The sequence below is a fragment of the Somniosus microcephalus genome, chromosome 3, assembly GCF_052327205.1.
Source record: "Somniosus microcephalus isolate GS21.2 chromosome 3, FLI_Smic_1.0, whole genome shotgun sequence".
In the NCBI taxonomy this organism is placed as follows: Eukaryota; Metazoa; Chordata; class Chondrichthyes; order Squaliformes; family Somniosidae; genus Somniosus; species Somniosus microcephalus.
Genome location: NC_140989.1, coordinates 4,389,492 through 4,677,849, shown reverse-complemented (window position 1 = coordinate 4,677,849; position 288,358 = coordinate 4,389,492). Strand labels below are relative to the sequence as shown.

The following is a 288,358-nucleotide window of genomic DNA, read 5'->3' as shown; positions in this document are numbered from 1 at the left end:
TCAGCTTACCCGGTGTGTACGCAACATTCAGTGTATAGCGTTGCAGCCTGATCATCATTCTTTGTATTCTAAGCGGACAGCTATTTAGTGGCTTTTGGAACAATGCAATCAAGGGCTTATGGTCAGTCTCTACACTGATTGCTTGTCCTGCCACTAACTGGTGAAATCTTTCACAGGCGTATGTGATGCTGAGCAGCTCCTTTTCTATTTGAGCATATCGCGTCTCCGCATCTGTCATTGAACGCGATGCATATGCAATAGGTTGCCAGTAGTCATATTGTTGCAGAAGAACGGCACCGAGCCCACTCTGTGATGCATCTGATGATATCTTGATGGGTCTCGCTGGGTCATAAAACCTCAGAACTGGTTCCTCTGTGAGCAGTTTCTTTAGATCGCTCCATGACTTCTCATGCTCATGATTCCATTCCCATTCTATGTTCTTTTCAGTTAGTCTTCTCAGTGGCGCCATCTTTTCTGAGAGGTTGGATATGAATTTCCCCATGTAGTTGATCATTCCATTAAACCTCTGCACGTCCTTTTTGCATTGTGGCTTTGGCATATTCTCAATGGCGGACACCTTTCTGGGATCTGGTCTGATGCCCTCACTGCTAAGGATATCTCCCACGAATGTCAGTTCTGTCACCTCGAGCTGGCATTTCTCTCTATTCAGCTTCAGGTTTGTTTTCCTTGTTGCTTCCAGCACTTTTTTCAGTCTCTCGTCATGCTCAGTTCTCATGGTTCCCCATACTATGATGTCATCCATTGATGTATCAACTCCCTCCAGGTGCTCATAGATCATATGGATAGTCTTGTGATACACTTCAGGAGCTGAGGCAATGCCAAATGGTAACCTTAGGAATCTGTATCTGCCAAATGGACTGTTGAACGTGCACAGTCTTGAACTTGCTTCGTCCAGCTACATCTGCCAAAATCCTGATGATGCATCTAACTTGCTGAAATATTTTGCATTTGCAAACTGTGCCATGATTTCCTCACGTGTAGGAAGCTTGAAGCGCTCTCTCTTTATTGCTCTGTTTAGATCTCTTGGATCCAGGCAAATTCTGAGCTTTCCATTCTTTTTGTCCACTACGACGAGGGAACTCACCCACTCAGTTGGCTCATCTATCTTCTGAATCACGTTCAGGCTTTCCATCCTGTCCAACTCTGCCTTCAGTTGCTTTTGAAGAGCAAACGGAACTTTTCTGCATGGATGTATGACCGGTGTCATACTTTTATCTACTCTGATCGTGTGTTCTCCTGGAATGCAGCCTAGACCCTTAAATAGATCGTTGTACTCTTTCATGAGTTCATCATAGACTGTCTCTCCTTCGCTTTCCACAACGAGGACTCTCTTTACCAGGTTCAGTCTCTCACAGGCTTTTAAACCTAGTATGGCTTGCACATCCTTTGGCACCACGATTAATGCTAGCGTGTGCTCTCTGTCCTTGTGTGTTACTTTGACAATGCATTTTCCTTTCACTGGTATTTCAGTACCTGAGTATCCTGTCACTTTCACTTTGATTCCATGTATCTTTGGTCTGGGTCTAATTTTCTTAAAATCAGTCTCTGATATCACATTAACTTGTGTTCCAGTATCCAATTTAAATGGAATGTGTATGTCATTCACTTTTAGTGTCAACATCCAGTCTCTTTCTTCTTTTTTGTTTTCAGACACAACATCCACATTGAACTCCTCTATCCCGCTTTCATCTACTGCACGGACCTTGCTTTGTGCGCTTGGTTCTTACAGCAACGGGCATAATGGTTGTTTTTGTTGCAACTATTGCATGTTTTACCATATGCTGGACACTTTTTTGGTGGATGCTGTGTACCGCATCGACTACATGTCTTTCGATTGTCCCTTTCATTTTTGTTCGCTGGCCACGCCTCTTTTTTCACGTTGGTGCTCGTTTTGTTAAACGGTTTGTATCCGTTCTTTCTCATTGCATCCACGTTGCAGCTATTGTCACTGAACAGCTCCTTTGCCTGCGACTTCACAGTTTCTGTAGCCCTACACAGTGCTATGGCTTTTCCCAGGTCTAGATCTTGCTCTCTTAGCAGTCTTTCCCTTAGACCATTATCTGGAATACCACACACCAGTCTGTCTTTTATCAGCGAGTCTGTCAGTCCCCCAAATTCACATGATTTGCTTCTGTTTCTCAGTTCAGTCACATACTGATCAATAGTCTCAACCGTTTTCTGTACACATGTGAAAAATCTGTGCCTCTCAAACGTCACGTTACATTTAGGTATGCAGTAGGCCTCAAACTGTTCCATTATTTTATCTAGTTTCATTTTGTCTCCATCAACAGCGAATGTGAAATTATTATACACCTCCAGCGCTTCATCACCCACGACATGTAAGAACAGTGATGATTTCTTTTTATTACTTTTCTCGTCAGCTCCGATTGCCGCTAAATACAACCCCACACGTTGTTTGAACCTTCTCCAATTTTCAGCCACATTATCTGTCATCTGAAGCGTCGCCGGTGGGAGTAAACCTTCCATTTTTCACTTCGTTAGCTATTCTCCAATGGTAAGCAACGATGTTCTCTTTTGGCTTACTAATTTGTGGAGAGCTGATTTAACTTCAGATATTTTCTCTTCATCTCTTTCAATCACTTCTGACACCATGTATTGATTTCTTTGTGGGTTCAATGATGAGACATTTATGAAAGAGAATGAGTTTTCATCTAAAGTCTGTTCAACTTTTTTATACAGCTTTTACAGGAGACACGATGCTGTGATGCATCTAGAACGAAACCAAAACTAAACTAACTGCCTGGCTTCTCTTGGTCACATGCCCTCTGCTGGTCAGGCACAAGCAATCAATACATGCAATCATGCTATTAAGGCATCATAATCGAACAGGCAAATAACATCACTATTTGCTGATATCATTACAGGTCCCATTTCTGCTCAGATGTAACCCGTCCAGCTTGTACAGGTCCCACCTTCCCCAGAATCGGTCCCAATGCCTCAGGAATTTAAATCCCTCTCTCCTGCACCATCTCTCCAGCCACGCATTCATCTGGTCTATTCTCCTATTTCTGCTCTCGCTAGCACGTGGCACTGGGAGTAATCCGGAGATTACTACTTTTGAGGTCCTGCTTTTTAATTCATTTCCTAGCTCCTTATATTCTGCTTGCAGGACCTCGTCCCTCTTCCTACCTATGCCGTTGGTACCGATATGGACCACGACCACTGGCTGTTCACCCTCCCCCTTCAGAATGTCCTGCAGCCACTCAGTACCTGATAGGTATACCCTTGCATTTCTGGTATCATCCTTGTAAATCTTCTCTGCACCCTCTCCAGTGCCTCTATATCCTTTTTATAATATAGAAATTGTGTTTTTGATTCCCAAGTCTAAATCATTAATGTAAATTGTAAACTGGGGTGGGAAGGGGGACTGGGGGGGAGAGGGGGACTGGGGGGGAGAGGGGGATGGGAGGGAGGGGGACTGGGGGAGGGGGACTGGGGGAGGGGGACTTGGGGGGAGGGGTCTGGGGTGGGGAGGGGGACTGGGGGAGGGGGACTGGGGTGGGGAGGGGGACTGGGGGGAGCCGGGGGTCTGGGGGGAGTCAGGGCTCTGGGGGGGAGCCAGGGGTCTGGGGGGAGCCGGGGGTCTGGGGGGAGCCGGGGGTCTGGGGGGAGCCGGGGGTCTGGGGGGAGCCGGGAGTCTGGGGGGAGCCGGGAGTCTGGGGGGAGCCAGGGGTCTGGGGGCAGCCGGGGGTCTGGGGGAAGCCGGGGGACTGGGGGGAGCCGGGGGTCTGGAGGGAGCTGGGGGTCTGGAGGGAGCCGGGGGTCTGGGGGGAGCCGGGGGTCTGGGGGGAGCCGGGGGTCTGGGGGGAGCCGGGGGACTGGGGAGGAGCCGGGGGACTGGGGAGGAGCCGGTGGTCTGGGGGGAGCCGGGGTGTGGGGGAGCCAAGGGTCTAGGGGGAGCCGGGGGTCTGGGGGGAGCCGGGGGTCTGGGGGGAGCCGGGGGTCTGGGGGGAGCCGGAGGACTGGGGGAGCCGGGGGTCTGGGGGGAGCCGGGGGTCTGGGGGGAGCCGGGGGTCCGGGGGGAGCCGGGGCCCTGGGGGGAGCCGGGGGTCTGGGGGGAGCCGGGGGTCCGGGGGGAGCCGGGGGACTGGGGGGGAGCCGGGGGTCTGGGGGGGAGCCAGGGGTCTGGGGGGAGCCGGGGGTCTGGGGGGGAGCCAGGGGTCTGGGGGGAGTTGGGGGACTGGAGGGGAGCCGGGGGTCTGGAGGGAGCCGGGGGTCTGGGGGGAGCCGGGGGGAGCCGGGGGACTGGGGGGAGCCGGGGGTCTGGGGGGAGCCGGGGGACTGGGGGGAGCCGGGGGTCTGGGGGGGAGCCGGGGGCCTGGGGGGAGCCGGGGGTCTCGGGGGGAGCCAGGGGTCTGGGGGGGAGCCGGGGGGAGCCGGGGGTCTGGGGGGAGCCGGGGGTCTGGGGGGGTTCCGGGGGGAGCCGGGGGTCTGGGGGGAGCCGGGGGGAGCCGGGAGTCTGGGGGGAGCCGGGGGTCTGGGGGGGTGCCGGGGGTCCGGGGGGAGCTGGGGGTCTGGGGGGAGCCAGGGGTCGGGGGGGGCCGGGGGTCTGGGGGGAGCCGGGGGTCTGGGGGAAGCCGGGGGTCTGGGGGGAGCCGGGGGGAGCCGGGGGACTGGGGGGAGCCGGGGGTCTGGGGGGAGCCGGGGGACTGGGGGGAGCCGGGGTCTGGTGGGGAGCCGGGGGCCTGGGGGGAGCCGGGGGTCTCGGGGGGAGCCAGGGGTCTGGGGGGGAGCCGGGGGGAGCCGGGGGTCTGGGGGGAGCCGGGGGTCTGGGGGGGTGCCGGGGGTCCGGGGGGAGCCGGGGGTCTGGGGGGAGCCGGGGGGAGCCGGGGGGAGCCGGGAGTCTGGGGGGAGCCGGGGGTCCGGGGGGAGCCGGGGGTCTGGGGGAAGCCGGGGGTCTGGGGGAGCCGGGGGGAGCCGGGGACTGGGGGAGCCGGGTTCTGGGGGAGCCGGGGACTGGGGGGAGCCGGGGTCTGGGGGGGAGCCGGGGGCCTGGGGGAGCCGGGGGTCTCGGGGGGAGCCAGGGGTCTGGGGGGGAGCCAGGGGGAGCCGGGGGTCTGGGGGGGAGCCGGGGGTCTGGGGGGGTGCCGGGGGTCCGGGGGGAGCCGGGGGTCTGGGGGAGCCGGGGTCTGGGGGGGTGCCGGGGGTCCGGGGGGAGCCGGGGGGAGCCGGGAGTCTGGGGGGAGCCGGGGGTCTGGGGGGGAGCCGGGGGCCTGGGGGGAGCCGGGGGTCTCGGGGGGAGCCAGGGGTCTGGGGGGGAGCCAGGGGAGCCGGGGTCTGGGGGGAGCCGGGGGTCTGGGGGGGTGTCGGGGGTCCGGGGGGAGCCGGGGGTCTGGGGGGAGCCGGGGGTCTGGGGGGGTGCCGGGGGTCCGGGGGGAGCCGGGGGGAGCCGGGAGTCTGGGGGGGAGCCGGGGGTCCGGGGGGAGCCGGGGGTCCGGGGGGAGCCGGGGGGAGCCGGGAGTCTGGGGGGAGCCGGGGGTCTGGGGGGGTGCCGGGGGTCTGGGGGGAGCCGGGGGTCTGGGGGGGTGCCGGGGGTCCGGGGGGAGCCGGGGGGAGCCGGGAGTCTGGGGGGAGCCGGGGGTCTGGGGGGGTGCCGGGGGTCCGGGGGGAGCCGGGGGTCCGGGGGGAGCCGGGGGGAGCCGGGAGTCTGGGGGGAGCCGGGGGTCTGGGGGGGTGCCGGGGGTCTGGGGGGAGCCGGGGGTCTGGGGGGGGTGCCGGGGGTCCGGGGGGAGCCGGGGGGAGCCGGGAGTCTGGGGGGAGCCGGGGGTCTGGGGGGAGCCGGGGGTCTGGGGGGAGCCGGGGGTCTGGGGGGGGTGCCGGGGGTCCGGGGGGAGCTGGGGGTCTGGGGGGGTGCCGGGGGTCCGGGGGGAGCCGGGGGGAGCCGGGAGTCTGGGGGGGTGCCGGGGGTCCGGGGGGAGCCGGGGGTCTGGGGGGAGCCGGGGGTCCAGGGGGAGCTGGGGGGCTGGAGGGGAGCCGGGGGACTGGGGGGGAGCCGGGGGTCCGGGGGGAGCCGGGGGTCTGGGGGGAGCCGGGGGTGTGAGACCAGGGGGTTCATTCCGCCTTTTCCTGCTGACCTTCTGTACAGGAATGGAATCCCCGCCTGGGTTGGGCCAGAGGATCTGATGCCCGTCCCAGATCCGTCCGGAAGATGGAGCGCGCCCTTAAATCCAGCTAGAATTTGGTGGAACAGACGCGCAGCAGAGTTCCTGAGCCCCCAATGTCACCTGGCAGCAGTCTGAACATTGATGAGCGATCCTCCCTCCAGGTTTAGGGGTCTGGTGCTGTTGTGCCCGGGCTGAAGCCTGAGGTGCTGGGACCATTCATCCAGCACTGCACAGGTCCTGCTGGTGGTCTCGCCCACAGGCCCAGCCACGGAGGAGCTGTGAGGTCAGGATCCAGACACTGTCCCTGAGGATGGGGCACGACTGACCTCCTGGGCAGCAGGGGACTTCTTATTTGCCACCACCACTTGCAGCTCCTCAGCTGTGCACATGACTGGCCTTCGTGAGGCATTAGACAATCCTTTCTAGGACATGCTCCCATAATCCTCAGGGACTGGCACCAGCTGGGAATTAGGCAGAAGGAGATCGGCTATCTCACAGGTCATAGAATCATAGCACAGCACAGGAGGAGGCCATTCAGCCCATCGAGTCTGCACCGATCAGACTCAGCAAGTTCTAATCAACAGGAGCTGGCCTGCCAGATCAGTGTTTGTGCTAACAGATTGCATTTGTGCGGTTTCGATTAGAGGGTAAGTGCACGATTGTGTGGCTATATTGCAGAGAGAGGCTTTCAGTCCTCCTGCACACTCTGTTCAATCAATGCTCCTTCCTCGAGTCTCATTTCATTAAACGTGGTCTGCACTAAAAACCTTGAGAAATGAGTCAGGTGAACCCTGAATGAATAGTTGTCCATCAGCAGAGAAAGCAACCCATCAGTCTAATTTCCTCCTCAGGATCCTGTGAGAGGTGCCCCAGCTGTGTGTGGCTTGTACCTAATGTAGAGAGAAAGACAAGAGCCTTTTAAGGGTTTTTTAATAATGTTCTGTAAAGTGGACCAGTTGGGGAATGCATTAGGAGGAAGCTGCACACATCTGGGGCCCTGGTTCACTCTGTTCTAATCAGACCCATTAGTGCTGTGTGGGTGTATGAAGGAAGTCAGAAGTGTAGATAATGTTCCCACTGATTGACTCCCAGTGCTCGGGCTCCACAATAGGAAGAGACAGGTCCATTCTGCAGAGCCTGACAGCGGACTGAGAAGTTAATGAGTGCCAGTTCATGGAGGCCCATCTCTGGGGAGGCTCCTCGCTATACTGCCCACACCATCACTCCAGCCGTGACTAGCTCCCCAGCTTCAGAAGCCAGGACCGACAACAGATGAAATAATAGCAAATGTTCATTTTCTAAATATTTATCTAGCTTGCTGCGCAGGTGTTGGTCAAACAGAACCACGAGCTCACTGACCTTTTACTGACCCTCGCCTTTCCCAAGTCCACACAGTCATTTTTCAGAAAAGGAAGAACTTACATTTCTATAGCGCCTTTCACGACTTCAGGACGTCCCAAAGCGCTTCACAGCCAATGGAGTCATAGAGCAGTGTTATACAGCACAGAAAGAGGCCCTTCGGCCCATCGTGTCCGCGCCGGCCATCAAGCCCTGTCTATTCTAATCCCATTTTCCAGCACTTGGTCCGTAGCCTTGTATGCTATGGCGTTTCAAGTGTTCATCTAAATGCTTCTTGAATGTTGTGAGGGTTCCTGCCTCTACCACCCTTTCAGGCAGTGAGTTCCACATTCCAACCACCCTCTGGGTGAAAAAGTTTTTCCTCAAATCCCCTCTAAACCTCCTGCCCCTTACCTTGAATCTATGCCCCCTTGTTATTGACCCCTCTACTAAGGGGAAAAGTTCCTTTCTATCTACCCTATCTATGCCCCTCATAATTTTGTACACCTCAATCAGGTCCCCCCTCAGCCTTCTCTGCTCTAAGGAAAACAACCCCAGCCTGTCCAGTCTCTCTTCATAGCTGAAGCGCTCCAGCCCAGGTAACATCCTGGTGAATTTCCTCTGCACCCTCTCCAATGCAATCACACCCTTCCTATAGTGTGGCGACCAGAACTGCACACAGTATTCCAGCTGTGGCCTAACTAGCGTTTTGTACAGCTCCATCATAACCTCCCTGCTCTTATATTCTATGCCTCGGCTAATGAAGGCAAGTATCCCATATGCCTTTTTAACCACCTTATCTACCTGTCCTGCTGCCTTCAGGGATCTATGTAGATGCACGTCAAGGTCCCTCTGATCCTCTGTCCTTCCTAGGGTCCTACCATTCCTTGTGTATTCCCTTGCCTTGTTAGTCCTCCCAAAATGCATCACCTTGTTGGAGTCGCTAGAAATCAACAGGCTCTGAGACTTTTGTTGCAGCAAAGGCCAAACGCGTGTTACTTTATTCACTCTCCCTGAGGACTGAGGGTCTCAGCCTCGTTGCAGGGCTATGACGTCATCACGCTACCGACGCATGACGTCGTCACGCTACCGACGCTCTTAAAGGGACCCTGCCCCGATAACCCAGCCAAGTACGTTCATATAACCACATTGGCTATACATTGTGAATTGTGTTATTGTCCCTATGTGGTCTCCGCCACATACGTCCCCCCAGAATTCACTAGCACTGGCAATGTCAGTTGTTGGGGGGGCCGGATCACACGGTCGGAACGGCTCCTCAATTCCGGGGTGGGAACCGGGGGGTTCGTCGGAGGGACCTCGGGCGCTCGGTGGTGGACTGAGGGTGCAGAAACCGGAGGTCTGCCGCGCCTCGGGGCCTGTGCCAACTCAACGGGTCGGTCCAGATCCAGGTGGGCTGGCTTAAGACGGTCCACGGAAATGCAGTCCGGCTTACCACCAACATCCACTACGAAGGTCTTGTCCCCGGTTTCCAGGACGCGGAATGGTCCATCGTAGGGTGGCTGAAGAGGTCCCCAGTGGGCGTCGTGGCGGCCGAAAACGTACTCCGCCGCACGAAGGCCGAGCGGAATGTGGGACTGCGGGAGGCCGTGCTGTGACGTGGGCACCGGCGCGAAAACCTTGGCGTTGTCCAGAAGGTCGGACCGCTGACGGGCTGCGGACCAAGGTTCCGTTGCGTTGGGGACGAAATCCCCGGGAACCCGCAGCGGCTGTCCGTAGACGAGCTCGGCGGACGAGGACTGGAGGTCCTCCTTGGGGGCGGTCCTGAGTCCCAGCATGACCCACGGGAGTCTGTCGATGCAACTGTCGTCCCGGAGGCTGGCCCGGAGCGCTGCCTTCATGGAGCGATGAAACCGTTCGCACAGCCCGTTAGCCTGAGGGTGGTATGCTGTGGTGCGGTGGAGTCTCAACCCGAGGCCTCGGGCGACAGCGTTCCAGAGCTCCGACGTGAACTGGGGCCCCCGGTCGGAGGAAATGTCAGATGGGGCGCCGAACCGGGCGACCCAAGTGCTGATGAACGCCCGAGCCACATCGGCGGACGTCATTGAAGACAGCGGGACGGCTTCCGGCCATCGGGTGGTTCTGTCGACCATTGTGAGGAGGTGGGTGAACCCACGGGAGGGCGGCAGGGGCCCCACCAGGTCCACGTTAATGTGGTCGAACCGCCTCTCGGGCACCGCGAAAGGCGCCAATGGGGCCTTAGTATGGCGATGCACTTTTGAGCGTTGGCATACCACGCAGGTATTGGCCCAGTCGTGAACGTCCTTCCTGAGCCCGTGCCAGACAAACTTAGCCGCCACCAGCTTCTGTGATGGCTTCCTGCCCGGGTGGGAAAGATTATGGACGGTGTCGAAAACTTGCCGTCTCCACCTGTCGGGCACGACGGGACGTGGCTGCCCAATGGAGACGTCGCACAGGAGTGTGGTGCCGGCATCGTTGAACGCAACGTCCGCTAGTTGAAGGCCTGTGACCGCCGTCCTGTAGGCCTGGACGTCCGGGTCGGAGGCCTGGTCGGCCGCCATGCGGGTGTAGTCGATGCCGAGGTGTACGGCGCTGGCAAAGGCTCGGGAGAGACAGTCGGCGACGGGGTTGTCTTTCCCAGCCACATGCTGGATGTCCGTCGTGAACTCTGAGATGAAGGCCAGCTGGCGTTGCTGACGGGCCGACCACAGCTCGGAAGCTTTGGCCATGGCGAAGGTCAACGGCTTGTGGTCCACGAACGCCGTGAACGGGCGGGTCTCCAGTAGGAAACGGAAGTGTCGGACGACGAGGTAGAGGCCGAGAAGCTCGCGATCGAAGGTGCTGTACTTCCGCTCATTGGAGCAGAGCTGCTGGCTGAAGAAGGCGAGCGGCTGCCAGGAGCCGTTGACCCACTGTTCGTGGACGGCGCCGACCGCATAGTCCGAGGCGTCAGAGATGAGAGCGATCGGTGCATCAGGTAACGGATGCGCCAGCATGGTCGCGTTAGCCAGGGCTCTTTTCGTGTCCGTGAAAGAATTGGCCATCTCCTCGGACCAGTCGACGGCGAGCTTGTCGGGCTTGCCTTTGAGGGCCTCGTAAAGGGGCCGCATAAGCTGGGCTGCTCGGGGGACAAAGCGATGGTAAAAGTTCACCATGCCCAAAATCTCCTGCAGGGCCTTCACGGTGAGGGGTCGCGGGAAGTCCATCATGGCCTCCACTTTTGATGGCAGTGGCACCGCCCCGTCCTTCGTGATGCGGTGCCCGAGAAAGTCGATCGAGGACAGCCCGAACTGGCACTTGGCCGGGTTGACGATTAGGCCGTGCTGGCTGAGGCGTTGGAAGAGAGTCCGAAGGTGCGACACATGCTCCATCCTGGAGGCGCTGGCGATGAGGATGTCATCCAGTTATACGAACAGGAATGTCAGGTCCCATAACACGGTGTCCATTAGGCGTTGAAAAGCCTGGGCGGCGTTTTTGAGGCCAAATGGCATGCGGAGGAATTCGAACAGCCCGAACGGGGTGATCACCGCGGTTTTCAGGACGTCCTGCGGCCGGACAGGGACCTGGTGGTAACCCCGGACGAGGTCCACTTTCGAGAATACCACTTTCCCGGCCAGGCGGGCGGAAAAGTCCTGGATGTGTGGAATCGGGTGGCGGTCGGGGGTCGTAGCGTCATTGAGGCGTCGGTAATCGCTGCACAGGCGCCACCCACCGCCTGGTTTCGGAGCGATGTGGAGGGGCGAGGCCCACGGACTGTTCGACTGGCGGATGATGCCGAGGTGCTCCATGGTGTCGAACTCGGCTTTAGCGATGACGAGTTTCCCCGGGTCGAGGCGGGCGGACCGGTGGTTGAGATGTGGTGTTCTACCCCGTGTTTGGTGGCGGCGGACGAGAATGTGGGCTTCGTGAGGTCTGGGAACTCGGCGAGGAGGCGGGAAAACTCGTCGGAGGCCGAGAGTGCGCTGAACAACTTCGTCGTGCTGGACCCGCTAAGGGAACACGGGAGCGAGCTGAAAGTCTCAGCGTTGATGAGACGTCGGTTCTTGACGTCCACCAAAAAGCCATTGATGCAGAGGAAGTCAGCGCCGTGAAGGGGGGTGGACACTTTTGCCGTGACAAAGTCCCAGGTGAACCGCTGCCCGCCAAAACAAAGCGCTACGCTTCGTTTCCCGAAGGTGCGGATGGAATTGCCGTTGGCGGCTTCGAGGACGGGGCCGTGGTTCCCCCCTTGCATGTCTATGGTTGACGCGGGCAGGACGCTCACCTGGGCACCCGTGTCGCAAAGAAAACGACATCCGGAGTCTGTGTCCGTAATAAATAACAAACTGCCTGAACGGCCAACAGCCATAGCAGCCGACGAGTGGTCTTTCGCTTGTTTCGACGCGGGAAAACTGCACGGGGGCCGGCACTTTCTGGCTTTGGGGCCGAACTGCGCGTGGTAGAAGCAGAGGCTTGGGGGCTGCTGCCGTTGGGCTGTATCGGTGGGGGCAGGGCCCCGCGTGGCCGCGCAGTACTGTTGCCCGGCGGAGAAAAATTTGTCGGCTTCCTTGGCCAGGTCATGGAATCGGTAATGGAAGAGTTGGCTAAAGCCGATCGTACCTGACCTGGCAGCTGTTGAAGGAACAGTTCCTTGAAGAGGAAGCACGGCCTGTGTGTACCCAGGAGGGCCAGCATGTGGTCCATCAGCTCCGAGGGCTTGGAGTCGCCAAGCCCGGGTAGAGAGAGAAGCCGGTGTGCGCGCTCGGCTTCGGTGAGTCCAAAAGTTTCTAAGAGGTGCGTTTTCAGCGTTTCGTATTTGTTGAGCTCCGGGGGGTTCTCGAGCAGGCTCACGACTCTGGCCGCGGTGGAGCTGCCGAGAGCAGAGACGGCGTAGTAGTACCTCGTGTCGTCCGCGGTGATGTCCCGGAGTGCAAATTGAGCCTTGGCCTGGGCGAACCAAGCGACAGCCTGTCGTTCCCAAAACTCGGGTAATTTGATGGAAATGGCATTCGTCGCCATTTCGGATGCGGTCTTTGGAATCGTCCAAAAGAGCAGCGGGGTCACCAATGTTGGAGTCGCTAGAAATCAACAGGCTCTGAGACTTTTGTTGCAGCAAAGGCAAAACGCGTGTTACTTTATTCACTCTCCCTGAGGACTGAGGGTCTCAGCCTCGTTGCAGGGCTATGACGTCATCACGCTACCGACGCATGACGTCGTCACGCTACCGACGCTCTTAAAGGGACCCTGCCCTGATAACCCAACCCAGTACGTACATATAACCACATTGGCTATACATTGTGAATTGTGTTATTGTCCCTATGTGGTCTCCGCCACAACCTCACACTTTTCAGGGTTAAATTCCATTTGCCACTGTTCTGCCCATCTGACCAACCCATCTATATTGTCCTGTAGCCTGAGGCTTCCCTCTTCGCTATTTACCACTCCACCAATTTTCGTGTCATCTGCAAACTTACTGATCATACCTCCTACATTCATATCTAAATCATTAATGTACACTGCAAACAGCAAAGGACCCAGCACCGATCCCTGCGGTACACCACTGGACACAGGCTTCCAGTCACAAAAACAACCTTCGACCATTACCCTCTGCCTCCTGCCACTAAGCCAATTTTGGATCCAATGTGCCAAATTGCCCTGGATCCCATGGGCTCTTACCTTCTTGACCAGTCTCCAATGCGGGACTTTGTCAAAAGCCTTACTGAAGTCCATGTAGACTACATCAACTACACTACCCTCATCCACACACCTAGTCACCCCCTCGAAAAATTCAAACAAATTGTTTGGACATGATCTCCCCCTGACAAAGTCATGCTGACTAACCCGGATTAATCCCTGCCTCTCCAAGTGGAGACTAATTCTGTCCCTCAGAATTTTTTCCAATAATTTCCCTACCACTGATGTTAGGCTCACTGGCCTGTAATTCCCTGGTTTATCCCTACTACCCTTCTTGAATAATGGTACTACGTTAGCTGTTCTCCAGTCCTCTGGAGGTACGCCAGATAATCTGTTTTTTGAAGTGTAGACATTGTTGTAATGTAGGAAATGCAGCAACAAATTTGCGTACAGCGAATTGGCAGAGGGACTTTAAACCAATAAAGTGGGTAGTGTCTGGATAGTTACCCAAAGTTAAGAATAAAGGGGAATGAGGATGGAGCTAAGGAAGGTAAACTGGAGACAATATTGTCAGACAATTGCTAGAACAGCAAGGGCAATATTTAAAGGATAGATCGATAGTGTTCATGAGAAATATATCCACTAACTAGCCAAGAATGAGATGCCATGGATAGACAGAGGTGAGCATAAAATCTAAAGAGAAAAAAAGTAGATGAAGAATAGATTGAAAGAAGAGGCTTATAATGTTGCAAAGAATATTGGGAGAGCTTTAGAAACCAACAAACGATGACCAAAAATTTGATAAAATGGGAGAAAATAGAATATGAGTTCTGGTCACCACATTACAGGAAAGATGTGATTGCACTAGAGAGGGTGCAGAGGAGATTTACAAGGATGTTGCCGGGAGTAAATAATTTTAGCTATGAGAAAAGACTGGATAGGCTGGGGTTATTTTCTTTGGAGCAGAGGAGGCTGAGGGGAGTCTTAATTGAGGTGTATAAAATTATGAGGGGCCTAGATAGAGTGGATAGGAAGGAACTATTTCTCTTAGCGGAGAGGTCAATAACCAGGGGGCAGAGATTTAAAGTAATTGGGAGAAGGATTAGAGGGGATTTGAGGAGAATCTTTTTCACCCAGAGGGTGGTGGGGGTCTGGAACTCACTGCATGAAAGGGTGGTAGAGGCAGAAACCCTCATCACATTTAAACAGTACTTGGCAGCCCCGCAGCTTAAAGAGAACATTGGATTCTAGACAATCCAGCCAAACTTGAGGACAAAGACTCATGTCCAGATGGATACACTCCTCATACTGGGAATGTAAGTTGTGAGGTGGATGCAAAGAGGCTTCAAGGGGATATAGACAAGCTAAGTGAGTGGGCAAGATCATGGCAATGGAATGTAATGTGGAGAAATGTGAAGTTATCCACTTTGGCAGGAAAAATAGAAAAGCAGAGTATTTTTTAAATGGTGAGAGATTGGGAAATGTTGGTGTTCAGAGGGACCTGGGTGTCCTTGTACACCAATCACTGAAAGTTAACATGCAGGTACAGCAAGCAATTAGGAAAGTAAATGGTATGTTGGCCTTTATTACAAGAGGATTTGAGTATAAGAGTAAAGACATTTTACTGTAATTATATAGCGCCCTGGTGAGACCACACCTGGAGTATTGTGTACAGTTTTGTTCTCCTTACCTAAGGAAGGATATACTTGCCATAGAGGGAGTGCAACGAAGGTTCACCAGACTGGTTCCTGGGATGAGGGGATTGTCCTATGAGGAGAGATTGAGTAGACTAGGCCTATATTCTCTAGAGTTTAGAAGAATGAGCGAAGATCTCATTGAAACATACAACATTTTTACAGGGCTTGACAGGGTAGATGCAGGGAGGAAGTTTCTCCTGGCTGGGGAGCCTAGAACGAGGGGTCACATTCTCAAAATAAGGGGTCGGCCATTTACGACTGAGATGAGGAGAAATTTCTTCACTGAGACATTGCAGTGTTGGAAAGGGAGGATGTTCTTGAGGGGTCAAGGACATAATCCATTTGGTTGGAGTTGAGGAGCAAAAAGGGTCTGATCACGCTATTGGGGGTATTATATAGGCCTCCAAATAGTGAGAGGGAGGTAGAGGAGCAAATCTGCAGGGAAATCACAGAGATATACAAAAGCTATAGAGTGGTGATATTGGGGGACTTTAATTACCCAAATATCAATTGGGATAATGCTAGGGTAAAGGGAAAGGAGGGGGAAGGAATTTCTGAAATGTGTTCAGGAGAATTTCCTTGACCAATATGTTCTTGGCCCAACTAGGAAGGAGGCATTGCTGGATCTGGTGTTGGGGAATGAGGTGGTCCAGGTCGACCAAGTGTCTGTGGGAGAACACTTGGGTACGAGTGATCATCGTATCATAAGATTTAGATTAGCAATGGAGAGGAGCAAGGAACAATCTAGAGTGGAACTTCTAAGCTGGAATAGGGCTAACTTCAATGGGATGTGAAAGGATCTAGCCAGGGTAAAATGGAACCAAAGACTGACAGGTAAAACTGTAATGGAACAATGGGTGATCTTTAAGGAGGTGATGTTCCAAGTACAGGCGAGGTACATTCCAACAAGAGGGAAGGGTAAGGGAACCAAAGCAAAGGCTCCTTGGATGACGAGGGAGATAGAGAAGATGATGAAACAAAAAAAGAGGGTCTATGATGCATGTCAGGTGAATTGTTCAAGGGCGAACCAGACCAAATACAATAAGTTGAGAGGGGATGTGAAGATGAAAATAAGATTGGCAAAGAGAGAATATGAGAGTAGAATGGTGGTTAACATAAAAGGGAACCCAAAAATCTTCTACCGGCATGTAAACAGTAAGCGGGTAGTAAGAGGCAGGGTGGGGCCTATTAGAGACAACGGTGGTGATATATGCTTAGAGGCGCAGGGCAAGGCTAGAATACTCAATGAGTACTTTGTATCGGTGTTTACTAAGGAGGTGGATGCTGACAAAATATCGGTAGAAGTGGAAAAGGTAGAAGCAATGGAAGGGGTGAAAATTGATAGACAGGATGTACTAGAAAGGCTGGGTATGCTTAGAGTGGACAAGTCGCCTGGTTCAGAGGGCTTGCATCCCAGGTTGCTAAGGGAATTGGGGGAGGAGATAGCGGGAGGGTTTGCTATAATTTTCCAATCTTCCCTAGATGCGGGGGAGGTGCCTGAGGATTGGAAAGTGGCAAATGTGACACCATTGTTCAAGAAAGTGTGTAAGGACAATCCTAGTAATTACAGGCCGGTCAGTTTAACATCAGTGGTGGGTAAAGTTTTAGAAACAATAATTAAGGAAAAAATTAATGGGCACTTGGAGAGGTTTAAGCTAATTAAGGAGAGCCAACACGGACTTGTAAAAGGCAGATCGTGTCTGACTAATCTAACTGAATTTTCTGATGAAGTAACAGGGAGGATTGATGAAGGGAATGCAATGGATGTTGTCTACATGGATTTTAAGAAAGCGTTTGACAAAATACCACAAACGGCTGGTTAACAAAATTGAAGCTCATGGAATAGGTGGGTCAGTGGCAGCTTGGATAAGGAATTGGCTTAAGGACAGAAAACAGCGAGTTGTGGTAAATGGCTGTTTTTCAGACTGGAGGATGGTAGACAGTGGTGTTCCCCAAGGGTCAGTGCTGGGGCCACTGCTTTTTTTGATATATATAAATGAGCTGGATATTGGAATACAGAGTAGAATTTCTAAATTTGCCAATGATACCAAACTTGGGGGTGTGGCAAACAGTGAGGATGATACCAATCGACTGCAACAGGTCATAGAAAGGCTAGCAGAATGGGCAGACAAGTGGCAGATGGAATTTAATACAGAGAAGTGTGAGGTGATGCATTTTGGCAGAAGGAACAGAGAGAGGCAATATACACTTAATGGCACAGTTTTACAGAGTGTGCAGGGACAGAGGGACCTGGGAGTTAATGTGCATAGGTCCCTGAAGGAGGCAGGACATATTGAGAGAGTGGTTAACAAAGCATATGGGATCTTGGGCTTCATAAATAGAGGTATTCAGTACAAAAGTAGAGGAGTTTTGCTGAATCTTTATAAAGCGCTGGTTAGGCCACAACTGGAGTATTGCGTCCAGTTCTCGACACCACACTTTAGGAAGGATGTGAAGGCCCTTGAGAGGGTGCAGAGGAGATTTACCAGAATGGTTCCAGGGATGGGGGGTCTTAGCTACAAGGACAGGTTGGAGAAGCTGGATTTGTTTTCATTAGAGCAAAGGAGGTTGAGGGGTGATTTGATCGAGGTGTACAAGATTATGATCGGTTTGGATAGGCTAGACGGGGAAAGGCTGTTCCCACTAGTTGATGGTACAAGGACTAGGGGACACAGATTTAAGGTTTTGGGCAAGAGATACAGGGGGGACGTGAGGAAAAACTTTCTTACACAGCGAGTGGTGAGGACCTGGAACTCGCTGCCGACGGAAGTGGTGGAAGTGGAGACACTCAATGTTTTCAAGGGGAGACTGGATAGGCACTTGAGGGAAATAAACCTGCAGGGCTACGGGGATAGAGCGGGGGAATGGGACTGACTGGATTGCTCTACAGAGAGCCGGCACGGACTCGATGGGCCGAAAGGCCTCCTTCTGTGCCGTATGGACTCAGAGGGTAGTGAATCTTTGGAATTCTCTGCCCCAGAGCGCTGTGGAGGCTCAGTCGTTGAGTATATTCAAGACAGAGATCGATAGATTTTTGGATATTAAGGGAATCAAGGGATATGGGGATAGTGCAGGAAAGTGGAGATGAGGTAGAAGATCAGCCATGATCTTATTGAATGGCGGAGCAGGCTCGAAGGGCCGAATGGCCGATTCCTGCTCCTATTTCTTATGTTCTTCATCGTCACTGGGTCAAAATCCTGGAACTCCCTACCTAAGTTATGATGAACCTTATGAAGTTATGATGAACTTTTATAAAACACTGGTTCGGCCTCAACTGGAGTATTGTGTCCAATTCTGGGCATCGCACTTTAGGAAAGATGTGAAGGCCTCAGAGAGGGTGCAGAAAAGATTTATTTTAATAGTTCCAGGAATGAGGGACTTCAGTTAAATGGATAGACTGGAGAAGCTGGGGTTGTTCTCCTTGGAGCAGAGAAGGTTGAGAGGAGATTTGATAGAGGTGTTCAAAATCATGAGGGGTCTGGACAGAGTAGAGAGAGAGAAACTGTTCCCATTGGCGGAAGGGTCGAGAACCAGAGGACACAGGTTTAAGGTGATTGGCAGAAGAACCAAAGGCGACATGAGGAAAAACTTTTTTACGCAGTGTGGTAAACCACTTTTATCGTTCACTATCGTTACACTATGGTTATCACTGTTATATCGTTACACTATGGTTATCGCTGTTTACACTGTTGTATCACTACACGAGGTCGCCTCTTGTCACGCTGTTATACCTGGGCTGACCACTGCTGACTCCGCCCATGGCTCCACCTACCTGCCCAGGTATAAAGGTGGTCGACTGGCTGGTATTCCTCCTTGTTGGATCCGATCACCCACGAGGGTGGGCTCTGTTATTTAGCCAATAAAATTGATATTCTCTTCAGTATTTTCTGCAGCCGTTACCGCTTTAAAGTCACAGTCCCTGCCGAGTGTTTGTAGCGCCTGTAAAAATTCATCTACAGACTCTCCTGGCTGTTGCGGGCGGGATCTTAGGAGATGTCTGGCATACATAGAATTTACCGGGCTCCGGTACTGCTGTTTCAGCAGGTTGATGGCGGTCTCGTATGTAGTAAGGTCCTGTATGAGTGCGAATACTTTAGGGCTCACTTGGGCGGTCAGAACTCTTAGTTTGGATCTCTGAGGCACGCCGGATTCTCCCAGGTAGGATTTGAAACAGCTCAGCCAGTGTTTGAAGTCTAAAGGCTAAATTTTAAAAATGTCTAACGAACCATCAGACCAGTCAGACGCCCAGCTACAACAGCCACAGCAGCCGGCCTGGCTGCGAGCCCTCCGACCGCTGTACCTGGATCTAAACCCACAGGCAGCAAACTCAGCCCTCGACTTCAAACACTGGCTGAGCTGTTTCGAATCCTACCTGGGAGAATCCGGCGTGCCTCAGAGATCCAAACTAAGAGTTCTGACCGCCCAAGTGAGCCCTAAAGTATTCGCACTCATACAGGACCTTACTACATACGAGGCCGCCATCAACCTGCTGAAACAGCAGTACCGGAGCCCGGTAAATTCTATGTATGCCAGACATCTCCTAAGATCCCGCCCGCAACAGCCAGGAGAGTCTGTTGATGAATTTTTACAGGCGCTACAAACACTCGGCAGGGACTGTGACTTTAAAGCGGTAACGGCTGCAGAAAATACTGAAGAGAATATCACGCAGCGAGTGGTTAGGATCTGGAATGCACTGCCTGAGAGGGTGATGGAGGCAGACTCAATCACAGCTTTCAAAAGTGAATTGGAAAAGTATCTGAAAGAAAAACATTTGCAGGTCTATGGGGAAAGGGCGGGGGAGTGGGACTCGCTGAAGTGCTCTTGTAGAGAACCGGCACGGGCTCGACGGGCCGAATGGTCTCCTTCTATACTTTAACCATTCTATGATTCTATGATTCTAACAGCGCTGTGGGAACATCTTCACCACACGGACTGTAACAGTTCAAGAAGAAGACCCCCCCCCCACCGTCTGAAGGGTAACTAGGGATGGGCAATAAATGCCGGCCTTGCCAGCGACGCCCACATTCTGGGAATGAATTTTAAAGAATTGGAGTTAGCGTGTTCAAATTTGCAGATGGTTCCAAATTGGATGGTACAGTTAATAATGTGGAGGAGTGCACCAAATACACAGGAAGACATAAAAAGGCTTGTAGAGTGGGTGGATAAATGGGAAATCAAAGCCAATACAGTGAAGTGTAAGGTGGTTCATTTTGGTCGGAGGAATAAGGAGGCCACTGATTCTTTGGAAGGTAAGAATAAATGACCCCCTTGGCCCCTCCTATTTCTCATCTACATGGGATCAGACTGTGTCACACCGTAACCCGGGATCAGACTGTGTCACACCGTAACCCGGGATTGGACTGTGTAACCCAGGATCGGACTGGGTCACACCGTAACCCGGGATTGGACTGTGTCACACCGTAACCCGGGATTGGACTGTGTAACCCAGGATCGGACTGTGTCACACCGTAACCCGGGATTGGACTGTGTAACCCAGGATCGGACTGGGTCACACCGTAACCCGGGATTGGACTGTGTAACCCAGGATCGGACTGTGTCACACCGTAACCCGGGATTGGACTGTGTAACCCAGGATCGGACTGGGTCACACCGTAACCCGGGATTGGACTGTGTCACACCGTAACCCGGGATTGGACTGTGTCACACCGTAACCCGGGATTGGACTGTGTAACCCAGGATCGGACTGTGTCACACCGTAACCCGGGATTGGACTGTGTAACCCAGGATCGGACTGGGTCACACCGTAACCCGGGATTGGACTGTGTCACACCGTAACCCGGGATTGGACTGTGTCACACCGTAACCCGGGATTGGACTGTGTAACCCAGGATCGGACTGTGTCACACCGTAACCCGGGATTGGACTGTGTAACCCAGGATTGGACTGTGTCACACCGTAACCCGGGATTGGACTGTGTAACCCAGGATCAGACTGTGTCACACCGTAACCCGGGATTGGACTGTGTAACCCAGGATCGGACTGGGATCTATCCATGGCCCCTCCTATTTCTCATCTACATGCTGCCCCTTGGCGACATCATCCGAAAACACAGCGTCAGGTACACACGTACGCTGACGACACCCAGCTCTACCTCACCACCACCTCTCTCGACCCCTCCACAGTCTCTAAATTGTCAGACTGCTTGTCCAACATCCAGTTCTGGATGAGCAGAAACTTTCTCCAATTAAATATTGGGAAGACCGAAGCCATTGTTTTTGGTCCCCGCCACTGACTCCATCCCTCTCCCTAACATCTGTCTGAGGCTGAACCACACTATTCGCAACCTTGGTGTCAGATTTGACCCTGAAGTGAGCTTCCGACCACATATCCGCAGTATAACAAACACCGTCTATTTCCACCTCCGTAACATCGCCCGTCTCCGCCCCGCCTCAGCTCATCCACTGCTGAAACCCTCACCCATGCCTTTGTTACCTCCAGACTCGACTATTCCAACGCACTCCTGGCCGGCCTCCCATGTTCCACCCTATGTAAACTTGAGATCATCCAAAGCTCTGCTGCCCGTGTCCTAACTCGCACCAAGTCCCGTTCGCCCATCACCCCTGTGCTCACTGACCTACATTGGCTCCCGGTTAAGCAGCGCCTCGATTTCAAAATACACATCCTTGTTTACAAATCCCTATCTCTGTAATCTCATTCAACCCCACAACCCCTCGAGATAAATACAAGTTATTTGTTGTTGTAATGCACACGCCCATCCTGCTGGTAACACGCGCACTTCCTGCTGGTAATGAGCGCGCTTCCTGCTGGTAATAAGTGTGCTTCCTGCTGGTAATAAGTGCGCTTCCTGCTGGTAATGAGCGTGCTGCCTGCTGGTAATGAGCGTGCTTTCTGCTAGTAATGAGCACGCTTCCTGCTGGTAATGAGCGCACTTCCTGCTGGTAATAAGTGTGCTTCCTGCTGGTATTAAGTGCGCTTCCTGCTGGTAATGAGCATGCTGCCTGCTGGTAATGAGTGTGCTTTCTGCTAGTAATGAGTCTGCTTCCTGCTGGTAACAAAAGCGCTTTCTGCTAGTAACAAGTGCGCTTCCTGCTAGTAATAAGCGTGCTACCTGCTGGTAATAAGTGTGCTTCCTGCTGGTAATGAGCATGCTTCCTGCTGGTAACAAAAGCACCTCCTGCTGGTAACAAAGCGCTTCCTGCTGGTAACAAGCATTCATCCTGCTGGTAACAGGCATGTTTCCTTCTGGTAATGAGTGCACTTCCTGCTGGTAATAAGCGTGCTTCCTGCTGGTAATCAGTGTGCTTCCTGCTGGTAATGCATGCACTTCCTGTTGGTAATAAGCATGCTTCCTGCTGGTACTGAGTGCACTTCCTGCTGGTATTAAGCATGCTTCCTGCTGGTAATGAGTGCACTTCCTGCTGGTAATAAGCGTGCTTCCTGCTGGTAATAAGTGTGCTTCCTGCTGGTAATGCATGCACTTCCTGCTGGTATTAAGCATGCTTCCTGCTGGTAATGAGTGAGTTTCCTGCTGGTAATGAGCATGCTTCCTGCTGGTAATGAGTGCACTTCTTGCTGGTAATAAGTGTGCTACCTGCTGGTAATGAGTGCGCTTCCTACTGGTAACAAAAGTGCTTCCTGCTGGTAACAAGCTCACTTCCTGTTGGTAAAAAGCACATTCCCTGCTGGTAATGAGCATGCTTCCTGCTGGTATTAAGTGTGCTTCCTGATGGCAATGAGTGCACTTCCTGCTGGTAATAAGTGTGCTTCCTGCTGGTAATTAAGAGTGCTTCCTGCAGGTAATGAGCATGCTTCCTGCTGGTAATACATAGATACATAGAAGATAGGAGCAGGAGTAGCCCATTCGGCCCTTCGAGCCTGCTCCGCCATTCAATGAGATCATGGCTGATCATCCAAATTCAGTACCCGGTCCCTGCCTTCTCCCCATATCCCTTGATCCCTTTAGCCTTAAGAAATATATCCAACTCTTTCTTGAATATACTTAATGAACTGGCCTCCACCGCCCTCTGTGGCAGAGAATTCCACAGGTTCACCACTCTCTGGGTGAAGAAATTCCTCCTCATTTCAGTCCTAAATGGCTTACCCCTTATCCTTAGACTATGACCCCTGGTTCTGGACTCCCCGGCCATCAGAAACATCCTTTCTGCATCTAGTCTGTCCAGGCCTGACAGAATTTTATAGGTTTCGATGAGATCCCCTCTCAATCTTCTAAACTCCAGTGAGTATAAGCCCAATCGACACAATCTCTCCTCATACGTCATTCCTGCCATCCCAGGTATCAGCCTGGTGAATCTTTGCTGCACTCCTTCCATGGCAAGAACGTCCTTCCTCAGGTAAGGCGACCAAAACTGCACACAATACTCAAGGTGTGGTCTCACCAAGGCCCTGTACAACTGCAGCAAGACATCCTTGTTCTTGTACTCGAACCCTCTTGCTACGAAGGCCAACATACCATTTGCCTTCTTAACCGCCTGCTGCACCTGCATGCTTACCTTCAGCGACTGGTGTACAAGAACACCCAGGTCTCTTTGCACTTCCCCTTCTCCCAATCTATTACCATTCAAATAATAATCTGCCTTCCTGTTTTTGCCACCAAAGTGGATAACCTCACATTTATCCACATTATAGTGCATTTGCCATGTTTCTGCCCATTCACCCAACCCGTCCAAATCGTGCTGGAGTTTCACGACATCCTCCTCACAGCATACCCTCCCCCCCAGCTTTGTGTCGTCTGCAAATTTGGAGATATTACATCCAATTCCCTCGTCCAGATCATTAATATATATTGTGAACAGCTGGGGTCCTAGGACCGATCCTTGCGGTACCCCACTAGTCACTGCCTGCCACTTGGAAAACGACCGTTTATTCCAACTCTTTGCTTTCTGTCCGCCAACCAGTTCTCTATCCAAGTCAATACCTTGCCCCCAATCCCATGTGCCTTAATTTTGCACGCTAATCTCTTATGCAGGACCTTATCGAAAGCCTTCTGAAAGTCCAAATACACCACATCCACTGGTTCTCCCTTATCTATTTTACCAGTTACATCCTCAAAAAATTCCAGTAGATTAGTCAAGCATGATTTACCTTTTGTAAATCCATGTTGACTTTGTCCGATCCAGTCACTGCTTTCCAAGTGCTCTGCTATTACATCTTTTATAATGGACTTTAGCATTTTCCCCACTACCGATGTCAAGCTTACCGGTCTATAATTCCCCGCCTTTTCTCTACCACCTTTTTTGAATAGTGGGATAATATTAGCTACCCGCCAATCCATGGGTACCGTTCCAGAGTCTATCGAGTTCTGGAAGATGACCAGCAATGCATCTACTATTTCTAGGGTCACTTCCTTAAGTACCCTGGGATGTAGATTATCAGGCCCTGGGGATTTATCGGCGTTCAGTCCCATCAATTTTCCTAACACCATTCCCTACAAATACTGATTTCTTTCCGTTCTACCCTTTCATCAGACCCTATGTTCCCCGGCATCTCTGGGAGGTTATTTGTGTCCTCCTTTCGGAAGACAGAACCAAAATATGTATTTAATTGGTCTGCCATTTCTTTGTTCCCCATTATAAATTCCCCCGATTCTGACTGTAAGGGACCTATGCTTGACTTCACCAATCTTTTTCTCTTCACATATCTATAAAAGCTTTTACAGTCAGTTTTTATGTTCTCTGCAAGCTTACTCTCATATTCTATTCTCCCTTTCTTAATTAATCCCTTTGTTGAATCCTAAACTGCTTCCAATCCTCTGGATTATTGCTTTTTCTGGCCAATTTATATGCCCTCTCCTTGGACCTTATGCTATCCCTAATTTCCCTTGTTAGCCACGGTTGGTTCACCTTTTTTGTTTTATTTTTATGCCAAACTGGGATGAACAAATTCTGTAGTTCATCCATTCGGTCTTTGAATGTTTGCCATTGCCACCGTCAACCCTTTGAGTGCCATTCCGCAATCAATCCTACCCAACTCGCTCCTCAGACCATCATAGTTCCCTTTATTTAAAATTGAGGACCCTAGTCTCAATGAGTGCGCAACCTACTGTTAATAAGTGCTCCTCCTGCTGGCAATAAGCGTGCTTCCTGCTGGTAATGAGCGCGCTTCCTGCTGGTAATGAGCATGCTTTCTGCTAGTAATGAGTCTGTTTCCTGTTGGTAACAAAAGCGCTTTCTGCTGGTAAGGAGTCTGCTTCCTGCTGGTAACAAAAGCGCTTTCTGCTGGTAACAAGTGTGCTTCCTGCTGGTAACAAAAGAACTTTCTGCTGGTAACAAGTGCGCTTCCTGCTAGTAACAGGTATGCTTCCTGCTGGTAATAAGCGTGCTACCTGCTGGTAATAAGGGTGCTTCCTGCTGGTAATGCGCATGCTTCCTGCTGGTAACAAAAGCGCCTCCTGCTGGTAACAAAAGCACTTCCTGCTGGTAATGAGCGTTTTTCGTGTTGGTAATAAACATGTTTCCTCCTGGTAATGAGTGCGCTTCCTGCTGGTAATGAGCGTGCTTCCTGCTGATAATGAGCGTGCTTCCTGCTGGTAATAAACGTGTTTCCTGCTGGTAATAAGCGTGCTTCCTGCTGGTAATAAACGTGTTTCCTGCTGGTAATGAGTGTGCTTCCTGCTGGTAATGAGCGCGCTTCCTGCTGGTAAGAAACGTGTTTCCTCCTGGTAATAAACGTGTTTCCACCTGGTAATGAGTGCGCTTCCTGCTGGTAATGAGCGTGCTTCCTGCTGGTTAATGAGCGTGCTTCATGATGGTAATGAGTGCGCTTCCTGCTGGTAATGAGCGTGCTTCCTGCTGGTAATGAGCACGCTTCCTGCTGGTAATGAGCGCGCTTCCTGCTGGTAATAAGCGCGCTTCCTGCTGGTAATAAGTGCACTTCCTGCTGGTAATGACCGTGCTTCCTGCTGGTAATGAGCGCGCTTCCTGCTGGTAATGAGCGTGCTTCCTGCTGGTAATAAACGTGTTTCCTGCTGGTAATGAGTGCACTTTCTGCTGCTAATGAGCACGCTTCCTGCTGGTAATGAGTGCACTTCCTGCTGGTAATAATCGTGCTTCCTGCTGGTAATAAGCATGCTTCCTGCTGGCAATGAGCGCGCTTCCTGCTGGTAATGAGTGTGCTTCATGCTGGTAATGAGTGCGCTTCCTGCTGGTAATGAGTGCGCTTCCTGCTGGTAATGATCGTGCTTCCTGCTGGTAATAAGCATGCTTCCTGCTGGTAATGAGCACGCTTCCTGCTGGTAATGAGCGCGCTTCCTGCTGGTAATAAGCGCGCTTCCTGCTGGTAATAAGTGCACTTCCTGCTGGTAATGACCGTGCTTCCTGCTGGTAATGAGCGCGCTTCCTGCTGGTAATGAGCGTGCTTCCTGCTGGTAATAAACGTGTTTCCTGCTGGTAATGAGTGCACTTTCTGCTGCTAATGAGCGCGCTTCCTGCTGGTAATGAGCGTGCTTCCTGCTAGTAATAAACGTGTTTCCTGCTGGTAATGAGTGCACTTCCTGCTGCTAATGAGCGCACTTCCTGCTGGCAATAAACGTGTTTCCTTCTGGTAATAAACGTGTTTCCTCCTGGTAATAAGTGCGCTTCCTGCTGGATATGAGCGCACTTCCTGCTGGTAATGAGCGTGCTTCCTGCTGGTAATGAGTGCACTTCCTGCTGGTAATAATCGTGCTTCCTGCTGGTAATAAGCATGCTTCCTGCTGGCAATGAGCGCGCTTCCTGCTGGTAATGAGTGTGCTTCATGCTGGTAATGAGTGCGCTTCCTGCTGGTAATGAGTGCACTTCCTGCTGGTAATGATCGTGCTTCATGCTGGTAATAAGCATGCTTCCTGCTGGTAATGAGCACGCTTCCTGCTGGTAATGAGCATGCTTCATGCTGGTAATATGTGCGCTTCCTGCTGGTAATGAGCGTGCGTCCTGCTGGTAATGATCGTGCTTCCTGCTGGTAATGAGCGTGTTTCCTGCTGGTAATGAGCATGTTTCCTGCTGGTAATGAGCGTGTTTCCTGCTGGTAATGACCGTGCTTCCAGCTGGTAATGAGCGCACTTCCTGCTGTTAATGAGCGTGCTTCCTGCTGGTAATAAGTGCGCTTCCTGCTGGTAATAAGCGCACTTCCTGCTGGCAATAAGCGTGCTTCCTGCTGGTAATGCGCATGCTTCCTGCTGGTAACAAAAGCGCCTCCTGCTGGTAACAAAAGCACTTCCTGCTGGTAACAAGCGTGCATCCTGCTGGCAATGAGCATTTTTCCTGTTGGTAATAAACATGTTTCCTCCTGGTAATGAGTGCGCTTCCTGCTGGTAATGAGCGCGCTTCCTGCTGATAATGAGCGTGCTTCCTGCTGGTAATAAATGTGTTTCCTGCTGGTAATAAGCGTGCTTCCTGCTGGTAATAAGCGTGCTTCCTGCTGGTAATAAACGTGTTTCCTGCTGGTAATGAGCGCGCTTCCTGCTGGTAATGAGCGTGCTTCCTGCTGGTAATAAACGTGTTTCCTCCTGGTAATGACTGCGCTTCCTGCTGGTAATGAGCGCGCTTCCTGCTAATAATGAGCGTGCTTCCTGCTGGTAATGAGTGCACTTCCTGCTGGTAATGATCATGCTTCCTGCTGGTAATAAGCATGCTTCCTGTTGGTAATGAGCGTGCTTCCTGCTGGTAATGAGCGTGCTTCATGATGGTAATGAGTGCGCTTCCTGCTGGTAATGAGCGTGCTTCCTGCTGGTAATGATCGTGCTTCCTGCTGGTAATGAGCGTGTTTCCTGCTGGTAATGAGCGTGTTTCCTGCTGGTAATGAGCGTGTTTCCTGCTGGTAATGACCGTGCTTCCTGCTGGTAATGAGCGCGCTTCCTGCTGGTAATAAGCACGCTTCCTGCTGGTAATAAGTGCACTTCCTGCTGGTAATGACCGTGCTTCCTGCTGGTAACGAGCGTGCTTCCTGCTGGTAATGAGCGCGCTTCCTGCTGGTAATGAGCGTGCTTCCTGCTGGTAATAAGCATGCTTCCTGCTGGTATTAATTGTGCTTCCTGATGGTAATGAGTGCACTTCCTGCTGGTAATAAGTGTACTTCCTGCTGGTAATTAACATGTTTCCTGCTGGTAATGAGTGCACATCCTGCTGTTAATGAGCGCGCTTCCTGCTGGTAATAAACGTGTTTCCTTCTGGTAATAAACGTGTTTCCTCCTGGTAATAAGTGCGCTTCCTGCTGGTAAAGATCGTGCTTCCTGCTGGTAATAAGCAGGCTTCCTGCTGGTAACAAAAGCACCTCCTGCTGGTAACAAAGCGCTTCCTGCTGGTAACAAGCATTCATCCTGCTGGTAACAGGCATGTTTCCTTCTGGTAATGAGTGCACTTCCTGCTGGTAATAAGCGTGCTTCCTGCTGGTAATAAGTGTGCTTCCTGCTGGTAATGAGCATGCTTCCTGCTGGTAACAAAAGCACCTCCTGCTGGTAACAAAGCGCTTCCTGCTGGTAACAAGCATTCATCCTGCTGGTAACAGGCATGTTTCCTTCTGGTAATGAGTGCACTTCCTGCTGGTAATAAGCGTGCTTCCTGCTGGTAATCAGTGTGCTTCCTGCTGGTAATGCATGCACTTCCTGTTGGTAATAAGCATGCTTCCTGCTGGTACTGAGTGCACTTCCTGCTGGTATTAAGCATGCTTCCTGCTGGTAATGAGTGCACTTCCTGCTGGTAATAAGCGTGCTTCCTGCTGGTAATAAGTGTGCTTCCTGCTGGTAATGCATGCACTTCCTGCTGGTATTAAGCATGCTTCCTGCTGGTAATGAGTGAGTTTCCTGCTGGTAATGAGCATGCTTCCTGCTGGTAATGAGTGCACTTCTTGCTGGTAATAAGTGTGCTACCTGCTGGTAATGAGTGCGCTTCCTACTGGTAACAAAAGTGCTTCCTGCTGGTAACAAGCTCGCTTCCTGTTGGTAAAAAGCACATTCCCTGCTGGTAATGAGCATGCTTCCTGCTGGTATTAAGTGTGCTTCCTGATGGCAATGAGTGCACTTCCTGCTGGTAATAAGTGTGCTTCCTGCTGGTAATTAAGAGTGCTTCCTGCAGGTAATGAGCATGCTTCCTGCTGGTAATACATAGATACATAGAAGATAGGAGCAGGAGTAGCCCATTCGGCCCTTCGAGCCTGCTCCGCCATTCAATGAGATCATGGCTGATCATCCAAATTCAGTACCCGGTCCCTGCCTTCTCCCCATATCCCTTGATCCCTTTAGCCTTAAGAAATATATCCAACTCTTTCTTGAATATACTTAATGAACTGGCCTCCACCGCCCTCTGTGGCAGAGAATTCCACAGGTTCACCACTCTCTGGGTGAAGAAATTCCTCCTCATTTCAGTCCTAAATGGCTTACCCCTTATCCTTAGACTATGACCCCTGGTTCTGGACTCCCCAGCCATCAGAAACATCCTTTCTGCATCTAGTCTGTCCAGGCCTGACAGAATTTTATAGGTTTCGATGAGATCCCCTCTCAATCTTCTAAACTCCAGTGAGTATAAGCCCAATCGACACAATCTCTCCTCATACGTCATTCCTGCCATCCCAGGTATCAGCCTGGTGAATCTTTGCTGCACTCCTTCCATGGCAAGAACGTCCTTCCTCAGGTAAGGCGACCAAAACTGCACACAATACTCAAGGTGTGGTCTCACCAAGGCCCTGTACAACTGCAGCAAGACATCCTTGTTCTTGTACTCGAACCCTCTTGCTACGAAGGCCAACATACCATTTGCCTTCTTAACCGCCTGCTGCACCTGCATGCTTACCTTCAGCGACTGGTGTACAAGAACACCCAGGTCTCTTTGCACTTCCCCTTCTCCCAATCTATTACCATTCAAATAATAATCTGCCTTCCTGTTTTTGCCACCAAAGTGGATAACCTCACATTTATCCACATTATAGTGCATTTGCCATGTTTCTGCCCATTCACCCAACCCGTCCAAATCGTGCTGGAGTTTCACGACATCCTCCTCACAGCATACCCTCCCCCCCAGCTTTGTGTCGTCTGCAAATTTGGAGATATTACATCCAATTCCCTCGTCCAGATCATTAATATATATTGTGAACAGCTGGGGTCCTAGGACCGATCCTTGCGGTACCCCACTAGTCACTGCCTGCCACTTGGAAAACGACCGTTTATTCCAACTCTTTGCTTTCTGTCCGCCAACCAGTTCTCTATCCAAGTCAATACCTTGCCCCCAATCCCATGTGCCTTAATTTTGCACGCTAATCTCTTATGCAGGACCTTATCGAAAGCCTTCTGAAAGTCCAAATACACCACATCCACTGGTTCTCCCTTATCTATTTTACCAGTTACATCCTCAAAAAATTCCAGTAGATTAGTCAAGCATGATTTACCTTTTGTAAATCCATGTTGACTTTGTCCGATCCAGTCACTGCTTTCCAAGTGCTCTGCTATTACATCTTTTATAATGGACTTTAGCATTTTCCCCACTACCGATGTCAAGCTTACCGGTCTATAATTCCCCGCCTTTTCTCTACCACCTTTTTTGAATAGTGGGATAATATTAGCTACCCGCCAATCCATGGGTACCGTTCCAGAGTCTATCGAGTTCTGGAAGATGACCAGCAATGCATCTACTATTTCTAGGGTCACTTCCTTAAGTACCCTGGGATGTAGATTATCAGGCCCTGGGGATTTATCGGCGTTCAGTCCCATCAATTTTCCTAACACCATTCCCTACAAATACTGATTTCTTTCCGTTCTACCCTTTCATCAGACCCTATGTTCCCCGGCATCTCTGGGAGGTTATTTGTGTCCTCCTTTCGGAAGACAGAACCAAAATATGTATTTAATTGGTCTGCCATTTCTTTGTTCCCCATTATAAATTCCCCCGATTCTGACTGTAAGGGACCTATGCTTGACTTCACCAATCTTTTTCTCTTCACATATCTATAAAAGCTTTTACAGTCAGTTTTTATGTTCTCTGCAAGCTTACTCTCATATTCTATTCTCCCTTTCTTAATTAATCCCTTTGTTGAATCCTAAACTGCTTCCAATCCTCTGGATTATTGCTTTTTCTGGCCAATTTATATGCCCTCTCCTTGGACCTTATGCTATCCCTAATTTCCCTTGTTAGCCACGGTTGGTTCACCTTTTTTGTTTTATTTTTATGCCAAACTGGGATGAACAAATTCTGTAGTTCATCCATTCGGTCTTTGAATGTTTGCCATTGCCACCGTCAACCCTTTGAGTGCCATTCCGCAATCAATCCTACCCAACTCGCTCCTCAGACCATCATAGTTCCCTTTATTTAAAATTGAGGACCCTAGTCTCAATGAGTGCGCAACCTACTGTTAATAAGTGCTCCTCCTGCTGGCAATAAGCGTGCTTCCTGCTGGTAATGAGCGCGCTTCCTGCTGGTAATGAGCATGCTTTCTGCTAGTAATGAGTCTGTTTCCTGTTGGTAACAAAAGCGCTTTCTGCTGGTAAGGAGTCTGCTTCCTGCTGGTAACAAAAGCGCTTTCTGCTGGTAACAAGTGTGCTTCCTGCTGGTAACAAAAGAACTTTCTGCTGGTAACAAGTGCGCTTCCTGCTAGTAACAGGTATGCTTCCTGCTGGTAATAAGCGTGCTACCTGCTGGTAATAAGGGTGCTTCCTGCTGGTAATGCGCATGCTTCCTGCTGGTAACAAAAGCGCCTCCTGCTGGTAACAAAAGCACTTCCTGCTGGTAATGAGCGTTTTTCGTGTTGGTAATAAACATGTTTCCTCCTGGTAATGAGTGCGCTTCCTGCTGGTAATGAGCGTGCTTCCTGCTGATAATGAGCGTGCTTCCTGCTGGTAATAAACGTGTTTCCTGCTGGTAATAAGCGTGCTTCCTGCTGGTAATAAACGTGTTTCCTGCTGGTAATGAGTGTGCTTCCTGCTGGTAATGAGCGCGCTTCCTGCTGGTAAGAAACGTGTTTCCTCCTGGTAATAAACGTGTTTCCACCTGGTAATGAGTGCGCTTCCTGCTGGTAATGAGCGTGCTTCCTGCTGGTTAATGAGCGTGCTTCATGATGGTAATGAGTGCGCTTCCTGCTGGTAATGAGCGTGCTTCCTGCTGGTAATGAGCACGCTTCCTGCTGGTAATGAGCGCGCTTCCTGCTGGTAATAAGCGCGCTTCCTGCTGGTAATAAGTGCACTTCCTGCTGGTAATGACCGTGCTTCCTGCTGGTAATGAGCGCGCTTCCTGCTGGTAATGAGCGTGCTTCCTGCTGGTAATAAACGTGTTTCCTGCTGGTAATGAGTGCACTTTCTGCTGCTAATGAGCACGCTTCCTGCTGGTAATGAGTGCACTTCCTGCTGGTAATAATCGTGCTTCCTGCTGGTAATAAGCATGCTTCCTGCTGGCAATGAGCGCGCTTCCTGCTGGTAATGAGTGTGCTTCATGCTGGTAATGAGTGCGCTTCCTGCTGGTAATGAGTGCGCTTCCTGCTGGTAATGATCGTGCTTCCTGCTGGTAATAAGCATGCTTCCTGCTGGTAATGAGCACGCTTCCTGCTGGTAATGAGCGCGCTTCCTGCTGGTAATAAGCGCGCTTCCTGCTGGTAATAAGTGCACTTCCTGCTGGTAATGACCGTGCTTCCTGCTGGTAATGAGCGCGCTTCCTGCTGGTAATGAGCGTGCTTCCTGCTGGTAATAAACGTGTTTCCTGCTGGTAATGAGTGCACTTTCTGCTGCTAATGAGCGCGCTTCCTGCTGGTAATGAGCGTGCTTCCTGCTAGTAATAAACGTGTTTCCTGCTGGTAATGAGTGCACTTCCTGCTGGTAATGAGCATGCTTTCTGCTGGTAATGAGCGTGCTTCCTGCTGGTAATAAACGTGTTTCCTGCTGGTAATGAGTGCACTTTCTGCTGCTAATGAGCACGCTTCCTGCTGGTAATGAGTGCACTTCCTGCTGGTAATAATCGTGCTTCCTGCTGGTAATAAGCATGCTTCCTGCTGGCAATGAGCGCGCTTCCTGCTGGTAATGAGTGTGCTTCATGCTGGTAATGAGTGCGCTTCCTGCTGGTAATGAGTGCGCTTCCTGCTGGTAATGATCGTGCTTCCTGCTGGTAATAAGCATGCTTCCTGCTGGTAATGAGCACGCTTCCTGCTGGTAATGAGCGCGCTTCCTGCTGGTAATAAGCGCGCTTCCTGCTGGTAATAAGTGCACTTCCTGCTGGTAATGACCGTGCTTCCTGCTGGTAATGAGCGTGCTTCCTGCTGGTAATGAGCGTGCTTCCTGCTGGTAATAAACGTGTTTCCTGCTGGTAATGAGTGCACTTTCTGCTGCTAATGAGCGCGCTTCCTGCTGGTAATGAGCGTGCTTCCTGCTAGTAATAAACGTGTTTCCTGCTGGTAATGAGTGCACTTCCTGCTGCTAATGAGCGCACTTCCTGCTGGCAATAAACGTGTTTCCTTCTGGTAATAAACGTGTTTCCTCCTGGTAATAAGTGCGCTTCCTGCTGGATATGAGCGCACTTCCTGCTGGTAATGAGCGTGCTTCCTGCTGGTAATGAGTGCACTTCCTGCTGGTAATAATCGTGCTTCCTGCTGGTAATAAGCATGCTTCCTGCTGGCAATGAGCGCGCTTCCTGCTGGTAATGAGTGTGCTTCATGCTGGTAATGAGTGCGCTTCCTGCTGGTAATGAGTGCACTTCCTGCTGGTAATGATCGTGCTTCATGCTGGTAATAAGCATGCTTCCTGCTGGTAATGAGCACACTTCCTGCTGGTAATGAGCATGCTTCATGCTGGTAATATGTGCGCTTCCTGCTGGTAATGAGCGTGCGTCCTGCTGGTAATGATCGTGCTTCCTGCTGGTAATGAGCGTGTTTCCTGCTGGTAATGAGCATGTTTCCTGCTGGTAATGAGCGTGTTTCCTGCTGGTAATGACCGTGCTTCCAGCTGGTAATGAGCGCACTTCCTGCTGTTAATGAGCGTGCTTCCTGCTGGTAATAAGTGCGCTTCCTGCTGGTAATAAGCGCACTTCCTGCTGGCAATAAGCGTGCTTCCTGCTGGTAATGCGCATGCTTCCTGCTGGTAACAAAAGCGCCTCCTGCTGGTAACAAAAGCACTTCCTGCTGGTAACAAGCGTGCATCCTGCTGGCAATGAGCATTTTTCCTGTTGGTAATAAACATGTTTCCTCCTGGTAATGAGTGCGCTTCCTGCTGGTAATGAGCGCGCTTCCTGCTGATAATGAGCGTGCTTCCTGCTGGTAATAAATGTGTTTCCTGCTGGTAATAAGCGTGCTTCCTGCTGGTAATAAGCGTGCTTCCTGCTGGTAATAAACGTGTTTCCTGCTGGTAATGAGCGCGCTTCCTGCTGGTAATGAGCGTGCTTCCTGCTGGTAATAAACGTGTTTCCTCCTGGTAATGACTGCGCTTCCTGCTGGTAATGAGCGCGCTTCCTGCTAATAATGAGCGTGCTTCCTGCTGGTAATGAGTGCACTTCCTGCTGGTAATGATCATGCTTCCTGCTGGTAATAAGCATGCTTCCTGTTGGTAATGAGCGTGCTTCCTGCTGGTAATGAGCGTGCTTCATGATGGTAATGAGTGCGCTTCCTGCTGGTAATGAGCGTGCTTCCTGCTGGTAATGATCGTGCTTCCTGCTGGTAATGAGCGTGTTTCCTGCTGGTAATGAGCGTGTTTCCTGCTGGTAATGAGCGTGTTTCCTGCTGGTAATGACCGTGCTTCCTGCTGGTAATGAGCGCGCTTCCTGCTGGTAATAAGCACGCTTCCTGCTGGTAATAAGTGCACTTCCTGCTGGTAATGACCGTGCTTCCTGCTGGTAACGAGCGTGCTTCCTGCTGGTAATGAGCGCGCTTCCTGCTGGTAATGAGCGTGCTTCCTGCTGGTAATAAGCATGCTTCCTGCTGGTATTAATTGTGCTTCCTGATGGTAATGAGTGCACTTCCTGCTGGTAATAAGTGTACTTCCTGCTGGTAATTAACATGTTTCCTGCTGGTAATGAGTGCACATCCTGCTGTTAATGAGCGCGCTTCCTGCTGGTAATAAACGTGTTTCCTTCTGGTAATAAACGTGTTTCCTCCTGGTAATAAGTGCGCTTCCTGCTGGTAAAGATCGTGCTTCCTGCTGGTAATAAGCAGGCTTCCTGCTGGTAACAAAAGCACCTCCTGCTGGTAACAAAGCGCTTCCTGCTGGTAACAAGCATTCATCCTGCTGGTAACAGGCATGTTTCCTTCTGGTAATGAGTGCACTTCCTGCTGGTAATAAGCGTGCTTCCTGCTGGTAATAAGTGTGCTTCCTGCTGGTAATGAGCATGCTTCCTGCTGGTAACAAAAGCACCTCCTGCTGGTAACAAAGCGCTTCCTGCTGGTAACAAGCATTCATCCTGCTGGTAACAGGCATGTTTCCTTCTGGTAATGAGTGCACTTCCTGCTGGTAATAAGCGTGCTTCCTGCTGGTAATCAGTGTGCTTCCTGCTGGTAATGCATGCACTTCCTGTTGGTAATAAGCATGCTTCCTGCTGGTACTGAGTGCACTTCCTGCTGGTATTAAGCATGCTTCCTGCTGGTAATGAGTGCACTTCCTGCTGGTAATAAGCGTGCTTCCTGCTGGTAATAAGTGTGCTTCCTGCTGGTAATGCATGCACTTCCTGCTGGTATTAAGCATGCTTCCTGCTGGTAATGAGTGAGTTTCCTGCTGGTAATGAGCATGCTTCCTGCTGGTAATGAGTGCACTTCTTGCTGGTAATAAGTGTGCTACCTGCTGGTAATGAGTGCGCTTCCTACTGGTAACAAAAGTGCTTCCTGCTGGTAACAAGCTCGCTTCCTGTTGGTAAAAAGCACATTCCCTGCTGGTAATGAGCATGCTTCCTGCTGGTATTAAGTGTGCTTCCTGATGGCAATGAGTGCACTTCCTGCTGGTAATAAGTGTGCTTCCTGCTGGTAATTAAGAGTGCTTCCTGCAGGTAATGAGCATGCTTCCTGCTGGTAATACATAGATACATAGAAGATAGGAGCAGGAGTAGCCCATTCGGCCCTTCGAGCCTGCTCCGCCATTCAATGAGATCATGGCTGATCATCCAAATTCAGTACCCGGTCCCTGCCTTCTCCCCATATCCCTTGATCCCTTTAGCCTTAAGAAATATATCCAACTCTTTCTTGAATATACTTAATGAACTGGCCTCCACCGCCCTCTGTGGCAGAGAATTCCACAGGTTCACCACTCTCTGGGTGAAGAAATTCCTCCTCATTTCAGTCCTAAATGGCTTACCCCTTATCCTTAGACTATGACCCCTGGTTCTGGACTCCCCAGCCATCAGAAACATCCTTTCTGCATCTAGTCTGTCCAGGCCTGACAGAATTTTATAGGTTTCGATGAGATCCCCTCTCAATCTTCTAAACTCCAGTGAGTATAAGCCCAATCGACACAATCTCTCCTCATACGTCATTCCTGCCATCCCAGGTATCAGCCTGGTGAATCTTTGCTGCACTCCTTCCATGGCAAGAACGTCCTTCCTCAGGTAAGGCGACCAAAACTGCACACAATACTCAAGGTGTGGTCTCACCAAGGCCCTGTACAACTGCAGCAAGACATCCTTGTTCTTGTACTCGAACCCTCTTGCTACGAAGGCCAACATACCATTTGCCTTCTTAACCGCCTGCTGCACCTGCATGCTTACCTTCAGCGACTGGTGTACAAGAACACCCAGGTCTCTTTGCACTTCCCCTTCTCCCAATCTATTACCATTCAAATAATAATCTGCCTTCCTGTTTTTGCCACCAAAGTGGATAACCTCACATTTATCCACATTATAGTGCATTTGCCATGTTTCTGCCCATTCACCCAACCCGTCCAAATCGTGCTGGAGTTTCACGACATCCTCCTCACAGCATACCCTCCCCCCCAGCTTTGTGTCGTCTGCAAATTTGGAGATATTACATCCAATTCCCTCGTCCAGATCATTAATATATATTGTGAACAGCTGGGGTCCTAGGACCGATCCTTGCGGTACCCCACTAGTCACTGCCTGCCACTTGGAAAACGACCGTTTATTCCAACTCTTTGCTTTCTGTCCGCCAACCAGTTCTCTATCCAAGTCAATACCTTGCCCCCAATCCCATGTGCCTTAATTTTGCACGCTAATCTCTTATGCAGGACCTTATCGAAAGCCTTCTGAAAGTCCAAATACACCACATCCACTGGTTCTCCCTTATCTATTTTACCAGTTACATCCTCAAAAAATTCCAGTAGATTAGTCAAGCATGATTTACCTTTGGTAAATCCATGTTGACTTTGTCCGATCCAGTCACTGCTTTCCAAGTGCTCTGCTATTACATCTTTTATAATGGACTTTAGCATTTTCCCCACTACCGATGTCAAGCTTACCGGTCTATAATTCCCCGCCTTTTCTCTACCACCTTTTTTGAATAGTGGGATAATATTAGCTACCCGCCAATCCATGGGTACCGTTCCAGAGTCTATCGAGTTCTGGAAGATGACCAGCAATGCATCTACTATTTCTAGGGTCACTTCCTTAAGTACCCTGGGATGTAGATTATCAGGCCCTGGGGATTTATCGGCGTTCAGTCCCATCAATTTTCCTAACACCATTCCCTACAAATACTGATTTCTTTCCGTTCTACCCTTTCATCAGACCCTATGTTCCCCGGCATCTCTGGGAGGTTATTTGTGTCCTCCTTTCGGAAGACAGAACCAAAATATGTATTTAATTGGTCTGCCATTTCTTTGTTCCCCATTATAAATTCCCCCGATTCTGACTGTAAGGGACCTATGCTTGACTTCACCAATCTTTTTCTCTTCACATATCTATAAAAGCTTTTACAGTCAGTTTTTATGTTCTCTGCAAGCTTACTCTCATATTCTATTCTCCCTTTCTTAATTAATCCCTTTGTTGAATCCTAAACTGCTTCCAATCCTCTGGATTATTGCTTTTTCTGGCCAATTTATATGCCCTCTCCTTGGACCTTATGCTATCCCTAATTTCCCTTGTTAGCCACGGTTGGTTCACCTTTTTTGTTTTATTTTTATGCCAAACTGGGATGAACAAATTCTGTAGTTCATCCATTCGGTCTTTGAATGTTTGCCATTGCCACCGTCAACCCTTTGAGTGCCATTCCGCAATCAATCCTACCCAACTCGCTCCTCAGACCATCATAGTTCCCTTTATTTAAAATTGAGGACCCTAGTCTCAATGAGTGCGCAACCTACTGTTAATAAGTGCTCCTCCTGCTGGCAATAAGCGTGCTTCCTGCTGGTAATGAGCGCGCTTCCTGCTGGTAATGAGCATGCTTTCTGCTAGTAATGAGTCTGTTTCCTGTTGGTAACAAAAGCGCTTTCTGCTGGTAAGGAGTCTGCTTCCTGCTGGTAACAAAAGCGCTTTCTGCTGGTAACAAGTGTGCTTCCTGCTGGTAACAAAAGCACTTTCTGCTGGTAACAAGTGCGCTTCCTGCTAGTAACAGGTATGCTTCCTGCTGGTAATAAGCGTGCTACCTGCTGGTAATAAGGGTGCTTCCTGCTGGTAATGCGCATGCTTCCTGCTGGTAACAAAAGCGCCTCCTGCTGGTAACAAAAGCACTTCCTGCTGGTAATGAGCGTTTTTCGTGTTGGTAATAAACATGTTTCCTCCTGGTAATGAGTGCGCTTCCTGCTGGTAATGAGCGTGCTTCCTGCTGATAATGAGCGTGCTTCCTGCTGGTAATAAACGTGTTTCCTGCTGGTAATAAGCGTGCTTCCTGCTGGTAATAAGCGTGCTTCCTGCTGGTAATAAGCGTGCTTCCTGCTGGTAATAAGCGTGCTTCCTGCTGGTAATAAACGTGTTTCCTGCTGGTAATGAGTGTGCTTCCTGCTGGTAATGAGCGCGCTTCCTGCTGGTAAGAAACGTGTTTCCTCCTGGTAATAAACGTGTTTCCACCTGGTAATGAGTGCGCTTCCTGCTGGTAATGAGCGTGCTTCCTGCTGGTTAATGAGCGTGCTTCATGATGGTAATTGTTGTGTATGTAATATGTGTGCTACTTTGAACCTATGGACAGGACTGCACTACTTGTTGGGCGTAGTGATACGCAGTACCACTCCTGGCCATAGGGGTATAAATAGTACTGTGGGTACTGATCCCCCTCAGTTCCCGCCTGTGGGCATGAAGTAAAGACCTATGTGCAGTCCCTACCTCCAACCAGTAAAGGCCTGTTTGAGTTATACGTTTAAGTCTTTGTGTTAATTGTTCAATACAATACACATACTTAACACTGGCGACGAGTCAGGCTCTTACCCTGCGGCAGTTATTCCAGGCGGCTTCGTCCAAAGACAGGACGTTGAAGAGAGGTTTCAATCCTCAACACCCCACTCAAAACTGAAGGGCAGCAGAAATCCTGACAGCTTCCAGCGACTGGAAGCGACAGGCATTAGGACCCTGAAGCCTCCATCAGCTTGTGAACCGGAGTAAAGACAGGACTGGGGAAGAGAGAGAGGTAGGGCGATAGCGATCGGCAGATAAGGGCCGGGCCGCTTTGAAGTGAGGGGCGCAGCCGGGCCAGCGATCGGGACCAAAGATAAGAGCCGCACTCGGACTGAAAGGCGCGGCGGCTGCAGAAGCTCAAGGTGCGAGAGTCGCGGTGCACAGCGCGGGCTATCGATCGCGGCGAAGATAAGGGCCGCACTCGAGGGCTGAAGGGAGACGGCGTCGGGGGACGGGTGAAGACCGCCAAGCGCGGGAAAACCGCCATTTTGTGGGCGGAGGACGACGGCAAGAGCGGGAAGCCGCCATCTTTGATAACAAGTAAAGAAAATAAAATCTGAGAAATTGCAAATCTACAATGCCTAAACACGGGAATATTAGCACCTTTGATAGTGACCTCGAAGATTGGGCCATATATGTTGAAAGAGTAAAAAATTATTGTAAGGCCAATAAAATTCGTGACCAAGATAAAGCTCTAACATTATTAAATTTAATGGGTGCGAAGACGTACGGGCAATTGAAACACCTGTTATCACCAGATGAACCGGCGGATAAGACGTTCGATGAGATTGTTACTGTCCTGAAAGATCATCTAAACCCCACGCCGCTGATGCTAGCGGAACGATTTAAATTTTACGACAGAAGGCAGCTACAGCATGAAAGCAATGCTGAATATTTGCTGGAATTGCGTAAATTAGCGAAATATTGCCAGTTTGGAACGGGATTGACAGATGCACTACGAGACAAATTTGTGTGTGGTTTATTTAAACAGGATACACAAAAGCGACTGCTCGAGGAGAATGAGCTGACGCTTGAGAAGGCGGTCACTATGGCAGCAGCACACGAAGCCGCAGCGAGAGGCACGGCAGTAATGCAGCTACGGTCACCGGAGCTCAGTGCACACAAATTGGGTGTGAGTTCTGGCAAATGTTATCGTTGTGGAAAGACAACGCATGATCAGAACCAGTGTTGGTTTAAAAACCAAGAATGTAGAACTTGTGGTAGGCTTGGACATATAGCTAGAGTATGCAGGTCAGGGAAGAAGACCAGCAACAAGAAGTCACCGCAAGGAAAATACGCAAAGGTACACAAGGTGACCGAACAGGAGTCCGATTCAGACGCTAGCAGTAATGAACTGGCTAGCTTAAGCTGTAATGAACTGGCTAGCTTAAGAGTACTCAACGCTGGTAAGGGTGCAGACCTCCAGACAATTTGGGTCACTCTTCAGATAGAAGGAGTCCAAGTAAAACTGGAATTGGACACTGGATCGGCATTGACGGTCATAAATAAGAAAGATTACGGAAAGTTATTCCAACATATTCCCCTACAGGATACGGGGATTATATTGAAAACATACACGGGGCAAAGAGTGTACCCCATCGGGAAAATAGAGGTTGCAGTGGCCCACAAGGGCGAAGACAGTCAAATAATGGACTTATATGTGATATCTGAAGGAGGTCCTCCACTACTAGGACGGGAGTGGATTAGGAAAATGAATATGGACTGGCATTTCCTACAAACAATAACGAGTGAGAACTCGGTGAAGATAGTCGGCCCAGACTCTGGAACGGATGATGGTAAGCCCAACTCAGGTGCAAAAGACAAAGTTTCAGCACAGAATTCCACTGAGCAACAACAACATAGTTTAACTGTGGATTCTGAGTCTGGCAAGTCTACTGATGTGCCCATTTCTGAGGGACACCGGGCTCGAACTCAACTCCATTTCAAACTACAACAGCAATTAGAACAAATGCTTCGCCGTTTTGAGCAAGAGTTGAATGCAACGAAAGAGTTCTTTGATATAGAGTTGGAGAATCTGGAAAGACAACAGAAGCAGCTGATGGAGAAAATGGAGCAGGAGCACACAAAACGTCTGATGTCAGAGGAGTTAACGGTCAGCCAACTCCTGCATATGCTGAAGGACAGGACTCTGAAATGGGAAAAACTTGAACATGAACTTCAATATTCAAACGAAAGGGGTTCGGAGCTCTCAAAGGTTATTGGAAGAGCTGAGGTGGCAACACAGACTGAGATGACTGCAACAGAGCAGCCCTTGGATGCCAAAAGTACGCTGACTCACGTCAACGTAGAACAACAGACCGCTGAAACAGCTGCTCCGGTAGAGGGATTGCATAGTCCGATCAATCAATCTCCAAAGGAAGTTGAAGTATTAAAATCACAAATGAGGTCACTAGTAAACGACTTGCTGAAAGCCCAGAAAAAGCTGGATGCAGAGGTACACATGAAGAAGTCTCTTCAGGAAAGATGTCTGGATTTGGAACAAGAGCTGGCTAACGTCCAGCTAGGTATGGAGGAAATAGACGACCCTCTCACTGGTCTAGCTCAGGACGACACCGAATATTACGATGTCCTGTCCTGCCCAGCTTGTAACTTCGACTCCCAAAGTGCAGAAATCATGGAGGAGCACCAAAAGTCTACGGAACATCGGGAGAAGCTGGCTCTACGACGGAAACAGGAGGAAGAGAAGGAGGAACTGCGCATGCAGCTGGCAGCTGTGGCAGCTGACAATGGAGCCCAGAGAGTCTCCAAGAAGCAGAAAAGGAAAAGTAAAAACAGAAGATGACCCATCTGAACCATTATCACCTCTACCAGATCACACACGTGGTCCCTCCGAACGGAGCCAATTCAGTTCGGAAGTTCAAACTGTTAAATCCATGGAAGGACTATTGAATGAGTCACTCTAGCAACGTGAACCGACTACACCACAGAGATTGAATCTGTGAACTGTTTTCCGCAGAGACTGAATCTGTGATCTGTTTTTGACATGAAGTTATCTATGTATCTATGTTATTCTGTTATGTAAACCTGAAGTTATATATGTATATATGTTATTACGTTATGTTAAATGGGGAGATGACTGTAAAGCTAGGAAGGGAGGAATGTTGTGTATGTAATATGTGTGCTACTTTGAACCTATGGACAGGACTGCACTACTTGTTGGGCGTAGTGATACGCAGTACCACTCCTGGCCATAGGGGTATAAATAGTACTGTGGGTACTGATCCCCCTCAGTTCCCGCCTGTGGGCATGAAGTAAAGACCTATGTATAGTCCCTACCTCCAACCAGTAAAGACCTGTTTGAGTTATACGTTTAAGTCTTTGTGTTAATTGTTCAATACAATACACATACTTAACAGTAATGAGTGCGCTTCCTGCTGGTAATGAGCGTGCTTCCTGCTGGTAATGAGCACGCTTCCTGCTGGTAATGAGCGCGCTTCCTGCTGGTAATAAGCGCGCTTCCTGCTGGTAATAAGTGCACTTCCTGCTGGTAATGACCGTGCTTCCTGCTGGTAATGAGCGCGCTTCCTGCTGGTAATGAGCGTGCTTCCTGCTGGTAATAAACGTGTTTCCTGCTGGTAATGAGTGCACTTTCTGCTGCTAATGAGCACGCTTCCTGCTGGTAATGAGTGCACTTCCTGCTGGTAATAATCGTGCTTCCTGCTGGTAATAAGCATGCTTCCTGCTGGCAATGAGCGCGCTTCCTGCTGGTAATGAGTGTGCTTCATGCTGGTAATGAGTGCGCTTCCTGCTGGTAATGAGTGCGCTTCCTGCTGGTAATGATCGTGCTTCCTGCTGGTAATAAGCATGCTTCCTGCTGGTAATGAGCACGCTTCCTGCTGGTAATGAGCGCGCTTCCTGCTGGTAATAAGCGCGCTTCCTGCTGGTAATAAGTGCACTTCCTGCTGGTAATGACCGTGCTTCCTGCTGGTAATGAGCGCGCTTCCTGCTGGTAATGAGCGTGCTTCCTGCTGGTAATAAACGTGTTTCCTGCTGGTAATGAGTGCACTTTCTGCTGCTAATGAGCGCGCTTCCTGCTGGTAATGAGCGTGCTTCCTGCTAGTAATAAACGTGTTTCCTGCTGGTAATGAGTGCACTTCCTGCTGCTAATGAGCGCACTTCCTGCTGGCAATAAACGTGTTTCCTTCTGGTAATAAACGTGTTTCCTCCTGGTAATAAGTGCGCTTCCTGCTGGATATGAGCGCACTTCCTGCTGGTAATGAGCGTGCTTCCTGCTGGTAATGAGTGCACTTCCTGCTGGTAATAATCGTGCTTCCTGCTGGTAATAAGCATGCTTCCTGCTGGCAATGAGCGCGCTTCCTGCTGGTAATGAGTGTGCTTCATGCTGGTAATGAGTGCGCTTCCTGCTGGTAATGAGTGCACTTCCTGCTGGTAATGATCGTGCTTCATGCTGGTAATAAGCATGCTTCCTGCTGGTAATGAGCACGCTTCCTGCTGGTAATGAGCATGCTTCATGCTGGTAATATGTGCGCTTCCTGCTGGTAATGAGCGTGCGTCCTGCTGGTAATGATCGTGCTTCCTGCTGGTAATGAGCGTGTTTCCTGCTGGTAATGAGCATGTTTCCTGCTGGTAATGAGCGTGTTTCCTGCTGGTAATGACCGTGCTTCCAGCTGGTAATAAGCGCACTTCCTGCTGTTAATGAGCGTGCTTCCTGCTGGTAATAAGTGCGCTTCCTGCTGGTAATAAGCGCACTTCCTGCTGGCAATAAGCGTGCTTCCTGCTGGTAATGCGCATGCTTCCTGCTGGTAACAAAAGCGCCTCCTGCTGGTAACAAAAGCACATCCTGCTGGTAACAAGCGTGCATCCTGCTGGTAATGAGCATTTTTCCTGTTGGTAATAAACATGTTTCCTCCTGGTAATGAGTGCGCTTCCTGCTGGTAATGAGCGCGCTTCCTGCTGATAATGAGCGTGCTTCCTGCTGGTAATAAATGTGTTTCCTGCTGGTAATAAGCGTGCTTCCTGCTGGTAATAAGCGTGCTTCCTGCTGGTAATAAACGTGTTTCCTGCTGGTAATGAGCGCGCTTCCTGCTGGTAATGAGCGTGCTTCCTGCTGGTAATAAACGTGTTTCCTCCTGGTAATGACTGCGCTTCCTGCTGGTAATGAGCGCGCTTCCTGCTAATAATGAGCGTGCTTCCTGCTGGTAATGAGTGCACTTCCTGCTGGTAATGATCATGCTTCCTGCTGGTAATAAGCATGCTTCCTGTTGGTAATGAGCGTGCTTCCTGCTGGTAATGAGCGTGCTTCATGATGGTAATGAGTGCGCTTCCTGCTGGTAATGACCGTGCTTCCTGCTGGTAATGATCGTGCTTCCTGCTGGTAATGAGCGTGTTTCCTGCTGGTAATGAGCGTGTTTCCTGCTGGTAATGAGCGTGTTTCCTGCTGGTAATGACCGTGCTTCCTGCTGGTAATGAGCGCGCTTCCTGCTGGTAATAAGCACGCTTCCTGCTGGTAATAAGTGCACTTCCTGCTGGTAATGACCGTGCTTCCTGCTGGTAACGAGCGTGCTTCCTGCTGGTAATGAGCGTGCTTCCTGCTGGTAATAAACGTGTTTCCTGCTGGTAATGTGTGCACTTCCTGCTGCTAACATAAGAACATAAGAACATAAGAAATAGGAGCAGGAGTAGGCCATACGGCCCCTCGGGCCTGCTCCACCATTCAATAGGATCATGGCTGATCTGAATCTAGACTCATGTCCACTTCCCTGCCCTTTCCCCGTAACCCCTAATTCCCTTATCTGCTAGGAAAATGTCTATCTCCATTTTAAATTTATTTAATGTTGCAGCTTCTGCAGCTCTCTGGGGTAGCAAATTCCATAGATTTACTACCCTCTGAGTGAAGAAGTTTCTCCTCATCTCAGTTTTGAAAGGGCAGCCCCTTATTCTAAGATTATGCCCCCTAGTTCTAGTCTCACCCATCAGTGGAAACATCCTCACCGCATCCACCCGATCAAGCCCCCTCACAATCTTATATGTTTCGATAAGATTGCCTCTCATTCCTCTGAACTCCAATGAGTCCCAACCTACTCAACCTTTCCTCATACGTCAACCCCCTCATCTCTAGAATCAACCGAGTGAACCTTCTCTGAACTGCCTCGAGAGCAAATATATCTTTTCTTAAATATGGAAACCAAAACTGCACGCAGTATTCCAGGTGTGGCCTCACCAATACCCTGTATAACTGCAGCAAGACTTCCCTGTTTTTATACTCCACCCCCCTTGCAATAAAAGCCAAGATTCCATTGGCCTTCCTGATCACCTGCATACTAACTTTTTGTGTTTCATGCACCAGGACCCCCAGATCCCTTTGTACTGTAGCACTTTGCAGTTTCTCTCCATTTAGATAATAACTTGCTCTTTGATTTTTTCTGCCAAAGTGCATAACCTCACACTTTCCAACATTATATTGCATCTGCCAAATCTCTGCCCACTCACTTAGCCTGTCTATGTCCTTTTGCAGGTTTTTGATGTCCTCCTCACTCACTGCTTTCCCTCCCATCTTTGTATCGTCGGCAAACTTGGATATGTTGCACTTGGTCCCTTCCTCCAAATCGTTAATATAGATTGTAAAGATTGTAAAGAGTTGGGGTCCCAGCACTGACCCCTGCGGAAGACCACTAGTTACTGATTGCCAGCCCGAGAACGAACCATTTATCCCAACTCTTTGTTTTCTGTTAGATAGCCAATCTTCCACCCATGCCAGTATATTACCCCCAATCCCGTGATTTTTTATCTTGATCAGTAATCTTTTGTGTGGAACCTTGTCAAATGCCTTTTGGAAGTCCAAATACACCACATCCACTGGTTCCCCTTTATCCACCCTGTATGTTACATCCTCAAAGAATTCGAGCAAATTTGTCAAACATGACTTCCCCTTCATAAAACCATGCTGACTCTGTCCTATTAAATTATGTTTATTCAAATGCTCTGTTACTGTTTCCTTAATAATGGACTCCAACATTTTGCCAACCACAGATGTTAGGCTAACTGGTCTATAGTTTCCAGCTTTTTGTCTACTTCCCTTCTTAAATAAGGGTGTTACATTAGCAGTTTTCCAATCTGCCGGGACCGTTCCTGAGTCCAGGGAGTTCTGGAAAATGATCACCAATGCACCCACAATCCCTACCGCTACTTCTCTCAAGACCCTAGAATGTAGGCCATCAGGTCCGGGGGATTTATCTGCCTTAAGTCCCATTATTTTACTGAGCGCACTTCCTGTTGGTAATGAGCGTGCTTCCTGCTGGTAATAAACATGTTTCCTGCTGGTAATGAGTGCACTTCCTGCTGCTAATGAGCGTGCTTCCTGCTGCTAATGAGCGTGCTTCCTGCTGGTAATGAGTGCACTCCTGCTGGTAATGATCGTGCTTCCTGCTGGTAATAAGCATGCTTCCTGCTGGTAATGAGCGCGCTTCCTGCTGGTAATGAGCCTGCTTCATGCTGGTAATGAGTGTGCTTCCTGCTGGTAATGAGTGCGCTTCCTGCTGGTAATGATCGAGCTTCCTGCTGGTAATAAGCATGCTTCCTGCTGGTAATGAGCGCGCTTCCTGCTGGTAATGAGCGTGTTTCCCGCTGGTAATGAGCATGTTTCCTGTTGGTAATGAGCGTGTTTCCTGCTGGTAATGACCGTGCTTCCTGCTGGTAATGAGCGCACTTCCTGCTGGTAATGAGCGTGCTTCCTGCTGGTAATAAGCGCACTTCCTGTTGGTAATAAGCACACTTCCTGCTAGTAATGACCATGCTTCCTGCTGGTAATGAGCGCGCTTCCTGCTGGTAATGAGCGTGCTTCCTGCTGGTAATAAGCATGCTTCCTGCTGGTATTAATTGTGCTTCCTGATGGTAATGAGTGCACTTCCTGCTGGTAATAAGTGTACTTCCTGCTGGTAATTAACATGTTTCCTGCTGGTAATGAGTGCACATCCTGCTGTTAATGAGCGCGCTTCCTGCTGGTAATAAACGTGTTTCCTTCTGGTAATAAACGTGTTTCCTCCTGGTAATAAGTGCGCTTCCTGCTGGTAAAGATCGTGCTTCCTGCTGGTAATAAGCAGGCTTCCTGCTGGTAATGAGCGTGCTTGCTGCTGGTAATGAGCGTGCTTCATGCTGGTAATGAGTGGGCTTCCTGCTGGTAATGAGTGTGCTTCCTGCTGGTAATGATCGTGCTTCCTGCTGGTAACAAGCATGCTTTCTGCTGGTAATGAGCGCGCTTCCTGCTGGTAATGAGCGTGCTTCATGCTGGTAATATGTGCGCTTCCTGCTGGTAATGAGTGCGCTTCCTGCTGGTAATGAGCGTGCTTCCTGCTGGTAATGATCATGCTTCCTGTTGGTAATGAGTGTGTTTCCTGCTGGTAATGAGCATGTTTCCTGCTGGTAATGAGCGTGTTTCCTGCTGGTAATGAGCATGTTGCCTGCTGGTAATAAGCGCACTTCCTGCTGGTAATGAGCGCGTTTCCTGCTGGCAATGAGCGCACTTTTTGCTGATAATGAGCGTGGTTCCTGCTGGTAATGAGTGCACTTCCTGCTGGTAATGAGCATGCTTCATGCTGGTAATGAGTGCGCTTCCTGCTGGTAATGAGTGTGCTTCCTGCTGGTAATGATCGTGCTTCCTACTGGTAATAAGCATGCTTCCTGCTGGTAATGAGCGCGCTTCCTGCTGGTAATGAGCATGCTTCATGCTGGTAATATGTGCGCTTCCTGCTGGTAAAGAGTGCGCTTCCTGCTGGTAATGAGCGCGCTTCCTGCTGGTAATGATCGTGCTTCCTGCTGGTAATGAGCGTGTTTCCTGCTGGTAATTAGCGCATTTCCTGCTGGTAATGAACGTGTTTCCTGCTGGTAATGAGCGTGTTTCCTGCTGGTAATGAGCGTGTTTCCTACTGGTAATGACCGTGCTTCCTGCAGGTAATAAGCACGCTTCCTGCTGGTAATAAGCGTACTTCCTGCTGGTAATGACCGTGCTTCCTGCTGGTAATGAGCGCGCTTCCTGCTGGTAATGAGCGCGCTTCCTGCTGGTAATAAGCGTGCTTCCTGCTGGCAATAAGCACGCTTCCTGCTGGTAATGAGCGCGCTTCCTGCTGGTAATGAGCATGCTTCATGCTGGTAATGAGTGCGCTTCCTGCTGGTAATGAGTGCGCTTCCTGCTGGTAATGATCGTGTTTCCTGTTGGTAATAAACGTGCTTCATGCTGGTAATGATCGTGCTTCCTGCTGGTAATAAGCATGCTTCCTGCTGGTAATGAGCGTGCTTCCTGCTGGTAATGAGCGTGCTTCATGCTGGTAAAGAGTGCACTTCCTGCTGGTAATGAGCACGCTTCCTGCTGGTAATGAGCGTGTTTCCTGCTGGTAATAAACGTGCTTCATGCTGGTAATGATCGTGCTTCCTGCTGGTAATAAGCATGCTTCCTGCTGGTAATGACCGCGTTTCCTGCTGGTAATGAGCGCGCTTCCTGCTGGTAATAAGCATGCTTCCTGCTGGCAATAAGCACGCTTCCTGCTGGTAATGAGCGCGCTTCCTACTGGTAATGAGCGCGCTTCCTGCTGGTAATGAGTGCGCTTCCTGCTGGTAATGAGCGCGTTTCCTGCTGGTAATGAGCGTGTTTCCTGCTGGTAATAAACGTGCTTCATGCTGGTAATGATCGTGCTTCCTGCTGGTAATAAGCATGCTTCCTGCTGGTATTGAGCGCGTTTCCTGCTGGTAATGAGCATGCTTCATGCTGGTAATGAGTGCGCTTCCTGCTGGTAATGAGTGCGCTTCCTGCTGGTAATGATCGTGCTTCCTACTGGTAATAAGCATGCTTCCTGCTGGTAATGAGCATGCTTCATGCTGGTAATATGTGCGCTTCCTACTGGTAAAGAGTGCGCTTCCTGCTGGTAATGAGCGTGCTTCCTGCTGGTAATGATCGCGCTTCCTGCTGGTAATGAGCGTGTTTCCTGCTGGTAATGAGCGCATTTCCTTCTGGTAATGAGCGTGTTTCCTGCTGGTAATGAGCGTGTTTCCTGCTGGTAATGGCCGTGCTTCCTGCTGGTAATAAGCACGCTTCCTGCTGGTAATAAGCGTACTTCCTGCTCGTAATGACCGTGCTTCCTGCTGGTAATGAGCGCACTTCCTGCTGGTAATGAGCGCGCTTCCTGCTGGTAATAAGCGTGCTTCCTGCTGGCAATAAGCGCGCTTCCTGCTGATAATGAGCATGTTTCCTGCTGGTAATGAGCGTGTTTCCTGCTGGTAATAAACGTGCTTCATGCTGGTAATGATCGTGCTTCCTGCTGGTAATAAGCATGCTTCCTGCTGGTAATGAGCGCGTTTCCTGCTGGTAATGAGCATGTTGCCTGCTGGTAATAAACGTGCTTCATGCTGGTAATAATCGTGCTTCCTGCTGGTAATAAGCATGCTTCCTGCTGGTAATGAGCGCGCTTCCTGCTGGTAATGAGCGCGCTTCCTGCTGGTAATAAGCATGCTTCCTGCTGGCAATAAGCACGCTTCCTGCTGGTAATGAGCGCGCTTCCTACTGGTAATGAGCGCGCTTCCTGCTGGTAATGAGTGCGCTTCCTGCTGGTAATGAGCGCGTTTCCTGCTGGTAATGAGCGTGTTTCCTGCTGGTAATAAACGTGCTTCATGCTGGTAATGATCGTGCTTCCTGCTGGTAATAAGCATGCTTCCTGCTGGTATTGAGCGCGTTTCCTGCTGGTAATGAGCATGCTTCATGCTGGTAATGAGTGCGCTTCCTGCTGGTAATGAGTGCGCTTCCTGCTGGTAATGATCGTGCTTCCTACTGGTAATAAGCATGCTTCCTGCTGGTAATGAGCATGCTTCATGCTGGTAATATGTGCGCTTCCTACTGGTAAAGAGTGCGCTTCCTGCTGGTAATGAGCGTGCTTCCTGCTGGTAATGATCGCGCTTCCTGCTGGTAATGAGCGTGTTTCCTGCTGGTAATGAGCGCATTTCCTTCTGGTAATGAGCGTGTTTCCTGCTGGTAATGAGCGTGTTTCCTGCTGGTAATGGCCGTGCTTCCTGCTGGTAATAAGCACGCTTCCTGCTGGTAATAAGCGTACTTCCTGCTCGTAATGACCGTGCTTCCTGCTGGTAATGAGCGCACTTCCTGCTGGTAATTAGCGCGCTTCCTGCTGGTAATAAGCGTGCTTCCTGCTGGCAATAAGCGCGCTTCCTGCTGATAATGAGCATGTTTCCTGCTGGTAATGAGCGTGTTTCCTGCTGGTAATAAACGTGCTTCATGCTGGTAATGAGTGTGCTTTCTGCTGGTAATAAGCGCGCTTCCTGCTGGTAATGAGCGTGTTTCCTGCTGGTAATAAACGTGCTTCATGCTGGTAATGAGTGTGCTTTCTGCTGGTAATAAGCGCGCTTCCTGCTGGTAATGAGCGTGTTTCCTGCTGGTAATAAACATGCTTCATGCTGGTAATGAGTGTGCTTTCTGCTGGTAATAAGCGCGCTTCCTGCTGGTAATGAGCGTGTTTCCTGCTGGTAATAAACATGCTTCATGCTGGTAATGAGCACGCTTCCTGCTGGTAATAAACGTGCTTCCTGCTGGTAAAGAGCGTGCTTCCTGCTGGTAATATGTGCGCTTCCTGCTGGTAATGAGTGCGCTTCCTGCTGGTAATGAGCGCGTTTCCTGCTGGTAATGAGCGTGTTTCCTGCTGGTAATAAACGTGCTTCATGCTGGTAATGATCGTGCTTCCTGCTGGTAATAAGCATGCTTCCTGCTGGTATTGAGCGCGTTTCCTGCTGGTAATGAGCATGCTTCATGCTGGTAATGAGTGCGCTTCCTGCTGGTAATGAGTGCGCTTCCTGCTGGTAATGATCGTGCTTCCTACTGGTAATAAGCATGCTTCCTGCTGGTAATGAGCATGCTTCATGCTGGTAATATGTGCGCTTCCTACTGGTAAAGAGTGCGCTTCCTGCTGGTAATGAGCGTGCTTCCTGCTGGTAATGATCGCGCTTCCTGCTGGTAATGAGCGTGTTTCCTGCTGGTAATGAGCGCATTTCCTTCTGGTAATGAGCGTGTTTCCTGCTGGTAATGAGCGTGTTTCCTGCTGGTAATGGCCGTGCTTCCTGCTGGTAATAAGCACGCTTCCTGCTGGTAATAAGCGTACTTCCTGCTCGTAATGACCGTGCTTCCTGCTGGTAATGAGCACACTTCCTGCTGGTAATGAGCGCGCTTCCTGCTGGTAATAAGCGTGCTTCCTGCTGGCAATAAGCGCGCTTCCTGCTGATAATGAGCATGTTTCCTGCTGGTAATGAGCGTGTTTCCTGCTGGTAATAAACGTGCTTCATGCTGGTAATGAGTGTGCTTTCTGCTGGTAATAAGCGCGCTTCCTGCTGGTAATGAGCGAGTTTCCTGCTGGTAATAAACGTGCTTCATGCTGGTAATGAGTGTGCTTTCTGCTGGTAATAAGCGCGCTTCCTGCTGGTAATGAGCGTGTTTCCTGCTGGTAATAAACATGCTTCATGCTGGTAATGAGTGTGCTTTCTGCTGGTAATAAGCGCGCTTCCTGCTGGTAATGAGCGTGTTTCCTGCTGGTAATAAACATGCTTCATGCTGGTAATGAGTGTGCTTTCTGCTGGTAATAAGCGCGCTTCCTGCTGGTAATGAGCGTGTTTCCTGCTGGTAATAAACATGCTTCATGCTGGTAATGAGCACGCTTCCTGCTGGTAATAAACGTGCTTCCTGCTGGTAAAGAGCGTGCTTCCTGCTGGTAATATGTGCGCTTCCTGCTGGTAATGAGTGCGCTTCCTGCTGGTAATGAGCGCGTTTCCTGCTGGTAATGAGCGTGTTTCCTGCTGGTAATAAACGTGCTTCATGCTGGTAATGATCGTGCTTCCTGCTGGTAATAAGCATGCTTCCTGCTGGTATTGAGCGCGTTTCCTGCTGGTAATGAGCATGCTTCATGCTGGTAATGAGTGCGCTTCCTGCTGGTAATGAGTGCGCTTCCTGCTGGTAATGATCGTGCTTCCTACTGGTAATAAGCATGCTTCCTGCTGGTAATGAGCATGCTTCATGCTGGTAATATGTGCGCTTCCTACTGGTAAAGAGTGCGCTTCCTGCTGGTAATGAGCGTGCTTCCTGCTGGTAATGATCGCGCTTCCTGCTGGTAATGAGCGCGCTTCCTGCTGGTAATGAGCGCATTTCCTTCTGGTAATGAGCGTGTTTCCTGCTGGTAATGGCCGTGCTTCCTGCTGGTAATAAGCACGCTTCCTGCTGGTAATAAGCGTACTTCCTGCTCGTAATGACCGTGCTTCCTGCTGGTAATGAGCGCACTTCCTGCTGGTAATGAGCGTGCTTCCTGCTGGTAATAAGCGTGCTTCCTGCTGGCAATAAGCGCGCTTCCTGCTGATAATGAGCATGTTTCCTGCTGGTAATGAGCGTGTTTCCTGCTGGTAATAAACGTGCTTCATGCTGGTAATGAGTGTGCTTTCTGCTGGTAATAAGCACGCTTCCTGCTGGTAATGAGCGTGTTTCCTGCTGGTAATAAACGTGCTTCATGCTGGTAATGAGTGTGCTTTCTGCTGGTAATAAGCGCGCTTCCTGCTGGTAATGAGCGTGTTTCCTGCTGGTAATAAACATGCTTCATGCTGGTAATGAGTGTGCTTTCTGCTGGTAATAAGTGCGCTTCCTGCTGGTAATGAGAGTGTTTTCTGCTGGTAATAAACATGCTTCATGCTGGTAATGAGCGCGCTTCCTGCTGGTAATAAACGTGCTTCCTGCTGGTAAAGAGCGTGCTTCCTGCTGGTAATATGTGTGCTTCCTGCTGGTAATGAGTGCGCTTCCTGCTGGTAATGCGCGTGCTTCCTGCTGGTAATGATCATGCTTCCTGTTGGTAATGAGTGTGTTTCCTGCTGGTAATGAGCGCACTTTTTGCTGATAATGAGCGTGGTTCCTGCTGGTAATGAGTGCACTTCCTGCTGGTAATGAGCATGCTTCATGCTGGTAATGAGTGCGCTTCCTGCTGGTAATGAGTGTGCTTCCTGCTGGTAATGATCGTGCTTCCTACTGGTAATAAGCATGCTTCCTGCTGGTAATGAGCGCGCTTCCTGCTGGTAATGAGCGTGCTTCATGCTGGTAATATGTGCGCTTCCTGCTGGTAAAGAGTGCGCTTCCTGCTGGTAATGAGCGCGCTTCCTGCTGGTAATGATCGTGCTTCCTGCTGGTAATGAGCGTGTTTCCTGCTGGTAATGAGCGCATTTCCTGCTGGTAATGAACGTGTTTCCTGCTGGTAATGACGTGTTTCCTGCTGGTAATGAGCGTGTTTCCTACTGGTAATGAGCGCGCTTCCTGCTGGTAATGAGCGCGCTTCCTGCTGGTAATAAGCGCACTTCCTGCTGGCAATAAGCGTGCTTCCTGCTGGTAATGCGCATGCTTCCTGCTGGTAACAAAAGCGCCTCCTGCTGGTAACAAAAGCACTTCCTGCTGGTAACAAGCGTGCATCCTGCTGGCAATGAGCATTTTTCCTGTTGGTAATAAACATGTTTCCTCCTGGTAATGAGTGCGCTTCCTGCTGGTAATGAGCGCGCTTCCTGCTGATAATGAGCGTGCTTCCTGCTGGTAATAAATGTGTTTCCTGCTGGTAATAAGCGTGCTTCCTGCTGGTAATAAGCGTGCTTCCTGCTGGTAATAAACGTGTTTCCTGCTGGTAATGAGCGCGCTTCCTGCTGGTAATGAGCGTGCTTCCTGCTGGTAATAAACGTGTTTCCTCCTGGTAATGACTGCGCTTCCTGCTGGTAATGAGCGCGCTTCCTGCTAATAATGAGCGTGCTTCCTGCTGGTAATGAGTGCACTTCCTGCTGGTAATGATCATGCTTCCTGCTGGTAATAAGCATGCTTCCTGTTGGTAATGAGCGTGCTTCCTGCTGGTAATGAGCGTGCTTCATGATGGTAATGAGTGCGCTTCCTGCTGGTAATGAGCGTGCTTCCTGCTGGTAATGATCGTGCTTCCTGCTGGTAATGAGCGTGTTTCCTGCTGGTAATGAGCGTGTTTCCTGCTGGTAATGAGCGTGTTTCCTGCTGGTAATGACCGTGCTTCCTGCTGGTAATGAGCGCGCTTCCTGCTGGTAATAAGCACGCTTCCTGCTGGTAATAAGTGCACTTCCTGCTGGTAATGACCGTGCTTCCTGCTGGTAACGAGCGTGCTTCCTGCTGGTAATGAGCGCGCTTCCTGCTGGTAATGAGCGTGCTTCCTGCTGGTAATAAGCATGCTTCCTGCTGGTATTAATTGTGCTTCCTGATGGTAATGAGTGCACTTCCTGCTGGTAATAAGTGTACTTCCTGCTGGTAATTAACATGTTTCCTGCTGGTAATGAGTGCACATCCTGCTGTTAATGAGCGCGCTTCCTGCTGGTAATAAACGTGTTTCCTTCTGGTAATAAACGTGTTTCCTCCTGGTAATAAGTGCGCTTCCTGCTGGTAAAGATCGTGCTTCCTGCTGGTAATAAGCAGGCTTCCTGCTGGTAACAAAAGCACCTCCTGCTGGTAACAAAGCGCTTCCTGCTGGTAACAAGCATTCATCCTGCTGGTAACAGGCATGTTTCCTTCTGGTAATGAGTGCACTTCCTGCTGGTAATAAGCGTGCTTCCTGCTGGTAATAAGTGTGCTTCCTGCTGGTAATGAGCATGCTTCCTGCTGGTAACAAAAGCACCTCCTGCTGGTAACAAAGCGCTTCCTGCTGGTAACAAGCATTCATCCTGCTGGTAACAGGCATGTTTCCTTCTGGTAATGAGTGCACTTCCTGCTGGTAATAAGCGTGCTTCCTGCTGGTAATCAGTGTGCTTCCTGCTGGTAATGCATGCACTTCCTGTTGGTAATAAGCATGCTTCCTGCTGGTACTGAGTGCACTTCCTGCTGGTATTAAGCATGCTTCCTGCTGGTAATGAGTGCACTTCCTGCTGGTAATAAGCGTGCTTCCTGCTGGTAATAAGTGTGCTTCCTGCTGGTAATGCATGCACTTCCTGCTGGTATTAAGCATGCTTCCTGCTGGTAATGAGTGAGTTTCCTGCTGGTAATGAGCATGCTTCCTGCTGGTAATGAGTGCACTTCTTGCTGGTAATAAGTGTGCTACCTGCTGGTAATGAGTGCGCTTCCTACTGGTAACAAAAGTGCTTCCTGCTGGTAACAAGCTCGCTTCCTGTTGGTAAAAAGCACATTCCCTGCTGGTAATGAGCATGCTTCCTGCTGGTATTAAGTGTGCTTCCTGATGGCAATGAGTGCACTTCCTGCTGGTAATAAGTGTGCTTCCTGCTGGTAATTAAGAGTGCTTCCTGCAGGTAATGAGCATGCTTCCTGCTGGTAATACATAGATACATAGAAGATAGGAGCAGGAGTAGCCCATTCGGCCCTTCGAGCCTGCTCCGCCATTCAATGAGATCATGGCTGATCATCCAAATTCAGTACCCGGTCCCTGCCTTCTCCCCATATCCCTTGATCCCTTTAGCCTTAAGAAATATATCCAACTCTTTCTTGAATATACTTAATGAACTGGCCTCCACCGCCCTCTGTGGCAGAGAATTCCACAGGTTCACCACTCTCTGGGTGAAGAAATTCCTCCTCATTTCAGTCCTAAATGGCTTACCCCTTATCCTTAGACTATGACCCCTGGTTCTGGACTCCCCAGCCATCAGAAACATCCTTTCTGCATCTAGTCTGTCCAGGCCTGACAGAATTTTATAGGTTTCGATGAGATCCCCTCTCAATCTTCTAAACTCCAGTGAGTATAAGCCCAATCGACACAATCTCTCCTCATACGTCATTCCTGCCATCCCAGGTATCAGCCTGGTGAATCTTTGCTGCACTCCTTCCATGGCAAGAACGTCCTTCCTCAGGTAAGGCGACCAAAACTGCACACAATACTCAAGGTGTGGTCTCACCAAGGCCCTGTACAACTGCAGCAAGACATCCTTGTTCTTGTACTCGAACCCTCTTGCTACGAAGGCCAACATACCATTTGCCTTCTTAACCGCCTGCTGCACCTGCATGCTTACCTTCAGCGACTGGTGTACAAGAACACCCAGGTCTCTTTGCACTTCCCCTTCTCCCAATCTATTACCATTCAAATAATAATCTGCCTTCCTGTTTTTGCCACCAAAGTGGATAACCTCACATTTATCCACATTATAGTGCATTTGCCATGTTTCTGCCCATTCACCCAACCCGTCCAAATCGTGCTGGAGTTTCACGACATCCTCCTCACAGCATACCCTCCCCCCCAGCTTTGTGTCGTCTGCAAATTTGGAGATATTACATCCAATTCCCTCGTCCAGATCATTAATATATATTGTGAACAGCTGGGGTCCTAGGACCGATCCTTGCGGTACCCCACTAGTCACTGCCTGCCACTTGGAAAACGACCGTTTATTCCAACTCTTTGCTTTCTGTCCGCCAACCAGTTCTCTATCCAAGTCAATACCTTGCCCCCAATCCCATGTGCCTTAATTTTGCACGCTAATCTCTTATGCAGGACCTTATCGAAAGCCTTCTGAAAGTCCAAATACACCACATCCACTGGTTCTCCCTTATCTATTTTACCAGTTACATCCTCAAAAAATTCCAGTAGATTAGTCAAGCATGATTTACCTTTGGTAAATCCATGTTGACTTTGTCCGATCCAGTCACTGCTTTCCAAGTGCTCTGCTATTACATCTTTTATAATGGACTTTAGCATTTTCCCCACTACCGATGTCAAGCTTACCGGTCTATAATTCCCCGCCTTTTCTCTACCACCTTTTTTGAATAGTGGGATAATATTAGCTACCCGCCAATCCATGGGTACCGTTCCAGAGTCTATCGAGTTCTGGAAGATGACCAGCAATGCATCTACTATTTCTAGGGTCACTTCCTTAAGTACCCTGGGATGTAGATTATCAGGCCCTGGGGATTTATCGGCGTTCAGTCCCATCAATTTTCCTAACACCATTCCCTACAAATACTGATTTCTTTCCGTTCTACCCTTTCATCAGACCCTATGTTCCCCGGCATCTCTGGGAGGTTATTTGTGTCCTCCTTTCGGAAGACAGAACCAAAATATGTATTTAATTGGTCTGCCATTTCTTTGTTCCCCATTATAAATTCCCCCGATTCTGACTGTAAGGGACCTATGCTTGACTTCACCAATCTTTTTCTCTTCACATATCTATAAAAGCTTTTACAGTCAGTTTTTATGTTCTCTGCAAGCTTACTCTCATATTCTATTCTCCCTTTCTTAATTAATCCCTTTGTTGAATCCTAAACTGCTTCCAATCCTCTGGATTATTGCTTTTTCTGGCCAATTTATATGCCCTCTCCTTGGACCTTATGCTATCCCTAATTTCCCTTGTTAGCCACGGTTGGTTCACCTTTTTTGTTTTATTTTTATGCCAAACTGGGATGAACAAATTCTGTAGTTCATCCATTCGGTCTTTGAATGTTTGCCATTGCCACCGTCAACCCTTTGAGTGCCATTCCGCAATCAATCCTACCCAACTCGCTCCTCAGACCATCATAGTTCCCTTTATTTAAAATTGAGGACCCTAGTCTCAATGAGTGCGCAACCTACTGTTAATAAGTGCTCCTCCTGCTGGCAATAAGCGTGCTTCCTGCTGGTAATGAGCGCGCTTCCTGCTGGTAATGAGCATGCTTTCTGCTAGTAATGAGTCTGTTTCCTGTTGGTAACAAAAGCGCTTTCTGCTGGTAAGGAGTCTGCTTCCTGCTGGTAACAAAAGCGCTTTCTGCTGGTAACAAGTGTGCTTCCTGCTGGTAACAAAAGCACTTTCTGCTGGTAACAAGTGCGCTTCCTGCTAGTAACAGGTATGCTTCCTGCTGGTAATAAGCGTGCTACCTGCTGGTAATAAGGGTGCTTCCTGCTGGTAATGCGCATGCTTCCTGCTGGTAACAAAAGCGCCTCCTGCTGGTAACAAAAGCACTTCCTGCTGGTAATGAGCGTTTTTCGTGTTGGTAATAAACATGTTTCCTCCTGGTAATGAGTGCGCTTCCTGCTGGTAATGAGCGTGCTTCCTGCTGATAATGAGCGTGCTTCCTGCTGGTAATAAACGTGTTTCCTGCTGGTAATAAGCGTGCTTCCTGCTGGTAATAAGCGTGCTTCCTGCTGGTAATAAGCGTGCTTCCTGCTGGTAATAAGCGTGCTTCCTGCTGGTAATAAACGTGTTTCCTGCTGGTAATGAGTGTGCTTCCTGCTGGTAATGAGCGCGCTTCCTGCTGGTAAGAAACGTGTTTCCTCCTGGTAATAAACGTGTTTCCACCTGGTAATGAGTGCGCTTCCTGCTGGTAATGAGCGTGCTTCCTGCTGGTTAATGAGCGTGCTTCATGATGGTAATTGTTGTGTATGTAATATGTGTGCTACTTTGAACCTATGGACAGGACTGCACTACTTGTTGGGCGTAGTGATACGCAGTACCACTCCTGGCCATAGGGGTATAAATAGTACTGTGGGTACTGATCCCCCTCAGTTCCCGCCTGTGGGCATGAAGTAAAGACCTATGTGCAGTCCCTACCTCCAACCAGTAAAGGCCTGTTTGAGTTATACGTTTAAGTCTTTGTGTTAATTGTTCAATACAATACACATACTTAACACTGGCGACGAGTCAGGCTCTTACCCTGCGGCAGTTATTCCAGGCGGCTTCGTCCAAAGACAGGACGTTGAAGAGAGGTTTCAATCCTCAACACCCCACTCAAAACTGAAGGGCAGCAGAAATCCTGACAGCTTCCAGCGACTGGAAGCGACAGGCATTAGGACCCTGAAGCCTCCATCAGCTTGTGAACCGGAGTAAAGACAGGACTGGGGAAGAGAGAGAGGTAGGGCGATAGCGATCGGCAGATAAGGGCCGGGCCGCTTTGAAGTGAGGGGCGCAGCCGGGCCAGCGATCGGGACCAAAGATAAGAGCCGCACTCGGACTGAAAGGCGCGGCGGCTGCAGAAGCTCAAGGTGCGAGAGTCGCGGTGCACAGCGCGGGCTATCGATCGCGGCGAAGATAAGGGCCGCACTCGAGGGCTGAAGGGAGACGGCGTCGGGGGACGGGTGAAGACCGCCAAGCGCGGGAAAACCGCCATTTTGTGGGCGGAGGACGACGGCAAGAGCGGGAAGCCGCCATCTTTGATAACAAGTAAAGAAAATAAAATCTGAGAAATTGCAAATCTACAATGCCTAAACACGGGAATATTAGCACCTTTGATAGTGACCTCGAAGATTGGGCCATATATGTTGAAAGAGTAAAAAATTATTGTAAGGCCAATAAAATTCGTGACCAAGATAAAGCTCTAACATTATTAAATTTAATGGGTGCGAAGACGTACGGGCAATTGAAACACCTGTTATCACCAGATGAACCGGCGGATAAGACGTTCGATGAGATTGTTACTGTCCTGAAAGATCATCTAAACCCCACGCCGCTGATGCTAGCGGAACGATTTAAATTTTACGACAGAAGGCAGCTACAGCATGAAAGCAATGCTGAATATTTGCTGGAATTGCGTAAATTAGCGAAATATTGCCAGTTTGGAACGGGATTGACAGATGCACTACGAGACAAATTTGTGTGTGGTTTATTTAAACAGGATACACAAAAGCGACTGCTCGAGGAGAATGAGCTGACGCTTGAGAAGGCGGTCACTATGGCAGCAGCACACGAAGCCGCAGCGAGAGGCACGGCAGTAATGCAGCTACGGTCACCGGAGCTCAGTGCACACAAATTGGGTGTGAGTTCTGGCAAATGTTATCGTTGTGGAAAGACAACGCATGATCAGAACCAGTGTTGGTTTAAAAACCAAGAATGTAGAACTTGTGGTAGGCTTGGACATATAGCTAGAGTATGCAGGTCAGGGAAGAAGACCAGCAACAAGAAGTCACCGCAAGGAAAATACGCAAAGGTACACAAGGTGACCGAACAGGAGTCCGATTCAGACGCTAGCAGTAATGAACTGGCTAGCTTAAGCTGTAATGAACTGGCTAGCTTAAGAGTACTCAACGCTGGTAAGGGTGCAGACCTCCAGACAATTTGGGTCACTCTTCAGATAGAAGGAGTCCAAGTAAAACTGGAATTGGACACTGGATCGGCATTGACGGTCATAAATAAGAAAGATTACGGAAAGTTATTCCAACATATTCCCCTACAGGATACGGGGATTATATTGAAAACATACACGGGGCAAAGAGTGTACCCCATCGGGAAAATAGAGGTTGCAGTGGCCCACAAGGGCGAAGACAGTCAAATAATGGACTTATATGTGATATCTGAAGGAGGTCCTCCACTACTAGGACGGGAGTGGATTAGGAAAATGAATATGGACTGGCATTTCCTACAAACAATAACGAGTGAGAACTCGGTGAAGATAGTCGGCCCAGACTCTGGAACGGATGATGGTAAGCCCAACTCAGGTGCAAAAGACAAAGTTTCAGCACAGAATTCCACTGAGCAACAACAACATAGTTTAACTGTGGATTCTGAGTCTGGCAAGTCTACTGATGTGCCCATTTCTGAGGGACACCGGGCTCGAACTCAACTCCATTTCAAACTACAACAGCAATTAGAACAAATGCTTCGCCGTTTTGAGCAAGAGTTGAATGCAACGAAAGAGTTCTTTGATATAGAGTTGGAGAATCTGGAAAGACAACAGAAGCAGCTGATGGAGAAAATGGAGCAGGAGCACACAAAACGTCTGATGTCAGAGGAGTTAACGGTCAGCCAACTCCTGCATATGCTGAAGGACAGGACTCTGAAATGGGAAAAACTTGAACATGAACTTCAATATTCAAACGAAAGGGGTTCGGAGCTCTCAAAGGTTATTGGAAGAGCTGAGGTGGCAACACAGACTGAGATGACTGCAACAGAGCAGCCCTTGGATGCCAAAAGTACGCTGACTCACGTCAACGTAGAACAACAGACCGCTGAAACAGCTGCTCCGGTAGAGGGATTGCATAGTCCGATCAATCAATCTCCAAAGGAAGTTGAAGTATTAAAATCACAAATGAGGTCACTAGTAAACGACTTGCTGAAAGCCCAGAAAAAGCTGGATGCAGAGGTACACATGAAGAAGTCTCTTCAGGAAAGATGTCTGGATTTGGAACAAGAGCTGGCTAACGTCCAGCTAGGTATGGAGGAAATAGACGACCCTCTCACTGGTCTAGCTCAGGACGACACCGAATATTACGATGTCCTGTCCTGCCCAGCTTGTAACTTCGACTCCCAAAGTGCAGAAATCATGGAGGAGCACCAAAAGTCTACGGAACATCGGGAGAAGCTGGCTCTACGACGGAAACAGGAGGAAGAGAAGGAGGAACTGCGCATGCAGCTGGCAGCTGTGGCAGCTGACAATGGAGCCCAGAGAGTCTCCAAGAAGCAGAAAAGGAAAAGTAAAAACAGAAGATGACCCATCTGAACCATTATCACCTCTACCAGATCACACACGTGGTCCCTCCGAACGGAGCCAATTCAGTTCGGAAGTTCAAACTGTTAAATCCATGGAAGGACTATTGAATGAGTCACTCTAGCAACGTGAACCGACTACACCACAGAGATTGAATCTGTGAACTGTTTTCCGCAGAGACTGAATCTGTGATCTGTTTTTGACATGAAGTTATCTATGTATCTATGTTATTCTGTTATGTAAACCTGAAGTTATATATGTATATATGTTATTACGTTATGTTAAATGGGGAGATGACTGTAAAGCTAGGAAGGGAGGAATGTTGTGTATGTAATATGTGTGCTACTTTGAACCTATGGACAGGACTGCACTACTTGTTGGGCGTAGTGATACGCAGTACCACTCCTGGCCATAGGGGTATAAATAGTACTGTGGGTACTGATCCCCCTCAGTTCCCGCCTGTGGGCATGAAGTAAAGACCTATGTATAGTCCCTACCTCCAACCAGTAAAGACCTGTTTGAGTTATACGTTTAAGTCTTTGTGTTAATTGTTCAATACAATACACATACTTAACAGTAATGAGTGCGCTTCCTGCTGGTAATGAGCGTGCTTCCTGCTGGTAATGAGCACGCTTCCTGCTGGTAATGAGCGCGCTTCCTGCTGGTAATAAGCGCGCTTCCTGCTGGTAATAAGTGCACTTCCTGCTGGTAATGACCGTGCTTCCTGCTGGTAATGAGCGCGCTTCCTGCTGGTAATGAGCGTGCTTCCTGCTGGTAATAAACGTGTTTCCTGCTGGTAATGAGTGCACTTTCTGCTGCTAATGAGCACGCTTCCTGCTGGTAATGAGTGCACTTCCTGCTGGTAATAATCGTGCTTCCTGCTGGTAATAAGCATGCTTCCTGCTGGCAATGAGCGCGCTTCCTGCTGGTAATGAGTGTGCTTCATGCTGGTAATGAGTGCGCTTCCTGCTGGTAATGAGTGCGCTTCCTGCTGGTAATGATCGTGCTTCCTGCTGGTAATAAGCATGCTTCCTGCTGGTAATGAGCACGCTTCCTGCTGGTAATGAGCGCGCTTCCTGCTGGTAATAAGCGCGCTTCCTGCTGGTAATAAGTGCACTTCCTGCTGGTAATGACCGTGCTTCCTGCTGGTAATGAGCGCGCTTCCTGCTGGTAATGAGCGTGCTTCCTGCTGGTAATAAACGTGTTTCCTGCTGGTAATGAGTGCACTTTCTGCTGCTAATGAGCGCGCTTCCTGCTGGTAATGAGCGTGCTTCCTGCTAGTAATAAACGTGTTTCCTGCTGGTAATGAGTGCACTTCCTGCTGCTAATGAGCGCACTTCCTGCTGGCAATAAACGTGTTTCCTTCTGGTAATAAACGTGTTTCCTCCTGGTAATAAGTGCGCTTCCTGCTGGATATGAGCGCACTTCCTGCTGGTAATGAGCGTGCTTCCTGCTGGTAATGAGTGCACTTCCTGCTGGTAATAATCGTGCTTCCTGCTGGTAATAAGCATGCTTCCTGCTGGCAATGAGCGCGCTTCCTGCTGGTAATGAGTGTGCTTCATGCTGGTAATGAGTGCGCTTCCTGCTGGTAATGAGTGCACTTCCTGCTGGTAATGATCGTGCTTCATGCTGGTAATAAGCATGCTTCCTGCTGGTAATGAGCACGCTTCCTGCTGGTAATGAGCATGCTTCATGCTGGTAATATGTGCGCTTCCTGCTGGTAATGAGCGTGCGTCCTGCTGGTAATGATCGTGCTTCCTGCTGGTAATGAGCGTGTTTCCTGCTGGTAATGAGCATGTTTCCTGCTGGTAATGAGCGTGTTTCCTGCTGGTAATGACCGTGCTTCCAGCTGGTAATAAGCGCACTTCCTGCTGTTAATGAGCGTGCTTCCTGCTGGTAATAAGTGCGCTTCCTGCTGGTAATAAGCGCACTTCCTGCTGGCAATAAGCGTGCTTCCTGCTGGTAATGCGCATGCTTCCTGCTGGTAACAAAAGCGCCTCCTGCTGGTAACAAAAGCACATCCTGCTGGTAACAAGCGTGCATCCTGCTGGTAATGAGCATTTTTCCTGTTGGTAATAAACATGTTTCCTCCTGGTAATGAGTGCGCTTCCTGCTGGTAATGAGCGCGCTTCCTGCTGATAATGAGCGTGCTTCCTGCTGGTAATAAATGTGTTTCCTGCTGGTAATAAGCGTGCTTCCTGCTGGTAATAAGCGTGCTTCCTGCTGGTAATAAACGTGTTTCCTGCTGGTAATGAGCGCGCTTCCTGCTGGTAATGAGCGTGCTTCCTGCTGGTAATAAACGTGTTTCCTCCTGGTAATGACTGCGCTTCCTGCTGGTAATGAGCGCGCTTCCTGCTAATAATGAGCGTGCTTCCTGCTGGTAATGAGTGCACTTCCTGCTGGTAATGATCATGCTTCCTGCTGGTAATAAGCATGCTTCCTGTTGGTAATGAGCGTGCTTCCTGCTGGTAATGAGCGTGCTTCATGATGGTAATGAGTGCGCTTCCTGCTGGTAATGACCGTGCTTCCTGCTGGTAATGATCGTGCTTCCTGCTGGTAATGAGCGTGTTTCCTGCTGGTAATGAGCGTGTTTCCTGCTGGTAATGAGCGTGTTTCCTGCTGGTAATGACCGTGCTTCCTGCTGGTAATGAGCGCGCTTCCTGCTGGTAATAAGCACGCTTCCTGCTGGTAATAAGTGCACTTCCTGCTGGTAATGACCGTGCTTCCTGCTGGTAACGAGCGTGCTTCCTGCTGGTAATGAGCGTGCTTCCTGCTGGTAATAAACGTGTTTCCTGCTGGTAATGTGTGCACTTCCTGCTGCTAACATAAGAACATAAGAACATAAGAAATAGGAGCAGGAGTAGGCCATACGGCCCCTCGGGCCTGCTCCACCATTCAATAGGATCATGGCTGATCTGAATCTAGACTCATGTCCACTTCCCTGCCCTTTCCCCGTAACCCCTAATTCCCTTATCTGCTAGGAAAATGTCTATCTCCATTTTAAATTTATTTAATGTTGCAGCTTCTGCAGCTCTCTGGGGTAGCAAATTCCATAGATTTACTACCCTCTGAGTGAAGAAGTTTCTCCTCATCTCAGTTTTGAAAGGGCAGCCCCTTATTCTAAGATTATGCCCCCTAGTTCTAGTCTCACCCATCAGTGGAAACATCCTCACCGCATCCACCCGATCAAGCCCCCTCACAATCTTATATGTTTCGATAAGATTGCCTCTCATTCCTCTGAACTCCAATGAGTCCCAACCTACTCAACCTTTCCTCATACGTCAACCCCCTCATCTCTAGAATCAACCGAGTGAACCTTCTCTGAACTGCCTCGAGAGCAAATATATCTTTTCTTAAATATGGAAACCAAAACTGCACGCAGTATTCCAGGTGTGGCCTCACCAATACCCTGTATAACTGCAGCAAGACTTCCCTGTTTTTATACTCCACCCCCCTTGCAATAAAAGCCAAGATTCCATTGGCCTTCCTGATCACCTGCATACTAACTTTTTGTGTTTCATGCACCAGGACCCCCAGATCCCTTTGTACTGTAGCACTTTGCAGTTTCTCTCCATTTAGATAATAACTTGCTCTTTGATTTTTTCTGCCAAAGTGCATAACCTCACACTTTCCAACATTATATTGCATCTGCCAAATCTCTGCCCACTCACTTAGCCTGTCTATGTCCTTTTGCAGGTTTTTGATGTCCTCCTCACTCACTGCTTTCCCTCCCATCTTTGTATCGTCGGCAAACTTGGATATGTTGCACTTGGTCCCTTCCTCCAAATCGTTAATATAGATTGTAAAGATTGTAAAGAGTTGGGGTCCCAGCACTGACCCCTGCGGAAGACCACTAGTTACTGATTGCCAGCCCGAGAACGAACCATTTATCCCAACTCTTTGTTTTCTGTTAGATAGCCAATCTTCCACCCATGCCAGTATATTACCCCCAATCCCGTGATTTTTTATCTTGATCAGTAATCTTTTGTGTGGAACCTTGTCAAATGCCTTTTGGAAGTCCAAATACACCACATCCACTGGTTCCCCTTTATCCACCCTGTATGTTACATCCTCAAAGAATTCGAGCAAATTTGTCAAACATGACTTCCCCTTCATAAAACCATGCTGACTCTGTCCTATTAAATTATGTTTATTCAAATGCTCTGTTACTGTTTCCTTAATAATGGACTCCAACATTTTGCCAACCACAGATGTTAGGCTAACTGGTCTATAGTTTCCAGCTTTTTGTCTACTTCCCTTCTTAAATAAGGGTGTTACATTAGCAGTTTTCCAATCTGCCGGGACCGTTCCTGAGTCCAGGGAGTTCTGGAAAATGATCACCAATGCACCCACAATCCCTACCGCTACTTCTCTCAAGACCCTAGAATGTAGGCCATCAGGTCCGGGGGATTTATCTGCCTTAAGTCCCATTATTTTACTGAGCGCACTTCCTGTTGGTAATGAGCGTGCTTCCTGCTGGTAATAAACATGTTTCCTGCTGGTAATGAGTGCACTTCCTGCTGCTAATGAGCGTGCTTCCTGCTGCTAATGAGCGTGCTTCCTGCTGGTAATGAGTGCACTCCTGCTGGTAATGATCGTGCTTCCTGCTGGTAATAAGCATGCTTCCTGCTGGTAATGAGCGCGCTTCCTGCTGGTAATGAGCCTGCTTCATGCTGGTAATGAGTGTGCTTCCTGCTGGTAATGAGTGCGCTTCCTGCTGGTAATGATCGAGCTTCCTGCTGGTAATAAGCATGCTTCCTGCTGGTAATGAGCGCGCTTCCTGCTGGTAATGAGCGTGTTTCCCGCTGGTAATGAGCATGTTTCCTGTTGGTAATGAGCGTGTTTCCTGCTGGTAATGACCGTGCTTCCTGCTGGTAATGAGCGCACTTCCTGCTGGTAATGAGCGTGCTTCCTGCTGGTAATAAGCGCACTTCCTGTTGGTAATAAGCACACTTCCTGCTAGTAATGACCATGCTTCCTGCTGGTAATGAGCGCGCTTCCTGCTGGTAATGAGCGTGCTTCCTGCTGGTAATAAGCATGCTTCCTGCTGGTATTAATTGTGCTTCCTGATGGTAATGAGTGCACTTCCTGCTGGTAATAAGTGTACTTCCTGCTGGTAATTAACATGTTTCCTGCTGGTAATGAGTGCACATCCTGCTGTTAATGAGCGCGCTTCCTGCTGGTAATAAACGTGTTTCCTTCTGGTAATAAACGTGTTTCCTCCTGGTAATAAGTGCGCTTCCTGCTGGTAAAGATCGTGCTTCCTGCTGGTAATAAGCAGGCTTCCTGCTGGTAATGAGCGTGCTTGCTGCTGGTAATGAGCGTGCTTCATGCTGGTAATGAGTGGGCTTCCTGCTGGTAATGAGTGTGCTTCCTGCTGGTAATGATCGTGCTTCCTGCTGGTAACAAGCATGCTTTCTGCTGGTAATGAGCGCGCTTCCTGCTGGTAATGAGCGTGCTTCATGCTGGTAATATGTGCGCTTCCTGCTGGTAATGAGTGCGCTTCCTGCTGGTAATGAGCGTGCTTCCTGCTGGTAATGATCATGCTTCCTGTTGGTAATGAGTGTGTTTCCTGCTGGTAATGAGCATGTTTCCTGCTGGTAATGAGCGTGTTTCCTGCTGGTAATGAGCATGTTGCCTGCTGGTAATAAGCGCACTTCCTGCTGGTAATGAGCGCGTTTCCTGCTGGCAATGAGCGCACTTTTTGCTGATAATGAGCGTGGTTCCTGCTGGTAATGAGTGCACTTCCTGCTGGTAATGAGCATGCTTCATGCTGGTAATGAGTGCGCTTCCTGCTGGTAATGAGTGTGCTTCCTGCTGGTAATGATCGTGCTTCCTACTGGTAATAAGCATGCTTCCTGCTGGTAATGAGCGCGCTTCCTGCTGGTAATGAGCATGCTTCATGCTGGTAATATGTGCGCTTCCTGCTGGTAAAGAGTGCGCTTCCTGCTGGTAATGAGCGCGCTTCCTGCTGGTAATGATCGTGCTTCCTGCTGGTAATGAGCGTGTTTCCTGCTGGTAATTAGCGCATTTCCTGCTGGTAATGAACGTGTTTCCTGCTGGTAATGAGCGTGTTTCCTGCTGGTAATGAGCGTGTTTCCTACTGGTAATGACCGTGCTTCCTGCAGGTAATAAGCACGCTTCCTGCTGGTAATAAGCGTACTTCCTGCTGGTAATGACCGTGCTTCCTGCTGGTAATGAGCGCGCTTCCTGCTGGTAATGAGCGCGCTTCCTGCTGGTAATAAGCGTGCTTCCTGCTGGCAATAAGCACGCTTCCTGCTGGTAATGAGCGCGCTTCCTGCTGGTAATGAGCATGCTTCATGCTGGTAATGAGTGCGCTTCCTGCTGGTAATGAGTGCGCTTCCTGCTGGTAATGATCGTGTTTCCTGTTGGTAATAAACGTGCTTCATGCTGGTAATGATCGTGCTTCCTGCTGGTAATAAGCATGCTTCCTGCTGGTAATGAGCGTGCTTCCTGCTGGTAATGAGCGTGCTTCATGCTGGTAAAGAGTGCACTTCCTGCTGGTAATGAGCACGCTTCCTGCTGGTAATGAGCGTGTTTCCTGCTGGTAATAAACGTGCTTCATGCTGGTAATGATCGTGCTTCCTGCTGGTAATAAGCATGCTTCCTGCTGGTAATGACCGCGTTTCCTGCTGGTAATGAGCGCGCTTCCTGCTGGTAATAAGCATGCTTCCTGCTGGCAATAAGCACGCTTCCTGCTGGTAATGAGCGCGCTTCCTACTGGTAATGAGCGCGCTTCCTGCTGGTAATGAGTGCGCTTCCTGCTGGTAATGAGCGCGTTTCCTGCTGGTAATGAGCGTGTTTCCTGCTGGTAATAAACGTGCTTCATGCTGGTAATGATCGTGCTTCCTGCTGGTAATAAGCATGCTTCCTGCTGGTATTGAGCGCGTTTCCTGCTGGTAATGAGCATGCTTCATGCTGGTAATGAGTGCGCTTCCTGCTGGTAATGAGTGCGCTTCCTGCTGGTAATGATCGTGCTTCCTACTGGTAATAAGCATGCTTCCTGCTGGTAATGAGCATGCTTCATGCTGGTAATATGTGCGCTTCCTACTGGTAAAGAGTGCGCTTCCTGCTGGTAATGAGCGTGCTTCCTGCTGGTAATGATCGCGCTTCCTGCTGGTAATGAGCGTGTTTCCTGCTGGTAATGAGCGCATTTCCTTCTGGTAATGAGCGTGTTTCCTGCTGGTAATGAGCGTGTTTCCTGCTGGTAATGGCCGTGCTTCCTGCTGGTAATAAGCACGCTTCCTGCTGGTAATAAGCGTACTTCCTGCTCGTAATGACCGTGCTTCCTGCTGGTAATGAGCGCACTTCCTGCTGGTAATGAGCGCGCTTCCTGCTGGTAATAAGCGTGCTTCCTGCTGGCAATAAGCGCGCTTCCTGCTGATAATGAGCATGTTTCCTGCTGGTAATGAGCGTGTTTCCTGCTGGTAATAAACGTGCTTCATGCTGGTAATGATCGTGCTTCCTGCTGGTAATAAGCATGCTTCCTGCTGGTAATGAGCGCGTTTCCTGCTGGTAATGAGCATGTTGCCTGCTGGTAATAAACGTGCTTCATGCTGGTAATAATCGTGCTTCCTGCTGGTAATAAGCATGCTTCCTGCTGGTAATGAGCGCGCTTCCTGCTGGTAATGAGCGCGCTTCCTGCTGGTAATAAGCATGCTTCCTGCTGGCAATAAGCACGCTTCCTGCTGGTAATGAGCGCGCTTCCTACTGGTAATGAGCGCGCTTCCTGCTGGTAATGAGTGCGCTTCCTGCTGGTAATGAGCGCGTTTCCTGCTGGTAATGAGCGTGTTTCCTGCTGGTAATAAACGTGCTTCATGCTGGTAATGATCGTGCTTCCTGCTGGTAATAAGCATGCTTCCTGCTGGTATTGAGCGCGTTTCCTGCTGGTAATGAGCATGCTTCATGCTGGTAATGAGTGCGCTTCCTGCTGGTAATGAGTGCGCTTCCTGCTGGTAATGATCGTGCTTCCTACTGGTAATAAGCATGCTTCCTGCTGGTAATGAGCATGCTTCATGCTGGTAATATGTGCGCTTCCTACTGGTAAAGAGTGCGCTTCCTGCTGGTAATGAGCGTGCTTCCTGCTGGTAATGATCGCGCTTCCTGCTGGTAATGAGCGTGTTTCCTGCTGGTAATGAGCGCATTTCCTTCTGGTAATGAGCGTGTTTCCTGCTGGTAATGAGCGTGTTTCCTGCTGGTAATGGCCGTGCTTCCTGCTGGTAATAAGCACGCTTCCTGCTGGTAATAAGCGTACTTCCTGCTCGTAATGACCGTGCTTCCTGCTGGTAATGAGCGCACTTCCTGCTGGTAATTAGCGCGCTTCCTGCTGGTAATAAGCGTGCTTCCTGCTGGCAATAAGCGCGCTTCCTGCTGATAATGAGCATGTTTCCTGCTGGTAATGAGCGTGTTTCCTGCTGGTAATAAACGTGCTTCATGCTGGTAATGAGTGTGCTTTCTGCTGGTAATAAGCGCGCTTCCTGCTGGTAATGAGCGTGTTTCCTGCTGGTAATAAACGTGCTTCATGCTGGTAATGAGTGTGCTTTCTGCTGGTAATAAGCGCGCTTCCTGCTGGTAATGAGCGTGTTTCCTGCTGGTAATAAACATGCTTCATGCTGGTAATGAGTGTGCTTTCTGCTGGTAATAAGCGCGCTTCCTGCTGGTAATGAGCGTGTTTCCTGCTGGTAATAAACATGCTTCATGCTGGTAATGAGCACGCTTCCTGCTGGTAATAAACGTGCTTCCTGCTGGTAAAGAGCGTGCTTCCTGCTGGTAATATGTGCGCTTCCTGCTGGTAATGAGTGCGCTTCCTGCTGGTAATGAGCGCGTTTCCTGCTGGTAATGAGCGTGTTTCCTGCTGGTAATAAACGTGCTTCATGCTGGTAATGATCGTGCTTCCTGCTGGTAATAAGCATGCTTCCTGCTGGTATTGAGCGCGTTTCCTGCTGGTAATGAGCATGCTTCATGCTGGTAATGAGTGCGCTTCCTGCTGGTAATGAGTGCGCTTCCTGCTGGTAATGATCGTGCTTCCTACTGGTAATAAGCATGCTTCCTGCTGGTAATGAGCATGCTTCATGCTGGTAATATGTGCGCTTCCTACTGGTAAAGAGTGCGCTTCCTGCTGGTAATGAGCGTGCTTCCTGCTGGTAATGATCGCGCTTCCTGCTGGTAATGAGCGTGTTTCCTGCTGGTAATGAGCGCATTTCCTTCTGGTAATGAGCGTGTTTCCTGCTGGTAATGAGCGTGTTTCCTGCTGGTAATGGCCGTGCTTCCTGCTGGTAATAAGCACGCTTCCTGCTGGTAATAAGCGTACTTCCTGCTCGTAATGACCGTGCTTCCTGCTGGTAATGAGCACACTTCCTGCTGGTAATGAGCGCGCTTCCTGCTGGTAATAAGCGTGCTTCCTGCTGGCAATAAGCGCGCTTCCTGCTGATAATGAGCATGTTTCCTGCTGGTAATGAGCGTGTTTCCTGCTGGTAATAAACGTGCTTCATGCTGGTAATGAGTGTGCTTTCTGCTGGTAATAAGCGCGCTTCCTGCTGGTAATGAGCGAGTTTCCTGCTGGTAATAAACGTGCTTCATGCTGGTAATGAGTGTGCTTTCTGCTGGTAATAAGCGCGCTTCCTGCTGGTAATGAGCGTGTTTCCTGCTGGTAATAAACATGCTTCATGCTGGTAATGAGTGTGCTTTCTGCTGGTAATAAGCGCGCTTCCTGCTGGTAATGAGCGTGTTTCCTGCTGGTAATAAACATGCTTCATGCTGGTAATGAGTGTGCTTTCTGCTGGTAATAAGCGCGCTTCCTGCTGGTAATGAGCGTGTTTCCTGCTGGTAATAAACATGCTTCATGCTGGTAATGAGCACGCTTCCTGCTGGTAATAAACGTGCTTCCTGCTGGTAAAGAGCGTGCTTCCTGCTGGTAATATGTGCGCTTCCTGCTGGTAATGAGTGCGCTTCCTGCTGGTAATGAGCGCGTTTCCTGCTGGTAATGAGCGTGTTTCCTGCTGGTAATAAACGTGCTTCATGCTGGTAATGATCGTGCTTCCTGCTGGTAATAAGCATGCTTCCTGCTGGTATTGAGCGCGTTTCCTGCTGGTAATGAGCATGCTTCATGCTGGTAATGAGTGCGCTTCCTGCTGGTAATGAGTGCGCTTCCTGCTGGTAATGATCGTGCTTCCTACTGGTAATAAGCATGCTTCCTGCTGGTAATGAGCATGCTTCATGCTGGTAATATGTGCGCTTCCTACTGGTAAAGAGTGCGCTTCCTGCTGGTAATGAGCGTGCTTCCTGCTGGTAATGATCGCGCTTCCTGCTGGTAATGAGCGCGCTTCCTGCTGGTAATGAGCGCATTTCCTTCTGGTAATGAGCGTGTTTCCTGCTGGTAATGGCCGTGCTTCCTGCTGGTAATAAGCACGCTTCCTGCTGGTAATAAGCGTACTTCCTGCTCGTAATGACCGTGCTTCCTGCTGGTAATGAGCGCACTTCCTGCTGGTAATGAGCGTGCTTCCTGCTGGTAATAAGCGTGCTTCCTGCTGGCAATAAGCGCGCTTCCTGCTGATAATGAGCATGTTTCCTGCTGGTAATGAGCGTGTTTCCTGCTGGTAATAAACGTGCTTCATGCTGGTAATGAGTGTGCTTTCTGCTGGTAATAAGCACGCTTCCTGCTGGTAATGAGCGTGTTTCCTGCTGGTAATAAACGTGCTTCATGCTGGTAATGAGTGTGCTTTCTGCTGGTAATAAGCGCGCTTCCTGCTGGTAATGAGCGTGTTTCCTGCTGGTAATAAACATGCTTCATGCTGGTAATGAGTGTGCTTTCTGCTGGTAATAAGTGCGCTTCCTGCTGGTAATGAGAGTGTTTTCTGCTGGTAATAAACATGCTTCATGCTGGTAATGAGCGCGCTTCCTGCTGGTAATAAACGTGCTTCCTGCTGGTAAAGAGCGTGCTTCCTGCTGGTAATATGTGTGCTTCCTGCTGGTAATGAGTGCGCTTCCTGCTGGTAATGCGCGTGCTTCCTGCTGGTAATGATCATGCTTCCTGTTGGTAATGAGTGTGTTTCCTGCTGGTAATGAGCGCACTTTTTGCTGATAATGAGCGTGGTTCCTGCTGGTAATGAGTGCACTTCCTGCTGGTAATGAGCATGCTTCATGCTGGTAATGAGTGCGCTTCCTGCTGGTAATGAGTGTGCTTCCTGCTGGTAATGATCGTGCTTCCTACTGGTAATAAGCATGCTTCCTGCTGGTAATGAGCGCGCTTCCTGCTGGTAATGAGCGTGCTTCATGCTGGTAATATGTGCGCTTCCTGCTGGTAAAGAGTGCGCTTCCTGCTGGTAATGAGCGCGCTTCCTGCTGGTAATGATCGTGCTTCCTGCTGGTAATGAGCGTGTTTCCTGCTGGTAATGAGCGCATTTCCTGCTGGTAATGAACGTGTTTCCTGCTGGTAATGACGTGTTTCCTGCTGGTAATGAGCGTGTTTCCTACTGGTAATGAGCGCGCTTCCTGCTGGTAATGAGCGCGCTTCCTGCTGGTAATAAGCGTGCTTCCTGCTGGCAATAAGCACGCTTCCTGCTGGTAATGAGCGCGCTTCCTGCTGGTAATGAGCGCGCTTCCTGCTGGTAATGAGCGCGCTTCCTGCTGGTAATGAGCGCATTTCCTGCTGGTAATGAGCGTGTTTCCTGCTGGTAATAAACGTGCTTCCTGCTGGTATTGAGCGCGTTTCCTGCTGGTAATGAGCATGCTTCATGCTGGTAATGAGTGCGCTTCCTGCTGGTAATGAGTGCGCTTCCTGCTGGTAATGATCGTGCTTCCTACTGGTAATAAGCATGCTTCCTGCTGGTAATGAGCATGCTTCATGCTGGTAATATGTGCGCTTCCTACTGGTAAAGAGTGCGCTTCCTGCTGGTAATGAGCGTGCTTCCTGCTGGTAATGATCGCGCTTCCTGCTGGTAATGAGCGTGTTTCCTGCTGGTAATGAGCGCATTTCCTTCTGGTAATGAGCGTGTTTCCTGCTGGTAATGAGCGTGTTTCCTGCTGGTAATGGCCGTGCTTCCTGCTGGTAATAAGCACGCTTCCTGCTGGTAATAAGCGTACTTCCTGCTCATAATGACCGTGCTTCCTGCTGGTAATGAGCGCACTTCCTGCTGGTAATGAGCGCGCTTCCTGCTGGTAATAAGCGTGCTTCCTGCTGGCAATAAGCGCGCTTCCTGCTGATAATGAGCATGTTTCCTGCTGGTAATGAGCGTGTTTCCTGCTGGTAATAAACGTGCTTCATGCTGGTAATGAGTGTGCTTTCTGCTGGTAATAAGCGCGCTTCCTGCTGGTAATGAGCGTGTTTCCTGCTGGTAATAAACGTGCTTCATGCTGGTAATGAGTGTGCTTTCTGCTGGTAATAAGCGCGCTTCCTGCTGGTAATGAGCGTGTTTCCTGCTGGTAATAAACATGCTTCATGCTGGTAATGAGTGTGCTTTCTGCTGGTAATAAGCGCGCTTCCTGCTGGTAATGAGCGTGTTTCCTGCTGGTAATAAACATGCTTCATGCTGGTAATGAGCACGCTTCCTGCTGGTAATAAACGTGCTTCCTGCTGGTAAAGAGCGTGCTTCCTGCTGGTAATATGTGCGCTTCCTGCTGGTAATGAGTGCGCTTCCTGCTGGTAATGAGCGCGTTTCCTGCTGGTAATGAGCGTGTTTCCTGCTGGTAATAAACGTGCTTCATGCTGGTAATGATCGTGCTTCCTGCTGGTAATAAGCATGCTTCCTGCTGGTATTGAGCGCGTTTCCTGCTGGTAATGAGCATGCTTCATGCTGGTAATGAGTGCGCTTCCTGCTGGTAATGAGTGCGCTTCCTGCTGGTAATGATCGTGCTTCCTACTGGTAATAAGCATGCTTCCTGCTGGTAATGAGCATGCTTCATGCTGGTAATATGTGCGCTTCCTACTGGTAAAGAGTGCGCTTCCTGCTGGTAATGAGCGTGCTTCCTGCTGGTAATGATCGCGCTTCCTGCTGGTAATGAGCGCGCTTCCTGCTGGTAATGAGCGCATTTCCCTCTGGTAATGAGCGTGTTTCCTGCTGGTAATGAGCGTGTTTCCTGCTGGTAATGGCCGTGCTTCCTGCTGGTAATAAGCACGCTTCCTGCTGGTAATAAGCGTACTTCCTGCTCGTAATGACCGTGCTTCCTGCTGGTAATGAGCGCACTTCCTGCTGGTAATGAGCGCGCTTCCTGCTGGTAATAAGCGTGCTTCCTGCTGGCAATAAGCGCGCTTCCTGCTGATAATGAGCATGTTTCCTGCTGGTAATGAGCGTGTTTCCTGCTGGTAATAAACGTGCTTCATGCTGGTAATGAGTGTGCTTTCTGCTGGTAATAAGCGCGCTTCCTGCTGGTAATGAGCGTGTTTCCTGCTGGTAATAAACGTGCTTCATGCTGGTAATGAGTGTGCTTTCTGCTGGTAATAAGAGCGCTTCCTGCTGGTAATGAGCGTGTTTCCTGCTGGTAATAAACATGCTTCATGCTGGTAATGAGTGTGCTTTCTGCTGGTAATAAGCGCGCTTCCTGCTGGTAATGAGCGTGTTTCCTGCTGGTAATAAACATGCTTCATGCTGGTAATGAGCGCGCTTCCTGCTGGTAATAAACGTGCTTCCTGCTGGTAAAGAGCGTGCTTCCTGCTGGTAATATGTGTGCTTCCTGCTGGTAATGAGTGCGCTTCCTGCTGGTAATGAGCGTGCTTCCTGCTGGTAATGATCATGCTTCCTGTTGGTAATGAGTGTGTTTCCTGCTGGTAATGAGCATGTTTCCTGTTGGTAATGAGCGTGTTTCCTGCTGGTAATGAGCATGTTTCCTGCTGGTAATAAGCGCACTTCCTGCTGGTAATGAGCGCGTTTCCTGCTGGCAATGAGCGCACTTTTTGCTGATAATGAGCGTGGTTCCTGCTGGTAATGAGTGCACTTCCTGCTGGTAATGAGCATGCTTCATGCTGGTAATGAGTGCGCTTCCTGCTGGTAATGAGTGTGCTTCCTGCTGGTAATGATCGTGCTTCCTACTGGTAATAAGCATGCTTCCTGCTGGTAATGAGCGCGCTTCCTGCTGGTAATGAGCGTGCTTCATGCTGGTAATATGTGCGCTTCCTGCTGGTAAAGAGTGCGCTTCCTGCTGGTAATGAGCGCGCTTCCTGCTGGTAATGATCGTGCTTCCTGCTGGTAATGAGCGTGTTTCCTGCTGGTAATGAGCGCATTTCCTGCTGGTAATGAACGTGTTTCCTGCTGGTAATGACGTGTTTCCTGCTGGTAATGAGCGTGTTTCCTACTGGTAATGACCGTGCTTCCTGCTGGTAATAAGCACGCTTCCTGCTGGTAATAAGCGTGCTTCCTGCTGGTAATGACCGTGCTTCCTGCTGGTAATGAGCGCGCTTCCTGCTGGTAATGAGCGCGCTTCCTGCTGGTAATAAGCGTGCTTCCTGCTGGCAATAAGCATGCTTCCTGCTGGTAATGAGGGCGCTTCCTGCTGGTAATGAGCATGTTTCATGCTGGTAATGAGTGCGCTTCCTGCTGGTAATGAGTGCGCTTCCTGCTGGTAATGATCATGTTTCCTGCTGGTAATAAACGTGCTTCATGCTGGTAATGATCGTGCTTCCTGCTGGTAATAAGCATGTTTCCTGCTGGTAATGAGCGTGCTTCATGCTGGTAATATGTGCGCTTCCTGCTGGTAAAGAGTGCGCTTCCTGCTGGTAATGAGCACGCTTCCTGCTGGTAATGAGCGTGTTTCCTGCTGGTAATAAACGTGCTTCATGCTGGTAATGATCGTGCTTCCTGCTGGTAATAAGCATGCTTCCTGCTGGTAATGAGCGTGTTTCCTGCTGGTAATGAGCATGTTTCCTGCTGGTAATAAACGTGCTTCATGCTGGTAATAATCGTGCTTCCTGCTGGTAATAAGCATGCTTCCTGCTGGTAATGAGCGCGCTTCCTGCTGGTAATGAGCGCGCTTCCTGCTGGTAATAAGCGTGCTTCCTGCTGGCAATAAGCATGCTTCCTGCTGGTAATGAGCGCGCTTCCTGCTGGTAATGAGCGCGCTTCCTGCTGGTAATGAGCGCGCTTCCTGCTGGTAATGAGCGCATTTCCTGCTGGTAATGAGCGTGTTTCCTGCTGGTAATAAACGTGCTTCATGCTGGTAATGATCGTGCTTCCTGCTGGTAATAAGCATGCTTCCTGCTGGTAATGAGCGCGCTTCCTGCTGGTAATGAGCATGCTTCATGCTGGTAATGAGTGTGCTTCCTGCTTGTAATGACTGCGCTTCCTGCTGGTAATGATTGTGCTTCCTACTGGTAATAAGCATGCTTCCTGCTGGTAATGAGCGTGCTTCATGCTGGTAATATGTGCGCTTCCTACTGGTAAAGAGTGCGCTTCCTGCTGGTAATGAGCGTGCTTCCTGCTGGTAATGATCGCGCTTCCTGCTGGTAATGAGCGTGTTTCCTGCTGGTAATGAGCGCATTTCCTTCTGGTAATGAGCGTGTTTCCTGCTGGTAATGAGCGTGTTTCCTGCTGGTAATTGCCGTGCTTCCTGCTGGTAATAAGCATGCTTCCTGCTGGTAATAAGCGTACTTCCTGCTGGTAATGACCATGCTTCCTGCTGGTAATGAGCGCACTTCCTGCTGGTAATGAGCGTGCTTCCTGCTGGTAATAAGCGTGCTTCCTGCTGGCAATAAGCGTGCTTCCTGCTGGTAATGAGCATGTTTCCTGCTGGTAATGAGCGTGTTTCCTGCTGGTAATAAACGTGCTTCATGCTGGTAATGAGTGTGCTTTCTGCTGGTTATAAGCGCGCTTCCTGCTGGTAATGAGCGTGTTACCTGCTGGTAATAAACATGCTTCATGCTGGTAATGAGCGCGCTTCCTGCTGCTAATAAACGTGCTTCCTGCTGGTAAAGAGCGTGCTTCCTGCTGGTAATGAGTGCGCTTTCTGCTCGCCATATTGGAGGCTCAGGAAACTGCTTAGAGCTGTAGAATGGGCGCAGAGTGCTCGTATCTCTAGGCCACAGAGTTTGCAGATCCCTTATATTATCAGGGGGTGAGTGGCTTTCTCCAGAACTGGGGCCTGCAGACCTTTTGTCTGATCCACCTGCTGTTTCTCTTTCAGTTCCTCGCACTGTTGAAGATGAGGACTGACAGGAGAAGCCACAAAGGCAGCGTGTCCTTGAACAGATCGCGTGGGAGCTGAGGGGGGAGAAGGCAGTGACTGAAGGAGACGGCTCCACCTCCACTCAATGACTTGTCGAAACAAGACTAAACGCAGCACCAAGCTCGTGAGAGGCTGAGAACGGCCGGGAATCCCCTCACTCCGTCTCTGCTTCCACTCCGGGCTCCCAGCCGAAACACGCAGGATGAGATGCAACGTTGGAATAGCGGGAACTCGCCGTTGGGCCTTGCTTTGGAGTGCCTGTCTCTGGGTAAGGTGCGGTGAGCCCCACAATGGCAGTGAGAGGCATGGGCAGGTAGGAGCAGGCCTGCCCCAGTGCCGAGAGTACAGTAACCAGGCCCTGCCCAGCGGGAGCTGCAGACTCGTAGCCACCTTGCCTCAGCTGGAGGGCCAGCGGTGTCCCGACATGTTCAGGTGTTGGGACCAGGTGTCCTACTGGCTGCGGGAGAACGAGGACAGGAAACGACAGGTCGTGGGGGTGAAGGAGGCGATCTCCAAGATACAAGAGGAGCTGAGAAACCATCGGCATCACATCAAAGCGCTGGCGATGCAGGTGAGCTTGGGTCACCAGACAAAGCAACCAGAGAAAAGGAAAAGAAAGACGTCCTATTAATGCAGCATCTTTCGCAACCTCGGGACATCCCAAAGCGCACACAGCCACTGAAGCAGATTTAAAGAGCAGTCACTGTTGTAATGCAGGGAACGCGGCACCCAACATGCACACAGCAAGATCCCACAAACGACAATGTGACAATGACCAGATCATCTGTTTTTGGTCTTGGTTGAGCGATAAATATTGGCGCCAGGGCAACGGGGAGAACTCCACCTCCCCCTTGCTCTTCTTCCAATAGTGCAGTGGAGTCTTTTACGTCTACATTAGAGAGCAGTTTAACGTTTAACGTCTCATCCGAAAGACGGCACTTCTGACAGTGCTGTGCTCCATCAGCACTAACATTCTAACAGTGCAGTGCTCCCTCAGTACTGCCTTTCCGACTGCAGAATTCCCTCAGGATTGTTCCTACGACAGTGCAGCGCTCCCTCAGTACTGCCTTTCCGACAGTTCAGCACTCCTTCAGTACTGCCCCTCTAAAATCTCCAAGTTTGCAGACGACACAAAGCTGGGTGGGCGTGTGTGCTGTGAGGAGGATGCCGAGAAACTCCAGGATGATTTGGACAGGTTGGGTGATTGGGCAGAAGCATGGCAGATGCAATATAACGTGGATAAATGTGAGGTTATCCACTTTGGTGGCAAAAACAGGAAGGCAGATTATTATCTGAATGGCAATAGATTGGGAGAAGGGGAAGTGCAACGAGACCTGGGCGTCCTTGTGCACCAGTCGCTGAAGGTAAGCATGCAGGTGCAGCAGGCGGTTAAGAAGGCAAATGGTATGTTGGCCTTCGTAGCGAGAGGGTTTGAGTACAGGAACAAGGATGTCTTGCTGCAGTTGTACAGGGCCTTGGTGAGGCCACATCTTGAGTATTGTGTGCAGTTTTGGTCGCCTTATCTGAGGAAGGATGTTCTTGCCATGGAAGGAGTGCAGCGAAGATTCACCAGGCTGATACCTGGGATGGCAGGAATGACGTATGAGGAGAGATTGGGTCGATTGGGCTTGTACTCGCTGGAGTTTAGAAGAATGAGAGGGGATCTCAATGAAACTTATAAAATTCTAACAGGACTAGACAGACTAGATGCTGGAAGGATGTTCCTGATGGTCGGTGGGTCCAGAACCAGGGGTCACAGTCTAAGGATAAGGGGTAAGCCATTTAGGACAGAGATGAGGAGGAATTTCTTCACCCAGAGAGTGGTGAACCTGTGGAATTCTCTACCACAGAAGGCAGTAGAGGCCAATTCATTAAATATATTCAAGAAGGAGTTAGATATATTTCTTAAGGCTAAAGGGATCAAGGGATATGGGGAGAAGGCAGGAACAGGGTACTGAATTTGGATGATCAGCCATGATCTCATTGAATGGCGGAGCAGGCTCGAGGGGCCGAATGGCCTACTCCTGCTCCTATCTTCTAAGTCTAAGTCTAAGTCTAAGACAGTGCAGCGATCCCTCAGTACTGCCCCTCCGACATCGCAGCGCAACCTCAGTATTGCCCCTCCAACAGTGTAACACTCCCTCGGTACTGTCCCTACGACAGTGCAGTACTCCCCCAGTACCCTCTCTACGGCAGTACAGCGCTCCCTCAGTACTGAGCCTCCGATAGTGCAGCGGTCCCTCAGTACTGTCCCTCCGACAGTGCAGCGCTCCCTCAGTACTGTCCCTCGGACAGTGCAGCACTCCCTCAGTACTGCCCCTCCGACAGTGCAGCGCTCACTCAGTACTGCCCCTCCGACAGTACGGCACTCCCTCAGTACTGCCTTTCCGACAGTGCAGCACTCCTTCAGTACTGCCCCTCCGGCAGTGCAGCACTCCCTCAGCACTGCCCCTCCGATAGTGCAGCGGTCCCTCAGTACTGCCCTTCCGACAGTGCAGCACTCCTTCAGTACTGCCCCTCCGGCAGTGCAGCACTCCCTCAGCACTGCCCCTCCGACAGTGCAGCCCACCCTCAGGACTGACCCTCCGACAGTACGGCACTCCCTCAATACTGCCCCTACGACAGTACGGCACTCCCTCAGTACTGTCCCTGTGGCAGTGCAGCTCTCCCTCAGCACTGCCCCTCCGACAGTGCAGCCCACCCTCAGGACTGACCCTCCGACAGTGCAGCACTCCTTCGGTACTGCTGTTATGTCTGACATTGGGGATAGGTACTCGATTGCCTTGGCCTGAGCACATGAAGTTTGATAGTGCTGTTATCATTATATTATGTCTGACATTGGATATAGGTATTCGATTGCTTTTGCCTGTAAGAGTGTCGTTGCATCAGCCATTAAAAGCGACATGAGCTGAGTTCAACATACGGCCTCTGGATTATCTTTGCAAACGCAACAGTCAATCAGTTGTGGCAGCTCACAGCAACATCATAGAGCCCTCCACAGAAGCCCATACTGCAGCACTGGGCGACAGGTTGAGGGCAAGTTAAGCTGTGCCCTCCAATCTTTAACTCAAGCTGTCACTCAGGGCCTACAGCTACAGCACTAGCTGTTCAGCTGATGCCAGTGGCTGCACATCCAGCAACCAGTGGGACAGCATTGGTCCCAATCCAAGGAGCAGATACAGCTGACTCTCAGGATGGCAGCACTCCAAAGGACTTCCTTCCTTCCCTGCCCCACACCAGCAGCAGGCTATCTGGCTGAAAGGCTCATCTTGGCACCCGGGGGGGAGAAAGCACAATGACTCGAAGAATTAGTGCGAGTGTCTGCTTTCTGAACCCACCTCCTCCTGCTACTTTTCACCTTGAGGGGCTGCTTTGCACTGTGTTATAACGGAGGGATCAGTTTACTGTTAATTGTGTTTGAATTCTTCGAGTATCCCCGATTTTAAATCGCACAACCCCCCACCATCAATGGTTCCTAGTGGTGACCTATGACCTGCTCTCAAAATGGCCAGAGGTCACTGCCATGGGCTCCGTCACCTCTCGGGTCATCATTGATATCCTTGAGTCCCTCTTCTCCCGCTGGGGGCATCCAAAGGCCAACACCACAGACAATGGCCCCCAAATGGTCTCTTCGGAACTCTCCTCTTACCTTGACAGCGAGGGCATCCGTCACATACGCACAGCGTACTACCACCCTGAGTCAAATGGGGGGGTGGAGCGTTTTAACCAGACTCTGAAAAATGGCTTCAGAGCACACCTATCCCAGGGGTGTGCGTTTGACAAGGCCCTCCTCCACACACTGCTGCACTACAGAGCCTCCCAGCATTCCACTACAGGGGTCTCACCCGCATCCCTCATGCTAGGCCGTGAGCTCATGCTGCCCCTTGGCAGGCTCCGCCCCTCACTAGCTCAGAGCCCTGCTCCACCGGCTCAAGCCACAGTCGCCAGACAGCAGGAGAAGATGAAACTCCGCTTAAGAGGGCCAAGGCACCCAACATCTCAGTCTCCAATTGGGTCAGAGTCCGCAGGCCTCACCGCAACAATAAGATGGCCTCATTCTGGTCCTCCCCTCTCCAAATCAGCCACCAACTTGGACCAGCCACTTTCTGCCTCACTGACGGCTCTCGGTGGCATGCCAGCCACCTTCGGAAGGTGTCAGCACCCCCTGATGCGGGATTACACGGATCTAATCCCCAAGCCTTACCCCCAGAGTGGCGGGATGCACATGTGGCTCAGCCAGCCAACCCTCAAGCAGATACTGTGCCTCACCAGTCCCCACCTCGGCCTGCTCTTCACCAGTCCCCACCTCGGCCTGCTCCTCCCCAGTCCCCACCTCAGCCTGCTCCTCACCAGTCCCCACCTCGGCCTGCTCCTCCCCAGTCCCCACCTCGGCCTGCTCCTCCCCAGTCCCCACCTCGGCCTGCTCCTCCCCAGTCCCCACCTCGGCCTGCTCCTCCCCAGTCCCCACCTCGGCCTGCTCCTCCCCAGTCCCCACCTCGGCCTGCTCCTCACCAGTCCCCACCTCGGCCTGCTCCTCCCCAGTCCCCACCTCGGCCTGCTCCTCCCCAGTCCCCACCTCGGCCTGCTCCTCCCCAGTCCCCACCTCGGCCTGCTCCTCACCAGTCCCCACCTCGGCCTGCTCCTCACCAGTCCCCACCTCGGCCTGCTCCTCCCCAGTCCCCACCTCGGCCTGCTCCTCACCAGTCCCCACCTCGGCCTGCTCCTCACCAGTCCCCACCTCGGCCTGCTCCTCACCAGTCCCCACCTCGGCCCGCTCTTCACCAGTCCCCACCTCGGCCTGCTCCTCCCCAGTCCCCACCTCGGCCTGCTCCTCACCAGTCCCCACCTCGGCCCGCTCTTCCCCAGTCCCCACCTCGGCCTGTTCGTACACATTCTCGCCCTGGCCACCTACAGGACTTTGTCACTACATTTCATGTTTGAAATTCTGTGAGGGGGGAGGAAATGTTATGTCTGACATTGGGGATAGGTACTCGACTGCCTTGGCCTGAGCACATGAAGTTGGATAGTGCTGTTATCGTTGTATTGTGTCTGACATTGGGTATAGGTATTCGATTGGTTTGCCTGTAAAAGTGTGGTTGCATCAGCCATTAAAAGCGACATGAGTTGAGTTCGACATACGGCCTCTGGATTATCTTTGCAAACGCAATAACTGCCCCTCCGACAGTGCAGCACTCCCTCAGTACGGCCCCTCCGACAGTGCAGCACTCCCTCAGTACGGCTCCTCCGACAGTGCAGCATTCCCTCAGTATGGCCCCTCCGACAGTACAGCACTCCCTCAGTACTGCCCCTCCGACAGTGCAGCACCCCCTCACTACTGCACCTCCGACAGTGCGGCTCTCCCTCAGTACTGCCCCTCCAACAGTGCAGCACTCCCTCAGTACTGCCCCTCTGACAGTGCAGCGCTCCCTCAGTACGGCCCCTCTGACAGTGCAGCTCTCCCTCAGTACTGTCCCTCCGACAGTGCGGCATTCCCTCAGTATGGCCCCTCCGACAGTGCGGCTCTCCCTCAGAACTGCCCCTCCGACAATGCACCACTCCCTCAGTACTGCCCCTCCGAAAGTGCAGAAATCCCTCAGTACGGGCCCTCCGACAGTGCAGCATTCCTTCGGTACTGCCTCTCTGACAGTGCAGCGCTCCCTCAGTACTGCCCCTCCAACAGTGCAGTGCTCCCTCAGTACTGCCCTCCGACAATGCGGCGCTCCCTCACTACTGCCCCTCCGACAGTGCGGCTCTCCCTCAGTACTGACACTCCGACAATGCGGCGCTCCCTCAGTAATGCCCCCCCGACAGTGCGGCGCTCCCTCAGTACTGCCCCTCCGACAATGTAGCACTCCCTCAGTACTGCCCCTCCGACAGTGCAGCACTTCCTCAGTACTGCCCCTCCGACAGTGCAGCACTCCCTCAGTACTGCCCCTCCCTCAGTACGGCCCCTCCGACAGTGCAGCACTCCCTCAGTACTGCCCCTCCAACAGTGCAGCGCTCCCTCAGTACTGCCCCTCCGACTGTGCAGCGCTCCCTCAGTACCGCCCCTCCGACAGTGCGGCTGTCCCTCAGTACTGTCCCTCCGACAGTGCGGCTTGCCCTCAGCGCTGGCCCTCCGACAGTGCAGCGCTCCCTCAGTACTGCCCCTCCGACAGTGCAGCGCTCCCTCAGTACAACCCCTCTGACAGTGCAGCACTCTATCGGTACTGCCTCTTTGACATTGCGGCGCTCCCTCAGTACTGCCCCTCCGACAGTACGGCTCTCCCTCAGTACTGCCCCTCCCTCAGTACGGCCCCTCCGACAGTGCAGCGCTCCCTCAGTACTGCCCCTCCGACAGTGCAGCGCTCCCTCAGTACAACCCCTCTGACAGTGCAGCACTCTATCGGTACTGCCTCTTTGACAGTGCGGCTCTCCCTCAGTACTGCCCCTCTGACAATGCAGCACTCCCTCAGTACTGCCCCTCCGATGGTGCAGATCTCCCTCAGTACGGGCCCTCCGACAGTGCAGCATTCCTTTGGTACTGCCTCTCTGACAGTGCAGCGCTCCCTCAGTACTGCCCCTCCAACAGTGCAGCGCTCCCTCAGTACTGCCCCTCCAACAGTGCAGTGCTCCCTCAGTACTGCCCTCCGACAATGCGGCGCTCCCTCACTACTGCCCCTCCGACAGTGCGGCTCTCCCTCAGTACTGACACTCCGACAATGCGGCGCTCCCTCAGTAATGCCCCCCCCGACAGTGCGGCGCTCCCTCAGTACTGCCCCTCCGACAATGTAGCACTCCCTCAGTACTGCCCCTCCGACAGTGCAGCACTCCCTCAGTACTGCCCCTCCGACAGTGCAGCACTCACTCAGTACTGCCCCGCCAACAGTGCAGCGCTCCCTCAGTACTGCCCCTCCAACAGTGCAGCACTCCCTCAGTACTGCCCCTCCCTCAGTACTGCCCCTCCAACAGTGCAGCGCTCCCTCAGAACTGCCCCTCCGACTGTGCAGCGCTCCCTCAGTACCGCCCCTCCGACAGTGTGGCTCTCCCTCAGTACTGCCCCTCCGACAGTGCGGCTTGCCCTCAGCGCTGGCCCTCCGACAGTGCGGCGCTCCCTCAGTACTGCCCCTCCGACAGTGCAGCGCTCCCTCAGTACAGCCCCTCTGACAGTGCAGCACTCTATCGGTACTGCCTCTTTGACATTGCGGCGCTCCCTCAGTACTGCCCCTCCGACAGTACGGCTCTCCCTCAATACTGCCCCTCCCTCATTACGGCCCCTCCAACAGTGCAGCATTCCCTCAGTACTGCCCCTCCGACAGTGCAGCTATCGCTCAGTACTGCCCTTCCGACAGTGCGGCTCTCCCTCAGTACTGCCCCTCCGACAGTGCAGCTATCGCTCAGTACTGCCCCTCCGACAGTGCAGCGCTCCCTCAGTACTGCCCCTCCGACAGTGCAGCACTCCCTCAGTACTGCCCCTCCGACAGTGCAGCGCTCCCTCAGTGCTGCCCCTCCGACAGTGCAGCCCTCCCTAAGTACTGCCTCTCCGAAAGTGCAGCACTCCCTCAGTACTGACTCTCCGACAGTGCGGCCCTCCCTCACTACTGCAACTCCGACAGTGCAGCCCTCCCTCAGTACTGCTCCTCCGACAGTGCAGCACTCCCTCAGTACTGCCCCTCGGACAGTGCGGCATTCCCTCAGTACTGACTCTCCGACAGTGCAGCGCTCCCTCTGTAGTGACCCTCCGACAGTGCAGCATTCCCTCAGTATGGCCCCTCCGACAGTACAGCACTCCCTCAGTACTGCCCCTCCGACAGTACAACACCCCCTCACTACTGCACCTCCGACAGTGCAGCCCGCCCTCAGTACTGCCCCTCCGACAGTGCGGCTCTCCCTCAGCACTGACCCTCCGACAGTGCGGCTCTCCCTCAGTACTGCCCCTCCGACATTGCAGCTCTCCCTCAGTACTGCCCCTCCGACAGTGCAGCTCTCCCTCAGTACTGCCACTACGACAGTGCGGCTCTCCCTCAGTACTGACTCTCCGACAGTGCAGCTCTCCCTCCGTACTGCCACTACGACAGTGCGGCTCTCCCTTAGTACTGACCCTCCGACAGTGCAGCGCTCCCTCAGTACTGCCCCTCCGACAGTGCAGCGCTCCCTCAGAACTGCTCCGCCGACACTGCGGTTCTCCCTCAGTACTGACCCGCCGATAGTGCAGCGCTCCCTCAGTACTGCCCCTCCGACAATGCAGCACTCCCTCATTACTGCCCCTCCGACAGTGCAGCACTCCCTCAGTACTGCCCCTCCAACAGTGCAGCACTCCCTCAGTACTGCCCATCCGACAGTGCAGTGCTCCCTCAGAACTGCCTCTCCGACAGTGCGGCTCTCCCTCAGTACTGCCCCTCCGACAGTGCAGCGCTCCCTCAGTACTGCCCCTCCGACAGTGCAGCGCTCCCTCAGTACTGCCCCTCCGACAGTGCAGCGCTCCCTCAGTACTGCCCCTCCGACAGTGCAGCCCTCCCTCAGTACTGCCTCTCCGACAGTGTAGCACTCCCTCAGTACTGGCTCTCCAACAGTGTGGCCCTCCCTCACTACTGCACCTCCGACAGTGCAGCCCTCCCTCAGTACTGCTCCTCCGACAGTGCAGCATTCCCTCAGTATGGCCCCTCCGACAGTGCAGCACTCCCTCAGTACTGCCCCTCCGACAGTGCAGCATTCCCTCAGTATGGCCCCTCCGACAGTGCAGCACTCCCTCAGTACTGCCCCTCCAACAGTGCAGCGCTCCCTGAGTACTGTTCCCATGAGAGTGCAGCACTCCCTCAGTCCTGCCCCTCCATCAGTGCAGCACTCCCTCAGTACTGCCCCTCCGACAGTGCGGCTGTCCCTCAGTACTGCCCCTCCAACAGTGCAGCACTCGCTCAGTACTGCCCCTCTGACAGTGCAGCGCTCCCTCAGCATTGACCCGCCGACAGTGCAGCACTCCCTCAGTACGGCACCTCCGACAGTGCAGCCCTCCCTCAGTACTGCCCCTCCAACAGTGCGGCTCTCCCTCAGTACTGCTCCTCCGACAGTGCAGCATTCCCTCAGTACGTCCCCTCCGACAGTGCAGCACTCCCTTAGTACTGCTCCTGCGACAGTGCAGCACTCCCTCAGCGCAGCCCCTCCGACAGTGCAGCGCTCCCTCAGTACTGCCCCTCCGACAGTGCAGCACTCCCTCAGTACGGCCCCTCCGACAGTGCAGCACTCCCTCAGTACGGCTCCTCCGACAGTGCAGCATTCCCTCAGTATGGCCCCTCCGACAGTACAGCACTCCCTCAGTACTGCCCCTCCGACAGTGCAGCACCCCCTCACTACTGCACCTCCGACAGTGCGGCTCTCCCTCAGTACTGCCCCTCCAACAGTGCAGCACTCCCTCAGTACTGCCCCTCTGACAGTGCAGCGCTCCCTCAGTACGGCCCCTCTGACAGTGCAGCTCTCCCTCAGTACTGTCCCTCCGACAGTGCGGCATTCCCTCAGTATGGCCCCTCCGACAGTGCGGCTCTCCCTCAGTACTGCCCCTCCGAAAGTGCAGAAATCCCTCAGTACGGGCCCTCCGACAGTGCAGCATTCCTTCGGTACTGCCTCTCTGACAGTGCAGCGCTCCCTCAGTACTGCCCCTCCAACAGTGCAGTGCTCCCTCAGTACTGCCCTCCGACAATGCGGCGCTCCCTCACTACTGCCCCTCCGACAGTGCGCCTCTCCCTCAGTACTGACACTCCGACAATGCGGCGCTCCCTCAGTAATGCCCCCCCGACAGTGCGGCGCTCCCTCAGTACTGCCCCTCCGACAATGTAGCACTCCCTCAGTACTGCCCCTCCGACAGTGCAGCACTTCCTCAGTACTGCCCCTCCGACAGTGCAGCACTCCCTCAGTACTGCCCCTCCCTCAGTACGGCCCCTCCGACAGTGCAGCACTCCCTCAGTACTGCCCCTCCAACAGTGCAGCGCTCCCTCAGTACTGCCCCTCCGACTGTGCAGCGCTCCCTCAGTACCGCCCCTCCGACAGTGCGGCTGTCCCTCAGTACTGTCCCTCCGACAGTGCGGCTTGCCCTCAGCGCTGGCCCTCCGACAGTGCAGCGCTCCCTCAGTACTGCCCCTCCGACAGTGCAGCGCTCCCTCAGTACAACCCCTCTGACAGTGCAGCACTCTATCGGTACTGCCTCTTTGACATTGCGGCGCTCCCTCAGTACTGCCCCTCCGACAGTACGGCTCTCCCTCAGTACTGCCCCTCCCTCAGTACGGCCCCTCCGACAGTGCAGCGCTCCCTCAGTACTGCCCCTCCGACAGTGCAGCGCTCCCTCAGTACAACCCCTCTGACAGTGCAGCACTCTATCGGTACTGCCTCTTTGACAGTGCGGCTCTCCCTCAGTACTGCCCCTCTGACAATGCAGCACTCCCTCAGTACTGCCCCTCCGATGGTGCAGATCTCCCTCAGTACGGGCCCTCCGACAGTGCAGCATTCCTTTGGTACTGCCTCTCTGACAGTGCAGCGCTCCCTCAGTACTGCCCCTCCAACAGTGCAGCGCTCCCTCAGTACTGCCCCTCCAACAGTGCAGTGCTCCCTCAGTACTGCCCTCCGACAATGCGGCGCTCCCTCACTACTGCCCCTCCGACAGTGCGGCTCTCCCTCAGTACTGACACTCTGACAATGCGGCGCTCCCTCAGTAATGCCCCCCCCGACAGTGCGGCGCTCCCTCAGTACTGCCCCTCCGACAATGTAGCACTCCCTCAGTACTGCCCCTCCGACAGTGCAGCACTCCCTCAGTACTGCCCCTCCGACAGTGCAGCACTCACTCAGTACTGCCCCGCCAACAGTGCAGCGCTCCCTCAGTACTGCCCCTCCAACAGTGCAGCACTCCCTCAGTACTGCCCCTCCCTCAGTACTGCCCCTCCAACAGTGCAGCGCTCCCTCAGAACTGCCCCTCCGACTGTGCAGCGCTCCCTCAGTACCGCCCCTCCGACAGTGTGGCTCTCCCTCAGTACTGCCCCTCCGACAGTGCGGCTTGCCCTCAGCGCTGGCCCTCCGACAGTGCGGCGCTCCCTCAGTACTGCCCCTCCGACAGTGCAGCGCTCCCTCAGTACAGCCCCTCTGACAGTGCAGCACTCTATCGGTACTGCCTCTTTGACATTGCGGCGCTCCCTCAGTACTGCCCCTCCGACAGTACGGCTCTCCCTCAGTACTGCCCCTCCCTCATTACGGCCCCTCCAACAGTGCAGCATTCCCTCAGTACTGCCCCTCCGACAGTGCAGCTATCGCTCAGTACTGCCCTTCCGACAGTGCGGCTCTCCCTCAGTACTGCCCCTCCGACAGTGCAGCTATCGCTCAGTACTGCCCCTCCGACAGTGCAGCGCTCCCTCAGTACTGCCCCTCCGACAGTGCAGCACTCCCTCAGTACTGCCCCTCCGACAGTGCAGCGCTCCCTCAGTGCTGCCCCTCCGACAGTGCAGCCCTCCCTAAGTACTGCCTCTCCGAAAGTGCAGCACTCCCTCAGTACTGACTCTCCGACAGTGCGGCCCTCCCTCACTACTGCAACTCCGACAGTGCAGCCCTCCCTCAGTACTGCTCCTCCGACAGTGCAGCATTCCCTCAGTGTGGCCCCTCCGACAGTGCAGCACTCCCTCAGTACTGCCCCTCGGACAGTGCGGCATTCCCTCAGTACTGACTCTCCGACAGTGCAGCGCTCCCTCTGTAGTGACCCTCCGACAGTGCAGCATTCCCTCAGTATGGCCCCTCCGACAGTACAGCACTCCCTCAGTACTGCCCCTCCGACAGTACAACACCCCCTCACTACTGCACCTCCGACAGTGCAGCCCGCCCTCAGTACTGCCCCTCCGACAGTGCGGCTCTCCCTCAGCACTGACCCTCCGACAGTGCGGCTCTCCCTCAGTACTGCCCCTCCGACATTGCAGCTCTCCCTCAGTACTGCCCCTCCGACAGTGCAGCTCTCCCTCAGTACTGCCACTACGACAGTGCGGCTCTCCCTCAGTACTGACTCTCCGACAGTGCAGCTCTCCCTCCGTACTGCCACTACGACAGTGCGGCTCTCCCTTAGTACTGACCCTCCGACAGTGCAGCGCTCCCTCAGTACTGCCCCTCCGACAGTGCAGCGCTCCCTCAGAACTGCTCCGCCGACACTGCGGTTCTCCCTCAGTACTGACCCGCCGATAGTGCAGCGCTCCCTCAGTACTGCCCCTCCGACAATGCAGCACTCCCTCATTACTGCCCCTCCGACAGTGCAGCACTCCCTCAGTACTGCCCCTCCAACAGTGCAGCACTCCCTCAGTACTGCCCATCCGACAGTGCGACGCTCCCTCAGTACTGCCCCTCCGACAGTGCGGCACTCCCACAGGACTGCCCCTCCGACAGTGCAGCGCTCCCTCAGAACTGCCTCTCCGACAGTGCGGCTCTCCCTCAGTACTGCCCCTCCGACAGTGCAGCGCTCCCTCAGTACTTCCCCTCCGACAGTGCAGCGCTCCCTCAGTACTGCCCCTCCGACAGTGCAGCGCTCCCTCAGTACTGCCCCTCCGACAGTGCAGCCCTCCCTCAGTACTGCCTCTCCGACAGTGTAGCACTCCCTCAGTACTGGCTCTCCAACAGTGTGGCCCTCCCTCACTACTGCACCTCCGACAGTGCAGCCCTCCCTCAGTACTGCTCCTCCGACAGTGCAGCATTCCCTCAGTATGGCCCCTCCGACAGTGCAGCACTCCCTCAGTACTGCCCCTCCGACAGTGCAGCATTCCCTCAGTATGGCCCCTCCGACAGTGCAGCACTCCCTCAGTACTGCCCCTCCAACAGTGCAGCGCTCCCTGAGTACTGTTCCCATGAGAGTGCAGCACTCCCTCAGTCCTGCCCCTCCATCAGTGCAGCACTCCCTCAGTACTGCCCCTCCGACAGTGCGGCTGTCCCTCAGTACTGCCCCTCCAACAGTGCAGCACTCGCTCAGTACTGCCCCTCTGACAGTGCAGCGCTCCCTCAGCATTGACCCGCCGACAGTGCAGCACTCCCTCAGTACGGCACCTCCGACAGTGCAGCCCTCCCTCAGTACTGCCCCTCCAACAGTGCGGCTCTCCCTCAGTACTGCTCCTCCGACAGTGCAGCATTCCCTCAGTACGTCCCCTCAGACAGTGCAGCACTCCCTTAGTACTGCTCCTGCGACAGTGCAGCACTCCCTCAGCGCAACCCCTCCGACAGTGCAGCGCTCCCTCAGTACTGCCCCTCCGACAGTGCAGCCCTTCCTCAGTACTGCCCCTCCGACAGTGCATCACTCCCTCAGTACTGACCCTCCGACAGTGCAGCACTCCCTCAGTACTGCTCCTCCGACAGTGCAGCATTCCCTCAGTACGGCCCCTCCGACAGTGCAGCACTCCCTCAGTACTGCCCCTCCGACAGTGCAGCATTCCCTCAGTATGGCCCCTCCGACAGTGCAGCACTCCCTCAGTACTGCCCCTCCAACAGTGCAGCGCTCCCTGAGTACTGTTCCCATGAGAGTGCAGCACTCCCTCAGTCCTGCCCCTCCATCAGTGCAGCACTCCCTCAGTACTGCCCCTCCGACAGTGCGGCTGTCCCTCAGTACTGCCCCTCTAACAGTGCAGCACTCACTCAGTACTGCCCCTCTGACAGTGCAGCGCTCCCTCAATACTGACTCTCCGACAGTGCGGCCCTCCCTCACTACTGCAACTCCGACAGTGCAGCCCTCCCTCAGTACTGCTCCTCCGACAGTGCAGCATTCCCTCAGTGTGGCCCCTCCGACAGTGCAGCACTCCCTCAGTACTGCCCCTCCGACAGTGCAGCACTCCCTCAGTATTACCCCTCCGACAGTGCAGCGCTCCCTCTGTAGTGACCCTCCGACAGTGCAGCACTCCCTCAGTACTGCTCCTCCGACAGTGCAGCATTCCCTCAGTATGGCCCCTCCGACAGTACAGCACTCCCTCAGTACTGCTCCTCCGACAGTGCAGCATTCCCTCAGTATGGCCCCTCCGACAGTACAGCACTCCCTCAGTACTGCCCCTCCGACAGTGCAACACCCCCTCACTACTGCACCTCCGACAGTGCAGCCCTCCCTCAGTACTGCCCCTCCGACAGTGCGGCTCTCCCTCAGCACTGAGCCTCCGACAGTGCGGCGCTCCCTCAGTACTGCCCCTCCGACATTGCAGCCCTCCCTCAGTATTGCCCCTCCGACAGTGCGGCTCTCCCTCAGCACTGACCCTCCGACAGTGCAGCTCTCCCTCAGGACTGCCCCTCCGACATTGCAGCTCTCCCTCAGTACTGCCCCTCCGACAGTGCAGCTCTCCCTCAGTACTGCTACTACGACAGTGCGGCTCTCCCTCAGTACTGCCCCTCCGACAGTGCAGCTCTCCCTCAGTACTGCCCCTCCGACAGTGCAGCTCTCCCTCAGTACTGCCACTACGACAGTGCGGCTCTCCCTCAGTACTGACCCGCCGATAGTGCAGCGCTCCCTCAGTACTGCCCCTCCGACAATGCAGCACTCCCTCATTACTGCCCCTCCGACAGTGCAGCACTCCCTCAGTACTGCCCCTCCGACAATGCAGCACTCCCACAGGACTGCCCCTCCAACAGTGCAGCGCTCCCTCAGAACTGCCTCTCCGACAGTGCGGCTCTCCCTCAGTACTGCCCCTCCGACAGTGCAGCGCTCCCTTAGTACTGCCCCTCGGACAGTGCGGCATTCCCTCAGTATGGCCCCTCCGAAAGTGCAGCACTCCCTCAGTACTGCCCCTCCGAAAGTGCAGCACTCCCTCAGTACTGCCCCTCCGACAGTGCAGCACCCCCTCACTACTGCACCTCCGACAGTGCAGCCCTCCCTCAGTACTGCCCCTCCGACAGTGCGGCTCTCCCTCAGCATTGCCCCTCCGACAGTGCGGCTCTCCCTCAGCACTGCCCCTCCGACAGTGCGGCTCTCCCTCAGTACTGCCCCTCCGACAGTGCGGCTCTCCCTCAGCACTGACCCTCCGACAGTGCGGCGCTCCCTCAGTACTGCCCCTCCGACATTGCAGCTCTCCCTCAGTACTGCCCCTCCGACAGTGCAGCTCTCCCTCAGTACCGCCCCTCCGACATTGCAGCTCTCCCTCAGTACTGACTCTCCGACAGTGCAGCTCTCCCTCAGTACTGCCACTACGACAGTGCGGCTCTCCCTCAGTACTGCCCCTCCGACAGTGCAGCGCTCCCTCAGAACTGCTCCGCCAACACTGCGGTTCTCCCTCAGTACTGACCCGCCGATAGTGCAGCGCTCCCTCAGTACTGCCCCTCCGACAATGCAGCACTCCCTCATTACTGCCCCTCCGACAGTGCAGCTCTCCCTCAGTACTGCCCCTCCAACAGTGCAGCACTCCCTCAGTACTGCCCATCCGACAGTGCGACGCTCCCTCAGTACTGCCCCTCCGACAGTGCGGCACTCCCACAGGACTGCCCCTCCGACAGTGCAGCGCTCCCTCAGAACTGCCTCTCCGACAGTGCGGCTCTCCCTCAGTACTGCCCCTCCGACAGTGCAGCGCTCCCTCAGTACTGCCCCTCCGACAGTGCAGCACTACCTCAGTACTGCCCCTCCGACAGTGCAGCACTCCCTCAGTACTGCCCCGCCGACAGTGCAGCGCTCCCTCAGTACTGGCCCTCCAACAGTGCAGCACTCGCTCAGTACTGCCCCTCCCTCAGTACGGCCCCACCGACAGTGCAGCACTCCCTCAGTACTGCCCCTCCAACAGTGCAGCGCTCCCTCAGAACTGCCCCTCCGACTGTGCAGCGCTCCCTCAGTACCGCCCCTCCAACAGTGTGGCTCTCCCTCAGTACTGCCCCTCCGACAGTGCGGCTTGCCCTCAGCGCTGGCCCTCCGACAGTGCGGCGCTCCCTCAGTACTGCCCCTCCGACAGTGCAGCGCTCCCTCAGTACAGCCCCTCTGACAGTGCAGCACTCTATCGGTACTGCCTCTTTGACATTGCGGCGCTCCCTCAGTACTGCCCCTCCGACAGTACGGCTCTCCCTCAGTACTGCCCCTCCCTCATTACGGCCCCTCCAACAGTGCAGCATTCCCTCAGTACTGCCCCTCCGACAGTGCAGCTATCGCTCAGTACTGCCCTTCCGACAGTGCGGCTCTCCCTCAGTACTGACTCTCCGACAGTGCGGCTCTCCCTCAGTGCTGCCCCTCCGACAGTGCAGCGCTCCCTCAGTACTGCCCCTCCGACAGTGCAGCACTCCCTCAGTACTGCCCCTCCGACAGTGCAGCACTCCCTCAGTACTGCCCCTCCGACAGTGCAGCGCTCCCTCAGTGCTGCCCCTCCGAAAGTGCAGCACTCCCTCAGTACTGACTCTCCGACAGTGCAGCCCTCCCTCAGTACTGCTCCTCCGACAGTGCAGCATTCCCTCAGTGTGGCCCCTCCAACAGTGCAGCACTCCCTCAGTACTGCCCCTCGGACAGTGCGGCATTCCCTCAGTATGGCCCCTCCAACAGTGCAGCACTCCCTCAGTATTGCCCCTCCGACAGTGCAGCGCTACCTCTGTAGTGACCCTCCGACAGTGCAGCACTCCCTCAGTACTGCTCCTCCGACAGTGCAGCACTCCCTCAGTACTGCTCCTCCGACAGTGCAGCATTCCCTCAGTATGGCCCCTCCGACAGTACAGCACTCCCTCAGTACTGCCCCTCCGACAGTGCAACACCCCCTCACTACTGCACCTCCGACAGTGCAGCCCTCCCTCAGTACTGCCCCTCCGACAGTGCGGCTCTCCCTCAGCACTGACCCTCCGACAGTGCGGCGCTCCCTCAGTACTGCCCCTCCGACATTGCAGCTCTCCCTCAGTACTGACACTACGACAGTGCGGCTCTCCCTCAGTACTGCCACTACGACAGTGCAGCGCTCCCTCAGTACTGCCCCTTCGACAGTGCGGCTCTCCCTTAGTACTGACCCTGTGACAGTGCAGCTCTCCCTCAGTACTGACCCTCCGACAGTGCAGCGCTCTCTCAGTACTGCCCCTCCGACAGTGCAGCTCTCCCTCAGTACTACCACTACGACAGTGCGGCTCTCCCTTAGTACTGACCCTCCGACAGTGCAGTGCTCTCTCAGTACTGCCCCTCCGACAGTGCAGCGCTCCCTCAGAACTGCTCCGCCGACACTGCGGTTCTCCCTCAGTACTGACCCGCCGATAGTGCAGCGCTCCCTCAGTACTGCCCCTCCGACAATGCAGCACTCCCTCATTACTGCCCCTCCGACAGTGCAGCGCTCCCTCAGTACTGCCCCTCCGACAGTGCAGCCCTCCCTCAGTACTGCCTCTCCGACAGTGCAGCGCTCCCTCAGTACTGCCCCTCCGACAGTGTGGCCATCCCTCACTACTGCACCTCCGACAGTGCAGCGCTCCCTCAGTACTGCCCCTCCGACAGTGCAGCCCTCCCTCAGTACTGCCTCTCCGACAGTGCAGCGCTCCCTCAGTACTGCCCCTCCGACAGTGTGGCCATCCCTCACTACTGCACCTCCGACAGTGCAGCCCTCCCTCAGTACTGCTCCTCCGACAGTGCAGCATTCCCTCAGTATGGCCCCTCCGACAGTGCAGCACTCCCTCAGTACTGCCCCTCCGACAGTGCAGCATTCCCTCAGTATGGCCCCTCCGACAGTGCAGCACTCCCTCAGTACTGCCCCTCCAACAGTGCAGCGCTCCCTGAGTACTGTTCCCATGAGAGTGCAGCACTCCCTCAGTCCTGCCCCTCCATCAGTGCAGCACTCCCTCAGTACTGCCCCTCCGACAGTGCGGCTGTCCCTCAGTACTGCCCCTCCAACAGTGCAGCACTCGCTCAGTACTGCCCCTCTGACAGTGCAGCGCTCACTCAGTATTGACCCGCCGACAGTGCAGCACTCCCTCAGTACGGCACCTCCGACAGTGCAGCCCTCCCTCAGTACTGCCCCTCCGACAGTGCAGCACCCCCGCAATACTGCACCTCCGACAGTGCAGCACTCCCTCAGTACTGGCTCTCCGACAGTGTGGCCATCCCTCACTACTGCACCTCCGACAGTGCAGCCCTCCCTCAGTACTGCTCCTCCGACAGTGCAGCATTCCCTCAGTATGGCCCCTTCGACAGTGCAGCACTCCCTCAGTACTGCCCCTCCGACAGTGCAGCATTCCCTCAGTATGGCCCCTCCGACAGTGCAGCCCTCCCTCAGTACTGCCCCTCCGACAGTGCAGCACTCCCTCAGTACTGCCCCTCCAACAGTGCGGCTCTCCCTCAGTACTGCTCCTCCGACAGTGCAGCATTCCCTCAGTACGTCCCCTCCGACAGTGCAGCACTCCCTTAGTACTGCTCCTGCGACAGTGCAGCACTCCCTCAGCGCAACCCCTCCGACAGTGCAGCGCTCCCTCAGTACTGCCCCTCCGACAGTGCAGCCCTTCCTCAGTACTGCCCCTCCGACAGTGCAGCACTCCCTCAGTACTGACCCTCCGACAGTGCAGCACTCCCTCAGTACTGCTCCTCCGACAGTGCAGCATTCCCTCAGTATGGCCCCTCCGACAGTGCAGCACTCCCTCAGTACTGCCCCTCCGACAGTGCAGCATTCCCTCAGTATGGCCCCTCCGACAGTGCAGCACTCCCTCAGTACTGCCCCTCCAACAGTGCAGCGCTCCCTGAGTACTGTTCCCATGAGAGTGCAGCACTCCCTCAGTCCTGCCCCTCCATCAGTGCAGCACTCCCTCAGTACTGCCCCTCCGACAGTGCGGCTGTCCCTCAGTACTGCCCCTCCAACAGTGCAGCACTCGCTCAGTACTGCCCCTCTGACAGTGCAGCGCTCCCTCAGTATTGACCCGCCGACAGTGCAGCACTCCCTCAGTACGGCACCTCCGACAGTGCAGCCCTCCCTCAGTACGGCACCTCCGACAGTGCAGCCCTCCCTCAGTACTGCCCCTCCGACAGAGCAGCACTCCCTCAGTACTGACTCTCCGACAGTGCGATGCTCCCTCAGTACTGCCCCTCCGACAGTGCAGCACCCCCTCAATACTGCACCTCCGATAGTGCAGCCCTCCCTCAGTACTGCCCCTCCGACAGTGCAGCACTCCCTCAGTACTGCCCCTCCACAGTGCGGCTCTCCCTCAGTACTGCCCCTCCAACAGTGCGGCTCTCCCTCAGTACTGCTCCTCCGACAGTGCAGCATTCCCTCAGTACGTCCCCTCCGACAGTGCAGCGCTCCCTCAGTACTGCCCCTCCGACAGTGCAGCACTCCCTCAGTACTGCCCCTCAGACAGAGCGGTGCTCCCTCAGTTCTGCCCCCCGACAGTGCAGCGCTCCCTCAGTACTGCCCCTCTGACAGTGCAGCCCTTCCTCAGTACTGCCCCTCCGACAGTGCAGCACTGCCTCAGTACTGACCCTCCGACAGTGCAGCACTCCCTCAGTACGGCCCCGCCGACAGTGCAGCACTCCCTCTGTACTGCCCCTACGACAGTGCCGCGCTCCCTCAGTGCTGCCCCTCCGACAGTGCAGCACTCCCTCAGTACGGCCCCTCCGACAGTGCAGCACTCCCTCAGTACTGCACCTCCGACAGTGCAGCGCTCCCTCAGCACTGCCCCTCCGACAGTGCAGCACTCCCTCAGTACTGCCCCTCCGACAGTGCAGCACTCCCTCAGTGCAGCCCCCCCGACACTGCAACGCTCCCTCGGTACTGCCCCCCGACAGTGCCGCGCTCCCTCAGTACTGCCCCTCCGACAGTGCAGCACTCCCTCAGTACTGCTCCTCCGACAGTGCAGCATTCCCTCAGTACGGCCCCTCCGACAGTGCAGCACTCCCTCAGTACTGCCCCTCCGACAGTGCAGCATTCCCTCAGTATGGCCCCTCCGACAGTGCAGCACTCCCTCAGTACTGCCCCTCCAACAGTGCAGCGCTCCCTGAGTACTGTTCCCATGAGAGTGCAGCACTCCCTCAGTCCTGCCCCTCCATCAGTGCAGCACTCCCTCAGTACTGCCCCTCCGACAGTGCGGCTATCCCTCAGTACTGCCCCTCCAACAGTGCAGCACTCGCTCAGTACTGCCCCTCTGACAGTGCAGCGCTCCCTCAGTATTGACCCGCCGACAGTGCAGCACTCCCTCAGTACTGACTCTCCGACAGTGCGGCCCTCCCTCACTACTGCAACTCCGACAGTGCAGCCCTCCCTCGGTACTGCTCCTCCGACAGTGCAGCATTCCCTCAGTGTGGCCCCTCCGACAGTGCAGCACTCCCTCAGTACTGCCCCTCGGACAGTGCGGCATTCCCTCAGTATGGCCCCTCCGAAAGTGCAGCACTCCCTCAGTACTGCCCCTCCGACAGTGCAGCACTCCCTCAGTACTGACTCTCCGACAGTGCAGCGCTCCCTCAGTACGGCCCCTCCAACAGTGCAGCACTCCCTCAGTATTGCCCCTCCGACAGTGCAGCGCTCCCTCTGTAGTGACCCTCCGACAGTGCAGCACTCCCTCAGTACTGCCCCTCCGACAGTGCAGCATTCCCTCAGTATGGCCCCTCCGACAGTACAGCACTCCCTCAGTACTGCTCCTCCGACAGTGCAGCATTCCCTCAGTATGGCCCCTCCGACAGTACAGCACTCCCTCAGTACTGCCCCTCCGACAGTGCAACACCCCCTCACTACTGCACCTCCGACAGTGCAGCCCTCCCTCAGTACTGCCCCTCCGACAGTGCGGCTCTCCCTCAGCACTGACCCTCCGACAGTGCGGCGCTCCCTCAGTACTGCCCCTCCGACATTGCAGCTCTCCCTCAGTACTGCCCCTCCGACAGTGCAGCTCTCCCTCAGTACTGCCCCTCCGACAGTGCAGCGCTCCCTCAGTACTGCCCCTCCGACAGTGCAGCCCTCCCTCAGTACTGCCTCTCCGACAGTGTAGCACTCCCTCAGTACTGGCTCTCCGACAGTGTGGCCCTCCCTCACTACTGCACCTCCGACAGTGCAGCCCTCCCTCAGTATGGCCCCTCCGACAGTGCAGCCCTCCCTCAGTACTGCCTCTCCGAGAGTGTAGCACTCCCTCAGTACTGGCTCTCCGACAGTGTGGCCCTCCCTCACTACTGCTCCTCCGACAGTGCAGCATTCCCTCAGTATGGCCCCTCCGACAGTGCAGCACTCCCTCAGTACTGCCCCTCCGACAGTGCAGCATTCCCTCAGTATGGCCCCTCCGACAGTGCAGCACTCCCTCAGTACTGCCCCTCCAACAGTGCAGCGCTCCCTGAGTACTGTTCCCATGAGAGTGCAGCACTCCCTCAGTCCTGCCCCTCCATCAGTGCAGCACTCCCTCAGTACTGCCCCTCCGACAGTGCGGCTGTCCCTCAGTACTGCCCCTCCAACAGTGCAGCACTCGCTCAGTACTGCCCCTCTGACAGTGCAGCGCTCCCTCAGCATTGACTCGCCGACAGTGCAGCACTCCCTCAGTACTGCCCCTCCGACAGTGCAGCACTCCCTCAATACTGCAACTCCGCCAGTGCAGCATCCCCTCAATACTGCACCTCCGACAGGGCAGCCCTCCCTCAGTACTGCCCCTCCGACAGTGCAGCACTCCCTCAGTACTGCCCCTCCACAGTGCGGCTCTCCCTCAGTACTGCCCCTCCAACAGTGCGGCTCTCCCTCAGTACTGCTCCTCTGACAGTGCAGCATTCCCTCAGTACGTCCCCTCCGACAGTGCAGCACTCCCTTAGTACTGCTCCTGCGACAGTGCAGCACTCCCTCAGCGCAACCCCTCCGACAGTGCAGCGCTCCCTCAGTACTGCCCCTCCGACAGTGCAGCCCTTCCTCAGTACTGCCCCTCCGACAGTGCATCACTCCCTCAGTACTGACCCTCCGACAGTGCAGCACTCCCTCAGTACTGCTCCTCCGACAGTGCAGCATTCCCTCAGTACGGCCCCTCCGACAGTGCAGCACTCCCTCAGTACTGCCCCTCCGACAGTGCAGCATTCCCTCAGTATGGCCCCTCCGACAGTGCAGCACTCCCTCAGTACTGCCCCTCCAACAGTGCAGGGCTCCCTGAGTACTGTTCCCATGAGAGTGCAGCACTCCCTCAGTCCTGCCCCTCCATCAGTGCAGCACTCCCTCAGTACTGCCCCTCCGACAGTGCGGCTGTCCCTCAGTACTGCCCCTCCAACAGTGCAGCACTCGCTCAGTACTGCCCCTCTGACAGTGCAGCGCTCCCTCAGTATTGACCCTCCGACAGTGCAGCACTCCCTCAGTACTGACTCTCCGACAGTGCGGCCCTCCCTCACTACTGCAACTCCGACAGTGCAGCCCTCCCTCAGTACTGCTCCTCCGACAGTGCAGCATTCCCTCAGTGTGGCCCCTCCGACAGTACAGCACTCCCTCAGTACTGCTCCTCCGACAGTGCAGCATTCCCTCAGTATGGCCCCTCCGACAGTACAGCACTCCCTCAGTACTGCCCCTCCGACAGTGCAACACCCCCTCACTACTGCACCTCCGACAGTGCAGCCCTCCCTCAGTACTGCCCCTCCGACAGTGCGGCTCTCCCTCAGCACTGACCCTCCGACAGTGCGGCGCTCCCTCAGTACTGCCCCTCCGACATTGCAGCTCTCCCTCAGTACTGCCCCTCCGACAGTGCAGCTCTCCCTCAGTACTGCCACTACGACAGTGCGGCTCTCCCTCAGTACTGACTCTCCGACAGTGCAGCTCTCCCTCAGTACTGCCACTACGACAGTGCGGCTCTCCCTTAGTACTGACCCTCCGACAGTGCAGCGCTCCCTCAGTACTGCCCCTCCGACAGTGCAGCGCTCCCTCAGAACTGCTCCGCCGACACTGCGGTTCTCCCTCAGTACTGACCCGCCGATAGTGCAGCGCTCCCTCAGTACTGCCCCTCCGACAATGCAGCACTCCCTCATTACTGCCCCTCCGACAGTGCAGCACTCCCTCAGTACTGCCCCTCCAACAGTGCAGCACTCCCTCAGTACTGCCCATCCGACAGTGCGACGCTCCCTCAGTACTGCCTCTCCGACAGTGCGGCACTCCCACAGGACTGCCCCTCCGACAGTGCAGCGCTCCCTCAGAACTGCCTCTCCGACAGTGCGGCTCTCCCTCAGTACTGCCCCTCCGACAGTGCAGCGCTCCCTCAGTACTGCCCCTCCGACAGTGCAGCGCTCCCTCAGTACTGCCCCTCCGACAGTGCAGCGCTCCCTCAGTACTGCCCCTCCGACAGTGCAGCCCTCCCTCAGTACTGCCTCTCCGACAGTGTAGCACTCCCTCAGTACTGGCTCTCCGACAGTGTGGCCCTCCCTCACTACTGCACCTCCGACAGTGCAGCCCTCCCTCAGTACTGCTCCTCCGACAGTGCAGCATTCCCTCAGTATGGCCCCTCCGACAGTGCAGCACTCCCTCAGTACTGCCCCTCCAACAGTGCAGCGCTCCCTGAGTACTGTTCCCATGAGAGTGCAACACTCCCTCAGTCCTGCCCCTCCATCAGTGCAGCACTCCCTCAGTACTGCCCCTCCGACAGTGCGGCTGTCCCTCAGTACTGCCCCTCCAACAGTGCAGCACTCGCTCAGTACTGCCCCTCTGACAGTGCAGCGCTCCCTCAGCATTGACCCGCCGACAGTGCAGCACTCCCTCAGTACGGCACCTCCGACAGTGCAGCCCTCCCTCAGTACTGCCCCTCCGACAGTGCAGCACTCCCTCAGTACTGACTTCTCCGACAGTGCGATGCTCCCTCAGTACTGCCCCTCCGCCAGTGCAGCACCCCCTCAATACTGCACCTCCGACAGGGCAGCCCTCCCTCAGTACTGCCCCTCCGACAGCGCAGCACTCCCTCAGTACTGCCCCTCCACAGTGCGGCTCTCCCTCAGTACTGCCCCTCCAACAGTGCGGCTCTCCCTCAGTACTGCTCCTCCGACAGTGCAGCATTCCCTCAGTACGTCCCCTCCGACAGTGCAGCACTCCCTTAGTACTGCTCCTGCGACAGTGCAGCACTCCCTCAGTACTGCCCCTCCGACAGTGCAGCCCTTCCTCAGTACTGCCCCTCCGACAGTGCATCACTCCCTCAGTACTGACCCTCCGACAGTGCAGCACTCCCTCAGTACTGCTCCTCCGACAGTGCAGCATTCCCTCAGTACAGCCCCTCCGACAGTGCAGCACTCCCTCAGTACTGCCCCTCCGACAGTGCAGCATTCCCTCAGTATGGCCCCTCCGACAGTGCAGCACTCCCTCAGTACTGCCCCTCCAACAGTGCAGCGCTCCCTGAGTACTGTTCCCATGAGAGTGCAGCACTCCCTCAGTCCTGCCCCTCCATCAGTGCAGCACTCCCTCAGTACTGCCCCTCCGACAGTGCGGCTGTCCCTCAGTACTGCCCCTCTAACAGTGCAGCACTCGCTCAGTACTGCCCCTCTGACAGTGCAGCGCTCCCTCAGTATTGGCCCGCCGACAGTGCAGCACTCCCTCAGTACTGACTCTCCGACAGTGCGGCCCTCCCTCACTACTGCAACTCCGACAGTGCAGCCCTCCCTCAGTACTGCTCCTCCGACAGTGCAGCATTCCCTCAGTGTGGCCCCTCCGACAGTGCAACACCCCCTCACTACTGCACCTCCGACAGTGCAGCCCTCCCTCAGTACTGCCCCTCCGACAGTGCGGCTCTCCCTCAGCACTGACCCTCCGACAGTGCGGCCCTCCCTCAGTACTGCCCCTCCGACATTGCAGCTCTCCCTCAGTACTGCCCCTCCGACAGTGCAGCTCTCCCTCAGTACTGCCACTACGACAGTGCGGCTCTCCCTCAGTACTGCCCCTCCGACAGTGCAGCTCTCCCTCAGTACTGCCCCTCCGACAGTGCAGCTCTCCCTCAGTACTGCCACTACGACAGTGCGGCTCTCCCTTAGTACTGACCCTCCGACAGTGCAGCGCTCCCTCAGTACTGCCCCTCCAACAGTGCAGCGCTCCCTCAGAAGTGCTCCGCCGACACTGCGGTTCTCCCTCAGTCCTGACCCGCCGATAGTGCAGCGCTCCCTCAGTACTGCCCCTCCGACAATGCAGCACTCCCTCATTACTGCCCCTCCGACAGTGCAGCACTCCCTCAGTACTGCCCCTCCGACAATGCAGCACTCCCACAGGACTGCCCCTCCGACAGTGCAGCGCTCCCTCAGAACTGCCTCTCCGACAGTGCGGCTCTCCCTCAGTACTACCCCTCCGACAGTGCAGCGCTCCCTCAGTACTGCCCCTCGGACAGTGCGGCATTCCCTCAGTATGGCCCCTCCGAAAGTGCAGCACTCCCTCAGTACTGCCCCTCCGACAGTGCAGCACTCCCTCAGTATTGCCCCTCCGACAGTGCAGCGCTCCCTCTGTAGTGACCCTCCGACAGTGCAGCACTCCCTCAGTACTGCTCCTCCGACAGTGCAGCATTCCCTCAGTATGGCCCCTCCGACAGTACAGCACTCCCTCAGTACTGCTCCTCCGACAGTGCAGCATTCCCTCAGTATGGCCCCTCCGACAGTACAGCACTCCCTCAGTACTGCCCCTCCGACAGTGCAACACCCCCTCACTACTGCACCTCCGACAGTGCAGCCCTCCCTCAGTACTGCCCCTCCGTCAGTGCGGCTCTCCCTCAGCACTGACCCTCCGACAGTGCGGCGCTCCCTCAGTACTGCCCCTCCGACATTGCAGCTCTCCCCCAGTACTGCCCCTCCGACAGTGCAGCTCTCCCTCAGTACTGCCCCTCCGATATTGCAGCTCTCCCTCAGTACTGACTCTCCGACAGTGCAGCTCTCCCTCAGTACTGCCACTACGACAGTGCGGCTCTCCCTTAGTACTGACCCTCCGACAGTGCAGCGCTCCCTCAGTACTGCCGCTCCGACAGTGCAGCGCTCCCTCAGAACTGCTCCGCCAACACTGCGGTTCTCCCTCAGTACTGACCCGCCGATAGTGCAGCGCTCCCTCAGTACTGCCCCTCCGACAATGCAGCACTCCCTCATTACTGCCCCTCCGACAGTGCAGCACTCCCTCAGTACTGCCCCTCCAACAGTGCAGCACTCCCTCAGTACTGCCCATCCGACAGTGCGACGCTCCCTCAGTACTGCCCCTCCGACAGTGCGGCACTCCCACAGGACTGCCCCTCCGACAGTGCAGCGCTCCCTCAGAACTGCCTCTCCGACAGTGCGGCTCTCCCTCAGTACTGCCCCTCCGACAGTGCAGCGCTCCCTCAGTACTGCCCCTCCGACAGTGCAGCACTACCTCAGTACTGCCCCTCCGACAGTGCAGCACTCCCTCAGTACTGCCCCGCCGACAGTGCAGCGCTCCCTCAGTACTGCCCCTCCAACAGTGCAGCACTCCCTCAGTACTGCCCCTCCCTCAGTACGGCCCCTCCGACAGTGCAGCACTCCCTCAGTACTGCCCCTCCAACAGTGCAGCGCTCCCTCAGAACTGCCCCTCCGACTGTGCAGCGCTCCCTCAGTACCGCCCCTCCAACAGTGTGGCTCTCCCTCAGTACTGCCCCTCCGACAGTGCGGCTTGCCCTCAGCGCTGGCCCTCCGACAGTGCGGCGCTCCCTCAGTACTGCCCCTCCGACAGTGCAGCGCTCCCTCAGTACAGCCCCTCTGACAGTACGGCTCTCCCTTAGTACTGCCCCTCCCTCATTACGGCCCCTCCAACAGTGCAGCATTCCCTCAGTACTGCCCCTCCGACAGTGCAGCTATCGCTCAGTACTGCCCTTCCGACAGTGCGGCTCTCCCTCAGTACTGACTCTCCGACAGTGCGGCTCTCCCTCAGTGCTGCCCCTTCGACAGTGCAGCGCTCCCTCAGTGCTGCCCCTCCGACAGTGCAGCACTCCCTCAGTACTGCCCCTCCGACAGTGCAGCCCTCCCTAAGTACTGCCTCTCCGAAAGTGCAGCACTCCCTCAGTACTGACTCTCCGACAGTGCAGCGCTCCCTCAGTACTGCCCCTCGGACAGTGCGGCATTCCCTCAGTATGGCCCCTCCGAAAGTGCAGCACTCCCTCAGTACGGCCCCTCCAACAGTGCAGCACTCCCTCAGTACTGACTCTCCAACAGTGCAGCACTCCCTCAGTATTGCCCCTCCGACAGTGCAGCGCTCCCTCTGTAGTGACCCTCCGACAGTGCAGCACTCCCTCAGTACTGCTCCTCCGACAGTGCAGCATTTCCTCAGTATGGCCCCTCCGACAGTACAGCACTCCCTCAGTACTGCCCCTCCGACAGTGCAACACCCCCTCACTACTGCACCTCCGACAGTGCAGCCCTCCCTCAGTACTGCCCCTCCGACAGTGCGGCTCTCCCTCAGCACTGACCCTCCGACAGTGCGGCGCTCCCTCAGTACTGCCCCTCCGACATTGCAGCTCTCCCTCAGTACTGACACTACGACAGTGCGGTTCTCCCTCAGTACTGCCACTACGACAGTGCAGCGCTCCCTCAGTACTGCCCCTCCGACAGTGCGGCTCTCCCTTAGTACTGATCCTCCGACACTGCAGCACTCTCTCAGTACTGCCCCTCCGACAGTGCAGCTCTCCCTCAGTACTACCACTACGACAGTGCGGCTCTCCCTTAGTACTGACCCTCCGACAGTGCAGCGCTCTCTCAGTACTGCCCCTCCGACAGTGCAGCGCTCCCTCAGAACTGCTCCGCCGACACTGCGGTTCTCCCTCAGTACTGACCCGCCGATAGTGCAGCGCTCCCTCAGTACTGCCCCTCCGACAATGCAGCACTCCCTCATTACTGCCCCTCCGACAGTGCAGCACTCCCTCAGTACTGCCCCTCCAACAGTGCAGCACTCCCTCAGTACTGCCCATCCGACAGTGCGAAGCTCCCTCAGTACTGCCCCTCCGACAGTGCAGCGCTCCCTCAGAACTGCCTCTCCGACAGTGCGGCTCTCCCTCAGTACTGCCCCTCCGACAGTGCAGCGCTCCCTCAGTACTGCCCCTCCGACAGTGCAGCGCTCCCTCAGTACTGCCCCTCCGACAGTGCAGCGCTCCCTCAGTACTGCCCCTCCGACAGTGCAGCTCTCCCTCAGTACTGCCTCTCCGACAGTGCAGCGCTCCCTCACTACTGCCCCTCCGACAGTGTGGCCATCCCTCACTACTGCACCTCCGACAGTGCAGCCCTCCCTCAGTACTGCTCCTCCGACAGTGCAGCATTCCCTCAGTATGGCCCCTCCGACAGTGCAGCACTCCCTCAGTACTGCCCCTCCGACAGTGCAGCATTCCCTCAGTATGGCCCCTCCGACAGTGCAGCACTCCCTCAGTACTGCCCCTCCAACAGTGCAGCGCTCCCTGAGTACTGTTCCCATGAGAGTGCAGCACTCCCTCAGTCCTGCCCCTCCATCAGTGCAGCACTCCCTCAGTACTGCCCCTCCGACAGTGCGGCTGTCCCTCAGTACTGCCCCTCCAACAGTGCAGCACTCGCTCAGTACTGCCCCTCTGACAGTGCAGCGCTCACTCAGTACTGGCTCTCCGACAGTGTGGCCATCCCTCACTACTGCACCTCCGACAGTGCAGCCCTCCCTCAGTACTGCTCCTCCGACAGTGCAGCATTCCCTCAGTATGGCCCCTTCGACAGTGCAGCACTCCCTCAGTACTGCCCCTCCGACAGTGCAGCATTCCCTCAGTATGGCCCCTCCGACAGTGCAGCGCTCCCTGAGTACTGTTCCCATGAGAGTGCAGCACTCCCTCAGTCCTGCCCCTCCATCAGTGCAGCACTCCCTCAGTACTGCCCCTCCGACAGTGCGGCTGTCCCTCAGTACTGCCCCTCCAACAGTGCAGCACTCCCTCAGTACTGCCCCTCTGACAGTGCAGCGCTCACTCAGTATTGACCCGCCGACAGTGCAGCACTCCCTCAGTACGGCACCTCCGACAGTGCAGCCCTCCCTCAGCACTGCCCCTCCGACAGTGCAGCACCCCCTCAATACTGCACCTCCGACAGTGCAGCCCTCCCTCAGTACTGCCCCTCCGACAGTGCAGCACTCCCTCAGTACTGCCCCTCCACAGTGCGGCTCTCCCTCAGTACTGCCCCTCCAACAGTGCGGCTCTCCCTCAGTACTGCTCCTCCGACAGTGCAGCATTCCCTCAGTACGTCCCCTCCGACAGTGCAGCACTCCCTAAGTACTGCTCCTGCGACAGTGCAGCACTCCCTCAGCGCAACCCCTCCGACAGTGCAGCGCTCCCTCAGTACTGCCCCTCCGACAGTGCAGCCCTTCCTCAGTACTGCCCCTCCGACAGTGCAGCACTCCCTCAGTACTGACCCTCCGACAGTGCAGCACTCCCTCAGTACTGCTCCTCCGACAGTGCAGCATTCCCTCAGTATGGCCCCTCCGACAGTGCAGCACTCCCTCAGTACTGCCCCTCCGACAGTGCAGCATTCCCTCAGTATGGCCCCTCCGACAGTGCAGCACTCCCTCAGTACTGCCCCTCCAACAGTGCAGCGCTCCCTGAGTACTGTTCCCATGAGAGTGCAGCACTCCCTCAGTCCTGCCCCTCCATCAGTGCAGCACTCCCTCAGTACTGCCCCTCCGACAGTGCGGCTGTCCCTCAGTACTGCCCCTCCAACAGTGCAGCACTCGCTCAGTACTGCCCCTCTGACAGTGCAGCGCTCCCTCAGTATTGACCCGCCGACAGTGCAGCACTCCCTCAGTACGGCACCTCCGACAGTGCAGCACTCCCTCAGTACTGACTCTCCGACAGTGCGGTGCTCCCTCAGTTCTGCCCCCCGACAGTGCAGCGCTCCCTCAGTACTGCCCCTCTGACAGTGCAGCGCTCCCTCAGTACTGCCCCTCCGACAGTGCAGCACTCCCTCAGTACTGCCCCTCAGACAGAGCGGTGCTCCCTCAGTTCTGCCCCCCGACAGTGCAGCGCTCCCTCAGTACTGCCCCTCTGACAGTGCAGCCCTTCCTCAGTACTGCCCCTCCGACAGTGCAGCACTCCCTCAGTACTGACCCTCCGACAGTGCAGCACTCCCTCAGTACGGCCCCGCCGACAGTGCAGCACTCCCTCTGTACTGCCCCTTCGACAGTGCCGCGCTCCCTCAGTGCTGCCCCTCCGACAGTGCAGCACTCCCTCAGTACGGCCCCTCCGACAGTGCAGCACTCCCTCAGTACTGCACCTCCGACAGTGCAGCACTCCCTCAGTGCAGCCCCCCCGACACTGCAACGCTCCCTCGGTACTGCCCCCCGACAATGCCGCGCTCCCTCAGTACGGCCCCTCCGACAGTGCAGCGCTCCCTCAGTATTGACCCGCCGACAGTGCAGCACTCCCTCAGTACGGCACCTCCGACAGTGCAGCCCTCCCTCAGTACTGCCCCTCCGACAGTGCAGCACTCCCTCAGTACTGCCCCTCCGACAGTGCAGCACCCCCTCAATACTGCAACTCCGACAGTGCAGCCCTCCCTCAGTACTGCCCCTCCGACAGTGCAGCACTCCCTCAGTACTGCCCCTCCACAGTGCGGCTCTCCCTCAGTACTGCCCCTCCAACAGTGCGGCTCTCCCTCAGTACTGCTCCTCCGACAGTGCAGCATTCCCTCAGTACGTCCCCTCCAACAGTGCAGCGCTCCCTCAGTACTGCCCCTCCGACAGTGCAGCCCTTCCTCAGTACTGCCCCTCCGACAGTGCAGCACTCCCTCAGTACTGACCCTCCGACAGTGCAGCACTCCCTCAGTACTGCTCCTCCGACAGTGCAGCATTCCCTCAGTATGGCCCCTCCGACAGTGCAGCACTCCCTCAGTACTGCCCCTCCGACAGTGCAGCGCTCCCTCTGTAGTGACCCTCCGACAGTGCAGCACTCCCTCAGTACTGCTCCTCCGACAGTGCAGCATTCCCTCAGTATGGCCCCTCCGACAGTACAGCACTCCCTCAGTACTGCCCCTCCGACAGTGCAACACCCCCTCACTACTGCACCTCCGACAGTGCAGCCCTCCCTCAGTACTGTCCCTCCGACAGTGCGGCTCTCCCTCAGTACTGCCACTACGACAGTGCGGCTCTCCCTTAGTACTGACCCTCCGACAGTGCAGTGCTCCCTCAGTACTGCCCCTCCGACATTGCAGCTCTCCCTCAGTACTGCCCCTCCGACAGTGCAGCGCTCCCTCAGTACTGCCCCTCCGACAGTGCAGCACTCCCTCAGTACTGCCCCGCCGACAGTGCAGCTCTCCCTCAGTACTGCCCCTCCGACAGTGCAGCACTCCCTCAGTACTGCCCCTCCAACAGTGCAGCACTCCCTCAGTACTGCCCCTCCCTCAGTACGGCCCCTCCGACAGTGCAGCGCTCCCTCAGTACTGCCCCTCCGACTGTGCAGTGCTCCCTCAGTACCGCCCCTCCGACAGTGTGGCTCTCCCTCAGTACTGCCCCTCCGACAGTGCGGCTTGCCCTCAGCGCTGGCCCTCCGACAGTGCGGCGCTCCCTCAGTACTGCCCCTCCGACAGTGCAGCGCTCCCTCAGTACAGCCCCTCTGACAGTGCAGCACTCTATCGGTACTGCCTCTTTGACATTGCGGCGCTCCCTCAGTACTGCCCCTCCCTCATTACGGCCCCTCCAACAGTGCAGCATTCCCTCAGTACTGCCCCTCCGACAGTGCGGCTCTCCCTCAGTGCTGCCCCTCCGACAGTGCAGCACTCCCTCAGTACTGCCCCTCCGAGAGTGCATCGCTCCCTCAGTGCTGCCCCTCCGACAGTGCAGCACTCCCTCAGTACTGCTCCTCCGACAGTGCAGCATTCCCTCAGTGTGGCCCCTCCGACAGTGCAGCTCTCCCTCAGTGCTGCCCCTCCGACAGTGGAGCACTCCCTCAGTACTGCCCCTCCGAGAGTGCAGCGCTCCCTCAGTGCTGCCCCTCCGACAGTGCAGCACTCCCTCAGTGTGACCCCTCCGACAGTGCAGCACTCCCTCAGTACTGCCCCTCCGACAGTGCGGCTCTCCCTCAGTACTGCTCCTCCGACAGTGCAGCATTCCCTCAGTACGTCCCCTCCAACAGTGCAGCACTCCCTCAGTATGGCCCCTCCGACAGTGCAGCGCTCCCTCTGTAGTGACCCTCCGACAGTGCAGCACTCCCTCAGTACTGCTCCTCCGACAGTGCAGCATTCCCTCAGTATGGCCCCTCCGACAGTACAGCACTCCCTCAGTACTGCCCCTCCGACAGTGCAACACCCCCTCACTACTGCCCCTCCGACAGTGCAGCCCTCCCTCAGTCCTGCCCCTCCGACATTGCAGCTCTCCCTCAGTACTGCCACTACGACAGTGCGGCTCTCCCTTAGTACTCACCCTCCGACAGTGCAGTGCTCCCTCAGTACTGCCCCTCCGACAGTGCAGCGCTCCCTCAGAACTGCTCCGCCGACACTGCGGCTCTCCCTCAGTACTGACCCGCCGATAGTGCAGCGCTCCCTCAGTACTGCCCCTCCGACAATGCAGCACTCCCTCATTACTGCCCCTCCGACAGTGCAGCACTCCCTCAGTACTGCCCCTCCAACAGTGCAGCACTCCCTCAGTACTGCCCATCCGACAGTGCGGCACTCCCACAGGACTGCCCCTCCGACAGTGCAGCGCTCCCTCAGAACTGCCTCTCCGACAGTGCGGCTCTCCCTCAGTACTGCCCCTCCGACAGTGCAGGGCTCCCTCAGTATTGCGCCTCCGAAAGTGCAGCGCTCCCTCAGTACTGCCCCTCCGACAGTGCAGCGCTCCCTCAGTACTGCCCCTCCGACAGTGCAGCCCTCCCTCAGTACTGCCTCTCCGACAGTGCAGCACTCCCTCAGTACTGGCTCTCCGACAGTGTGGCCCTCCCTCACTACTGCACCTCCGACAGTGCAGCCCTCCCTCAGTACTGCTCCTCCGACAGTGCAGCATTCCCTCAGTATGGCCCCTCCGACAGTGCAGCACTCCCTCAGTACTGCCCCTCCGACAGTGCAGCATTCCCTCAGTATGGCCCCTCCGACAGTGCAGCACTCCCTCAGTACTGCCCCTCCAACAGTGCAGCGCTCCCTGAGTACTGTTCCCATGAGAGTGCAGCAGTCCCTCAGTCCTGCCCCTCCATCAGTGCAGCACTCCCTCAGTACTGCCCCTCCGACAGTGCGGCTATCCCTCAGTACTGCCCCTCCAACAGTGCAGCACTCGCTCAGTACTGCCCCTCTGACAGTGCAGCGCTCCCTCAGTATTGACCCGCTGACAGTGCAGCACTCCCTCAGTACGGCACCTCCGACAGTGCAGCCCTCCCTCAGTACTGCCCCTCCGACAGTGCAGCACTCCCTCAGTACTGACTCTCCGACAGTGCAATGCTCCCTCAGTACTGCCCCTCCGAAAGTGCAGCACCCCCTCAATACTGCACCTCCGACAGTGCAGCCCTCCCTCAGTACTGCCCCTCCGACAGTGCAGCACTCCCTCAGTACTGCCCCTCCACAGTGCGGCTCTCCCTCAGTACTGCCCCTCCAACAGTGCGGCTCTCCCTCAGTACTGCTCCTCCGACAGTGCAGCATTCCCTCAGTACGTCCCCTCCGACAGTGCAGCACTCCCTTAGTACTGCTCTTGCGACAGTGCAGCACTCCCTCAGCGCAACCCCTCCGACAGTGCAGCGCTCCCTCAGTACTGCCCCTCCGACAGTGCAGCCCTTCCTCAGTACTGCCCCTCCGACAGTGCAGCACTCCCTCAGTACTGACCCTCCGACAGTGCAGCACTCCCTCAGTACTGCTCCTCCGACAGTGCAGCATTCCCTCAGTATGGCCCCTCCGACAGTGCAGCACTCCCTCAGTACTGCCCCTCCGACAGTGCAGCATTCCCTCAGTATGGCCCCTCCGACAGTGCAGCACTCCTCAGTACTGCCCCTCCAACAGTGCAGCGCTCCCTGAGTACTGTTCCCATGAGAGTGCAGCACTCCCTCAGTCCTGCCCCTCCATCAGTGCAGCACTCCCTCAGTACTGCCCCTCCGACAGTGCGGCTGTCCCTCAGTACTGCCCCTCCAACAGTGCAGCACTCGCTCAGTACTGCCCCTCTGACAGTGCAGCGCTCCCTCAGTATTGACCCGCCGACAGTGCAGCACTCGCTCAGTACGGCACCTCCGACAGTGCAGCCCTCCCTCAGTACTGCCCCTCCAACAGTACGGCTCTCCCTCAGTACTGCCCCTCCCTCATTACGGCCCCTCCAACAGTGCAGCATTCCCTCAGTACTGCCCCTCCGACAGTGCGGCTCTCCCTCAGTACTGACTCTCCGACAGTGCGGCTCTCCCTCAGTGCTGCCCCTCCGACAGTGCAGCGCTCCCTCAGTACTGCCCCTCCGACAGTGCAGCACTCCCTCAGTACTGCCCCTCCGACAGTGCAGCGCTCCCTCAGTACTGACTCTCCGACAGTGCGGCCCTCCCTCACTACTGCAACTCCGACAGTGCAGCCCTCCCTCAGTACTGCTCCTCCGACAGTGCAGCATTCCCTCAGTGTGGCCCCTCCGACAGTGCAGCACTCCCTCAGTACTGCCCCTCGGACAGTGCGGCATTCCCTCAGTATGGCCCCTCCGAAAGTGCAGCACTCCCTCAGTACTGCCCCTCGGACAGTGCAGCACTCCCTCAGTACTGCCCCTCCGAGAGTGCAGCGCTCCCTCAGTGCTGCCCCTCCGACAGTGCAGCACTCCCTCAGTACTGCTCCTCCGACAGTGCAGCATTCCCTCAGTGTGGCCCCTCCGACAGTGCAGCTCTCCCTCAGTGCTGCCCCTCCGACAGTGCAGCACTCCCTCAGTACTGCCCCTCCGAGAGTGCAGCGCTCCCTCTGTAGTGACCCTCCGACAGTGCAGCACTCCCTCAGTACTGCTCCTCCGACAGTGCAGCATTCCCTCAGTATGGCCCCTCCGACAGTACAGCACTCCCTCAGTACTGCCCCTCCGACAGTGCAACACCCCCTCACTACTGCACCTCCGCCAGTGCAGCCCTCCCTCAGTACTGCCCCTCCGACAGTGCGGCTCTCCCTCAGCACTGACCCTCCGACAGTGCGGCGCTCCCTCAGTACTGCCCCTCCGACATTGCAGCTCTCCCTCAGTACTGACTCTCCGACAGTGCAGCTCTCCCTCAGTACTGCCACTACGACAGTGCGGCTCTCCCTTAGTACTGACCCTCCGACAGTGCAGTGCTCCCTCAGTACTGCCCCTCCGACAGTGCAGCGCTCCCTCAGAACTGCTCCGCCGACACTGCAGTTCTCCCTCAGTACTGACCCGCCGATAGTGCAGCGCTCCCTCAGTACTGCCCGTCCGACAATGCAGCACTCCCTCATTACTGCCCCTCCGACAGTGCAGCACTCCCTCAGTACTGCCCCTCCAACAGTGCAGCACTCCCTCAGTACTGCCCATCCGTCAGTGCGACGCTCCCTCAGTACTGCCCCTCCGACAGTGCGGCACTCCCACAGGACTGCCCCTCCGACAGTGCGGCACTCCCACAGGACTGCCCCTCCGACAGTGCAGCGCTCCCTCAGAACTGCCTCTCCGACAGTGCGGCTCTCCCTCAGTACTGCCCCTCCGACAGTGCAGGGCTCCCTCAGTACTGCCCCTCCGACAGTGCAGCACTCCCTTAGTACTGCTCCTGCGACAGTGCAGCACTCCCTCAGCGCAACCCCTCCGACAGTGCAGCGCTCCCTCAGTACTGCCCCTCCGACAGTGCAGCCCTTCCTCAGTACTGCCCCTCCGACAGTGCAGCACTCCCTCAGTACTGACCCTCCGACAGTGCAGCACTCCCTCAGTACTGCTCCTCCGGCAGTGCAGCATTCCCTCAGTATGGCCCCTCCGACAGTGCAGCACTCCCTCAGTACTGCCCCTCCGACAGTGCAGCATTCCCTCAGTATGGCCCCTCCGACAGTGCAGCACTCCTCAGTACTGCCCCTCCAACAGTGCAGCGCTCCCTGAGTACTGTTCCCATGAGAGTGCAGCACTCCCTCAGTCCTGCCCCTCCATCAGTGCAGCACTCCCTCAGTACTGCCCCTCCGACAGTGCGGCTGTCCCTCAGTACTGCCCCTCCAACAGTGCAGCACTCGCTCAGTACTGCCCCTCTGACAGTGCAGCGCTCCCGCAGTATTGACCCGCCGACAGTGCAGCACTTCCTCAGTACGGCACCTCCGACAGTGCAGCCCTCCCTCAGTACTGCCCCTCCGACAGTGCAGCACCCCCTCAATACTGCACCTCCGACAGTGCAGCCCTCCCTCAGTACTGCCCCTCCGACAGTGCAGCACTCCCTCAGTACTGCCCCTCCGCAGTGCGGCTCTCCCTCAGTACTGCCCCTCCAACAGTGCGGCTCTCCCTCAGTACTGCTCCTCCGACAGTGCAGCATTCCCTCAGTACGTCCCCTCCGACAGTGCAGCACTCCCTTAGTACTGCTCCTGCGACAGTGCAGCACTCCTTCAGCGCAACCCCTCCGACAGTGCAGCGCTCCCTCAGTACTGCCCCTCCGACAGTGCAGCACTCCCTCAGTACTGCCCCTCAGACAGAGCGGTGCTCCCTCAGTTCTGCCCCCCGACAGTGCAGCGCTCCCTCAGTACTGCCCCTCTGACAGTGCAGCCCTTCCTCAGTACTGCCCCTCCGACAGTGCAGCACTCCCTCAGTACTGCCCCTCAGACAGAGCGGTGCTCCCTCAGTTCTGCCCTCCGACAGTGCAGCGCTCCCTCAGTACTGCCCCTCTGACAGTGCAGCCCTTCCTCAGTACTGCCCCTCCGACAGTGCCGCACTCCCTCAGTACTGACCCTCCGACAGTGCAGCACGCCCTCAGTACGGCCCCGCCGACAGTGCAGCACTCCCTCTGTACTGCCCCTTCGACAGTGCCGTGCTCCCTCAGTGCTGCCCCTCCGACAGTGCAGCACTCCCTCAGTACGGCCCCTGCGACAGTGCAGCACTCCCTCAGTACTGCACCTCCGACAGTGCAGCGCTCCCTCAGCACTGCCCCTCCGACAGTGCAGCACTCCCTCAGTACTGCCCCTCCGACAGTGCAGCGCTCCCTCAGTGCAGCCCCCCCGACACTGCAGCGCTCCCTCGGTACTGCCCCCCGACAGTGCCGCGCTCCCTCAGTACTGCCCCTCCGACAGTGCAGCACTCCCTCAGTACGGCCCCTCCGACAGTGCAGCACTCCCTCAGTACTGCCCCTCCGACAGTGCAGCACTCCCTCAGTACTGGCTCTCCGACAGTGTGGCCCTCCCTCACTACTGCACCTCCGACAGTGCAGCCCTCCTTCAGTACTGCTCCTCCGACAGTGCAGCATTCCCTCAGTATGGCCCCTCCGACAGTGCAGCACTCCCTCAGTACTGCCCCTCCGACAGTGCAGCATTCCCTCAGTATGGCCCCTCCGACAGTGCAGCACTCCCTCAGTACTGCCCCTCCAACAGTGCAGCGCTCCCTGAGTACTGTTCCCATGAGAGTGCAGCACTCCCTCAGTCCTGCCCCTCCATCAGTGCAGCACTCCCTCAGTACTGCCCCTCCGACAGTGCGGCTGTCCCTCAGTACTGCCCCTCCAACAGTGCTGCACTCGCTCAGTACTGCCCCTCTGACAGTGCAGCGCTCCCTCAGTATTGACCCGCCGACAGTGCAGCACTCCCTCAGTACGGCACCTCCGACAGTGCAGCCCTCCCTCAATACTGACTCTCCGACAGTGCAATGCTCCCTCAGTACTGCCCCTCCGACAGTGCAGCACCCCCTCAATACTGCACCTCCGACAGTGCAGCCCTCCCTCAGTACTGCCCCTCCGACAGTGCAGCACTCCCTCAGTACTGCCCCTCCACAGTGCGGCTCTCCCTCAGTACTGCCTCTCCAACAGTGCGGCTCTCCCTCAGTACTGCTCCTCCGACAGTGCAGCATTCCCTCAGTACGTCCCCTCCGACAGTGCAGCACTCCCTTAGTACTGCTCCTGCGACAGTGCAGCACTCCCTCAGCGCAACCCCTCCGACAGTGCAGCGCTCCCTCAGTACTGCCCCTCCGACAGTGCAGCCCTTCCTCAGTACTGCCCCTCCGACAGTGCAGCACTCCCTCAGTACTGACCCTCCGACAGTGCAGCACTCCCTCAGTACTGCTCCTCCGACAGTGCAGCATTCCCTCAGTATGGCCCCTCCGACAGTGCAGCACTCCCTCAGTACTGCCCCTCCGACAGTGCAGCACTCCCTCAGCGCAACCCCTCCGACAGTGCAGCGCTCCCTCAGTACTGCCCCTCCGACAGTGCAGCACTCCCTCAGTACTGCCCCTCAGACAAAGCGGTGCTCCCTCAGTTCTGCCCCCCGACAGTGCAGCGCTCCCTCAGTACTGCCCCTCTGACAGTGCAGCCCTTCCTCAGTACTGCCCCTCCGACAGTGCAGCACTCCCTCAGTACTGCCCCTCAGACAGAGCGGTGCTCCCTCAGTTCTGCCCTCCGACAGTGCAGCGCTCCCTCAGTACTGCCCCTCTGACAGTGCAGCCCTTCCTCAGTACTGCCCCTCCGACAGTGCCGCACTCCCTCAGTACTGACCCTCCGACAGTGCAGCACTCCCTCAGTACGGCCCCGCCGACAGTGCAGCACTCCCTCTGTACTTCCCCTTCGACAGTGCCGTGCTCCCTCAGTGCTGCCCCTCCGACAGTGCAGCACTCCCTCAGTACGGCCCCTCCGACAGTGCAGCACTCCCTCAGTACTGCACCTCCGACAGTGCAGCGCTCCCTCAGCACTGCCCCTCCGACAGTGCAGCACTCCCTCAGTACTGCCCCTCCGACAGTGCAGCGCTCCCTCAGTGCAGCCCCCCCGACACTGCAGCGCTCCCTCGGTACTGCCCCCCGACAGTGCCGCGCTCCCTCAGTACTGCCCCTCCGACAGTGCAGCACTCCCTCAGTACGGCCCCTCCGACAGTGCAGCACTCCCTCAGTACTGCCCCTCCGACAGTGCAGCGCTCCCTCAGTACTGCCCCTCCGACAGTGCAGCGCTCCCTCAGTACTGCCCCTCCGACAGTGCAGCACTCCCTCAGTACTGCCCCTCCGACAGTGCAGCGCTCCCTCAGTACTGCCCCTCCGACAGTGCAGCGCTCCCTCAGTACTGCCCCTCCGACAGTGCAGCGCTCCCTCAGTACTGCCCCCCGACAGTGCCGCGCTCCCTCAGTACTGCCCCTCCGACAGTGCAGCACTCCCTCAGTACGGCCCCTCCGACAGTGCAGCGCTCCCTCAGTACTGCCCCTCCGACAGTGCTGCGCTCCCTCAGCACTGCCCCTCTGACAGTGCAGCACTCCCTCAGTACCGCCCCTCCGACAGTGCAGCGCTCCCTCAGCACTGCCCCTCCGACAGTGCAGCACTCCCTCAGTACTGCCCCTCCGACAGTGCAGCGCTCCCTCAGTGCAGCCCCCCCGACAGTGCAGCGCTCCCTCGGTACTGCCCCCCGACAGTGCTGCGCTCCCTCAGTACTGCCCCTCCGACAGTGCAGCACTCCCTCAGTACGGCCCCTCCGACAGTGCAGCACTCCCTCAGTACTGCCCCTCCGACAGTGCAGCACTCCGTCAGTACTGCCCCTCCGACAGTGCAGCACTCCCTCAGTACTGCCCATCCGACAGTGCAGCGCTCCCTCAGTACTGCCCCTCCGACAGTGCAGCGCTCCCTCAGTACTGCCCCTCCGACAGTGCAGCGCTCCCTCAGTACTGCCCCTCCGACAGTGCAGCGCTCCCTCAGTACTGCCCCTCCGACAGTGCAGCGCTCCCTCAGTACTGCCCCTCCGACAGTGCAGCACTCCCTCAGTACTGCCCCTCCGACAGTGCAGCGCTCCCTCAGTACTGCCCCTCCGACAGTGCAGCGCTCCCTCAGTACTGCCCCTCCGACAGTGCAGCGCTCCCTCAGTACTGCCCCCCGACAGTGCCGCGCTCCCTCAGTACTGCCCCTCCGACAGTGCAGCACTCCCTCAGTACGGCCCCTCCGACAGTGCAGCGCTCCCTCAGTACTGCCCCTCTGACAGTGCAGCGCTCCCTCAGCACTGCCCCTCTGACAGTGCAGCACTCCCTCAGTACCGCCCCTCCGACAGTGCAGCGCTCCCTCAGCACTGCCCCTCCGACAGTGCAGCGCTCCCTCAGTGCAGCCCCCCCGACAGTGCAGCGCTCCCTCGGTACTGCCCCCCGGCAGTGCCGCGCTCCCTCAGTACTGCCCCTCCGACAGTGCAGCACTCCCTCAGTACGGCCCCTCCGACAGTGCAGCACTCCCTCAGTACTGCCCCTCCGACAGTGCAGCACTCCGTCAGTACTGCCCCTCCGACAGTGCAGCACTCCCTCAGTACTGCCCATCCGACAGTGCGGCGCTCCCTCAGTACTGCCCCTCCGACAGTGCGGCTCTCCCTCAGTACTGCCCCTCCGACAGTGCAGCGCTCCCTCAGTACTGCCCCTCCGACAGTGCAGCGCTCCCTCAGTACTGCCCCTCCGACAGTGCAGCGCTCCCTCAGTACTGCCCCTCCGACAGTGCAGCGCTCCCTCAGTACTGCCCCTCCGACAGTGCAGCGCTCCCTCAGTACTGGCCCTCCGACAGTGCAGCACTCCCTCAGTACTGCCCCTCCGACAGTGCAGCGCTCCCTCAGTACTGCCCCTCCGACAGTGCAGCGCTCCCTCAGTACTGCCCCTCCGACAGTGCAGCGCTCCCTCAGTACTGCCCCCCGACAGTGCCGCGCTCCCTCAGTACTGCCCCTCCGACAGTGCAGCACTCCCTCAGTACGGCCCCTCCGACAGTGCAGCGCTCCCTCAGTACTGCCCCTCCGACAGTGCAGCGCTCCCTCAGCACTGCCCCTCTGACAGTGCAGCACTCCCTCAGTACCGCCCCTCCGACAGTGCAGCGCTCCCTCAGCACTGCCCCTCCGACAGTGCAGCACTCCCTCAGTACTGCCCCTCCGACAGTGCAGCGCTCCCTCAGTGCAGCCCCCCCGACAGTGCAGCGCTCCCTCGGTACTGCCCCCCGACAGTGCCGCGCTCCCTCAGTACTGCCCCTCCGACAGTGCAGCACTCCCTCAGTACGGCCCCTCCGACAGTGCAGCACTCCCTCAGTACTGCCCCTCCGACAGTGCAGCACTCCGTCAGTACTGCCCCTCCGACAGTGCAGCACTCCCTCAGTACTGCCCATCCGACAGTGCGGCGCTCCCTCAGTACTGCCCCTCCGACAGTGCGGCTCTCCCTCAGTACTGCCCCTCCGACAGTGCAGCGCTCCCTCAGTACTGCCCCTCCGACAGTGCAGCGCTCCCTCAGTACTGCCCCTCCGACAGTGCAGCGCTCCCTCAGTACTGCCCCTTCGACAGTGCAGCTCTCCCTCCGTCTTCTTCTTCTTAGGCAGTCCCTCGGAACCGAGGATGACTTGCTTCCACATTAAAAATGAGTTCTCAGGTGACTGATGAGTCCAATGCGGGACCTACAGTCTCTGTCACAGGTGGGGCAGACGGTGGTTGAAGTGACGGGTGGGTGGGGTGCTTGGGTTGATGTGCGCTCCTTGGGCTGCCTGCGCTTGGCTTCCGCTTGCTCCCGGCGAAGAGACTCCAGGGGGGAGAAATTCAGTTGGCTGTGCCACCAGTTAGTGCCTTAAGAGGGTGGTAAGTGAGTTGCAAGCCAACTAGTGCCCGGGCGCGGCACTGCCCACGCCTCCCGCTAAATTCCGCGGGACATTAGTAGTGGCGCTAACCGTTAGCGCTGCGCCGCTGCCGATGACATCATCGGTGTGCACAGCGCCCCGCTGTCGCCCCGGCGCGATATTCGGCAGCACCCCCTGACTTACCGCCGGACGCTATGTCCGACAGGGTCAGGGTGGCGTACCTGCGGCCGGGGAGGCGCAAATTAAAGGCGAGGTGCGGGGCGGCCATTTCTGTTGTTGGCCGCCTGCCATCACGTGCCTACGCTCCCGTCCCCGGCCTCCTGAACCCCCCCCTCCCCCCCGCCGCGGAGTGCCGGCTGCGCTCCAAGAGCCCGGCACTTCTCCTCGGTGCCGGGCTCTTTTGCCTGCACTGCCGATCCTCGGGGGTCCAGCTGGGCCCCAGATCGCGCTGCACAAGGCCCCACCCCTTTAAGATATTCACTCACAGCACCCCAAGAGGGATGCGGGGCGCCTCCAGTAGCGCCACGCTTCCCTTTGGGGCGCAACCACTCAATTTCCGGTGCGGGATCGCGAATGTTTCCGGGACGCTACTTTTAGCACCCTGGCGAGGCTGGCGCCCCAAACGGTGCTATACTCAATTTCTCCCCCCTGGTGTTCAGCGCCTTCCCAAATGCTTCTCCTCCACTTTGTGCGGTCTTGGGCCAGGGATTCCCAGGTGTCGGTGGGGATGTTGCACTTTTTCAAGGAGGCTTTGAGGGTGTCCTTGAAGTGTTTCTTCTGCCCACCTGGGGCTCTCTTGCCGCTCTACTCGGAGCTCCTTAGTTACTGATAGGATGCGGTTATTGATGGGATGGGGTATTGTTGGGATGGGGTTACTGATGGGATGCGGTTATTGATGGGATGGGTTATTGCTGTGATGGGTTATTGATGGGACGGGATATTGATGGGACGGGTTATTGATGGGACGGGATATTGATTGGACGGGATGTTGATGGGACGGGATATTGATGGGACGGGATATTGATGGGACGGAATATTGATGGGATTGGATATTGATGGGACGGGATATTGATTGGACGGGATATTGATGGGATTGGATATTGATGGGACGGGATATTGATTGGACGGGATATTGATGGGATTGGATATTGATGGGACGGGTTATTGATGGGACGGGATATTGATGGGACGGGATATTGATGGGACGGGATATTGATGGGATTGGATATTGATGGGACGGGATATTGATTGGACGGGATATTGATGGGATTGGATATTGATGGGACGGGATATTGATGGGACGGGTTATTGATGGGCCGGGATATTGATGGGATGGGATATTGGTGGGACGGGATATTGATGGGACGGGTTATTGATGGGACGGGATATTGATGGGACGGGTTATTGATGGGACGGGATGTTGATGGGACGGGATATTGATGGGACGGGATATTGATGGGACGGGTTATTGATGGGACGGGTTATTGATGGGACGGGTTATTGATGGGACGGGTTATTGATGGGACGGGTTATTGATGGGACGGGATATTGAAGGGGCGGGATGTTGATTGGACGGGATGTTGAAGGGGCGGGATGTTGATGGGACGGGATGTTGATGGGACGGGATATTGATGGGACGGGATATTGATGGGATGGGTTATTGATGGGACGGGTTATTGATGGGACGGGTTATTGATGGGACGGGATATTGAAGGGGCGGGATGTTGATGGGACGGGATATTGATGGGACGGGATATTGATGGGACGGGATATTGATGGGACGGGTTATTGATGGGACGGGATATTGATGGGATGGGTTATTGATGGGACAGGATATTGATGGGACGGGTTATTGATGGGACGGGATATTGATGGGATTGGATATTGATGGGACGGGTTATTGATGGGACGGGTTATTGATGGGACGGGTTATTGATGGGACGGGATATTGAAGGGGCGGGATGTTGATTGGACGGGATGTTGATGGGACGGGATATTGATGGGACGGGATATTGATTGGACGGGATATTGATGGGACAGGATATTGATGGGATGGGTTATTGATGGGACAGGATATTGATGGGACAGGATATTGATGGGACGGGTTATTGATGGGACGGGATATTGATGGGACAGGATATTGATGGGACAGGATATTGATGGGACGGGATATTGATGGGACGGGATATTGATGGGACAGGATATTGATGGGACGGGATATTGATGCGACAGGGTTATTGAGGGGATGGCGTATCTGTGCCACTGACCTATCCCTGAAGTCTCTAACATTTTGCATGTGATCTCTCACAGCTGGAGGGAAAGGGTCGGAAGGAGCTGCTCCTGGAGGATCAGGTACTTCAGGTGGAGCAGCGATACAGTGAGGCCAGCACCCTGCTGCATATCCACGCCTCCCTCATCTACGATCTACAGACACAAGTACACAACCTGTCGACACTGCTGCACCAGGCTCGCGGAGGCAGTAACTGCTCACTCCTCCACCCTCTGATCGAACAGGCCAAACACTCAGGTACTTTGTCCTCCACTCCCCCACTGCTCACATTGATTAGCCAATAGCCCCCCCCTCGGGAAGGAGCTGCCTCCTGCTGCGGCAAAGCCCCCTGGAACCCACCCCCAAAACCCATTCTTCATGTGCCAGCCCAGACTGTGAGAGTTGGCAGCATATTTGCCACGGAGGGCATTACTACAGAGCCTGATCATGATCTGAAGCCCAACAGGGGTCACTGGACAGGGATCAGGAGCAGGAACCCTGGCTGATTTCCCCTCTCACTAGCCCAGGGGTCACTGGACTGTGATCAGGAGCAGGATCCCTGGCTGATTTCCCCTCTCACTAGCCCAGGGGTCACTGGACTGTGATCAGGAACAGGAACCCTGGCTGATTTCCCCTCTCACTAGCCCAGGGGTCACTGGACTGTGATCAGGAACAGGAACCCTGGCTGATTTCCCTCTCTCTCTAACCCAGAGGTCACTGGACAGTGATCAGGGGCAGGAACCCTGGCTGATTTCCCTCTCTCTCTAACCCAGAGGTCACTGGACAGTGATCAGGGGCAGGAACCCTGGCTGATTTCCCCTCTCTCTAACCCAGGAGTCGCTGGACAGTGATCAGGAGCAGGAACCCTGGCTGATTTCCCCTCTCTCTAACCCAGGGCTCACTGGACAGTGATCAGGAGCAGTAACCCTGACTGACTTTCCCCTCTCTCTAACCTAGGGCTCACTAGACAGTGATCAGGAGCAGTAACCCTGGCTGATTTCCCCTCTCTCTAACCTAGGGCTCACTAGACAGTGATCAGGAGCAGTAACCCTGGCTGATTTCCCCTCTCTCTCTAGCCCAGTGGTCACTGGACAGTGATCAGGTGCAGGGTGTGATGAAATATTCCATTCATCACTCATCAGTATTTCTCTGCCTGTGACTGTGGTTGGTTTCAGTTTCATTTCCATTGTATTGTACTGTGTGTAGGGCTCCGCCCATACCTGGCTCCTATGTAAGCTGGCCCAGCCTGCAGCACATCCAGTACGGCAGACCTCTGGATGGAAGATACATTCTCCTCTGTGTGTTACCTTCTAAGTCAATAAAAGCCTTGTTTTGTTTCGCTAACATCGAGTCTCGGATTTATTGAGGCACATCAATTTTATCGACTTAATTTTCAACACAATGGATCAACTCTTGAAACCCGAACGTTTGGATTTGGACCAGCATGCTTTGGACGCATCGGCACGCTTCGGACACTGGCTTATGTGTATGGAATTCTTCCTGGACAATTCCGCAGCCGTCAAAGACGCTACGGACGCTGCGAGTATGAAACTCGGAATTCTGCGGAATTGGGTAAGCCACCGGGTTTACCCCCTCATCCAAGACGCCGACACGTACCCGGCCGCCTGCGACATCTTAAAGGCGCATTACCAGCAGCCTACGAATGAGGTGTATGCTAGGCATCTGCTCGCTACTCGCGCACAGCGACCTGGGGAATCGGTGGAGGAGTTCCTAGTCACCCTGAAAACGCTTGGCAAAGACTGCACGTGCCAAGATGTAAAAGCCGCAGTGTACACTGACGAGCTTGTTCGCAGTGCCTTTATCACAGGCCTCAGCTCCACTTACATCCGGCAGAGACTGCTGGAAAAAACGGGATTGGAACTGAAACAGGCTGCGGACACAGCACGATCCCTGGATGTGGCCCAGAGAAACTCGGACGCCTACTCTTCAGCCCGCGCCGTCCACGCCGCCACGTGTGCACCAAGGGCGCCGCCATCTTGGAAGGCATCTTCCCCGCCCGGCAGCCCGACACCGTCGGGGCCCCGCTCTCCCCCCAGGAGCCCTACGACAGCCGCGACGCGTCGGGGACCCAACTGCCACTTCTGCGGGCAGCCGAAGCACACCAGAAACCTGTGCCCGGCGAAAGGCACCACCTGCTTTAAGTGCGGTAAGAAGGGGCACTTCGGGAAGGTGTGCAGAGGGAACCCCGCCGGAAAACCCGCCACCGCCGCGTGTGCGCCGTGGGAGCGGCCATCTTGGACGCCATCTTGCCCGACCTCGTGGGGTCCGCCATCTTGTGAGCAGACAGCGTGGATGCCATCTTGTCTCGATCAGGGCCCTACAGTGGCATCGGTCACAGTGGACCAGACCAGGCCGCACCCGCTATCCAAATCAATGGTGGACATCGAGGTAAACGGGTGCAGGGTTAAATGTTTAATTGACAGTGGAAGCACGGAGAGTTTTATCCACCCTGAACTGGCACAACAACTCTCCCTAAAGGTGGTCCCTACTCGGGGTACCATCTCTATGGCTGATAAAACCCAGACATCGACCATTATGGGTTACTGCACGGTACAATTATCCGTTAACGGAACTGTATACGATAATTTTAAAGTATTAATCATGAAGAATCTATGTGCGAGCGTGATCTTGGGCCTGGATTTCCAGTGCTACCACCAAAGCATCACGCTCAATTACGGTGGGTCCCAGCCACCCCTCACAGTGTGCGGTCTGGCTACCCTGAAGGTAAAGCCGCCTTCGCTATTCGCGAACCTTACCCCTAACTGCCGGCCAATAGCGACCAAAAGCAGGAGGTACAGCTGGGAGGACAGGCGGTTTATCGCGACCGAGGTAGACAGGCTCCTGAAAGAGCGCATTATTGAACGCAGCAATAGCCCGTGGCACGCCCAAGTGGTGGTGGTAAGGGGTAGCGAGAAGAAACGGATGGTGATCGACTATAGCCAAACGATCAACAGGTACACCCAACTAGACGCCTACCCGCTACCCCGCATATCAGAAATGGTGAACCAAATCGCCCAATACCGGGTGTTCTCCACCATCGACCTCAAGTCAGCGTACCACCAGCTCCCTATCAGACCAGAGGACCGCCCGTACACCGCCTTCGAGGCGAACGGACGTCTCTACCAATTCCTCAGAGTCCCCTTTGGGGTGACGAATGGGGTCTCGGTCTTCCAGAGGGAGATGGACCGCATGGTCAATGACCACCACTTGCAGGCAACCTTCCCCTACCTCGACAACGTCACCATCTGCGGTCACAACCAGCAGGATCACGACTCGAACCGCGAGAGGTTCCTGAAAACCGCACAAAAACTCAACCTCACCTACAACAAGGACAAATGCGTTTACAACACCACGCGCCTTTGCATACTAGGCAGCGTGGTGGAGAATGGGGAAATCGGACCAGACCCCGACCGATTGCGCCCCCTACGGGAGCTGCCCCTGCCCAACACTCCCAAAGCCCTGAAAAGGTGCCTGGGGTTATTTTCTTATTATTCCCAATGGGTCCCCAACTACTCCGACAAAGCCCGCCCCCTCTTGAAAGCATCCTCTTTTCCGCTCTCTGCTGAGGCCCATGCCGCCTTCAAAAGCATTAAGCAGGATATTGAGCGGGCCACGCTACAGGCAGTGGACGAGAACACTCCCTTTCAAGTGGAAAGTGATGTGTCTGACTTTGCCTTGGCGGCCACCCTCAACCAGGCGGGGCGGCCCGTAGCTTTCTTCTCGAGGACCCTCCAAGGGCCCGAGATCAGACACTCCTCCATATAAAAGGAGGCTCAAGCCATCGTGGAGGCAGTGCGCCACTGGCGCCACTACCTAGCCGGCAAACGCTTCACCCTACTTACCGACCAGCGGTCGGTAGCGTTTATGTTCAATAATAAACAGAGGGGGAAGATTAAAAATGATAAGATTCTTAGGTGGCGGATCGAGCTCTCCACCTTCGATTATGACATCATTTACCGGCCAGGGGCCCTTAACGAATCCCCCGACGCCCTCTCACGAGGGATGTGTGCCAGCGCCACCGGGGATCGGCTACAGACCCTCCACAATGACCTCTGCCACCCAGGGGTCACGCGGCTGTTCCACTTCATAAAGTCCCGCAACTTACCCTACTCGATAGAGGAAGTTCGGTCCCTGACCAGGAACTGTCGCACTTGCGCTGAGTGCAAGCCTCGGTTCTACCGCCCAGATAGAGCCCACTTAATCAAAGCTACACGGCCCTTTGAGCGGCTCAGCTTAGATTTCAAGGGCCCCCTCCCGTCCGTCGACCGCAATGTTTACTTCCTGAACATTGTGGACGAATACTCTCGTTTCCCATTCGCCTTCCCCTGCCCAGACATGACCAGCGCCACGGTCATTAAATGCCTCAACAGCCTGTTCTGCCTGTTCGGTATGCCGAGCTACATCCATACGGATAGGGGGGCGTCCTTCATGAGTGAAGAGCTACGCCAGTACATGCTGTCCAGGGGGATCGCCAGGAGCCGTACCACCAGCTACAACCCCCGGGGTAACGGTCAAGTGGAGCGAGAGAACGGGACAGTATGGAAAGCAGTCACTCTAGCTCTAAGGACCAAAGGCCTCCCTATCTCCCGCTGGCAGGAAGTCCTCCCAGATGTGCTCCATTCGATACGGTCGCTATTGTGTACTGCCACTAATGCCACGCCTCACGAGCGAATGTTTGTCTTTCCCCGGAAATCCACCTCAGGCGTATCCATGCCGTCATGGCTCTCCACCCCAGGTCCGGTATTCGTGCGAAGGCATGTGAGGGGCCACAAGACGGAACCTCTCGTGGAGTCAATGCACCTACTCCACGCCAACCCCCAATACGCGTATGTCCGGCACGCCGACGGAAGGGAGGACACCGTGTCCATAAAAGACGTCGCCCCAGCCGGTAACAACAACAACCACGGCGATAGCAGCGACAACGATCACAGCAACTCTTACCCACCCACTACTCTTTCATCACCCCCAGAAGAACATCGACCAACGGTACCCCCACCAACTACCCCTTCAACAACCCTGGCGGCGCCCCCGGCAGAAACCCAGGAGGCCACCGGGGACACCCAGCCGACACCCGCGGCACCACAACAACCACGTCAGTCGCAAAGGACTATCAAACCCCCGAACAGACTAAATCTATAGAAGGGGTGAATGTGATGAAATATTCCATTCATCACTCATCAGTATTTCTCTGCCTGTGACTGTGGTTGGTCTCAGTTTCATTTCCATTGTATTGTACTGTGTGTAGGGCTCCGCCCATACCTGGCTCCTATGTCAGCTGGCCCAGCCTGCAGCACATCCAGTACGGCAGACCTCTGGATGGAAGATACATTCTCCTCTGTGTGTTACCTTCTAAGTCAATCAAAGCCTTGTTTTGTTTCGCTAACATCGAGTCTCGGATTTATTGAGGCACATCACAGGGACCCTGGCAGAGGTCAGGGAGAGGGGGCAAAGGTCATGGCAAGCGAGCAGAGATTGCGGACAGGGGCCAGAGGTTGGGGAGAGGTTAGAGGTTGGCAGATGGAGCAGATGTCGGGGAGAGGGCAGAGGTTGGGGAGAACGGGCAGATAATAAATGTGGCCAGAAAGCCCAGGTCCTAGTGTGCTTGTGCCCAGGTTTCATGTCTTCATCCTGGACCTCTGGTCTGGGTGATACCCCCTCCCTCCACCAGATGTCCTCACCCATCCGTGTTTCTTGCCTCCCTCAGATCTACAGTATGTACGGAATTGCCCCATCGACTGTGCGTCCATCTACTATAACAGGGTCAGTCGGTCTGGAGTCTACAGCATCGTCCCCTCCATCGGCGGAGTGCCCACCAGGGTCTACTGTGATATGGAGACTGCAGGTAGGGAGAGGCTTGGAGCCTCAGGCTGTGTTACTGTAACCCTGGGGTGGCTGTGCAGTGTGCCAGGATAGGACATTCACCCAGCCTAGACCTCTAGTACTGACCTCGCCAAAGGTCATGAGGTCAGGGGGAACTCTCCTCATTCACATTAAACCACAGGGCGAACCCCCTCCCCCCACCTCCGGCTAAATGTCTAAAACATTGCCTCAACCTTTGGGGTCCCAGCCGTGGCCCGGGACTGAACCCCTGGGTGGTCCCCACTTCCTCCAATCGGCCTCACCCGTGTACCAGCTGCCAATCCTCCGCCCATCTTAAGTGGGCTGGGAGATCCCGCCCTGACCCCTGGCCCCGCTCCTCATCCACCGCTGGCCTTATTCGGGGAGAGTGGAGTCTCCCCCATGACCCCTGGCCCCTGACCCCACCCTCATCCACCGCTGGCCAAAAATAGAAGGGATCATTCGAGATCCTGAGAATAAGCACCTGGACCCAAGCTCTGGACAGGTGTTGCCTCACCAACCAGGTTGAATTTTTTGAGGAAGTCACTAAGTTGGATGTTGGAAGCCTGATTGGCCTTGTGGGGTAAACTTTCATCTTCACCGCATGTTCGTGGACCAGCAGTGCAGATCGTCGCCCGTTATAGAAGTCGCCTGCTGTCAGACGTGAAGTCTTTCAAATGAGATCACATGTTGTCATTCAAGGCTATTCAAGAAAGGAGGGGGAGAGAAAACAGGGAACTACAGGCCAGTTAGCCTGACACCAGTCATTGGGAAAATGCTGGAATCCATTGTTAAGGAAGTGGTATCAGGGCACTTAGAAAATCACATGGTTAGGCAGAGTCAACATGGTTTTATGAAAGGGAAATCGTGCTCAACAAATTTATTAGTTTTTTGAGGATATAATGAGCAGGGTAGATAAAGGGGAACCAGTGGATGTAGTATATCTGGATTTCCAAAAGGCATTCAATAAGGTGCCACATAACAGGTTATTACACAAGATTAGGGCTCATGGGGTTGGGGGTAATATAGTAGCATGGAGAGAGGGTTGGTTAACGGACAGAAAACAGAGAGTAGGGATAAACGGATCTTTTTCAGGTTGGCAGGCTGTAACTAGTGGGGTGTCACAGGGATCAGTGTTGGGGCCTCAGCTATTCACAATCTATGTTAATGACCTAGATGAAGGGACTGAGTGTAATGTATCCAAGTTTGCTGATGATACAAAGCTAGGTGGGACAGTGAGCTGTGAGGAGAACACAGAGTCTGCAAAGGGTTATCGATAGACTGAGTGAGTGGGCAGTAAGGTGGCAGATGGAGTATAACGTGGGGAAATGTGAGGTTAGTCACTTTGGAAAACAATATTTTTTTAAATGGTGAGAAACTATGAAATGTTGGTGTTCAGAGAGATTTCGGAGTTTCCCGTACAGGAAACACAGAGAGTTAGTCTGCAGGCACAGCAGCAATTGGGCAGGCAAATGGTATGTTAGAACAGGAGTCGGTCATTCGGCCCCTCGAGCCTGCTCCGCCATTCAATGAGATCATGGCTGATCTGATCTTGGCCTCAACTCCACTTCCCTGCCCACTCCCCATAACCCTCGACTCCCTTATTGTTCAAATATCTGTCTCTCTCCACCTCAGATATATTCACTGACCCAGCCTCCACAGCTCTCTGGGGAAGAGAATTCCAAAGATTCACGACCCTCTGAGAGAAGAAATTCCTCTTCATTTCCGATTTAAATGGGCGACCCCTTAGTCTGAAATTATGCCCCCTAGTTCTAGATTCCCCCACGAGGGGAAACAACCTCTCTGCATCTACCCTGTCGAGCCCCTTCAGAATCTTATATGTTTCAATAAGATCCCCTCTCATTCTTCTAAACTCCAATGAGTATAGGCCCAACCTGCTCAATCTTTCTTCATAAGACAACCCTTCATCTCAGGAATCAACCTCGTGAACCTTCTCGGAACCGCCTGTTGGCCTTTATTGCAAGGGGGTTGGAGTATAAAAGTAGGGAAGTCCTGCTACAACTGTACAGGGCTTTGGTGAGACCACACCTGGAGTACTGCGCACAGTTTTGGTCTCCTTATCTGAGAAACGACATACTTGCCTTAGAGGGAGTGCAACGAAGGTTCACGAGATTGATTCCTGGGATGGGGGGACTGTCGTATGAGAAGAGATTGAGTAAACTAGGCCTGTATTCTCTTGAATTCAGAAGAATGAGAGGGGATCTCATTGAAGCATACAAAATTATTACAGGGCTTGATTGGGTGGATGCTGGGAGAATGTTTCCCTTGGCTGGGGAGTCTAGAACCAGGGGCCACAGTCTCAGGATAAAGGGTAGGCCATTCAGGACTGAGATGAGAAGAAATTTCTTCACTCAGAGGGTGGTGAATCTTTGGAATTCTCTACCCCAGAGGGCTGTGGAGGCTCAGTCATTGGGTATATTCAAAACAGGGGTCGATAGATTTCTGACTAGTGAGGGCATCAAGGGATATGGCGATAGGGCCGGTGAATGGAGTTGAGGTCGAAGATCAGCCATGATCTCATTGAATGGCGGAGCAGGCTCGAAGGGCCGAATGGCCTACTCCTGCTCCTAGTTCTTATGTTCTTATGTTCTTATTGATTCCTGGGATGAGAGGGTTGTCCTATGAGGGATTGTGTAGAATGGGCCGATACTCTCTGGAGTTTAGAAGAATGAGAGGTGATCTCATTGAAACGTACAAGATTCTGAGGGGGATAGATAGGGTAGATGCTGAGAGGTTGTTTCCCCCTGGCTGGAGAGTCGAGAACCAGGGGTCACAGTCTCAGGATAAGGGGTCGGCCATTTAGGACTGAGATGAGGAGGAATTTCTTCACTCAGAGGGTGGTGAATCTTTGGAATTCTCGACCCCAGCGGGGTTTCCTGATTTATACTCTGCCCTACATTAAACTACTGTTTGGGGGCCTATAAACAACTCCCACCAATGTTTTCTGCCCCTTGCTGGTTCTTAGCTCCACCCAAACTGATTCTACTTCTTGATTTTTTTGAGCTAAGATCCTTTGGGGGAAGAATTCAGTTGTTTGCGCCTCCCATTAGCGCCTTAAGAGGGCGCTAATGGGGCGCGGCGATGTTTGCGCCTCGTGAAATTAGCCAGACATTTTGCGGCGGCGCTAAACACTCCCGCCACGATCTCCTGCGCCGGCAGATCGTGACGTCAGTCGAGTGCGCAACGCCCCGGTAGCGCCCCGGACCGGATATTGAGTGGCGCCCCCTGCCTTACCGCCTGCCGCTAGCAACGACAGGTTGAGGGGAGCGTTTTGCAGTCGGGAAGGGACTGGGGGAGCGCTATTTAAAGGCGGCCACTTCCTGCCTTTTTTTGTCGGTGACATTTTTGCACCACACATTCTGAGAGAGAGAGAGAGAGACTTCTGGAGAGATTCAACGCTGTGTGAAGGAGTTTGGGGTACTGAGCAGCACTTTGCAGGCTCATTTTGATTTGTGGCCGATAATGGCGCCCCAAACAGGGCGATACTGAATTTCTCCCCCTTTCTCTCGACTGTCTTTATCCCATCTTTTATTACCAGGGCCCCTCCTCCTTTTCCATTTTGCCTATCTCTTCTAAAAGTTAACATCCTAGAATATTTAGTTCCCAACCTTGGTCACTTTGCAACCCCGTCTCCGTTATGGCTATTAGATCAAACCTGTTGATTTCTATCTGCGCTATTAATTCATCTATTTTGTTGCGAATGCTTCGCACATTCAGATATCGTGCCTTTAGCTTTGACTTATTTCTCTTTTGCCCTGATGTCACCTCAGTCACTGATGCCCTATGACCTTTGTTACTCTCTGTCCCTTCCTGACCCACTCTGCTTATTTTTACCCAAAACTCTGCTCGAGAGCCTTGACATTTCTCTCGCTGCTTTTAAATTTACTCTTTCCTGAATCCTCCCCCCACCCCCTTCATTAGTTTAATGCCCTGTCTACTGTCCTAGTTATTCGAATCGCCAGGACACTGATTCCAGCCCGGTTTAAGTGGAGCCCATCCCAACGGAACAGCTCCCTCTTTCCCCAGTACTGGTGCCAGTGCCCCATGAACTGAAACCCCTTCCTCCCAACCACTCTTTGAGCCACGCGTTTAAACCTCTAATCTGTTTGTCCCTGTGCCAATTGGCGCGTGGCTCAGGTAACAATCCAGAGATTATTACCTTTGAGGTTCTGCTTTTTAATTTGGACCTCAACTCCTCAAACTCTCTGAACAGAACCTCATTCCTGGTTCTACCTATGTTGTTGGTTCCTACGTGGACCACGATAACTGGATCCTCCCCTTCCCACATTACAACAATGACTCCACTTCAGAAGTACTTCATTGGCTGTAATGCGCTTTGAGACGTCCGGTGGTCGTGAAAGGCGCTATATAAATGCAAGTCTTTCTTTCTTTCCCACTCCAAGTTCTTCTCCAGCCACGAGGAGATGTCTTTAACCCTGGCACTGGGCAGGTAACACAACCTTCGGAACTCTCGGTCGTGTCTGCAGAGAACAGTATCTATCCCCCTGACTATACTGTCTCCTACCACACCTACATTCCCTTTCACTCCCCCCACTTGAATGGCCTCCTGTACCATGGTGCCGTGGTCAGTTTGCTCATCCATCCTGCAGGCTTTTCCCTCATCCACACAGGCAACAAGATCCTCATACCTGTTGGACAAGGGCAAAGGCTGAGGCTCCTCCAGCACTGCACCTGGGCTCCCCTTACCTGGCTGAGTTGCAGTCACACCCTCCTGTCCCTGACCACTAACCAGACCTGTACCAATACCTAACCTAAGGGGTGTGACTGCCTCCTGGATCAAAGTGTCCAGGTAACTCTCCCCATCCCTGATGCCCCACAATGTCTGCACCTCAGACTCCAGCTCAACAACTCTGAGCTGAAGTTCCTCAAGATGCAGGCACTTACTTGCGGCACATCGCCTGCACTGCCATCCCGATAGGAATTGGTTTTATTGAAAGAAGAAAGATTTGCATTTCTATAGCGCCTTTCACGACCACCAGACGTCTCAAAGCGCTTTACAGTCAATGAAGTACTTTTGAAGTGGAGCCACTGTTGTAGTGTGGGAATCGTGGCAGCCAATTTGCACACAGCAAGGTCCCACAAACAGCAATGTAATAATGACCAGCTAATCTGCTTTTGTTATGTTGGTTGAGGGATAAATGTTGGCCAGGACACCAGTGATAACTCCCCTGCTCTTCTTCGAAGTAGTGCCGTGGGATCTTTTACATCCACCTGAGAGGGCAGGCGGGGCCTTGGTTTAAGGTCTCATCCGAAAGACGGCCCCTCCAACAGTGCTGCACTCCCTCAGTACTGCCCCTCCGACAGTGCAGCGCTCCCTCAGTACTGCCCCTCCAACAGTGCAGCGCTCCCTCAGTACTGCCCTTCCGACAGTGTGGCGCTCCCTCAGTACTGCCCCTCCGACAGTGCGACGCTCCCTCAGTACTGACCCTCCGACAGTGCAGCGCTCCCTCAGTACTGCCGCTCCGACAGTGCAGCGCTCCCTCAGTACTGCCCTTCCGACAGTGCGGCACTCCCTCAGTACTGCCCCTCCGACAGTGCGGCGCTCCCTCAGTACTGGCCCTCCGACAGTGCTGCCCCTCCGACAGTGCGGCACTCCCTCAGTACTGCCCCTCCGACAGTGCGACGCTCCCTCAGTACTGGCCCTCCGACAGTGCTGCCCCTCCGACAGTGCGGTGCTCCCTCAGTACTGCCCCTCCGACAGTGCAGCACTCCCTCAGTACTGCCCCTCTGACAGTGCGGCGCTCCCTCAGTACCGCACTCCCTCAGTACTGCCCCTCCGACAGTGCAGTACTCCCTCAGCACTGCACTGTGAGTGTCAGCCTGGGTTTTTGTGCTCAAGTCTCTGGAGTGGGACTTGAACCCACAACCTTCTGACTCAGAGGCGAGGATGTTACCCACTGAGCCACAGCTGGCATTTAATTAAATTTGTATTTAAGTAACTTAGTTTACAGTTTCATTTCTTGATTACTTACTTGATCTAGATTAAGTTATGGGTAAATGAAATTAAATATCTCCCTGTAACACAAAGCACTACAAGTAGTAGAGGCAGAAAGCAGCACCTCCTTCCCCCTCTTCCCCCGAATTCCCACTCTCTCCAAATTCCCAAATAAAACACCCTGGGGGAGCAATTCAGTTGTTAGCACCAGCCGTTAGTGCCTTAAGAGGGCGATAAGTGGGGCGCGAAGCGGCTAGCGCCCGGGCGCGGCGCGACCTGCGCCTCTCGTGAAATTGAGCGGACATTTAGCGGCGGCGCAAAACCGCAACGCCCGCTGAGCTGCGCGCGCAGATCCTGACGTCATTTCATGGTGCAACGCCCTTGGGGCGCCCCGAACCGGAACTTCAGTGGCGCCCCCCTCTTTCCGCCTGGCGCTCCCAGCGAATGGTTGACTGGAACGGTTCCCAGTCGCTGTGGGGCTGGGGGGCCGCTATTTAAAGGGGGCTCTTCCTGGCTTCTGAGTGGTAGCCATTTTTGTACCACTCCTTCTGTGAGAGAGAGAGAGATTTGCAGAGAGACAGAGGGAGAGAGCTTTCTGCTTTGACTCAGCGCTCGCACAGGTACTTCTGGCTTCAGCCCAGAACTTTGCAGTTGGATTGATTTTTCAGTGCCATAACCTTGAGTGGCCACATATTATGGGGGCTGCAATGGGTGGAAACGTTGGGTTTCTCCATTGCATTGAGAGGGCTCAGAGATGCCGAGAGAGAGTGCCAATCATGGCCAGACGGAGGAGGGCCAACAGGCGTCGGCACAGGAGGCCTTACCCTCCCAGGGTATTCCGCCAGCACTTCTCCTACCTCAACATGTCTGAGGAGCAGTGTGTTCGAAGGCTTCGATTCAGAAGGGAGCTGGTCACTGAGCTCTGCCACCTGCTTCAGCCAGATCTGCAGCCTCAGCTGAGGAGCAGGACGTCTCTGTCAGTGGCAGTGAAGGTGACAGTGGCTCTCAACTTCTATGCCACCAGCTCCTTCCAATCCACTACTGGGGACAGTGCCAAAGTCTCCCAGTTCACGGTGCATTGCTGCATCCACCAGGTCATGACTGCCCTCTTCAAAAGGAGACGTCAGTACATTTCCTTCCCCATTACCCTGGACAAGCAGCAAGAGCGCGCAATGGGATTTGCAAAAATAGTGGGCTTCCCCATGGTCCAGGGCACCACTGACTGCACGCATGTGGCTTTGCGGTTGTTAAGTCCGTGAATGATTGAGACACGGACTAGCAGGAGAGAAACAAACAAGTCTTTACTGGTGAAAGGCATAAACGAATCTAACCAACAGAGGCTCCCTAGCGCCTTTTAGACAGGGGTGGTCACTGCCGGTACTGCAGTCTGAGACCAGTTATTCTCTTAAAGGTACATACACAACAATTCCTCCCCTTTTAGATAAACAGTACATAACATTCATTTAACAACTAATGATAACGAATTACAATCACAATTACTGTTGCTAGATACATTGGTTAAGTTTAAGCAATTATAAGTTCAGTCTTTGAGGAGGCTTCCTGATTCTGTCTGGATAACGCCTCTTTGGAGTATCAGGTTCTTCTGGCAATGTTGAGTCGGAATCAATGTCGTTGTTTGGTTCATCTGCTTCCAGTATTACCGGTTCTGCGGTAGCTGCAATTGGAACGTCGATTTCATTACCAGGTGTATCAGATCGTGGTGTGGAGTTGATGTTTTCCAGTGACTCTAGAATCTGGTCAGCATGGCGTCTTACAATGCTCTCCCCAACGTCCACGGTATACATGAGAGGTCCTTGTCATGTACAAATCATTCCTGGCTGCCATTTCTCAGTGCGGTAGTCCCGGGCCAAAACTGGTTGACCTATCTTAAAACTCCTGGTCGGCCTTTCATTCATATTCTGAAACTGCCTGTTCTCCACATTGATGCGCTATCAATTACTCATAAAAGACTGAGAGTTAAGAGAGTAACTAAAGGCTTTTATTAGCAAAGAACAGAGCATGCCTCTCGTGGTTGACTGGGTTCCAAGAAGGCAGGGGGCTGCAGGTCAATCACCTTTATACCTGGGCCTGTGTGGGTGGAGCCAGCCGAGACATGTTGAGGCATGCATAGGTACAACAGTGTGTAATAACAACAACAACAACAACAATAACAACAACAACAGTGGTTTACCACACACATCTCTTCGGACGTTTGGCTTAACCAAATCCAAGCGGCATCGTAGTCTTCGATTGAAGAACATCATGGCTGGAGTTTGGTTGGTAACCGCATGTGTCGCATTCCGGTAGGCAAACAAGAAGTTGTCCACCTTGTGTTGTAGGGGTATATCTTCATTACACATTGCCTTGATAGCCTTCTTGAATGTTTGGACAAACCTCTCGGCCAATCCATTAGTGGCTGGATGATATGGGGCAGATGTGTAATGCTTAACACCATTGTTCTTTAAGAACCTCCGGAACTCTTCAGACACAAACTGTGGTCCATTGTCAGAGCAAATCTGTTCAGGCAGCCCATTCCTGGCGAATATGGTTCGTAAAACTGCGATAGTTTTTTCCGTGGTGGTTGAGGACATTTTTATTACCTCTGGCCACTTTGAATGTGCATCCACCGCAATTAAAAACATCGAGTCCATGAAGGGACCAGCAAAATCAATGTGCACCCTTTGCCATGGAGATGAGGGCCACTCCCATGGATGCAGAGGAGCTTGTGGTGGGGCGTTTTGGACCTTCTGGCATCCTGCACAGCTCTTGGTCATCTCTTCGATTTCTCTATCGATTCCCGGCCACCACACAAACGCTCTGGCTAAGCTCTTCATTTTTACCCCACCCAGATGACCCTCATGAAGCTCATTGAGCACTCTATCCGTCAACTTAGGTGGAATTACTACTCTGGATCCACACATCAAGGTTCCTCTGCACACTGACAGCTGTTCTCTTCTCGGCGAGAATGCTGGCAGCAGTGGTTCGCCATGTGCTGGCCATCCCTTCACCGTTAAATCATAGACCCGTGATAGTGTCGGGTCATTACGTGTTTCCTTTTCTATGTTTGCATTCGTCACAGGGAGACATTCGACTATGGTCGAGTGGAATAACTCCATTGGATCCACTGCAAGGTCTTCTTCTTCCACCGTCGGCAACGGTAGATGTGACAATCCATCAGCATTTCCATGCTGTTTAGTTCCTTTGTACTCGATGTCATATTGGTGTGCCCCTAGGAAAAGGGACCATCTCTGCAGCCGTTGTGCTGTCATTATCGGTACGCCCTTCTGAGGGTTGAAAATGGAGACAAGAGGTTGATGATCGGTTAGTAGAGTAAATTTTTGACCGTGCAGATAGCGATTGAACTTCTTCACCCCCCACATTAGGCTGAGGGCTTCTCTGTCAATCTGGGCGTAGTTACGCCCGGCAGAAGTTAACGAGCGTGACGCAAAAGCTATCGGCCTCTCCAAACCATCAAGGAATTTATGTGACAGTACCGTCCCAATGCCGTAGGGAGACGCATCACACGCCAGCCTGATTGGCAGTGCTGGGTTGTAGTGAGCCAATACTTCCTTCGAAGTGATTAAGTCCTTACTCTTCTGAAAAGCACGTTTACAATCATCGCTCCATTTCCATGCTACCCCCGTTCGTAGCAGGGCGTTCAGTGGGTGCAAAATTGTCGACAAATTCGGCAAAAACTTATGATAGTAATTCACCAACCCGAGGAATGACATCAGTTGCGACACATTTTCAGGCGCTGGGGCCTTAACAACCGCTTCAATTTTGTCAGGGGACTTATGTAACCCCTCTTCATCAATCATGTGGCCACAATACGATAGCTGTTTCTTAAAAAATTCGCACTTGGGGCGGTTGGCTCGCAGCCCATGTTCCCGTAGTCTAGTGAGCACCTGTTCTAGGTTGTTAAGGTGTTCACTGTCATCTTCACCTGTTACAAGGATGTCGTCCAAGTAACTCTGAGTCCCCGGAATCCCTTGCAGGACTTGTTCCATCGCTCTTTGCCATATTGCCAGAGCCGATGCTATTCCGAATACCAATCGATGATACTGGTAAAGACCTTTGTGAGTGTTTATTGTGAGATACTTTCTAGAGGACTCTTCAACCGCCATCTGCAAATATGCTTGTGCTAGGTCAATTTTTGTAAAACGCTTCCCTCCAGACAGTGAGGCGAAGATGTCTTCTATCCTTGGAAGAGGATATTGTACTGTGTGAAGGACAGGGTTCACCGTCACCTTGAAATCCGCACAGATGCGAATCTTCCTTGGCTCTCCAGACTTATTGCTTAACGTTTTCTTCATGACAGGAACGATGGGTGTCGCCCACTCACTCCAGTCGACCTTAGACAACACGCCCGCCTTCTCCAGATTCTCCAGCTCTGCCTCGACGGCTGGACGAATTGCATATGGTACCGGTCTCGCTTTGAAAAACTTGGGAACTGCATTCTCTTCTATTTTTAACGAGGCGGTTACGCCTTTAAGCGTGCCCAGTTCTTGTTGAAATACCTCTTTGGCGTTAGCTAAGATTGTTGACAATCGTCCAGGAGTGACGTCTTCATCTTTTTTACCGTCCACCGTCATTGCATGAATGGAATGCCAATCTAAGTTTATCTTCCTGATCCATTCCCGTCCCAATAACGGTGGTCCACCATTTGGCAGTATGTAGAGATACAATTTCCGTATTTTCTTGCCATTGTATTCGACAGGCACCCTTATTTTTCCTCTGGGGTATACTTTTTGCCCCGTATACGTCGTCAAGACGATGGATGTCTCTCTCAAGGGTATGTGTGAAAATAGCCGCTCATATTCTCGTCGATTCATGACGGTTAGCGCTGATCCTGTATCCAATTCCATTTTAACTTGGGACCCTGCTATCGTGAGGGTGACCCAAATGGTTCGGTGATCCTCTTTTGCGATTACATTGTGAAGTTTGAGACAGCTTAATCTCCTGTTCTCGGATTCACTATCGCTCATCTGGTCTTCGGAACTACTGTCCGTCATCTTTTGTACTTTCTTGTACGGTTCCTTAGTAGCCTTTTTGTTGTCGCTGGTCTTCTTCCCAGACCTACAAACTCGTGCAATGTGTCCAATCTTCCCGCATCGTCTGCATATTTTGTCTTTGGACCAGCAGTCCTTCTGGTCATGGTTAGTTCTGCCGCAGCGATAACATTTTGCAAATCCCCGTGTCATTTCGTGGGTGCCGTATTCCTGTGGTTTTTGTTGAATTTCTGCAGTTCCCCTGGCTGCTGCTTCATACGATACTGCCACGCTGAAAGCCTTATCTAGCGTCAGCTCTTTTTCTGCGAGTAACTTCTTCTGTGTTCCTTCACTCAGGAGTCCACAGACAAATTTGTCCCGTAGGGTATCTGCCAGTCCTGCTCCGAACTGGCAGTGCTTTGATAGCTTGCGTAGCTCCGTAAGATACTCAGCATTGCTCTCATCTTTGTGCTGAGTTCTCCTGTGGAATTTTAATCTTTCTGCTATCAACAGCGGTGCAGGGTTTAAGTGCTCCTGTAGAACAGCAACAATTTCGTTAAAACTCTTCGCCTTCGGTTTGGCTGGAGTAATCAGATCCCGCAATAGGCCGTACGTTCTAGTGCCCATTACATTTAGCAATATTGATGCCTTTTTCCCCTCCGCTATATCGTTTGCCTCGAAATATACCTCGACTCTTTCCACATACGTGGTCCAGTCCTCTAATGTATTATCAAAAGCAGTGATACAGCCAGTCTTCGGCATCTTGCAAATCTAAAATGGCGCCTCCCGCGCTTTGCCTTCTTCTCCGATTTAACAAAATGGCGCCTCCCGCGCTTTGTCTCCTTCCCCGCTGTTGTTAGCGCTGCTTTCCACGGTTTCCTGCGCGTTAAATATGAATTCGTTTTCTTTTATTATCTTCCCGTCATGGAGCGGACCCTCTGGAACACTTCCCTCCCTCTTCTGAGGTCCGAACGCTGCCCAGCTTCGAAACACCGGCCGCGCCCTGTGTGCTCCACCCTCTCTCTCTCTCTCTTTGCTTCCCGACTCGCTGCCTGGCCCCGTTGAAAAGCCACCCGATCGAGCTTCAGCCCGCCGCAGCCCAGGAAGGATCAGAGCACTACCTGCCACCAGCCCGATTAGCTGGGAAACCACGGACCGAGGAACCCAGCCTGGCTCTGGACAGTCTCTCCTGCAAGTTTTGAAATCGATGATTGACGGTCGACGCCCGTTTCTCGAGTTTCAATGGCCTATTTTTTTTTTTCTTTCTTCTGGCTCCGACCTTCAACACGTCATCGGAGCTGCTGCTGAGTTGCAGGTAAGTTCGTTTCTAACTCGTCGCCAGTGTTAAGTCCGTGAATGATTGAGACACGGACTAGCAGGAGAGAAAACAAAGAGATCTTTAATGGTGAAAGGCATAAACGAATCTAACCAACAGAGGCTCTCTAGCGCCTTTTATACAGGGGTGGTCACTGCCGGTACTGCAGTCTGAGACCAGTTATTCTCTTAAAGGTACATACACAACAGCGGGCGCCTCTAGAGAATGCTGAGGATTACCGCAACCGGAAGGGGTTCAATTCGTTGAATGTGCAGTTGGTGTGTGACCACAGACAGCTGATACTAGCTGTCAATGCCCGCTTTCCAGGCAGCAGCCACGACGCCTTCATCCTGTGCCATACTTCTGTGGCAGACCTTTTCGAAGCCCCGGCTCACCCAGGAGGTTGGCTTCTCGGGGACAAGGGCTATCCTTTGTGCACCTCGCTGATGACCCCGCTCCGTGCGCCCAGCAACCCTGCTGAAGAACGATACAATGACAGCCATCAAGCGACCAGGAACATCAGTGAGCACACAATCGGCGTGCTCAAGCAACGGTTCCGCTGTCTGGACCATTCCGGGGGAGCCCTTCAGTACTCACCTGAGCGAGTCTCCCATTTCGTTGTAGTGTGCTGCATGCTGCATAACCTGGCAATCCTCAGGACTCAGCCACTGCCACCAGACATTGGAGCACCAGCAGAGGAGGAGGAGGAGGAGGAGCACCAAGACGGGAGGGAGGCACAAAGTGCAAGGGCCGTCCGTCAGCGGCTTATTGCAAGTCGGTTCTAGGCCCCCTCTGAGGGAATGGCTTGTGCCATTGAAAGAACATGAATGGAACCGTTCCGCAAACCCTGAGCCGGTCAAGGCAACAAATAGTTCAAAGAGCAAACATGCACAATCTGAATAAAGACAATTATTTATTTAACAAACTCTGTGCCATTCCCACATGACAAACAAATACAGAGAAACCCCCAAAAAAACAGTCAGACACATAACTGGCTCGAAAAACCTGGAGACAATGAACAAAAGAGTTAACCAAAAATGACCATGATCCTTGGCCTTCACTAAAAAAAATCACAGCATTTTGCCACACCTCCTACTTTTTGGCCTTCGAGGGCGATCTGCCTCGCTTGCGAGATTGGCCCCTTCCCACCCTGCAGCTCCTCCGCAATGGGACCCCAGTGGCTGCAGCAAGGCTGGGGGAAGGCTGCTGAGTGTCAGAAAGTGAGTCGGCAGATGCCCTTGGGGGATGGCCTGGACTAGCTCTGGGCCTGGAGGGCCCGGCTGCTGACTGCTCCAACTCTGCATGGGCGGCAGCAGTCTGTCCTACGGGTGGTGGCAGCTGCAGTGGAGGAGTGACAGTGTTGGCAGCAGGACTGCTGCCAACCTGACAGAGCACAGGCACTCCCTGGTCGGACGACACACTGGCACTCGCACGGGCCAGCACTGCAGCGTGCGGAGCAATCTGCTGAGGCACAGACTGCTGGCCTGCTGCAGCGCGGCGAGGGCCCCGGCAAATCCTGCCCGATCCAGCGAGGGTGGCAGCAGTTAGTGCCCGTGTAGCCCTGATCTGTGTCTGCATCAGACCAGCCACTGACTGCACGGCACCACTAAGCACTTGCGTGGAAGCCGCCTGTGCTGCACCGAAGTCCTGCAGACTCCTTGCCTGTGACTCTATGGAGTCAGGCATCCTTGCCACTGCAGCCATGAGCTCAGTGTGCCTGTGCTCTGCCTGGGCGCCCATTTCAGTGAAGAGCCGCACCTCCTCTGCGCTCACTGTAGCAGGACTGGAGGCCAGACACTCCCTCCGGGGAGAAGGCCGCCGAGCTTCCCTACCCCCCCCCGCGCGTTGCTGCAGCCCGCTGGGCCCCGGAGCTTCACCCTCCTCAGACCCTTCCCCCCTGCTCCCCTCCAGGGAAGACGTGTCCTCATTATGGCCATGGGCTGCCTCGGCTGAGGGTGGCACTGATGGTCCGGCTTCCTCTTCCTCCTCCTCGCCTTCCAAATCACTCACAGTGGCAGCTTGAGGGCCCGCCTCCTCACCTGGCGAATCAGTATCTGAAAGCAGGGAGGTACAAGAGTTGCTTTAGCGTGAGGACAGGGCGGCAGCGAGGGAGGCATGAGTGCTGCAATGCACTGCATTGGTTCAATAGTGGCAAAGGATGCTGGTGTGAGGCACAAGTGGAAGGAGAGAGGTCAAAAAGGTGATGACCTTACCATTGCTGTCCAGAACGGGGTCGGCATCTCCAGTGGTGACGGGGCCAATCATCCGGCCTGCCATAATCTGCTCGACTCGCTGCTCCAGATCGCTGAGGTCTTTAAGTTCAGGACGGCCTCCCCCGGTCCGTTGCTGCTGCCTCCTATTGTGCGCCAGCTTGCCCTGCAAGAGAAAGGCCGGGCTCTGAGTACAGTGTGAAGCCCTGATCTTGGCTGCACTGCCTCCCATGGTGGATTAGCCCTGACAGTGTGAAGCTCTGATCTTGGCTGCACTGCCTCCCATAGTGGAATAGCCCTTACAGTGTGAAGCCCTGATCTTGGCTGCACTGCCTCCCATGGTCGAATAGCCCTTACAGTGTGAAGCCCTGATCTTGGCTGCACTGCCTCCCATGGTCGAATAGCCCTTACAGTGTGAAGCCCTGATCTTGGCTGCACTGCCTCCCATGGTGGAATAGCCCTGACAGTGTGTAAAGTGGTGAATGTGCATGTGAGTTTCATGAAAGGCCCATAGGTGTTGGATGAGGGCTGGGGATTGGGGCTTTCAGGACCCTTTGGCCATAAAGTGAGGTGCACATGCAGGGATGAAGAGGATACTGGAAAGGGTACTCACCCTGACAACCCGAGTGAGGTCATTGAACTTCTTCCTGCATTGTGTTGGGGTCCTAGGTACCATGCTGCTGGAGGTCACTCTGTGTGCCAACTCCCTCCAAGCTTTTCGATATTCGTTGGGCAGCGGCCTCCTGCCACTGTCCGGAAACAGGATAGATCGCCTGCGCTCCACTGCGCCAACCAGAACGTTCAGGGCCCCCTCACTGAACCGTTGCGCTCGCTCCCTGGCCCTCTCCATGGTCGTAGGCATTACAATGTCGCAGCAGGTCTGTCCAGGCCGAGAATCAGGGCTCCAACGTGCAGGGCGTGGCTGCAAGCCAAATCGACCCACCCCTTTAAGAGGTGACCGGCGCCAGCGTGTCTGCCTGCAATCGATAACTCGCCGCAGCTGCGCTGCGCCCGCCCTCGGTGGTAGTGCCTCAAGTAGCCGGCTTAGCACCTTAGGACAGTCGTGCAGCGCCTGCTTTAGCACACCAAGAACCTCTTGGGGCGAAGCAAGTCAATTTCACTGAAGGTGGCGATAATTTGCGCCGGGCGCTAAATTTAGCGCACGCTCGACTATAACGCCCCAAACGTGGCGATACTGAATTTCTAGGCCTCTGTTTAAGTACACTCCATTTAATGCCACTCTGTGCTTCTGCAGAACTGTTTAATTCTATACTCCAGGAGCCTCACCCAAGTTACAAGTGTTGATTCAGCTCCCCTAACCCCTTCTCCCCATATCCCCAACCCCACCTACACACCTTCTCCCCATATCCCCAACCCCACCTACCCACCTTCTCCCCGTATCCCCAACCCCACGTACCCACCCTCTCCCCATATCCCCAACCCCACCTACCCACCTTCTCCCCGTATCCCCAACCCCACGTACCCACCCTCTCCCCATATCCCCAACCCCACCTACCCACCTTCTCCCCGTATCCCCAACCCCACCTACCCACCTTCTCCCCGTATCCCCAACCCCACGTACCCACCCTCTCCCCATATCCCTAACCTCACCTACCCACCTTATCCCCATATCCCCAACCCCACCTACCCAGCCTCTCCCCATATCCCCAACCCCACCTACCCACCCTCTCCCCATATCCCCAACCCCACCTACCCACCCTCTCCCCATATCCTCAACCCCACCTACCCACCTTCTCCCCGTATCCCCAACCCCACGTACCCACCCTCTCCCCATATCCCCCAACCCCACCTACCCACCCTCTCCCCATATCCCCAAACCCACCTACCCACCCTCTCCCCATATCCTCAACCCCACCTACCCACCCTCTCCCCATATCCCCAACCCCACCTACCCACCTTTCCCCGTATCCCCAACCCCACCTACCCACCCTCTCCCCATATCCCCCAACCCCACCTACCCACCCTCTCCCCATATCCCCAACCCCACCTACCCACCCTCTCCCCATATCCCCAACCCCACCTACCCACCCTCTCCCCATATCCTCAACCCCACCTACCCACCTTCCCCCTGTATCCCCAACCCCACCTACCCACCCTCTCCCCATATCCCCAACCCCACCTACCCACCTTCTCCCCATATCCCCAACCTCACCTACCAACCTTATCCCCGTATCCCCAACCCCACCTACCCACCCTCTCCCCATATCCCCGACCCCACCTACCCACCTTCTCCACATATCCCCAACCCCACCTACCCACCCTCTCCCCGTATCCCCAACCCCACCTACCCACCCTCTCCCCGTATCCCCAACCCCACCTACCCACCTTCTCCCCGTATCCCCAACCCCACCTACCCACCTTCTCCCCATATCCTCAACCCCACCTACCCACCTTCTCCCCGTATCCCCAACCCCACGTACCCACCCTCTCCCCATATCCCCAACCCCACCTACCCACCTTTCCCCGTATCCCCAACCCCACCTACCCACCCTCTCCCCATATCCCCCAACCCCACCTACCCACCCTCTCCCCATATCCCCAACCCCACCTACCCACCCTCTCCCCATATCCCCAACCCCACCTACCCACCCTCTCCCCATATCCTCAACCCCACCTACCCACCTTCCCCCTGTATCCCCAACCCCACGTACCCACCCTCTCCCCATATCCCCAACCCCACCTACCCACCCTCTCCCCATATCCCCAACCCCACCTACCCACCTTCTCCCCATATCCCCAACCTCACCTACCCACCTTATCCCCGTATCCCCAACCCCACCTACCCACCCTCTCCCCATATCCCCGACCCCACCTACCCACCTTCTCCACATATCCCCAACCCCACCTACCCACCCTCTCCCCATATCCTCAACCCCACCTACCCACCCTCTCCCCATATCCTCAACCCCACCTACCCACCCTCTCCCCGTATCCCCAACCCCACCTACCCACCTTCTCCCCGTATCCCCAACCCCACCTACCCACCTTCTCCCCATATCCTCAACCCCACCTACCCACCTTCTCCCCGTATCCCCAACCCCACGTACCCACACTCTCCCCATATCCCCCAACCCCACCTACCCACCCTCTCCCCATATCCCCAACCCCACCTACCCACCCTCTCCCCATATCCTCAACCCCACCTACCCACCTTTCCCCATATCCCCAACCCCACCTACCCACCCTCTCCCCGTATCCCCAACCCCACCTACCCACCTTCTCCCCGTATCCCCAACCCCACCTACCCACCCTTTCCCCATATCCCCAACCCCACCTACCCACCCTCTCCCCATATCCCCAACCCCACCTACCCACCCTCTCCCCATATCCCCAACCCCACCTACCCACCTTCTCCCCGTATCCCCAACCCCACCTACCCACCCTCTCCCCATATCCTCAACCCCACCTACCCACCCTCTCCCCGTATCCCCAACCCCACCTACCCACCCTCTCCCCGTATCCCCAACCCCACCTACCCACCTTCTCCCCATATCCCCAAACCCACCTACCCACCCTCTCCCCATATCCCCAACCCCACCTACCCACCCTCTCCCCATATCCTCAACCCCACCTACCCACCCTCTCCCCGTATCCCCAACCCCACCTACCCACCCTCTCCCCATATCCTCAACCCCACCTACCCACCCTCTCCCCGTATCCCCAACCCCACCTACCCACCCTCTCCCCGTATCCCCAACCCCACCTACCCACCTTCTCCCCATATCCCCAAACCCACCTACCCACCCTCTCCCCATATCCCCAACCCCACCTACCCACCTTCTCCCCATATCCCCAAACCCACCTACCCACCCTCTCCCCGTATCCCCAACCCCACCTACCCACCTTCTCCCCATATCCCCAAACCCACCTACCCACCCTCTCCCCGTATCCCCAACCCCACCTACCCACCCTCTCCCCATATCCCCAACCCCACCTACCCACCCTCTCCCCATATCCTCAACCCCACCTACCCACCCTCTCCCCATATCCTCAACCCCACCTACCCACCTTTCCCCATATCCCCAACCCCACCTACCCACCCTCTCCCCGTATCCCCAACCCCACCTACCCACCCTCTCCCCGTATCCCCAACCCCACCTACCCACCCTCTCCCCATATCCCCAACCCCACCTACCCACCCTCTCCCCATATCCTCAACCCCACCTACCCACCCTCTCCCCATATCCCCAACCCCACCTACCCACCCTTTCCCCATATCCCCAACCCCACCTACCCACCCTCTCCCCATATCCCCAACCCCACCTACCCACCCTCTCCTCATATCCTCAACCCCACCTACCCACCCTCTCCCCATATCCCCAACCCCACCTACCCACCCTCTCCCCATATCCCCAACCCCACCTACCCACCCTCTCCCCATATCCTCAACCCCACCTACCCACCTTCTCCCCATATCCCCAACCCCACCTACCCACCCTTTCCCCATATCCCCAACCCCACCTACCCACCCTCTCCCCGTATCCCTAACCCCGCCTACCCACCCTCTCCCCGTATCCCCAACCCCACCTACCCACCCTTTCCCCATATCCCCAACCCCACCTACCCACCCTCTCCCCGTATCCCTAACCCCGCCTACCCACCCTCTCCCCGTATCCCCAACCCCACCTACCCACCCTCTCCCCATATCCCCAACCCCACCTACCCACCCTTTCCCCATATCCCCAACCCCACCTACCCATCCTCTCCCCGTATCCCTAACCCCGCCTACCCACCCTCTCCCCGTATCCCCAACCCCACCTACCCACCCTCTCCCCGTATCCCCAACCCCACCTACCCACCCTCTCCCCGTATCCCCAACCCCACCTACCCACCCTCTCCCCGTATCCCCAACCCCACCTACCCACCTTCATTAAAAACATTAATCAGAATTAAACCAGCGGATGATCTGGTCATTTATATAACTGCTGTTTGTGGGAGCTTGCTGTGCGCAAATTGGCTGCCGCGTTTCCTACATTACAACAGTGACAACACTCCAAAAGTACTTCATTGGCTGTAAAGTGGTTCGGGGCGTCCCGAGGTTGTGAAAGGCGCTAGAGAAATGCAAGTGTTTCTTTCCTTCCTGGAGTCAGTCTCCGCTCGGGGCTCTGCGGTATTCGCTCTCAGGTACTCTGATCGACCTATTGCTCACCTCTTGGCTGCAGCGCAGTAGACTATATGATTACAGATTTAGACCCATCCTCTTTCAGAGCATTCACAGTCAAACCACAAACAACACTGTCAGATCACAGTCAAATTACTATGTTCCTCAAAAAGACAGAAACAAACAACATAGAAACACAACCCAGTAAACTGTACAACACCAAAAAATCGTACAGATGGGCCAAAAACGACACGGAAAAATACCAGAAAACAATTAGCAATGCATCAACTCAAGCTCTCTTAGACACCTTTCTGGATAACATATACACTCACAATAAAGAAGGCGTAAACCGGGCAGTTAGTAAACTAAACAATATTTTTGATAATTTGGCAACAAATGCAAACTTGAAAGCTCGCAAGAACAAACCCAAAACAAAAAACTATGAAAAATGGTTTGACCGAGATTGCCATAACATGAGGAAAAAACTTAGAAAAATATCAAACCAAAAACACAGACATCCAGAAAACGAGGAACTACGCCTTACTTATTGTCAGACACTAACACAATACAGAAACACACTCAGAACCAAAAAAGAGCAATATATTAAGAATACACTCAGCTCCATGGAGGAATCCATTGATTCCAATTGTTTCTGGGAAAACTTGAAAACACTACACAAAAAACAACACGACGATTTGGCCATTCAAAATGGGGACACATGGGTAAACCACTTTGAAAAATTATACCAGAAAAAAACACTAAGACCAGAGCAACACCAAATATGCAAAAAACTGGAAAAGCTAGAAATGGCCATAAAAGATAACCAAAACCCGCTGGACGCCATAATAACAGAAAAAGAACTTCTTGAAAAACTCAAGGACCTGCGACCAGGAAAAGCCTGCGGGACAGACGGCATACTAAACGAGATGATTAAACACACAGACAACAAAATGAAACTGGCTATCCTAAAACTCTTCAACTTGGTTCTGAGTGTCGGTTATTTCCCTGATATCTGGAACAAAGGACTCATAACGCCCATATACAAAAGTGGGGACAAAATCGACCCAAACAACTATCGAGGCATCTGTGTAAACAGTAACCTGGGGAAGGTATTCTGTAGCATCATAAACAAAAGACTTATAAACTTCCTTGAGGAGCACAATGTCTTGAGTAAAAGCCAAATTGGATTCCTGCCAAACTATAGAACATCCGATCATATCTTCACCCTACAGACCCTAATTGACAAACACGTTCACAATAACAAAAGCAAAATCTACGCATGCTTTGTAGATTTCCAGAAGGCTTTCGACTCCATCTGGCATGACGGTTTATTCCTGAAACTTATCGAAAGTGGGGTAGGAGGGAAAACATATGATGTAATTAAATCAATGTATACAAACAACAAATGTGCAGTTAAAATTGGAGACAAACAAACAAAATACTTCCCACAGGGGCGGGGGGTGACGCAGGGCTCGCCAATCTCACCGACACTCTTTAATATTTACATAAATGGATTGGCAAAACTACTTGAACAATCTACAGCACCCGGCCTCACCCTATATGAATCCAAGGTTAAATTCCTCCTCTATGCAGACGACCTGGTTCTGCTGTCACCTACTAAAGAGGGGCTACAGCAAAACCTGGACCTGCTGGAGTCGTACTGCCAGACTTGGGCCCTGACAATAAATCCCCAAAAAACCAAAGTCCTTGTGTTCCAGCAAAGATCCAAACATCAGGGACCCAAAATAAATTTCACAGTAGGAACAACCAAAATTGAACAAACCACTAACTACACATACTTGGGCTTAAAAATCAGTTCTACGGGAAACTTCAAACTGGCTGTGAATGAACTGAAAGAGAAAGCAAGAAGGGCTTTCTATGCCATCAAAAAATCAATCCAAATAGAAATCCCAATTAGCATTTGGCTCAAAATTTTCAAATCAGTAATTGAACCAATTGCACTCTATGGCAGTGAGGTATGGGGACCGCTAACTCAACAAGAATTTGCAAAATGGGACAAACACCCAATTGAGATCCTACATGCAGAATTCTGTAAAAGTATCCTCCGGACTCAAAGGAAAACAGTAAACAATGCATGCAGGGCGGAACTAGGCCAATATCCATTAATAATCACTATCCAAAAAAGAGCCACCAAATTTTGGAATCACCTACAAATGAGCAATCCCCAATGCTATCACTACGACGCCCTGAAATGCCAAGAGCTGACCATAAAGAAGAATACCCTCAGTCAACTAGTCCTGGGACTCAGTGAAGTAACTACTAACAATACTAACAATAACCAGCCCCAGGACAGTGACAGGGTAACACAAAGAATTCGACCCAACACAATCGTCGCTAAGCAAAAGGAAAAATATCTGACATATTGGGCAGAAACAACAAAAACCCAAAGCAAACTCAATTGCTACTTGGCCCTAAACAGACAATACAACATAGCTGATTACCTGACCATGGTAAAGGATAACAAACTGAGAAGAACCTTGACAAGGTACAGACTTAGCGAACATAGCCTAGCGATCGAAAAAGGCAGACACAGGCAGACCAGGCTGCCAAGAGAGGACAGGATATGCTCTCACTGCAGTCAGGGAGTGGTGGAGACAGAGATGCACTTCCTCACAGCTTGTGGAAAATATCAGGGCATCAGGGAGAATTTCTACCAAAAATTCTCACAAATATGCCCTGATTTCAGAAATCTGAATGACAACCAAAAACTCCCATTCCTACTGGGAGAGGAGAGAAGCTGTGTAACGCTGGCGGCGCACTATGTTGCAGCTTGCCATGAACAGAGGGACAACCAGTAAGCTAAGAAAAAAAATATATATAAACAATGCGAATGTATATTTATACACTCAGGGATATACCTGTTTATACACTGTATGAATAGAACTGCGTTTATGTGCTGAACCATAAATGTATTTTGATGCTTTGGCAACATAAGATGTAACTTATCATGCCAATAAAGCGATTTAAATTGTAAATTGTAAATTGTACTCTGTCAGGCTCATAGAGCAGTGCTTCTGGAATCTACTCCTGGTTGTGATTCTAATTGACCACAGGAGGTGGCTGGACCTTAGTCCAGCGGAGGCTCGATGGCTCCACAGACTTCAACAGAGGCTGGAAGGAATATAAAGAAGGCTTTGGAGAACTTTCCGCAGAGTTCTGGTTGGGCAATGATCACATCCATGACATCACGAGCCAAGGGGACTACTCGCTGCGTATTGACCTGGAGGACTGGAATAACAGACACAAGTTTGGGCTCTATGAGAGCTTCAGGTAGGAGAAACAGCGAGTTCCAGGGACACAGGGAGAATAAAACCTCAGAGTGAGAGACAGACACCGCCCATCACACTGTCAATCACAGAGATAATCCCCGCCCATCACACTGTCAATCACAGAGATAATCCCCGCCCCATCACACTGTCAATCACAGAGATAAACCCCGCCCCATCACACTGTCAATCACAGAGATAAACCCCGCCCCATCACACTGTCAATCACAGAGATAAACCCCGCCCCATCACACTGTCAATCACAGAGATAAACCCCGCCCCATCACACTGTCAATCACAGAGATAAACCCCGCCCCATCACACTGTCAATCACAGAGATTAACCCCGCCCATCACACTGTCAATCACAGAGATAAACCCCGCCCCATCACACTGTCAATCACAGAGATAAACCCCGCCCATCACACTGTCAATCACAGAGATTAACCCCGCCCCATCACACTGTCAATCACAGAGATAAACCCCGCACCATCACACTGTCAATCAGAGATAAACCCCGCCCCATCACACTGTCAATCACAGAGATAAACCCCGCCCCATCACACTGTCAATCACAGAGATAAACCCCGCACCATCACACTGTCAATCAGAGATAAACCCCGCCCCATCACACTGTCAATCAGAGATAAACCCCGCCCCATCACACTGTCAATCACAGAGATTAACCCCGCCCCAACACACTGTCAATCACAGAGATAAACCCCGCCCATCACACTGTCAATCACAGAGATAAACCCCGCCCCATCACACTGTCAATCACAGAGATAAACCCCGCCCCATCACACTGTCAATCACAGAGATAAACCCCGCCCCATCACACTGTCAATCACAGAGATAAACCCCGCCCCATCACACTGTCAATCACAGAGATAAACCCCGCCCCATCACACTGTCAATCACAGAGATTAACCCCGCCCATCACACTGTCAATCACACAGATAAACCCCGCCCCATCACACTGTCAATCACAGAGATAAACCCCGCCCCATCACACTGTCAATCACAGAGATTAACCCCGCCCCATCACACTGTCAATCACAGAGATAAACCCCGCACCATCACACTGTCAATCAGAGATAAACCCCGCCCCATCACACTGTCAATCACAGAGATAAACCCCGCACCATCACACTGTCAATCAGAGATATACCCCGCCCCAACACACTGTCAATCACAGAGATAAACCCCGCCCCATCACACTGTCAATCACAGAGATAAACCCCGCACCATCACACTGTCAATCAGAGATAAACCCCGCCCCATCACACTGTCAATCAGAGATAAACCCCGCCCCATCACACTGTCAATCACAGAGATTAACCCCGCCCCAACACACTGTCAATCACAGAGATAAACCCCGCCCATCACACTGTCAATCACAGAGATAAACCCCGCCCCATCACACTGTCAATCACAGAGATAAACCCCGCCCCATCACACTGTCAATCACAGAGATAAACCCCGCCCCATCACACTGTCAATCACAGAGATAAACCCCGCCCCATCACACTGTCAATCACACAGATAAACCCCGCCCCATCACACTGTCAATCACAGAGATAAACCCCGCCCCATCACACTGTCAATCACAGAGATTAACCCCGCCCATCACACTGTCAATCACACAGATAAACCCCGCCCCATCACACTGTCAATCACAGAGATAAACCCCGCCCCATCACACTGTCAATCACAGAGTAAACCCCGCCCCATCACACTGTCAATCACACAGATAAACCCCGCCCCATCACACTGTCAATCACACAGATAAACCCCGCCCCATCACACTGTCAATCACACAGATAAACCCCGCCCCATCACACTGTCAATCACACAGATAAACCCCGCCCCATCACATTCAATCACAGAGTAAACCCCGCCCCATCGCACTGTCAATCACACAGATAAACCCCGCCCCATCACACTGTCAATCACACAGATAAACCCCGCCCCATCACACTGTCAATCACACAGATAAACCCCGCCCCATCGCACTGTCAATCACACAGATAAACCCCGCCCCATCGCACTGTCAATCACACAGATAAACCCCGCCCCATCGCACTGTCAATCACACAGATAAACCCCGCCCCATCACACTGTCAATCACAGAGATAAACCCCGCCCCATCACACTGTCAATCACAGAGATAAACCCCGCCCCATCACACTGTCAATCACAGAGTAAACCCCGCCCCATCGCACTGTCAATCACAGAGATAAACCCCGCCCCATCACACTGTGAATCACAGAGATAAACCCCGCCCCATCACACTGTCAATCACAGAGATAAACCCCGCCCCATCACACTGTCAATCACAGAGTAAACCCCGCCCCATCACACTGTCAATCACAGAGATAAACCCCGCCCCATCACACTGTCAATCACAGAGTAAACCCCGCCCCATCGCACTGTCAATCACACAGATAAACACCGCCCCATCACACTGTCAATCACACAGATAAACCCCGCCCATCACACTGTCAATCAGAGATAAACCCCGCCCATCACACTGTCAATCACAGAGATAAACCCCGCCCCATCACACTGTCAATCACACAGATAAACCCCGCCCCATCACACTGTCAATCACACAGATAAACCCCGCCCCATCACACTGTCAATCACAGAGTAAACCCCGCCCCATCACACTGTCAATCACAGAGATAAACCCCGCCCCATCACACTGTCAATCACAGAGTAAACCCCGCCCCATCGCACTGTCAATCACACAGATAAACACCGCCCCATCACACTGTCAATCACACAGATAAACCCCGCCCATCACACTGTCAATCAGAGATAAACCCCGCCCATCACACTGTCAATCACAGAGATAAACCCCGCCCCATCACACTGTCAATCACACAGATAAACCCCGCCCCATCACACTGTCAATCACACAGATAAACCCCGCCCCATCACACTGTCAATCACAGAGTAAACCCCGCCCCATCGCACTGTCAATCACACAGATAAACCCCGCCCCATCACACTGTCAATCACAGAGATAAACCCCGCCCCAACACACTGTCAATCACAGAGATAAACCCCGCCCCATCACACTGTCAATCACACTGATAAACCCCGCCCCATCACACTGTCAATCACAGAGTAAACCCCGCCCCATCGCACTGTCAATCACACAGATAAACCCCGCCCCATCACACTGTCAATCACACAGATAAACCCCGCCCATCACACTGTCAATCAGAGATAAACCCCGCCCATCACACTGTCAATCACAGAGATAAACCCCGCCCCATCACACTGTCAATCACAGAGATAAACCCCGCCCCATCACATTGTCAATCACAGATAAACCCCGCCCCAACACACTGTCAATCACAGAGATAAACCCCGCCCCATCACACTGTCAATCACACAGATAAACCCCGCCCCATCACACTGTCAATCACAGAGATAAACCCCGCCTCATCACACTGTCAATCACAGAGATAAACCCCGCCCCATCACACTGTCAATCACAGAGATAAACCCCGCCCCATCACACTGTCAATCACAGAGATAAACCCCGCCCCATCACACTGTCAATCACAGAGATAAACCCCGCCCCATCACACTGTCAATCACAGAGATAAACCCCGCCCCATCACACTGTCAATCACAGAGATAAACCCCGCCCCATCACACTGTCAATCACAGAGATAAACCCCGCCCCATCACACTGTCAATCACAGAGATAAACCCCGCCCCATCACACTGTCAATCACAGAGAAAAACCCCGCCCCATCACACTGTCAATCACAGAGATAAACCCCGCCCATCACACTGTCAATCACAGCGATAAACCCCGCCCCATCACACTGTCAATCACAGAGAAAAACCCCGCCCCATCACACTGTCAATCACAGAGATTAACCCCGCCCCATCACACTGTCAATCAGAGATAAACCCCGCCCATCACACTTTCAATCAGAGATAAACCCCGCCCATCACACTGTCAATCACAGAGATAAACCCCGCCCCATCACACTGTCAATCAGAGATAAACCCCGCCCATCATACTGTCAATCACAGAGATAAACCCCGCCCATCACAATGTCAATCATAGAGATAAACCCCGCCCCATTACACTGTCAATCACAGAGATAAACCCCACCCCATCACACTGTCAATCACAGAGATAAACCCCGCCCATCACACTGTCAATCACAGAGAAAAACCCCGCCCCATCACACAGTCAATCACAGAGAAAAACCCCGCCCCATCACACTGTCAATCACAGAGATTAACCCCGCCCCATCACACTGTCAATCAGAGATAAACCCCGCCCATCACACTGTCAATCAGAGATAAACCCCGCCCCATCACACTGTCAATCACAGAGATAAACCCCACCCCATCACACTGTCAATCACAGAGATAAACCCCGCCCCATCACACTGTCAATCAGAGATAAACCCCGCCCATCACATTGTCAATCACAGAGATAAACCCCGCCCCATCACACTGTCAATCAGAGATAAACCCCGCACATCACACTGTTTATCACAGAGATAAACCCCGCCCCATCACACTGTCAATCACAGAGATAAACCCCGCCCCATCACACTGTCAATCACACAGATAAACCCCGCCCCATCACACTGTCAATCACACAGATAAACCCCGCCCCATCACACTGTCAATCACAGAGTAAACCCCGCCCCATCACACTGTCAATCACAGAGATAAACCCCGCCCCATCACACTGTCAATCACAGAGTAAACCCCGCCCCATCGCACTGTCAATCACACAGATAAACACCGCCCCATCACACTGTCAATCACACAGATAAACCCCGCCCATCACACTGTCAATCAGAGATAAACCCCGCCCATCACACTGTCAATCACAGAGATAAACCCCGCCCCATCACACTGTCAATCACACAGATAAACCCCGCCCCATCACACTGTCAATCACACAGATAAACCCCGCCCCATCACACTGTCAATCACAGAGTAAACCCCGCCCCATCGCACTGTCAATCACACAGATAAACCCCGCCCCATCACACTGTCAATCACAGAGATAAACCCCGCCCCAACACACTGTCAATCACAGAGATAAACCCCGCCCCATCACACTGTCAATCACACTGATAAACCCCGCCCCATCACACTGTCAATCACAGAGTAAACCCCGCCCCATCGCACTGTCAATCACACAGATAAACCCCGCCCCATCACACTGTCAATCACACAGATAAACCCCGCCCATCACACTGTCAATCAGAGATAAACCCCGCCCATCACACTGTCAATCACAGAGATAAACCCCGCCCCATCACACTGTCAATCACAGAGATAAACCCCGCCCCATCACATTGTCAATCACAGATAAACCCCGCCCCAACACACTGTCAATCACAGAGATAAACCCCGCCCCATCACACTGTCAATCACACAGATAAACCCCGCCCCATCACACTGTCAATCACAGAGATAAACCCCGCCTCATCACACTGTCAATCACAGAGATAAACCCCGCCCCATCACACTGTCAATCACAGAGATAAACCCCGCCCCATCACACTGTCAATCACAGAGATAAACCCCGCCCCATCACACTGTCAATCACAGAGATAAACCCCGCCCCATCACACTGTCAATCACAGAGATAAACCCCGCCCCATCACACTGTCAATCACAGAGATAAACCCCGCCCCATCACACTGTCAATCACAGAGATAAACCCCGCCCCATCACACTGTCAATCACAGAGATAAACCCCGCCCCATCACACTGTCAATCACAGAGAAAAACCCCGCCCCATCACACTGTCAATCACAGAGATAAACCCCGCCCATCACACTGTCAATCACAGCGATAAACCCCGCCCCATCACACTGTCAATCACAGAGAAAAACCCCGCCCCATCACACTGTCAATCACAGAGATTAACCCCGCCCCATCACACTGTCAATCAGAGATAAACCCCGCCCATCACACTTTCAATCAGAGATAAACCCCGCCCATCACACTGTCAATCACAGAGATAAACCCCGCCCCATCACACTGTCAATCAGAGATAAACCCCGCCCATCACACTGTCAATCACAGAGATAAACCCCGCCCATCACAATGTCAATCATAGAGATAAACCCCGCCCCATTACACTGTCAATCACAGAGATAAACCCCACCCCATCACACTGTCAATCACAGAGATAAACCCCGCCCATCACACTGTCAATCACAGAGAAAAACCCCGCCCCATCACACAGTCAATCACAGAGAAAAACCCCGCCCCATCACACTGTCAATCACAGAGATTAACCCCGCCCCATCACACTGTCAATCAGAGATAAACCCCGCCCATCACACTGTCAATCAGAGATAAACCCCGCCCCATCACACTGTCAATCACAGAGATAAACCCCACCCCATCACACTGTCAATCACAGAGATAAACCCCGCCCCATCACACTGTCAATCAGAGATAAACCCCGCCCATCACATTGTCAATCACAGAGATAAACCCCGCCCCATCACACTGTCAATCAGAGATAAACCCCGCACATCACACTGTTTATCACAGAGATAAACCCCGCCCCATCACACTGTCAATCACAGAGATAAACCCCGCCCCAACACACTGTCAATCACACAGATTAACCCCGCCCATCACACTGTCAATCAGAGATAAACCCCGCCCCATCACACTGTCAATCACAGAGATAAACCCCGCCCCATCACACTGTCAATCAAAGAGATAAACCCCGCCCCATCACACTGTCAATCACAGTGATAAACCCCGCCCCATCACACTGTCAATCACAGAGATAAACCCCGCCCATCACACTGTCAATCACAGTGATAAACACCGCCCCATCACACTGTCAATCAGAGATTAACCCCGGCCCATCACACTGTCAATCGCAGAGATTACCGCCGCCCCATCACACTGTCAATCACAGAGATAAACCCCGCCCCATCACACTGTCAATCACAGAGATAAACCACGCCCATCACACTGTCAATCAGAGATAAACCCCGCCCATCACACTGTCAATCACACAGATAAACCCCGCCCCATCACACTGTCAATCACAGAGATAAACCCCGCCCCATCACACTGTCAATCACAGAGATAAACCCCGCCCCATCACACTGTCAATCAAAGAGATAAACCCCGCCCCATCACACTGTCAATCACAGTGATAAACCCCGCCCCATCACACTGTCAATCACAGAGATAAACCCCGCCCATCACACTGTCAATCACAGTGATAAACACCGCCCCATCACACTGTCAATCGCAGAGATTAACGCCGCCCTATCACACTGTCAATCACAGAGATAAACCCCGCCCCATCACACTGTCAATCACAGAGATAAACCCCGCCCATCACACTGTCAATCAGAGATAAACCCCGCCCATCACACTGTCAATCAGAGATAAACCCCGCCCCATCACACTGTCAATCACAGAGATAAACCCCGCCCCATCACACTGTCAATCACAGAGATAAACCCCGCCCCATCACACTGTCAATCACAGAGATAAACCCCGCCCCATCACACTGTCAATCAAAGAGATAAACCCCGCCCCATCACACTGTCAATCACAGTGATAAACCCCGCCCCATCACACTGTCAATCACAGAGATAAACCCCGCCCATCACACTGTCAATCACAGAGATAAACCCCGCCCCATCACACTGTCAATCACAGATAAACCCCACCCCATCACACTGTCAATCACACAGAGATAAACCCCGCCCCATCACACTGTCAATCACAGAGATTAACGCCGCCCCATCACACTGTCAATCACAGAGATAAACCCCGCCCCATCACACTGTCAATCACAGAGATAAAGCCCGCCCATCACACTGTCAATCAGAGATAAACCCCGCCCATCACACTGTCAATCAGAGATAAACCCCGCCCCATCACACTGTCAATCAGAGATAAACCCCGCCCCATCACACTGTCAATCACAGAGATATACCCCGCCCCATCACACTGTCAATCACAGAGATAAACCCCGCCCCATCACACTGTCAATCTCAGAGATAAACCCCGCCCGATCACACTGTCAATCAGAGTTAAACCCCGCCCCATCACACTGTAAATCAGAGATAATCCCTGCCCCATCACACTGTCAGTCACAGAGATTAACCCCGCCCCATCACACTGTCAATCAGAGATAAACCCCGCCCCATCACACTGTAAATCAGAGATAAACCCCGCCCCATCACACTGTCAATCACAGAGATAAACCCCGCCCCATCACACTGTCAATCACAGAGATAAACCCCGCCCCATCACACTGTCAATCACAGAGATAAACCCCGCCCCATCACACTGTCAATCACAGAGATAAACCCCACCCCATCACACTGTCAATCACAGAGATAAACCCCGCCCATGACACTGTCAATCACAGAGATAAACCCCGCCTCATCACACTGTCAGAGATAAACCCCGCCCCATCACACTGTCAATCACAGAGAAAAACCCCGCCCATCACACTGTCAAACACAGAGATTAACCCCGCCCCATCACACTGTCAATCACAGAGATAAACCCCGCCCCATCACACTGTCAATCACAGAGATAAACCCCGCCCCATCACACTGTCAATCACAGTGATAAACCCCGCCCCATCACACTGTCAATCACAGTGATAAACTCCGCCCCATCACACTGTCAATCACAGAGATTAACCCCACCCCATCACACTGTCAATCACAGAGATAAACCCCGCCCATCACACTGTCAATCAGAGATAAACCCCGCCCCATCACACTGTCAATCAGAGATAAACCCCGCCCCATCACACTGTCAATCACAGAGATAAACCCGCCCCATCACACTGTCAATCACAGAGATAAACCCCGCCCCATCACAGTGTCAATCACAGAGATAAACCCCGCACCATCACACTGTCAATCAGAGATAAACCCCGCCCCATCACACTGTAAATCAGAAATAATCCCCGCCCCATCACACTGTCAATCACAGAGATTAACCCCGCCCCATCACACTGTCAATCACAGAGATAAACCCTGCCCCATCACACTGTCAATCACAGAGATAATCCCCGCCCCATCACACTGTCAATCACAGAGATAAACCCCGCCCCATCACACTGTCAATCACAGAGATAAACCCCGCCCCATCACGCTGTCAATCACAGAGATAAACCCCACCCCATCACACTGTCAATCACAGAGATAAACCCCGCCCCATCACACTGTCAATCACAGAGATAAACCCCGCCCCATCACACTGTCAATCACAGAGATAAACCCCGCGCCATCACGCTGTCAATCACAGAGATAAACACCTCCCATCACACTATCAATCACAGAGATAAACCCCGCCCCATCACACTGTCAATCACAGAGATAAACCCCGCCCCACCACACTGTCAATCACAGAGATAAACCCCGCCCCATCACACTGTCAATCACAGAGATAATCCCCGCCCCATCACACTGTCAATCACAGAGATAAACCCCGCCCCATCACACTGTCAATCACAGAGATAAACCCCGCCCCATCACACTGTCAATCACACAGAGATAAACCCCGCCCATCACACTGTCAATCACACAGAGATAAACCCCGCCCATCACACTGTCAATCACACAGAGATAAACCCCGCCCCATCACACTGTCAATCACAGAGATAAACCCCGCCCCATCACACTGTCAATCACAGCGATAAACCCCGCCCCATCACACTGTCAATCACACAGAGATAAACCCCGCCCATCACACTGTCAATCACACAGAGATAAACCCCGCCCCATCACACTGTCAATCTCAGAGATAATCCCCGCCCCATCACACTGTCAATCACAGCGATAAACCCCGCCCCATCACACTGTCAATCACAGAGATAAACCCCGCCCCATCACACTGTCAATCGGAGATAAACCCCGCCCCATCACACTGTCAATCACAGATAAACCCCACCCCATCACACTGTCAATCACAGAGATAAACCCCGCCCCATCACACTGTCAATCACAGAGATAAATCCCGTCCCATCACAATGTCAATCAGAGATAAACCCTGCCCCATCACACTGTCAATCACACAGATAAACCCCGCCCCATCACACTGTCAATCAGAGACAAACCCCGCCCATCACACTGTCAATCTGAGATAAACCCCGCCCCATCACACTGTCAATCAGAGATAAATTCCACCCCATCACACTGTCAATCACAGAGATAAACGCCGCCCCATCACACTCTCAATCAGAGATAAACCCCGCCCCATCACACTGTCAATCACAGCGATAAACCCCGCCCCATCACACTGTCAATCACAGAGATAAACCCCGCCCCATCAAACTGTCAATCACAGAGATAAACCCCGCCCCATCACACTGTCAATCACACAGAGATAAACCCCGCCCCATCACACTGTCAATTACAGAGATAAACCCCGCCCCATCACACTGTCAATCAGAGATAAACCCCGCCCCATCACACTGTCAATCACAGAGATAAACCCCGCCCCATCACACTGTCAATCAGAGATAAACCCCGCCCCATCACACTGTCAATCACAGAGTTAAACCCTGCCCATCACACTGACAATCACAGAGATAAACCCCGCACCATCACACTGTCAATCAGAGATAAACCGCGCCCCATCACACTGTAAATCAGAAATAATCCCCGCCCCATCACACTGTAAATCAGAAATAAACCCCGCCCCATCACACTGTAAATCAGAAATAATCCCCGCCCCATCACACTGTCAATCACAGAGATTAACCCCGCCCCATCACACTGTCAATCAGAGATAAACCCCGCCCCATCACACTGTTAATCAGAGATAAACCCCGCCCCATCATACTATCAATCACAGAGATAAACCCCGCCCCATCACACTGTCAATCAGAGATAAACCCCGCCCCATCACACTGTCAATCACAGAGATAAACCCCGCCCCATCGCACTATCAATCACAGAGATAAACCCCGCCCCATCACACTGTCAATCAGAGATAAACCCCGCCCCATCACACTGTCAATCAGAGATAAACCCCGCCCCATCACACTGTCAATCACAGAGATAAACCCCGCCCCATCACACTGTCAATCACAGAGATAAACCCCGCCCCATCACACTTTCAATCACAGGGATAAACCCCGCCCCATCACACTGTCAATCACAGAGATAAACCCCGCCCCATCACACTGTCAATCACACAGATAAACCCCGCCCCATCACACTGTCAATCACAGAGATAAACCCTGCCCCATCACACTGTCAATCACAGAGATAAACCCCGCCCCATCACACTGTCAATCACAGAGATAAACCCCGCCCCATCACACTGTCAATCACAGAGATAAACCCCGCCCCATCACACTGTCAATCACACAGATAAACCCCGCCCCATCACACTGTCAATCACAGAGATAAACCCTGCCCCATCACACTGTCAATCACAGAGATAAACCCCGCCCATCACACTGTCAATCACAGAGATAAACCCCGCCCCATCACACTGTCAATCACAGAGATAAACCCCGCCCATCACAATGTCAATCATAGAGATAAACCCCGCCCCATCACACTGTCAATCACAGAGATAAACCCTGCCCCATCACACTGTCAATCACAGAGATAAACCCCGCCCATCACACTGTCAATCACAGAGATAATCCCCGCCCCATCACACTGTCAATCACAGAGATAAACCCCGCCCCATCACACTGTCAATCACAGAGATTAACCCCGCCCCATCACACTGTCAATCACAGAGATAAACCCCGCCCCATCACACTGTCAATCACAGAGATAATCCCCGCCCCATCACACTGTCAATCAGAGATAAACCCCGCCCCATCACACTGTCAATCACAGAGATAAACCCCACCCCATCACACTGTCAATCACAGAGATAATCCCCGCCCCATCACACTGTCAATCACAGAGAGAAACCCTGCCCCATCACACTGTCAATCACAGAGATAAACCCCGCCCCATCACGCTGTCAATCACAGAGATAAACCCCTCCCATCACACTGTCAATCACAGAGATAAACCCCGCCCCACCACACTGTCAATCACAGAGATAAACCCCGCCCCATCACACTATCAATCACAGAGATAAACCCCGCCCCATCACACTGTCAATCACAGAGATAAACCCCGCCCCACCACACTGTCAATCACAGAGATAAACCCCGCCCCATCACACTGTCAATCACAGAGATAATCCCCGCCCCATCACACTGTCAATCACAGAGATAAACCCCGCCCCATCACACTGTCAATCACAGAGATAAACCCCGCCCCATCACACTGTCAATCACACAGAGATAATCCCCGCCCCATCACACTGTCAATCACACAGAGATAAACCCCGCCCCATCACACTGTCAATCACAGAGATAAACCCCGCCCCATCACACTGTCAATCACAGCGATAAACCCCGCCCCATCACACTGTCAATCACACAGAGATAAACCCCGCCCATCACACTGTCAATCACACAGAGATAAACCCCGCCCCATCACACTGTCAATCACAGAGATAATCCCCGCCCCATCACACTGTCAATCACAGCGATAAACCCCGCCCCATCACACTGTCAATCACAGAGATAAACCCCGCCCCATCACACTGTCAATCGGAGATAAACCCCGCCCCATCACACTGTCAATCACAGATAAACCCCACCCCATCACACTGTCAATCACAGAGATAAACCCCGCCCCATCACACTGTCAATCACAGAGATAAATCCCGTCCCATCACAATGTCAATCAGAGATAAACCCTGCCCCATCACACTGTCAATCACACAGATAAACCCCGCCCCATCACACTGTCAATCAGAGACAAACCCCGCCCATCACACTGTCAATCTGAGATAAACCCCGCCCCATCACACTGTCAATCAGAGATAAATTCCACCCCATCACACTGTCAATCACAGAGATAAACGCCGCCCCATTACACTGTCAATCAGAGATAAACCCCGCCCCATCACACTGTCAATCACAGCGATAAACCCCGCCCCATCACACTGTCAATCACAGAGATAAACCCCGCCCCATCAAACTGTCAATCACAGAGATAAACCCCGCCCCATCACACTGTCAATCACACAGAGATAAACCCCGCCCCATCACACTGTCAATTACAGACATAAACCCCGCCCCATCACACTGTCAATCAGAGATAAACCCCGCCCCATCACACTGTCAATCACAGAGATAAACCCCGCCCCATCACACTGTCAATCAGAGATAAACCCCGCCCCATCACACTGTCAATCACAGAGTTAAACCCTGCCCATCACACTGACAATCAAAGATAAACCCCGCCCCATCACACTGTCAATCAGAGAAAAACCCCACCCATCACACTGTCAATCAGAGAAAAACCCCGCCCCATCTCACTCAATCACAGTGATAATCCCCGCCCCATCACACTGTCAATCACACAGATAAACCCCGCCCCATCACACTGTCAATCACAGAGATAAACCCCGCCCCATCACACTGTCAATCACACAGATAAACCCCGCCCATCACACTGTCAATCAGAGATAAACCCCGCCCCATCACACTGTCAATCACAGAGATAAACCCCGCCCCATCACACTGTCAATCACACAGATAAAACCCGCCCATCACACTGTCAATCACAGGGATAAACCCCGCCCATCACAATGTCAATCACAGAGATAAACCCCGCCCCATCACACTGTCAATCACAGAGATAAACCCCGACCCATCACACTGTCAATCACAGAGTTAAACCCCGCCCCATCACACTGTCAATCACAGAGATAAACCCCGCCTCATCACACTGTCAATCACAGAGATAAACCCCGCCCCATTACACTGTCAATCACAGAGATAAACCCCGCCCCATCACACTGTCAATCACAGAGATAAACCCCGCCCCATCACACTGTCAATCACACAGAGATAAACCCCGCCCCATCATACTGTCAATCACACAGAGATAAACCCCGCCCCATCACACTGTCAATCACAGAGATAAACCCCGCCCCATCACACTGTCAATCACACAGATAAACCCCAAAGGTGGGTAGGTGGGGTTGTGGATATGGGGAGAATGTGGGTAGGTGGGATTGGAGATAATTGGAGGTGGGTAGGTGGGGTTAGGGAGAAGGTGAGTGAAAGGGGTTGGGGATATGGGGAGAAGGTGAGGTTGGGATATGTGGAGAAGGTGGGTAGGTGGTGTTGGGGAAATATGGAGAACGTGGGTAGGTAGGGTTGGGGATATCGGGAGAGGGTGGGGAGGTGGGGTTGGGCAGAAGGAGGGGTTCGGCAAATGGGGAGAAGGTAGTTAAGTGGGGTTGGAGGGAAGGTGGGTAGGTGGGGTTAGATATATGGGGAGAAGTTTGGATTGGGGATATGGGGAGAAGATGGGTAGGTGGTGTTGGGGGATATGGGGAGAAGGTGGATAGATGGGGTTGGGGATATGGGTAGAAGGTGGGTAGGTGGTGTTGGGGATATGGGGAGAAGGTGTGTAGGTGGGGTTGGAGATAGGGGGAGAAGGTGTGTAGGTGGGGTTGGGGATATGGGGAGAAGGTGGGTAGGTGGGGTTGGGGATATGGGGAGAAGGTGGGTAGGTGGTGTTGGGGATATGGGGAGAAGGTGGGTAGGTGGGGTTGGGGATATGGGGAGATGGTGGGTAGGTGGGGTTGGGGATATGGGGAGAAGGTGTGTAGGTGGGGTTGGAGATAGGGGGAGGAGAAGGGTAGGTGGGGTCGCGGATATGTGGAGAAGGTGGGTAGGTGGGGTTCAGGATATGGGGAAAGGTGGGTAGGTGGGGTTGGGGATATGGGGAGAAGGTGGGTAGGTGGGGTTGAGGATAGGGGGAGAAGGTGGTTAGGTGGGGTTAGATATATGGGGAGAAGTTTGGATTGGGGATATGGGGAGAAGATGGGTAGGTGGTGTTGGGGGATATGGGGAGAAGGCGGGTAAGTGGTGTTGGGGATATGGGGAGAAGGTGGGTAGGTGGGGTTGGGGATATGGGGAGATGGTGGGTAGGTGGGGTTGGGGATATGGGGAGAAGGTGTGTAGGTGGGGTTGGAGATAGGGGGAGGAGAAGGGTAGGTGGGGTCGCGGATATGTGGAGAAGGTGGGTAGGTGGGGTTCAGGATATGGGGAAAGGTGGGTAGGTGGGGTTGGGGATATGGGGAGAAGGTGGGTAGGTGGGGTTGAGGATAGGGGGAGAAGGTGGTTAGGTGGGGTTAGATATATGGGGAGAAGTTTGGATTGGGGATATGTGGAGAAGATGGGTAGGTGGGGTTGGGGAGAATGTCGGCAGGTGGTGTTCGGAATTTGGGGAGAACTTCTGGTTGGGGATATGGGTAGAAAGTGGGCAGGTGAGGCTGGGGATATGGGAAGAAGGTGGGTACGTGGGGTTGGGGATATGGGGAGAAGGTGGGTATATGCGGTTGGGGATGTAGAAACATAGAAGATAGGAGCAGGAGTAGGCCATTCGGCCCCTCGAGCCTGCTCCGCCATTCAATGAGATCATGGCTGATCATCCAAATTCAGTACCGGTCCCTGCTTTCTCCCCATATCCCTTGATCCCTTTAGCCTTAAGAAATATATCCAACTCCTTCTTGAATATATTTAATGAATTGGCCTCCACTGCCTTCTGTGGTACAGAATTCCACAGATTCACCACTCTCTGGGTGAATAAATTCCTCCTCATCTCAGTCCTAAATGGCTTACCCCTTATCCTTAGACTATGACCCCTAGTTCTGGACTCCCCCGCCATCGGGAACATCCTTCCTGCATCTAGTCTGTCCAGGCCTGACAGAATTTTATAGGTTTCGATGAGATCCCCTCTCAATCTTCTAAACTCCAGTGAGTACAAGCCCAATCGACCCAATCTCTCCTCGTACGTCATTCCTGCCATCCCAGGTATCAGCCTGGTGAATCTTCGCTGCACTCCTTCCATGGCAAGAACGTCCTTCCTCAGATAAGATGACCAAAACTGCACACAATACTCAAGGTGCGGTCTCACCAAGGCCCTGTACAACTGCAGCAAGACATCCTTGTTCCTGTACTCGAACCCTCTTGCTACGAAGGCGAACATACCATTTGACTTCTTAACCGCCTGCTGCACCTCCATGCTTACCTTCAGCGACTGGTGCACTAGAACACCCAGGTCTCTTTGCACTTCCCCTTCTCCCAATCTATTGCCATTCAAATAATAAACTGCCTTCCTGTTTTTGCCACCAAAGTGGCGAACCTCACATTTATCCACATTATAGTGCATTTGCCATGTTTCTGCCCAATCACCCAACCTGTCCAAATCGTACTGGAATTTCACAACATCCGCCTCACAGCATACCCTCCCACCCAGCTTTGTGTCGTCTGCAAATTTGGAGATACTACATCCAATTCCCTCGTCCAGATCATTAATATATATTATGAATAGCTGGGGTCCAAGGACCGATCCTTGCGGTAACCCACTAGTCACTGCCTGCCACTCGGAAAACGACCCATTTATTCCAACTCTTTGCTTTCTATCTGCCAACCAGTTCTCTATCCAAGTCAATACCTTGCCCCCAATCCCATGTGCCTTAATTTTACAAGCTAATCTCTTATGTGGGACCTTATCAAAAGCCTTCTGAAAGTCCAAATACACCACATCCACTGGTTCTCCCTTATCTATTTTACCAGTTAGAGTCATAGAGTTATACAGCACGGATAGAGGCCCTTCGGCCCATCGTGTCCGCGCCGGCCATCAAGCCCTGTCTAATCTAATCCCATATTCCAGCATTTGGCCCGTAGCCTTGTATCCTATGGCATTTCAAGTGCACATCCAAATGCTTCTTAAATGTTGTGAGGGTTTCTGCCTCCACAACCCTTTCAGGCAGTGAGTTCCAGACTCCAACCACCCTCTGGGTGAAAAAGTTCTTTCTCAAATCCCCTCTAAACCTCCCGCCCTTTACCTTGAATCTATGCCCCCTAGTTATTGACCCTTCTACTAAGGGAAAAAGCTCCTCAGCATCCATCCTATCTATGCCCCTCATAATTTTGTACACCTCAATCATGTCCCCCCTCAGCCTCCTCTGCTCCAAGGAAAACAAACCCAATCTGCCCAGTCTCTCTTCATAGCTGAAGCGCTCCAGCCCTGGTAACATCCTGGTGAACCTCCTCTGCACCCTCTCTAACGCAATCACATCCTTCCTGTAGTGTGGCGACCAGAACTGCACACAGTATTCCAGCTGTGGCCTAACCAGTGTTTTATACAGCTCCATCATAACCTCCTTGCTCTTATATTCAATGCCTCGGCTAATGAAGGCAAGTATCCCATATGCCTTTTTTACCACCTTATCCACCTGTTCCGCCACCTTCAGGGATCTGTGTACTTGCACACCCAGATCCCTCTGACCCTCCGTCTTGCCTAGGGTCTTTCCATTCATTGTGTATTCCTTTGCCTTGTTAGTCCCCCCAAAGTGCATCACCTCGCACTTTTCCGGGTTAAATTCCATTTGCCACTGTTCCGCCCATCTGACCAACCCATCTATATCGTCCTGCAGACTGAGGCTACCCTCCTCGCTATTTACCACCCTACCAATTTTTGTATCATCCGCGAACTTACTGATCATACCCTTTACATTCATATCCAAGTCATTAATGTAGACCACAAACAGCAAGGGACCCAGCACCGATCCCTGTGGTGCCCCACTGGCCACAGGCTTCCAGTCACAAAAACAACCTTCGACCATCACCCTCTGCCTTCTGCCACTAAGCCAGTTTTGTATCCAATGTGCCAAGGCACCCTGGATTCCATGGGCTCTTACCTTCTTGACCAGTCTCCTGTGCGGGACTTTATCGAAGGCCTTACTGAAATCCATGTATACCACATCCACTGCGTTACCCTCATCCACACACCTAGTCACCCCCTCAAAAAATTCAATCAAATTAGTCAGACATGATCTTCCCTTGACAAAGCCATGTTGACTATCACTGATTAATCCTTGCCTCTCCAAGTGGAGACAAATTTTGTCCCTCAGGATTTTTTCCAATAATTTTCCTACCACTGATGTTAGGCTCACTGGCCTGTACATAGATACATAGATACATAGAAGATAGGAGCAGGAGTAGGCCATTCGGCCCTTCGTGCCTGCTCCGCCATTTAATGAGATCATGGCTGATCCTTTAATTCAGTATCCCGTCCCCGCCTTCTCTCCGTAACCCTTAACCCCTTTTGCCCGTAGAAATATATCTAATTCCCTCTTAAATATATTTAATGAGCTGGCGTACACTGCCCTCTGTGGCAATGAGTTCCACAGGTTCACCACTCTCTGAGTGAAGAAATTCCCCCTCATCTCTGTCCTAAATGGTTTAGCCCTTATCCTTAAATTATGTCCTCTAGTTCTGTTCTCACCCGCCAAGGGAAACATTCCTTCTGCATCCAGTCTGTCTAGACCTGTCAGAATTTTATACACTTCTATGAGGTCCCCTCTCAATCTTCTAAACTCCAGTGTGTACATCCCTAAACTACATAGTCTCTCCTCATAGGTCATTCCCGCCATTCCTGGTATCAGCCTGGTGAATCGCCGCTGCACCCCCTCCATGGCAAGAACATCCTTCCTCAGATGAGGCGACCAAAACTGTACACAGTACTCGAGGTGTGGTCTCACCAGTGCCCTGTACAGCTGCAGCAAGGTATCCCTGTTCCTGTATTCTAACCCTTTTGCTATGAAGGCCAGCATACCGTTTGCCTTCTTGACCGCCTGTTGCACCTGCATGCTCGCCTTCAGTGACTGGTGTACAAGAACACCCAGGTCTCTCTGTACTTCCCCCTCTCCCAATCTATTGCCATTTAAATAATAATTTGCCCTCCCGTTCCTGCACCCAAGGTGGATAACTTCGCACTTGTCCACATTATAGTGCATCTGCCATTTATCCGCCCAATCGCCCAGTCTGTCCAAATCGCTCTGGAGCTTCCTGGTCTCTTCCTCTGAGCCCACCCCACCTCCTAGTTTAGTGTCGTCTGCAAATTTGGAAATGCTGCATCCGACTCCCTGATCCAGGTCATTAATGTAAATTGTGAACAGCTGGGGGCCCAGGACAGATCCCTGTGGTACCCCACTTGTTACTGCCTGCCATTCAGAAAATGAGCCGTTTATTCCAACTCTCTGTTTTCTATCTGACAGCCAGTTCCCTATCCACGCCAAAACTTTCCCCTTTATCCCATGAGCCTCAATTTTCCATGCTAATCTTTTATGTGGGACCTTATCGAAGGCCTTTTGGAAGTCCAGGTACACCACATCTACTGGCTCTCCCCCATCTATTCTACCAGTTACTCCCTCAAAAAATTCCAATAGATTAGTCAAGCACGATTTACCCTTTGTAAATCCATGTTGACTCTGTCCTATCCTGTCCCCATTTGCTAAGTGCTCCGCTATTTCATCCTTAATGATGGACTCCAGCATTTTGCCCACAACTGATGTAAGGCTTACAGGTCTGTAATTACCTGCTTTTTCCCTACCCCCCTTTTTGAATAGTGGGGTAACGTTAGCTACCCTCCAATCCATCGGCACTGTTCCCGAGTCTAATGAATTCTGAAAAATCATCCTTAGTGCATCCGCTATCTCTAGGGCCACCTCCTTCAGTACCCTAGGATGCATGTTATCAGGCCCTGGGGATTTGTCCACCTTCAATCCCTTTAGCTTCCTTAACACCATATCCTTAGAGATAGCGATTTGTAGTTCCCCGATTTTTCCCTACTACCCTTCTTGAATAATGGTACTACATTAGCGGTTCTCCAGTCCTCTGGCACATCCCCTGTGGCCAGAGAGGTCCTGAATATATGTGTTAGAGCCCCCGCAATCTCCTCCTTTGCCTCACACAGCAGCCTGGGATACATTTCATCCGGGCCTGGGGATTTATCCATTTTTAGGCCAGCTAAAACCGCCAATACCTCCTCCCTCTCGATGTTAATATGTTCGAGCATATCACAGTCCCCCCGCCCTATTTCTATGTCTACATCGTTCTTCTCCATAGTGAAAACAGATGCAAAAAATTCATTTAGAACCCCTCCTACATCTTCCGGCTCCACACACAGATTGCCACTTTTGTCCCTAATGGGCCCTATTTTTTCCCTAGTTATCCTCTTACCCTTAATATACTTATAAAACATCTTCGGATTTTCCTTTATTTTGCTCGCCAGTGTTATTTCATGGCCCCTCCTTGATCTCCTAATTTCTTTTTTAAGTATCCCCCTGCACTTTTTGTACTCCTCTAGGGCTTCCTCCGTCTTTAGCCTTTTGTATCTACCAAAAGCCCTCCTTTTTTTCCTAATCCATTCTTGTATATCCCCTGACATCCAAGGTTCCCTGTGGTTTTTGGAACCACCCTTGACCTTTACGGGAACATGTTGCCATTGTATGATCTCAATCTCCCTTCTGAAAGCCTCCCATTGCTCCGATGCGGATTTTCGTACAAGTAGCTGATCCCAGTCCATTTTGGCCAGATCCTGCCTTATCCTATTAAAATCGGCCTTCCCCCAATTTAGACCCTTTATTTCCGGCCCATCCCTGTCCTTTTCCATGACCACCTTAAATCTTACCATATTATGGTCACTATCACCAAAGTGCTCACCTACTAGCACTTTTTCCACTTGGCCGGCCACATCCCCTAGAATTAGGTCCAGTACCGCCCCCTCTCTTGTAGGACTTTCTACATGCTGGCTCAAAAAGCTCAAAAAGTTACATCCTCAAAAAATTCCAGTCGATTAGTCAAGCACGATTTACCTTTTGTAAATCCATGTTGACTTTGTCCGATCCTGTCACTGCTTTCCAAGTGCTCTGCTATTACATCTTTTATAATGGACTCTAGCATTTTCCCCACTACCGATGTCAGGCTTACCGGTCTGTAATTCCCCGCTTTTTCTCTACCACCTTTTTTGAATAGTGGGGTACCATTAGCTACCCTCCAATCCATGGGTACTGTTCCAGAGTCTATCGAGTCCTGGAAGATGACCAGCAATGCATCTACTATCTCCAGGGCCACTTCCTTAAGTACCCTGGGATGTAGATTAAAAGGCCCTGGGGATTTATCGGCCTTCAATCCCGTCAACCTCCCCAACACCATTTCCCTACAAATACTGATTTCTTTCAGTTCCTCCCTTTCATCAGACCCTATGTTCCCTGACATCTCTGGGAGGTTATTTGTGTCCTCTGTTGTGAAGACAGAACCAAAGTATGTATTTAATTGGTCTGCCATTTCTTTGTTCCCCATTATAAATTCCCCTGATTCTGACTGCAAGGGACCTACGCTTGACTTCACCAATCTTTTTCTCTTCACATATCTATAGAAGATTTTACAGTCAGTTTTTATGTTCCCTGCAAGCTTACTCTCATTATCTATTTTCCCCCTCTTAACTAATCCCTTTGTCTTCCTTTGCTGAATCCTAAACTGCTCCCAATCCTCAGGTTTGCTGCTTTTTTTGGCCAATTTATATGTCCTCTCCTTGGATCTTATGTTATCCCTAATTTCCCTTGTTAGCCACGGTTGAGTCACCTTTTTTGATTTATTTTCATGCCAAATTGGGATAAACAAATTCTGTAGTTCATCCATGTGATCTTTGAATGTTTGCCATTGCCTATCCACCGTCAACCCTTTGAGTGACATTCCCCAATCAATCCTACCCAACTCGCGTCTCATACCATCATAGTTCCCTTTATTTAAATTCAGGACCTTAGTCTCTGAGTCAACTACTTCACTCTCCATCTTAATGAAGAATTCTATCATATTATGATCGCTCCGACCCAAGGGGCCTCGCACAACAAGATTGCTAATTAATCCTTTCTCATTGCATATTACCCAGTCTAAGATGGCCTGATCCCTAGTTGGTTCCTCGACATATTGGTCCAGGAAACCATCCCGTATACACTCCAGGAATTCCTCCTCCACAGTATTGTTACTAATTTGGTTAGCCCAATCTATATGTAGATTAAAGTCACCCATGATGACTGCTGTGCCCTTATTGCACGCTTCTCTAATTTCCGTTTTAATGCCATCCCCAACCTCCGCATTACTGTTTGGGGGTCTATACACCACTCCCAGTAATGTTTTCTGCCCTTTGGTATTTCTCAGTTCTACCCATACAGATTCCACATCATCAGAGCTAATATCTTTCCTTAAAATTGTGTTAATCCCCTCTTTAACCAGCAATGCTACCCCACCTCCTTTTCCTTTTTGCCTATCTTTCCTGAATATTGAATACCCCTGGATGTTGAGTTCCCAGCCTTGGTCCCCCTGGAGCCATGTTTCCGTAATTCCAATCATATCATTTCATTTACCTCTATTTGCGCTGCTAATTCATCCACCTTATTATGAATGCTCCTTGCATTAAGACACAAAGCCTTCAGGCTTGTTTTTTTAACGCTCTTAGACCTTTTAGAATTATTATTTACTGTGGCCATGTTTGATTTAAACCCTTGATTTCCCTGACTGCCACCTTTGTTTTTCTCCTTCCTCTCTTTTGCTTCTATCCTTGTTTCCCTTTCCTTTGTCTCCCTGCTCAGGTTCCCAACCCCCTGCCATTTTAGTTTAAACCCTCCCCCACAGCACTAGCAAACACTCCCCCAAGGACATCGGTCCCGGCCCTGCCCAGGTGCAGACCGTCCATTTTGTACAGGTCCCACCTCCCCCAGAACTGGTTCCAATGTCCCAGAATTTGAATCCCTCCCCCTTGCACCATTCCTCTAGCCACGTATTCATTTGAAGTATCCTTCTATTTCTACTCTGACTAGCACGTGGCACTGGTAGCAATCCTGAGATTACTACCTTTGAGGTCCTATTTTTTAATTTACCTCCTAACTCCCTATATTCAGCTTTTAGGACCTCATCCTGTTCTTTATCTATATCGTTGGTACCTATATGCACCACGACAACTGGCTGTTCACCCTCCCTTTCCAAAATTTTCTGCAGCTTCTCCGAGACATCCTTGAACCTTGCACCAGGGAGGCAACACACCATCCTGGAGTCTTGTTTGCGGCCGCAGAAACGCCTATCTATTCCCCTTACAATAGAATCCCCTATCACTATAGCTCTACCCCTCTTTTTCCTCCCGTCCTGTGCAGCAGAACCACCCCTGGTGCCAGGAGGTTGGCTGCTGCTGCCTTCCCCTGTTAAGCCATCTCCCCAACAGTATCCAAAACGGTATAACTGTTCGAGAGGGGGATGACCCCAGGGGATTCCTGCACTACCTGCCTGCGCCTAGTATTCTGCCTGATGGTCACCCATTCCCTTTCTGCCTGTGCAACCTTTACCTGCGGTGTGACCACCTCCCTAAACGTGCTATCCACGACTTCCTCAGCTTCGCGAATGCTCCAATATCTATCCATCTGCTGCTCCAGTGCCGCAATGCGGTCTGTCAGTAGCTTCAGCTGGACTCACATCCCGCACATGTGGTCGTCAGGGACACAGGGAGTGTCCCTGATTTCCCACATAGTGCAGGAGGAGCAAACTACGGGGCTGAGCTGTCCTGACATGACTTACCCTTTACTTCCTTTAAATTAAGTTAAATTTTTGGTTACCAGCAGCCCCCGCTACACCTCAGAGCTTAGAAACTATAAACCACAGAGTTTAAGTTTGGAAAAAAAAGGAGAAAGAGAGAAATACTCACCAACCAATCACTTACCTGCTTTCTGGTGACGTCTCACTTTGATTACTTTTTACCTCTCTCTCCCGCTGCTGAATTGGTCGGGCCTCGTTGCTGCCGCCGCTTTTATGCCGCGCTCCTCACACCCAGGTCCGCTCCGCCGCTCTGGTCGGGCCTCGATGATGCCGCCGCTTTTATGCTCCGCCTCGCCTCGCTGCGCTCCTCACACCCAGGTCCGCTCCGCCGCTCTGGTCGGGCCTCGATGATGCCGCCGCTTTTATGCTCCGCCTCGCCTCGCCGCGCTCCTCACACCCAGGTCCGCTCCGCCGCTCTGGTCGGACCTCGCTGATGCCGCCGCTTTTATGCTCCGCCTCGCCGCGCTCCTCACACCTAGGTCCGCTCCGACGCTCTGGTCGGGCCTCAATGATGCCGCCGCTTTTATGCTCCGCCTCACCGCGCTCCTCACACCCAGGTCCGCTCCACCGCTCTGGTCGGACCTCGCTGATGCCGCCGCTTTTATGCTCCACCTCGCCGCGCTCCTCACACCCAGGTCCACTCCGTCACTCTGGTCGGACCTTGCTGATACCGCAGCTTTTATGCTCCGCGATTTGGGGAGAAGGTGGGGTTGAGGACATGGGGAGAAGGTGGATATGTGGGGTTGCAGATATGGGGAGAAGGTGATACGTGGGGTTGGGGATATGGGGAGAAGCTGGGCTTGTGGATATGGAGAGAAGGTGGGGTTGGGGAAATGGGGGGAAGGTGGGTAGGTGAGGTTGAGGGATATGTGGAGAAGGTGGGTAGGTGAGGTTGGGGATATGGGGAGAAGGTGGGTAGGTGAGGTTGGGGATATGGGGAGAAGGTGGATAGGTGGGGTTGGCGATTTGGGGAGAGGGTGGGTAGCTGGGGTTGGGGATATGGCGAGAAGGAGGGTAGGTGGGGTTTGGGATATGGGGAGATGGTGGGTAGGTGGGATTGGGGATATATGGAGAAGGTGGGTGGGTGGGGTTGGGGATATATGGAGAAGGTGGGTGGGTGGGGTTGGATATGGGGTTAAGGTGGGAATAGAAACATGGAAACATAGAAGATAGGAGCAGGAGTAGGCCATTCGACCCCTCGAGCCTGCTCTGCCATTTAATGAGATCATGGCTGATCATCCAAATTCAGTACCCTGTCCCTGCTTTCTCCCCATATCCCTTGATCCCTTTAGCCTCAAGAAATATATCCAACTCCTTCTTGAATATATTTAATGAATTGGCCTCAACTGCCCTGTGTGGCAGAGAATTCCATAGGTTCACCACTCTCTGGGTGAAGAAATTCCTCCTCATCTCAGTCCTAAATGGCTTACCTCTTATCCTTAGACTGTGACCCCTGGTTCTGGAATCCCCCGCCATCGGGAACATCCTTCCTGCATCTAGTCTGTCCAGTCCTGTTAGAATTTTTAAAGTTTCAATGAGATCCCTTCTCATTCTTCTAAACTCAAGCGAATATAAGCCTAATCGACCCAATCTCTCCTCATACGTCATTCCTGCCATCCCAGGTATCAGTCTGGTGAATCTTCGCTGCACTCTCTCCATGGCATGAATAGCCTTCCTCAGATAAGGCAACCAAAACTGCACACAATACTCAAGGTGTGGTCTCACCAAGGCCCTGTACAACTGCAGTAAGACATCCTTGCTCCTGTACTCGAATCCCCTCGCTATGAAGGCCAACATACCATTTGCCTTCTTAACCGCCTGCTGCACTTGCATGCTTACCTTCAGCGACTGGTGCACAAGGACACCCAGGTCTTGTTGCACTTCCTCCTTTCCCAATCTATTGCCGTTCAGATAATAACCTGTCTTCCTGTTTTTGTCACCAAAGTGGATAACCTTGCATTTATCCACATTATACTACATTTGCCATGCATCTGCCCAATCACCCAACCTGTCCAAATCATACTGGAGTTTCTCAGCATCCCCCTCACAGCACACACGCCCACCCAGCTTTGTGTCGTCTGCAAACTTGGAGATATTACATCTAGCTCCCTCGTCTAGATCATTAATATATATTGTGAATAGCTGGGGTCCTAGCACCGATCCCTGCGGTACCCCACTAGTCACTGCCTGCCACTCGGAAAAAGACCCGTTTATTCCAATTCTTTGCTTCCTGTCTGCCAACCAGTTCTCTATCCATGACAAGTACCTTACCCCCAATCTCATGTGCTTTAACTTTGCATGCTAATCTCTTATGTGGGACCTTATCGAAAGCCTTCTCAAAGTCCAAATACACCACATCCACTGGTTCTCCCTTATCTATTCTACCAGTTACATCCTCAAAAAATTCCAGTAGATTAGTCAAGCATGATTTACCTTTTATAAATCCATGTTGACTTTGTCCGATCCTGTCACTGTTTTCCAAGTGCTCTGCTATTACATCTTTTATAATGGACTCTAGCAGGTTCCCCACTACCGATGTCAGACTTACCGGTCTATAATTCCCCGTTTTCTCTCTACCACCTTTCTTAAATAGTGGGGTTACATTAGCTACCCTCCAATCCATGGGAACTGTTCCAGAGTCTATAGAATTTTGGAAGATGACCAGCAATGCATCTACTATTTCTAGGGCCACTTCCTTAAGTACCCTAGGATGTAGATTATCAGGCCCTGGGGATTTATCGGCCTACAATCCCGTCAATTTCCCTAACACCATTTCCCTACAAATATTGATTTCATTCAATTCCTCCCTCTCATCAGACCCTATGTTCCCCGACACCTCTGGGAGATTATTTGTGTCCTCCTTTGTGAAGACAGAACCAAAATATGTACAGGAAACTCTCGATTTACCGGCACCTAAATAACTGGAAATCTCTGTTAACCGGCAAAACTCAGGAGTAGGTTCAGGTAAGTTTTATTTCATATTAGTGGCCGTTCCTGGATCTGTGGCTGTGTAACCAGGGTTCCTGTAACTGTTGCTAAGCAACAGGGACGCCTGGATCTTGTGGCAGGGTTCCTGCACCTGTTGCTAAGCAACAGGGAAGCTTGGATCTGTTGCTGTGTACGGGGCTCTCGTACCTTTTACTATACCTCTCTGTAATCCGGACTTTTTGATAAACCGGCAGCACGCCGGTCCCGTCGGTGCCGGATAAAAAAGAGTTTCCTGTATTTAATTGGTCTGCCATTTCTTTGTTTCCCATTATAAATTCCCCTGATTCTGACTGCAAGGGACCTACGCTTGACTTCACCAATCTTTTTCTCTTCACATATCTATAGAAGCTTTTACAGTCAGTTTTTATGTTCCCTGCTAGCTTACTCTCATACTCTATTTTCCCCCTCTTAATTAATCCCTTTGTCCTCCTTTGTTGAATCCTAAACTGCTCCCAATCCTCAGGTTTGCTGCTTTTTCTGGCCAAATTATGTGTCCTCTCCTTGGATCTGATGCTATCCCTAATTTCCCTTGTTAGCCATGGTTGAGTCACCTTTTTTGTTTTATTTTTATGCTAAACAAGGATGAACAATTTCTGTAGTTCATCCATGCGATCTTTAATAGTTTGCCATTGCCTATCCACCATCAACCCTTTAAGCAACGTTCCCCAATCCATCCTAGGTGTGGAATGTGGGGTTGGGGAGAATGTGGGTAGGGGGGGTTGGGAATATGTGGAGAATGTGGGTAGGTGGGGTTGGGAATATGGGGAGAAGGTGGGTAGGTGGGGTTGGGGATATGGGGAGAAGGTGGGTAGGTGGGGTTGAGGCATATGGGAAGAGGGTATGTAGGCGGGATTGGTGATATGGGGAGAAGGTGGCGAGGTGGGGTTGGGATATGGGAAGAAGGTGGCGAGGTGGGGTTGGGGTGAACGTGGGGTTCGGCAAATGGGGAGAATGTGGGTAGGTGGGTTTGGGAATATGGGAAGAAGGTGGGGTTGGGGAAATGGGTAGAAGATGGCTAGGTAGGGTTGGGGATATGGGGAAAGGAGGGCAGGTGTGGTTGGGGATAAGGGGAGAAGGTGGGTGGGCGGGGTTGAGGGATATGGGGAGAAGGTGGGTGGGTGGGGTTGGGGATATGGGGAGAATGTGGGTAGCTGGGTTTTAGGGATATGGGGTGGAGTTGGGTAGGTGGGGTTGGGGGATAGAATCATAGAATTATAGAAAGTTTCGGCACGGAAGGAGGCCATTTCGGCCCATCCTGTCCACGCCGGCCAACAAAGAGCTATCCAGCCTAATCCCACTCCCAGCTCTTGGTCCGTAGCCCTGCAGGTTACAGCATCCCAAGTGCACATCCAAGTACTTTGTAAATGTGGTTAGGGTTCCTGCCTCTACCACCCTTTCAGGCAGTGAGTTCCAGACCCCCACAACCCTCTGGGTGATAAAATTTTCCTCAAATCCCCTCTAAACCTCCTGCCCCTTACCTTGAAACTATGCCCCCTGGTTATTGGCCCCTCTACTAAGGGGAAAAGTTCCTTTCTATCTACCCTATCTATGCCCCTCATAATTTTGTACACCTCAATCAGGTCCCCCCTCAGCCTTCTCTGCTCTAAGGAAAACAACCCCAGCCTGTCCATTCTCTCTTCATAGCTGAAGCGCTCCAGCCCAGGTAACATCCTGGTGAATCTCCTCTGCACCCTCTCCAATGCAATCACATCCTTCCTATAGTGTGGCGATCAGAACTGCACACAGTATTCCAGCTGTGGCCTAACTAACGTTTTGTACAGCTCCATCATAACCTCCCTGCTCTTACATTCTATGCCTCGGCTAATGAAGACAAGTATCCCATATGCCGTTTTAATCACCTTATCTACCTGTCCTGCTGCCTTCAGGGATCTATGTACATGCACATCAAGGTCCCTCTGATCCTCTGTCCTTCCTAGGATCCTACCATTCATTGTGTATTCCCTTGCCTTGTTAGTCCTCCCAAAATGCATCACCTCACACTTTTCAGGGTTAAATTCCATTTGCCACTGTTCTGCCCATCTGACCAACCCGTCTATATCATCCTGTAGCCTGAGGCTTCCCTCCTCACTATTTACCACTCCACCAATTTTCCGGTCATCTGCGAACTTACTGATCATACCTCCTACATTCATATCTAAATCATTAATGTACACTACAAACACCAAGGGACCTAGCACCGATCCCTACGGTACACCACTGGACACAGGCTTCCAGTCACAAAAACAACCTTCAACCATCACCCTCTGCCTCCTGCCACTAAGCCAATTTTGGATCCACTGTGCCAAATTGCCCTGGATCCCATGGGCTCTTACCTCCTTGACCAGTCTCCTATGCAAGACTTTGTCAAAAGCCTTACTGAAGTCCATGTACACTATATCAACTGCACTACCCTCATCCACACACCTAGTCACCCCCTCAAAAAATTCAATCAAATTGGTTAGACATGATCTCCCCCTGACAAAGCCATGCTGACAATCCTTGATTAATCCTTGCCTCTCCAAGTGGAGACTAATTCTGTCCGTCAGAATTTTTTCCCATAATTTCCCTACCACTGATGTTGGGCTCACTGGCCTGTAATTCCCTGGTTTATCCCTACTACACTTCTTGAATAATGGTACTACATTAGCTGTCCTCCAGTCCTCTGGCACCTCCCCTGTGGCCAGAGAGGTTCTGAAAATTTGTGTCAGAGCCCCTGCAATCTCCTCCCTTGCCTCACACAGCAGCCTGGGATACATCTCGTCTGGGCCTGGGGATTTATCCACTTCTAAGTCCACTAAAACTACTAGTACCTCCTCCCTCTTCAAGTACATCACCATCCCCCTGCCTGATTTCTCTGCCTACATCGTCCTTCTCCATAGTGAACACAGCTGCAAAATATTCATTTAAAACCTCACCTACATCTTCCGGCTCTGCACACAGATTGCCACTTTGGTCCCTAATGGGCTGTACTCTTTTCCTGGTTATCCTCTTGCCCTTAATATACTTATAAAACACCTTGGGATTTTCCTTTATTTTGCCCGCCAGTGTATTTTTTGGGGGCTGGGGATATGGGGAGAAGGTGGGTAGTTGGGATTGAGGGATACGGGGAGAAGGTGGGTAGATGGGGTTGGGGATATGGGGAGAAGCAAGGTAGGTGGGGCTGGGGATATGGGGAGGAGGTGGATAGGCAGGGTTGGCGAAATGGGGAGAAGCTGGGAAGGTGGGGTTACATAGAAACATAGAAGATAGGAGCAGGAGTAGGCCATTCGGCCCCTCGAGCCTGCTCCGCCATTCAATGAAATCATGGCTGATCATCCAAATTCAGTACCCGGTCCCTGCCTTCTCCCCATATCCCTTGAACCCTTTAGCCTTAAGAAATATATCCAACTCCTTCTTGAATATATTTAATGAATTGGCCTCCACTGCCTTCAGTGGTAGAGAATTCCACAGGTTCACCACTCTCTGGGTGAAGAAATTCCTCCTCATCTATGTCCTAAATGGCTTACCCCTTATCCTTAGACTGTGACCCCTGGTTCTAGAAACATAGAAACATAGAAGATAGGAGCAGGAGTAGGCCATTCAGCCCTTCGAGCCTGCTCCGCCATTCAATGAGATCTTGGCTGATCATCCAAATTCAGTACCCTGGCCCTGCCTTCTCCCCATATCCCTTGATCCCTTTAGCCTCAAGAAATATATCCAACTCTTTCTTGAATATATTTAATGAACTGGCCTCCACCGCCCTCTGTGGTAGAGAATTCCACAGGTTCACCACTCTCTGGGTTAAGAAATTCCTCCTCATTTCAGCCCTAAATGGCTTACCCCTTATCCTTAGACTATGACCCCTGGTTCTGGACTCCCCAGCCATCAGAAACATCCTTTCGGCATCTAGTCTGTCCAGACCTGACAGAATTTTATAGGTTTCGATGAGATCCCCTCTCAATCTTCTAAACTCCAGTGAGTATAAGCCCAATCGACCCAATCTCTCCTCATACGTCATTCCTGCCATCCCAGGTATCAGCCTGGTGAATCTTCGCTGCACTCCATCCATGGCAAGAACGTCCTTCCTCAGGTAAGGTGACCAAAACTGCACACAATACTCAAGGTGCGGTCTCCCCTGTTAAGTCCGTGAATGATTGAGACACGGACTAGCAGGAGTGAAAACAAACAGATCTTTACTGGTGGAAGTCCATAACGAAACGAAACAACAGAGGCTCTCTAGCGCCTTTTATACAGGGGTGGTCACTGCCAGTACTGCAGTCTGAGACCAGTTATTCCCTTAAAGGTACATACACAACAATTCCTCCCCTTTTAGATAAACAGTACATAACATTCATTTAACAACTAAATGATAACGAATTACAATCACAATTACTGTTGCTAGATACATTGGTTAAGTTTAAGCAATTATAAGTTCAGTCTTTGAGGAGGCTTCCTGATTCTGTCTGGATAACGCCTCTTTGGGGTATCTGGTTCTTCTCGCAATGTTGAGTCGGAATCAATGTCGTTGTTTGGTTCATCTGCTTCCAATATTACCGGTTCTGCGGTAGCTGCAATTGGAACGTCGATTTCATTACCAGGTGTATCAGATCGTGGTGTGGAGTTGACGTTTTCCAGTGACTCTAGAATCTGGTCAGCATGGCGTCTTACAATGCTCTCCCCAACGTCCACGGTATACATGAGAGGTCCTTGTCATGTACAAATCGTTCCTGGTTGCCATTTCTCAGTGCGGTAGTCCCAGGCCAAAACTGGTTGACCTATCTTAAAACTCCTGGTCGGCCTTTCATTCATATTCTGAAACTGCCTGTTCTCCACATCTCTTCGGACGTTTGGCTTAACCAAATCCAAGCAGCATCGTAGTCTTCGATTGAAGAACATCATGGCTGGAGTTTGGTTGGTAACCGCATGTGTCGCATTCCGGTAGGCAAACAAGAAGTTGTCCACCTTGTGTTGTAGGGGTATATCTTCATTACACATTGCCTTGATAGCCTTCTTGAGTGTTTGGACAAACCTCTCGGCCAATCCATTAGTGGCTGGATGATATGGGGCAGATGTGTAATGCTTAACACCATTGTTCTTTAAGAACTTCCGGAACTCTTCAGACACAAACTGTGGTCCATTGTCAGAGCAAATCTGTTCAGGCAGCCCATTCCTGGCGAGTATGGTTCGTAAAACTGTGATAGTTTTTTCCGTGGTAGTTGAGGACATTTTTATTACCTCTGGCCACTTTGAATGTGCATCCACCGCAATTAAAAACATCGAGTCCATGAAGGGACCAGCAAAATCAATGTGCACCCTTTGCCATGGAGATGAGGGCCACTCCCATGGATGCAGAGGAGCTAGTGGTGGTGCGTTTTGGACCTTCTGGCATCCTGCACAGCTCTTGGTCATCTCTTCGATTTCTCTATCGATTCCCGGCCACCACACAAACGCTCTGGCTAAGCTCTTCATTTTTACCCCACACAGATGACCCTCATGAAGCTCATTGAGCACTCTATCCGTCAACTTAGGTGGAATTACTACTCTGGATCCACACATCAAGGTTCCTCTGCACACTGACAGCTGTTCTCTTCTCGGCGAGAATGCTGGCAGCATTGGTTCGCCATGTGCTGGCCATCCCTTCACCATTAAATCATAGACCCGTGATAGTGTCGGGTCATTACGTGTTTCCTTTTCTATGTTTGCATTCGTCACAGGGAGACATTCGACTATGGTCGAGTGGAATAACTCCATTGGATCCACTGCAAGGTCTTCTTCTTCCACCGTCGGCAACGGTAGGCGTGACAATCCATCAGCATTTCCATGCTGTTTAGTTCCTTTGTACTCGATGTCATATTGGTGTGCCCCTAGGAAAAGGGACCATCTCTGCAGCCGTTGTGCCGTCATTATCGGTATGCCCTTCTGAGGGTTGAAAATGGAGACAAGAGGTTGATGATCGGTTAGTAGAGTAAATTTTTGACCGTGCAGATAGTGATTGAACTTCTTCACCCCCCACACTAGGCTGAGGGCCTCTCTGTCAACCTGGGCGTAGTTACGCTCGGCAGAAGTTAACGAGCATGACGCAAAAGCTATCGGCCTCTCTAAACCATCAAGGAATTTATGTGACAGTACCGCCCCAATGCCGTAGGGAGACGCATCACACGCCAGTCTGATTGGCAGTGCTGGGTTGTAGTGAGCCAATACTTCCCTTGAAGTGATTAAGTCCTTACTCTTCTGAAAAGCATGCTTACAATCATCGCTCCATTTCCATGCTACCCCCGTTCGTAGCAGGGCGTTCAGTGGGTGCAAAATTGTCGACAAATTCGGCAAAAACTTATGATAGTAATTCACCAACCCGAGGAATGACCTCAGTTGCGACACATTTTCAGGCGCTGGGGCCTTAACAACCGCTTCAATTTTGTCAGGGGACTTATGTAACCCCTCTTCATCAATCATGTGGCCACAATACGATATCTGTTTCTTAAAAAATTCGCAGTTGGGGTGGTTGGCTCGCAGCCCATGTTCCCGTAGTCTAGTGAGCACCTGTTCTAGGTTGTTAAGGTGTTCACTGTCATCTTCACCTGTTACAAGGATGTCATCCAAGTAACACTGAGTCACCGGAATCCCTTGCAGGACTTGTTCCATTGCTCTTTGCCATATCGCCGGAGCCGATGCTACTCCGAATACCAATCGATGATACTGGTGAAGACCTTTGTGAGTGTTTATCGTGAGATACTTCCTAGAGGACTCTTCAACCTCCATCTGCAAATATGCTTGTGCTAGGTCAATTTTTGTAAAACGCTTCCCTCCAGACAGCGAGGCGAAGATGTCTTCTATCCTTAGAAGAGGATATTGTACTGTGCAAAGGACAGGGTTCACCGTCACCTTGAAATCCCCACAGATGCGAATCTTCCTTGGCTCTTCAGACTTATTGCTTAACGTTTTATTCCCCGATTTAACAAAATGGCGCCTCCCGCGCTTTGTCTTCTTCCCCGCTGTTGTTAGCGCTGCTTTCCACGGTTTCCTGCGCGTTAAATATTAATTCTTTTTCTTTTATTATCTTCCCGTCGTGGAGCGGACCCTCTGGGACACTTCCATCCCTCTTCTTAGGTCCGAACGCTGCCCAGCTTCGAAACACTGGCCGCGCCCTGTGTGCTCCACCCTCTCTCTCTCTCTTTGCTTCCCGACTCGCTGCCCGGCCCGGTTGAAAAGCCACCCGATCAAGCTTCAGCCCGCCGCAGCCCAGGAAGGATCAGAGCACTACCTGCCACCAGCCCGATTAGCTGGGAAACCACGGACCGAGGAACCCAGCCTGGCTCTGGACAGTCTCTCCTGCAAGTTTTGAAATCGATGATTGACGGTCGACGCCCATTTCCCGAGTTTCAATGGCCTCTTTTTTTTTTCTTTCTGGCTCCGACCTTCAACAACGTCGTCGGAGCTGCTGCTGAGTTGCAGGTAAGTTCGTTTCTTCCTCGTCGCCAGTGTTAAGTCCGTGAATGATTGAGACACGGACTAGCAGGAGTGAAAACAAACAGATCTTTACTGGTGGAAGTCCATAACGAAACGAAACAACAGAGGCTCTCTAGCGCCTTTTATACAGGGTTGGTCACTGCCGGTACTGCAGTCTGAGACCAGTTATTCTCTTAAAGGTACATACACAACATCACCAAGGCTCTGTACAACTGCAGCAAGACATCCTTGTTCTTGTACTCGAACCCTCTTGCTACGAAGGCCAACATACCATTTGCCTTCTTAACCGCCTGCTGCACCTGCATGCTTACCTTCAGCGACTGGTGCACAAGAACACCCAGGTCTCTTTGCACTTCCCCTTCTCCCAATCTATTGCCATTCAAATAATAATCTGCCTTCCTGTTTTTGCCACCAAAGTGGATAACCTCACATTTATCCACATTATAGTGCATTTGCCATGTTTCTGCCCAATCACCCAACCTATCCAAATCGTACTGGAGTTTCATGACATCCTCCTCACAGCATACCCTCCCACCCAGCTTTGTGTCATCTGCAAATTTGGAGATATTACATCCAATTCCCTCGTCCAGATCATTAATATATATTGCGAACAGCTGGGGTCCTAGGACCGATCCTTGCGGTACCCCACTAGTCACTGCCTGCCACTCGGAAAACGACCCGTTTATTCCAACTCTTTGCTTTCTGTCCGCCAACCAGTTCTCTATCCAAGTCAATGCCTTGCCCCCAATCCCATGTGCCTTAATTTTGCACGCTAACCTCTTATGCGGGACCTTATCGAAAGCCTTCTGAAAGTTCAAATACACCACATCCACTGGTTCTCCCTTATCTATTTTACCAGTTACATCCTCAAGTAGATTAGTCAAGCATGATTTACCTTTTGTAAATCCATGTTGACTTTGTCCGATCCTGTCACTGCTTTCCAAGTGCTCTGCTATTACATCTTTTATAATGGACTCTAGCATTTTCCCCACTACCGATGTCAGGCTTACCGGTCTATAATTCCCCGCTTTTTCTCTGCCACCTTTTTTGAATAGTGGGGTAACATTAGCTACCCTCCAATCCATGGGTACTGTTCCAGAGTCTATCGAGTTCTGGAAGATGACCAGCAATGCATCTACTATTTCCAGGGCCACTTCCTTAAGTACCCTGGGATGTAGATTATCAGGCCCTGGGGATTTATCGGCTTTCAGTCCCATCAATTTTCCGAACACCATTTCCCTACAAATACTGATTTCTTTCAGTTCCACCCTTTCATCAGACCCTATGTTCTGCGGTATTTCTGGGAGGTTATTTGTGTCCTCCTTTGTGAAGACAGAACCAAAATATGTATTTAGTTGGTCTGCCATTTCTCTGCTCCCCATTATAAATTCCCCCGATTCTGACTGCAAGGGACCTATGCTTGACTTCACCAATCTTTTTCTCTTCACATATCTATAAAAGCTTTTACAGTCAGTTTTTATGTTCCCAGCAAGCTTACTCTCATATTCTATTTTCCCTTTCTTAATTAATCCCTTTCTCCTCCTTTGTTGAATCCTAAACTGCTACCAATCCTCAGGATTATTGCTTTTTCTGGCCAATTTTTATGTGCTCTCCTTGTATCTTATGCTATCCCTAATTTCCCTTGTTAGCCACGGTTGAGTCACCTTTTTTGTTTTATTTTTATGCCAAACTGGGATGAACAACTTCTGTAGTTCATCCATTCGGCCTTTGAATGTTTGCCATTGCCTATCCACCGTCAACCCTTTGAGTGCCATTCCCCAATCAATCCTACCCAACTCGCTCCTCAGACCATCGTAGTTTCCTTTATTTAAATTGAGGACCCTAGTTTCTGAGTCAACCACTTCATTCTCCATCTTAATGAAGAATTCGATCATATTATGATCGCTCCGACCCAAGGGGCCTCGTACAACATGATTGCTAATTAATCCTTTCTCATTACATAATACCCAGTCTAAGATGGCCTGATCTCTGGTTGGTTCCTCGACATATTGGTCCAGGAAACCATCTGGTAAACACTCCAGGAATTCCTCCTCCACAGTATTGTTACTAATTTGGTTAGCCCAATCTATATGTAGATTAAAGTCACCCATGATGACTGCTGTGCCCTTATTGCACGCTTCTTTAATTTCCCTTTTAATGCTATCCCCAACCTCCGCCTTACTGTTTGGAGGTCTATATACCACTCCCACTAATGTTTTTTTCCCCTTAGTATTTCTCAATTCTACCCATACAGATTCCACCTCATCAGAGCTAATATCCTTCATTACAATTGTGTTAATCCCTTCTTTAACCAGTAATGCTACCCCTCCTCCCTTTCCTTTTTGCCTATCTTTCCTGAATATCGAATACCCCTGGATGTTGAGTTCCCAGTCTTGGCCGTCCTTGAGCCACGTTTCCGTAATCCCAACCAAATCATATTTGTTTACCTCTATTTGCGCAGCCAATTCATCCACCTTATTACAAATGCTCCTCGCATTAAGACACAAAGCCTTCAGGCTTGTTTTTTTAATGCTCTTAGACCTATTAGAATTGTTATTTACTGTGGCCACGTTTGATTTAAACCGCTGATTTCTCTGACTGCCACTTTTGTTTTTCTCCTTCCTATCTTTTGCTTTTATCCTTGTTTCCCTTTCCTCTGTCTCCCTGCTCAGGTTCCCAACCCCCTTCCATTTTAGTTTAAACCCTCCCCAGAGCACTAGCAAACACTCCCCCTAGGACATTGGCCCCGGCCCTGCCCAGGTGCAAACCGTCCGGTTTGAACTGGTCCCACCTCCCCCAGAACCAGTTCCAATGTCCCAGGAACTTAAATCCCTCTCCCTGGCACCATTCCTCTAGCCACGTATTCATCTGAAATATCCTTCTATTTCTACTCTGACTAGCACGTGGCACTGGTAGCAATCCTGAGATTACTACCTTTGAGGTCCTGTTTTTTAATTTACCTCCTAACTCCCTATATTCCGCTTTTAGGACCTCATCCCGCTTTTTACCTATGTCATTGGTGCCTATATGCACCACGACAACTGGCTGTTCACCCTCCCCTTCCAAGATGTTCTGCAGCCGCTCGGAGACATCCTTGACCCTTGTACCAGGGAGGCAACACACCATCCTGGAGTCTCGTTTGCGGCCGCAGAAACACCTATCTATTCCCCTTACAATTGAATCCCCTATTACTATAGCTCTACCACTCTTTTTCCTCCCATTCTGTGCAGCAGAGCCACCCCTGGTGCCAGGAAGTTGGCTGCTGCTGCCTTCCTCTGATAAGCCATCCCCCCCAACAGTACTCAAAGTGGTGTATCTGTTGGAGAGGGGGATGGCCACAGGGGAACCCTGCACTACCTGCCTGTGCCTAGTACTCTGCCTGTTGGTCACCCGTTCCCTTTCTTCCTGTCCAACCTCTACCTGCGGTGTGTCCAACTCCGTAAACGTGCTATTCACGATGTCCCGAGCATCGTGAGCTCTCCAGTATGCATCCAATCGCAGCTCCAGTGCCGCAATGCAGTCTGTCAGTAGCTGCAGCTGGGTGCACTTCCTGCACATGTAGTTGTCAGGGACACAGGAAGTGTCCCTGAGTTCCCACATCTCGCAGGAGGAGCAGATCACGGGGCCGGGCTGTCCTGCCATGACTTACCCTTTAATTAATTGAGTTTAAATTAAATCAATCAATCCCACTAATTACACTACAGTTAAATAGTTTACCAACAGTCCCCGCTACACCAGAGAGACCTTAGAAACTATAAAACAGAGTTAAAGTTTAAAAAGGAGTGAAATACTCACCAACCAATCACTTACCTGCTTCCTGCTGACGTCACACTCGGATTACTTTTTACCTCTCTCCCGGAACCTGGATTGGTCGGGACTCTGGTGATCCCTCGCAGGTCCGCTGCCTCTCCGGTCTCGGGGCTCTGGGCCTCGCTGCCTCGGGCTGCTGTTTAAGTACCTCCGCATCCTCTGGACTCCCCCACCATCGGGAACATCCTTCCTGCATCTAGTCTGTCTAGTCACAGAATCACAGAAATCACAGAAACCCCACAATGCAGATAGAGGCCATTTCGGCCCATCGAGCCTGCACCGACACATATCCCACCCGATCCCCGTAACCCCTACACCAACACATATCCCACCCTATCCCCGTAACCCCATCCTGTTAGAATTTTATAAGTTTCAATGAGATCCCCTCTCATTCTTCTAAACTCCAGCGAGTATAAGCCCAATCGGCCCAACCTCTCCTCATACATCATTCCTGCCATCCCATGTATCAGTCTGGTGAATTTTCGCTGCACTCCCTCCATGGCAAGAACATCCTTCCTCAGATAAGGCGACCAAAACTGCACACAATACTCAAGGTGTGGTCTCACCAAGGCCCTGTACAACTGCAGCAAGACATCCTTGTTCCTGTACTCGAACCCTCTCGCTACGAAGGCCAACATACCATTTGCCTTCTTAACCGCCTGCTGCACCTGCATGCTTACCTTCAGCAACTGGTGCAACTGGGTGAGGGGTATGGGGAGAAAGTGGGTAGGTGGGGTTGGGGATATGGGGAGAAGGTGGCTAGGTGGGGTTGGGGATATGGGGAGAAGGTGGGTAGGTGGGGTTGTGGGTATGGGGAGAAGGTGGGTAGGTGGGGTTGGGGGTATTGGGAGAAGGTGGGTAGGTGGGGTTGGGGATATAGGGAGAAGGTGGGTAGGTGGGGTTGGGGATATGGGGAGAAGTTGGGTAGGTGGGGTTGGGGATATGGGGAGAAGGTGGGTAGGTGGGGTTGGGGATACAGGGAGAAGGTGGGTAGGTGGGGTTGAGGATATGGGGATAAGGTGGGTAGGTGGGGTTGGGGATATGGGGAGAAGGTGGATAGGTGGGGTTGGGGATATGGGGAGAAGGTGCGTAGGTGGGGTTGGGGATATGGGGAGAAGGTGGGTAGGTGGGGTTGGGGATATGGGGAGAAGGTGAGTAGGTGGGGTTGGGGATATGGGGGGAAGGTGGGTAGGTGGGGTTGGGGATATGGGGAGAAGTTGGGTAGGTGGGGTTGAGGGATATGGGGAGAAGGTGGGTAGGTGGGGTTGGGGGTATGGGGAGAAAGTGGGTAGGTGGGGTTGGGGATATGGGGAGAAGGTGGGTAGGTGGGGTTGGGGGTATGGGGAGAAGGTGGGTAGGTGGGGTTGGCGGATATGGGGAGAAGGTGGGTAGGTGGGGTTGGGGATATGGGGAGAAGGTGGGTAGGTGGGGTTGGGGATATGGGGAGAAGGTGGGTAGGTGGGGTTGGGGGTATGGGGAGAAGGTGGGTAGGTGGGGTTGGGGGTATGGGGAGAAGGTGGGTAGGTGGGGTTGGAGGTATGGAGAGAAGGTGTGTAGGTGGGGTTGGGGGTATGGGGAGAAGGTGGGTAGGTGAGTTTGGGGGTATGGGGAGAAAGTGGGTAGGTGGGGTTGGGGGTATGGGGAGAAGGTGGGTAGGTGGGGTTGGGGTATGGGGAGAAGGTGGGTAGGTGGGTTTGGGGGTATGGGGAGAAGGTGGGTAGGTGGGGTTGGGGGTATGGGGAGAAGGTGGGTAGGTGGGGTTGGGGGTATGGGGAGAAGGTGGGTAGGTGGGGTTGGGGGTATGGGGAGAAGGTGGTAGGTGGGGTTGGGGGTATGGGGAGAAGGTGGGTAGGCGGGCTTGGGGGTATGGGGAGAAGGTGGGTAGGTGGGGTTGGGGGTATGGGGAGAAGGTGGGTAGGTGGGGTTGGGGGTATGGGGAGAAGGTGGGTAGGTGGGGTTGGGGGTATGGGGAGAATGTGGGTAGGTGGGGTTGAGGGTTATGGGAGAAGGTGGGGTTGGGGGTTGTGGTGATTATTCTTGTTTTATAAGAAGCATTGTAATTGGTTGCCTGTTTTCCTGCCTTGAGATATATGCTGTAAACTTATTGGTTAGTTGATTCCATGTGACCTGTGGTGGCCATCTTAAATTCAGTTTTCTACAGTTTGGTTGAGACTGGGTGCTCAACATGTACTTGCTGGTTTTTTAAGGTTAATAAAGCTTAGCTTTTGAAAGGCAATCTACTCTTTATCTCAATTTATTAACCTTTTGCTATAATGGAACGATATCTTTGACCGGAACGATTTAATGCTGACCCTAATTCTGCAGGAGTGGATGATCAATGGGAACATTGGTATCGTACATTTAAAAACTTTTTGGGTGTGTTGGATCAGCAATCTCTAAATAAGTTGGATATACTAATCAACTACATTGCTCCGGATGTGTATAAGTATATTTTGGACTGTGAAGCTTATGAATTGGCTATTGCTACGTTGGAAAAAATGTTTGTTAAACCCCAAAATGAGGTATTTGCACGTCACCTTTTATCTGCCCGTAGGCAGCCGGCGGGAGAATCCTTGGATGCTTATTTACAAGCACTCCGGCGCCTTGGTGCTAACTGTAATTATAAGGCCGTGTCTGCAGAAGAACATAGGGAAGAGTCGGTACGGGATGCATTTATTAATGGATTACTGTCTAGATCAATTCATCAGCGGTTATTAGAAAATAAGATCTTGGATCTTAAGTGTGCTTTTGAGCAAGCCTCTACATTGGATTTGGCTCAGAGAAGTTCGGATTCTTATGCTCTTTTTGATCGGCCTGCGACCGTGGTTTCGGCAGTTCCGGATGAAAGGGAGTTACGTGGATTTAATAGGAGTGGTTTGCCAGATTCCGAAACAGTTTCTACTTCGGCAGCTGTTGCCTCTAGGATTCAGAAGTGTTATTTTTGCGGGAACGCCCGGCACCCCCGTCTGAAGTGCCCTGCCCGGGAGGCTGTGTGTAGTAAATGCGGCAAGGGAAGTCATTACGCACGTGTTTGCAAATCGGTTGCCTCCTCTGCGACCATTCAGCCTTTAGATAGGGCGTTTATTGCATCAGTTTCTGCCGCCTTTTCCCATGGCCTAAACAAAGCTATAGTTATGGCCCAAGTTGATGGGTTAGAAGTGAAGGCCCTTATAGATACGGGCAGTAGAGAGCTTTATAAGTCTTCAGTTTGTGAGGGAGAAGCGTTTGAAAATTTTGCCTGTTTCCTATCAGGTGTGTATGGCTCAGACGACTCTCACCTCACAAGTAGCTGGTTGTTGCCTTGTGAAATTAATTCTCCTAGGTAATACGTATACTGATATACGCCTATCCGTTCTGCCTAATCTCTGTGCGGACATTTTGATTGGTCATGATGTGCTTCAATTACATGAGTCCCTCAGTCTTTCTTTCGGAGGAACCAAGCCACCTTTGTCTGTTTGTGGATTAACTTCTTTATTCATTTCTCCATTATCACTTTTTTCCAATTTGATGCTGGACTGTAAGCCAATTGCTACCAAGCCAAGAAGGTATAGCAGTCAGGATAAGGAATTTATTAATTCTGAAGTTCAACGTCTTTTATTGGAAGGAATCATTGAACCTAGTTTTTTGCCCTGGCGGGCACAGGTAGTTGTCACCACTAATGAGAGACATAAGAAGCGAATGGTGATAGACTACTCTCAAACTATTAACAGGTATACTCAATTAGATGCGTACCCCCTGCCTAAGATTGATGAGCTTATCAATAAAGTATCTCAATATAAGGTTTTTAGCACTATTGACCTAAAGAGTGCTTATCATCAGATTCCTATCGCTAAGAGGGACAAACCATATCCGGCCTTTGAAGCTGGCGGAAAGCTGTACCAGTTTTGCCGAGTACCATTCAGTGTTACAAACGGTGTCGCCTGTTTTCAACGGGCAATGGATGCTTTTATAAGTGATAACTCTCTCTCTGACACCTTCTCATATTTAGATGACATCACGGTGTGTGGCAAATCAAGGGTGGAGCATGATTTTAATCTAGAAAGATTCCTTCAAGTTGCGGAAAATCTGGCTTAACTTTCAATAAAGAGAAGTGTATCTTTTCGACCACCGAGGTAAATTTACTGGGGTATATTGTCTCGGGAAACAAGATTAAACCAGATCCAGAATGGCTGCGACCACTGATTGATTTACCTTGCCCTACTAATTCTAAGGCCTTGCAACGAGTTGTTGGACTGTTTTCTTATTATTCTAATTGGATTGCAAACTTCTCGCAGAAGATCCGGCCCCTTATTCGGGTTACGACATATCCTCTATCATGGGAGGCCAGGATGTGCTTTGATAATCTTAAAAAGGATATCCTTGGAGCAGTTGTGCATTCTATTGATGAGCAGGTTCCCTTTGTGATTGAGATGGATGCTTCCGATTTTGCAATTGGGGCTACCCTGAACCAAAATGGAAGACCTGTGGCCTTTTTCTCATGTACTCTGAGCAATAGTGAGCAGAGACATTCATCAATAGAGAAAGAGGCGTACGCAATAGTAGAAGCACTGCGTAAATGGAGACATTATTTATCTGGGCGACATTTTACGTTAGTAACTGACCAAAAATCTGTGCCCTTCATGTTTGATGTCAAACATTTCGGAAAGATTAAGAATGATAAAATAATGAGGTGGAGGATCGAGTTGGCATGCTACCATTTCGATATAGTCTATCGTCCGGGGAAGGATAATGTTGCCGCTGATGCGCTGTCGAGGGCTTATTGTTCTGTGCTTCACGGAGGTACGCTTATTAATCTTCATAATGCTTTGTGCCATCCTGGTGTTACGAGGATGACACACTTCGTACGCAGTTGAAGACGTCAAGCGGATGACTTCGTCATGCTCTGTCTCCGCCCGGTGTAAACTGAATTTCTTTAAGCCTCAACGAGCTCATCTTATAAAGGCTACTTCTCCCTTTGAACGCCTGAGCGTTGATTTTAAGGGGCCTCTTCCTTCAACGACTCAGAATCGATATATATTTACTGTTGTGGATGAGTTTTCAAGGTTCCCTTTTGCTTTTCCTTGTGCAGATGTATCAGCTGCTACAGTTATTAAATGTCTGGCTCAACTTTTTGTCATCTTTGGGATGCCTGCGTATATCCATTCGGATCTGGAAAGTTCCTTTATGTCCTCCCAGTTGAAGGAATACCTCCAGAGTCGGGGAATTTCTACTAGCAGAACTACCCCGTATAATCCCCAGGGTAATGGACAGTGCGAACGATACAATGGGGTGATCTGGAAGGCAGTTATGTTGGCTTTGACATCCCAGAACCTTAAGAATACACAGTGGGAAATGGTACTGCCTGATGCCCTGCATTCCATTAGATCATTGCTTTCAACGGCTACTAATGTGACCCCCCATGAAAGGCTCTTCAACTATCCGCGGAGATCCACTACGGGATATTCGGTACCTTCATGGCTTACTATGCAGGGACCTGTGCTGCTCCGATGCCATGTTAGACTGTCAAAGTATGATCCTTTAGTGGAGGAGGTGGAGCTATTGGAGGCAAATTCCCAATATGCTCACATTCGATTCCAAGATGGGAAAGAAAGTACGGTTTCAGTTAAAGACTTGGCTCCTTGTGGTGGCCAGCCCTCTCCTGAGGACATTAACAATAGCCATAATTCAGATAATGTTGATGTCGTCACAGATACTATGAACATTTCCAATCCTATTGCAGACACTTACAATTCTCTTAGTCTGCCCCCGATGGATGTTCATGACCCTTCCAGTCTACCTTCTAATGGGACTTCCAATCCGGAAACCGTTGATAATCGGGATATTGATAGCCTCCCTGCAGAAGATATTTCTGTGTCTCCTGGTGTGGGAGGGCAAGGAACTCCACCAAGGCTAAGAAGGTCGACACGAACAAGATATCCGGTCCACCGATTAAAAATGGACTTTTAAAATAATTAATAATTTAATAGTAAAATTTTAAAATTGTTGAAGGCATTACACATGTATTGCTCTAGTCATAAATAACTAATTGTAAACTGTAAAGGCTACCTAGGTTGAAGTATATTTTAAAAGGAGGGGTGAATGTGGTGATTATTCTTGTTTTATAAGAAGCATTGTAATTGGTTGCCTGTTTTCCTGCCTTGAGATATATGCTGTAAACTTATTGGTTAGTTGATTCCATGTGACCTGTGGTGGCCATCTTAAATTCAGTTTTCTACAGTGGTTGAGACTGGGTGCTCAACATGTACTTGCTGGTTTTTTAAGGTTAATAAAGCCTAGCTTTTGAAAGGCAATCTACTCTTTATTTCAGGGGTATGGGGAGAAGGTGGATAGGTGGGGTTGGGGATATGGGGAGAAGGTGGGTAGGTGGGGTTGGGGATATGGGGAGAAGGTGGGTAGGTGGGGTTGGGGGTATGGGGAGAAGGTGGGTAGGTGGGGTTGGGGATATGGGGAGAAGGTGGGTAGGTGGGTTTGGGGGTATGGGGAGAAGGTGGGTAGGTGGGGTTGGGGGTATGGGGAGAAGGTGGGTACGTGGGGTTGTGGGTATGGGGAGAAGGTGGGTAGGTGGGGTTGGGGGTATGGGGAGAAGGTGAGTAGGTGGGGTTGGGGGTATGGGGAGAAGGTGGGTCGGTGGGGTTGGGGGATATGGGGAGAAGGTGGGTAGGTGGGGTTGGGGGTATCGGGAGAAGGTGGGTAGGTGGGGTTGAGGATATGGGGAGAAGGTGGGTAGGTGGGGTTGGGGGTATGGGGAGAAGGTGGGTAGGTGCGGTTAGGGGTATAGGGAGAAGGTGGGTAGGTGGGGTTGAGGATATGGGGAGAAGGTGGGTAGGTGGGGTTGGGGGTATGGGGAGAAGGTGGGTAGGTGGGGTTGGGGGTATGGGGAGAAGGTGGGTAGGTGGGGTTGGGGGTATGGGGAGAAGGTGGGTAGGTGGGGTTGGGGATATGGGGAGAAGGTGGGTAGGTGGGGTTGGGGGTTGAAATAAAGAGTAGGTTTGCCTTTCTAAATCTAGGCTTTATTAACCTTAAAAACCCAGCAGCACATCTTCAACACCCAGTCCCAACCAAGGCTGTAGAGAACTGAATTTAAGATGGCCACCACAAATCACATGACATCAACTACCAATGAGTTTACAGCATATATCTCAAGGCAGGAAACAGGCAACCACTTACAATGCTTCTTACAAAACAAGCATAATCACCACATTCACCCCTCCTTTTAAAACATACTCCAACCTAGGTAGCCTTTACAATTTACAATTAATTATTTATAACTAAAACAATACAAATATAATATTTCAACAATTTTAAAACATTACTATCAATTATTTTAAAAGTCCATTTTCAATCGGTCGACCGGATATCTTGTTCGTGTCGACCTTCTTAACCTTGGTGAAATTCCTTGCCCTCCCACACCAGGAGACACGGAAGTATCTTCTGCAGGACGGCTATCCATATCCCGATTATCAACGGTTTCCGGATTGGAAATCCCATCAGGAGGTAAACTGGGACGGTCATGAACATCCATCGAGGGCTGACTAATAGAATTATAATTATCTGCAATAGGATTGGAAATATTCGTAGTATCTGTGACGACATCCACATTATCTGAATCGTGACTATTGTTAATATCCTCAGAAGAGGGCTGGCCACCACAAGGAGCCAAGTCTTTAATTGAAACAGTACTTTCTTTCCCATCTTGGAATCGAATATGAGCATATTGGGAATTTGCCTCCAACAGCTCTACCTCCTCCACTAAAGGATCATATTTTGACAATCTAACATGGCGTCGAAGCAGCACAGGCCCCTGCACAGTAAGCCATGAAGGTACCGAATATCCCGTAGTAGATCTCCGCGGATAATTAAAGAGCCTTTCATGGGGGGTCACATTAGTAGCCGTTGAAAGCAATGATCTAATGGAATGCAGGGCATCAGGCAATACCATTTCCCACTGTGTATTCTTAAGGTTCCGGGATGTCAAAGCCAACATAACTGCCTTCCAGATCACCCCATTATATCGTTCGCACTGTCCATTACCCTGGGGATTATATGGGGTAGTTCTACTAGTAGAGATTCCCCGACTCTGGAGGTATTCCTTCAACTGGGAAGACATAAAGGAACTTCCCTGATCCGAATGGATATACGCAGGCATCCCAAAGATGACAAAAAGTTGAGTCAGACATTTGATAACTGTAGCAGCTGATACATCTGCGCAAGGAAAAGCAAAAGGGAACCTTGAAAACTCATCCACAACAGTAAATATATATCAATTCTCAGTCGTTGAAGGAAGAGGCCCCTTAAAATCAACGCTCAAACGTTCAAAAGGAGAAGTAGCCTTTATAAGATGAGCTCGTTGAGGCTTAAAGAAATTCGGTTTACACCTAGCACAGATAGAACATGATGAAGCCATCCGCTTGATGTCTTCAACTGAAAAGGGCAAATTCTTACTGCGTACGAAGTGTATCATCCTCGTAACACCAGGATGGCACAAAGCATTATGAAGATTAATAAGTGTATCTCTGTGAATCACAGAACAATAAGCCCTCGACAGCGCATCAGCAGCAACATTATCTTTCCCCGGACGGTAAACTATATCAAAATGATAGCATGCCAACTCAATCCTCCACCTCATTATTTTATCATTCTTGATCTTTCCAAAATGTTTGACATCAAACATAAAGGACACAGATTTTTGGTCAGTTACCAACGTAAAATGTCGCCCCGATAAATAATGTCTCCATTTACGCAGTGCTTCTACTATTGCATACGCCTCTTTCTCTATTGAGGAGTGTCTTTTCTCACTATTGTTCAAAGTACGTGAGAAAAAGGCCACAGGTCTTCCATTTTGGTTCAGAGTAGCCCCAATTGCAAAATCGGAAGCGTCCGTCTCAATCACAAAGGGAACCTGCTCATCAATAGAATGCACAACTGCTCCAAGGATATCCTTTTTGAAATTATCAAAACACATCCTGGCCTCCCATGATAGAGGATATGTCGTAACCCAAATAAGGGGCCGGATCTTCTGCGAAAAGTTTGCAATCCAATTAGAATAATAAGAAAACAGTCCAACAACTCGTTGCAAAGCCTTAGAATTAGTAGGACAAGGTAAATCAATCAATGGTCGCAGGCGTTCTGGATCTGGTTTAATCTTGTTTCCCGAGATAATATACCCCAGTAGATTTACCTCAGTGGTTGAAAAGATACACTTCTCCTTATTGAAAGTTAAACCAACTTTTTCCGCAGCTTGAAGGAATCTTTCTAAATTAGAATCATGCTCCACCCTTGATTTGCCACACACCGTGATGTCGTCTAAATATGAAAAAGTGTCAGAGAGGGAGTTATCACTTATAAAAGCATCCATTGCCCGTTGAAAACAGGCAACACCATTAGTAACACCAAATGGTACTCGGCAAAACTGATACAGCTTTCCGCCAGCCTCAAAGGCCGTATATGGTTGATCCCTCTTAACGATAGGAATCTGATGATAAGCACTCTTTAGGTCAATAGTGCTAAAAACCTTATACTGAGATACTTTGTTGATAAGCTCATCAATCTTAGGCAAGGGGTACGCATCTAATTGAGTATACCTATTAATAGTTTGAGAGTAGTCTATCACCATTCGTTTCTTATGTCTCTCGTTAGTGGTGACAACTACTTGTGCCCGCCAGGGCGAACAACTAGGTTCAATGATTCCTTCCAATAAAAGACGTTGAACTTCAGACTTAATAAATTCTTTATCCTGACTGCTATACCTTCTTGACTTGATAGCAATTGGCTTACAAGCCGGCATCAAATTGGAAAAAAGTGATAATGGAGAAATGGATAAAGAAGTTAATCCACAAATAGATAAAGGTGGCTTAGTTCCTCCAAAAGAAAGACTGAGAGACTCGTGTAATTGAAGCACATCATGACCAATCAAAATATCCGCACAGAGATTAGGCAAAACAGATAGGCATATATCAGTATACGTATTACCTAGAAGAATTAATTTCACAAGGCAACAACCAGCTACTTGTGAGGTGAGAGTCGCCTGAGCCATACACACCTGATAAGTAACAGGCAAAATTTTCAAACGCTTCTCCTTCACAAACTGAAGACTTATAAAACTCTCGGTACTGCCCGTATCTATAAGGGCCTTCACTTCTAACCCATTAACTTGGGCCGTAACTATAGCTTTGTTTAGGCCATGAGCAAAGGCAGCAGAAACTGATGCAATAAACGCCCTATCTAAAGGCTGAATAGTCGCAGAGGAGGCAATTGATTTACAAACACGTGCATAATGACCTCTCTTGCCGCATTTACTACACACAGCCTCCCGAGCAGGACACTTCAGACGAGGGTGCCAGGCGTTCCCACAAAAATAACACTTCTGAATCCTAGAGGCAACAGCAGCCGAAATAGAAACTGTTTCAGAATCTGGTAAACCACTCCTATTAAGTCCACATAATTCCTTTTCATCCGGAACTGCCGAAACCACAGTCGCAGGCCGATTAAAAAGAGCGTAAGAATCCGAACTTCTCTGGGCCAAATCCAATGTAGAGGCTTGCTCAAAAGCACTCTTGAGATCCAAAGTCTTATTTTCTAATAACCGCTGACGAATTGATCTAGACAGTAATCCATTAATAAAAGCATCCCGTACCGATTCTTCCTTATATTCTTCTGCCGACACGGCCTTATAATTACAGTTAGCACCAAGGCGCCGAAGTGCTTGTAAAGAAGCATCCAAAGATTCTCCCACCTGCTGCCTACGGGCAGATAGAAGGTGACGTGCAAATACCTCATTCTTTGGTTTAACAATAATCTTTTCCAATGTAGCAATAGCCAATTCCTAAGTTTCACAGTCCAAGATATACTTATACACATCCGGAGCAATGTAGTTGATCAGTATATTCAACTTATTTAGAGACTCTTGATCCAACACATCCAAAAAGTTTTTAAATGTACGATACCAGTGTTTCCATTTCTCATCCACTCCTGCAGAATTAGGGTCAGCATTAAATCGTTCCGGTTGAAGATATCGCTCCATTCTAACAAAAGGTTAATAAATTGAAGTAAAGAATAGATTTGCCTTTCTAAATCTAGGCTTTATTAACCTTAAAAACCCAGCAGCACATCTTCAACACCCAGTCCCAACCAAGGCTGTAGAGAACTGAATTTAAGATGGCCACCACAAATCACATGACATCAACTACCAATGAGTTTACAGCATATATCTCAAGGCAGGAAACAGGCAACCACTTACAATGCTTCTTACAAAACAAGCATAATCACCACAGGGGTATGGGGAGACAGTGGGTAGGTGGGGTTGGGGATATGGGGAGGAGGTGGGTAGGTGGGGTTGGGGGTATGGGGAGAAGGTGGGTAGGTGGGGTTGGGGGTATGGGGAGAAGGTGGGTGGGTGGGGTTGGGGGTATGGGGAGAAGGTGGGTAGGTGGGGTTGAGCAATGAGAAGGAATGTGGCTGTTGGCCCTGATGTTGTTTCCTCTACGTATTAATGCTATTCTGTGCCCATCAGTATTGAGGATGAATCCAATCACTACCGCCTGCATGTTGGCGGTTTCAGTGGGACGGTGGAAGATTCCTTCGCCTGGTACCACAACAAGAGGAGCTTCAGCACCCCGGACACTGGCAACGTCTGCGCCGAGATCTCACATGGAGGCTGGTGGTATCACCAGTGCTTCTTCTCCAATCTCAATGGGGTTTACTACAAGGTAACTGTCTGCACCTCACACCCAATCTCGCACCCTCCTTTGGGCCATCAGAGAGAGGCAACTGACTTGTGGCACTGTGGAATCCCCATCTCATGGACTTACACAGCTCATGCACGTTCATCCCTAGAGTTTCCTCTACACTGTCCCAGCAATCACTCCCAGGGCAGGTAAAGCCTTCAGCTGTTAAGGCCCTAAGCTCTGGAATTCCCTCCCTACACCTCTCTGCTTCTCTACCTCTCTCACCTCCTTTAAGGCACTTTGACCAAGCTTTTGGAAACCTTGTTAGATCCGTGATTCTGAGGATATGCTGTTATTCAATAATCACACGGATGCTGTAAATTAACAATAAACAGGTCTTTACTGGAGGAAGGTAGTCTCAAGACTGGGGGTACAGAGGCATGCGCAAAGCTTATATACAGGTGTGGTCACTGCCGGTACTACAGTATACAGGAGCTGTAAAAGTAGTTCTGACTTAAAGGCACATACACTACAATTCCTCCCCTTTTAGATTAGTAGTACCCCTAATATTCAAATAACAATTAACATTTTAACATGTACGTTAAACAACAAAAGTCCATTTATAGATTCAGTCTTTGGGGCGGCTTCCTGACCCTTTCGGGATAGCGCCTTTCCGGAGGTTCTTGTTCTTGGTGCAGAGGCGATTCTGACCCCTTTTCACCAGGTAGTTCATCGGGTTCCACTGGTACTGGGTCTGAGGTAGATGCTACCGGTATGTCGGGTTCATCCCCAGGTACTCGAGACATGGGGTTGACGCGTTCCTGTGACGCTAAGATCTGATCGACGTGGCGTCTCACAATGTTCTCCCCGACATCCACTGTGTACATTAATGGACCCTGCCTTGTACATATCGTTCCGAGTTGCCATTTCTCTGTTCGATAGTCACGGGCCAAGACTGGTTGCCCTACATTGAAGCTCCTTGTCGGCTTCTCATTGATGTGCTGGAATTGTTTGTCCTCAACATTTCTTCGCACATTTGGTCTGAGCAAGTCCAGACGAGATCTCAATCTTCGGTTAAAGAACACCATGGCCGGGGTCTGGTTGGTAACTGCATGTGTCGCGTTTCGGTAGGCTAATAAGAAATTGTCCATCTTATGCTGTAGTGGAATTTCATCGTCACACATGGCCTTTATCGCCTTCTTAAAGGTTTGTACGAACCTCTCAGCCAATCCATTTGTGGCTGGATGATATGGGGTGGATGTGTAATGCCTTACCCCATTCCTTCTCATAAATTTTTGAAACTCGCCGGACACAAACTGTGGTCCATTATCAGAGCAAATCTGCTCTGGCAAACCGTTTCTGGCAAATATGGTCCGTAGGACTGCAATCGTTTTCTCTGTAGTGATTGAAGACATTTTTATCACCTCAGGCCACTTTGAATGAGCATCCACTGCTATTAAGAACATTGAGTCCATGAATGGACCAGCGAAATCAATATGGACCCGTTGCCATAGAGAGGAGGGCCACTCCCATGGGTGTAGAGGGGCATGTGGTGGTGCATTTTGGACCTTCTGGCATCCTAAGCAGCTCTTAGTTAGGTCTTCGATTTGTTGATCGATCCCCGGCCACCACACATAAGCCCTAGCAAGGCTTTTCATTTTCACTCCTCCCAGATGACCTTCATGTAGCTCATTTAGCACTCTCTCCCTTAACTTGGGTGGAATCACCACTCTGGATCCACACATCACTGTCCCCTGGCATACTGACAGCTGTTCTCTTCTGGATGAGAATGCTGGCAACAGTGAGTCGCCATGTGTTGGCCATCCCCTCACCGTCAAATCATATACCCGAGACAGCGTCGGATCATTTCGGGTCTCCTTCTCTGTATCCGCGTTCGTTACTGGCAATCATTCAATTATTGACGAATAAAATATCTCGATAGGGTCCACTGCTGGTGCTTCCTCCACAGTAGGCAGTGGCAGGCGCGATAGCCCATCAGCATTCCCATGCTGTTTCGTGCCTTTATATTCTATTTCATATTGATTCACCCCTAGAAACAGGGACCATCTTTGTAACCGCTGTGCAGTCATCACTGGAACGCCCTTCTTAGGATCAAAGATGGAGACAAGTGGTTGGTGGTCAGTCAGCAGGGTGAACTTCTGCCCATGCAGATAGTGGTTGAATTTTTTTACTCCCCATACTAGGCTGAGGGCCTCCCTGTCAATCTGGGCGTAGTTGCGCTCGGCTGAGGTTAGTGACCGAGACGCAAAGGCTACTGGCCTCTCCAACCCGTCTGGGAATTTGTGCGACAGCACCGCTCCAATACTATAGGGTGATGCATCACATGCCAAACGAATTGGTAGTGCTGGGTTAAAATGGGCCAACACCTCTTTTGATGTGATCAATTCTTTACACTTCTGGAAAGCTCATCTACGTTCATCATCCCACTTCCATGGTACCCTTGTTTGCAGTAGGGTGTTCAGTGGGTGTAATACCGTGGACAAATTTGGTAAGAACTTGTGGTAATAGTTTACCAGCCCAAGGAACGACTTCAGTTGTGACACATTTTCTGGTGCTGGAGCCTTGACTACTGCCTCAATCTTGTCAGGGGACTTATGTAACCCCTCTTCATCGATGACGTGGCCACAATACGAGATCTGTTTCTGGAAAAACTCGCACTTGTGGCGATTAGCTCGTAGCCCATACTCCTTTAATCTGGTGAGCACCTTCTCCAAGTTGGCGAGGTGATCACTGTCATTTTCACCCATGACCAAGATGTCGTCCAAATAACACTGGGTCCCTGGAATCCCTTGCAGGACCTGATCCATCGCCCTTTGCCAGATAGCCGGAGCCGAGGCTACTCCAAACACCAGCCGGTTGTATTGATAGAGACCTTTATGAGTGTTAATCGTAAGGTATTGTTTCTAAGCTTCTTCTACCTCCATTTGCAAGTATGCCTGGGCTAGATGAATTTTGGTGAAGCGTTTACCTCCAGATAGCGAGGCGAAAATATCCTCAATTCGTGGAAGCGGATATTGTACCATGTGAAGGACTGGGTTCACTGTCACCTTAAAATCCCCACAGATGCGGACCTTCTTTGGTTCCCCAGGAGTATTACTCAATGACCTCTTCATTACAGGAACGATGGGTGTAGCCCACTCGCTCCAGTCCACTTTGGACAGTACTCCTGAACGTTCCAACCCTTCCAGCTCTGCTTCAACAGCTGGTCTGATTGCATAAGGCACTGGTCTGGCCTTCAGAAACTTCGGGCTTGCATTTTCCTCTATTTTAATCGTTGCTGTTATGCCTTTTAGTGTTCCTAATCCCTCCTGGAACACTTATTTTGTGTCAGTTAGCATTTTTGACAGTCGTCCAGGTGTGACGCGTCATCCTTTTTGGCCTCAACCTTCAGTGCCTGTATGGAATGCCAATCTAATTGTATCTTCCGGATCCATTCACGTCCTAGCAGTGGTGGTCCTCCATCTGGCAATACATACATATCCATTTTAGGTATTTCCTGGCCTTTATATATCACTTTCACCCTTATTTTTCCTTTGGGGTAGACTTTTTGCCCCGTATACGTCTTCAAGACAATCTCTGTAGCTTTCAAGGGTATGTGTGAAAATAGCCGCTTGTAGTCTCTTTGATTTATGACTGTTAGAGCTGATCCTGTGTCCAATTCCATTTTCACTTGGACTCCGTCTATCTTGAGTGTAACCCAGATAGTCTGGTGATCTTCCATTTCGGTTACCTTATGTAGTTTCAGACAACCCAGCTCCTTGCTTCCGGAGTCTGTGTCACTTTTCTGTTCATCTGAACCACTGTCCATCACCTGGTGTACCTTTTTGTACTTCTCCTGTGGAGATTTCTTACTGTTGGTTTTCTTCCCAGACCTGTAGACTCTTGCTATGTGTCCTGCTTTCCCACACTGTCTGCACACTTGGTCCTTGAACCAACAATCTTTCTGGTCATGTGTTGTTCTGCCGCAGCGATAGCACTTCCCTGTTCCATAGGACATTTCATTGGTGCCATATTCTTGCGGTCTCCGTTGTATCTCTGCAGCGCCCCTTGCGGCTGCTTCGTGTGATACTGCCATACTGAAAACTTTGTCCAGCGTAAGATCCTTTTCTGATAGAAGCCGTTTCTGGGTTCCTTCACTTTGTAGCCCACACACAAACTTGTCCCTTAACGTATCTGCTAGTCCCGCTCCAAACTGGCAGTGTTTCGATAGCTTGCGCAGTTCCGTTAGGTACTCAGCATTGCTTTCGTCTTTGTGTTGGTTCCTTTTATGGAACTTAAATCATTCTGCTATCAGCAGCGGTGTGGGGTTTAAGTGGTCCTGTAGGATTTCTACTATGCTTTCGAAATTCTTGTTCACCGGCTTCTCTGGGGTTATTAGATTTCACAGTAACCCATAAGTTTTTGCACCAATGGAATTTAACAAAACCAGTGCTTTATTAGCATCTGGCACTTCATTCGCCCTGCAGTACACCTCAATACGTTCCACATATGTCGCCCAATCTTCGACTTCATTGTCGAACGTAGAGATACTGCCACTCTTCGGCATCCCTGGGTGTGCGTTAACTGTCAAAATGGCGTCTCCCGCACTTCCCCTTCTTCTCCGCTGGCACAAAATGGCGTCTCCCGCGCTTTCCTTCCTTCCCGCGCTCGCCCTTCTTCTCCGCTGCGGCTTCTAAAAATGGCGTCTCCCGTGCTCTTCCTTCTTCTCCACGGCTCAATGGCGTCTCCCGCGCTCTTCTCCCTCTTCTCCCCGCGGACCCTGTTCAGCCCGTGAGCCCTGGCTGTGCTCTGCGCGTTCTTCTTTTCTTTTTTTTTTTTTCGACGCCGCTCAGTCTTGAACCCGGCTGTTTCTTGACCCTCTCTCTCTCTCCGGTTTGTTTTCTTTTTCTCGACGCCGCTCGGTGTTCAACCCCCGGCCGCGCCCTGCGCGCTTCACCCTTTGTCTTACCCCGTCGACGCTGCTCGGCCTTCTCTCCGCCGTCGGTCGGCTCCAGCTGCCGCTGCTCGGGAAGGGTCTGCGCTGGAACTGTCGGCGGTCTCTTGCTGATCGTCGTGGCTGGGGAACCAAGCCCGGCTCTCCACAGCCTCCCCTGCGATGTTCACTCCCTGCCTGACGGCTGGGCGGTTGCTCGTGGTCGACGCCCGTGTTCCTGGCCTCGACTTTTTTTTTTATGTTGCATTTAGATTCGAATCGACACTCGTCGCCACTGTTAGATCCGTGATTCTGAGGATATGCTGTTATTCAACAATCACACGGATGCTGTAAATTAACAATAAACAGGTCTTTACTGGAGGAGGGTAGTCTCAAGACTGGGGGTACAGAGGCATGCGCAAAGCTTATATACAGGTGTGGTCACTGCCGGCACTACAGTATACAGGAGCTGTAAAAGTAGTTCTGACTTAAAGGCACATACACTACAACCTCTCCTCATATCTCATGTGGCTCGGTGCCAATGTGCCCCTCCCTCTCTCCCCCTCCCTCTCTGTTGCCCTCTCTCTCTCCCCTATCTCTCCCCCTCACTCTTCCTCTCTCTCCCCCTCCCTCGCTCTCCCTCTCCCCCTCACACTCTCTCCCCCTCCCTCTCTCTCTCCATCCCTCACTCTCTCTCCCCCTCTCTCTCTTTCTCTCTCTCTCTCTGTTGCCCCCTCTCTCTCCCTCTCTCCCCTTCCCCTCCCTCTCTCTCTTTGTTGCACCCTCTCTCTCTCCCTCACACCTCCCTCGCCCCCTCTCCCTCCCTCTCTCTCAATTCAATTCAATTCAAATCGCTTTATTGGCATGACAAGGTACATCTTATGTTGCCAAAGCATCAAAAATCATTCATGGTTGAACACATAAATACAGATCTATCCATACAGTGTATAAACAGATATATCCCTGAGTGTATAAATATACATTCATATAATTTGTATATATTCTTTTCTTATATTTAGTGGTTGTCTCTCTGTTTATGGCAAGCTGTAACATAGTGTGCCGCTAAGGTTACGCAATTTCTCTCTTCCCCCAGTAGATATGGGAGTTTTTGGTCGTCATTCAAATTTCTGAATTCCGGGCATATTTTTGTGAATTTTGGGTAGAAATTCTCCCTTGTGCCCTGATATTTTCTACAAGCTGTGAGGAAGTGCATCTCTGTCTCCACCACTCCCTCACTGCAGTGAGAGCATATCCTGTCCTCTCTTGGTAGCCGGGTCTGCCTCTGTCTACCTTTTTCGATCGCCGGGCTATGTTAACTAAGTCTGTACATTGTCAAGGTTTTTCTCAGTTTGCTATCCTTTACCATGGTCAGGCAATCAGCCATGTTGTATTGTCTGTTTAGGGCCAAGTAGCAATTGAGTTTGTTTTGGGTTTTTGTTGTTTCTGCCCAATATGACAGGTATTTTTCCTTTTGCTTAGTGACAATTGTGTTGGGTCGAATTCTTTGTGTTACGCTGTCACTGTCCTGGGGCTGGTTATTGTTAGTAGTGTTAGTAGTTACTTCACTGAGTCCCAGGACTAGTTGACTGAGGGTATTCTTCTTTATGGTCCTCTCTTGGCATTTCAGGGCTTCGTAATGATAGCAGTGGGGGTTGCTCATTTTTAGGTGTTTCCAAAATTTGGTGGCTCTTTTTTGGATAGTGATTATTAATGGATATTGGCCTAGTTCTGCCCTGCATGCATTGTTTACGGTTTTCCTTTGAGTCCGGAGGATACTTTTACAGAATTCTGCATGTAGGATCTCAATTGGGTGTTTGTCCCATTTTGCAAATTCTTGTTGTGTTAGCGGTCCCCACACCTCACTGCCATAGAGTGCAATTGGTTCAATTACTGATTTAAAAATTTTGAGCCAAATGCTAATTGGGATTTCTATTTGGATTGATTTTTTAATGGCATAGAAAGCCCTTCTTGCTTTCTCTTTCAGTTCATTCACAGCCAGATGAAAATTTCCCGTAGAACTAATTTTTAAGCCCAAGGAGGTGTAGTTAGTGGTTTGTTCAATTTTGGTTGTCCCTAGTGTGAAATTTATTTTGGGTCCCTGATGTCTGGATCTTTGCTGGAACAGAAGGACTTTGGTTTTTTGGGGATTTATTGTCAGGGCCCAGGTCTGGCAGAATGACTCCAGCAGATCCAGGTTCTGCTGTAGACCCTCCTTAGTTGGTGACAGCAGAACCAGGTCATCTGCATAGAGGAGGAATTTAACCTTGGATTCATATAGGGTGAGGCCGGGTGCTGTAGATTGTTCAAGTAGTTTTGCCAATTCATTTATGTAAATATTAAAGAGTGTCGGTGAGATGGGCGAGCCCTGCGTCACCCCCCGCCCCTGTGGGAAGTATTTTGTTTGTTTGTCTCCAATTTTAACTGCACATTTGTTGTTTGTTGTAGTGTCCGTGTGTTGATAAAGACACTGAAGACAGGAGTTGGTTCATAGGTGTTTACTAAGCAAAGTCTGGGGGGGGGTTCTAACGGATATACACAATATACAGGCTTATATAGCCCGAGTGGCCATTACCGGCATTACAGCACACCTGGGGCTCTTAAAGGCACATACACTACAATTCCTCCCCTTTTAGCTAACCAGTACATCATATTTTAAGTAATTATTAATTACATGTTATAAGAAAAATAATATACACATTGCTGTAGTTAATTAATTATAAGTCAGTCTCTCAGGAGGCTTCCTGACTCGGTCCGGATAACGCCTCGGGGGTGTAGTAGTTTCTGGTGGTGTAGTAGGTTCTTTTGGCAAGGCTGATTCGGCTTGAATGCCAGTGTCGGGTTCATCGGGTTCCAGTATCACCGGATCGGAGGTAGATATGGGTATCTCTACTTCATCGTTAGACGTAAAGAGTTGTGGTGTAGGTTGTCCCTTTTCGGATGACTTTATGATTTGGTCAGCATGGCGCCTTATTATGCTTTCTCCGATGTCCACGGTATACATCAGTGGTCCTAGTCATGTGCAGATAGTTCCAGGCTGCCATTTCTCGGTACGGTAGTCCCGGGCCAAAACTTGTTGACCTATCTGGAAGGTTCTAGCTGGCCTTTCATTCATGCCTTGAAACTGTCGGTTCTCCACGTCCCTTCTGATGTTGGGCTTGACCAAATCCAGCCGGCATCTTAGGTTTCTATTGAAGAACATCATGGCGGGAGTTTGGTTGGTAACCATATGTGTTGCATTCCTGTATGCGAATAAGAAGTTATCCACCTTGTGCTGAAGTTTTATGTCTTCATTACCCATGGCCTTTATGGCCTTCTTGAAGGTCTGGACAAACCTTTCAGCCAATCCATTGGTGGCGGGATGGTATGGGGCGGACGTGTAGTGCTTTACCCCATTGTTTTTTAAGAACTTTCTGAATTCTTCGGACACAAATTGCGGTCCATTATCAGAACATATCTGTTCCGGCAGCCCATTCCTGGCAAATATGGTCCTTAATACTGTGATGGTTTTTTCCGTGGTGGTGGAGGACATCTTTATTACCTCCAGCCACTTGGAGTGTGCATCAACCGCGATTAAGAACATTGAGTCCATAAATGGACCAGCAAAGTTGATGTGCACCCTTTGCCAGGGAGATGAGGGCCACTCCCATGGATGTAGAGGGGCCTGTGGCGGAGCATTTTGGACCTTCTGGCATCCTAGGCAGCTCTTGGTCATTTCTTCAATGTCTTCATCGATACCTGGCCACCATACAAACGCCCTAGCTAGGTTCTTCATTTTCACTCCACCCAGATGCCCCTCGTGAAGCTCCTTTAGCACTTTATCCTGGAGTTTGGGTGGAATCACCACTCTGGATCCACACATCAAGGTTCCTCGGCACACTGACAGCTGTTCTCTTCTTTGTGAGAATGCTGGCAACAGTGGTTCGCCATGTGCTGGCCATCCCTTCACTGTTAAATCGTAGACCTGTGAGAGAGTCGGGTCATTTCTCGTCTCCCTTTCAATGGCAGAATTTGTTACTGGTAGACATTCCACTATGGTAGAGTGGAACATCTCTACTGGGTCTACTGTAGGTGCCTCTTCTACCGTTGGCAACGGTAGGCGCGATAAACCGTCAGCATTCCCATGCTGTTTTGACCCTTTGTATTCTATGTTGTATTGGTGTGCCCCTAGAAAAAGGGACCACCTCTGTAGCCTTTGCGCTGTCAGAATGGGAACACCCTTTTTAGGGTTGAATATGGAGATGAGGGGTTGATGGTCAGTCAACAAGGTAAATTTTTGTCCGTGTAGGTAATGGTTGAATTTCTTCACTCCCCATACCAGGCTGAGTGCTTCCCTGTCGATTTGGGCATAGTTACGCTCAGCTGAGTTTAATGAGCGTGACGCAAAAGCTATCGGCCGTTCTGAGCCATCAGGGAATTTATGGGATAATACTGCTCCTATGCCGTAAGGGGATGCATCGCACGCCAGTCTGATTGGCAGTGATGGGTTGTAATGAGCCAAAACTTCTTCGGATGTGATTAAGTCTTTGCATTTATGGAAGGCACATTTACAGTCTTCGTTCCATTTCCAAATCACTCCTGTTTGTAGAAGTTCATTAAGAGGGTGTAGAAGAGTTGATAAGTTCGGTAAAAATTTATGATAGTAATTTATTAATCCCAGGAACGACCTTAATTGTGAAACATTTTCAGGTGCTGGGGCTTTTATGACCGCTTCAATTTTTTCAGGTGACTTATGCAACCCTTCATTATTAATTATGTGGCCACAATATGATATCTGATTTTGGAAAAATTCGCACTTGGGGCGATTTGCTCGTAGGCCCCGTTCTTTCAGCCTAGTGAGCACCTGCTCCAAATTGGCAAGGTGCTCGTTGTCATTTTCTCCTGTTACAAGGATGTCGTCTAGGTAGCATTGAGTCCCCGGAATCCCTTGCAGGACTTGCTCCATAGCTCTTTGCCAGATAGCTGGAGCTGATGCTACTCCAAAAACCAGTCGATTGTACTGGTACAGGCCTTTGTGTGTGTTTATCGTGAGATACTTTTTAGAGGCCTCCTCAACCTCCATCTGTAGATATGCCTGTGCCAAGTCAATTTTGGTGAAACGTTTCCCTCCGGATAGTGAGGCGAAAATATCTTCTATCCTCGGAAGAGGATACTGTACTGTGTGAAGGACCGGGTTTACAGTCACCTTGAAGTCTCCACAGATGCGAATTTTTCTCTGTTCTTCAGATTTATCATTATTCAATGCTTTTTTCATGACTGGAACGATGGGTGTTGCCCACTCGCTCCAATCTATTTTGGATAATACGCCTGCCTTTTCCAAATTCTCCAGCTCTGCCTCGACTGCTGGACGAATTGCGTATGGCACCGGTCTTGCCTTAAAAAATTTGGGAATTGCTGCACCTTCCACTTTTATTGAGGCGGTGATGCCTTTCAAGGTTCCTAGTTTCTCCTGAAACACTTCTTTGGCGTTGGCCAAGATGTCTTTTAATCGTTCAGGTATGATGTCATCATTGTTTTTTTTCTTACTGGTCACCGTCAGTGCCTGAATGGAGTGCCAGTCTAAACGTACCTTTCTGATCCATTCACGTCCCAACAACGGTGGACCACTATCTTGTAGAATGTATAAATACAACTTTTGTATTTCTTTACCGTTGTATACAACAGGCACCCTTATTTTTCCTTTGGGGTATACTTTCTGCCCCGTATATGTTTTTAAGATAATGGATGTGTCTTTTAGAGGTAGATGCGAAAATAGCCTCTCGTAATCCCGTCGATTTATTACGATTAGAGCTGATCCTGTATCTAGCTCCATTTTAACTGGGGACCCTGCTATCGTGAGGGTAACCCAAATGGTTTGGTAATCATCTTTGGCAAGTACATTATGTAATTTGAGACAGCTTAGTCTCTTGTTTTCGGAGTCGCTATCGCTCTTCTGGTCTTCAGAGCTACTGTCCGTCATCATTTGTACCTTCCTGTACTTTCCTTTATTGATTTTTTTTTTTCTGTCCACGGATTTATTTTGTCCAGATCGGCATACCCGTGCAATGTGTCCAATTTTTCCGCATTGCCTGCATGCTTTGTCCTTCAACCAGCAGTCCTTCTGGTTATGGGTGGATCTGCCGCAGCGATGACATCTTTCGAAACCCTGTGTCATTTCATGGGTGCCGAAGTCCTGTGTCTTTTGTTGTATCTCTGCAGCTCCTCTTGCTGCTGCTTCGTATGATACAGCCATACTGAAAGCTTTGTCCAATGTTAAATCTTTTTCAGAAAGCAGCCTTTTTTGTGTTCCTTCACTTAAGAGACTGCAAACGAATTTGTCTCGAAGATAATCTGCTAGTCCTGCCCCGAATTGGCAGTACTTTGATAGCTTTCTTAATTCAGTTAGGTAATTAGCGTTACTTTCATTCTTGTGTTGATTTCTCTTGAAGAATTTGAATCGTTCCGCTATCAGCAGCGGTGTTGGGTTTAAGTGCTCCTGCAGGGTATCAACAATTTCTTTAAAATTCTTGTCCTTTGGTTTGGCTGGAGTGATTAAATTTCGTAACAGCCCGTATGCCTTTGCGCCCATTAGGTTCAGCAGTACTGAAGCTTTTTTTTCATCTTCTATTCCATTTGCAGTGCAATATACCTCTACTCTTTCCACGTATGTGGTCCAATCTTCTATTTCGCTATCAAAAGCATCAATATTGCCAGACTTAGGCATTTCAGAAAAGATATGGTGCTTCCCGCGCTTTCCCGCCGCTGCTGCCGATGACAACGCTGTTTCCCGCGGTTCCCGTTCTTTTTTTAAAATTTATTTACAGTTGGAGACTCGTTCCCGCGGGACTTTGTCTCCAGGTCTGAACGCTGACCTGCTTGCCGCGCCGGCCGTCTCCCGAGTGCTCCCTCCCAGTCCGTTATTGCTTGCCTCCGATTTCGCTGCCTGCCTCATCTGTAGAGCCAGCCGCTGGAGCCCCAGCCTGACGCCCAGGAAGGATTAGTGCAGTACCTGACACCAGCTTGGCCCGCTGGTGAAACCACAGCTTCTCTCACTTTCTTGAGTCTTCTGGACGCCTGAGGAATCGATATCCTTGAGGTGCTGCTGAATTGCAGGTAAGTCCGTTTCCACTTCATCGCCACTGTAGTGTCCTTGTGTTGATAAAGACACTGAAGACAGGAGTTGGTTCATAGGTGTTTACTAAGCAAAGTCTGGGGGGGGGGTTCTAACGGATATACACAATATACAGGCTTATATAGCCCGAGTGGCCATTACCGGCATTACAGCACACCTGGGGCTCTTAAAGGCACATACATTACATTTGTATACATTGATTTAATTACATCATATGTTTTTCCCCCTACCCCACTTTCGATAAGTTTCAGGAATAAACCGTCGTGCCAGATGGAATCGAAAGCCTTCTGGAAATCTATAAAGCATGCGTAGATTTTGCTTTTGTTTTGATGAACGTGTTTGTCAATTAGGGTCTGTAGGGTGAAGATATGATCTGATGTTCTATAGTTTGGCAGGAATCCAATTTGGCTTTTACTCAAGACATTGTGCTCCTCAAGGAAGTTTATAAGTCTTTTGTTTATGATACTACAGAATACTTTCCCCAGGTTACTGTTTACACAGATGCCTCGATAGTTATTTGGGTCGACTTTGTCCCCACTTTTGTATATGGGCGTTATGAGTCCTTTGTTCCAGATATCAGGGAAGTAACCGACACTCAGAACCAAGTTGAAGAGTTTTAGGATAGCCAGTTTCATTTTATCGTCTGTGTGTTTAATCATCTCGCTTAGTATGCCGTCTGCACCGCAAGCTTTTCCTGGTCGCAGGTCCTTGAGTTTTTCAAATAGTTCTTTTTCTGTTATTATGGAGTCTAGCGGGTCTCCTTCTCGCTCTCTCTCCCCTCTCTCTCCCACTTACCCTCTCTCTCTCTCTCCCCCTCTCCCCCCGCTCTCCCTCTCCCTCTCCCTCCATCCCTCACTCTGTCTACCTCTCTCTCTCTCTCTCTGTTGCCCCCTCTCTCTCTCCCTCTCTCTACCCCTCCCTCTCTCTCTCTCCCTCGCCCTCTCTCTCTCTCTCCCCCCTCCCTCTCTCTCTCACTCTCTCTCCATCTCTCTCTCTCTCTCTCTCTCTCCCTCTCTCTCCCCCCTCTCCCTCTCCATCCCCCTCTCTCTCTCTCTCCCCCTCTCCCTCTCTCTCTGTTGCCCCCTCTCTCTCTCACTCTCTCTCCCCCTCTCTCTTTGTTGCCCCCTCTCTCCCTCTCCCCTCCCTCTCTCTCCCCCCCTCCCTCCCTCTCTCTCTCCCTCCCGCTACCCCTCCCTGCCACTCTCTCTCCCTCTCTCTCACTCTCTCCCTCTCCCTCTTTGTCTCCATCCCTCACTCACTCCCCCTCCCTCTCTCCCCCTCTCCTTCTCTCTCTCTGTTGCCCCCTCTCTCTCCCTCTCCCCTCCCTTGCCCCCTCTCTCGCCTTCTCTCTCTCCCGCTCCCCCTCCCTCTCTCCCTCCATCCCTCACTCTCTCCCCCTCTCCCCTCTCTCTCTCTCCATCCCTCATTCTCTCTCTCTCCCTCTCTCTCCCCCGCTCCCTCTCTCCCCTCCCTCTCTCCCCCTCTCAATTCAATTCAATTCAAATCGCTTTATTGGCATGACAAGGTACATCTTATGTTGCCAAAGCATCAAAAAACATTTATGGTTGAGCACATAAACGCAGATCTATTCATACATTGTATAAACAGATATATCCCTGAATGTATAAATATATATTCGTATAATTTGTATATACTCTTTTCTTAGATTTAATGGTTGTCCCTCTGTTTATGGCAAGCTGTAACATAGTGTGCCGCTAAGGTTACACAGTTTCTCTGTTCCCCTAGTAGGTATGGGAGTTTTTGGTCGTCATTCAAATTTCTGAATTCAGGGCATATTTTTGTGAATTTTTGGTAGAAATTCTCCCTGATGCCCTGATATTTTCCACAAGCTGTGAGGAAGTGCATCTCTGTCTCCACCATTCCCTGACTGCAGTGAGAGCATATCCTGTCCTCTCTTGGCAGCCGGGTCTGTCTGTGTCTGCCTTTTTCGATGGCCAGGCTATGTTCACTAAGTCTGTACCTTGTCAAGGTTTTTCTCAGTTTGCTATCCTTTACCATGGTCAGGTATTCAGCCATGTTGTATTGTCTGTTTAGGGCCAAGTAGCAATTGAGTTTGTTTTGGGTTTTTGTTGTTTCTGCCCAATATGACAGGTATTTTTCCTTTTGCTTAGTGACAATTGTGTTGGGTCGAATTCTCTGTGCTACAATGTCACTGTCCTGGGGCTGGTTATTGTTAGTAATGTTAGTGGTTGCTTCACTGAGTCCCAGGACTAGTTGACTGAGGGTATTCTTCTTTATGGTCCTCTCTTGGCATTTCAGGGCTTCATAATGATAGCAGTGGGGGTTGCTCATTTTTAGGTGTTTCCAAAATTTGGTGGCTCTTTTTTGGATAGTAATTATTAATGGATATTGGCCTAGTTCTGCCCTGCATGCATTGTTTACGGTTTTCCTTTGAGTCCGGAGGATACTTTTACAGAATTCTGCATGTAGGATCTCAATTGGGTGTTTGTCCCATTTTGCAAATTCTTGTTGTGTTAGCGGTCCCCACACCTCACTTCCATAGAGTGCAATTGGTTCAATTACTGATTTAAAAATTTTGAGCCAAATGCTAATTGGGATTTCTATTTGGATTGATCTTTTAATGGTGTGGAGATGCTGGAGTTGGACTGGGGTGGACAAATGTAAGAAGTCACACAACACCAGGTTATAGTCCAACAGCTTTATTTGAAATCACAAGCTTTCGGAGCGCTGCTCCTTCTTCAGGTGAAGTGGAGAAATGCATAAAGACACAGCTTATATAGTCAGAGAATCATGTCAGATGTTTACAGGTAACCTTTCCAACTGCCATTTATCACACCTCGGCAGAGAGATAATCACAGCAGTCAAAGGTGTGAATGGTGTCCAAACAGGTCAGTCAGGGAAACATTACATCAAAGAACAATGAGGTGGGGTCACAAGGGGTCAAATATTGCAGATGCTGGGGTCTGTATGAAAAACAAAAAAAGACAAAAAACATTTTTTTTGGCTGGAAATCACAGCAGGTCCGGCCGCATCTGTGTAGAGAGAACAAGCCAATGTCGACTCGAGTCTGGATGACCCTGCGTCAGGTGGGGTTACATGTAGCGTGACATGAACCCAAGATCTCTGTTGAGGCCGTCCTCATGGGTGCGGAACTTGGCTATCAGTTTCTGCTCGAAGATTTTGCGTTGTCGTGTGTCTCGAAGGCCGCCTTAGAGAATGCTTACCCGAAGATCGGAGGCTGAATGTCCGAATGTCCGGACATTCAGCCTCCGATCTTCGGGTAAGCATTCTCCAAGGCGGCCTTCGAGACACACGACAACGCAAAATCGTTGAGCAGAAACTGATAGCCAAGTTCTGCACCCATGAGGACGGCCTCAACAGAGATCTTGGGTTCATGTCACGCTACATGTAACCCCACCTGATGCAGGGTCATCCAGACTCGAGTCGACATTGGCTTGTTCTCTCTACACAGATGCGGCCGGACCTGCTGTGATTTCCAGCCAAAAAAAATGTTTTTTGTCTGTTTTTTTGTTTTTCATACAGACCCCAGCATCTGCAATATTTGACCCCTTGTGACCCCACCTCATTGTTCTTTGATGTAATGTTTCCCTGACTGACCTGTTTGGACACCATTCACACCTTTGACTGCTGTGATTATCTCTCTGCCGAGGTGTGATAAATGGCAGTTGGAAAGGTTACCTGTAAACATCTGACATGATTCTCTGACTATATAAGCTGTGTCTTTATGCATTTCTCCACTTCACCTGAAGAAGGAGCAGCGCTCCGAAAGCTTGTGATTTCAAATAAAGCTGTTGGACTATAACCTGGTGTTGTGTGACTTCTTACATTGATCTTTTAATGGCATAGAAAGCCCTTCTAGCTTTCTCTTTCAGTTCATTCACAGCCAGATGAAAATTTCCCGTAGAGCTGATTTTTAAGCCCAAGTATGTGTAGTTAGTGGTTTGTTCAATTTTAGTTGTTCCTAGTGTGAAATTTATTCTGGGTCCCTGATGTCTGGATCTTTGCTGGAACACAAGGACTTTGGTTTTTTGGTGGTTCATTGTCAGGGCCCAGGTCTGACAGAATGACTCCAGCAGATCCAGGTTCTGTTGTAGACACTCTCTCTCCCTGTTGCCCCTCTCTCTCCCTCTCCCCTCCATCTCTCCCCATCTCCCTCCCTCTCTCTCCCCCCCCTCTCTCTCTCCCCTCCCTCCCACTCTCTCCCTTTCCCTCCCCCTCACACTCTCTCTGTTGCCCCCTCTGTAATGTATACAACATTGAAGGGACTACTTTGTTTTACGGATGTACATCCTTAGTTGCGAGCGTATATAACAGACGCGTATCGATTTGTACAGTCAGTGCCAAAGTTCCAGTTAACCAGTAAAGATCGCTTGAAGTTATTCTCAGTCTCTGCTGCTTTATTATTTTATGTAGTTGTGTATAGCGGTACAAACACAACAAATTGGCGACGAGAATTATGAACCTACGTCTTCCTATTCTGGCATCGTATCCAGAGGACACCGAAACTTGGAAGAAAGGAGCGAGAAGGTAGAGAAAACGGAGCACGCTTGCTAAGCTAGGCAGGGGAAACGTAAGTCAAGTGAAAAGTGCACAGTGACTTGCATGACGCTAGCTAACTAGTAAAGAAAGAAAAACGGGTTTGGAAAAAAAAACTGGCGATGATTGGCACTATTGCAGCATTTGATAGCAGCATTGAAGACTGGGCAACTTACATTGAAAGAGTGGAGTTGTACTGTGAGGCTAACAGAGTGGAGGTAGAAAAGAAAGCCACTGTTTTGCTGAGTGTTATGAGCGCAAAGACATACGGGCTGCTACGTAGTTTATTAACCCCTGAAAAGCCAGCAAACAAAACATTCAAACAAATAGTGGACACACTCCAAGACCATTTAAGCCCCAAACCACTGCTCATAGCCGAAAGATTTAAATTCCATAAACGGAACCAGAGCAAAAATGAAAGCATTTCTGAATATTTGGCAAAGTTGCGCAAATTATCAGAACATTGCCAATTTGGAGTGGGCTTATCAGATGCATTGAGGGACAGATTTGTGTGTGGTATGCAAAGTGAAAGCACACAAAAGAAGCTTCTGTCTGAAAAAGACCTCACATTGGAGAAGGCTCTGAGTATCGCAATATCAATGGAAGCAGCAGCACATGGCACTTTAGAAATTCAACAAAAATCCCTGGAATATTCAACTAATAAAATGTCACTGAAACAAGAAAAGAAGTGCTATCGCTGTGGCAAAATGTCACATGACCACAATTACTGTTGGTTTAAAGACAAAGGGGGAGAAATTCGGTTGTTAGCGCCACCGATTAACGCCTAAAGAGGCCGAGAAGTGGGGGGCTAGCCAATTTCCGGGCGGGCGCAGGGCGCCTAGTGCCTTGCCCCATATTGAGCATGCATTTAGCGCCAGCGCTAAATCTTAGCACCCGCTCATGGGTGCAGGCTAATTATGACGTCATTTGAGTGTGCAATGACTTTTGGGCGCCCCAGACCGGAAATTCAGTGGCGCCCCCCTCCGTAGCGCCTGGCGCTAATAGTGACAGCTTACCTGGAACCTTACCAAGTCGCTCTCGGGCTGGAGGAGCGTTATTTAAAGGGGACTGGTGTGGTTTAAAAGCGGCAGCCATTTTTGGAGCGCAACTTCCTCGAGAGCTACAAAGAGTTGCTGAGCTGCACACTGAGAGCCATTTGACCACTGAGCCAGCGCAGGCAGACGATCTTCAGCCTTCTGACCATCACCTTGCTGTTGGTGAGCCTTGACAATGGGGAACCTTCCTGTGGGCACTTCTTATGGGGGCTGCATTGGAGGGGAACGTCCTGCTGCTGAATCATCTGGAAAGGGCACTGAGACGCTGGGAGAGGGGGGCGGGCATGGCCAGACGGAGGAGGGCCAACAGACGTCGCCACAGCAGACCTTACACTGGCACGGTTTTCCGACAGCAGTTTTCCTACATGAACATGCCGGAGGAGCAGTGTGTCAGAAGGCTGCGATTTAGAAAGGAAGTGGTGACTGAGCTGTGCCAGCTGCTTCAGCCAGATATGCAGCCTCAGATAAGGTGCAGGACATCTCTGTCGGTGGCTGAGAAGATGCCTGCTGGCCTGAACTTCTACACAAGCGGCTCTTCTCAGGCTGCGCGTCAGAGGCTGATCAGAAGTAGCTTCTAGGCCCCTCTCACGGAATGCTTGCTGCCATTCCAAGAACAGGAATGGAACCGGTCTGATACCCCGAAGCCTGTGAAGGGCAAGATGCATGTAAATAGCAGGCATGGCCATTGTAAATGAAGAAAGTGTTTCATTACACAAAATGTGGTTCCTTCAAACATGAGAAAGCTATGGCAACAGAAAGCAAAACTAATACACTGACACATAACTGACTCTCACACCCGGGAGACTGTCCAAAACATAAATCACATTCCGACCATCTTCCTTGGCTTTGATTCCACTGCGCCAACCAAAGCATCCAATGCCCCATCAGTGAGGCGTTCCGCCCTCTGCCTCACCCTTTCCATGTCTTGCTAGGCTGATGCGCCACAGGTAGGCTCCCAGCGCTTTGAAGGCCTACAAGGCAGTGAGTGTGTCTGGTGATGCCAATTGACCTGCCCCTTTAAGAGCTGACCGGCGCCAGTGTGTCTCAGGGAAAGTGATTATTGACAGCACCTTCGCTGCGCCCCGCCGCCGCGAAATTGGGTTGTGCCGCCGGGTTAGCGCCTTAAGAGTAGCGTACAGCGCCTGATTTAGTGCCGCAATCACCTTTAGGGGTGCTGCAACACAATATCGCACTAGGTGGCGCTAAATTGCGCCTGTTGCTAAACTTTGCGCATCGCCAGGACTGGCGCCCCAAACGCGTCTATACTGAACTTCTAGGCCAAAGACTGCAGACAATGTGGCAGACAAGGGCACATTGAAAGAGTCTGCAAAGCAAATAAGAAGCCGAAAACTGATACAATACAGAGGAACAAGAAGGTACATCAAGTGACTGAAAACAAGAAACCTTTCAAAGAAAGATATAAGAAGGTACACCACGTGACTAGAAACAGTTCCAAAAAAAAAGTGACACAGACTCAGAGGAAGAGGATTTAGCTTGTCTGAAACTACACAGTGTGAAAGAGACAGGGGATCACAGAATAAGATGGGTTACTCCAGAAGTGGCAGGAGTTAGGCTGAAAATGGAGTTGGACACAGGCTCAGCTTTAACAGTGATCTCTGTACATGACTACAAATGACTGTTTTCACACATACCGCTAAGGCCAACTAAAGTACTGTTAAAGACATACACAGGACAAAGAGTGTGCCCCAAAGGTAAAATAAAAGTGACAGTGACATACAAAGAAAAAAAAATACCGCAATTGAACCGCTATGTAGTGGAAAATGGAGGACCACCAGTGCTGGGACGCGAATGGCTCAGGAAAATACAGTTGGATTGGCACACCATCCAAGCACTGTTTGTGTCAGCAAAGGAGGACAGCAACGCCACTCCTGAGAGACTGTCACAAATACTCTCTGGCTCTCAGGAAGTGTTCAAGAGGGAATAGGAACACTTAAGGGCATGAAAGCAAAAATTAAGATTGAGGAGAACGCAAATCCAAAGTTCCATAAGGCCAGACCAGTGCCTTATGCAATTCGCCTTTCAGTAGAAGCAGAGCTGGAGAACTTGGAGCAATTAGGGGTCCTGTCCAAGGTGGATTGGAGTGAATGGGCCACACCTATAGTTCCAGTGATGAAGAAAACCTCCAGCACAAAACCAGGAAAGCCAAGAAAAGTGCGCATCTGTGGAGACTTTAAAGTGACTGTTAACCCAGTCCTCCACACAGTACAGTACCCATTGCCTCGCATTGAGGACATCTTTGCTTCCCTGTCAAGAGGGGAACGCTTCACAAAGATTGACTTGGCCCAGGCCTATCTCCAAATGGAAATTGATGATGCATCAAAGAAGTACCTGACAATAAATACGCAGAAAGGCCTTTACCAGTACAATCGGCTGGTATTCAGAATAGCATCAGCTCCTGCAATCTGGCAAAGGGCAATGGACCAAGTCCTGCAGGGGATCCAAGGTACTCAGTTTTATCTTGATGACATCATCATTACTGGCAAGAATGACAACGACCACTGTAGCGGCGCTCCGTAGTTTTCAATATGCAGCCACTGAGCTTTGAGGCTTTTAGCAACGAGTAGACACGTGTCGAAATAAAATGTTCCAAAACGTAACTTTGTCTTTTAACTGTTTACTGTAATACATTTCAAACAGGATTTCAAAGTAAAACACGTTTAACACACACGGTCAAAAACTGTATTGCTCCACAGCCATCAAAGCTTCTACCTTCCCTAGCCTCATGGTGCTTGAACTGTAAAAATGGCTGGATATCATGTGACAAGCTTAAGGACTGTACCATTGTAGCAAGAATAAAGGGGGTCTCTCAGACTATACTATTGGAACAAGAAAAGAGAGAGTTTCTCAATACAATAAGTCAGTCAGGTAAATTAACTATTATACTAGAATATGCATCAATAATAAACAAATGTACATACATACTGTACCATAATATTTAACCAATATTTTAAAGTATTTTCTTTCTTAAACTTTCATGACTCTTACATTCCGGCCCCTAATTGACTAGGCACACGAAGCATAGCAATTACTCAAACATTCTTAAGAGTCATAAACTAATGAGTTCAACATATTTACAATATAAATGTCCCCTTTTTTTTGTTCAGGAACCTTTCACGCTGCTTCTTGTAGCAGGCAGAGCTTTGTGATCGGTCTTTCCAGGGTACTGGTCTTGGTTTGCAAACAAACGCGACAAACAACGCCTCTGGAGTCTGGCATGGTCTTAATTATTTTTCCCATCAACCAAGAATTTCTGGGGGCTGAATCATCCACGATTAAGACAATGTCTCCGACAATGAAGTTCCTCTTTACTTTGGACCATTTTTGACGCTCCTGTAGCAGAGGTAAGTATTTTCTTGTCCATCTGGTCCAGAAAAGGTCTGACATATACTGAACTTGCCTCCACTTCTGGCGTGCATACAGATCTTCCTTTTTGAAGACTCCCGGGGGCATGGCTGGCTATGTTTTCAACAACAGATGGTTCGGGGTCAGGGCTTCGAGGTCATTGGGATTATCTGATGTCTTAGTTATCGGTCGGTCATTAATGATGGCTTCAACCTCACACAGAACGGTTTGAAGTCCCTCGTCGTCAAGCGTTTGCAGCTTCAGTACAGAACTGAGTAGTTTTCTTACGGTGCGTATCTGTCTTTCCCAGACACCTCCGTGGTGGGATGCAGCCGATGGATTGAAGATCCACTTAATTCCTGTTTGCATCATGGCTTCCTGTATTTTGAGCTGATTCCAACCTTCAATAGCTTCCCGTAGTTCTCTCTCTGCTCCGACAAAATTAGTGCCATTATCAGAACGCATAATTGTTGCATCCGTGTATAATCAGACACAGACTGCAGGAGAACGGTAAAGCAGGTGTTTACTCAACATGGCTCAAACGGGAACTGATCTGTACAGATTACTACTCAGTGCTATATACAGGTGTGGTCACTGCCGGTACTACAGTATACATGAGCTGTAAAAAGTAGTTCCCCCCTTAAAGGTATATACATTACAATTCCTCCCCTTTTAGATTAACAGTACCATAACACTCATTTAACAATTAAATATCAAACTAATTACAATTAACACTTTTAACATGCAACATTAGCTGAAAATAGTCTATTTATAAATTCAGTCTTTGGGGAGGCTTCCTGATCCTTTCTGGATAGCGCCTTTCCTGAGTGTCTTGCTCTTGGTGCGGAGGCGATTCTGGCCCCCTGTCGTCGGTTGGTTCATCAGCTTCCGATGCTACTGTTTCTGGGGTAGATGCGACCTGTACGTCGGGTTCATCACCAGGTACGTATGGGCGAGGCATGGGGTTGACTTGTTCCTGTGACTCTAGGATCTGGTCAGCATGGCATCTCACGATGCTCTCCCCAACGTCCACTGTGTACATTAGTGGGCCCTGCTGTGTGCATATCGTTCCTGGCTGCCATTTTTCTGTTCGGTAGTCGCGGGCCAAGACTGGTTGCCCGACATTGAAGCTCCTTGTTGGCTTCTCATTGATGTGCTGGAATTGCTTACTCTCAACATCTCTTCGTACGTTTGGTCTGAGCAAATCCAGGTGAGACCTTAACCTTCGGTTAAAGAACATCATGGCTGGGGCCTGGTTGGTGACTGCATGTGTTGCATTCCGGTAGGCGAACAGGAAATTGTCCACCTTGTGCTGCAGCGGAATGTTGTCATTGTACATAGCCTTTATTGCTTTCATAAAGGTTTGTACGAACCTCTCAGCCAATCCATTTGTGGCTGGATGATACGGGGCGGATGTGTAATGCCTTACCCCATTCTTTTTCAAGAACCTCCGGAACTCTTCGGACACAAACTGTGGTCCGTTGTCAGAGCAAATCTGTTCTGGCAAGCCATTCCTGGCAAAAATGGTCCGTAGGACTGCAATAGTTTTCTCCGTGGTGGTGGAGGACATTTTGATGACCTCAGGCCATTTCGAGTGCGCATCCACGGCTATTAAAAACACTGAGTCCATGAATGGACCAACAAAATCAATATGCACCCGTTGCCATGGAGATGAGGGCCACTCCCATGGGTGTAGAGGGGCCTGTGGTGGTGCATTTTGGACTTTCTGGCATCCTGAGCAGCTCTTGGTCAGGTCCTCGATTTGTTTATCGATTCCCGGCCACCACACATAAGTCCTGGCTAGGCTTTTCATTTTTACCCCTCCCAGATGACCCTCATGAAGCTCATTGAGCACTCTATCCCTTAACTTGGGTGGAATTACCACTCGGGATCCACACATCAAGGTCCCCCGGCACACTGACAGCTGTTCTCTCCTTGTCGAGAATGCTGGCAACAGTGAGTCGCCATGTGCTGGCCATCCCTTCACCGTCAAATCATATACCCGAGACAGTGTCAGGTCATTTCGGGTTTCCTTTTCGATACAAGCGTTAGTTACCGGCAGGTATTCTACTATAGTCGAATGGAATATTTCGACAGGATCCACTGCTGGTGCTTCCTCCGCAGTAGGCAGTGGCAGGCATGATAGCCCATCAGCATTTCCATGCTGTTTCGTGCCCTTATATTCAATCTCATAGTGGTGCGCCCCTAGAAAAAGTGACTATCTTTGTAGTCGTTGCGCAGTCATCACCGGAACGCCCTTCTTCGGATTAAAAATGGAGACAAGAGGCTGGTGATCAGTCAGCAAGGTGAATTTCTGCCCGTGCAGATCGTGATTGAACTTTTTCACTCCCCACACTAGGCTGAGGGCCTCCCTGTCAATCTGGGCATAGTTCCACTCGGCTGAGGTTAGTGATCGTGACGCAAAGGCTATTGGCCTCTCTGAGCCGTCCGAGAATTTGTGCGACAGCACCGCTCCAATGCCGTAGGGTGACGCATCACATGCCAACCGAATTGGTAATGCTGGGTTGTAATGGGCCAATACCTCTTTCGATGTGATTAGTGTTTTGCTCTTCTGGAAAGCTCGTCTACATTCGTCACTCCACTTCCATGGCACCCCAGTTTGCAGTAGGGTGTTCAGTGGGTGTAGTATTGTAGACAAATTTGGCAAGAACTTATGGTAGTAGTTTACCAGCCCGAGGAACGACCTCAGTTGTGACACATTTTCCGGTGCTGGAGCCTTGACTACTGCCTCAATCTTCTCTGGGGACTTATGTAACCCCTCTTTATCGATAACGTGGCCACAATACGAGATCTGTTTTCTAAAAAACTCGCATTTGGGGCGGTTAGCTTGGAGCCCGTATTCCTGCAATCTAGTGAGCACCTGCTCCAGGTTGGCAAGGTGATCACTGTCATTTTCGCCCGTGACCAGGATGTCGTCCAAATAACACTGGGTCCCTGGGATCCCTTGCAGGACTTGTTCCATTGCCCTCTGCCAAATAGCCGGAGCTGATGCTACCCCGAATACCAGCCGGTTGTATTGGTAGAGACTATTCTGCCCTCGCAACGCGTTTCTATGCAGAGCTAGACAGATAGCGAACAACTCGATATCTTCCAATAAAATCACAAGGCTTGACTTTTCTTGTAACGCTTTACTGAACGATTCTAATTGTAAAACTGAAATACAACACAGAAATGGAAGGACACATTAGTATACAGACGCATAATTGATATGTATACACAAATTTAGGTACGCCTGGGCAACACGGTACATCTGGCAACGAATTACATTTAGCAAGCTGGAAGGCATTCTCTTTAAATTAGCCCTGTACATAGTGTATCAAATACGGCTGCTAGTTAACCAGCTAGACAGAGAAAGTTACAACTAAACATTTTCTACAACATGCAGTGTACGCTAATCGTCTATAGCATTCTAAGTACTCACAGACAAACAATTTCCAAGACTGAAGCATGGGGACAATACAACCGAGGAGCACCGTGGCGCAGGTCTTGTTCCGGCGGCAGCTCCACGAGGAATGAACTCGCAGTGCCGTGGGGAGCGTGGTGACCTCATCACGCTCGGGGTCGTGACGTCGTCGCGTTTGCCGGTAGTTGCGTCGCTGGCCGTTGGGGCCTAGGTCGGGAGCAGGAGCTGGAGGCCAGGCTGGGCCGGTGCTTGCCGCGGGAGCGGAGGATAGCGGCGCTCCCGGCGGCTGATCGATGCGGCCGAAGACGCTGGGCCGGGCTGTGCCGGCAGCCTTTCTGGAGAGCCGAGTCGGGCCGGCAGCCGCCTCACGCACGTACGTCACGTCGTACGTGACGTGACGTCAGCACGCTAAGGCGCGTCTTAAAGGGGCAATGGCCCTAAACGGTGAGTTAAAGGGGCAACGGCCCTAACAGGTAAGTTATACATATTTAAGTAGGTTATGTACATACAGTAAGGTTAAGTTAGAGGGAGAGACAGCACACTCCCCGCTTGGTACAATTCCATTTGTACCACTACAGATACAAAATAACCTGGAGAAAACGTCCTTTGGCTGCCACTCGCTCAGAGTCCGTTCTCTAGATTTCTTCGGAAAGGAGGACTACGATCTCTGAGACTGGCCTCGGAAACACCTTGACAGTCTCTTCCTTGACGGTCTTCACCGCCACCTTGCGGACCCTCTTGTCCCTGCTCGGCAGAGTTTTGACGGCCAGTCCCACTGACCGTTCGTTTGTGTGCTTGGCTGTCTTTCAGCAAGACGACATCTCTCACCTTTGACATTCGGCTTGTCTTCTGTCCATTTCCTACGGCTCTGTAGGGTGGGCAAATACTCTCCTCCCCATCTCTTCCAAGAAGTGTCTGCACGACACTGTACTTGCTTCCACTGCTTCCCGTGCAGCTCGGCCATGTCGAAGTTTCCAGAGGGAGCTGAAATAGCACTCATCTTTTGAGTCAGGAGCATCGCTGGGGTGGGGACTGCAGGCGTGTCTGGGTCGGTGGACCCCGGCACCAGGGTTCTCCTGAGCGAGCAGAGGCACCCCGTAGCCTGCTCCCCGCTACTCGGAAGACGGCGTCCAGGAGGGCGAAACGGCAGGGGTGCCGCCCAGCTGTGTCTATCGTCCTTGGACCTTTCAAGCACTGAGCATCCTAGGCCATCTGTGCTCACAGTGGGGCCTGCCTCTTCCTCACAGGCAGAGGAGGTTGACCTATGATGCTGCGTCATGTCGTCGTAGTTCTCCTTTACCTGGATCCTGTTTGGGCATGGGCTGAGACAGGATGTGCGACCGTTGCACGACACGTTTGCTTTATAGACGCTGACATCCGCTGGTTTGTGGACTGTTCCCAGGCAAACTCCACCCACGAGGACCCATCCCAAGTCAAGCCGCTGCGCATAGGGAGCATCGTGGGGCCCGTTGATGTGCTCACGTACCTTGTGCACCCTTAAGATGTCTCTTCCCAAGAGTAGGAGGATTGGAGCGTCCGGGTCCACAGCTGGAATCTTATTGGCAATTGGCTGTAGGTGGGGCTGGTGGCGTGCGACCTCTGGGGAGGGGATTTCCGTCCTGTCCTCTGGCATCATGTCGCACTCAATCAAGGTGGGGAGGGGAAGCTGTAGTTTCCCATCCATGGACTCGATCATGAAGTTCCCGACTCTCCTACCCGTAGTATCTGTTGTCCCTGCACAGGTTTTTAGCGTGTACGGAGCGGTGCTGGCCTTGACGTCGAAGAGATTGAAGAATTCCGTCTTCGCTAGGGACTTGTTGCTTTGCTCGTCGAGCACTGCATACATTTTGATTGCCTTCTCCTTTCTCCCTGCAGGATATGCTTTAACCAAGCAGATTTTGGAGCATGAGCGTGGGCTGCTTGCATTTCCGCAAACCTCTGTACGCTTGGAGGTGACTGAAGATGTGCTTTCGCTTTGCTCCCCGCTATCCTCTTTGTCAACCGCGGCGCTCTCGGTGGTTGACGGAGGAGGACCTGGATGCAGGGCTGCTATGTGTTTTTCGCTGTTGCACTCAAGGCACTTGATTGTCGCCTTGCAGTCTTTTGCCATGTGCGTAGTCGACCCACAACACCTGAAGCAGATGCGGTTCTCTTTCAGGTATGACGTGCGCTCATCAATGGGCTTGTCTCTAAAGCTTCGACACTTTTTGAGTGGGTGGGGCTTCTTGTGTATAGGACACTGACGATCTGGGTCATCCACTTCATTCCCAGCAGAACTGGATTGGTTGACTGAGGGTTCGGCTGGAACCTCTGTTTTGTGCACACTCACAGAGGCTTTGTTGCTGTCCTTTGTGGGTTTCTCTGTTCTCGAAGGAGCGTAACTGCTGGAGGTGGAGAAAGCGAAACTTGGATCATTCCTCACCCTTGCCTGTTGTTGGACAAACCTGGAGAAGAGAGAAAAGGGGGGAAATGCCACTCCATTGTCCTCCTTGTACTTGGATCCCTTAGCTATCCATTTCTCTTGAAGATTGTGGGGGAGCTTTTCCACTATTGGGTTTACCCCGCGAGCCGTATCCAAATACGAGAGGCCGGTCAGGTAACCTTCTCCCTTGGCACACTCCAGTTCGAGGAGAATGTCGCCCAGTTCTCTGAGCTCGACATTATCCTTGTTGGTTAGCTTCGGGAAGTCCTCAAGCTTCTTGAGCAGTGCGTGTTCGATGACTTCTGGTGTCCCATAACAGTCGTCGAGACGTTGCCAAACCAGGTCGAGGCCTGCTGTGGAATTGAGGACGTGCGCTGAGCGAATTCTCTTCGCCTGCCTTGACGACTCGGCTCCGAGCCACTTGATCATCAAGTCTAGTTCTTCTCTGGCTGACAGATTCAAGTCCTTGGTGGTACTCAGGAAGGATGCTCTCCATGACCAATAATTTTCAGGACGGTCATCGAATTCTAGGAGGCCTGAACTTAACAATTCTCGGCGAGTAAGGTACCTGGCGAAGTCTTGTGCGCCTTGCGGCTCGGGCGAGGACTGCTTAGCTGGATTGGCCGAGTGTTGTGGAGGTCTCTGCAGGTGGGTCTTACTCGTTTCTTCTCTTTTGAGCTCAGTGTCTCTGAAAACGGGCCGTTTGTTGCTGGGGTGAGTAGCTAGTTCTACGTCGAGATACCTGGATGTTTCCTTTGGGAACACTTTGGAGTGTTGTTGGACATACTCATTTGTACGTTGCACTGGACTGAGGGGCTGTTCCAGGTCATATGTTTCCTGGCTGGGCTCCCCGCGTTCGCTCTCCTCATCTTCTTCATAAGCTGCGGCTTCGGCTTTAGCGGCAGCGGCAGCTCTCTGGCTTTGGAGAATGTGGAGAATGGCAGCGATATCGGCTTTCTGCTTCATCGCACTAGCGTCGAAGTCAGCTCTCTGCTTCATCGCACTAGCGTCGAGGTCGGCTCTCTGCTTCATGAGGTCAGCTTCTTTTTCAGCGAAGGCCAATTGCGCTTGGGTGGCCTTTGCCTTGGCACGTGCTTTGGCGGCTGTAGAAGCTGTCGATGACGACGGTCTGCTGGACCGCCGAGATGACCTAGAGGATACTTTAGAGAACTGTGACTTGGCGTCGTTTGCTGGGAGAGCTGTCGGTGGCGACGGTCTGCTGGACCGCCGAGATGTTCTAGAGGCTGCTTTGGAGGACTGTGACTTGGCCTCGTTTGCTGGGAGAGGCTCATTCTTCTCGATTGGCTGGTCGACTTCCTCTAGAGTATATTGTTTTCCTGAGCGTAGACTCATGGTAGCTGAGTGGTATCTTCCTGTGCTTGAGCCCGCTGTGCTGCTGTCTTTTTACTATTCTGCCCTCGCAACGCGTTTCTATGCAGAGCTAGACAGATAGCGAACAACTCGATATCTTCCAATAAAATCACAAGGCTTGACTTTTCTTGTAACGCTTTACTGAACGATTCTAATTGTAAAACTGAAATACAACACAGAAATGGAAGGACACATTAGTATACAGACGCATAATTGATATGTATACACAAATTTAGGTACGCCTGGGCAACACGGTACATCTGGCAACGAATTACATTTAGCAAGCTGGAAGGCATTCTCTTTAAATTAGCCCTGTACATCGTGTATCAAATACGGCTGCTAGTTAACCAGCTAGACAGAGAAAGTTACAACTAAACATTTTCTACAACATGCAGTGTACGCTAATCGTCTATAGCATTCTAAGTACTCACAGACAAACAATTTCCAAGACTGAAGCATGGGGACAATACAACCGAGGAGCACCGTGGCGCAGGTCTTGTTCCGGCGGCAGCTCCACGAGGAATGAACTCGCAGTGCCGTGGGGAGCGTGGTGACCTCATCACGCTCGGGGTCGTGACGTCGTCGCGTTTGCCGGTAGTTGCGTCGCTGGCCGTTGGGGCCTAGGTCGGGAGCAGGAGCTGGAGGCCAGGCTGGGCCGGTGCTTGCCGCGGGAGCGGAGGATAGCGGCGCTCCCGGCGGCTGATCGATGCGGCCGAAGACGCTGGGCCGGGCTGTGCCGGCAGCCTTTCTGGAGAGCCGAGTCGGGCCGGCAGCCGCCTCACGCACGTACGTCACGTCGTACGTGACGTGACGTCAGCACGCTAAGGCGCGTCTTAAAGGGGCAATGGCCCTAAACGGTGAGTTAAAGGGGCAACGGCCCTAACAGGTAAGTTATACATATTTAAGTAGGTTATGTACATACAGTAAGGTTAAGTTAGAGGGAGAGACAGCACAGAGACCTTTATGGGTGTTGATTGTGTGGTATTTTTTTGATGCTTCTTCTACCTCCATTTGCAGATACGCCTGGGCCAGATCAATCTTAGTGAAGCATTTCCCTCCAGATAGCGAGGCGAAAATATCTTCAATCCGCGGGAGTGGATATTGTACGGTGTGAAGGACCGGGTTCACTGTTACCTTAAAGTTCCCACAGATGCGAACCTTCCTTGGTTCCCCAGGCATGCTGCTCAATGACTTTTTCATCACAGGGATGATGGGTGTAGCCCACTCACTCCAGTCTACCTTGGACAGTACACCTGAATGTTCCAGACTCTCCAGCTCTGCTTCGACGGCTGGGCGGATCGCATAAGGTCCGGCCTTAAAAAATGTTGGGCTTGCGTTTTCTTCAATTTTAATCGTCACTGTCATGCCTTTTAGTGTTCCGAGTCCTTGCTGGAACACTTCTTGCACGTCGGTTAGGATCTTTGACAGTTGCCCAGGTGTGACGTCGTCATCCTTTTTGTCAGCCACAGTCAGTGCCTGTATGGAATGCCAATCCAGTTGTATTTTTCGGATCCATTCACGTCCCAGTAATGGTGGTCCTCCATCTTGCAATACATACAGGTCTAGTTTTGGTGTTTCCTTACCGTTATATATAACGGTCACCCTTATTTTTCCTTTGAGGTAGACTTTTTGCCCCGTGTACATCTTCAAAATAATTTTTGTGTCTCTCAAGGGTATGTGTGAGAATAGCCGCTCGTAGTCCCATCGGTTTATGACTATTAGGGCTGATCCTGTGTCCAATTCCATCTTTACCTGAACTCCTGCTATCTTGAGAGTGACCCAAATGGTTCGGTGATCCTCCGTTGTGATCACATTATGTAGTTTCAGACAACTCAGTTCCCTGCTTTCGGAGTCGTTATCACTCTTTTGTTCGTCTGAACTATTCTCCGTCATCTTATGTACCTTCTGGTACTTTCCTTTGGTAGGTTTCTTATTGCTGGTTTTCTTTCCTGACCTGCAGACTCGTGCTATGTGTCCTACTTTTCCACACTGTCTGCACACTTTGTCTTTGAACCAGCAATCATTCTGGTCGTGTGTTGTTCTGCCGCAGCGATAGCACTTCTCTGTTCCATATGACATTTTGTTTGTGCCATATTCTTGCAGTCTCTGTTGTATCTCTGCAGCGCCCCGTGCTGCTGCTCCATATGATACCGCAATGCTGAAAGCCTTTTCCAGCGTAAGGTCCTTTTCAGATAAAAGCCGTTTCTGGGTTCCTTCACTTTGAAGCCCACACACAAACTTGTCCCTTAAGGTATCTGCCAGTCCCACTCCAAACTGGCAGTGTTTCGATAGTTTGCGCAGTTCTGTTAAATAATCAGCATTGCTTTCACCCTTATGCTGGTTCCGTTTGTGAAACTTGAATCTTTCTGCTATCAGCAGCGGTGTGGGTTTAAATGTTCCTTTAGTATCGTTACTATGTCTTCAAAACTCTTTTCCATTGGCTTCGTTGGGGTTACTAGATTTCGTAATAAACCATACGTCTTTGCACCCATTAAATTTAACAATACCGACGCTTTCTTGTCATCTGACACCTCATTTGCCTTGCAGTACACCTCTATTCGTTCGACATATATAGTCCAATCTTTGACTTCATTGTCAAATGCGGTGATACTGCCACACTTCGGCATTTTGAGTGTGGTTTAAAATGGCGTCTCCCAATGGCTTAAAATAGCATCTCCCGCGCTTTCCTTCCTCCCCCGCTACTGCCAACGCCGCTCCCGGCGGTTCTCGCAGCAATGGCGGCGCCCTGTAGGTTTCGCGCGCTTCTCCTGCGCTGCTGCCAACGCCGCTCTCGGCGGTCCTCGTGGCAATGGCGGCGCCTCGTGGGTTTCTGCACGTCTCTCTCTCCCTCTCTCCGACGCTGCTCGGCCCATGAACACCGGCTGCGCCCTGTGCGCTCTGTCCTCTCTCTCTCTCCCCCGTTGACACTGCTCGGCCCTTTTGCTGTGCCGCTCGGTCGGGCTCTAGCCCGCCGCTGTCCGGGAAGGGTCTGCACACTACCTGTTGCCAGCCCGTTTCGCTGGACCACCTCGACTGGAAAGCCAAGCCTGGCTCTCGACAGCCTCCCCCGCAATTCTCGAGTCTCTGCTGGATGACTGGGCGGTTGCCCGTGGTCGACGCCTGAGTCTCTGGCCTTGACCTCCAATCCACTGATCTCCAGGAACGAATCCCCGGGAGGTGATGCAGAGTTGCAGGTAGGTTCGAACCTGCCTCGTCGCCAATGTTGCGTCTGTGTATAATAAGACACAGAATGCAGGATAACGGTAAAACAAGTGTTTTCTCAATGTGGCTCAAACGGGAACTGATCTGTACAGATTACTACTCAGCGTTATATACAGGTATGGTCACTGCCGGTACTACAGTATACATGAGCTGTACAAACTGGTTCCCCCCTTAAAGGTATATACATTACAATAATGGACACCTGTCCTTTTCTACAGACAAAGCGCCGCAGGGCGTTAATACAGGAATCAGTGTCAAGCGTGTGTGCCACCTCAATATGAACTGCTCTGATGGTCAAACAAGTGAAAAGCACACCATAACTCTTGACAAGGCTCCGTCCTCGCTTTACCTCAAAAGGCCCGAAATAGTCCACCCCTACGTTTGTAAATGGGGGCTTGTCTGGTAACAAACGGTCTTCAGGCAGGTCTGCCATTTTCTGCTCCCCAACTCTAGCGTGTAACCGTCTGCAAACAATGCATTCAGAGAGTATTTTTCTTATTACAGAATTAGCTCCTGGAATCCATTATCTTTGTCTTAGCTTCGCAAGCACGTGGTTCTTCCCACTGTGTCCAATACTCTGGTGTATATGCTGAAGAATGAGAGTAGCAACCCGGAGGTCCTTAGAAAGGATAGCAGGATGCTTGGCCTCCTCTGGCATAGCAGATTTGGTTAGTCGCCCTCCCACCCTCAGTACTCCATCTTGGAGTGTAGGGTCCAGCTTGTAGATATGACTACCTTTCTTGATTGGAGTATTTCGCTGTAAAGCTTCGATTTCTTCTGGATATCTTTGTCTTTGACTGAAGCAAACTGTAGTGTATGTGCTTTAAGTCAGAACTACTTTTTACAGCTCCTGTATACTGTAGTACTGGCAGTAACCACACCGGTATATAAGCTGTGCGCATGCCTCTGTACTCCAGTCTAGAGATTGCCCTCCTCCAGTAAAGACCTGTTATTTGTTTATGTACAGCATCCGTGTAATTATTTATCCACTGAACCACGGATCTAACACAAACTATCTCCATCTCAGCATTGGCCAAATCCTCCACGGTCAATTAATTCTTTCCCAATGTGGTCTTGTGCTGGTGCATATACTGCTGCAGAAGCATTCTCTGCTTATCAGGGTTACTTTCAGACTGACTGATAGTGGCTCGATACTTTTTTCTCTTATCGCTCAGGTGTAGCAGCAACTCTTTCAGCCTTAGAAACCATGCAACTGCTTTCCTCAACTGGTGCCATCCTGAGAAATGGTTAACAAGCTTGTTCACTGTGTCAAAGTTCTCTTTCGTAGTTATGCGATTTGCTGTGACTGATCTCTTAACTTCGACGTCGTCTTCAGCAACCTGACTTGGCATATCTGGTCTTTCTGGCCATGATCTCTCTGTTTCCAACAGATAACTTGGGCCTTGTATCCAAGTTTCGCTCCTCATGAAGTTTTCAGCCTTCAATCCCCGTGAGGCTTGATCTGCTGGGTTTAATGAGGTGTTTACATACCTCCACTGAGATGGTTGTGTAGCTTCTCTAATGGATGAGATTCTGTTTGCTACGAAGGTCTTGAAGCGTATCTTCTCATTCTCTATATACTCCAGCACTGTAGTGTTATCCGTCCAGAAGACAGATTCTTCTAATGGGAGCTGTAACTCTCTCCGCATCACCTTGTAAACTTTAACGACAACAACCGCTGCCGTCAACTCCAGTCTCGGGATGGTGACCTGCTTCAGCGGAGCCACCCTGGATTTCCCCATGAGGAAGGAACAATGTTTCTGGCCCTGTTGATTTGTCAGCAAGAGGTAAGTAACCGTGCCATAGCCGTCCTCACTGGCGTCCGAGAAATGATGTAGTTGAGCCGTCTTTGTAACTCCAAAATTCACAGGCTTGATGCATCTACTGACGTTGAAGCTAGAAAGTTGTTGCAAATCTGTCAGCCATCTGAGCCATCTCTGAGCTTGACCTTCTGGGATATCTTCATCCCATCCTCTCTTGTCTCTACACAGCTCTCGTAGGATCAGCTTCACCGGCAGAATGAGTGGTGCCAGGAATCCAAGAGGGTCGTAGATGGAACTGACGACGGAGAGAATCCCTCGTCTTGTGGATGGTCTTTCGTTCACCATTATTCTGAAGTTGAACGTGTCTGACTCAATGCACCATTGTACACCAAGAGCTCTCTCGATAGGAAGGACATCGTGGCTCAGGTCCAGATCTTTGACTTCAGTGGCTCTTTCCTTTTCTGGGATAGAAGCTAGAACTGCTCTGCTGTTGCCTATCCACTTAGTCAGATGGAATCCTCCATTCGAACACAGAGTTCTAAGGTCTCTTGACAGTGCAATGGCATCGTCTTCTGTTGACACGGACTTCAGGCAGTCATCGACATAAAAGTTTCTGAAGATTGTCTCCACAGCCTCTGATGGTGCTTTGCCTTTGCCATCTTCTGCAGTTTTTCTGAGAGCGTAGCTTGCACAGCTGGGAGATGTGGCTCCGAACAAGTGTACAGCCATTCTACATTCCACCATAGCTTGACTAACGTCGCCTTCTGGCCACCAAAGGAAACGCAGAAGATCAGCATCTTCATCAGGGACTCTGACTTGGTAGAACATTGATTCTATATCTGCCATCATGGCAACGAGCTCTTGTCTAAATCTCGTCAAGACGCCAATGAGGGTATTAGTAAGATCAGGACCTTGAAGCAGCTGGTCATTCAGTGAAGTTCCTCTGAATGAAGCGGTGCAGTCAAACACTACACGGATCGTTTTCTTCTTTGGGTGATACACACCGTGATGAGGAATGTACCAGACCCTTCCATCGTCTCTGTTCAACTGTTCCTCGGGCACTTTTACAGCATAGCCTTTCGCTATGATGTTTCTCATGAAGCCTTTGTAGTCTTCGTGAAAGTCGGGATTCTTGTTCAGCTTTCTCTTTAGACTGATGGCGCGCTGCTCTGCTATGCAGCGATTGTTCGGCATCTTCGCGGTCTGTCTCCTCAGTGGCAAACCAATGTGATAGTGGCCATCAATGAACTGTGTAGACCTTGTCATCAAATCCATGAACTGATGGTCTTCTTGTGACATCTGTCTTTTCCTCACAGCTGCGTTCTGAAAAGCCTGCGTTGAACTGCCGTATCAACAGCTCTTCAATGCTTGCGATAGAGATACGATTAACTGTTACATTTTGTCGTTGCTCCTTGTTCGACTTGTTGCCATCATCTCTCCTTACCGGTCCATTGACTACCCATCCAAGAGCTGTCCTGACAGCGTAGGGTCCGTCATCCTTGCTGTTTATCACCTGCCATGGCTCCATAGTTTTGTAGGCATTGGTTCCAATTAATAGGCCAATTTCTGCTTCAATGTATGGGAGACGCACCTTTTCCAGGTAAGGCCATCTCTCCACATCCTTCTGCAGGGCTAAGTTCCCTATTTTAACAGGAATCTCCCCTGTGTGAAAACATTAGGCAGGTCTATGAAGTCCTTCTCTTCAAGTCCACACACTTCTAAGTCTGACAGGATATAACTTTGCATTGACTTCTCATGACCCATGGTGCATAATAGGATTTCTGTTCTTCTGCCTCTAACGTTCAGCTGTCGCATGAGTGATTCTGTGCAGAACGTTGCTGAACTACCTGGATCCATGAAGGCGTAAGTCTCCACAAACTTCTCGCTCCTCTTAGACTTGATCTTTACAGGTACGATGGCAAGAATACAATCACTGTCACCGGCCCCAGTGAATCCACAAGTCTCTGGTTCTAGCGACACCAGAGCACTTGAAACAAACTTCCCGTCAGCATTGTTTTCTTCACTCTTCTTAGAGACTTGTTCTTCTTTATGGATATGCAGCAGACTGGGATGTTTCCAAGTGCACTCTCTGCATGTTGTTCATTGCTTACAGTTTCTGCTCAGGTGCCCCTGAGAAAGACATCCAAAACATAGGCCATTGTACTTCAGAAATTCAATTCTGTCCTTATGTGGCTGTGCTTTGATGTCACTGCAGAAATCCAATGTGTGATTCTTCTGGCAGAATAAACATGGCTTCTGAAAGGCATTAGCAGGCGTCACTGTGCTGCTTTTTTGGGGAGATGAGTTCTGAGACTTTTCTTCCCCAGCTTGAGTGACAATAGCTGCAAAGCTGCTTCCCTTGGAACCACCTTTCCTGAGAGTCTTTGATTCAGCAGGCTTGACTTTCACTCTTCCATCAGTAGTCGGGCTGACATCCTGGATGTTTCCGAACAATGGGTCCAAAGCAACTTTAGCCTGTTTGTCTATGAAATTCACTAAGTCTGCAAACCTGGCTCTACCTTTCTGTCTCTCCATTATCTTAAAGGCTGTTCTTCTCCATTGTTCTCTCATCCTGTAAGGAAGCTTAGAGATGATGATTCTCATAGTTCACCAGGATGTTACCAGGGCTGGAGCGCTTCAGCTATGAGGAGAGACTGGGCAGATTGGGTTTGTTTTCCTTGGAGCAGAGGAGGCTGAGGGGGGACATGATTGAGGTGTACAAAATTATGAGGGGCATAGATAGGATGGATGCTGAGGAGCTTTTTCCCTTAGTAGAAGGGTCAATAACCAGGAGGCATAGATTCAAGGTAAAGGGCGGGAGGTTTAGAGGGGATTTGAGAAAGAACTTTTTCACCCAGAGGGTGGTTGGAGTCTGGAACTCACTGCCTGAAAGGGTTGTGGAGGCAGGAACCCTCACAACATTTAAGAAGCATTTGGATGAGCACTTGAAATGCCATAGCATACAAGGCTATGGACCAAATGCTGGAATATGGGATTAGATTAGACAGGGCTTGATGGCCGGCGCGGACACGATGGGCCGAAGGGCCTCTATCCGTGCTGTATAACTCTATGACTCTATGACTCTATAGTCGTAGGATTGTCCATCTCTTCCATGAATTCAACATCCTCCATGGTGTTGCGACATCTTATGAGAAAAAGAACATGTGTGTTCAATGCCTCCCCGTCCTCCGATCTGATCTATGGCCACTTGATAGCCTTTTCAATATATGCGGTGGCTATCTTCAGCTCGTTGCCATAGTGCTCCTGCAGCAACTTCCTGGCTTCTATGTATCCCCGGTCCGGTCTCATGTGTTCACAGCTTCTGACCAGGTCTTGTGGTTTACCACTGGTGTACTGTCCCAGGTAGTACAACTTATCACTGCTGCTCTCTGTTTTGGAGTCAATGGCTTGTTCGAAGGATCTGATGAAGGGCTTATACTTGAGTGGGTCGCCTTGGAACACTGATATGTCTCTTTGAGGGAGTCAAAACAGATTCTGTTGTTTTACAAGCATCTCTGTAACTTCGTTCTGACGTTGCATCACTCGGTATAGGCTTCTCTCTGTGTCTTCAGGCCTCTGGTGATCAGCAGGGACTAGTCTAGACCGTCTGACGTCTGGGGTAGCATCACATGCTCCTGTTAGTGGAGAGGCCTCTCTTCCACGCTGTAATGCCAGGAGATGTTCTTCAGACTCTCTTTTAACTCTTGAAGGTGCCCTGGATCCAACTCTGTGTGACAACATTGACTGGCAGTATTCGTTCATGCCATCCTGTGAGCCTTCATAATCTTCAAACACACTCAACTTGGCATTTGAGACCGCAATAGCTGTTTTTAGCTCCAGCTGTTCTTTCTTTGCCTTCAGTTGGGCCTGCAGTTGGGCCTGTTGGGCCTGCAGTTGGGCCTGCAGTTGGGCCTGTTGGGCCTGCAGTTGGGCCTCTTCCCGTTCAAGAGCTCGCTTCTCCAATAAAGATGCTGCGCGCGCCATCAACGCTGCCCGTTCAACCTCGACTTTCATGCGCTGCGACGAGCATGTGGTAGAAGCGACTGACCTGTGTCTAGAAACAGAGCTACCTTCTTTTTGATTTTTGCTCAGTCTGGCTGAAGTCTCTGAAATGCTATCATCTGGTCCGACTTCATCGTCATCTTTATCTTTCTCTGCTGTATCAGCATCTTGACGAATCTTTAACATCCACTGTTCTGTGGCCTTCACATAGTCCTTAATGTTAGATGATTTAAGATCAAACTAGTTGTGCTGATCAGTGTTTCCCTCTTCTTCAGACAGAAGTGCTAATACATCTTCATTGAATACAGTAAATTCTTCATACAACTTGGAGAAATCATAATGCATTAGGTCTTCAACTTTCTCAATATTAGCATTATCTTCCATGAGACAATCAATTATCTTCATTTTTCCAGTTATCTGAGCTAATTTAGCCCTCCTTGCACCTATTCTTCGATGTAACTTCTCTTCCATTGCCTTTGGGGTGAGCTTTACTTCCCTCTTTTGGCCAACAATCCTTCGTACAGCCTGGGGAAGCTCCTCACGGCTCCATAAGGTCTCAGCCATTTTACCCGCAGCTCTTATTTAGTTTCTCAATAGAATGAACAAGGCAAGTAACAGTCACTGTACCTTCGCTTTCTTATATTGTCATCTGGCTCCGTGACCATTCATGTATACGTTCGCCGACAATTCCGTCCTTTCCTTCTTAGGGAGCTAGTTTTTGACTAATGTAGCTCCGTAGTTTTCAATATGCAGCCACTGAGCTTTGAGGCCTTTAGCAACGAGTAGACACGTGTCAAAATAAAATGTTCCAAAACATAACTTTGTCTTTTAACTGTTTACTGTAATACATTTCAAACAGGATTTCAAAGTAAAACACGTTTAACACGCACGGTCAAAAACTGTATTGCTCCACAGCCATCAAAGCTTCTACCTTTTCCAGCCTCGTGGAGCTTGAACTGTAAAAATGGCTGGATATCATGTGACAAGCTTAAGGACTATACCATTGGAGCAAGAATAAAGGGGGTCTCTCAGACTATACTATTGGAACAAGAAAAGAGAGGGTTTCTCAATACAATAAGTCGGTCAGGTAAATTAACTATATTATACTAGAATATGCATCAATAATAAACAAATGTACATACATACTGTACCATAATATTTAACCAATATTTTAAAGTATTTTCTTTCTTCTTTACACTTTCTTAAACTTTCATGACTCTTACAACCACCTTTCCAACCTCGAACAGGTGCTCATCAGGTTACGGGAGTATGGGCTCCGAGCGAACCGAGACAAGTGTGAGTTTTTCAAAAAGGAAATCTCACACTGTGGACATGTGATTGACAAGGACGGTTTACACAAGTCTTCAGACAAGATTGAAGCTGTGATTAATGCACCAACACCTGAAAATGTGTCTCAGTTGAGATCATATCTTGGACTGGTGAACTACTATCACAAGTTCTTGCCCAACCTATCCACAGTGTTACATCCACTAAATGCACTGCTACAGACAGGATCACAATGGAAGTGGGACAGCTGTGAACAAGCTTTTCAAGAGAGTAAAAGACTCATTACTTCAGAAGAGGTGCTAGCTCACTTTGACCCACCCTTACCTATTCGACTGGCATGTGATGCTTCACCCCATGGCATTGGTGCCATGTTGTCACATAAGTTCCCAGATGGCTCAGAAAGACCAATAGCCTTTGCCTCAAGATCTTTGACTACAGCTGAACGCAATTATGCACAGATTGACCGAGAGGCCCTCAGCCTTGTGTGGGGAGTCAAGAAATTCAACCACTACTTGTATGGTCAACAGTTTACACTGTTAACTGACCACCAGCCTCTCGTTTCAATCTTCAACCCAAGGAAGGGTGTTCCAGTGATGACAGCACAACGGCTACAGCGATGGTCACTCTTCCTAGGGGCTCACCTGTATGACATTGAATACAAGGGGACCAAGCAACATGGCAACGCCGATGGTTTGTCACGTTTACCACTGGCGACCTCAGAGAGAACCACAACAGTTGACTCAGCAGAGGTATTTCACACAACAATAGTTGAGCAGCTACCAGTGACAAACTCCCTCATTGAAAGAAACACGCAATGACCCTACATTGTCAAAAGTTTATGACATCACTGTGAAGGGATGGCCAGCGCTTGGTGACTTATTGTTTCCAGCATTCTCAGCTAAGAGGGAGCAGTTATCAGTGTGTCGAGGAACACTGATGTGCGGCTCACGAGTTGTGATTCCTCCTGTCACTCATACTGATTAAGTTTGCTTTTGCCCCAGTGTCCAGTTTCAATGTAACTAATGCTCCATTTATCTGCAGTGGGATCATCCATTTGTCCACTTTTACTGCATTGACTTTATGTTTAGCATTGTCCATTTCTGAGGGCTGCACATTTTCTGTATCTTTTTTGATATCGTCACATGACACCATTCCTACAAAAAATGTCTCACTTAAATCAGTGTCCTCAATCACATTAACTTGTTGCCCTTTCGTTGTTTTTACTTTTGAAAAGCATTGTTTGGCAAAGTGATTCTTTCCATTACACTTTGTGCACATTTTTCCAAACGCTGGGCATTGTCTTAACTGGTGTTTGTAACCACAGTGTTTACAATTAAAAATTTCATCCTCCGATTGCTTTTCATTTCTGTTCTGCCCACGTTTCTTCCCCTTGTAGGACACAGCACCGACAGCAGCATTATCACTCATTACAATCGCATTATTATTGATTTCACTGAAAGTCTTCACGTGCTTTCGAGCTAGCTCGCTGGCTTGGCATATTTTCACCGCATTTTCCAAATTTAGTTCGGTTTCTCTCAACAGAAGTTCCCTGACTTTTTTATCATGAATACCAAACACAATCTGGTCACGAATCATGGATGCTTTGAGCTCAGAGAAATTACATGTCTGTGCTTTCAGTTTCAGATCAGTTATAAAGCTATCAAAAGTCTCATTTTGCTGCTGTGTCCGAGAACAGAAGATGTAACTTTCATAGGTCTCATTCTTTTTGGGAGAGCAATGTGCATCAAATTTTTTTAGCACATCTTCTAATTTTTTTCTTTTCTCCTCTGGATTAAATACAAATGTATTAAATACCTCTATCGCCTGTGGGCCTGCAACCGTAAGCAGCAACGCTATCTTCCTTGCGTCTGGCTTCGTACCGAATCCGATGGCTGCAATGTAGAGTTCGAATTGTTGTTTAAAAATCCGCCAATTGTAGTCGACATTTCCCTCGAGATTCAAACGCTCTGGTGGCTTCAAATTCTCCATGTCGCTTTTCACAATTTTCAGCAGATCTTCACCACCCTGGTACCATGTTATGTTCATTAATAAATAGACATTCTTATTATGAACACAGCTAGCTTCTAGCTAGTCATTTATTCAGTACATGTTCTCTAGGTACAGTATCAGGAGAGATGCAGCATGTGTGCTCCTGTGTGCAGGCTGCCATCTTGACTGTTGCCTTGTGGGTAGCCTAGTGCCTCATGGGTAATGTAGTCTTAATACATATACAGCTGGGTAGTGTAGTCTTATACATACAGCTATATACAGCTCTACGGCTCCACCTAGTGTCCACTATAGAATGACATGTTATTGATCACTACACTAGATGAACTGCATGAAGGCCACTTAGGTACGGTAAAGATGAAAAGCCTTGCCCGTGGATACGTGTGGTGGCCGGGAATTGACAAACAGATTGAGGACCTGACAAAGAGCTGCTCAGGATGTCAAAAGGTCCAGAACGCACCACCACAAGCCCCTCTCCATCCATGGGAATGGCCCTCATCACCATGGCAACGTGTGCACATCGACTTTGCTGGACCGTTCATGGACTCCATGTTCCTGATTGCAGTCGATGCACATTCCAAATGGCCCGAGGTCATTAAAATGAAATTAACCACATCTGAAAAGACCATTTCAGTTCTGAGGACCATGTTCGCTAGAAATGGCCTACCAGAACAAATCTGCACAGACAATGGACGACAATTTGTCTCTGACGAATTCCAAGGTTTCATGAGGAAAAATGGAATCAAGCACTACACACCTGCCCCGTACCATCCAGCTACAAATGGCTTGGCAGAAAGATTCGTACAGACTTTCATGAAGGCCATCAAAGCAGTGTACAGCGAGAATCTACCACTGCAACACAAGATGGACAATTTCCTCTTTGCTTATCGGAACGCAGTACACGCAGCCACTAATCAGACTCCAGCGATGATGTTCTCTGCCACAGAGGGTGGTGGAGGCCAGTTCATTAAATATATTCAAGAAAGAATTGGATATATTTCTTAAGGCTAAAGGGATCAAGGGATATGGGGAGAAGGCAGGGACAGGGTACTGAATTTGGATGATCAGCCATGATCTCATTGAATGGCGGAGCAGGCTCGACGGGCTGAATGGCCTACTCCTGCTCCTATCTTCTATGTTTCTATGTTTCTGAACAGGAACCTGAGATCTCGCATGGACCTTCTTAAACTGAATGTACGTCGTGATGTAGAGAACAAACAGTTCAAACATTTGAATGCTAAGCCAACAAGAAGCTTCAGTGTGGGACAGTCAGTTCTTGCTCGTGATTTCCGGACGGAAAAGTGTCAACCAGGGACAATATCCACAAGAGAGGGACCACTGATGTATACTGTGGATGTGGGAGAGAACGTTTTGAGATGTCATGTGGACCAAATTCTGGATGTTCAGGTGGAAAACACCCCTATACTTCGCCCAGACTCACCTGACATGGAAACAGACACTCCTGATTCATTAGCATCAGCACCAGCCTCATCCTCAGCTGAGAGCTCTGCCTGTGCTGATAGCTCACCTGATGCACCTGTACCTGTACAGTCTCATTCCCCAAAGCAAAAGAGTCTGGAGAGACGTTACCCAGAGAGGCAGAGGAGGCCTCCCCAGAGACTTGACTTGTAAAAGGGCTGCTGACAAAATAAAATGTTATGTTGGAATTTGAATTTTGTTACTTTTAAGAAAACAAAAAGGTTACTGTAAAGACAGGCTCTGTATGTTAATTATAGAAATTTTGCGTTAATATACTATTAAACTAAAGGGGGAGGAAGTGTAATGTATACAACATTGAAGGAACTACTTTGTTTTGCAGATGTACATCCTTAGTTGCGAGCGTATATAACAGACGCGTATCGATTTGTATAGTCAGTGCCGAAGATCCAGTTACCCAGTAAAGATCACTTGAAGTTACTCTCAGTCTCTGCTGCTTTATTAGTTTATGTAGTTGTGTGTAGCGGTACAAACACAACACCCTCTCTCCCTCTCTCGCTCATTCCCTCTCTCCCTTGCTCCCTCTCTTTCTCTCCATCCCCCTCTCTCTCCCCCTCCCTCTCTTCCCTCCCCCCTCTGTTGCTCCCTCTCTCCCTTGCTCTCTTTCTCCCCCCTCCCTCTCCCTCTCTCTCTCCCCTCCCTCTCTCTCTCTCCCCTCTCCCCCTCCCTCACTCTCTGTTTCCCTCTCTCTCTCTCTCCCCCTCCCACCTTCTCTCTCCCCCTCTGTCGCTCTCCCTTCCTCTCTCCCTCTCCCCCCGCTCTCCATCTATCTCTCCCTCACTCTCTCTCTCCCTCCCTCGCTCTCGCCCCTCCCTCTCTCTCTCCCCTCCCTCCCTCTCTCTCCCTCTCTCTCCCTCCCCCTCCTTTTCCCTCCCCCTCCTTCTCCCTCCCTCTCTCACTCCCCTCTCCCTCGCTCTCTCCCTCTCTCTCTCAGTTGCCCCCTCTTTCTCCCTCTCCCTCTCTCTCCCCCACTCTCTCTCTCTCTCTCTCCCCCCAGTCTCTCGCTCTCTCTCACTTCTCTCTCTCCCTCCTCTTTCTCCCTCTCCCTCTCTCTCTCTGCCTCCCTCTCTCTCTCCCCTCCCTCTCTCTCGCTCCCCTCCCTCCCCCTCCCCCTCCGTCGCTCTCCTTTCCTCTCTCTCTCCCCCTCACTCTCACTCTCTCTCCCCCTCTCCTCTCTCTCCCTCCTGTGGTGTATGTAACCTGTTCCACCTTAAGAGAACTTAAGCCTGGTCCACCTTAAGAAAGGTACTACTTTCTTTGGCTGCTGTATACGTAATACCGGTGGTGACCACACTGGTATATAAGCACAGTGTAATAATATTGTATTCAGTATAGTCCGACCTCCAACCAGTAAAGACCTGTTGAATTTACTCTTGTGGTCTGTGTAGTAATTCTCACTATAACACACAGACTTAACACCTCCCTCTCTCTCCCTCCCTCTTTCTCTCCTCCCACTCTCCCTCCCCTCTCTCTGTTGCCCCTCTCTCTCTCCCCCTCTCCCTCTCTCTCTCCCCCTCTCTCCCTCTCTCTCTCTGTTGCCCCCTCTTTCTCCCTCTCCCTCTCTCTCTCCCCTCCCTCTCTCTCTCTCCCCTCTCTCTCTCTCCCCTCTCTCCCTCCCTCTCTCTCTCCCTCCCTCACTCTGTTTACCTCTCTCTCACCACCCTCCCTCTCCCTGTTGTCCTCTCTCTCTCCCCCCTCCCTCCCCCTCTCTCCCCCTCCCTCTCTAAACCTTCCCCTCTTCCCCTCCCTCTCTCTCTGTAGCCCCCTCTCTCTCCTTCTCCCTCCCTCTCTCTCTCCCCCTCTCCTTCTCTCTCTCCCTCCCTCTCTCTCTCTCTGTTGCCCCTCTCTCTCTCCCCCTCTCCCTCTCTCTCTCCCCTCCCTCCCTCTCCCTCTCTCTCCCCCTCTCTCCCTCTCTCACTCCCTCTCTCTCTCCCCTCCCTCTCTCTCCCTCTCCTTCCATCTCTCTCTCCGTCTCTCTACCCCTCCCTTCCTCTCTCTCTCCCTCCCCCTCCCTCTCCCTCTCCCTCCCTCTCCCTCTCTCTCCCCTCCCTATCCCTCTCTCCCCCTCCCTCACTCTGTTTCTCTCTCTCTCTCCCCCTCCCTCTCTCTCCCCCTCCGTCGCTCTCCCTTCCTCTCTCTCCCCCTCCCTCTCTCCCCCTCCCTCTCACCCCCCTCCTCTCCCTCCCCCTCCCTCATGCTCTCCCCTCCCCCTCTCTCTCTCTCTTCCCCCTCCCTCGCCCTCTCTCTCTCCCCCTCCCTCTCTCCCCACTCTCTCTCCCTCTCCTTCTCTCTCTCCCTCCCTCTCTCTCTCCTCCCTCTCTCCCCCTCCCTCTCCCTCTCTCTACCCTCCCCCCTCTCTCTCTCCCCCTCTCCAACTCACGAACTCTCTCTCTCTCCACCTCGCTCTCTCTCCCCTCCCTCTCGCCCTCTCTCTCTCTCTCTCCCCATCCTCGCTTTCTCTCCCCCCTCCCCCTCTACCCCCTCTCTCTCTCCCCCTCTCACTCTCTCCCTCCTCCCCCTCCCTCTCTCTCTCCTCCCTCTCCCCCCCACTCTCACTTCCTCTCCTGCTCTCTCCCCCTCCCTCTCTCTCTCCTCCCTCTCACTCAATTCAATTCAATTCAATTCAAATTGCTTTATTGGCATGACAAGATACATGTTATGTTGCCAAAGCACAGAAATACATGTATGATTGACCACATAAACACCGATCTAGACATACAGTGTATAGACAAGTATACCCATGTATACATAGATATACACACATATAATATGCATATAATCTTTGCTTAGATTTAATGGTCACTGGTTGTCCCTCTGCTTGTGGCAAGCTGTAACATAGTTTGCCGCTAATGTTACACATTTTCTCTTTTCCCCCAATAGATATGGGAGTTTTTGGTCGTCATTCAAATTTCTAAATTCCCGGCATATTTTTGTGAATTTTGGGTAGAAATTCTCCCTGATGCCCTGATATTTTCCATAAGCTGTGAGGAAGTGCATCTCTGTCTCCACCACTCCCTGACTGCAGTGAGAGCATATCCTGTCCTCTCTGGGCAGCCAGGTCTGCCTGTGTCTGCCTTTTTCGATGGCCCTCCCTCCCCGCTCCCTCCCTCTCTCCCCCACTCTCTCTCCCTCCCCCACTCTCTCGCTCCCCTCCCTCTTTCTCTTCCGCCCTCTCTCTCCCCCTCCCACTCTCCCCCTCTCTCTCTCCCTCCCCCTCGCACCCTCTCTCTCCCTCTCTCCCCCTCCCTCTCTCCCCCACTCTCTCTCTCCTTCTTTCTCTCCCTCTCTCTCTCCCTCTCTCTCCCCTCCCTCTCACTCTCCCTCCTCTCCCTCTCTCTCTCCCCCTCCCTCTCTCCCTGTTGCCCTCTCTCTCTCCCCCTCACTCACCCTCTCTCCCCCCCACCTCTCTCTCTCCCCCCTCCCTCCCTCTCTCTCTCTCCATCTCTATCCCCCTCCCCTCTCTCTGTTGCCCCCTCTCTCTTTCCCCTCCCTCTCCCTCCTCCCTCTCCCCTCCCTCTCTCTCTTCTCCCTCCCTCTTTCTCTCTACCCCTCCCTCTCTTTCTCTCTCCCTCACTCTCTCTCTCTCCCCCTCCCTCTCTCTCTCTACCCCTCCCTCTCTTTCTCTCTCCCTCACTCTCTCTCTCTACCCCTCCCACTCTTTCTCTCTCCCTCACTCTCTCTCTCTCCCCCTCCCTCTCTCTCTCCCCCCTCTCCCTCCCTCCCTCTCCCTCCCTCTCTATCGCTCTGTTGCCCCTCTCACACTGTCTCTCTCTATCCCACAGGATGGACGATACTCTGGGAAGGGCAGGAAGCTGCTGGGACCTGACGGTGTTGTGTGGTACAGTTGGAGAAACTCTGATTACTACTCCCTGAAGAAGGTGTCGATGAAGATTCGCCCTCGGAACTTTCGTCCCCGCCTGACCCCCGCCTGACCCGCCACATCCCGCTGACATCCCTTCCCGCTCCTGACTCACTCCGTTTTTCCTGGTGTCCCTGGGATTTGCCCCTTCCTTACTGAGAATTACCTTTAGAATCTGCAGTTTGATCTCCTTGAAGTGAAATCTTTACCAGAGAAAACAGGCCCCACACCGGAGCTTCTCCCCAACCTCAGCTTCCTCAATCAGCTGATCTCACCCCATGTAGTACTGAGCCCCACACAGAGCGTGTGTGAGTGTGTGTGTGTGAGTGTGCGTGAATGTGTGCAAGTGTGTGTGTGTGTCTGTGAGTGTGTGTCTGTGAGTGTCTGTGAGTGTGTGTCTGTGAGTGTGTGTGTGTGTGTCTGTGAATGTGTGTGTGAATGTGTCTGTGAGTGTGTGTGAGTGTGTGTCTGTGAATGTGTGTGTGAATGTGTGTGTGAGTGTGTGTGAGTGTGTGTGTGAATGTGTGTGTGAATGTGTCTGTGAGTGTGTGTGCGTGTGTGTCTGTGAATGTGTGTGTGAATGTGTCTGTGAGTGTGTGTGTGTGTGTGTGAATGTGTGTGCTAGTGTGAGTGTGTGTCTGTGAGTGTGTGTCTGTGAGTGTGAGTCTGAGTGTGTGTGTGTGTGTGTCTGTGAGTGTGTGCCTGTGAGTGTGTGTGTGTGTCTGAGTGTCTGTGAGTGTGTGCCTGTGAGTGTGTCTGTGAGTGTGTGTCTGTGTCTGAGTCTGAGTGTGTGTCTGTGAGTGTGTGAGAGTGTGTGTCTGTGTATGCGTGTGTGTGAGTGTGTATCTGCCAATGTGAGTCTGAGTGTGTGTCTGTGAGTGTGTGTGAGTGTGTGTCTGTGAGCGTGTGTGAGTGTGTCTGTGAGTGTCTGTGAGTGTGTGTCTATGAGTGTGTCTGTGAGTGTGTGCGTGTGTGTGAGAGAATGTGTCTATGAGTGTGTCTGTGAGTGTGTGTGTGTCTGTGAGTGTGTGTGTGTGTGTGTGTGTGTGAGTGTGTGTCTGTGAGTGTGTCTGTAGGTGTGTGTCTGTGAGTGTGTCTGTGAGTGTGCGTGACAGTGTGTCTGTGAGTGTGTGTCTGTGATTGTGTCTGTGAGTGTGTGTCTGTGAGTGTGTGTCTGTGAGTGTGTGCGTGTGTGTGAGAGAATGTGTCTATGAGTGTATGTCTGTGAGTGTGTGTGTGTGTCTGTGAGTGTGTCTGTGAGTGTGCGTGAGAGTGTGTCTGTGAGTGTGTGTCTGTGAGTGTGTCTGTGAGTGTGTGTCTGTGAGTGTGTCTGTGAGTGTGCGTGAGAGTGTGTCTGTGAGTGTGTGTGTGTGTGAGTGTGTGTCTGTGAGTGTGTGTGTGTGTGTGTGTGTGTCTGTGAGTGTGTCTGTGAGTGTGTGTGAGCGTGTCTGTGAGTGTGTGTCTGTAAGTGTGTGTGTCTGAGTGTGTGTGTGAGTGTGTGCCTGTGAGTGTGTCTGTGAGTGTGTCTGTGTGTCTGTGAGTGTGTCTGTGAGTGTGCGTGAGAGTGTGTCTGTGAGTGTGTGTGTGTGTGAGTGTGTGTCTGTGAGTGTGTGTCTGTGAGTGTGTGTGTGTGTGTGTGTGTCTGTGAGTGTGTCTGTGAGTGTGTGTGAGCGTGTCTGTGAGTGTGTGTGTCTGAGTGTGTGTGTGAGTGTGTGCCTGTGAGTGTGTCTGTGAGTGTGTCTGTGTGTGTGTGTCTCTGAGTGTGTGTGTGTGTCTATGAGTGTGTGTGTGAGAGTGTGTCTGTGAGTGTGTGTCTGTGAGTGTGAGTGTGTGTCTGTGAGGGTGTGTGAATGTGTGTCTGTGAGTGTGTGTCTGTGAGTGTGTGTGTGAGAGAGAGTGTGTGTGTGAGAGTGTGTCTGTGAGTGTGTCTGTGAGTGTGTCTGTGAGTTTGTGTGTCTGAAAGTGTGTGTCTGTGAGTGTGTGAGTGTGTCTGTGAGTGTGTGTGAGTGTGTGTCTGTGTGTGTGTCTGTGTGAGTGTGTCTGTGAGTGTGTGTCTGTGAGTGTGTGTCTGAGTGTGTGTCTGTGAATGTGTGTGAGAGTGTGTCTGTGAGTGTATCTGTGAGCAAACGTGTGTGCGTGTGTGAGAGTGTGTGTGAAAGTGTGTCTGTGAGTGTGTGTCTATGAGTGTGTGTGTCTGAGTGTCTGTGTGAGAGTGTGTCTGAGTGTGTGTGAGTGTGTGTCTGTGAGTGTGTCTGTGATTGTGTGTGTGTGTCTGTGAGTGAGTGTCTGTGAGTGTGTGGGTGTGACTGTGAGTGTGTGTCTGTGAGTGTGTGGGTGTGTCTGTGAGTGTGTGTCTGTGAGTGTGTCTGTGAGTGTGCATGGGTGTGTGTGTGAGTGTGTGTGTGTGGGTGTGAGTGTGTGTCTGTGAGTGTGTCTGTGAGTGTGCGTGGGTGTGTGTGTGAGTGTGTGTCTGAGTGTGTCTGTGAGTGTGCGTCTGAGTGTGTCTGTGAGTGTGCGTGTGAGAGTGTATGTGAGTGTGTGTCTGTGGGTGTGTGGGTGCGTCTGTGAGTGTGTCTGTGAGTGTGCATGTGAGAGTGTATGTGAGTGTGTGTCTGTGATTGTGTGTGTGTGTCTGTGAGTGAGTGTCTGTGAGTGTGTGGGTGTGACTGTGAGTGTGTGTCTGTGAGTGTGTGGGTGTGTCTGTGAGTGTGTGTCTGTGAGCGTGTGTCTGTGAGTGCACCTGTGAGTGTGCATGGGTGTGTCTGTGAGTGTATGTATGTGTGTGTGTCTGTGTGTGAGAGTGTGTGCATGTGTCTGTGAGTGTGCGTGTGTGTATGTGTGTGTCTGTGAGTGTGTGTGTCTGTGAATGTGTCTGTGAGTGTGTGTGTGTCTGCATGTGTGTGTGTCTGTAAGTGTGTGTCTGTGAGTGTGTTTGTGTGAGAGTGTGTGTCTGTGAGTGTGTGTCTGTGAGCGTGCGTGAGTGTGTCTGTGAGTGTGTATGTGTCTGTGAGTGTGTGTGTGTTTGTGTCTGTGAGTGTATGTGTGTGTCTGTGAGTGTGTGTGTATGTGTCTGTGAGTGTGTGGGTGTGACTGAGTGTGTGTCTGTGAGTGTGTATGAGTGTGTCTGTGAGTGTGTGAGAGTGGGTGTGTGTATGAGTGTCTGTGAGTATGTGTGTGAGAGTGTGTGTCTGTGAGTGTGCGTGGGTGTGTGTGTGAGTGTGTGTCTGTGAGTGTGCGTGTGAGAGTGTATGTGAGTGTGTGTCTGAGTGTGTGGGTGCGTCTGTGAGTGTGTGTGTGAGTGTGTGTGTGAGTGTGTGGGTGCGTCTGTGAGTGTGTGTGTGAGTGTGTGTCTGTGAGTGTGTGTGTGTGTCTGTGAGTGTGTGTCTGTGAGTGTGTCTGCGTGTGTGTGTGAGTGTGTCTGTGTGCGTGTGTCTGTGAGTGTGTGGGTGTGTCTCTGAGTGTGCGTGTGTGTCTGTGAGTGTGTGTCTGTGAGTGTGTCTGAGTGTCTGTGAGTGTGTGTCTGTGAGCGTGTGTGTGTGTCTGAGTGTGTCTATGAGTGTGTCTGTGAGTGTCTGTGAGTATGTGTGTGTGTCTGTGAGTGTGTGTCTATGAGTGTGTGTGTGTCTGAGTGTCTGTGAGTGTGTGTCTGTGAGCGTGTGTGAGTGTGTGTCTATGAGTGTGTCTGTGAGTCTGTATCTGTGAGCGTGTCTGTGAGTGTGCGTGTGTGTGAGAGTGTGTCTGTGAGTGTGTGTCTGTGAGTGTGTGGGTGTGTCTGTGAGTGTGCTTGAGTGAGTGTGTATGAGTGTGTGTCTGTGAGTGTGCGTGTGTGAGTGTGACTGTGTGTGTGTGTGAGAGAGTGTGTGTGAGTGTGTCTGTGAGTGTGTGTATGAGTGTGTGTCTGTGAGTGTGCGTGTGTGAGTGTGACTGTGTGTGTGTGTGAGAGAGTGTGTGTGTGTGTGTCTGTGAGTGTGCGTGAGAGTGTCTGTGAGTGTGTCTGTGAGTGTGTGAGTGTGCGTGAGAGTGTCTGTGAGTGTGTCTGTGAGTGTGTGTCTGTGAGTGTGTCTGTGAGTGTGTCTGTGAGTGTGTGTGTGTGTCTGTGAGTGTGTGTCTGTGAGTGTGTCTGAGTGTGTGTGTGTGTCTGTGAGTGTGTGTCTGTGAGTGTGTCTGTGAGTGTGTGTGTGTGTCTGTGAGTGTGTGTCTGTGAGTGTGTGTCTGTGAGTGTGTGTCTGTGAGTGTGTGTCTGTGAGTGTGTGTCTGTGAGTGTGTGTCTGTGAGTGTGTGTCTGTGAGTGTGAAGGGATAGTTACAGTCCTAGCCCTTTCGGGCTGTCCCAGATCAGGTGTATTCCCCAGACGTTCAGCTTCAACTTAAGTTAGAGATAGCCAAATTCCATAAGATGCTTAAATGGGTCTAAAGGTTCAAGCTATCTCTCCCTAAAGGAATGGAACGACTGAAGATGTTACGGTCCTCCAGATAGCACTTTTAATAAGTTGAACTAGACTGTAACCTTACGGATATTATGAGGGTCCGGAATACCCCCCAGAATTCTGCAATTTCTTACAAAAGAGTGAACAGAATTGTGGGTTCGCGAGTCTATACAGAATTACTCTTTGAGACAATTCTAAAAAGATATAGTTTTAGTTAAGAGCCGACATTCAGTTAACATCTATTGAATCAGCCACAACATTAACAATTCAAAATACAATTAGCTTACATTTCTTATTTCTCAGAGATCCTTATTCTCAGATCTTTACTTCGTTACATTTCTTATTTCTTACTTATTTCTAAATCCAGAACATCCACCAAAATCAATCACTTGGGGGGAGAAATTCAGTTGGTTGCGCCTCCCGTTAGCGCCTTAAGAGGGCGCCAAGTGGGTCGCGAGCCAACTAGCGCCCGGGCGCGGCACTGCTCACGCCTCCCGCCAAATTCAGCGGGAGGTTAGTGGTGGCACTAACCGGTAGCGCTGCGCCGCTGGCGATGACGTCATTGCTGTGCGCAGCGCCCTGCTCACGCCCCGGCCGCGATCTTCGGGAGCGCCCCCTGACTTACCACCGGACGCTATGTTCGATGGGGTCAGGGGGGCGTACCTGCGGCCGGGGAGGCGCAATTTAAAGGTGAGGTGCGGGGTGGCCATTTTTGTTGCTGGCCGCCTGCCAGCACCTGCCTGCGCTCCCGTCCCCGCCCCACCCCACCCCCCCCCCGCGGAGTGCTGGCTGCACTCCAAGAGCCTGGCACTTCTCTTGGGTACCGGGCTCTTTTGCCTGCTCTCCCGATCCCCGGGGGCCCAGCTGGGCCCCAGGTCGCGCTGCACAAGGCCCCTCCCCTTTAAGAAGGGGAGGAAGGCCTGCAATACCGTGGCGCGACGTGCCACAGCGTGTGGCGCTGTGGCACGTAGCACCATGATATTCACTCACAGCACCCCAAGAGGGAGGCGGGGCGCTTCCAGTAGTGCCTGCTTCCCTTTTGGGGCGCAACCACACAATTTCCGGCGCGGGGACACTAATTTTTCCGGGGCGCTACTGTTAGCGCCCCAGCGAAGTTAGCGCCTCAATTGGGGCGCTACTCAATTTTTAGCCCTTTGACTTCCCGAGACTCATAGTTAAAGACTTACAGAGATGCCTCTGAAGAATTGAGAAACGCTTTGCCCGTTCAGCGAGTTCTTACTTTCTGTTAAAAAGGTCTTATTTTTATACCCTTTTGGCAGTGGTTTCTTCTTTGATGTTCTCTGCTGATGTTAGCTAATTGTCTTTATTGATACCTCTTTCGAATGCTTTCTATCTTACTGAATGCTTTCTATCTTACTGAATGCTTTCTATCTTACTGTCAATTCAACTATTGCATACATAATTATTTCTCTACCTTTAGGTGTTCCAAAAACCATCATAAAAACAATGACAGCTATGGTTTCTGTTTGATGCCATTCCTACAAAATGCTTTCATTCAATTCTTAATATTGCCTTTACTGGTTTTTAGCAGACATTGCGACTCCATGCTGCTCCAAGTTTAATACAAACACAATGCAATTGCTTGGTGTCTCTATTGAAGTCATATTTTCAAAGCCTTCTTGTTGGTATTATATTTACAATATGTAAATCAAAACCACTTTAACTGTGTGTTTACTTGTTTTCTAGCTATCTCAATTGGTTGCATATTTAATCTTATGATTCCTGTTACCCAGGTTTAACATAAAACTATTTGACCAGCAGATGTTTCTTTACTTGATGTGATGTTTCAAAGGCACCTGCCTCTTTTAATGTTTGTATTGTAGGAATGTCTAGTTCCTATCCAAAGACTGAGGTCCACTCAGGCGCTCAAACAAAACGAAGTTTAATGGAAACTAACAGGTTTAAACAAGCAACTGCAGGAGAACATCGAGTATAGGTCTATTCAGTTTGGAGGCTCCACGAGGACTGTTGGCTGGTCCCGTGGTTGACGTCATGACGTCATCATGTTCTTCCCGCCAGTGGGGGATCACGTGATGTACGGCGTGACATCATCGCGTTTACCCGCGCTGTTAAAGTGATCACGCTCTATACAAGTAAACAGTATAAATAAAGATACAGACTCAGGCTGTAGCTAACATGTTGTTAAAGGGAATTATATACAAATGATCTGAGTCCTTTAGTAGCTCCGCCACATGCGCCCCCCCCAGAATTGTCTTTAACAGCAAAAGTGAGACGGCGAGGAGGCCTGACAAGCCTGTCCGAGCGACTTCTGTAACCCTGAAGTGAAAGCTGATGGACGGTGGTCGAGCTGGCGGGCGGTTGTGGTGGATCTGGCATGGCGACTGTGGGCGGTCGGCCCTGTTTTGGCGGTTGAGCGATTTCGACTGGGCGGTCCAGGTCTAAGTGTGCCGGCTTCAGCCGGTCAACCGATATGTGGTCCGGTTTACCTCCGATATCGACCGAAAAGGTTTTGTCTCCCGGCTCTATGACGCGGAAGGGACCAGTGTAAGGAGGCTTGAGCAGGTCCCGGTGAGCGTCGTGGCGGATAAACACGTACTCGGCGCTTTTCAGCTCAGTTGGGACGTTGGAGCTCTGTAAGCCGTGATGCGACGTAGGCACTGGAGCGAAACATCTGGCTGCTTCCTAGTGGCTGACGAGTTGCTGGGATGCGGACCATGGCTCTGTTGGAGACGGGAGGAAATCCCCTGGTACTCGTAGTGGCTGGCCATATACAAGTTCCGCCGAGGACGATTGCAAATCTTCTTTGGGCGCCGTATGAAGACCCAAAAGGACCCATGGAAGTCTGTCCACCCATTCCGCGCCTTGAAGACTGGCCCGCAGAGCGGCTTTGAGCGACCTGTGGAATCGCTCGCACAGGCCATTCGCCTGTGGATGATAGGCGGTGGTGCGATGTAGTTTGGTGCCGAGCCCCTGTGCCACAGCGTTCCAGAGCTCAGAGGAAAACTGCGGTCCACGATCGGAAGAGATGTCCGCCGGTACCCCGAAACGAGCAACCCAAGAGGAGATGAAAGCTCTGGCCACGTCTGCCGAAGTGGTGGAAACCAAAGGAACTGCCTCTGGCCATCTAGTGGTGCGGTCTACCATTGTGAGGATGTGTGTAAAACCTTGAGAAGGTGGAAGTGGCCCCACGAGGTCCACATTCACGTGGTCGAATCGACGCTCCGGAACAACGAAGGTGGCCAATGGAGCTTTTACATGACGCTGTACCTTGGCCTTTTGGCAGACCACGCAGGTGTTGGCCCAGTCGCGGACATCCAGGTGCATACCCCTCCAGACGAATTTTGATGACATCAGCCTTTGCGAGGCCTTCATGCCAGGGTGTGACAACCCGTGTATAGCGTCGAACACTTTTCGGCGCCAGGCGACTGGAACGATAGGGCGGGGAACTCCCATGGAGACGTCGCAAAGTAGCGTGGTGCCTGCGGCATGGAATTTGACATCAGCCGCTTGGAAGCTAGAGGGGCTGGTCCTGTATGCTTGGACCTCTGGGTCCAAGGCTTGGTCCGCAGCCATGAGGGCATAGTCGATTCCGAGTTGGACTGCGTGCACAGTCGCACGGGAGAGACAATCCGCCACCAGGTTGTCTTTGCCGGACAAATGCTGAATGTCCGTGGTGAATTCCGAAATGAACGTCAGGTGACGTTGTTGCCGAGCTGACCACGGTTCGGCGGTCTTGGCCATAGCGTACGTTAGTGGCTTGTGGTCCACATAAGCCGCGAACGGACGACCCTCTAGTAAGAACCGGAAATGGCGGGTGGCTAGAAAAAGGGCCAGCAACTCCTGGTCGAAAGTGCTGTACTTTCTTTCGTTTCGCCGTAGTTGACGGCTGAAAAACGCCAGCGGTTGCCACGTCCCATTCACCCACTGTTCCTGCACTGCGCTGATTGCGTAGTCCAACGCGTCGGTGGTAAAGGCAATGGTGGCACCTGGAAGCAGGTGCGCCAGCATGGTTGCGTTGGCCAAGACGCCTTTGGTGTCGACGAACGCCCGGTCCATCTCGGCCATCCAGCTGATCGGATCCTTACTGGACTTGGCCTTGAGGGCCTCGTACAAGGGCTGCATAAGCAGAGCTGCCTTAGGGACGAACCGGTGATAAAAATTGACCATCCCGAGGAACTCCTGTAGGGCCTTGACGGTCTGCGGGCGCGGGAAAGATGTAACCGCCTCGACCTTCGTCTGTAAGGGAATTGCGTCGCCTGATGTGATGCGGTGGTCCAAGAAATCAATCTGCTGCAGGCCGAGCTGGCACTTGGTCGGGTTAATAATCAAACCGTGTTGACTGAGGCGTGTGAAGAGGGTGCGCAAATGGCAGAAGTGCTCCTCTTTGCTAGGGCTGGCGATGAGAATGTCGTCGAGGTAGACGAAGAGGAATTTTAGGTCCCGAAGCACGGAGTCCATCAAGCGCTGGAAAGCCTGTGCAGCATTCTTCAAGCCAAACGGCATCCGCAGAAATTCGAACAGGCCGAATGGGGTGATGACTGCGGTTTTCGGGACGTCTTGCGGGTGCACGGGGACCTGGTGGTAACCACGGATGAGGTCGACTTTCGAAAAAAAGGTATTTCCCGCCAAATGGGCTGAGAAATCTTGGATATGCGGGATCGGGTACCGATCAGGAGTAGTGGCGTCATTCAGGCGTTGGTAGTCGCCGCATGGCCGCCATCCGCCACCGGGTTTCAGAACAATGTGGAGAAGCGAAGACCAGGGACTATTCGACTGGCGAATAATCCCCAGCCGCTCCATCGTGTTGAACTCTGCTTTCGCAGCCGCGAGCTTGCCGGGTTCGAATTGTCGGGCCCGTGCGTAAACCGGGGGGTTGGTGGTGGTGATGTGATGTTCTACGCCATGTTTAGTAGCCGAGGAGGAGAAAGTGGGCCTGGTCAGATCTGGGAACTCTCCGAGGAGCCGAGTGAAGTCATCTGGAGGTGGGAACGCACAGAAGACAGTGCGCGGCACAGCATCACCGCGGTGGCATGGGATGGAGTGGAACGTGGCCGCATTGATCAACCGGCGGTGCCTGACATCGACCAGGAGGCTGTTGGCGCACAAAAAATCCGCCCCAAGGATGGCCTGCGTGAATTTGGCCGTGATGAATTCCCAGTGGAAATGCTGGCCGCCGAAACACACCTGAACCCGCCGCCTTCCGAAGGTCCGAACGGCCGCGGCATTAACCGCGGCGAGGGCGGGGCCGTGGCCCCCAGCTAGTATATCGAGATTTGACGCAGGTAGGATGCTACACTGTGCCCTGGTGTCGCAAAGGAAACGTTGACCAGAGAGGGAGTCAGTGATGAAGAGAAGCTTCCCTGAATCTCCGATGGCCATCGCAGCCGCGGGGCGGTCGTTAGACCCGGTCCTCTTTCGCCAGGGTTGCTGTAGATGTTTTTTTTGTGTGAAAAACTGCAGGGAGGGCGGCAGCATCTTGCTTTTGTGCCAAAACGGGCGTGGTAGAAGCACAACCCCGCTGATTGAGGAGCTGGAGCTGCGACTGTGGGGGATGGGCGCCTCGTGGCCGCGCAGTGCTGTTGTGTCACAGTGAAAATCTTGTCCGCTTCGGCAGCAAGCTCCGCGCAGTCTGTGACTTCCGACCTGGCTAGGGCAGCCTGAACTTGCTCCGGGAGTAGGCTGAGGAATAGCTCCCTGAAGAGGAAGCATTCCGGCTCGGACCCGAGGAGCGTGAGCACCTGGCTCATGAGCTCGGATGGCTTGGAGCCCCAGAGGCTGGGCATAGCGAGCAGCCGGTGGGCGCGCTGCGACTTCATGAGCCCAAAGACCTGCAGCAACCGCGCCTTTAAGGTGTCATACTTGCAATTAGTAGGCGGACTACCAAGTAGGCTGACGATCCGCGAGGCTGTGGCGCTGTCGAGGGCGGAGACCACGTAATAATAACGGGTCTGATCCGCAACGATGTCCCTGATGGTGAACTGGGCTTCAGCCTTGATGAACCACGCGGCTGGTTGTTGCTCCCAGAACTGCGGTAGCTTCAAGGTAACGGCGTTCATTTCCATGTTGATTATCTTCTGCGAAAACCGTTCGCAAAAGTCGGGGTCACAATGTAGGAATGTCTAGTTCCTATCCAAAGACTGAGGTCCACTCAGGCACTCAAACAAAACAAAGTTTAATGGAAACTAACAGGTTTAAACAAGTAACTGCAGGAGAACATCGAGTGTAGGTCTATTCAGTTCGGAGGCTCCACGAGGACTGCTGGCTGGTCCCGTGGTTGACGTCATGACGTCATCATGTTCTTCCCGCCAGTGGGGGATCACGTGATGTACGGCGTGACGTCATCGCGTTTACCCGCACTGTTAAAGTAATCACGCTCTGTACAAGTAAACAGTATCAATAAAGATACAGACTCAGGCTGTAGCTAACATGTTGTTAAAGGGAATTATATACAAACGGTCTGAGTCCTTTAGTGGCTCCGCCACAGTATTTCTGTTTCTACGTGTTAGCTGTTCACACTTTAAACTGGGCATTCGCATTGTGTCGGAAGCACCAATGGTTTGCTTCAATCTTTCATTGTTTTAGAATATTTAACTAATTCCCATTTCAAAGCTTGTTTACAACTTTGTTATCAACTGATCTTCTCTCAGAAGCCGGTATTTCTGTTCGCAGCCTGTGTCTCCGAGGATTTCCAAACTTTTAAACCCAGTATATCATGTATTAATAATATCAGTGTTCTGTTCATGGTGTCGCGTATTTCTCTGAATCATGGCTATTCCTTCACAAGTGTGTCTGTGAGTGTGTGTCTGTGAGTGTGTGTCTGTGAGTGTGTGTCTGTGAGTGTGTGTGAATGTGTGTGAGTGTGTGTGTGTGTGTGTGTGTGTGAGTGTGTGTGAGTGTGTGTGTGTGTCTGTGAGTGTGTGTGAATGTGTGTGTGTGTGTGTCTGTGAGTGTGTGTGTGTGTGTGTGTGAATGTGTGTGTGTGTGTGTGTCTGTGAGTGTCTGTGAGTGTCTGTGAATGTGTGTGAATGTGTGTGTGTGTGTGTGTGTCTGTGAGTGTGTGTGAATGTGTGTGAATGTGTGTGAATGTGTGTGTGTGTGTGTGTCTGTGAGTGTGTGTGAATGTGTGTGAATGTGTGTGAGTGTGAATGTGTGTGTGTCTGTGAGTGTGAGTGTGTCTGTGAGTGTGTGTCTGTGAGTGTGTGTCTGTGAGTGTGTGTGTGTGTGTGTGTCTGTGAGTGTGTGTGAATGTGTGTGTGTGTGTGTGTGTCTGTGTGTGAGTGTGGGTGTCTGTGAGTGTGTGTCTGTGAGTGTGTGTGAATGTGTGTGTGTGTGTGTGTGAATGTGTGTGAATGTGTGTGTGTGTGAATGTGTGTGAATGTGTGTGTGTGTGTGTGTGAATGTGTGTGAGTGTGAATGTGAGTGTGTCTGTGAGTGTGAGTGTGTCTGTGAGTGTGGGTGTCTATGAGTGTGTGTCTGTGAGTGTGTGTGAATGTGTGTGAATGTGTGTGTGTGTGTGTGAATGTGTGTGAATGTGTGTGTGTGCGTGTGTGAATGTGTGTGAGTGTGAATGTGTGTGTGTGTGTGAGTGTGAGTGTGTCTGTGAGTGTGGGTGTCTGTGAGTGTGTGTCTGTGAGTGTGTGTGAATGTGTGTGAATGTGTGTGTGTGTGTGTGAATGTGTGTGAATGTGTGTGTGTGTGTGTGTGAATGTGTGTGAGTGTGAATGTGTGTGTGTGTGTGAGTGTGAGTGTGTCTGTGAGTGTGGGTGTCTGTGAGTGTGTGTCTGTGAGTGTGTGTGAATGTGTGTGAATGTGTGTGTGTGTGAGTGTGAATGTGTGTGTGAGTGTGTGTCTGTGAGTGTGTGAGTGTGAGTGTGTGTCTGTGAGTGTGTGTCTGTGAGTGTGAGTGTGAGTGTGTCTGTGAGTGTGTGTCTGTGAGTGTGTCTGTGAGTGTGGGTGTCTGTGAGTGTGTGTCTGTGAGTGTGTGTGAGTGTGTGTGTGTGTGTGTGTGTGAGTGTGTGTGAGTGTGTGTGTCTGTGAGTGTGTCTGTGAGTGTGCATGAGTGTGTGTGTGTCTGTGAGTGAGTGTGAGAGTGAGTGTGTCTGAGTGTGCTTGAGTGTGTCTGAGTGTGAGTGTGTGTGTGTCTGTGAGTGTGTGTCTGTGAGTGTGCATGAGTGTGTGTGTGAGTCTGTGAGTGAGTGTGAGTGTGTTTGTGTGTGTGTGTGTGTGTGAATGTGTCTGTGAGTGTGTCTGTGAGTGTGTGTGTGGCTGTGAGTGTGTCTGTCTCAAAGGTCTCAAAAGTTTGTCACCATCCTCCGCCTGCTTCACGATGACATGCAAGCCATGATCCTGACCAACGGATCCATAGAGACCCAATTCACGTACGGACCGGGGTCAAGCAAGGCTGTGTCATCGCACCAACGCTCTTCTCGATCTTCCAGGCTGCAATGTTCCATCTCACCCTCAGTAAGCTCCCCGCTGGAGTGGAGCTAATCTACAGAACAAACGGGAAACTGTTCAACCTCCATCGCCTCCAGTCCAGATCCAAGGTCGTCTCATCCTCTGTCATTGAATTACAGTATGCAGACGACGCTTGCGTCTGCGCTCACTCGGAGGTCGAACTCCAAACCATCGTCAACACCTTCACCGAAGCGTACAAGAGCATATGCCTTATACTAAACACCCGTAAGACAAAGGTCCTCTACCAACCTGCCCCCGCCACACAGTACTGCTCCCCGATTATCAAAATCCATGACTAGGCCTTGGACAACGTGGACTGTTGAATCCGTGAATCTTAAAGTATGGTGTTCTTCAATATCTAGACGGAGGCTGCAGATTAACAATCAACAGGTGTTTACTGAAGGAGGGTAGTCTAAAGACTAACAGTACAGATGCCTGCTCAAGGCTTATATACAGATGTGGTCACTGCCGGTACCACAGTATACAGGAGCTGTAAAAGTAGTTCTCTCTTAAAGGTACATACACAACAATTCCTCCCCTTTTAGATTAACAGTACCATAACATTCAAATAACAGTTAACACTTTAACATGCACATTTAACTGAAATAGTCCATTTATAGATTCAGTCTTTGGGGCGGCTTCCTGATCCTTTCTGGATAGCGCCTTTCCTGAGTGTCTTGTTCTTGGTGCGGAGGCGATTCTGGCCCCCTGTCGGCGGTTAGTTCATCAGTTTCCGCTGCTACTGTTTCTGGGGTAGATGCTACCAGTATGTCAGGTTCATCCCCAGGTACGCGAGACATGGGGTTGACTCGTTCCTGTGACACTAGGATCTGGTCGACATGGCATCTCACAATGTTCTCCCCGACATCCACTGTGTACATTAGAGGCCCATGCCGTGTGCATATCATTCCGGGTTGCCATTTCTCTGTTCGGTAGTCGCGGGCCAAGACTGGTTGTCCTACATTGAAGCTCCTTGTCGGCTTCTCATTGCTTATCCTCAACATTTCTTCGCACATTTGGTCTGAGCAAATCCAGACGAGATCTCAACCTTCGGTTAAAGAACATCATGGCCGGGGTCTGGTTGGTAACTGCATGTGTCGCACTTCTGTAGGCTAACAGGAAATTGTCCACCTTATGCTGTAGTGGAATGTCATCATCGCACATGGCCCTTACTGCCTTTTTAAAGGTTTGTACAAACCTCTCAGCCAATCCATTTGTGGCTGGATGGTACGGGGCAGATGTGTAATGCCTTACCCCATTCCTTCTCATAAATTTCCGAAACTCTTCGGACACAAACTGTGGTCCGTCATCAGAGCAAATCTGCTCTGGCAAGCCGTTCCTGGCAAATATGGTCCGTAGGACTGCAATCGTTTTCTCCGTAGTGGTGGAGGACATTTTTATCACCTCAGGCCATTTCGAGTGCGCATCCACTGCTATTAAGAACATCGAGTCCTTGAATGGACCAGCAAAATCAATATGCACCCATTGCCATGGAGAGGAGGGCCTCTCCCATGGGTGTAGAGGGGCATGTGGTGGTGCATTTTGGGCCTTATGGCATCCTGAGCAGCTCTTTGTTAGGTCCTCGATTTGTTGATTGATCCCCGGCCACCACACATAAGCCCTAGCAAGGCTTTTCATTTTCACCCCTCCCAGATGGCCTTCGTGAAGCTCATTGAGCACTCTCTCCCTTAATTTGGGTGGAATTACCACTCGGGATCCACACATCACTGTCCCCTGGCATACTGACAGCTGTTCTCTTCTGGATGAGAATGCTGGCAACAGTGAGTCGCCATGTGTTGGCCATCCCTTCACCGTCAAATCATATACCCGAGACAGTGTCAGATCATTTCGGGTCTCCTTCTCTATATCCGCGTTAGTTACTGGCAAGCGTTCAATTATCGACGAATAAAATATTTCGACAGGGTCCACTGCTGGTGCTTCCTCCGCAGTAGGGAGTGGCAGGCGAGATAGCCCATCAGCGTTTCCATGCTGTTTCGTGCCCTTATACTCTATTTCATATTGGTGTGCCCCTAGAAAAAGGGACCATCTTTGTAGCCGTTGTGCAGTCATCACCGGAATGCCCATCTTTGGATTAAAGATGGAGACAAGTGGTTGGTGGTCAGTCAGCAAGGTGAACTTCTGCCCATGCAGATAGTGGTTGAATTTTTTTACTCCCCATACTAGGCTGTCAATCTGGGCGTAGTTGCGCTCGGCTGAGGTTAGTGACCGAGACGCAAAGGCGACTGGCCTCTCCAACCCGTCTGGGAATTTGTGCGACAGCACCGCTCCAATACCATAGGGTGATGCATCACACGCCAACCGAATTGGTAGTGCTGGGTTGAAATGGGCCAACACCTCTTTTGACGTGATCAATTCTTTGCACTTCTGGAAAGCTCGTTTACGTTCGTCATTCCACTTCCATGGTAACCCCGTTTGCAGTAGGGTGTTCAGTGGGTGTAATACTGTAGACAAATTTTGTAAGAACTTATGGTAGTAGTTCACCAGCCCGAGGAACGACCTCAGTTGTGACACATTTTCCGGTGCTGGAGCCTTGACTAATGCCTCAATCTTTTCAGGGGACTTATGTAACCCCTCTTCATCAATAACGTGGCCACAATACAAGATCTGCTTCTGGAAAAACTCGCACTTATGGCGATTAGCTCGTAGCCCATATTCCTTTAATCTGGTGAGCACCTTCTCCAGGTTGGCGAGGTGATCACTGTCATTTTCGCCCGTGACCAGGATGTCGTCCAAATAACATTGGGTCCCTGGAATCCCTTGCAGGACTTGATCCATTGCCCTTTGCCAAATAGCCGGAGCCGATGCTACCCCGAACACCAGCCGGTTGTATTGGTAGAGACCTTTGTGAGTGTTGATCGTGAGGCATTGTTTCGAGGCTTCTTCTACCTCCATTTGCAGGTACGCCTGGGCCAGATCAATCTTAGTGAAGCGTTTTCCTCCAGACAGCGAGGCGAAAATATCTTCAATCCGTGGAAGCGGATATTGTACCATGTGACGGACTGGGTTCACTGTCACCTTAAAATCCCCACAGATGCGGACCTTCTTTGGTGCCCCAAGCGTATTACTCAACGACCTCTTCATTACAGGAACGATGGGTGTAGCCCACTCGCTCCAGTCTACTTTGGACAGTACTCCTGAACGTTCCAACCCTTCCAGCTCTGCTTCGACGGCTGGTCGGATCGCATAAGGCACCGGTCTGGCCTTAAAAAACTTTGGGCTTGCATTTTCCTCTATTTTAATCATCGCTGTTATGCCTTTTAGTGTTCCAAGTCCCTCCTGGAACACTTCTTGTGCATCAGTTAGCATTTTTGACAGTCGTCCAGGTGTGACGTCGTCATCCTTTTTGGCCTCAACCTTCAGTGCCTGTATGGAATGCCAATCTAATTGTATCTTCCGGATCCATTCACGTCCTAGTAGTGGTGGTCCTCCATCTGGCAATACATATAGGTCCATTTTTGGTATTTCCTGGCCGTTGTAGATCACGTTCACCCTTATTTTTCCTTTGGGGTAGACTTTTTGCCCCGTGTACGTCTTCAAGACAATCTCTGTAGCTTTCAAGGGTATATGTGAGAATAGCCGCTTGTAGTCCCTTCGGTTTATGACTGTTAGGGCTGATCCTGTGTCCAATTCCATTTTCACTTGGACTCCATCTATCTTGAGTGTGACCCAGATAGTCTGGTGATCCTCCATTTTGATTACCTTATGTAGTTTCAGACAACCCAGCTCCTTGCTTCCGGAGTCTGTATCACTTTTCTGTTCATCTGAACTACTGTCCATCACCTTATGTACCTTTTTGTACTTCTCCTGTGGAGATTTCTTGCTGTTGGTTTTCTTCCCTGACCTGCAGACTCTTGCTATGTGTCCTGCTTTTCCACACTGTCTGCACACTTGGTCCTTGAACCAACAATCCTTCTGGTTGTGTGTTGTTCTGCCGCAGCGATAACACTTCCCTGCTCCATATGACATTTCATTGGTGCCATATTCTTGCGGTCTCCATTGTATCTCTGCCGCGCCCCGTGCGGCTGCTTCTTGTGATACTGCCATGCTGAAAGCCTTGTCCAGCGTAAGATCCTTTTCTGATAGAAGCTGTTTCTGGGTTCCTTCACTTTGAAGCCCACACACAAACTTGTCCCTTAACGTATCTGCTAGTCCCACTCCAAACTGGCAGTGTTTCGATAGCTTGCGCAGTTCCATTAAATACTCAACATTACTTTCATCTTTATGCTGGTTCCTTTTGTGGAACTTAAATCTTTCTGCTATCAGCAGCGGTGTGGGGTTTAAGTGGTCCTGTAGGATTTCCACTATGCTTTCGAAATCCTTATCCACGGGCTTCTCTGGGGTTATTAGGTTTCGCAGTAAGCTATACGTTTTTGCACCCATGGAATTCAACAAAACCAGTGCTTTTCTGGCATCTGGCACTTCATTCGCCCTGCAGTACACCTGAATGCGTTCCACATATGTCGCCCAATCTTCGACTTCATTGTCGAACGCAGTGACACTGCCACTCTTCGGCATCCCTGGGTGTGGTTAAACTGTCTAAAATGGCATCTCCCGCGTTCTCCCGTCTTCTCCGCTGGCTCAAAATGGCGTCTCCCGCATTGGACTCATCAGTCACCTGAGAACTCATTTTTAGTGTGAAAGCAAGTCATCCTCGGTTCCCAGGGACTGCCTAAGAAGAGAAGAAGAGTGTGTCTGTCTGTGATTGTGTCTGTCAATTACCGCCCCATCAGTCTACTCTCAATCATCAGCAAAGTGATGGAAGGTATCATCGACAGTGCTATCAAGCGGCACTTACTCACCAATACCCTGCTCACTGATGTCCAGTTTGGGTTCTGCCAGGATCACTTGGCTTTGGACCTCATTACAGCCTTTGTCCAAACATTGGCAAAGGAGCTGAATTCCAGAGGTGAGGTGCGAGTGACTGCCCTTGACATCAAGGCAGCATTTGACCGAGTGTGGCATCAAGGAGCCCTAGTAAAACTGAAGTTAATGGGAATCAGGGGGAAAACGCTCCACTGGCTGGAGTCATACCTAGCACAAAGGAAGACAGTTGTGGTGGTTGAAGGTCAATCATCTCAGCCCCAGGATATCGCTGCAGGAGTTCCTCAGGGCCGTGTCCTAGGCCCAATCATTTTCAGCTGCTTCATCAATGACCTTTCCTCCAACATAAGGTCAGAAGTGGGGATGTTCGCTGATGACTGTATAATGTTCAGTGCCATTCACAACTCCTCAGATAATGAAGCAGTCCATGCCCGCATGCAGCAAGACCTGGATGACATTCAGGCTTGGGCTGATAAGTGACAGGTAACATTTGCGCCACACAAGTGCCAGGCAATGACTATCTCCAACAAGCAAGAGTCTAACCACCGCCCCTTGACATTCAATGGCATTACCATCGCCAAATCCCCCTCCATCAACACCCTGGAGGTCACCATTGACCAGAAACTTCACTGGACCAGCCACTTAAATACTGTGGCAACAAGAGCAGGTCAGAGGCTGGGTATTCTGCGGTGAGTGTCTCACCTCCTGACTCCCCAAAGCCTTTCCACCATCTACAAGGCACAAGTCAGGAGTGTGATGGAATACTCTCCACTTGCCTGGATAAGTGCAGCTCCAACAACACTCAAGAAGCTCGACACCATCCAGGACAAAGCAGCCCGCTTGACCGGCACCCCATCCACCACCTTAAACATTCACTCCCTCCACCACCAGCGCACCGTGGCTGCAGTGTGTACCATCTACAAGATGCACTGCAGCAACTCGCCAAGGCTTCATCAGCAGCACCTCCCAAACCTGCGACCTCTTCCACCTAGAAAAACAAGGGCAGCGGGCACATGGGAACACCACCACCTCCAAGTTCCCCTCCAAGTCACACACCATCCTGACTTCGAAGTTTATCGCCGATCCTTCATTGTCACTGGGTCAAAATCCTGGAACTCCCTCCCTAACAACACTGTGGGAGTACCTTCACCACACGGACTGCAGCGGTTCAAGAAGGCGGCTCACCACCACCTTCTCAAGGGCGACTAGGGATGAGCAGTAAATGCTGGCCTTGTCAGCGACGCCCACATCCCATAAACAAATTTTTTAAAAGGACCTCTTTAATAGAGGGCGACTCCCACCAGGCCCCCTTTTACCAACAGACTCCCTCTGCTGGAGTGGTGGTCTGGTGTTATAGGGACAGTAAAGAGGCCATTCAGCCCCTCGAGCCTGTTCCACCATTCAATAAGATCCGGGCTGATCTGTATCTTAACTCCATCCACCTGCCTTGGCTCCTTATCCCTTAATACCCTTGGCTAGCAAAAATCTATCGATTTTAGATTTAAAATTATTAATTGAGCTAGCATCTACTGCTTTCTGTGGGAGAGAGTTCCACACTTCTACCAGCCTTTGTGTGAGGAAGTGTTTCCTAACTTAACTCCCGATTGGCCTGGCTCTGATTTTAAGGTGATGTCCCCTCGTCCCAGACTCCACCACCAGCGGGAAAAGTTTCTTTCCATCGACCCGATCAATCCCTTTCTCCCTTGTTCTGGGGCCTTCCGAGGTGTGAGTTCGGATTCAGTCTCGGGTTTTCCCACAGACTCATTCTCACTTGCCCCCTGGTGTGGAACAGAACCATTCACTGCCACACTCCAACTATCTCCACTTTCATTTCACTTTCAAATAAAGTCAAACAATAAAATGTCTCTATTTACATCACTGGTCTATGAATCACTGTCCAAAGTACAAACAGGAATCTGACACAGCAGGACAGAGGGACAGAGAGAGACAGAGAGAGAGAGACAGAGAGAGAGAGAGAGAGAGAGAGACAGAGAGAGACAGAGGGAGACAGAGAGAGAGAGAGAGAGAGAGAGAGAGAGACAGAGAGAGACAGAGGGAGACAGAGAGAGACAGAGGGAGACAGAGAGAGACAGAGAGAGAGACAGAGAGAGACAGAGAGAGAGAGAGACAGAGAGAGAGAGAGAGAGGGAGACAGAGGGAGAGAGAGACAGAGAGAGACAGAGAGAGAGAGAGAGAGAGACAGAGAGAGACAGAGAGAGAGAGAGACAGAGAGAGACAGAGAGAGAGAGAGACAGAGAGAGAGAGAGACAGAGAGAGACAGAGAGAGACAGAGGGAGACAGAGAGAGACAGAGGGAGACAGAGAGAGACAGAGAGAGACAGAGAGAGAGAGAGAGAGAGAGAGAGACAGAGAGAGACAGAGAGAGAGACAGAGAGAGACAGAGAGAGAGAGAGAGACAGAGAGAGAGAGAGAGAGGGAGACAGAGGGAGAGAGAGACAGAGAGAGACAGAGAGAGAGAGAGAGAGAGACAGAGAGAGACAGAGAGAGAGAGAGACAGAGAGAGACAGAGAGAGAGAGAGACAGAGAGAGAGAGAGATGAGAGAGAGAGAGAGACAGAGAGAGATTGGGTCAAAATTGGAGACAAACGCACCGATTTCTTCACCCAGAGAAGAGGCGTCCGGCAGGGCTGCAATTTGAGCCCGACCCTGTTCAACATATACATAAATGAATTAGCAGACATGCTGGAGCAAAGCGAGTCACCAGGTCTCCGTCTCATAGATGGAGAAGTGAAATCCCTGTTCTATGCGGACGACCTGGTTCTGCTGTCTCCCACAGAACAGGGATTACAGCCAACAACTAGACCTACTCGACAAATACTGCCAAAATTGGGCTCTAACAGTAAATCTAAAGAAAACCAACATCATGATTTTTCAAAAAAGGCCCAGATGTCAGGAAAACAAATACCAGTTTACCCTCAGTGATATCACTATAGGACACACTATGAGCTACACCTACCTTGGTCTAACTATTACAGCATCAGGGAGCTTCAGCATAGCAGTGAATGCACTAAAAGAAAAAGCCCGAAGAGCCCTATATGCAATAAAAAGAAAATTCTACAACATCCAAATCCCAATCAAAATCTGGCTCAAAATATTTGACAGCATAATCCTGCCCATTGCACTGTACGGTAGTGAAGTATGGGGCCCGCTAAATCACCAAAGCTACACTAAATGGGAAAAACATACAATAGAAGCCCTACATGCAGAATTCTGCCGAAGCATCCTTCGCACCCAAAGGAAAACGCCAACAAATGCATGCAGAGCCGAACTAGGCAGATACCCACTGATAATAAACATCCAAAAACGAGCACTAAACTTCCTAAATCACCTCAAATCTAGCTCCCCAGACACCCTTCATTTCAAAGCCTTTCAGACCCAAGAGCTAAACCCAGAAAAGAGTCCCCTGAGTCAGCTGCTACGGAAACTAAGTACTCAGCCGGACCCTGACCAGCCCCAGACCAACACAGCCGCCCAAACACCAATCCGAGTGAACCAAATCATTAAAAAATGCAAAGAAACCTACCTGGAACATTGGAACAAAATAACCGAAAGCCAAAGCAGATTAGAATGTTACCGGGCCCTAAAAAGAGAATATAAACTGGCAGACTACCTCACGACCATCAGAGACACAAAACAGAGACAGACCCTCACCAGGTACAGACTAAGCGACCACCAACTGGAAATTGAAAAAGGCAGATACAAGAAATCCTGGCAGCCTAGAGAGAATAGAATATGCGATCAATGTCTGGCTGGCGAGGTTGAAACAGAAATGCATTTCCTCCTAAAATGCGAAAAATTCAACACATCAAGAAACATATTATTCAACAAGCTAAGCCAAACAACCCCAGATTTCAAGGAATTGGATGATCTGTCAAAATTGAGATTAGTCCTAGGAGAAGGAGACAGACCATACCTTGGGGCCAAATATGTAACAACATGTCACAACCTGAGGACTGTTTAAAATTAAGACTGTTTAAAATTAATATTGAACGTACCAAATGAAGTACAAAGACTGTTTAAAATTAATATTGTTTAAAAGTAATATTGTATATACCCAACAAATGTCAAATCGATTGACACCTACAGAATGTTGGAAAACTGTACCTTTTTGCTATGTAAGCTTTGGCAATATGGTTCTCTGTAAACTTTCATGCCAATAAAGCATTTTAATTGGAATTGGAATTGGAGAGACAGAGGGAGACAGAGAGAGACAGAGGGAGACAGAGAGAGACAGAGAGAGAGACAGAGAGAGACAGAGAGAGAGAGAGACAGAGAGAGAGAGAGAGAGGGAGACAGAGGGAGAGAGAGACAGAGAGAGACAGAGAGAGAGAGAGAGAGAGACAGAGAGAGACAGAGACCCCCCCTTTACAAAACCGACAACAGAACCGTGCTTTTATACCTGACCCAAGACCCCCCTCTAGACCACAGACTGTAGACCAAGAACTGAGAAAGATCATGACGATGCTGAACAGCCTGATAGAAAGCCGGAGAAATTATTAATATTGTTATTTATCATTATCATTATTGTTATCTTATCAGTATTATTACTATTATTAGATAGATATATGTGCATGCCTCATGAAATTTATACTAAATCATCACTTAGCATTATAGAAAATAGTGTTTCCACACTCATCCCACAAAATAGGTCCATTTTATTTCGTTTTATTGAACTATATAAATGCGTTCTTTCCACATAAGCTGCTGGAATATCCAGGGCCTCCGCTCCTCAACTTTTGGGATGAAGAGTACAGACCCTGAATTCCTAAAAGCTATAAAAGACATTGATATAATTGTGTTAACAGAAACATGGTGCCAAAAGGACATGCCGACCCACTGTCCTCCAATGTACCATGAAATCATTGTGCCCTCAGTAAAGAACACTAAAACACGCAAGGGCAGAACCTCCGGGGGAATATTGGTGTGGTATAAGGGAGAACTGGACAAACACATCTCACCGGTAAAACAGGGGAAATCACACGTATGGCTAAAACTAGATAAAAATATAGGAATAGCAAAAAAAGATGTTTACTTATGTGCGATCTACATACCTCCAATAGATTCGCCATATTTCGAAGAGGAGTTATTTGATACTCTCCACATGGAAATCAGCCATTTCCAGGCCCAAGGAAAGGTGATAATATGTGGGGACCTAAATGCAAGGACCGGTTGTGAACCTGACTTCATAGACCCACAGGGAAACAACCATGTGTTTGGCCAGACCCCTTTAGATGTCACACCAGCCATCGCAAATCGGAACAACCTTGATCGTGAAATAAATAAAAGCGGTAGGGAGGTAGTGCAACTCTGCCGAGCCTTAGGCCTGTACATAGTTAATGGTAGGTTCAGAGGGGACTCCCTAGGGAGACTCACATACTCCTCAACTCTTGGGTCTAGTGTGGTGGACTATACAATCACTGACCTGGACCCCTGCGATATCAACGCATTCACTGTCAGGCAGCAATCCCCCCTCTCAGACCATAACCAAATAAATGTGTACCTTAAACTTTCTGCCCAAACTACAGACACAAAAAAGGAACACAGTAAGCTACATAAAATAAACCAGACATACAGATGGGCCCCAGACAGTGGAGATAAATTCATCACAGCACTAAATTCACCTGATCTCACAAGTAAAATTTCAAAATTTAAAGAAAATCTATATGAGATCACCAGAGATGGTGTAAACACGGCCATAGAGGATATAAACATGATCTTCCATGAGGCAGCTGTAAAAGCCGACCTCGTGAAACAGAAGAGGAAGCATCAAAAAAGACAAAATAAAAATATGAAATGGTTTGACCACGATTGCAAAAATGCCAGAAAAGACCTGAGAAAAATATCAAACCAAAAGCATCGGCAACCAAACAATCCGGACCTACGTACTAGATACAATGAAACCCTCAAAAGATATAAACACACCATTAGGAACAAAACACAAAACTATACCCACAAAATACTCGAAGAAATTGAAAACTCCACCAATCCAAAACAATTCTGGGAAATGTGGAATAACCTGAGTACAACACAATTGCAAGCATTACCAATCCAAGATGGCGACATCTGGAGAACACATTTTGAAAACCTCTACAAAGACATCCCAAAAAACAAAACAAACCCAAGTCAACATCAGGTCACAGAAAAACTCCACACATTAGAAGCAACAATTAAAGACAACCAAAACCCTCTAGACTCCCCAATCACATGGAAAGAACTGGCCACAAAAACAAAATCTCTCCACCTAAAGAAAGCCTGTGGCCCAGACAACATCAAAAATGAAATGCTAAAGTTCAGTAATATGGAGATGCAGGGTGCGATACTCAAACTATTCAACATCATATTACGCTCAGGCTGTTTTCCCGATATCTGGTGCCAAGGACTAATCTCCCCCATATATAAAAGTGGAAACAAATCAGACCCAAATAACTACCGCGGCATCTGTGTCAACAGTTGTCTAGGGAAGTTATTCTGCAGTATTCTAAATAGTAGATTACTTGATTTTCTTAACAAACATAATATCCTCAGAAAAAACCAAATAGGCTTTCTTCCAAAACACCGCACCGCCGACCATATCTATACCCTTCACACCCTCATCGAAAAACATAAACACCAAACAAAAAATGGGAAAATATTCGCCTGTTTCATCGACTTCAAGAAAGCCTTTGACTCTATATGGCACGAAGGGCTCTATTATAAACTTCTTCAGTGTGGAATAGGGGGCAAAGTCTATGACCTTATTAAATCAATGTATCTGAAAAACAAATGCGGGGTCAAAATTGGAGACAAACGCACCGATTTCTTCACCCAGAGAAGAGGCGTCCGGCAGGGCTGCAATTTGAGCCCGACCCTGTTCAACATATACATAAATGAATTAGCAGACATGCTGGAGCAAAGCGAGTCACCAGGTCTCCGTCTCCTGGATGGAGAAGTGAAGTCCCTGTTCTATGCGGACGACCTGGTTCTGCTGTCTCCCACAGAACAGGGATTACAGCAACAACTAGACCTACTCGACAAATACTGCCAAAATTGGGCTCTAACAGTAAATCTAAAGAAAACCAACATCATGATTTTTCAAAAAAGGCCCAGATGTCAGGAAAACAAATACCAGTTTACCCTCAGTGATACCACTATAGGACACACTATGAGCTACACCTACCTTGGTCTAACTATTACAGCATCAGGGAGCTTCAGCATAGCAGTGAATGCACTAAAAGAAAAAGCCCGAAGAGCCCTATATGCAATAAAAAGAAAATTCTACAACATCCAAATCCCAATCAAAATCTGGCTCAAAATTTTTGACAGCATAATCCTGCCCATTGCACTGTACGGTAGTGAAGTATGGGGCCCGCTAAATCACCAAAGCTACACTAAATGGGAAAAACACACAATAGAAGCCCTACATGCAGAATTCTGCCGAAGCATCCTTCGCACCCAAAGAAAAACGCCAACAAATGCATGCAGAGCCGAACTAGGCAGATACCCACTGATAATAAACATCCAAAAACGAGCACTAAACTTCCTAAATCACCTCAAATCTAGCCCCCCAGACACCCTTCATTTCAAAGCCTTTCAGACCCAAGAGCTAAACCCAGAAAAGAGTCCCCTGAGTCAGCTGCTACTGAAACTAAGTACTCAGCCGGACCCTGACCAGCCCCAGACCAACACAGCCATCCAAACACCAATCCGAGTGAACCAAATCATTAAAAAATGCAAAGAAACCTACCTGGAACATTGGAACAAAATAACCGAAAGCCAAAGCAGATTAGAATGTTACCGGGCCCTAAAAAGAGAATATAAACTGGCAGACTACCTCACGACCATCAGAGACACAAAACAGAGACAGACCCTCACCAGGTACAGACTAAGCGACCACCAACTGGAAATTGAAAAAGGCAGATACAAGAAATCCTGGCAGCCTAGAGAGAATAGAATATGCGATCAATGTCTGGCTGGCGAGGTTGAAACAGAAATGCATTTCCTCCTAAAATGCGAAAAATTCAACACATCAAGAAACATATTATTCAACAAGCTAAGCCAAACAACCCCAGATTTCAAGGAATTGGATGATCTGTCAAAATTGAGATTAGTCCTAGGAGAAGGAGACAGACCATACCTTGGGGCTAAATATGTAACAACATGTCACAACCTGAGGACTGTTTAAAAGTAAGACTGTTTAAAATTAATATTGAACGTACCAAATGAAGTAGAAAGACTGTTTAAAATTAATATTGTTTAAAAGTAATATTGTATATACCCAACAAATGTCAAATCGATTGACACCTACAGAATGTTGGAAAACTGTACCTTTTTGCTATGTAAGCTTTGGCAATATGGTTCTCTGTAAACTTTCATGCCAATAAAGCATTTGAACTGAACTGAACTGAACTGACAGAGACAGAGAGAGACAGAGAGAGAGAGAGAGAGAGACAGAGACAGAGAGAGACAGAGAGAGAGAGAGACAGAGAGAGACAGAGGGAGACAGAGGGAGACAGAGAGAGACAGAGGGAGACAGAGAGAGACAGAGCGAGAGAGAGACAGAGAGGGACAGAGGGAGACAGAGGGAGACAGAGAGAGAGAGAGAGAGACAGAGAGAGACAGAGGGAGACAGAGGGAGACAGAGAGAGAGAGAGAGAGACAGAGAGAGACAGAGCGAGAGAGAGACAGAGAGAGACAGAGGGAGACAGAGGGAGACAGAGAGAGAGAGAGAGAGAGAGAGACAGAGAGAGACAGAGGGAGACAGAGGGAGACAGAGGGAGACAGAGAGAGACAGAGAGAGAGACAGAGAGAGCCAGACAGAGGGAGACAGAGAGAGACAGAGAGAGGGAGACAGAGAGAGACTGTGAGGGTGCCAGTCTGTTCCTTCTGTAACCTCTAGATGGCACCTTCACTTGTTTGTTTTCCAGCCCTTTGTTAATTGTTCCTAGCTTCCTGTGTTAATGCTTAACGGCCTGTTAGCTGTTCATGGGTTGCACCTGGTTTTCTTGGTATATAAGCTCCATGGTTGTTTCACTCCTGGCTCAGTCCTAGCCGGGTAACCGGGGGGACTAGCCCTTGCTCTGTGGCTCCTGACTTTAACTAGTTGGTTGCCATAGTTCTCTCGAGCTTTGTATTTAAGATGTATTCTCGAGTTCTGTATTTAAGATGTAACTAACTTTGTGTTCTTGTTGTTCTTAGTCTTGATAAGGTGCTTGTCTGGACTGGCGTGTTGCCATGCTGGCGCTTGTCTTGAGCCCTTGAGAAGCCTGTTACCCCTGCGGCAGCCCCTTGTGATAGCTTGTCTCGAGTCACGTCTCGGCAAGCTGGTTGCGCTTGTGGTAAGCTTATCCCAGCTCAGTATGGACAAGTATGATGCCTCATGGAAGCTGTCCTGAGTTCCTATTCTTGACTAGCCGTTTTGTAACTTGTCTCGAGTTCTATGTATATTGTTCTTCTCTCGAGTTCTATGTTTGATGTGGTGTTCCTGTCTCGAGTTCTTGCATATGCTGTTGTGTTCCTTGTATGAATCTAGTTATGTGTGAATCTAGTTAAGTAATGAATAAAGTACTGTTCCTTAAGATTGTATACCTGCCTTTAGCCTGGTTTCTGCACTTGGGTCCAGAACCTACCTTGCTCGGAGAGCACGGCCCCATATCTACACGGCCCCGTGGCTCCCCAACCCTGACAGAGACGGAGGGAGACGGAGGGAGACGGAGGGCCTCAATGAATCTGAGACTCGACGTTAACGGAGCAAAGCAAGGCTTTTATTAACTCAAAGTAATACACATTGGAGAAGTGTCTCTCATCCAGAGATCTGCTGTACTGCTGTGAGACACGCTGGGGCTTGCTTAAGTAGGGGCCAGGTATGGGCGGAGCCCTACACACAATACAATACAAGTAAGGAAATGAAACTGAAACTAAACTAAACACAGGGAATACAGTGCCTGATGAATGGCATATTTCATCACAAGAGTCACAGAGAGAGAGAGAGGGACAGAGGGACAGAGAGACAGGGAGAGATGGAGAGACAGAGAGAGAGGGAGAGAAACACAACAAAAAATTTCTGAAGTCACAGAGAGAAACAGACAGAGACAAAGGGATAGATTCCAGAGAGACAGGAACAGAGAGCGAGAGAGAGACAGAATGACAGAGAGAAACACAGGGACACAGAGGCAGAGACAGAGAGAGGGACAGAGAGACAGAGTCACAGAGAGACAAAGGGACAGAGACAGAGAGACATAGAGGCAGAGCAGAGTGAGAAACAGAGGGACATTCACAAAGGGACAGACAGAGACAGAAAGAGAGAGCAGGACAGGGAGACAGAGTCAGAAAGAGGGACAGAGAGAGAGAGAGAGAGATACAGAGGAACAGAGACAGAAAGAAATTTATACAGAGCCTTCACGACCTCAGGACGTCCCAAAGTGCTTTACAGCCAATGAATTCGTTTTGAAATGTTACTGTTGTAATGTAAGAATCACGGCAGCAAGCTCCCAGAAACAGCAATGTGATAAAGTCCAGATAATCTGTTTAGTGATGTTGATTGAGGGATAAATATTGGCCAGGACACCGGGGAGAACTGCCCTGCTCTTCTTCAAAAAAGTGCCATGGGGTCTTTTACACCCACTTGAGAGAGCAGACGGGGCCTCGGTTTAACGTCTCATCCAAAAAACAGCACCTCTGACAATGCGGCGCTCCCTCAGTACTGCCCCTCCGACAGTGCGGCGCTCCCTCAGTACTGCCCCGACAGTGCGGCGCTCCCTCAGTACTGCCCCGACAGTGCGGCGCTCCCTCAGTACTGCCCCTCCGACAGTGCGGCGCTCCCTCAGTACTGCCCCGACAGTGCGGCGCTCCCTCAGTACTGCCCCGACAGTGCGGCGCTCCCTCAGTACTGCCCCTCCGACAGTGCTGCGCTCCCTCAGTACCGCCCCTCCGACAGTGCGGCTCTCCCTCAGTACTGCCCCTCCGACAGTGCGGCGCTCCCTCAGTACTGCCCCTCTGACAGTGCGGCGCTCCCTCAGTACTGCCCCTCCGACAGTGCGGCGCTCCCTCAGTACTGCCCCTCCGACAGTGCGGCGCTCCCTCAGTACTGCCCCTCCGACAGTGCGACGCTCTCTCAGTACTGCCCCTCCGACAATGCAGCAGTTAGCCATAGTGGACTGGAAACAGCTACTTGAAGGTAAATCAGTGTCAGAGCAGTGGGGGGCATTCAAGGAGGAGATCTGGAGGGTTCAGACCAAACATGTACCCTTAAAGAAAAAGGTGGGACGAACAAATCTAGAGCCCCCTGGATGTCTAGGGACATACAAGGTAGGATAAAGAAAAAAAGGGAGGCGTATGACAGATACCAGGGGCTAAATACTGCAGAATCTTTAGAGGAGTACAGAAAGTGCAGGGGTGCAATTAAAAAGGATATTAGGAAAGCAAAGAGAGAGCATGAAAAATTCTTGGCAAGTAAAATCAAGGAAAACACAAAGATGGTTTATAAACATATTAAGAGTAAGAGGATAACTAAAGAAAGGGTAGGGCCTATTAGCGATCATGAGGGTAATCTGTGTGTGGAGGCGGGAGATGTCAGTAGGGTTCTTAATGAATACTTTGCGTCTGTTTTCACAAAGGAGAGGGGCGAAGCGGACATTGCAATCAGGGGGGGAGGAGTGTGAAATAGTAGATGAAATAAACATAGTGAGAGGGGAAGTATTAAGGGGTTTAGCAGCTTTAAAAGTGGATAAATTCCCAGGCCCGGATGAAATGTATCCCAGGCTGTTAAGCGAAGCAAAAGAGGAAATAGCAGAGGCCCTGACCATCATTTTTCAATCCTCTCTGGCTTCAGGTGTGGTGCCGGAGGACTGGAGGACTGCTAATGTGGTAACGTTGTTTAAAAAGGGAGAAAAGGATAGACCGAGTAATTACAGGCCAGTCAGCCTAACCTCGGTGGTGGGAAAATTATTGGAAAGAATTCTGAAGGACAGGATAAATCTTCATTTAGAAAGACACGGATTAATCAAGGATAGGCAGCACGGATTTGTTAAGGGAAGATCGTGTCTGACAAACTTGATTGAATTTTTTGAGGAGGTAACAAGGAGGGTAGATGAGGGTAGTGTGTTTGATGTAGTGTATATGGACTTTAGCAAGGCTTTTGATGAGGTTCCACATGGCAGACTGGTCACAAAGTTAAAATCCCATGGGATCCAGGGCAAAGTGTCAAGTTGGTTCAAAACTGGCTCGGAGACAGGAAGCAGAGGGTAATGGTTGATGGGTGTTTTTGTGACTGGAAGGCTGTTTCCAGTGGGGTTCCGCAGGGCTCAGTACTAGGTCCTTTGCTTTTTGTGGTATATATCAACTATCTTGACTTGAATATAGGGGGTATGATTAAGAAGTTTGCAGATGATACTAAAATCGGCTGTGTGATTGATACTGAAGAAGGAAGCTGTAGACTGCAGGAAGATATCAATAAATTGGTCAGGTGGGCAGAACAGTGGCAAATGGAACTCAATCCAGAGAAGTGTGCGGTAACGCATTTGGGAAGGGCTAACAAGGAAAGGGCTTACACATTAAATGGCAGGACACTGAGTAGTGTAGAGGAACAAATGACCTTGGAGTGCATGTCCACAGATCCCTGAAGGTAGCAGGCCAGGTAGATAAGGTGGTTAAGGCGGCATACGGAATGCTTGCATTTATTAGCCGTGGCATAGAATACAAGAGCAGGGAGGTTATGCTTCAACTGTATAAAACACTAGTTAGGCCTCAGCTAGAGTACTGCGTGCAGTTCTGGTCACCACATTACAGGAAGGATGTGATTGCACTAGAGAGGGTACAGAGGAGATTTACAAGGATGTTGCTGGGAGTAGAGAATCTTAGCTATGAGGAAAGACTGGATAGGCTGGGTCTGTTTCCCTTGGAACAGAGGAGGCTGAGGGGGGACCTTATTGAGGTGCATAAAATTATGAGGGGCCTAGATAGAGTGGATAGAAAGGACCTATTTCCATTAGCAGAGGGGTCAAAAACCAGGGGGCACAGATTTAAAGTAACTGGTGGAAGGTTTAGAGAGGATTTGAGGGGAAATTTCTTCACCCAGAGGGTTGTGGGGGTCTGGAACTCGCTGCCTGAAAGGATGTTAGAGGCAGGAACTCTAACCACATTTAAAAAGTACTTGGATGTGCACTTGGGATGCTCTAACCTGCAGGGCTACGGACCAAGAGTTGGGAAGTGGGATTAGGCTGGATAGCTCTTTGTTGGCCGGCGCGGACACGATGGGCCGAATGGCCTCCTTCCGTGCTGTAACTTTCTATGATTCTATGATTCTAGTACTGCCCCTCTGGCCCTCCCTCAGTACTGCCCCTCCGAAAGTGTAGCGCTCCCTCAGTACTGCCACTCCGACAGTGCGGCGCTCCCTCAGTACTGGCCTGCCTTCAGTATTGCTACTCCGACAGTGCAGCGCTCCCTCAGTACTGCCCCTCCGACAGTGCAGTGCTCCCTCAGTACTGCCCCTCCGACAGTGCAGCGTTCCCTCAGTACTGCCCCTCCGACAGTGCAGCGCTCACTCAGTACTGTCCCTCCGACAGTGCAGCGCTCCCTCAGTACTGTGCCTCCCTCAGTACTGTCCCTCTGACAGTGCAGCGCTCCCTCAGCACTGTCCCTCCCTCAGTACTGACCCTCCGACAGTGCAACGCTCCCTCAGTACTGACCCTCCAACAGTGCAGCGCTCCCTCAGTACTGCCCCTCCGACAGTGCAGCGCTCCCTCAGTATTGCCCCTCCGACAGTGCAGCACTCCCTCCCTCTGTACTGTCCATCTGACAGTGCAGCGATCCCTCAGTACTGCCCCTCCGACAGCGCAGCTCTCCCTCAGTACTGCCCCTCCCTCAGTAGTGCCCCTCCGACAGTGCAGCGCTCCCTCAGTACTGCCCCTCCGGCAGTGCAGCCCTCCCTCAGTACTGCCCCTCCGACAGTGCAGCGCTTCCTCAATACTGCCCCTCCGACAGTGCAGCGTTCCCTCAGTACTGACCCTTTGACAGTGCAGCGCTCCCTCAGTACTGACCCTCCGACAGTGCAGCGCTCACTCAGTACTGCCACTCCGACAGTGCGGCACTCCCTCAGTACTGCCACTCCGACAGTGCGGCGCTCCCTCAGTACTGCCCCTCCGACAGTGCAGCGCTCCCTCAGTACTACCCCTCCGACAGTGCGGCGCTCCCTCAGTATTGCCCCTCCGACAGTGCGGCGCTCCCTCAGTACCGCCCCTCCGAGAGTGCAGTGCTGCCTCAGTACTGGCCCTCCCTCAGTACTGGCCCTCCGACAGTGCAGCGCTCCCTCAGTACTGACCCTCCGACAGTGCAGCACTCCCTCAGTAATGTCCCTCTGACAGTGCAGCGCTCCCTCAGTACTGCCCCTCCGACAGTGCGGCGCTCCCTTAGTACTGCCCCTCCGACAGTGCAGCGCTCCCTCAGTACTGCCCCTCCGACAGTGCGGCGCTCCCTCAGTATTGCCCCTCCGACAGTGCGGCGCTCCCTCAGTACTGCCCCTCCGACAGTGCAGTGCTGCCTCAGTACTGGCCCTCCCTCAGTACTGGCCCTCCGACAGTGCAGCGCTCCCTCAGGACTGACCCTCCGACAGTGCAGCGCTCCCTCAGTACTGCCCCTCCGACAGTGCAGCACTCCCTCAGTAATGTCCCTCTGACAGTGTAGCGCTCCCTCAGTACTGACCCTCCGACAGTGCAGCGCTCCCTCAGTACTGCCCCTCCGACAGTGCAGCGCTCCCTCAGTACTGCCCCTCCGACAGTGCGGCGCTCCCTTAGTACTGCCCCTCCGACAGTGCAGCACTCCCTCAGTACTGCCCCTCCGACAGTGCGGCGCTCCCTTAGTACTGCCCCTCCGACAGTGCAGCGCTCCCTCAGTACTGCCCCTCCGACAGTGCGGCGCTCCCTCAGTATTGCCCCTCCGACAGTGCGGTGCTCCCTCAGTACTGCCCCTCTGACAGTGTAGCGCTCCCTCAGTACTGACCCTCCGACAGTGCAGCGTTCCCTCAGTACTGCCCCTCCGACAGTGCAGCGCTCCCTCAGTACTGCCCCTCCGACAGTGCGGCGCTCCCTTAGTACTGCCCCTCCGACAGTGCAGCACTCCCTCAGTACTGCCCCTCCGACAGTGCGGCGCTCCCTCAGTATTGCCCCTCCGACAGTGCGGCGCTCCCTCAGTACTGACCCTCCGACAGTGCAGCGCTCCCTCAGTACTGCCCCTCCGACAGTGCGGCGCTCGCTCAGTATTGCCCCTCCGACAGTGCGGCGCTCCCTCAGTACTGCCCCTCTGACAGTGTATCGCTCCCTCAGTACTGACCCTCCGACAGTGCAGTGCTCCCTCAGTACTGCCCCTCCGACAGTGCAGCGCTCCCTCAATACTGCCCCTCCGACAGTGCGGCGCTCCCTTAGTACTGCCCCTCCGACAGTGCAGCACTCCCTCAGTACTGCCCCTCCGACAGTGCGGCGCTCCCTTAGTACTGCCCCTCCGACAGTGCAGCGCTCCCTCAGTACTGCCCCTCCAACAGTGCGGTGCTCCCTCAGTATTGCCCCTCCGACAGTGCGGCGCTCCCTCAGTACTGCCCCTCCGACAGTGCAGTGCTGCCTCAGTACTGGCCCTCCCTCAGTACTGGCCCTCCGACAGTGCAGCGCTCCCTCAGTACTGACCCTCCGACAGTGCAGCGCTCCCTCAGTACAGCCCCTCCGACAGTGCAGCACTCCCTCAGTAATGTCCCGCTGACAGTGCAGCGCTCCATCAGTACTGCCCCTCCCTCAGTAGTGCCCCTCCGACAGTGCAGCGCTCCCTCAGTACTGCCCCTCCGACAGTGCAGCGTTCCCTCAGTAAAGCCCCTCCGACAGTGCAGTGCTCACTCAGTACTGTCGCTCCGACAGTGCAGCGCTCCCTCAGTACTGTGCCTCTCTCAGTACTGTCCCTCTGACAGTGCAGCACTCCCTCAGTATTGTCCCTCCCTCAGTACTGTCCCTCTGACAGTGCAGCGCTCCCTCAGTACTGCCCTCCCTCAGTACTGACCCTCCGACAGTGCAACGCTCCCTCAGTACTGACCCTCCGATAGTGCAGCGCTCCCTCAGTACTGCCCCTCCGATAGTGCAGCACTCCCTCCCTCAGTACTGTCCATCTGACAGTGCAGCGCTCCCTCAGTACTGCCCCTCCGACAGTGCAGCTCTCCCTCAGTACTGCCCCTCCCTCAGTAGTGCCCCTCCGACAGTGCAGCGCTCCCTCAGTACTGCACCTCCGACAGTGCAGCCCTCCCTCAGTACTGCCCCTCTGGCAGTGCAGCCCTCCCTCAGTACTGCCCCTCGGACAGTGCAGCGCTCCCTCAGTACTGCCCCTCCGACAGTGCAGCGTTCCCTCAGTACTGACCCTCTGACAGTGCAGCGCTCCCTCAGTACTGACCCTCCAACAGTGCAGCGCTCACTCAGTACTGCCACTCCGAAAGTGCGGCGCTCCCTCAGTACTGCCCCTCCGACAGTGCAGCGCCCCCTCAGTACTGCCCCTCCGACAGTGCAGTGCTCCCTCAGTACTGGCCCTCCCTCAGTATTGCCCCTTCGACAGTGCAGCGCTCCCTCAGTACTGCCCCTCCGACAGTGCGGCGCACCCTCAGTATTGCCCCTCCAACAATGCAGCGCTGCCTCAGTACTGCCACTCCGACAGTGCAGTGCTCCCTCAGTACTGACCCTCCGACAGTGCAGCGCTCACTCAGTACTGCCCCTCCGACAGTGCAGCACTCCCTCCCTCAGTACTGACCATCTGACAGTGCAGCGCTCCCTCAGTACTGCCCCTCCAACAGTGCAGCGCTCCCTCGGTACTGCCCCTCCGACAGTGCAGCGCTCCCTCAGTATTGCCCCTCCGACAGTGCAGCACTCCCTCCCTCAGCACTGACCATCTGACAGTGCAGCGCTCCCTCAGTACTGCCCCTCCGACAGTGCAGCTCTCCCTCAGTACTGCCCCTCCCTCAGTAGTGCCCCTCCGACAGTGCAGCGCTCCCTCAGTACTGCCCCTCCGGCAGTGCAGCCCTCCCTCAGTACTGCCCCTCCGACAGTGCAGCCCTCCCTCAATACTGCCCCTCCGACAGTGCAGCGTTCCCTCAGTACTGACCCTCTGACAGTGCAGCGCTCCCTCAGCACTGCCACACCGACAGTGCGGCACTCCCTCAGTACTGCCACTCCGACAGTGCGGCACTCCCTCAGTACTGGCCCTCCGACAGTGCAGCGCTCCCTCAGTACTGACCCTCCGACAGTGCAGTGCTCCCTCAGTACTGCCCCTCCGACAGTGCAGCGCTCCCAAAGTACTGCCCCTCCGACAGTGCAGCACTCCTTCAGTAATGTCCCTCTGACAGTGCAGCACTCCCTCAGTACTGCCCCTCCCTCAGTAGTGCCCCTCCGACAGTGCAGCGCTCCCTCAGTACTGCCCCTCCGACAGTGCAGCGTTCCCTCAGTACTGCCCCTCCGACAGTGCAGTGCTCACTCAGTACTGTCCCTCCGACAGTGCAGCCCTCCCTCAGTACTGTGCCTCTCTCAGTACTGTCCCCCTGACAGTGCAGCGCTCCCTCAGTACTGCCCCTCCCTCAGTACTGTCCCTCTGACAGTGCAGCGCTCCCTCAGTACTGCCCTCCCTCAGTACTGACCCTCCGACAGTGCAACGCTCCCTCAGTACTGACCCTCCGATAGTGCAGCGCTCCCTCAGTACTGCCCCTCCGATAGTGCAGCACTCCCTCCCTCAGTACTGTCCATCTGACAGTGCAGCGCTCCCTCCGTACTGCCCCTCCGACAGTGGAGCTCTCCCTCAGTACTGCCCCTCCCTCAGTAGTGCCCCTCCGACAGTGCAGCGCTCCCTCAGTACTGCCCCTCCGACAGTGCAGCCCTCCCTCAGTACTGCCCCTCCGGCAGTGCAGCCCTCCCTCAGTGCTGCCCCTCGGACAGTGCAGCGCTCCCTCAGTACTGCCCCTCCGACAGTGCAGCGTTCCCTCAGTACTGCCCCTCCGACAGTGCAGTGCTCACTCAGTACTGTGTAAGATTCGCAATTTTCAGCAAAAATCACGCAAGAAAACTGGATAAAATTAAGACTGTTTATTGACCAAAGTAAGCTTGCACAGAAAAACCTTTGATAAAAGGGCATACAAAATGGCCGCCAGGCCCCGTGATCAGTTTATGAACCATTTTATTTCTGTTACTGCAAGCCAGACAGGCTTGTGGATTGAAGACAGTGAGCCCACGAAAGCCAATCTCTGGGAACCGAAACTCAGAGCAACAGCATACATATTCAATGGATTATAAGTACAGGATGGGGCCCATCAAGATATGGGCGGACAATGTAAAAACACTTATACCCATTTATCGTACAAAGGAAAAACCGTTTAGCAGCCATCAAGGAAAATGTCCGGACCGATCAATATGCGAACCGAGCCACGGTGACAATGCAAAAGACATTGAAAGACATTATCGGCCAGGAAGGCCAGTTTAAGTTATCACCGGCTCCGTTACAAGACAAAGCGCCCCTGCAGAGATTTCTGCCCGCCAAAATTAATACAAAGACAGGACTATGATTTGGCGGGAGATAAGACTGTCCCAAAAGAGTATAACTATGGATTGAAAGTCCAGCTAAATAACTTCGGACTCCGGGTTACTTGAACAACTTCTTCTTCACTGCCGCGGCTTTCTTGTTGGGCGACTTCAGGCTTCCATTTTCTTCAAGAACTTTCTTCTACGAGGAACGAACGAAGGGCGGACGGTGCCCGGATCGGCGCCTCTTCCACTTCGGCAGATCGATGAAAACGTTTTCGTCTTTTTAAAGACGGACGGTTTCGGTAAAAGGACAACGTGGTCGGTGTTCAGCCAAACAAGGCTCGGCCACGACGAGAAGACGACGAGGGTGGCCCGGGTACTGGGGTCGGGAGATCATCGACGACCCAGGCCGACGGAGAAGAAACCCTCTGGAGAACCGGCGATCGATGCCACAAGATTCTCCCAAGTGCATAGCCTGCATCTGGGTCTGCTCCATGAACCCAAATTGACTTGGTGGATCTCAACCTTAACGAGCGCTCATCGAGGCTGGGTCTACCCCACCGCCTCGAGGGAGGAGAGAATATCGACTGCGCCAGAAGTTTCCAAATCCACGTGACGACGGAAAGCGGTGCCAAAAAGGCTGCGAACCCCCCTTTCTCGCGATTTCGAGAGTGGTGAGCATGATCCCAAGTTCCCCAGGTCGAAACTTAGTTTAGGTATAGGGGAGGGAGTTAAGGGAAATCGTAATGTGTTTCCCCTTTTTCGATGTGCCGTGTGTTCCCCATTTCCATAGAGTCAAGTTCATAAATTTGTGCATGATTGTAGTAACTTTAATCTGTGCCTATGATATGTATTTTGTAATGCTTCAAACTGTTTAAAAATAAAAGCATCCATTTCGTGCTATTCAACCTGGTCTATTGAGTTCTTTCTCTGCACTACTGTTCTCTGCACCTAAGTCCAAGGTCTAGAACCGTAGGGGGGAGTGGGTCGAACCACTCAAGGGTAATTATTGCACGAAGCCTGGCAGGAGACCAGAAAGAGCAAGAGAAACCCCCTACAGAAATGGCGACCGCGGCAGGACCTTGGCAGCAGGAAAGTAGTGTGTTAGATCAAGATCTGAATAGACGAAATGTGATGGATGAAAGAATAGCAGATTATGTTTTCGGAAAAGTCAACCTCACAAAACAATGGATATCTGATCTACTAAGGGATAGGCGCCCGCTAGACGCAGCCATCAAGTGGACAGCGGGTAGAGAGCATAAGAAATCTGTAGAAAAGGCGGTCTGGCTGATGTGCTACAAGAAGCAAGTCCAGCTTTTGGACCAGGTAGTTGCAGCACAGACAGTCCAGATCAACGGCTTGCTTAAAGGCGTGGAGGAAAAGGTTGCGGGAGGTCAAAAACTGATTGAATCGCTTGACGCGCTGAACCAGGAACGCCGCTCTGTAATTCGCTGCCACGAAACCCGGGTAGAATATTTAAAATGTCAGGTCGTGGAGGCCAAGGCCAGTGAAGGTAGAATGAGAGAGAGGTGTTCCCGTCTAGCCAAACAAGTAGATGCCCAAGAGGAAAAGCTCCTGGGAGCCAGGGCAGCATATAAAATGGCCATGGAGGATAGATCTGAGAACACCGACCACAGCACTTGCCGCCGGGAGCTAGAGGACCTGAGAAAGGCCCTAGCGAAGGCAAACGGGTTGGTGTGTCTCATAAATCCACCAGCGAGTCAGCTGTTGCTAGCCAAGGAATCCAAAAGACCGATTCCACAAGAGGCAGTTGGGGTACCAACCCCCGAACCTTCTGCGCCTCCTGCCTATGAGGAGTCTTGGACTCCGGGACAGGAGACGGAGACGGTAGAGGAAAAGAGCCCTGAGGTAGAGCAACCCCAGACAGTAGAGTCGGGGTCGGCGCCAATGTGTCCAACGAGACACCGGAGGATCGGTCCAAATGAAGAAAATGGCGATGACGGACCCCTTGAGAGTCAGATCATAATGCCTCATAGCGCACGACAGCTAAGAGAGATGATAAGTCACATCCCAAAACTCTCCGAGTCAGGAGATCCCTCCGTGCATTTCAGGGACGTGGAGCAGACCGCAGCAGTCAATGACTGCGACGGGGTTGAACAGTCTAAAATGCTGCTGTTCTCCCTGGACAGTTCGCTCCTCCAGTGTCTCCCTGACGAGAGCAAGAGAGGGCACAGGGACTATGAGTTGCTACGGGATGAGATTCTGGAGATCATGGGAGAGGGGGACGGAACTCCGTTCCTCCGTTTAGAAAAGACAGTGCAGCTAGAGGGAGAACCCCCACGGGTTTTCGCCGACAGGTTGTGGCCAGTGTATCGGCGCAGCTGCCCGGGCGGGCCGGCCCGGGCCGGGCTGGATGGCGAACAAAGGGCTCACTGGCTTCGGTGCCTGGTAGCAGGTTGCCTGCCAGTAGTGAAGGAACAGGCCAAAGCATGGTTTGACCCCACTAACGCCCGCTCCACGGAGGAAGTAGTACTAGATCAGCTCACGATCAGTTATAGAAACAACAAGGGCAAGAAAACGCCTGTTGTGAAAGGAAAGGTGCATGAGGTGAGACCCGCAGCCTCTGCTAAAAAGGAATGGCGTCAGGAGGGAAATCGCCATCCCCAAGCAAATAGCAGTTGTTACGGGTGTGGGAAGGAGGGTCATTGGCGCAAGGACTGTAGGAATCCTTGGAAGGATAAGAGGGAGAGAGAGTTCGCCGCAGCCCAAGATCGAGCCCAAGCCCGAGTCGCCAATGGCCCGAGAGTTTCCCCAACACCAGCACAACCACAAGTGCAGGCCGCTGCCCCAACACCAGTCCAGAACCCAACCGTAGCTTTTGCCCCGAATAAAGGGGGTGGTGCGGTTGTGGACCCCGCTGCGATCGAGTCAGTCTTGGAGACTATGCGGTCTCTGATGACCTGGCAGGGGAAGGTAGCGGTTGCTAACAGCCCTATCGCCCCCGAGACCCCAGCCGAAACACCTAAATGACTGACGCCCGCGCAGCCCATCTACTTGTGTCCGCTCCGCTATGACGCTTGGAGAAGACCTGTGGTGGAGATGGAGGTGGAGAAACAAAGGGGTAGTTACCTGTTGGATACGGGAGCTTCATGTACCTTGATCCACACGGACAAACCTTTTGCCTCACCTCTGTCCGCCCAGGCTCCATATTTAGTAGCGGGTTTCACGGGTAGAGCACAGGCTGGCGCGCACTCCCTCCCGCTCTCCATTCAGTTGGGAGCGCTCCACACCACATGGACGTGCATCCTATTGAAGTGGAAAGAGGGGGGGGGGAAAGGCATCCTCGGGGCTGATTTCTTGGTGGAACACGGGATCCTCGTGGACCTGAGAAATCACTGTCTCTGGGGAGCCGAGGGCGGTTTAGGTAAGGTAGTCGTAATCCCGGGGAAGGAAGAAAAGGGGGCCCTGTGCACTATGAAGCCATCAGGAGGTTACGATCTCGAGCTCATGATAACAAACGTCCCAACGGACTTGCAGGCGCGTGTGTCAGAAAATCTGACCGCGTTCGCCACCCACAAGCACGACTGCGGGAGAGTCACTGGGTTCGAAGTCAGCGTAGACGGGGACCCCATGATCCGACCCCAAAAGCAGTATAATTTCCCCAAGGAGGCAGAACCCGACATGGAGACAGCAATATCTTCATTGGTACAGCAGGGCGTATTGAGGACGATAGCCACCCACGTGAACTCCCCATTATGGCCGGTAAAGAAACCGGACAATTCGTGGAGAGCCACGGTGGACTATAGAGTCCTCAATAGTAATATCCCAGCCTGCGCGCCCACGGTAGCAGCAGTTGCAGACTTAATAGGGAGTATTCCAGCATCGGCGACCACATTCACGGTGCTGGACATCTCGAACGGTTTTTGGTCCATTCCGCTGCGGCGGGAGGACCAGTACAAGTTTGCCTTTACTTTCAAAGGGCAACAGTACACCTGGAACTGCTTACCACAGGGTTTTCACAACAGCCCCAGCATTTTCCATCAGTGTATGGCGGGGAGTTTGAAAGAGTTCAGCCAGCCCAACCAGATAGTGCAGTATGTGGACGACTTACTCCTGTTCACAGATACAAGGGAGCAGCACGGCCCACTGTTAGCCGAATTGTTGGAACTGTTAGAAAGGAAGGGTTTCAAAGTAAACCCAAAGAAAGCGCAGATCGGCCAGCAGGAAGTTAAATTCCTGGGTCTGGCCATCTGCGCTGGGGAAAGAGCCATAGATAAGGCCAGACGGGAATCTATACAAGATCTGCCGATTCCCAACACAGTAACGGGTGTAAGGTCCTTTTTGGGATTGACCGGGTACTGCAGAGATTTCGTCGAGGACTATGCTGCCACAGCGGCCCCGCTACTTCGACTCTTACACAAGGGAGTCGAGTGGTCTTGGGACGAGGGGTGCCAGGCAGCATTCGAGAAGTTGAAAAGAGATCTGCAGACCGCGCCAGCCCTAGGGGCCATAGATGGGGGAGAGGAGTTCTTTCTGGAGGTAGCCGCTAGTGGGGACAGCCTGAGCGCAGTACTGCTCCAAGAGCGGCACGGCAAGCTAAGACCAGTAGTTTATTCCTCCAGGGTGCTCACGGATGTGGAGAGGAGTTTCTCCAATTGCGAACGGCATCTCCTGGCCACGCATTGGGCTGTGAACAGATCAGTGATCTTCACAGGGACCTCTCCCATTACGCTCCTCACCCATCACACCCCCACGAAGATGCTTCTGGACGGGAGGATTAAGGATGGGACCGTAAGCAGCGCTCGGATTGCGCGCTGGACCCTCCTCCTTTCCCAGATGGATCTCAAAGTTAAAGGCCTCTGCGCGCCAAGGCTCGCAGCCAATATGGCATATCCCGGGACAGCCCATCAATGTTCCGTAGAAGGGGTATGGGAAGTTAACATAGGTTTACGGGCCGGGATACATCCCACGGGCCGCGAGATCTACGTAGACGGTTCTAGCACTGTAGCTGACGGCAAGCGACTCACAGGGTGTGGAGTTTATGACCCTGCGGCAAACATTGCCCTGGCAATAAAGCTCCCCAGCACTATGAGCGCGCAGCAGGCTGAACTGTCCGCGGTGGCGTACGTGGTTACCCACCCCGAGATTTTCCCAACCCCATACACGATTTGCTCAGACAGCATGTTCACGTGCAATTCGTGTACGGAGTACCTCGCCATCTGGTCCCGACGCGGGTACACCTCCGCGGACGGGCGGCCTTTAACAGTTAAGCCCTTGCTGGAGAAGATCCTAGCAGCTGTGGGGGAGAAAGGAGAGGTGTTCATCCATAAGGTGAAGGCTCACTCCATTACAGAACCCCGCAGTCAGGGCAACCAGCAGGCGGATGCGCTAGCCAGGGAGGGTGCCCGCAACGGCATTCTCTGGGACCCATACGAACCCGGACCCGTGGCGGCGATCCAAGGCAGGGAGGGAATTCCCGGGAACACAGGGGTGACACCGCCCCCAGACCTAAAGACCGTCCAAACCCTGGATCCCGCCCTAAAAGCAGTCCTAAAAGCCATCACAGAGGGCAAACAGGTAGAAGGTCCGTACAGTACGGCAGCCCTCACAGTCAAAGAAGGTATGCTGTTCCGAAAGGAGCAGTGGGTTGTGCCGCAGCAGCACCGAAGGGAATTCCTGCAATTGGCCCACGAGGGTCCAGGAGCGGGACACCCCGGACCTGAGGTCACCTGGCAACGGGTGGAGCAGGCGGGATGGTGGCCGGGACTTCGGGACGATGTCCGCGAGTTCTGCGCAAGCTGTCTTGTGTGTGCTGCTAACAACCCAGACCCCCACAAAAGGAAGGTGCCCATGGGGCACATCAGGAGGGTAGAGGGACCATGGCAGTCGATTCAGGTCGACTACATAGGGCCCCTGCCCGCCGCCCAGGGAGGCTATAAGTACTGCCTTGTCCTGGTAGATGTGTTCACCAAATGGGTAGAAGCCTTCCCGTGCAGAACAGCTACGGCACTGGGTACTGCTAAGATCTTGATTCGGGAAGTGTTCTCACGGTGGGGACTCCCCCGTTTTGTAGAGTCCGACCAAGGGAGTCAGTTCACCGGTCAAGTAATGCAGAACGCCCTCAGGCTCTTGGGCATTGAGGGAAAGTGGCACGTAGCATACAATCCCCAGTCATCCGGGATTGTTGAGCGTATGAATCGGACCCTCAAGGAAAAGCTGAGGAAAGAGACAATGGGCTCGCCCCAGAAATGGGCGGAGGTCCTGCCTTTAGTCCTCATGGGGATCCGAGCCAGCCAGTCCAAAAGCACGGGGTATTCCCCGCACGAGTTAATGACTGGAAGGATCATGCGAACACCCACCCATGTGCTAGCCCCGGTGCTCACTGAGGGCCAGCTCCGAGAGGTGAAACGGGACAAATTCGCCCAAACCCTCTTGGAGCGCCTGAGACAGATTTATGGGCAGGCGGCTGGGAACATGGGAAGACAGCACCAGGGAAATAAACTGTTGTTGGAACCTCGGAAACAACAAGAGTGGGTAGTCGGGGACCAGGTCATGGTCCGAAACTACGCCAGGGTAGGGAGTTTTGAACCACTGTACATGGGGCCATACAGCATTGTAGACAAAGCCAGCCCCATGGTTTATGCAGTGAAGACGCCCCGACGTACCAAATGGTTTCACATCAACCAGTGTAAACTGTTTAAACCGGGTACACCAGGGCCACCAAAGGGGACCAGGTCTGAGAACAAAGATCCTCAGCCTGTAACAGAGTCACAGACCACACAGGCTGGAGCAGTAGCCTGCGTGAAGGGAGAGGCCATCCCATTGGAGTGGGAGGTCTCATCTTTTGAATGGGATTTAGGCAGGGGAGAG

The 288,358-nt window shown here is 51.5% G+C and overlaps 2 protein-coding genes across 2 annotated transcripts; one reads left to right on the top strand and one right to left on the bottom strand.

The window, feature by feature from the left end:
- The first annotated feature begins 77,954 nt into the window (after positions 1-77,954).
- Positions 77,955-199,615, top strand: LOC147120800 (angiopoietin-related protein 7-like). Its single transcript, XM_085977121.1, has 6 exons — positions 77,955-78,101; positions 121,279-121,447; positions 126,963-127,100; positions 149,783-149,999; positions 199,293-199,488; positions 199,595-199,615. The coding sequence occupies exons 1-6, from the start codon at positions 77,955-77,957 to the stop codon at positions 199,613-199,615; spliced, it is 888 nt and encodes a 295-aa protein (XP_085833247.1).
- A 23,958-nt stretch (positions 199,616-223,573) lies between these two features.
- Positions 223,574-228,609, bottom strand: LOC147120799 (uncharacterized). Its single transcript, XM_085978764.1, has 2 exons — positions 228,093-228,609; positions 223,574-227,824 (listed from the first exon to the last, which is right to left on the bottom strand). The coding sequence occupies exon 2, from the start codon at positions 227,641-227,643 to the stop codon at positions 224,584-224,586; it is 3,060 nt and encodes a 1,019-aa protein (XP_085834890.1). The 5' UTR covers positions 227,644-227,824; positions 228,093-228,609; the 3' UTR covers positions 223,574-224,583.
- Positions 228,610-288,358: the final 59,749 nt, after the last annotated feature.

What these genes read in the sequence shown, in the direction of transcription:
- LOC147120799 (XM_085978764.1), bottom strand. Translation starts at nt 227,643, where the DNA reads ATGAGTCTACGCTCAGGAAAACAATATACTCTAGAGGAAGTCGACCAG.
- LOC147120800 (XM_085977121.1), top strand. Translation starts at nt 77,955, where the DNA reads ATGTTCAGGTGTTGGGACCAGGTGTCCTACTGGCTGCGGGAGAACGAG. An exon ending in GCACCAGGCTCGCGGAGGCA is followed by an intron (nt 121,448 to 126,962) that starts GTAACTGCTCAC and finishes TGCCTCCCTCAG; the next exon opens with ATCTACAGTATGTACGGAAT. An exon ending in GGGCTCTATGAGAGCTTCAG is followed by an intron (nt 150,000 to 199,292) that starts GTAGGAGAAACA and finishes TGTGCCCATCAG; the next exon opens with TATTGAGGATGAATCCAATC.